The following is a 237500-nucleotide window of genomic DNA, read 5'->3' on the forward strand; positions in this document are numbered from 1 at the left end:
CATAGCATATTGAAAGACAGTTTCTCAGTGTTTATTTCTGGCTTACGTCTTAGGATTAAATATAAGTTCTTCTGCGTCAAAATAGATCTGAAATATCAAAGTGGACCGTTAACAAATTTATTTATACCTTCCTTCCAGCTTTCTTCCAATTCACATCTGCCAAATGTTGGACGCAAAAGGGACCTTAATCCCGATTTTTCGTCCGTGCAGTGCATCAGGCCAGACGAAAACATGAATGAATCATTGGAGAACGCAAACAGTTGTTCTTTTCCTATGGCTCATGGTATTCCACTGATCGCAATCAATGTTATTATATGCGTTCTGGGATCACTTGGAAACTTCCTTGTTTGTTTGGCCATTGCTACAAACTCTCGCCTACGCCGAGCCTCAAACTACCTTTTATTTAGTTTAGCGATCGCTGATCTAATCGTAACTTTGGTATGCGAGCCACTACTTTTGAAAGTAATAATCCAGAGGACATTCTTCCATGAGTGCACAGAGTGGTTGCAGCGTACGTACTCTCTTTTATCCCAAATTTCATGCAGCACTTCAGTCTATCATATGGTTGCAATCAGTTTTGATCGATTCGTTGCCGTTGTGTTTCCACTGCGACACAGAAACTTCATCGAGGGATGTGGACTTAAGCTTATGCTTATAATATCCTGGTCAATCCCGATTCTTGGGCGCGTTTTGAGGGCCATCGTTCGGCCGGCCTCCTATCCTGGCCATTTTTTTGGATTGGGAGTTTTTGCCTTGAGTTATTTCTTTATTTTCTTTTTCTATTTTCTAATCGTGGTATTTCTGATCCACTACAGAAAGACAAGAAAGCAACTAGGTGTCCGAACACTTTCTGTGAAAGTGACTTCCAGCAGGGAGGTCCGTGTTGCTTGCACACTGGCTATCGCAATTGGCGTTTTCACGGCTTGTTGGGTTCCTCTGATGACTGTATTTTTTGCCACTGGAAAAATAATTATAAATCGAAACGGCTCTCTACTCATGTGGCTCCGAACCCTAGCTCTCTCCAACTCAGCCATGAACTTTCTGATCTACTCTGCCAAAATCCGGGACTTCAAAGAGGCATACGTTTATATTTTTCGAAAGATGCTCCGCCTGTAGAGGTCACGACTTTACTACAGTTTCAAGAACTCAGAAAGTTTTAAGAAGCTGAACTTGTGAGCAGTCCCAATCATTATGAAAAAGAGTATTTTTTAGTGTTTCACCGACGTAAAGTCTCAGTACTTCCTGTCAGGCACTATCTGTTTCAGGGGAGAAGCCGGTATCACAACCACGTTAGCAGTTCAAGAAACTGCACTCTGGAAATGAGCCTACGTCAGCCACGGGCACCAGACGAATTATTCTCTTCCGAAGTGTAAAATGCTTGCTTGAGGGAGTAAACGAGAAAGAAAGAAAGGCAGAAACGTTTCTAGGTGTTTGTTTTATTTCCTAGCCTTTTAGGAGCTGTTCTATTCAGCAGTTCGCTACGATTTTCTGAGGTACTTTTTTTCACGCTTTAATCACCACATTTGGCTATTATCTTGAGTAAAGACCCTAACGGTAACCGGTCATTTCGACCCGGTTATTTAGCCCCCTATTTTCGAGTCATTTAGTGCGCTTCAAATATAAATGTTGCTCGTTCTATAAGCCGTAAAGCAAAACAAGTAAGCCTCAAATACAGTATAATATTCCTCGTTCTAAAATAGGGAGCGGCAAAGTAACCAGAGCGAAATGATCGCAAAGCACCCTAACAGCATCCATAGGATTTTCGGGAAAGGATAGAGGAAGCCCTGATACATTTACTTAAGTTCCAAGAGCCTAAATTTGTTCTAGCACGACTAAACAGTTAACTGAGAAACTTATAGGGCCCCTCAGAATGCATTAAAACCATTCTCGATAATAGGTTTTTAAAGCATGTTCAGTTGAGAGAAAACCGCGTCGTTGGGTGCTTATGGAAAAGGCTGGCCGGTATTGTTTAAGAATTATTTAGTGTTGGATTAAAAAAATATATAAATAAACTAGAAATAAGTCTGTAATAAAGTGACCTTCGCGTTCACGGTACCTTTTAATGTACTATATGTCTACATCACTTCTGGAATTGAATTCATGAGGACAGGAGCTGGATCATCAAGTAGTAAGGAACACTGACTTAAATGGATGATTTTTGGCCTGAACAATTCTGGCCTGTGTTCATGGAGATGTAAAGCAGTTAAAGAAATTCAAATAGGAGACGTCTGATTCAGGCTTAACTGACCATATTATACCGTCAACTTAGAAGTTTCTGTTGGCGAATTGATCTTCTACATAAGCGCCTTGACGTAAAAGTCGTTTCTGGCCAAAATGTGTAAAGCCTCTACATCTCTGGCAGGACAAGCTATTCGTGCCTTCATTCATTTGATTTCAATTGCTTTTTTTTATCTCGTAGATTTACTCTTCAAACATAGTTTAATAAATAAAAATGATATGATTTAGCGTTGTGTGTCTGTGTCTTTCTTTTGTTCGCTTTAGAAGGGAGACCAGAGATGGTATCTCCGTTCGATTTTAAAAACAACAGTAGTTTCAAGTGCGTCAAGCAGGACTGAAACAGGAGTGTAGGTATCTAATTTGAAGTAATAGTCATAAGATTTTCCTGTGAGCAGAAAAGAGAAGGGTCAGAGAGAGAAATGTTGCCTCTTCTTTGCAAAGGAAGTGTCCAGTTTCTTAGTATAACGAAGTGTCCAGCTACAATCGGAAAAAAATATTTATGAGGCACCTTGTCCTCAACGTCATTTCTCTCTCTTTCCCGACACTACTGTCTACTGTTCAAAGACCATTCCCTCTTGCAAACACTAAGTAGAAAGCCCACCCTCCCTATAAAATATTGATGTGCTGTCCAAGCTAGTTGTAGGAAACGAAAAAAAACTTAAGACTAGGCTATCATTTTGTCACTTACAATAGGCTATGTTCAAACTTTACCGGGTCACTTTTTGTGGCGCTGCAGAAAGCTATCAGGTATAGTATGAAAAGAAACGGCCCGGGGCGGCACAAGTCGCTCACACAATATATATATATATATTTTTTTTTTGTATTTTAATGAATTTTTACTTCGTTACGTATTACATTTTTTACATACTGACTCATGAACAGGCAGGAGAAGTACAAAAAAAGAAAAGAAAACTAAACATATATACATCGCAGACTCACACACAATTACATACTGACAAAAAAGAAACAAAGAAACACACCCCCAGTACCTTCTTCTCTATTTACGTGAAAAAAAAATTAATAAAGATTAATAACAAATGAAGTAAGCGGCGAAAGGATCGTATACTAATCAGATTTATATTTGCTCCATTTCATATTGTGGGTCTCCAACTTATTGTTTGACTTAGCGATCATTGTCTCGATTAAGAAAACAGAATTAATTTTGGAATTAAGAACTCTTATGGAGGTGGAATATTTGTTCTGTCTACAAGAGTATAGATATTGCTTTGCCAGTAATAAAATATGATTCACAAATATCTCGTCCTCACATCCAATAATACCGAACAGTACATCTTTGTCTGAAAGATTTTCAATAACACCAAAGAAAATTTCCTATGAGAGCCCGAGAAAATAAATGTCAAATTTCACAAAATGACACCTTACACAGTGAATTTTTCAGAATTTTATCTGTGTTTTCATAATTCTTGTGAAATGTTACGTCTATTTTCCACAAGCTCTCGTAAGAAATTCTCTTTGGCGTTATCACAGATAACTAATTATGTCTATAACCTTTGAAAAATGTAAAAAAGAATGCGATATTATTTAAATTATTCTGGTAGAGAGTTTTTGTCCATTGAAAATTGAAATTACTCAATTTCCTGATGGATTCCGTCTTAATTTTACTTCCATTTCAATGGTTTCCAGTCCTCGCTCTTACGCATTTACTTCCGTGACGGTCCGAATAGGTGTTAACACTGCACCAAAATATGACACAATTATAAAGCGAAACGGCTCTCTACTCATGTGGCTCCGAAACCTAGTCTGTCCAACTCACCCATGAACTTTCTGATCTACTCTGCTAAAATCCGGGACTTCAAAGAGGCATATGCTGATATTTTCGAAAGATGCTCCGCCTGTAGAGGTCTCAACTTTTACTACGGTTTCAAGATCTCAGAAAGTTTTAGGAAGCTGAACTTGTGAGCAGTTCTAATCTTCATGAATAGGTTATTTCAGTGTTTTAGAAACGTGAAGTCTCAGTACTTTTTTTTCTGCCTGGCAGGCTATTTCAAAAAGAAGCCGGTCTCACAATCACGCCAGTTGTTTAAGAAACTGCATTTTGGCAATAAACCGACGTCAGCCAGGGGCACCTGACGAATTATTCTCTGCCGAAGTGTAAAATATCTGATTAACGGAGTAAATATTATCTGAAAAGCTCCAAAGAATGAAAAGAAAGACACAAGCTTTTCTAGCGCCCCATTCACACCTAAGCTTAAACAACATGTTTAAAAGCTAGTTTAATTACTTAAACACGGTTTAAAATTGTTTCCTTTATAAAAGAATGAGCTGCTTACTAACTTAGTTAATTGCAAATTTAGTGCAAATTACAGTACATGGTGAATTTTATATGAATCCTGTACTGTAAAACCCGGTTTAGTTAAACATGTTTAGTTGCTTGTCAATAGGGCATAGGTGTCTGCATGCTACATTTCCCGAGCTTTTTCGGAGCTGTAGTACACTCTACTTTCCTACAATTTTCTGAAGCAGGGATTTTCACGCTTTAATCACCAGATTTGGTTGATATCTTGAGAAAGGTCCCCTAGTAGCATCTAGGAATTTCGGGAAGGATAGGGGGAGCCCTCGAAGGGGAGTACCTCCAGCAAAGTTAGAGTAGAGGTGTGCCGCCGAGGCCTTCACACACTGACCCTGTTTATAAGGCAAAAAAAATGTTGTGACTTCATTTTGCTACCCTATCCTTATCCTATTACCCTGATTCGCTTCGTTTTACATACAGAAGAAAGTAATTTCGAGACTTTTTTAACTAACCTCATGGAATTGGATTTTTTGATTTTAATAACGACAGTAGTGTCAAGCGCGTCAAGCACGAATGAAACAGGAGTGTAGGTGTCTTATTTGAAGTAATAATCATAACTGTGAGCAGACGAGAGAAGGAAGAGAGAAAGGATCCCTCCTCTTAGCAAAGGAAGTCACCAGCTTCTTAGTATAGTTAAGTGTCTAGATATAATTTATGAGACACCTTGCATTGTACTCAACCTCATTTCTCACTATTTCCTGACACGACTGTTTAATTTCCAAAGACCATCCTCTCTTGCAATAACTAAGTAGAAATTCCACCTCGCACTTCCCGCTCTCCCTAAAAATTAATTGGTATGCTATCCAAGCTACCCTTAGGAAAGAACAACCAAAGATTAAGGTATTATTTTGACGCTTGGACTTGCGCGTAAGCAGGTCAGTTTGGATTTTTCTACCTTAACCAGGTCGCTTCTTTTCCAGAATAAAATCAAAATGCAGAAAGCATTAATAACTGCATGACCATCCGGACTGGTCACTGTAAATCAATTGCTACTTTTTACGAGCACATGCTCAGGTAAAGTAACAACACGGAGTGTGGATTTGCATTTGTCTCTGGGAGATATATTGCTAGCAGGCTAATATGGCTGTCAATCTGTCTCATCAGATTACTGGCTGTTAATATCATTATAGTAAAAAAGTTTGAGAAAGTCTATTTTTGGCTTCAATAGCTTACGTCTACAGGACTTATATATAGACTCTTCTGCGTCAACATTAGTTTGATAACGCCTAAGAAGGCGGGGTAAACAAATTTCTTTAAATCTTACTTCAACCTTTTTCTGTTCATAACTGTGTTGGGCGAAAAGGGAGTTTTAATCCTGATTTTACGCCGTGCAGTATATCAGTTCAGACGACAACATGAATGAATCGTTGGAGAAAGCAAACAGCTGTTCCCTTCCCATGGCTCATGGTATTGCATTGATCACAATCAGCGGTATCGTCTGCGTTTTGGGATCACTTGGAAACTTACTCGTTTGTTTGGCCATTGCTACAAATTCCCGCCTACGCCGAGCCTCTTACTACCTTTTATTCAGCTTGGCGATCGCTGATCTAATCGTCACTTTGATATGCGAGCCTCTCCTTTTGGGGGTCATCAGCTCGATGGCATTCTTCAACGAGTGCGCAGCTAGCCTGCACGTTGCGTACTTCATTTCATTCCATCTCTCATGTACCACCTCTGTCTTGCATATGGTCGCAATCAGTCTTGATCGTTTCGTTGCCGTTGTGTTTCCACTGCAACACAGAAAATTCATCGAGGGATGTGCACTTAAAGTTATGCTCACACTATCATGGTCTATTCCGATTCTTGCTCTCGCTTTGAGGTACATCGTTCCGCGTGCTCTTTTTCCCGGCTCATTCATTAAATTTCTGAGAATGACAACTTTTGCCGTCAGCTATTTCTTTATTTTCTTTTTCTACATTCTGATCGTGGCATTTTTGCTCCACCACAGGAAGGCAAGAAAGCAGCTAGGGACTCGAACAGTTTCTGTGAAATTTACTTCCCGAATGGAGGTGCGTGTTGCTTACACACTGGCAGTCGCAATGGGCGCGTTCACTGCTTGCTGGATTCCTCTGATCATTGCAATGGGTTTTTTCACTGGAAAACCTTTTGTAAAACAGAACATTCATCTACTCATGTGGCTCCGAACTCTGGCTCTGTCAAACTCAGCCATGAACTTTCTGATTTACTCTGCTAAAATCCGGGAATTCAAGGAGGCATTCGTTAGCATCATACGAAAGATGCTCCGCTTGTAGAGTGCTGGGCGTTTGCTAAAGTTTTAAGAACTGAAAAACTTCTCTAAAGTTGAAATCGAAATTATTCATTCTAAATCATTGTTTGGGAGAAAACGGTCGTTTTGTGCCCGTGGTATAGGTTGAAGGCATATATGCTTAAGACTTGCGTGGCGGTGGACGAAAAAATGACCGTCTTGTTATTCTTAGCATATATTCATATGGCACACCAAAGGGAAATTTTATCCCTACACGAACTATTGAACTTAAAGTCAGTTAAAATTTGCAGATTATGCATGAGGTACATAATGAACAAGTGAAGGACTTGCCTCCTACGTAACCATATGACTAAGGGTGCGTTTCTTTCCTAAAATCCAAGATGAAATAAAAATAATCCGGAACATTAGAATTTTTTATTAAGAAAAATTAAAAGAAACATCATGTATCCAAAAAGGAATTATTTTTCATTTATTTCCATACACTACCCACGATCGAAGGTATCCCCGAGAAAGAATAATACGGCTGCTAACAATGTTTCAAGTTTGCTGATCTTTCATTGTATTCCGGAAGATTAGCTATAGGATACTGCTTTAGACGGGCCAAAACGGGTCTTGCGAAAAGACTAGCTACTGGAAAAGTAAAGTCTTGCAAGACGCGCCGGCGAAGTTGCTTAGCAGTTTTGTCCTTGTAAACTAGAACAGTCAGTGCAGGTCCTGTTTGCATTGCGATTTTACCATGCCGGTAAAACGGATAAAATCGATCGTTTAATCCATGCTTCGGGTTCAAAATGTCCATAAAGATGATCAGTGTGAAACAGTTGATGTTTGTATTAAAATTGTTTCAAGTTACTGCTGGCAGTATTCAGTGTTTTGGGATCGGTAAAGAAACGCTTCGGATCATGTATCCAAAGTATCCGGTTTTGGATATAATCCAAAGAACTCACCTTCGTTGTGGATCATTTGGATCAATAATCCGTTTTTGGATTTTAGTGAAGAAACGAAATATCCGTTTTCGAATTAAAATCAGGATTTGGATTTTTGTGAAGAAACCTACTCTAACTGAAACGACTTCATGGGAGTTGGAGCTGTATCATAATTATATAGTTGAAAGCGGGAACTGTGACTGTAAAGGTTTCCGTTCAAAGCTTCTCCGGACTGACTATGTACTCTATACTATAAATCAGAAACCACACAGCCATGTATGGTTTGAAATGACATCAAATTTCAATGATTATTGTAAACTTGGTCCTATGTGAAGAGGAAAACACAGTATCACTCGCAAGTGCAATGATGCAACTCAAGTGACTTTAGATTGAACTGAAAAGATTTTAGTTAAAGCGCTATAAATAACTAAAACAGTACGTGATCTTAGCATACGAGTTAACCCATAGAAGATGTAGCTGTATATATCAATTAGGTTCAAAAGTTAAAAGACCTGGTTAATTTATGCAGTTTGTGCAAGTTTTAGCTCTTTGCAATCAGTAACAAAGAAAATAACAGCAACTAAAAACTGCTGAATTACTGGGTGGCGAATCGTTAATGAGCTCACACATTCTTTGTAAATTTTTTCAAAGAAAATTTCTACGAAAGTATTCGGTGTATCGGGCTCAAATTTTCAACGATAACTGAAATTGTTATGCTCTTTCAACATTCAAAATTTCATTTTGTTGGCTTCATCAGATAATGATAAGCCTATGCTAATGAGGCAAAAAATGTAAACAAGGATTCGCCTATACCGGAAAGCTCTTGCGCTACTGGTTAACTTTCGCGCCGGCACGAAAATCATACCAAATAAGCCTTCTGTTCATACACGAGACAGGTGCCAGTTTGGTTCTGTGCCATATTATGGTGTAGTGTGAACTGATGTTCAGACCTTAACGGAAGTGAATAACTTTGAAAGACAAGTGGAACCCACTTAGACGGAAGTAAATATTCGGGAGTGTCAGGATTGCGGTTAAGGGAACTAAACCCTCTTGGCCAACCGTCCCAGCACGATGTTCGATGTTTACTGTGCGTGTGAACTACTTGCTTTAGTTCTGTGCCGTTGCTATTGATACTATACCGGAATGCTATCAGGTTCAGTGTGAAAATAGCCTAAATATGTTCGTCTTATAATTGCAAACTTGCCGTGTAATGATGTAACTCTTACGAGTGATTTTATTTTGACCTGAGCAGTGATATTAGCGAGAATGTCATGTATTGATTCTATTTAGCTTTAACTTTTTAAAAATTACAAAAACAATACATGATCTTCATAAATACGATGGGATATGAAAATGCTGACCCAGTTAAACCGATAAACAGCCTGTTGGTGTTTTCGACGCTTGATTTACGTCGGATTTACCATGGTCTGAATTCTCACGTAAACTGTATTGTAAGAGCATGCACTACAGGTTTGCATTTATCGCTGAAAGATATATTACCAGCAGGTTCAATATTTACAGTTTTGGCTGTCAATCTGACTTATCTGATTGTTATCGCAATATAAGAGTTTCAGAATATCTATATCTGGTTTCAAAGTGGCTCACGTCTGTAGACTAAATTAGGTTCTTTTGCGTCACAATAAGTCTGACAACGTCTGAGATTGGCGGGCTAAACAAATTATTTATTTCTTACTTCAAACTTCATCTATTCACATGTTCTGGTGCTTTGGAAAAAAGGGGGGAACTTAATTCTGATTTTACGCCGTAAAGTACATCAGTTCAGACGACAGCATGAATGAATCATCGAAGAACGCAGACACTTGTTCTCTTCCCATGGCTCATGGTATTTCACTGATCACAATCAACGCTATCGTCTGCGTTTTGGGATCACTTGGAAACTTGCTTGTTTGTTTGGCCATTGCTACAAACCCTCGCCTACGCCGAGCCTCCAACTACCTTCTATTCAGCTTAGCAATCGCTGATCTAATCGTCACCTTGATATGCGAGCCACTAGCTCTGGAAATCATCAGCCACATGACATTCTTTCATGAGTGTACAAGTAGCCTGAAACAACTTGCGTACGGCATTTTAGGCAGTCTTTCATGCACTATTTCAGTATTGCATTTGGTTGCAATAAGTATTGATCGATTCGTTGCCGTTGTGTTTCCACTCCGTCACAAACTTTTCCTGAAGAAATGCGGAATTAAGATTATGCTTATAACTTCATGGTCAATCCCCCTTCTTTTGCCCGTTTTATTCTATAGTGTCTCGTTAACTTCCTCTTCCGGCTTATTCATCGCATTTGGAATCTTTGCCTTTAGCTGTTTAAGTATTTTCTTTTTCCACTTCCTGATTGTAGCATTTCTACTCCACCGCAGGAAGATAAGAAAGCAGTTAGGAGCTCGAACAGTTTCCGTGAAACTGGCTTCCCGCATGGAGGTCCGTGTTACTTGTACACTGGCTATCGCAACTGGCGTTTTCGTCATTTGTTGGACTCCCCTGATAACTGCGTTTGCACCAAGTAAACCATTGATAACGTGGAATGGTCCTCTACACATGTGGCTCCAAACCTTGGCTTTGTCAAACTCAGCCATGAACTTTATGATTTACTCTGCTAGAATGCGAGACTTTAAAGATGCATACATTGTTATCGCAAGAACAATCCTGAATTTGTAGAGTGCTTAACTTTTACTACAGTTCAAGAAGTCAGAAAAGTAAAAAAAAAAGACATTTTTTTCCCTTATAGTAGAGGCCGGGTAAGTCCCGTTCAGATAAGCATGGCATGGCCTGTTAAGCGAGGAAAGGCAAAAACATATAGTATGCGCTGACTGCATAGAATATTCTATCAGTGTTAGCAATCAACAACTTCATATTGGTCCTTTCGAGCTCAGCATAAACTTTTCTTATGTCAGAGTGGGCGGGAAAAACAGATATATTTTTAACCAACTTCAAGCTTAGAGTTATTTTTGTTCTAACAGTACTAAAAGTTGACGAAAAATGAACAATAGTGGATTGCAGGGCGTGCATGTTTATTGTTATAATGACAGAGAGTGGTAGTAGTATCTTCATTGGTCAATCTATTCTTGTGTTATTCATGTAATCACGTGAGTTTCCCCCCTAAACCTGCTAGCTGCATTCTATAGAATTTTTCATTTGTTTGTGACAAATGCCTAAATCATGAAAAAGTAAAACATGAAGAGCAGAAAAATAGACTCACTCCTTTGGACTGGTCAATTTATAGCCCGTTTCTCCTCGCTCTTCGCCTCTGAGGACGTTTCACCAGGAATAACTCCAGGAATAATTCCATACTGATGACGTAAAATCTTTCCGTAATCCAGTAAGAAGCGCTGATTGGCCGACGGAGTAGTGACATTGTTTTAGCTATTGTTTACGAAAAACAGACAAAAGACAAAAAGCCACGAAGGTCAATGGAAACGCGATGAATCTCTAACAAAACAATCAAATTTGGTGGAATATATTCTTCTCCAGAACAAGCATTTGAGTTTTGCTGGAGCTCGTTCGCAGATGAACACATCACTTTAGTAAAATCGACCAGGAAAAACTTAAAATTGGACAAATTTGGATGTGGAACCCCATGACTACCGGATACATTATGTAAATCGCTGAGTGGCAGACGTTCCTCCGCGCAAAACATCCCCGGCAGCGAAGAGCAAGGAGAGACGGCTGTTTTCGCAGGCTAGTCAATTTATAGATATCTCTCTTCTTTTGAAGACATGTTTAACACTTAAAATGAAACTAAACAGCCTTGCATGTTTTAAAATAAACATCAAATTGCAATGATCTTTTTACTGAAAGTTTTTCTTTTAAATATGTTACAAACTTGTTCCTGCGTAAAATAGATGTCACTCGCAGATATAATGATGCAAATAAAGTGATATGATTCTTATTACCCTTAGCAGATATTAGTTTAGAAGGTACACTGAATCGATTAAGGCTAAACTTCACAAACACAATACATGTTTTTTAAACAGAAAATGGGGTCTTCAACAACAACAGTTATTGCTGCCGGTTATTTAAGTTGCCTGTTATTTCACGAATTATAAATCTTTCGCTATCATGCGGCTATTTCTCTGAGGAATGGAAAGAGGCTCTGGTTACTCCGATCCTTAAGAAACCTGGCTTAGACCCGACGCAGTTGAATAACCTTCGCCCTGTCAGTAACTTGGACTTTACATCAAAATTGACAGAGCGCGCTGTTTTCGACCAAATTCACAGTCATATGAGTCGCTTCGCCCTTTATCCAACCTCGCAATCCGCTTACCGAAGGGGTCACAGCACAGAAACACATGCCTATGCTGATGACACTCAGCTTTACATGTCGTTTAGTCCTGACACGGCTACTAATCAGACTGATGCGGTCATTGCCATGGACGCTGTATATAGGACATTCGTACGTGGATGCTTATGGATAAGCTCAAACTTAATGATGACAAAACTGAGTTCATGTTGATTGGTACAAAACAACAACTTTCCAAAGTAAATATTGATTGCCTTAGGAAGCATTGACGTTGCTGGTTCGATTCTAACTTGAATCTCCACGAACAGATCCACAAAACTTGTAAATCTGGGTTTTTCCATTTATACAATATTCGGCGTATCCGAAAATATCTGTCCCAGGAGTCTGCACGAACTTTGGTCCATGCTTTTATCATTGGTCGTATAGATTACTGCAACAGCCTTCTATTTGGTTTACCCTATGTTCATCTACTTAAACTACAACGCTTGCAGAATGCAGCTGCTCGGCATAAATCTAATGTCCCTCGCTACAGTCACATAACACCAGTACCATGTTCGTTACATTGGCTTCCTGTCAAATTTCGTATTGATTTTAAAATACTTCTTTTTACTTTTAAAGCTATCTACGGTCATGCGCCTGGTTACTTGATCGCTTTGATTGCTATAATCTCCGCTCAGCTAGTGGTCTTATCTTAAAGTATCCTAGTTTAAAACTGAAAAAGACTTTAGGGGATCGTGCTTTTTCATCTGCTGCCCCTAATTTATGCAACAATCTGCCCCTTCACATCCGTCTTGAGGACAATTTTGAACGTTTTAAATCTTTACTTAAAACGCATCTTTTTAGACTAACTTTTGATGCGTAATTTTTTTTAACCTACTATGTAATATATTTAGTGTTTTTTTATCTTTTTTTAACTTTTAGCGTTGTTTATTCTTAGCCTTAATTATTTTGCTCATTTTAGCTTTTATTTTCTTTTAACACTTACGTGTTGTCACGCGCTTTTGATCATATTTGCCTGGAAAAGGCGCGTTATAAATTTTTAATTATTATTATTATTAACAACAACAACATAGCAAAGTAATTGAAATGATAATGATGCCTGACCTTCTGCAAGGTACTTCGGCCACCTGAGCTCAATATTACTGACAGGTGTAATGACGCAACGCAAGTGATTTGATCTTGACCTGAGCAGATTTGTAAGTCAATAAGGCTGGGCTTCAAATTACTAAAGCAATACAATATCTTGATAATAATCATGGAGATTTTAACAACAACAGCTACAAAATTTGCAATGATGATGATGATGTCAAATAAATAAGTAAAGTGGAGATTTAGAAGTAGCGCTTCTTTTTACTGGTTCTTCATCTACCAGATTCCTGGTCGAATTGGTATTTGAAAACGTTTTTTTTTTTGAGGAGAGGGGAAAATCGAAGTACCCGGAGAAAAACCTCTCCTAGCAAAGGCGAGAACTTACAACAAACTCAACCCACATATGGCGTCGACGCCGGAATTTGAACCCGAGCCACACTGGTGTGAGGCCGCGATTGCTCTCAGCACTGCGCCACCCTTGCTACCCTAATGGTGAAGATACCTGGTTTAGCTGGCTTAGCTCAAACGCAACATACTAAGTTTTTCGACATTCAATTGATCCTGTCTTCAGGTTAAGACTATGGTCCAAGTGGCAAAGATTAAAAACTTTTGCAGTATTTTATTATTGCAATAAAGCTTGTTAGAAGGCTAATATTTGCAGCTACGGCTGTCAATCTGACTTATCTAATTATTGTTATCGCAGCTAGTATAATACCTTCAGAATGTCTATTCCTGGCTCACGTCAGTAGACTATTTATAGGTTCCTCCCAGTCAAAATAAGTCCAATAACGTATGACTGGGCGAGGTAAACATATTTTTCGATATCTCGATCAGTTGCGAGTTTTTCCCATTCACTGGAGCTTAGACCAAGTTATCCTGATTTTACACCGTATAGAACACCAGGCGATAAGAGAACATGAACAAATCATTGGAGAACACCAAGAGTTGTTCTCTTCCCATGGCCCATGGTATTGCACTGATCACAGTCAACGCTATGGTGTGCATATTGGGATCGTTTGGGAACTTACTCCTTTGTTTTGCCATTGCCACTCACCCTCTCCTACGCCGAACTTCAAACTACCTTCTGTTCAGCCTAGCGATCGCTGATTTATTCGTCACCTTGGTATGCGAGCCCGTTCTTTTGGAAATCTTCTACAATCGAACACTTTTTCACGAATGCAAAGCAAGCCTGGAAAGGCCGTATCGTCTCATAGTCAATCTTTCTTGTTCCGCTTCAGTGATCCACTTAGCCTCGATCAGTGTGGATCGGTTTATCGCCGTTGCGTTCCCTCTTCACCACAAAATTTTCATGAAGAAATGCGGACTTGTGATTTTGCTAACAGCTTCTTGGGCACTACCGATTTCAGTTCCTGTTTTGATGGTTTTCCTTCCGCCGTCCTTTCCCAAAAAGTTCATGGCGATGACATCGTTTTCCTTGAGCTACTTCGTCATCATCTTTTCATACTTTATGATCGCAGTATTTCTGCTGAGGTACAAGAAGAAAAGACAGGACCTAAGAGCCCGTACGGTTTCCATAAAGTTTACTTCGCGCAGAGAGGTCCGTGTTGCTTACACTTTAGCTATTGCAACCGGAGTTTTTACAGTTTGTTGGGTTCCGGTAAAGACTATGAGGTTTGTCATAGGTATGAAGCCAAACAGCCCTTTACACATGTGGCTCCGGACCTTGGCTCTGTCAAACTCAGCTATGAATTTTCTGATTTACTCTGCAAGAATGCGCGCCTTCAAAGAGGCATACTTAAGTATCTTTCAAAAGATGTGTCGCTTGTAGAATTAAGAGTTTGTTTTGGACTTAACATTCATCAGTCTACTTTTATAAGTTCGCTCGTGCTTGATGCATGCCTTCTTGATTCCTGAACTGATATTGATTTGCTCTGCTCGAAAGTCTTGTGAGGTGAATTTATTCAATTACTGAAGAATAAAAACTGATATGACTGTTTCATTAATAGTAAGATTGGGCCGTGGACATGATCATTGAAAAACGTGCTTGATATCATTAATGATATAGCCCTAAAAAAAGTAACTGTCATTATTATTCACTCCAAATATTTGTCCTGTTCTGATTCGCTAAAATCCCACGCAAAAATTAACATAATCTGCTATTGTCGACCAAATACGAAGAATTCTGCGATATGTAAAAAATGACGACAATCGTGAAGCTAAGTCGCAGATTAATGAACCGTTAACCGAGAAGACCTAAGGAGAGGTTGAGTTTTTTTAGTAGTGAGTGAAAAAAATAGCAGAACATTTCACGAGGAATAAATAGGCGAACTACATTTCTGAAACTCATCAATAATTCATAACGTAAATACAAAGGAACTTAATGTTTAATGAGTGTTTGGAAATCAGATGAAAAACTGCTCATTTCTGCATCCCTAACTTCTCCTGGTAAAATCATTCGTTTGAGAAGTAATATCAAGCATTCGACACACTGTTTCATCACCAGATGAAATACTTCGAAGTTTGTCAAAAATACTCCGCTGCGCGTCGTATTTTGAACTCTCTTCTCAGTGTTTCATCTGGTGATGAGACACTGCGTCTCATGCTTGATATATTACGATTTTCTAAAAACATAGCAAGAACACCAAGAAGACAACTCGACGGACGACATCTGCTGTTTGGAGAATATTAAATTTTCGGAGCTGAACGACCCATTATCTCCTATTAACTTCCCGATTAACATGCGCTATCGAAGACGAACTTAACATCGATGGAGGCAAGTATGTTTTAGCTTGTTTTTAAACTAAGAAGAACTTTGAATGAGTAATAAAACAATTATCGAACTCGGCTTTCGTATTATCTGATCAGCAAAAGTACGTCTCATCTTTTCGTCTCATCAATAATTGTTAATTATTTCGTAACAAAGTCAATAGTTTCTTTGATAATTGTTTACAAAACCTTTTATCAAATTGAGACTCTTTTAGCTCTAATTATAAGGAAAAAATGCTATAATTTTGATGTGGCAAAAATAGCTAATAGTAAGCACAACAGTAAGCAAATAACCAGTTGCTTTAAAACAATGGTAATATAGCTGTTTAGGCCCCTGCACGCGCAATCACGTCAAGTTAGGGAAATAACTATAAAGGGCATTTTGTTTCTTTAATGAACCGCGAGTATCCTAGGCATAGGGAAGAAAGTCTTTTCCTCCCCTCCCTCCCGCCCCCTTTTAATTACTACCTTATATATGATAAACAAATATATGTTCCTGTATGGGGCCCTGTATTTCGCTACTATTCTCTAAAATCTTGGACAAATTATACGGAAAGTACCAAATCAAGGATAAGAAAACGGTGCGTTTTGCTCGAACGCGCACATTTTGGGAGTCCCAAGCTGGATGACATTTTTCTACGAATGCGCAGCGAGCCTGCACGTTGCGTACTTCACTTTATTCCATCTTTTACGTACCACCTCTGTCTTGCAAATGGTCGCAATCAGTCTTGATCCTTTCGTTACCGTTGTGTTTCCACTGCGACATATAAACTTCATTGAGGGATGTGCACTAAACGTATGCTCATAGTATCATGGTCTATTCCGATTCTTGCTCCCGCTTTGAGGTATTTCGTTCCGCCCGCTATTTTGCTCGGCTCATGCATTAAATTTCTGAGAAGGACAACCTTTGCCTTGAGCTATTTCTCTATTATTTTCTTTTCTTACTTTTTGATCGTTACATTTTTGCTCCTCCACAGGAAGACAAGAAAGCTGCTAGGGGCTCGAACAGTTTCTGCGAAACTGACTTCCCGAATGGAGGTGTGTGCTGCTTACACACTGGCGGTCGGAAGGGGCGCGTTTACTGCTTACTGGATTCCTCTGATAATTGCAATGGGTTTTTTCGCTGGAAAATATTTTGTTAAACGGAACATTAATCTACTCATGTGGCTCCGAACTCTGGCTCTGTCAAACTCAGCCATGAACTTTCTGATTTACTCTGCTAAAATCCGGGAATTCAAGGAGGCATTCGTCAGCATCATACGGAAGATGTTCCGCTTGTAGAGTACTCGACGTTTGCGAAAGCTTTGAAAAATTTCTCGAAAGTTGAGCTCGAAATTTCTCATCATCCCATGGTATACATGTAGGTTGAAGGCATATATGCTTAAAACTTGCGTGGCGGTGGATGAAAAAAAAAAATCTAACTAAAAAAGAAATGACCGTCTTGTTATTCTTGGCATACTCATATGGGCCCCCAAAGGGAAATTTCATAACTACACGAAAAATTGAACTTAAAATCAGTATAAAAATATAATTTGTAGATCATGCGCGAAGCACATAATGAACAAATTTATAGAGCTTTGTATGGAGACGCCATGTTGGAGCTCATCCGGATGAGCTCCAACATGGCGGATGGAAACCAACAGGAACATCTGTTACCGAGTTTTGCTACAAAAGCGTGAATTTACTCCCAGAAGAACTCGTAAACATTAAAGTAATACTTTTTCTAACACTTGAACCGTTTAGACAGCAAAATTCCTCGAAAAAAGTCACTTTTTTAACAGCTCTCTCGGCCGTCATGTAAATGCTGCGTCACACAAAAGCTTAGAAATTCAAGCGTAATCTATTACAAAACCAAGAACTCTTTTGAAGCGAAAATTTGTTTGAAAATTAGTTTTCAGCTGCTCTAATACACCATTAAAGTAAAATCTCAGTAGGATCGATAGTTTTGTAGTTTGAATTTTAGTGACGTCATGTGAAAACCAACAATTCTTGCCTTTGGTGAAATCCGCATGATAAGCTGGTGAGCTGCTGGGACAGAGAATGATTAAAACTTTCGAATAATGAACCTGGCCGTAGGCGTGGCCGTTTATAAAGTAGCAGCATATAATGTTGAAAACGCAGATATAGATTCACAAAAAATCACCCCAGTAAAAGAGAGGGAACACTTGCCACAGCCCGAGCGGGGAACAAGAGTCAGCCAAGCCCGAAAACAACAACAACAAATTCTATTTCTCCTGACTGTCGCGGAAGTTAAGCTTGTATAGGCGCGTCCGAGACTCACAACATTTTGGATTTTTTTTCTACCTAAACCAGTGGTCGCCTCTATTCTAGAATGTGTCGTACTTGTACAAAATGCGGAAACCATGAAAGAGTAACATCAGGAGCCGAAAACGCCTACCATTCGGAGGGTCAATATGTAAATAAAATCCTTTTGTTAGGATCTATTTCACTCCAAAACAAAAACTACAAAGCCACGCATGTTTCGAAATTAACATCAAATTTTTAAAAATGTTCTTTTCGTTTAAGGCTATGTTCACACTATGGACGGATTCATCTTGACGTCATTGTTTACATTTTTGCTCATTAGCATACGAGTTAACCCATGTAGCCGTATATACCACTTAGTTGCAAAAAATAAAAGAGCTGGTTAATTCATGCAGTTTTTGCAAGTTTTGCAAGTTCGCAATCAGTTTGTGCAAGTTTTGCAATCAGTAACAAAGACAATAACAGCAATTAAAAACTGCTAAATTACTGGGTGGCAAAACGTTGATGAGCTCACATATTCTTTGTAAATTCGGGGGTTTTTCAAAGAGAATTTCTCCGAAACTATTTGGTATATCGGGCTTAACTTTTCAGAGATAACTGAAATTGTTATGCTTTTTTAATATTCAGAAATTTCAATTTACTAGGTTCATCAGATAATGATAAGCCAATGCTAATGAGACAAAAAATGTGAACAAGGATTCGCCTATACCGGAAAGTTCTTGCGCCACTTCTTAACTTTTGCGCAGGCACGAGAATCATATCATGTAAGGCTTCTGTTCACATACGAGACAGGTGCCAGTTAGGTTCTGTGCTACAAATATGGTGTAGTGTGAACAGATGTTCGGACCATAGCTGAAGTGAATAACTTTGAAACACAACTGGAACCCACTTAGATGAAAGTAAATATTCGGGAGTGTCAGGATTGCGGTTAAGGGAACCAAACCCTCTCGGCCAACCGTCCCGGCACGATGTTGGATGTGTACTGTGCGTGTGAACTACTTGTTTCAGTTCTGTGCCGTTGCTATTCATACTATACCAGAACGCTATCAGGTTCAGTGTGAAAATAGCCTAATTATGTTCTTATAATTGCAAACTTGTTGCTGTGTAAAGGTGAACATCACTTGCAGCTCAATGTAATGATGTAACTCAGATTAAATCCAACATGTTTCGTATTTGCATTACATTTGCAATCAATCGCAAGTCAGTAAGCAGCTTTAATCAAGGAAACAATTTTTAATCGTGTTTAACTAAACGGCTTTTAAACTTGTTTAAGCTTTGGTGTGAAACGGGCTCTAATTACTATTATTATTTATTCAAAATATTTCCCCAATTCTGATTGGCTAAAAGCACACGCATAATCCACCAGAACCAGTTACTGATGACCAAATTTGGAAGAATTTGGACTTTAACGAGGAAATGACGTAAAAAAATGTAGCGTTCTTACAGATTAAGGCACCGTGGGAACGAGGCTGAGTTGTTTTGGCTGTGAAAGTAAAAATGGCGGATACTTCACTCGTTTGAAGAGTAAAAACTACAGCTGGAACTAGGCGTAATAATAGCAAAAAACATAGCAAAATCAGCAAGAAGACAACTTGCAGGGCGACATCTGCTATTTGGAGAATATTTGAGGAGCTGGACAAACCTAAACGCAAACTATCGAGGATAAACTTAACACCGATGCAGGTAAGCTTGTTTTAGCTATGTTTTTAAACTAGGAATTATTTTGAATGAATAATAAAGCAATTCTTGAATTCGGCTTTCTTATCATATAAGGAATTATGGAGATCTCGGAGTGTGTTATCCGCCTCTGCCGATAACATCCTCCTCGATCTCCATAATTCTTCATAAGATACTCAGCCTCATTCATTAAAGGGGCTGTGTCACGGCAGTCCAGTTCATTTTGTTTAATTTTGCCAATTAGTCGCCCTCAATCGCTATGGAACTTAATTTTAGCAAAGAAATTACAGGTAAATGGAAAAATCAGAGATCCGAAACAAACAATTATGACTCCTGGGCATTATTTTTGAAGTTGCAAGCAGCAGGGATCAACTTTGAAAAACTGTTAGGCTGAACAGTTTTCAAAAACCCTAATTTCAATCCGTTTCAATCTTCAGTTTTGCCCATCCGTGGCATCTGTTGTTTCTGTTATGTTATTTTAACCTTCCTTTATACTATATTCTAGAAACATGCATTACAGACTCGCATTTATCACTGAAAGATATACTACCATCAGATTCAATATAAGGACTTATGGCTGTCAATCTGACTTTATTATCCGATTGTTATCGCAGTATACGAGTTTCAGAATATCTATATCTGGCTTCAAAGTGGCTCACGTCTGTAGACTAAATTAGGTTCTTTTGCGTCACTGACGATATAAAGCTGACAACGTCTAAAATGGGCGGACTAAACAAATTATTTATTTCTTACTTCCAGCTTCATCTATTCAAATGTTCTGATGCCTTGGAGGAAAGGAGAGATCTTAATTCTGATTTTACGCCGTACAGTACATCAGTCCAGACGACAGCATGGAGAACGCAAACAGCTGTTTTCTTCCCATGGCTCATGGTATTGCGCTGATCACAATCAACGCTATCGTCTGCGTTTTGGGATCACTTGGAAACTTGCTTGTTTGTTTGGCCATTGCTACAAATTTTCGCCTTCGCCGAGCCTCCAACTACCTTCTCTTCAGCTTAGCGATCGCTGATCTAATCGTCACTTTGATATGCGAGCCTCTCCTTATGGAAGCCATCATCCAGAGAATATTCTTATACGATTGCACAGCAAGCTTGTGCATGGCGTACAACTTTTTAAGCTATCTTTCATGTGCCACCTCAGTCTTACATATGGTGGCTATCAGTCTTGATCGATTTGTTGCCGTTGCCTTCCCACTGAGACACAAACACTTCATGGAGAAATGCGGACTTAAGGTTATGCTTATAGTATCCTGGTCAATTCCCATTTTTGAGGTGATTCTTCTTCTCGTTTTGTGGCTTGTCATTCCAAAGGCTTCATATTCCGTGGCCAAATTTCTCTTTTTGGGAACCTTTTTCTTCAGCTATCTCTTAATTTTCTTTTTCTACTTTCTTATCGTGACATTCCTGTTGCATCACAAGAAGACAAGAAAGCGACTTAGAGCTGGAAACGTTTCTGTAAAACTAACTTCCCGCATGGAGGTTCGTGTTTCTTGTACACTGGCTATCGCAATCGGTATTTTCACCGCTTGTTGGGCTCCCGCGATTGCAAGTATGTTTGCCGACACAATGATTGGAAAACCACTTATAAGGCTAGACAGCCCTTGGGCCATATGGCTTGAAACCCTGGCTCTCTCAAACTCGGCCCTGAACTTTCTGATATACTCTGCTAAAATCCGAGACTTCAAAGAGGCATACGTTGATATCTTTCGAAAGATGCTCCGTTTGTAGAGTTGTGGACTTTTTGCTACTTGTTTCAAGAAATTAAAAACTACTGTTTGAAGTCGCAGTTGATCCTAATGGTTAATTTTTGTAAGGCGAAACTGTCATTTACATATGTGGTAAACGGTCAGCGTGTACTATTGGTTTATAAGTACAGGAACACTTGGAGAATTGTTAACAACTAGAAGTATTCGTTATTAGCTACTAGGGAGCATAAGCAACCACAACGACAACTTAACAGCAGGTAAAATGTCAATGAAACAAAATACATTTGCTTTCCTTCAAACTTCATTGCCTTTATTTAGCTTCGCGAATTTTGTCAAATGTCGGCGAATCTCCCTTTAGTTGAATTTTTTAAGTCCGCATCCAAGTTCTAAAATAGACGATTTTACAGTGGTGGACTTAGTACCCTAGTATTCAAGTGAATGCGAGGCTGACGGTGACCTTGTTTTGATACAACCCTTCTTTGCTTTGTTATGGAAATTGTCCTTGAAAAATACGAGTTAGCATAAGAATAACTTAATTTACATAATAAAGCAGGAAGGTTTGTATCAAAACAAGGTCAACTCCAGACTCGCTTCCATCCACAACTGTAAAATGGACTATTGGCAAACGGTAGCTGGGGGCTATTAACAAACAAATTAAATCCAGCTGGGTCTTAAGTCCTTGACGAAAGACTCCTTTCCATTGACTTAGTTCACATAAAGATGTTAATAAAGCGACTCTTTTGATAATTACCAAATGTCCAGCTGAAATCTTTGAGACACCTCAACGACATTACTAAACGTTTTCCCGACACTATCTACTTCAAAGAGTAAAGCAAGCCTTATTTCTTAACCTCTTGGCCACGGCCCAAACTACCCGTTGAGAACAAAAAACAACCCAACTTTTTTGTTGTTCGAAAGCGCCCCATTTAAAGAAAGTGCCTCCACAGTTTTGTCGCCGATTGTTGCTTCAATGAAATGTGTAAATCATGTTTTTCTTACAATAATGCTAACTTGAATTTTTTACGAAAACTTTACATTAGGAAAGGGAAGGAGGCCGGTTTGTATCAAAACAAGGTTAACCTCAGTCTCACATTCACTCAAAGGCTAGGACACTCAGCCCACAACTGTAAAATGGCCTATTTAGCACAATATCACTGACAGGTGTAATGACGCAACACAAGTGATTTGATCTTGACCTGAGCAGATTTGTAAGTCAATAAGGCTGGGCTTCAATTAATAAAGCAATACAATATGTTGATAATGATGATGGAGATTTTAACAACAACAGCTACAGTATTTCAAAAGATGATGATGATGTCAAACAAATAAAGAAAATAAAGATTTAGAAGTAGCGCTTCTTTTTAGTGGTTCTTCATCTACCAGATTCCTGGTCGAATTGGTATTTGAAAATTTTGATTTTTGAGGAGAGGGGAAAATCGAAGTACCCGTAGAAAATCTCTCGTAGCAAAGAAGAGAACTTACAACAAACTCAATCCACATATGGCGTCGACGCCGGGATTTGAACCCGAGCCACACTGGTGTGAGGCCGCGATTACTCTTAGCACTGCGCCACCCTTGCTACCCTAATGGTGAAGATACCTGGTTTAGCTGACTTAGCTCAAACGCATCATACTAAGTTTTTCGACATTCAATTGATCCTGTCTTCAGGATAAGACTATGGTCCAAGTGGCAAAGATTAAAAACTTTTGCAGTATTTTATTATTGCAAGAAAGCTTGTTAGAAGGCTAACATTTGCAGCTACGGCTGTCAATCTGACTTATCTGATCATTGTTATCGCAGTACAAGAGCTTCAAAATGTCTATTGCTGGCTCACGTCAGTAGACTATTTATAGGTTCCTCTCCGTCAAAATAAGTCCAATAACATATGACTGGGCGAGGTAAACATATCCTTCGATATCTTTCCCATTCACTCGAGCTTAGACCAAGTTATTCTGATTTTACACCGTATAGAACACCAGGCGATAAGAGAACATGAACAAATCATTGGAGAACACCAAGAGTTGTTCTCTTCCCATGGCCCATGGTATTGCACTGATCACAGTCAACGCTATGGTGTGCATATTAGGATCGTTCGGAAACTTACTCCTTTGTTTTGCCATTGCCACTCACCCTCTCCTACGCCGAACTTCAAACTACCTTCTGTTCAGCCTAGCGATCGCTGATTTATTCGTCACCTTGGTATGCCAGCCCTTCCTTTTGGAAATCTTCTACAATCGAACATTCTTCCACGAATGCAAAGCAAGCCTGGAAATGCCGTATCGTCTCATAGTCAACCTTTCTTGTTCCGCTTCAGTGATCCACTTAGCCTCGATCAGTGTGGATCGGTTTGTCGCCGTTGCGTTCCCTCTTCACCACAAAATTTTCATGAAAAATGCGGACTTGTGATTTTGCTAACAGCTTCTTGGGCACTACCGATTTCAGTTCCTGTTTTGATGGTTCTCCTTCCGCCGTCCTTTCCCAAAAAGTTCATGGCGATGACATCGTTTTCCTTGAGCTACTTCGTCATCATCTTTTCATACTTTATGATCGTAGTATTTCTGCTCAGGTATAAGAAGAAAAGAAGGGACCTAACAGCCCGTACGGTTTCCATAAAGTTTACTTCGCGCAGGGAGGTCCGTGTTGCTTACACTTTAGCTATTGCAACCGGAGTTTTTACAGTTTGTTGGGTTCCAGTAAAGACTATGAGGTTTGTCATAGGTATGAAGCCAAACAGCCCTTTACACATGTGGCTCCGGACCTTGGCTCTGTCAAACTCAGCCATGAATTTTCTGATTTACTCTGCAAGAATGCGCGCCATCAAAGAGGCATACTTAAATATCTTTCAAAAGATATGTCGCTTGTAGAATTTGGAGACGCTTTGGAGTTTGTTTTGAACTTAACATTTATCAGTCTACTTTTCGAAGTTCGATCGTGCTCGATGCATGCCTTCTTAACTCCTGAACTGTTATTGATTCGCTTTCCTCGAAAGTCTTGTAAGGTGAATTTATTCAATTACTGAAGAATAAAAACTGATAGGACTGTTTCATTAATAGTAAGGTTGGACTATGGAGATGATCATTGAAAAACAAATCACGCACTGTAAATTGGTTTTCATTGATTCCACATCATATCGCTGTGCAAGGTTGTTTTTGGTAAATAGCGTGATCCGCATACGGCTGATGACCCACAGGAACAACACGATCTTACCTACTCCGACGAATGTTCACGAATATATCCGTTTTAAGGTCCCTTGTTCCTTGAGGATCCCCAGTAGGTTTTTCCTGATCCAGCGGGATATGCCTCATTTGAAGGCTTTTAAAGGGCCCGAAGGTTAATGTTAAAGGTTATTGCGTCTCCCTCTTTAAATAAAGTTATTGTATTGTATTAGATTCGGAATTTCAAAAGAAAATGGGGGCAAGATTCGGGATTGAAAGTGTGCACGGGGAGGCGGATTCCGAAAATATCCCTCGGGATTAGGGGACTGAGCAAAAATTTGGGTCGGGATGACGGGATTGAAGAACCATATTGGGGACCATTTCTTCTTTTCGACATTCTCGTCTTTTTTGGAAGATTGTTGTCTTGGGCGAGTTCTGAAAGTAAACCTGTTTGGACAGAAATAAAAGAATATCCGAATGGGATGAATAGAGAGGAGAAGCCGTTGCATCACTTTGCCATGGCAGCAAAATTTCAGGATCTCAACAAACCCTTGCCCTCAAATATGGCCGAAGAAAAAAAGAAACGAGAAAAATTTACATCTATGGCTTTCCTGTGCATGATTGAAGAAGCTCCTAGTATTTTATGAGTATATCACAGCTATGCATATCAGTACCTCTTAGCACTAGTTGCACTGATTTCACGGTGAATTCAAAAGTTTCGGCGAACCGCGGGTCTTATAAAATTACCTCCAGTGCTTTTCATGATTGAAGCATTGAAGAAAGCGTTTCTGTGCAGACTTTTCTCGGTCAGTTGCAAACAGGATGCGAGTGATTACGAACAAAATACACCAGAATACACTTATCAACGGAATGAGAATGTTTTTTCCCTGAGAATTGGACAGACTTTCTTTTTCAAGAGCTTCCAGAAGAGATTCAAAGCAAAATCGTATATATCTACATCGTAATTAACGAATATTCACTCCGCAGTCGAGATGTTCACTGCACGCCATCTTGACACAAATGATCAAATTTTGAATACCGCCCATGATGCTTAGCGATCATAGTGCGCACATCGCCTGGATCTCAACAAACCCTTGCCCTACAAATATGGCAAAAGAAAAAAAGAAGCGAAAAAAATTGACACCTATGACTTTCCTGTGCATGATTGCACTTAGGATCAAAACGGTAGCCCATCCGATGCGAATGGCCGTCTCTGTTAAAAAATAATGTTCAGATCCAGAAATTTTGCTACCATGATAACGTGACGTCACACTTCTCTCTATTTGGCCACAGTCGTAATCGTTTATCAGTTAAGTTAAGGCATAGATTCGCCAGAAAATCACCCCCCGGTAAAGAAAAGGCGGGAACACCTACCACAGCCCGTAACGAGGAAATAGAAGCAGCCGAACACAAAAACGACAACATTGGCATACAAATAGTATTCTCATCCAACGAAATAAATAACATATATAAGTATATAAATAAATAACATATATATTAAACATGTAAAGCAAGCTTACATCAAAAGGAATTTAAAAAGATAAAACAGCGAATACATTGTACATAAATATATATAAGTTATAAGTTTATAGGGATAGACTATAGGACGCATTAAATTAAATTAAGTGCTTAAGATCATTAATGATATAGCTCTAAAAAAAGGTAACTGTCATTATTATTCACTCAAAATATTGCTCGTGTTCTGATTCGCTAAAATCCCACGCATAGTTTATCATAACCAGCTAATGTCGACCAAATTACGAAGAATTCAGTTGCGATATGAGAAAAATGACGTCAATCGTGCAGCAAAGTTGCAGATTATTGAACCATTAACCGAGAACACCTAAGGAGAGGTTGAGTTTTTTTAGTAGTGGGTACAAAAGTGGCGGAACATTTCACTCGTTTCGGGGAGAATAAATAGTCGAACTACATTTCTCAAACTCATCAATGATTCATAAAGTAAATACAAAGGAAATTAATGTTTAATGAGTGTTTGGAAATCAGATGAAAAACTGCTCATTTCTGCACCCCTAACTTCTCCTGGTAAAATCACTTTGTTTAAGAAGTAATATCAAGCATTCGATACACTGTTTCATCACCAGATGAAATACCTCGAAGTTCGTCAAAAATACTCCGCTGCGCGTCGTATTTTGTATAGGCACGACCGAGACTCACAACATTTTGGATTTTTGTTTTTCTACGTAAACCAGTGGTCGTCCCTATTCTAGAATGTGTCGTATTTGTACCAAATGCGGAAACCATGAAATAGTAACATCCGGAGCCGAAAACGCCGACCATTCGGAGGGTCGATACGTAAATCAAGTCCTTTTATTAGCACCTATTCAACTCGAAAACAAAAACTTCAAAGCCACGCATGTTTGGAAATTAGCATCAAATTTTTAAAAATGTTCTTTTCAATAAACTTGCTTCGTTTAAGGCTATGTTCACATTATGGGCGGATTCATGATGACGTCATCGTTTACATTTTTTTCTCATTAGCATACGAGCTAACCCATGGCTGTATTTATCAGTTGGGTGCAAAAATTAAAAGAGCTGGTCAATTTATGCAGTTTGTGCTCTTTGCAATCAGTAACAAATAAAATAACAGCAATTAAAAAGTGCTAAATTACTGGGTGGCAAAACGCGAATGAGCTCACACATTCTCTGTAAATTTAGGAGTTTTTCAAAGAAAATTTTCTTCGAAACTATTTGGTATATCGGGCTTAAATTTTCTGAGATAACTGACAGAAATTGTTATGCTCTTTCAATATTCAGAAATTTCATTTTATTAGCTTCATCAGATAATGATAAGCCTATGCTAATGAGGCAAAAAATGTGAACAAGGATTTGCCTATACCGGAAAGCTCTTGTGCCACTTCTTAACTTTTGCGCCGGCACGAAAATCATAAATAAAAAATAATAATCATCTTTATTGAGGAAACTTTTTCATAAAAGATATGGTTTTCAAAAAGGACCTCAAAACTAGATATATAATATAAAAACAAAAAAAAAGCTATAAAATTACAAAAGGATTAAAAAGATACAAAAAATGCATAAAAAATTAAAAATAAGTATAAGTAAAAATTAAACGTAAGTAGCTATATTAAAAACTTAAAAACATTACGTTTAAAACTATTTACATTCCTTGAGTCTTTGATCGTCTGACTGAGGGAGTTAAAATCGGAAACGGCATGATATTGTGTTCTTTGCTTCCCCCAATTTCTTTTGACACGCGGTAATCTAAAGTTGCTTTTGTTACGTATATTATGCCCATGAAGTACGTCTTGTCTAATCAAGTCCATATCGTGATTAATTAGGCCATTGATGCATTTGTATACGTGTACACACCTTCTTTGAAATCGCCTTTTCTCTAGAGGCAGCCACTTGAGAACGGCTAATGCCTCAGTGGAGGATGAGTACAATGGTCTATTTAAAATAACTTTAGCGGCCTTATTTTGCAAAACTTGCAAACTAGACATAAGGGTAATATTATGTTTATCGCCCCATACTAGATCAACATATTCAAAAAGGGGCATAACAAGACTTTTATAGAAAAGTAGACGCGCCCTGAAAGGCAATAAATGCTTTATACGCTTGAGAAGCCCAAGCCTCTGATTGATTTTCCCAGTTAGGCGTTCAATATGATCAGTCCATGTGAAATCCGAACATATATGTATACCGAGGTATTTAAAGCTGCGAACATTACTTATCTAAAATTGAAACAGTCAAATCTACTTTGCTTTCGCGTTTCCTATTACTACCGATAAGCATGCATTTAGTTTTGTCCAAATTTAAAGTCAGTTTGTGATCTTGAAGCCATTTCGCCACATCCAGTGGATCGTTATTTAACTTATCACTCAACTCCTTTGAGGATGTACCATAGCAATAAATTACAGTGTCGTCTGCATAAAGTGACGCGTAGCAGGAGTTAAGCACATTTGGCAAGTTATTTATGTAAATCACAAAAAACAGAGCCCTAGAATGCTACCCTGTGGCACCCCATGCGTGACTGGAAGTTCCTCAGATAACTCATTTTCACATGATGTGCGCTGTTGTCTACCAGTTAAGTAAGAACGGAACCAAGGAGAAATGCCTTATCTGGTATGATTTCATCATACCAGATAAGGCTTCCGTTCACACACGAGACAGGTGCCAGTTAGGTTCTGTGTAACTCTTACTAGTGATTTAATTATCACCTGAGCAGAGATACTATATTAGCGAAAAAGTCACGCTATTTAGCTTCAACTTTTACAAATTACAAAAACAATACATGATCTTAATTAAAACGATGGGATGTCATCAACAACGACAAGAAGAACAACAAGTAAAGTAATTATATTGATGATGACAATGCCTCACATAGTTAGACCAATAAAGAGCCTGTTAGTTAATAGTAATGATAATAATAGTAATAATAATAATAATAATACTTTATTCAAATACATATATGCTCATAAACATGATACACGATACATATTTGAAAAGGTGGATCGCGAGGTTATCCCTATAAAAGGTCCCCTAACTGAACTTTAAAAATATTAAAAAATTGTAAGAAACGCGCGTAAAAATCGTTAGTGCAGGTACAAAATGGTATGTAAGAATTATATTTAAAATGAAAATATATACAATTAAAATATAAGCTTCAGTGTCAAAAAAAATTCATCCATCTTTTTAAGCTTTTTTTAAATTTGTTAGCGTTAATTTCGTCCGTGAAAGATGGTTTGGCAAACTGTTTCAGTCTTTGACGATTCTCACGAAGAAGGAGTACTTAAAGGAGTTAACTTTAGCTACTTTAGTTTGTATTTTGTATGGATTGTCGGCTTTACTGTTTTTACCTGTACAAAAACTCGAAATAGTCATCGATGTCTAGACCATTTAGACCAACTGCACTGTCTTGTAGCATTCTACTACAGATAGGTATTCTCTTCGATTCTGAAGTGTGTTCCAGTTTAGCAATATACATCATTCTTCATATGACATCTTGCGTAGTTTTTGACCGAGAGTGAGTCTCGATGCTCTTCGTTGTACGTTTTCGAGTGCCAACTTACCGTTAACTAAACAAGGCGACCATACCAGGCACCCGTATTCTAGGATTGGTCTAACCAAGGACTTATAGAGCATAGAGAAAATTTCCCTGGTCTTGCTACCAACTGTACCCTTTAGTAGGCCCACCACTATGTTTCCTTTATTTACCATTGGGTCCAAGTGGTTCGACCAAGATCAGTCTCTTGACACATCAACACCCAGGTCCTTGCATAAGTTAACTGATTTTAATTCTGTATTCGACATTTGATAAGGATGTTTACTTTTGTCTTGCTTATGTGTAATTCTCATCACTTCGCATTTCTGGGGGTTAAATTTAACTTTCCAGCTTCTTGTCCAGTTTTCCAGGAAATCCAGATCCGACTGTAGTGCTAATGTATCCTCAGCATTATTAATTTCACGGTAAATCTTTGTATCGTCAGCGAACATTTTAATAAAAGAAGTAACAACATTTGATATGTCATTTACGTTGAGTAAGAACAAAGTAGGCCCGAGGATTGTTCCCTGGGGAACACCAGATGTCGCTTGGGACCAATTCGAGTATGTTCCACGTATTGTCACTCTCTGCTGTCTATTTTTTAGAGAGTTTATTAACCATACCAACAAAGGGGCATCAGTACTGTGTCGATTGAGCTTAAGCAGACGACGTTCGTGGGGCACCCTGTCAAATGCTTTTGATAGATCTAAAAAAATGACGTCTGTTGCTTTCGAGCTATTTCTTGTTAAACACCAGTGGTGATAACAACTAAGCAGTTCAGCAAGGGAAGATTTCCATTTTAGGTAACCAAACTGATGGTGATCTGACCAGAAAGCTGTAACTCTGGATCGTACCATATTCTCCGCCACTTTGCAAATAACAGAGGTTAAAGAGATTTGACAGTAATTCTCTTTTTTGTGCTTGTGTCCCTTTTTGTGAATTGGTGTAATGTTGGCCTTTTTCCAGTCTGTTGGCAACAACCCAGTGCTAAATGAATTAGTTAGTGTTTTCGACGGTCAGGCATGTTAAGGCATGGGTAACCTTCTAATTTGCATAATTTGGCAAAGTGGCATTTGAAACGGATTGTTTTGATCAGTCGTCATGAAACTTTGCAAACAATTTAGCTCGGTGGCCTAAACAATATGTGACACATTCATTGTTGAAATATTAGTCACGTGACCTGCAAATGATCGTTAACGTTCAAAGTTTTCAAATTAAAACGGGGGAAAGGAAATGAAAGAGCAGCAAATATTCTTAGGCACCAGTCCAGTGTTTTTCCCATGGCCTGGATATTATGAAATAGCCCTGCATGTATGCCTAAGTGGAGCAAGGATTACGAAATAAGGAAAAACAGGTCGCGTGACTTACAAAATACTGTAATAACCCTTAATAAAAATGCTTTAATCCACCTCGCGAGGCTATTTGACAATCCAGACAGTTTCGCTGACAATTTGATGACAAGTATTTTTACGCTGACGTTTAACAACCTTGCCCCGTTTGAGAAAACAGATTTTGTGACGTTATGGTCAAAGGAGTGTCATGTGATGCTTGGGATGAATTTTCCAAAAACATTTTAGTGAGATATGTCTTATCATATCTTTGTGGAACCCTTTACTTGGATCCTTCTGTGTCATTAAAGAGGATCTTTGCATTCTCTGTGGGGGTTCTTTTTAGCCTTTCAACCCATGCCTTAACTAGCCTGAGCGCGTTTAATTTGCGTCTTCGGATTAGCGGCATGGTCTGAATTGCTCAGGTATACTATGTTCTAAGAGCATGCACTGCAGATGTGCATTTATCACTAAAGTTATATTACCAGCAGGTTCAATATTTGTAACTATGGCTTTCAGTCCGACGTATGTTATTGTTGTCGCAGTATAAGAGTTTCAGAATATCTATATCTGGCTTCAATATGGCTCACGTCTGTAGAAAAAAAATTAGGTTCTTTTACGTCAAAATAAGTCTGACAACGTCTGAAATGGGCGGGCCAAACAAATTATTTATTTCTCACTTCCAACTTCATCTATTCACATGTCATAAAGCCTTGAAGGAAAGAGGGGACTTAATTCTGGTTTTAAGCCGAATAGTACATCAGTCCCGACGACAGCATGAATGAATCATCGAAGAACGCAAACAGTTGTTTTCTTCCCATGGCTCATGGTATTGCGCTGATCACAATCAACGCTATCGTCTGCGTTTTGGGATCACTTGGAAACTTCCTCGTTTGTTTGGCCATTGCTACAAATTCTCACCTACGCCGAGCCTCCAACTACCTTCTCTTCAGCTTAGCGATCGCTGATCTAATCGTCACTTTGGTATGTGAGCCGCTCTTTATTGGAGACATCATCCAGAGAACATTCTTGTACGATTGCAAAGCGGACCTGTACTATAGGCTCTCCATTTTAAGCTATATTTCATGTGCCAGCTCAGTCTTACATATGGCGGCTATCAGTGTTGATCGATTTCTTGCCGTTGCGTTTCCACTGAGACACAAAAACTTCATGGAGAAATGGGGACTTAAAGTTATGCTTATAGTATCTTGGTCAATTCCGATTTTTAAGGGGATTCTTGTACACGTTTTGTGGCATGTCATTCCGTTGCTTTCATATCGTGCGAGCCAATATCTCCTATCTGGAACCTTTTTCGTCAGCTTTTTCTTAATTTTGTTTTTCTACTTTCTGATCGTGGTATTTCTGCTACGTTACAAGAGGAAAAGAAAGCAACTCTGCGCAGCTCGAAACGTTTCTGTGAGACTGACTTCCCGCATAGAGGTTCGTGTTACTTGTACACTGGCCATCGCAATCGGTATTTTCACCGCTTGTTGGGCTCCCGGGTTTGCAGTCAGTATCTTTGCCAGAATGGATAAAAAACTATTTATAAGGCCAAAAGCCCCTTTGGGCATGTGGATTGCAACCCTGGCTCTGTCAAACTCAGCCATGAACTTTCTGATTTACTCTGCTAAAATCCTGGACTTCAGAGAGGCATACGTCAGCATCATACGAAAGATGCTCCGCTTGTAGAGTTGTGGACTTTTTGCTTTTTGTTTAAAGAAATTAAAAACTACTGTTCGAAGTCGCAGTTGATCCTAATGGTTAATTTTTGTAAGGCGAAGAAACTGTCATCTACACATGTGGTAAACGGTCAGCGTGTACTATTGGTTTATAAATACAGGAATGCTTGCAGAATTGTTAACGACTGGAAGTCTTCGTTATTAGCTAATAGGGAGCGTAAACAACCACGACGACATCTTAACAGCAGGTAAAACGTCAATGAAACAAAATGCATTTATTTTCCTTCAAACTTCATTGCGTTTATTTAGCTTCGCGCATTTTGCCATATATCGGCGAATTTCCCTTTAGTTGAATTTTTAAAGTCCGCATCTAAGTTCTAAAATAGACCATTTTACAACGGTGTACTTAGTACCCTAACCTTCGAGTGAATGTGAGGTTCACGGTGACCTTGTTCTGATACAAACCTTGTTTGCTTTGTTATGGAAATTGTCCTTGAAAAATACTAATTACCATAAGAATAACTTGATTTCCATTATAAAGCAGGAAGGTTTGTATCAAAACAAGGTCAACTTCACACTCGCTTCCACCCATAACTGTAAAATGGCCTATTGGCAAACGGTAGCTGGGAGCTATTAACAAACAAAATCCAGCTGGGTCTTGAGCCCTTGACGAAAGACTCCTCTCCATTGACTTTGTTTACATAAAAGTGTTTACACAGCGACTCTCTTGATTATTACCGAATATCTCTTGCAAATATCCAGCTGCAATCTGTGAGACAATTTGTCCTCAACGACATCACTAACGTTTTCCCGACACTTTCATTACTTCAAAAAGTAAAAACTAGCCTTATTTCCTAACCTCTTGGCCGCTGTCCAAACTACCCATTAAGAACAACAAACAACCCAACTTTTTTGCTCGAAAGTGCCCCATTTGAAAAAAGTGCCTCCACAATTTTGTCGCCGATTGTTGCTTCAGTGGACATGTGTAAATCATGTTTTTCTTATAATAATACTAACTTGTACTTTTTAAGCAAAATTTAAATTAAAGGAAAGGAGGCTTGTTTGTATCAAAAACAAGGTTAACCTCAGTCTCACATTCACTCAAAGACTAGGACACTCAGCCCACAACTGTAAAATGGGCTATTTATCACTGACAGGTGCAATGACGTAACACAAGTGATTTGATCTTGGCCTGAGCAGATTTGTAAGTGAATAAGGCTGGACTTCAAATTACTAACGCAATACAATATCTTAATAATAATGATGGAGATTTAAACAACAACAACAACAGCTACAACATTTGCAATAATGATGATGATGCCAAATAAAGAAATACAATCGTCGCATCCTTTTATATTAGTGGTTCTGCATCTCCCTGATTCCTGGTCGAAATGCTATTTGGAAATGTTGTTTTTTGAGGAGAGGGGAAAATCGAAGTACCCGGAGAAAAATCTCTTGGAGCAAGGGAGAGAACCAACAACAATTCCAACCCAGATATGACTTTGAGGACGCAAGGATTTAAACCTGAGCCACACTGGTGCGAGGCGATTGCTCTCAGCACTGCGCCACCTTGATACCCTGATGGTGAAGCAGTACCTAGTTTATTATATTAGTTGGCTTAGCTCCATCCTAATTTTTTCGACATTCAATTGATCATATCTTCAGGTTAAGGCCATGGTCTGGGTGGCAAAGATTAAAAACTTTTGCAGTATTTTATTATTGCAAGAAAGCTTGTTAGAAGGCTAATATTTGCAGCTACGGCTGTCAATCTGACTTATCTGATTATTGTTATCGCTGTATAAGAGTTTCAGAATGTCTATTTCTGGCTCACGTCAGTAGACTATTCATAGGTTTCTCTGAGTCCAAATGAGTCCAATACGTCTGACTGGGCGAGATAAACATACTTTTCGATATCTTAGTTGCGAGTTTTTCCCATTCACCCGAGCTTAGACAAAGTTATCCTGATTTTACACCGTATAGTACACCAGGCCATAAGAGAACATGAACAAATCATCGGAGAACGCCAAGAGTTGTTCTCTTCCCATGGCCCATGGTATTGCACTGATCACAGTCTACGCTATGGTGTGCATATTGGGATCGTTTGGGAAATTACTCCTTTGTTTTGCCATTGCCAATCACCCTCTCCTACGCCGAACTTCAAACTACCTTATGTTCAGCCTAGCGATCGCTGATTTATTCGTCACCTTGGTATGCGAGCCCGTCCTTTTGGAAATCTTCTACAATCGAACATTTTTTTCACGAATGCAAAGCAAGCCTGGAAAGGCCGTATCGTCTCAAAGTCAATCTTTCTTGTTCCGCTTCAGTGATCCACTTAGCCTCGATCCGTGTGGATCGGTTTATCGCCGTTGCGTTCCCTCTTCACCAAAAAAATTTTCATGAAGAAATGCGGACTTGTGATTTTGCTCACAACTTCTTGGGCACTACCGATTTCAATTCCTGTTTTGATGGTTGTCCTTCCCTCGTCCTTTCCCAAAAAGTTCATGGCGATGGCATCGTTTTCCTTGAGCTGCTTTGTCATCATCTTTTCATACTTTATGATCGTAGTATTTCTGCTCAGGTACAAGAAGAAAAGAAAGGACCTAAGAGCCCCAACGCTTTCCGTAAAGTTTACTTTGCGCAGGGAGGTCCGTGTTGCTTACATCTTAGCTATTGCAACCGGCGTTTTTACAGTTTGTTGGGTTCCGGTAAAGACTATGAGGTTTGTCATAGGTATGAAGCCAAACAGCCCTTTCTACATGTGGCTCCGAACCTTGGCTCTGTCAAACTCTGTTATGAATTTTCTGATTTACTCTGCACGAATGCGCGCCTTTAAAGAGGCATACTTAAGTATCTTTCAAAAGATGTGTCGCTTGTAGAATTTAGAGTTCGTTTTGGACTTAACATTCATCAGTCTACTTTTCTAAGTTTGCACGTGATTGATGCATGCCTTCTTAATTCCTGAACTGATATTGATTCGCTTTCCTCGAAAGTCTTGTAAGGTGAATTTATTCAATTACTCAAGAATAAAAACTGCTATGACTCTTTCATTAATAGTAAGGTTGGACTATGGACATGATCATTGAAAAACGTGCTTGATATCATTAATGATATAGCCCTAAAAAAAAGGTAACTGTCATTATTATTCACTCAAAATATTTCTCCTGTTCTGATTCGCTAAAATCCCACGCAAAAATTATCATAACCAGCTATTGTCGACCAAATTACGAAAAATTTTGCGATATGTGAAAAATGACGACAATCGTCAGGGGCACCCAACGAGAATATAGTTCAAAACCACTTAAACATAGCATTGTTGAACGTACTTTAGTATTTAAAGGGTAGATATAGGCATATTTTTATCCCCTAAAAATTTTTCATCTGTTCGGATTTCCTAGGTGAAACTAGCGATGTGAAAATTCTAGGCATCAAAACTTACCTTGCAGCCTGAAAAAAGGCTCCAGAAAATTCTAGGTGACTCTTTTAGTGTAAAAATTCGTTAAAATGGACAATTATACCGTTTTGGGGGCGGGGGGGGGGGGGGGTCGAAAATCCTAGGAGAAGCAGGCAAGCAAGAAATTTAACAACAAATGTTCCGAAAATTCCAGATCTCCAATCTCCTTCCGAACACATATTTTCCAAAAAATGTCGTTGGGTGCCCCTGAATCGTGCAGCTAAGTTGCAGATTAATGAACTAATAGTAAGCACAACAGTAAGCAAATAACCAGTTACTTTACTTACTATTCAGGCCCCTGCACACACAATCACTGTACGTGCTATCTTTCACGTCAAGTTAGGGAAATAACTACAAAGGGCATTTTGTTTCTTTAGTGAACCGCGTGTATCCTAGGCATAGGGAAGAGAATATATCCACCCCCCCCCCCCCCCCCCTTTTAATTACTACCTTATATATGTTAAACAGATATATGTACCTGTATGGGGCCCTATATATCTCAACTATTCTCTAAAATCTTGGACAAATTATGCGGAAAGTCAAGACCCCCACCTAACTACCAAATCAAGGATAAGAAAATGGTGCGTTTTGGTCGAACGTGCGCAGTTTGGGAGTCCCAAGCTGGATGTCATTTTTCTACGAATGCGCAGCGAGCCTGCACGTTGCGTACTTCATTTTATTCCATCTTTTATGTACCACCTCTGTCTTGCATATGGTCGCAATCAGTCTTGATCGTTTCGTTGCCGTTGTGTTTCCACTGCGACACAGAAACTTCATCGAGGGATGTGGATTAAAAGTTATGCTCATAGTATCATGGTCTATTCCGATTCTTGCTCCCGCTTTAAAGTATATCGTTCCGCCCGCTCTTTTCCCCGGCTCCTTCATTAAATTTCTGAGAATGACAACCTTTGCCGTCAGCTATTTCTTTATTTGCTTTTTCAATTTTCTTTCGACCAGTTTCGGCGAAAATGACTTCCCGAATGGAGGTGCGTGTTGCTTACACACTGGTAGTCGCAATGGGCGCGTTCACTGCTTGCTGGATTCCTCTGATAATTGCAATGGGTTTTTCCATTGGAAAATCTTTTGTAAAACAGAACATTCATCTACTCATGTGGCTCCGAACTCTGGCTCTGTCAAACTCAGCCATGAACTTTCTGATTTACTATGCTAAAATCCGGGAATTCAAGAAGGCATTCGTCAGCATCATACGGAAGATGTCTACAGATGTTCCGCTTGTAGGGTGCTCGAGGTTTACGAAAGTTTTGAAAAACTTCTCGAAATTTGAACTCGAAATTTCTCATCATCCCATGGTACAGGTTGAAGGCATATATGCCTAAAACTTGCGTGGCGGTGGATGAAAAAGAATAATTTAACTAAAGAAGAAATGGCCGTTTTGTTAGTCTTAGCATACTCATATTGTCCACCAAAAGGGAAATTTTATCGCTACACGAAAAATTAAACATAAAAAATATAATTTGCAGATCATGCATGAGGCACATAATGAACGAATGAAGGCCTTGCCTTCTGTATGACCACATGACTAAGGGTGGTTTCTTTACTAAATTCCATGATGTGATAAAAAAAAAATATCCGGATCATTAGGATTTTTCATTAAGAAAAGAAATGATGTATCCAAAAAGGAATTATTTTTCATTCATTTCCATACACTACCCACAATCGACGAAATCCCCGAGAAAGAATAATACGGTTGCTGACAATGTTTCAAGTTTGCTGTTCTTTCATTGTATGATGCATGCAACTCAAGTGACTTTAGAGTGGACTAAAAAGATAATTAAAACTCCATACTTTGCTTAGGTTCAACGTTAAATAACTAAAACAGTACGTTATCTTAATAATAATGATGCAAATATCGACAACAACAACAATCGCAACAGTAATTACTACAATGATAATGACGGGATGATGATGATGATGATGATGATGATGATGATGAGAACAAGCTTTATATATTTGCATCACGACTACTATTTAAGTTAGATTGTTAACAGGCTAATTATAGCACCTGTGACTGCCAGTTTTATCTGAACTATTTGATTGTTTTTTTTTTTTTCATAGTATTCTTGCCTTTGGTGAAATCTGCATAATAACGCGGTGAGCTGCTAGGACAGAGAATGATTAAAACTCCCGAATAATGAACATGGCCATAGGCGTGGCCGTTTATTAAGTTAACGTATATAATGTTGAAAACGCAGATATAGCAGTTCACAAAAAATCACCCCAGTAAAAGAGAGGGAACACTTGCCACAGCTTGAGCGGAGAACAAGAGTCAGCCAAGCCCGAAAACAACAGCGACAAATTTTATTTTACTTGACTGTCGCAGAAGCTGAGCTTGTATAGGCGCGTCTGAGACTCACAACACTTTGGATTTTTCTTTTCTGCCTAAACCAGTGGTCGCCTCTATTCTAGAATGTGTCGTATTTGTACCAAATTCGGAAACCATGAAATAGTAACATCAGGAGCCGAAAATGCCGACCATCGGAGGGTCAATATGCAAATGAAATCCTTTATTGGGTCCTATTCAACTCTAAAACAAAAACTACAAAGCTACGCATGTTTTGAAATTAACATCAAATTTTTAAAAATGTTCTTTTAAATAAACTTGCTTCTTTTAAGGCTATGTTCACACTATGGGCGGATTCATGGTGACGTCATCGTTTACATTTTTTCTCATTAGCATATGAGCTAACCCATGGCTGTATTACCAACTAGGTGCAGTCAATTAAAAGAGTCAATTTATGCAGTTTGTGCAAGTTTTAGCTCTTTGCAATCAGTAACAAATAAAATAACAGCAATTAAAAACTGCTAAATTACTGGGTGACAAAACGTTAATGAGCTCACACATTCTTTGTAAATTTGGGAGTTTTTCAAGGAGAATTTTCTCAGAAGCTATTTGGCATAAAGGGCTTAAATTTTCAGAGATAACTGAAATTGTTATGCTCTTTCAATGTTCAGAAATTTCATTTTATTAGCTTTATCAGATGATGATAAGCCTATGCTAATGAGGCAAAAAATGTAAACAAGGATTTGCCTATACCGGAAAGCTCTTGTGCCACTGGTTAACTTTTGCGCCGGCACGAAAATCATACCAGAAAAGGCTTCCGTTCACACACGAGACAGGTGCCAGTTAGGTTCTGTGTAACTCTTACTAGTGATTTGACTATGACCTGAGCAGAGATATTATATTAGCGAAAAAGTCATGCTATATTATCCTGCTATATTAGCGAAAAAGTCATGCTATTTAGCTTCAACTTTGAAAAATTACGAAAACAATACATGATCTTAATTAAAACGATGGGATGTCATCAACAACGACAAGAAGAACAACAAGTAAAGTAATTATATTGATGATGACAATTCCTCACCTAGTTAGACCAATAAAGAGCCGGATAGTTAATACTACTACTATTACTAATAATCATAATCATAATCATAATCATAATAATAATACCTTATTCAAATACATATACCGTATTTATTCGATTAACCGCCCTGAGGGACCTTGAGGGTGGGCGCGTATTCGAGGCTGGGCTCTTATTGATTTTTCACCATTTTTAGCAAGTGAAGTATGTTTATTTTGCAACAAAAAAATAAATGCTAATAACAAAACGCGAAGAAGTAACAAAGCAAGGTTTCTGTAAAATACTCTGAAGAAAACTCCGTTCTTGGGGAAGTCTCTTATTAGAATTTATTAACTTAAGTGGGTGGGGTGGGGGTGAGCGCTTATTTGAGTTTGATTGGGAGGAGGAGTGGGTGGGCGCTTATTCGAGCTGGGCGCTAATTCGAGGTTGGGCGCTTATTCGAATAAGTACGGTATGCTCATAAACCTGATACACGAAACATATTTGAAAAGGTGAACCGCAAGGTTATCCCTATAAAAGGTCCCCTAATTGAACTTTAAAAATATTAAAAAATTATAAAAAACGCGCGTAAAAATCATTAGTGCAGGTACAAAACGGTATGTAAAAATTGTATTTAAAATGAAAATATATAAAATTAAAATATAAGCTTCTGTGTCAATAAATCTTAATCCGTCTTTTTAAGCCTTTGGAAATTTGTTCAGGTTAATTTCGTCCGTGAAGAGATGGTTTGGCAAACTGTTCCATTTTTTGACGATTGTCACGAAGAAGGAGTACTTAAAAGAGTTAACTTTAGCTAATTTAGTTTGTATTTTGAATGGATGGTTGGCTCTAGTGTTTTTACTTCTACAAAACTCGAAATAGTCATCCAAGTCTAGGCCATTAAGACCAAACACTGTCTTGTAGCATTCCACTACAGATAGGCATTCTCTTCGATGCTGAAGTGTGTTCCAGTTTAGCAATATACATCATTCTTCATATGACATCTTGCATAGTTTTTGACTGAGAGCGATTCTCAATGCTCTTCGTCGTACTTTTTCGAGTGCCAACTAATCTTTAACTAAATAGGGCGACCATACTGGGCATGCGTATTCTAGGATTGGTCTAACCAAGGATTTATACAGCATAGAGAAAATTTCCCTGTTCTTGCTACCAACTGTACGCTTTTGTAGGCCCACCACTATGTCTGCGTTATTTACAAATGCGTCCACGTGGTTCGACCAAGATCAGTCTCTTGACACATCAACACCCAGGTCCTTGCATGAGTTAACTGATTTTAATTCTGCATTCGACAGGTGATAAGGATGTTTACTTTTGTCTTGCTTATGTGTGATTTTCATCACTTCGCATTTCTGGGGATTAAATTTAACTTGCCAGCTTTTTGTCCAGTTTTCCAGGAAATCCAGATCCGACTGTAGTGCTAATGTATCCTCAGCATTATTAATTTCACGGTAAATCTTTGTATCGTCAGCGAACATTTTAATAAAAGAAGTAACAACATTTGATATGTCATTTACGTTGAGTAAGAACAAGGTGGGCCCGAGGGTTGTTCCCTGGGGAACACCAGATGTCACTGGGGACCAACTCGAGTATGTTTCACGTATTGTGACTCTCTGTTGTCTATTTTTTAGAAAGTTTCTTAACCATAGCAACAAAGGGCCATCAATACCGTGTCGATTGAGCTTAAGCAGTAGACGTTCGTGGGGCACCCTGTCAAATGCTTTAGATAGATCTAAAAAAATGACGTCTGCTGCTTTCGAGCTATTTCTTGTTAAACACCAGTGGTGATAACAACTAAGCAGTTCAGCAAGTGAAGATTTCCCTTTTAAGTAACGAAACTGATTAATGGGTTTAAGATGATCTGACCAGAAAGCTGTAACTCTGAATCGTACTATATTCTCCGCCACTTTGCAAACGACAGAGGTTAAAGAGATTTGACAGTAATTCTCTTTTTTGTGCTTGTGTCCCTTTTTGTGAATTGGTGTAATGTTGGCCATTTTCAATCTGTTGGCAACAAACCAGTGCTAAATGAATTAGTTAGTGTCTTCGACGTTTGATTTGCGTCTTCGGATTAGCGGTATGGTCTGAATTACTCAGGTATACTATGTTCTAAGAGCATGCACTGCAGATATGCATTTATCACTAAAGTTATATTACCAGCAGGTTCAATATTTGCATATATGGCTTTCAGTCTTACTTATGTGGTTGTTGTCGCAGTATAAGAGTTTCAGAATATCTATTTCTGGCTTCAATATCGCTTACGTCTGTAGACGAAATTAGGTTCTTTTACGTCAAAATAAGTCTGACAACGTCTGAAATGGGCGGGCCAAACAAATTATTTATTTCTCACTTCCAACTTCATCCATTCACATGTTAGAAATCCTTGAAGGAAGGGGGAACTTAATTCTGGTTTTAATCCAAATAGTACATCAGTCCAGACGACAGCATGAATGAATCATCGAAGAACGCAAACAATTGTTTTCTTCCCATGGCTCATGGTATTGCGCTGATCACAATCAACGCTATCGTCTGCGTTTTGGGATCACTTGGAAACTTTCTTGTTTGTTTAGTTATTGCTACAAATTCTCACCTACGCCGAGCCTCCAACTACCTTCTCTTCAGCTTAGCGATCGCTGATCTAATCGTCACTTTGGTATGTGAGCCACTCTTTATTGGAGCCATCATCCAGAGAACATTCTTGTACGATTGCAAAGCGGGCCTGCGCTATGTGTTCTCCTTTTTAAGCTATCTTTCATGTACTACCTCAGTCTTACATATGGTGGCTATCAGTCTTGATCGATTTGTTGCCGTTGCGCTTCCACTGAGACACAAAAACTTCATGGAGAAATGGGGACTTAAGGTTATGCTTATAGTATCCTGGTCAATTCCGATTTTTACGGTGATTCTTGTACTCGTTTTGAGGCGTGTCAGTCCGTCGCTTTCATATTCCGCGAGCCGATTTCTCATATCTGGAACCTTTTTCTTCAGCTCTTTCTTAATTTTGTTTTTCTACTTTCTGATTGTGGTATTTCTGCTACGTCACAAGAGGAGAAGAAAGCAACTGTGCGCAGCTCGAAACGTTTCTTTCAAACTGACCTCCCGCATGGAGATTCGTGTTTCTTGTACACTGGCCATCGCAATCGGTATTTTCACCGCTTGTTGGGCTCCCTTGATTGTAGTTATCTCTGGCAGTATAAATGTAAAACCACTTATAAGGTCAAACAGCCCTTTGGGCATGTGGATTGGAACCCTGGCTCTGTCAAACTCAGCCATGAACTTTCTGATTTACTCTGCTAAAATCCAGAACTTTAAAGAGGCATACGTTAGTATCATACGAAAGATGTTCCGCTTGTAGAGTTGTGGACTTTTTGCTAGTTGTTTAAAGAAATTAAAAACTACTGTTTGAAATCGCAGTTGATCCTAATGGTTAATTTTTGTAAGGCAAAACTGACATCTACACATATGGTTAACGGTCAGCGTGTACTATTGGTTTATAAATACAGGTACATGAAGAATTGTTAACGACTGGAAGTATTCGTTATTAGCTAATACGGAGCATAAACAACCACGACGACAACTTAACAGCAGATAAAAGGTCAATGAAACAAAATGCATTTACTCTCCTTCAAACTTAAGAAAGAGAGGAAGACCAGCATTAACATACGTAGACCAGCTGCAAAATGATACTGGTTTGAGCATAGCTGAACTGAAGAACATCATGGAAAACCGGAAGGAATGGATGAAGCTAGTTAATGGAGTTCGAGTTCGCTCGAAATAAGCAAGCAAACTTAATTGCGTTTATTTAGCCAAATTCTAAAATATACCATTCTACAGTTGGGGACTTAGTACCCTCAGCTAGCCTTCGAGTGAATGTGAGGCTGACGGCGACGTTGTTTTGATACAAACCTTCTTTGCTCTCTCATGGAAGTTGTCCTTGAAAAATGCTAGTTAGCATAAGAATAACTTGATTTACAGAACAAAGCAGGAAGGTTTGTACCAAAACATGCAAGGTCAACTCCAATTTCGCTTCCATCCATAACTGCAAAATGGCTTATTAATAATAACCTTTATCTATCTATCTTTTAACAATAAATACAAGGGATTTACAATGCTATGAAATGCTATCAAGTGATTATTGTAATAAAAAAGTAAGAAAAGTAAGTAAGTAAGTAAAAATGACAGATCATTAAAGGAGTCTTGCAGCTATAAATGAATTTGCATGTCTTTGCGTCCCTGACTATGTTATTGCTACTGAACCTGGTTTGGATGCTAAGTTATAGCCGTGGCTGTTATTTGGCTTGGTGAGAAAACTTTGATTTGGATGATTAATATCATTAACAATTCTTTCTAATTCACGTTTTGTCGCTACGTTGCACCTGTCCTCTAGCGTTGGAAGGGACTTTCTTGGTATCACGATGATATCTAGGCGCCTGTTTTGTATAGACTAAAGTTCCTCTGCAAGGTACTTTGGCAAATCGCCCCACAATGGGGAGGCATTTAGAGAAGTGAGTGTATTCTGGTACAACATATCGTGATGCCAATCTCTGTAGGTAGGTTCGCTTTCCTACATTCACTCAAAAAATAGAATCTCTTGCGTGCTATTTTTACAGTCTGTTCAACATGATAATTCCAACATAGGTTCTCTTGTTGCCATACCCCCAGTAGCTTAAACTTGGATACCCTCTCCAAACACGAGTCATTTATTCGTAAAAGATCCGGCTCAATAGAGTTTTTGCAGAACGGTAGCTGGGGGCTATTAACAAACAAATCCAGCTGGGTCTTAAGTCCTCGACGAAAGACTCCTTTCCATTGACTTAGTTTACATAAAGCCGGGTGTTAATAAAGCGACTCTCTTGATGATAACCAAATGTCCAGCTGCAATCTGTGAGACACCTTGTCCACAACGACATCACTAAACGTTTTCCCGACACTATCTACTTCAAAAAGTAAAGCTAGCCTTATTCCTTAAACTCTTGGCCACTGCCCAAACTACCCGTTGAGAACAACAAACAACCCAACTTTTTGTTGTTGTTGTTGTTCGAAAGCGCCCCATTTGAAGAAAGTGCCTCCACAATTTTGTCGCCGATTGTTGCTTCAGTGGACATATGTAAATCATGTTTTTCTTATAACAATGCTAACTTGTATTTAGAAAAGGGAAGGAGGCCGGTTTGTATCAAAACAAGGTTAACCTCAGTCTCACATTCACTCAAAGACTAGGACACTCAGCCCACAACTGTAAAATGGCCTATTTAGCACAATATCACTGACAGGTGTAATGACGCAACGCAAGTGATTTGATCTTGACCTTGAGATTTGTAAGTGAATAAGGCTGGACTTCAAATTAATAAAGCAAAACAATATATTGATAATAATGATGGAGATTTTAACAACAACAACAACAACAACAACCTTGTAACAACAGCCACAGTATTTGCAATAATGATGATGATGTCAAATAAATAAATAAAATGGACATTTATAAGTAGCACATCTTTTTAATTAAGTGGTTCTTCATCTACCAGGTTCCTTATCGAACTGGTATTTGAAAATGTTGATTTTTGAGGAGAGCAGGAAATCGAAGTATCCGGAGAAAAACCTCTCGTAGCAAAGGAGAGAACGTACAAACTCAACCCACCTTATGGCGTCGACGCCGGGATTTAAACCCCAACCTCACTGGTGTGAGGCCGCGATTACTCTTAGCACTGCGCCACCCTTGCTATGCTGATGGTGAAGATACGGCCTGGTTTAGTTGGCTTAGCTCAAACGCATCATCCTAATTTGTTCGACATTCAATTGATCATATCTTCAGTTTAAGGCCATGGTCTGGGTGGCAAAGATTAAAAACTTTTGCGGTATTTTATTATTGCAAGAAAGCTTGTTAGAAGGCTAATATTTGCAGTTATGGCTCTCAATCTAACTTATCTGATTATTGTTATCGCAGTATAAGAGTTTCAGAATGTATATTCTGGCTCACGTCAGTAGACTATTTATAGGTACCTCTGAGTCAAAATAAGGCCAATAACGTCTGACTGGCGAGGTACACATATTTTTAGAATCTTAGTTGCGAGTTTTTCCCATTTACTCGAGCTTACAGTAAGTAACCCTGATCTTACACCGTATAGTGCACCAGACCCTAAAAGAACATGAACAAATCATCGGAGAACGCCAAGAGTTGTTCTCTTCCCATGGCCCATGGCATTGCACTGATCACAGTCAACGCTATGGTGTGCATATTGGGATCGTTTGGGAACTTACTCGTTTGTTTTGCCATTGCCACTCACCCTCTCCTACGCCGAACCTCAAACTACCTTCTGTTGAGCCTAGCGATCGCTGATTTATTAGTCACCTTGGTATGCCATCCCTTCCTTTTGGAAATCTCCTAATCGAACATTCTTTCACGAATGCAAAGCAAGCCTGGAAATGCCGTATCGTCTCATAGTCAACCTTTCGTGTTCCGCTTCAGTGATCCACTTAGCCTCGATCAGTTTGGATCGGTTTATCGCCGTTGCGTTCCCTCTTCACTACAAAATTGTCATGAAGAAATGCGGACTTGTGATTTTGCTCATAGCTTCTTGGGCACTGCCGATTTCAATTCCTGTTTTGATGGTTGTCCTTCCGCCGTCCTTTCCCAAAACGTTCATGGCGATGGCATCGTTTTCCTTGAGCTACTTCGTCATCATCTTTTCATACTTCATGATCGTAGTATTTCTGCTCAGGTACAAGAGGAAAAGAAAGGACCTAAGAGCCACAACGCTTTCCGTAAAGTTTACTTCGCGCAGGGAGGTCCGTATTGCTTACACTTTAGCTATTGCAACCGGCGTTTTTACAGTTTGTTGGGTTCCAGTAAAGACTATGAGGTTTGTCATAGGTATGACGCCAAACAGCCCTTTACACATGTGGCTCTGGACCTTGGCTCTGTCAAACTCAGCTATGAATTTTCTGATTTACTCTGCAAGAATGCGTGCCTTCAAAGAGGCATACGCAAGTATCTTTCAAAAGATGTGTCGCTTGTAGAATTTAGAGTTTGTTTTGGACTTACATTCATGAGTCTAAGTTAACTCGTGCTTGATGCATGCTTTCTTGACTCCTTAACTGTTATTGATTCGCTTTCTTGTAATGTGAATTTATTCAATTACTGAAGAATAACAACTGATTTAACCGTTTCATTAATAGTAAGGTTGGACTACGGAAACGATCATTGAAAAAAAAAATCACGCACTGTAAATTGGTTTTCATTGATTCCCACATCATCTCGCTGCACCAGGCACAGGGTCCAGAGGAGATGTGTCTTTCGTTAGATCATCAAAACCCGTCGAAAACCTCTGAAAAAATGGGGTTTTTTTTATCGCGTTACAGTTTCGTTAGACATTCTATATACCGCCAACCAAGAGACTGAGGGCTCGCAAGATCGGCTTACGGTATAAAATACGGACTTCGTGCCTCGGTAGCCCTTCGGGCGACTTACTGTTATTGGCTTGCGGTTATTGATTTTCAAAATGGCGAACAACAAAGGTTATATGGGGCAGATAAGAAGCGAAGAAATCGTTTACAGTAGATTCATAAAGATCCCATTGGGCTAATTAATCGTGCTAGGCGACAAGTATAGACATTTTTCAAGGTGAGATTTTAAATAAGTAATTTATTTATTCACACGAAACTCCTCTGGACCCTGTGCGCCAGGTTGCTTTTGGTGAATAGCGTGATTTGCATACGGCTGATTACCCACAGGACAACACGGTCTTACCCACTCTGACGAGTGTTCACGAAAATATCCGTTTCAAGGCCCCTTGTTCCTTGAGGGTCCTTAGTAGGTTTTTCGGGATCCAGCGGGATTTTCTCATTTGAAGGCTGGGATTCGGGATTTCAAAACAAAGTGGGAGCGAGATTCGGGATTGAATGTGTGTACGGGAGGTGGGATTCCGCCCGGGGGGTACTCCCTTATATGATCCAAAAAGGTATGTACCGCCCCAAAGGGTATGGTTTTTGGGCCTTTTTGGTCTAAAGACTGGTAATATACACTTTGCCCATTTTGGTTTGGAATCGGGTGTGGTTTTCGAGGGAACTGCGGGAGTGTATGAACATATTTACTGTTTCAATTCCAAATGAATAAGAACGAAATAGAAATATGCGAATTCGAAATGCCTTTGAAGAATTTTTTTGTTGGCGTTCTGATCTAAGTAATGATAACATAATTTCTGCCTAAAGGCCAGGTCTGAAAACGGGTATGGAAAATGACATTTTTTGGCCTGAAATAGGGTCAGGATTTGGAGAACCGGGCAGAACACCCCCACAAGAATTCCCAGGACTACCCCCCGGGACTCCAAAAATATCCATGGGATTACGGGATTGAGGAAAAATGTTAGCTCGGGATGACGGGATTGGAAACCCTTTTTCTTTTCCCCCATTCTAGTCTTTTTTGAAAGATTGTTGTGTTGAGCGAGTTTTGAAAGTAAACCTGCTGGGACAGAAATAAAAGAATATCCAAATGGGACGAATAGAGGGGAGAAGCCGTTACGTCACATTGCCACGGTAGCAAAATTTCTGCATGTCAACAAACTGTGGCCATGCAAATATATCTTGCGGAAAGAAAAAAAAGAAAAAAAAGTTGACACCGAGTCTCTGTTTAGAAACATTTTTCAGATCCAGAAATTTTTTCCATGGTAACGTGACGTCACACTTCTTTCTATTTGGCCACATTCATAATCGTTTATTAAGTCAAGGCAGAGATTCGCCAGAAAATCACCCCCCGGTAAAGGAAAGGCAGGAGCACCTACCACAGCCCGTAACGAGGAAATAGAAGCAGCCGAACACAAAAACAACAACGTTAGCATACAAATAATGTCGTTATATCATAACAAAGTCAAATGCTATTTTTCATAACTGTTTACAAAACCTTTTATCAAATTCAGAATTTTTTAGCCCTCAGTAAAAATGCTATAATTTTGATGTGGCAAAAATAGTTAATGGTAAGCACAACAGTAAGCAGATAAACAGTTACTTTGAAACAATAGTAATATAGCTGTTTGGGCCCCTGCATACGCAATCACTGTACGTGCTATCCTACACGTCGAGTTAGGGAAATAATTATAAAGGGTATTTTGTTTCAAATGCATAGGGAGGAGAATCTACCCTCCTCCTCCTTAATTACTACCTTATATATGTTAAACAGATATATGTACCTACATGGGGCCCTATTTCTCTAATATTCTCTAAAATCTTGGACAAATTTAACGGAAAATCAAGACCCCCCACCTACCAAATCAAGGATAAGAAAATGGTGCGTTTTGGCCGGACGCACGCCTTCAGCTGCCAAAGATTGTCGGTTGTTGATTGGGTTCCATTTTTAAATATTTTGATCTGAGATGACCCATGTAATGGGGTACAACTATGAAATACCCAATGCTTCTGTTTACTCAAATTAGCTAATTTCAAATGCACGAAAATATTATAGATATTAATTATATAAGGATATTTTGGTCTGAGATGTGGCAGGTGGTCCAAGGCCCCAGAGAAACTATTATTTGAATTTCTCCCCCCCCCCCCCCCAACCCAATCAAGACCCCGGTGCGCTACCTCTAGGTAGATTTGAAACCTAGATAGCCGCTTGTTACAGTAATCGCTCGATCACGCAGATCTTACCGTAAAATAGCGGACTATAAACAGTCTATGACTCATTCGAAGACACCGGAAGGTCAAAATACTGTCTGAAATTTATGCAACATACACCTTGAAATCATTGGATGCTAATGACTTACAAGTCACAAGTCTGAGTATGCGATATTTGTTTGCTGATGTTAATCTTGGCTTTAAATGTTGTAGTTGGAGTTAAAGAGTTTCAGAATGCATTTGTCTTGCTAACGTCATTGAAGTTCATATTGGTACATTGTTTGGGGTTTAGGCCGAGAGATAATATTTGAACATTGGAGGCAAAACAATTCTGATCACCTGTATTCGATTTGTAATTTTGTGGTGAAGGAGGAAGATGGAACTGCAACCGTGATCTTTCCATGTTAAAAGGGCCAAGCCGCCTACGCTAAGCAAAACTAAAGCATGAATTTTTCATTGGAAAACGCACATAATTGTTTTCTTCCCCGAGATCATGGCATTGGACTAATTACCATCAACGCCATCGTTAGCGTACTAGGTTCACTTGGTAACTTACTGGTTTGTATGGCAATTGTCATAAGTCCTCGTCTTCGACGAAGCTCATACTATCTTCTTTTCAGCTTAGCAATCGCTGATTTGATTGTCACCATGGTATGTGAACCTCTGTTTTTGGAAAGTCTCCTCAAGAGGACATTTTTTAACGAGTGCGCAACAAGTTTGGAGAGACCGTACACCATTTTATCTACTCTTTCTTGCTCGGCTTCAGTATTTCATTTGGCCGCCATCAGTTTTGATCGTCTAATCGCCGTCGTCTTCCCCATACGCCACGAGCACTTAATGAACAAGTGCGGAGTAAGAATTTTGTTGATAATATCATGGGCATTCCCAATTTCATTTCCCATTTTAATTTTTGTCCTTCCACCTTCCTTTCCCCAAGGCTTCACAGCCATGGGAACATTCGCGTTTTGTTATTTTGTCATCATACTTTCATACACCCTGATCGTTGTATTTCTGCTCATCTACAAGAAGAAAAGAAGGCAGATGAAAGCTGGAACAGTTTCTGTGAATATGACTGCCCGCACAGAGGTCCGTGTTGCCGTCATGCTGGCCGTTGTGATCGGTGTTTTCACGGCTTGTTGGGTGCCGGTGATGACCGCGATGTTTGCGAGTAGTAAACCACTCATGAAACGAAATGGCCCTCTACACATGTGGCTCCGGACCTTGTCTCTTTCAAACTCAGCTATGAATTTTTTCATTTACTCTGCAGTAATCAGGGATTTCCGTGATGCATATGCTGGTATCTTTCGAAAAATGTTTCGCCTATGAAGTCTGTTACGGACTTGGCTATAAAGCTCGTTCAGGAGCTAGCTAAAATATCTTCAGTTTCTTTTAGCTGAGCTAGACAAATTTAAAGCTTTGATTCACCAGTTGCTTTCAGTTGATTTTACACCTAGAAGACACCCTTTTAAATGCTGGAACCAATGCCAAGGTCGGTCATTTTGTTAGAACGCACAGATTGGCCACTAAGGGTGCCTCACTCATTAGTGCTCTTCGTCAGTTTTAATTATAACTCTGTTATAATATTGGCCTACCCGTTAACAACTACAACATGATCAAAGATAAATTGACAATGGTTACATGGCTCCAAGCTTACGGTCTTTCTATGGGGCAGTTGCGTTTGCTCTAAATCCATAGTAGCCTTTTAAAAGCGGAAGACTTTGCCAGTTTATGAGGACTTGTCAACATATATTTTCTATTTGCAAGCTGACATTTCTGCACTAAGTTTGCTGTTTATGCGCCATGAGGAATGTTAGAAGGCTCTATAACTGAGATTTACAAAGCTGATCCCAAGTATCATTTAATATTACAAACAATATTTTAAATTACAATAATTGAAACTTTTTAAAGTAACACTTTCACCCAAAAATATCAGCTTTATCCATAGTTACTGCAAATTATTCGGAATATATATTCACAGTTCTTTTTAAAGTAGAATATATCAAATAATCTTTATTGTTTGTTGTGGCTGTTGGATATTTTGAGTCCTCCGGTTTTTTAACTGAGAAGGTGACTAAATGACAAGAACGAAAAAGGAAAACAAACAGAGACAATATACAGAAATCAATATAATGACTTAGAGTGTAAATACTCCTACTTGTATATTATATTATTGCTGTCATGATAAAGTTACGAGAATACGGATCACCAATACTATTTCAGAGGAAAAAATTTCCTTAATAGTCAAAATCTGTGAATAGCAGTATTTTGTTTTATAATCTTTTCATCAACAAGGAGATTTGTAACATAGTCTGTTCATGTGCAGTTGTATTTATGTTAAATTAAAACTGCTTTAATTGATTAGTAATAAATGGCGTTACAGTGAACTTTGAATAATCTCAGAACCTCTTTAGTTTAGTGCTGCATGATTTTGACTATCCGAGAAAAAAGAGGAAGAGATTGGACTTGCGCACGGCATCTGATCATTTACGCTGCCGAAAGTTCTAAACTTCACTATTGGTTTGCGACCACGTGACAAGGCGGCCATGTTGGGGGTCAATACAATAGAATTTTTGCTCGAAGAATTTACATGAAAACAGAGTTTAGTTCCCAGAGAACAGAAATGCTTTTGTTTTTGACCACCAACCGCCGCCGTGACGTCACGTGCATACCAGCAATTTGATTATAAACTTTGCCCACGTACCAGGCTTTCTAGGTACGATTTTAACCATTTCTAATCAAAAAAGGGGAGAGATTGGACTTGCCCACGGTAACATTTACGCTGCAGAAGTTTCTTAAATTCACTACTTGATTGTGATCAACTTTGTCCACGGTAGACACCACGCTCCCTTCGTACGATTAATCCGGTAATGAATAAAGGTCAATGAACGTGAACAGGCCTACCGGCTAACGAACTTTCGAGCCCCATTCTGTAGCAAAAAAAAAACAGTTCCAACACTTAACCGATCTAAGACTACCACAATATTGTTGTGTTTATTCACTTGGCAGCCTTAAGTTTTAGGTTTACTTAACATCGGGATTTTAGTTTCCGAACAGGCATTTTGTTTCCGGATCGATTAAGTCTTAACCTTCAGCCTATTTTCCAATCATTTTTCAGCCAAGCATTCGATAAAGTGATCATGTAGCCGTTCTGTCAGTCAATGGCCTCACTTTTGGCTACTGAAACGTTAAGCTGGGGTTTAACATATTTCTTTAAGTAAGACTTATGTTGAATGCTTGAAAATATGTTACTACGCAGGGCTCAATATTGTGCTATATACGGTCAGGTTGTTGTTATGGTTTTTAGCAACTTTGATCATTCTCATCAACGTTGAAGCGTGCTTCCAATGGCTTTATATATAGTGCAGTAAAATTTTGCAAAGTAAACAATTACATGCAAAAACAAAATGATTATTATTTCAATTCTTGTTGGCTGACCCGTCGAAGTCTGAGAAAATTCCAAAAATAAAATTCCTAAAAAAACCTAAGAAATTAATTAGCCCCTTGCTCTAACATATATTTAAGGCTGTTGAGCCTGAAGTTACACAAATGAAAATATGATTTAAACATTAAAACAGCAGCTGTTCAAAAAAATTTTCATCATATTATAATAATAATTATTATAATAATAATTATTATTATTATTATCATTATTATTATTTATTATTATTATTATTACTACTACTACTAAGTCTGCCCACACTTAATTTGCTTAGGTGGTTTCTAGGTAACAATATAAGGAATATGATATAAATACTCAAGTCGTCAGAAGACTAATATTGTTGATATCAAAACAACCTTATATGGAGCGACATGTTATCGGACGGTCTTCTGAGAGAAAACGTATTTGAGTTTATCCTAAATAAAAAGTCACGCGAGACTTAAAGATCACGAATAGTGTGGTAAGTTTTATTCAAAGGCACAAAACGAAAGCCTCGAAAATGAGTGAAGTACTTCCTAAATTTATGAAATTAATTTAAGATTGTTCTGCTATTTAATAAAAAAAATATGATACATTACTAACAAGCCTAATTATTGTAAGATTAATTAATACTGCCATGCCAGTATTCAGTCTATATTTTTCTACTTCCCACAACTAACCTCATAATTAATTTAAAGTGGGCGGAAATGCTCTTGAGGCAGAAAGCGATTTAACGAAGCACGCAATCTCCAATTCAATTTGCATACATCTGTTATAAGGCCAAGAGAATCAAGGAAAAAACGACTGCGAGTTGGCTATCATGAACAACTCACTGGAAGACAAGGACAGTTGTTCCCTCCCTGTAGCCCATAGCGTCTTACTGATTGCGGTAAACATCAGCGTGGGTTTTTTGGGAACGCTCGGTAATTTGTTGGTCTGCGCGGCTGTCGCTACGAACCCTCGCCTTCGTCGTAGCTCCAACTACCTTCTTGCCAGCTTGGCGATCGCTGATTTAATCGTGACTATGGTATGTGAACCCATCTTCGTAGCGATCCTCAGCAAGATAATCTTCTTCCAAGATTGCGCAGCTGCCTTGCAGACACCCTACATAATCCTATCCACTCTCTCCAGCTCCGCTTCAGTCACACACATGGCCGCTATCAGTGTGGATCGTTTCATAGCCGTCGTCTTCCCTCTACGCCACGGAAACATCATGCGAAAATACGGGTTGAAAATCATGCTAGTAGTGGCTTGGTTTTTCCCGATGTTATTTCCCATCTTAGGGGAGGTTTTGCCGGACTCGTTTCCCAAAGCATTCCTAGCGACAGGAACGTTTGGTCTTAGTTATGTCATCATTGTCGTTTCGTACCTTCTTATCGTGGTATTTTTGTTCAAAATCAGGAAGAAAAGAAGCCAGTTACAAGCTAGACGAAGCTCTGAGGATAATAATTCCCGGGTGGAGGTACGTGTCGCATGTACACTGGCCATTGTGATCGGCATTTTTTCTGTTTGTTGGTTTCCCTTGATGATCCTATTGTTTGCCACGGGGGGTTCAATTGTGACTCCCAACGGACCTGCGCACTTCTGGATTCGAACCTTGGCCCTTTCAAACTCGGCAATGAATTTTCTAATTTACACGGCAAGAATCCGCGAGTTCCACGGAGCATACACTGGGGTGTGTCGAAAGATTTGCAATCTTGTAGGGAACAAATGCTCTTACAAATTTAATTCTAACAGCTTCACTATCCGACGTCCGCGGAGAAAAACTGCAAGTTACGTCTTCCAAGATGTTGGAAAACCCGTAACAACAAATGAGAGTACTGAAAGCTCCCAAAGTGCTATGGAGTTTCAAGTAAATGGCGAACGTTATACTTTACAACGATGGGGTACAGTTTAAAAAACAGTACAGTGAATCAGATTCAAATGTGCCCAGGAATCATTTTTATTTGAACTGCTCGCCTCGGGACATGGGTTCTCTGCAGTTTGAAAAGAAAGAACCCGGACGAAATTTTCAGTTTAGGAAATAATTATCTGAGCCGTGAAGAACTACTCAGAGTTAAGCTCTTAATTCAAGTTGTTTGTGCTAAAGGATTTCTGCTAGGACTCGAAATTGGGCCTTTTACAGTTATATGCTGCCAGGTTTGCACTGTTTTCTTCAATGCTAGATTTCCCCACACAAATTTAGAATTCCATTGATTAAAAGCAAACATTATGAATTGATATGGCACGCCAATCAAGGCCAGACATCTTACTGACAAAAAGAAATTTCATGTTTGTCATACACATGCACAGTTCTATACCGACTATGAAATCTTATTGGCCTAATCTGCTTAAGCAGTATCTTTTTGCATGACATAGATCGACACAGAGCTTAGTACAAGCTGGAAGAAAAATTTTAATCAGTTGTCCCCGAAAAGACGCTGTTCATGGATGTTAAGTTTAATGATCCCGAAATATTAAAGACAAAACATGACACAGAACAACAAAACTAGTTCAGTTACGGCAGCTGTGTAGGGCTTAAAGGGACTGAGTTCTGAGACCGTCTGAGGACTCATAATTTTCTGATTTGGCCTTGTTAGGTATATTAAAATACCCAATACAACTGAAAAAGAGATACGGAAGTAACTATAAAGACAAAGAGGGGGTTAAAAGATACTGCAAGGTCAGTTGTATTGGGTTATCTTTTTTTTTTTTTTTCCACCATATCTGATATAAACTGTTAACCGATCAGATATGGTAGGTTGTACTTACTTGGTCAATACCTTGTCATGACAATTAAAACAGAAAGTGGTCAAGTCGAGAGGCTCTTTCACTTTAAAATATTTTATTTGTGTTGATTTCAATTTCACGTCTGCAATATGCAAGTGTATATAATGGCTTTGCTTTAAACCATAATATTAACTATTTTTATAGATTAGAGGAAAATGTAAATATGAATAAACGTTTTGTTTCTTCAATCCTTAGCTCTTAGTAATGACTGTTGTAATTCTGAACTAAAAAATAAGGAGTATGTGATAGTCTAGGCCTTTTTTGAAAGAAGGGTGCTGTATGTATAAGAAGTTTAATCAACGGTTTAAAAAAGAAAAATAAAGAAGGCAATGAAGAAGAAGAGCATATTTCTCTCACGCCTGGTTTTCAATATTTACAAAAACGAGTCACGTGTTGTCCCCAAATACTATACCTCATACACACCCCGGGGATAAATAGCCGATAGGTTTAGAAGTAGGCGGGAAAACTATAAGTTGGCGAGTTGTCTTCAAAGAAAATCCTAAACAAACCAGTGAGAATACTGTCAATTTTTCTGTTTTCACCAAGAGTCTCGGGCTGAAGTGCACAGTTTACAAGTGTTCAAAGGAGCTATCTAAAAGAGAATCGCGATTTTTAAGGTCAATTCTGTGCTAACATCATGCTTAGTGCCTTTAGATATACAAAAAGGCTCTTATAGGGATATAAAGTAGACATCAAACAAATCTCATCAGGGAGCACTAACCATAATTTTTGGCGATTTTTGTAGCCACAGTCCCATTTTTCCCCAAGTTTCAATCCATGCCCTACCTTACAATCCGTAGCAACAGACCACAGGAAACAGTTTCATTGCCTAAATATAGTGTTAAGTAACAAAACTGCAGGAACATTTTTTTAGAGTCAAATTGATAAGGGGATACGTTTTAGCTTTTTAAAGAGATAGCAAAGGTATGGCATAGCCCCTCCAAAAATCGCTAGCCGCAAATTTAGGCCCAAGAAACAAATGGTCTGGTGTGAACCTGGCATAACGAAAAGCAATGTTAACTGAAGAACATTCTCTATAATTTCAGGCGTCTGGGCCGAGTTACTTTAATAAAGCAGAACTCAGTATTAGGATAACTGCATGAAAACGTAAAAATGAACTTCCTATATAGTGACCTTATTTGCACCACTTTAACCTAAGTTCCTTTCCCAAACGGATATCATGGAAGTGTCTCTTTGAAACCCCCATTATCGTTAATTGAAGCTGGTATTAATTGTTCATTAACTTCATCGTACAAGTGACTAGTATTCGCACACTTCATCCGGAGGGAGACAAAAGTACATCAACGGCACCTATTTCTAAGCCCCTAGTGGAACTATTAATGGTGAGGCAACACGGTGTCAAAAGACTTTACACTGGGGGCGCTACAAAGGTGGTCACTGAAGTATAGTTTTATCACTGGCGACGACTTGGGAAAAGCAGAGAATCTCCCTCTCCCATAAAGGCTGTTTAGGCTTAGTCAGTTGCAAGGTAGGGTACTTAACTAGGACGGTCCCAGCCTTCTTTTTTTTGTCAACAAAAAAACTCGAGAGTAACTTTCACCCGGCTAAAATAAAAATCTTGAAATTTAGGATGAAAAAGAAGGCTTCTTTATGGACCTCATGCTCAATGAAACTCTCCGAGAAAATAAAGTGAAAAATAATTTATTTTTAAACATACCCAGGCCCAGCAGGTATATACCAAAAACATCACATTTGCGATATATCAATCCTTACTTAGGTTTACTTTATTTCTTGGACGTTACAGGCAAAAAATGGTACGATACTTTACCTTAGTTGATAAGACAAACTTCACATGGACATTACTCTATATACAATCATTTGTATAAAGCTTAAAAAAACTTAATGTTTGTTATTATAAGGAATATTAATTTTTTGCTTTCGTTTGGAAATTAGTAGACTAACTTTTCATGGGCTTTGACTAGACAGTGACATTTAACCAGTAAAATAAAGACATGACAAATATATTTTTAGTTGTTATTGAAAGAAATTTCAACCTCTGCCTTCATTTGAGAATGATTTCCATGTAAATTCACTTTTAATTACTATTTGGCGCCATTATACCTCTGTTTGATAATATAACGACGAGTTAAGACTTTGATATAACGAACCTCTATATAACGAAGTCTTCGGTATAACGAAAGATTTTCTTTACCCCTCTAATAGTAAACTATAAGGAAAAGAACCTCTCGATATAACGAAACTTCGTTATAGCGATCGCGAACACATTTTGCCAGTCCCTTGGCCCTTCGTTATATCGAGGTTCTCCTGTATTAATATTGGCTTTCAAGGGTGAGTGATTGATGTTAAAACGGTTTGCGCCAAAGAAAAAACAAAACAAAAGAGAAACATCATTATACTGAAAAAAAAAAATCGTTATCATAGCCACTGATCTATTTCATTTAGGTATTAAAGACAAAAAAGTGAAATAATAAGCGAGATTATCCAAGTAAAAAGGTTGGATTTGGTGTCGATTCGGTCACAAAGCCTAACAAATAAGGACAATTCAAAACATTGACTCCATTACCCTGGTTTGTGTTTTTGTTTCTCTAGGATTGGTAATCGATATGAGCATCCTAAAGCTGGTATATTAACAGGCTCAAGCAATTTCTTTCGTCCTCTGGGCAAATTATTCCACTGTACACTTGAAGTATCAAAGTGTTTTCCAGATGTGACGAAGTTCCGCCGAAGATCAAATTCGTTTATGCCGCCAGTTTCCGTTCGTTTTTTCCAATTGTGACTTTGTCTCCAGGATTTGGATTCCTTTAACTTCGGCAGTAGCCCAAGCCTGCGACAATGAAAGCGATTGTGGTACTCTGCAACTTCATAGTGGTGCGTTATTCCTAGATTTACGCTAAGTTGATGAATTCTTCGAATCTCATTGTCGAGCAGAATAACAAATTCGGTTGAGGCAGTCGTATTGACAGAAAGCGAAGGCTGCAAAACAGGTGACTGTGCTTTGTCTTCGCCGTAGATTAAATCTTCTTTGTGAGCTTCTAACGGTGGTAATTTAAATGAATTCTGCCTTCGCTTGTAGTTGTCCCTGTTTTTCTTGGAATTGCTGAACCCGTTATAGCCATTCTTGACCACAATATCCGCCATTGTGGTTCAAGACCTTTTAATTTTCACGCTTCATTGTTGCGATCCTGTTCCGTCTATGTTCCAACCTCAAGGAACTCAATTCAACCCGGACTCGCACAATTTCATGTACCGCACAAAATTGTTTAAACTTGAGGGTTCTACGATGTACAAAATGTGGGAAAATTCCTGTGCGACTGCTCAGTTACCTAGGAATTGCAATACTTGGCCACTTAAAACACTACTCGCGTGACAACATGATTGTAACAAAATGGTCGCTTTCAAATGCAAATTAAAGTCGACAGGGTTGACTGTGCAACGCTCCCAATTAATTATATAATATCCACCCTGCATTACTCCAAACTAATCTCAACATAATTCCTTAAAGGACAGGCGTAAATTAAAGAATATGAGTTGAAGAATTTGTTTAACTGAGTACGTCATCAAATTTCACAAAAATTCAAAGGTTTTTGCTGGGTTTTTAATTACTCCCCTGGTCCTGGTGAGAAATGTAATCACCTGATGAGTCACATGACCGTTGGTAGTCACACGGAGCCATTGTCGACCAAGGTGCTAAGAAACAAAGGAGTTAAAGACAGAAGTTCATAAACCGGGTGGTCCGCTCGATTTACCTTCTTTCGCTTTTTAATATTAGCGGGTGCAGTCGAAGCAAGCACAACAGTGAAAACCCCATCCTTCTAGAGAGCAGCCACTTTGAACGGTTATAAACCAGAGAAAAAGGCTAATATCCCGGTTATTTTTACGCAAATAACTGCAAGACTAAGAAAGTTGGATGTTAACGTAATTTTATTTTTTTTCAAACGATTTCACTTCTCACTCGCGGAAGTGAATAAGTAGGAAAAAGGACTGGAAACCACTGAGACTGAGGTACAAAGATTGGGATTTAGAGAACCAAGCCCTCTCAACCAACCGCTCCGGCACGATGGTCGATGTATGTGAACGACTTGTTCCAGTTCGGTGCCGTTACTATTCATAGTATATCGGACAGCCTTCCGTGTCGGCTCGAAAAGCTATGCGCCGGTATACACTGTAGTGTGACGAAAGCAGGTGAAACAGTTTATCGTGAAAAAAAAAAAACATGTAAGGCAAAATCATCTTTAAAATTTACGAAAAAGTACAGCCACCAAGTCCACGACAATAAAGCTACGCTGACTGGAATTTGCTTTGTGTTAAACTGTTATTTGGTGATTGTGGTGATTAAATTCGTTGAAATATAAAACAAAAACAAAAGAGAGAGAGAGAGAAAGAAAGAAAACCGCGGAATTTGATACTCGCTAAAATTAGTAGGGATAAGTTAACTTTATTTCGCTTTTTGTCAGTATTATTTTGAATTATATATCGTTTTATCAGTATTTGTTGGTATTCATTTGATTACTCTTTTCTGACAATTCTAAACACACTTGTTTTAATCTAATTCATTTATTAAATACATCGTCATGACTTATGCTCTACCTTTGGTGACCTCATATTGACATAAAATAAATACAACCTCGTTCCCACTGTTCTCTCTCCTCCTCCTCCTTCGAGAAGGAACCCTGGCTTCGGCTGGTCACCAAGCCCCCAAAATCTGGGAGCCAACAAGGACTTTCCTCAAGGGAGGGGTAGTAGAGTATAAAATTGTTGCTTTTGCTTTTCATTTTCACAGGTAGTCAAATGAGCAGCTGCTACCAGGGTTCTCTCTCGAGGGAAGAGAAAGAACTTTGGGAACGAGGTTGGAATAAATATTGCACCGCTTTTAGTTCTTTGGAATAAGAAGGGTTAATTCTAATCAACAGTTTTTACGTTATGCATTATACAATGATTACAATTTTCATTTGAACGCAAAACAAATAACACTGTGCTCAATTTTCAGATTTCCGCGACCTTCTGTACCTTCTGAGAGGGGATTGGATTTGAGCTGTTATTTCTGGTGTGGAATCTTCCCGATCTCCTCTCGAGTTATTAACGATGAAATCACCCAGCGGTTCGTGGGCTGAAGGTGACATTCCAAAAGTTTTGTCACGATCTTTCAAGTTCATATGCGAAGTGGACCGCGTACGTCGTTTCGATGAGCGAAGATATTTTGCCTCTTCGCCCGATTTATCGAACGCTTGACGAGAAAACGCACTAACTGTCGATCCATCCGTGTCAGTTGATGGAGGCGGAACTTCATTTCGTCGGATAGCTTCGGTGTATCGATCGATTTTCCGAAGTGATTTTCCGAGCATACTTCGGAGATTGTTCGCATCCTCTTCGACCGCTTGAAGTGATTTACCAAGTGATTGCCGAACTTCTCTTATTTCATCGTTCTTTACTGCAGCCTTGTTGGCATGTGCTACCTTCTCCTCTCGTTCAAATTGCAGCTCTCTCTTGAGAACAGAAAGCTAGAAAATAAACATACAAAAAAATGATCACCACATACACAGAGAGAGCTCCTTTGTGAGCCAATAATAATCATGGTATGTTTAAATCGATCGCCGGTACACCATAATTTTTGGTTGTCATAGTTTTGACAAAATCTAGAATCCTATATATAGACCAGTCCAACAGCACCAACATTCCGTCATTTTGTATCGCTGAAGCATTTTCACCAAATTCTGACCTCTGAAGGATTGTTAATGAATGAAGCAATAGGTACAGTTGGCCATACAGAATTGAAGGGGTACTTTAATCTTTAACCCTTTAGGTGTGTAAAAAGAGGATATAATAGTGTTATGGGTGGGTGCAAGGAAACCACCCCCACTTCGTTTCTATCACCCTTTGCCCCTTGCACGGTCGGGTGGGTGCATATTGCTCGTATGCTCCTAGGCTCGGGGATTATTTAGTATGAAGAGGGATGAAAAACCACTCATGCAAAATTTAACGTACCTCCGGGAAAGGGGGTGAAGACATGGTAGTCATTCAAAACATTACCTGTTTTTCTAAAGATTCCAGTTTTGCTTTGTAGGCTTTCTCTCTTTTTTCTGTCAATTTTTGTGCTTTTTCCAATGCCACGTGAGATCTCTTTGCCTCTTTTTCAATTTCCTGTTGCTGTTTTTCAGTTATCTCAAGCAAACTTTAAAGGGAAAATAATTGCATGTGAGCATTTGTGAATATTAGATTGAATCAAACTTCAGGATAAAGCGTTGTGTATCATTTCTCAGAAACATAAGGATAAGGATACAGTGGAACCTCGATATAACGAAGGCCTAAGGGACTGACAAAATTTGTTCGCCATAAAGTAGATCAATTTAGCTTTCTGGGAAACTGCCCACCGAGCCCTCCCCTAACCCAACATTTTTCCCTAAGTGAAAAGTAACTGTTAACGTTGACTTAGGGAAGGGGTAGGTGGCAGTTTCCCAGAAACCTAAATCGTTATGGAGAGGTTCTTTTTCATAATGTAATATTTCTGGGGCGAAGAATATTGTTCGTGACCAGGGACTTCGTTGTGTAGAGGTTGGTTATATTGAGGTTCCACTGTATTAACATCTTGCTCAATGCCAGATACTGTGCACCATTAATCGGCTGGTGATTAAAAAGAAAGGTGATTCAGAAACGAATGGGACAATTGATGAACGGCGTTCATCAATTGTCCCATTCGTTTCTGAACGGTAGATGGATGAACGATCTATCAGCCAACCGACTAGCCAATTGACAGACCAACTGACAAATCGACCGACTAACTGAGGTGACAGTCTAGCTAACTGTCCATTCGACCTGCAAAACGAATAAATGACTGAATCGAATGCCTAACTGATCGACCGACCGACAGACCAACTAAATACAGTCAAACCTCTCAAAAGCGACAATTCAAAATTCACGAAGATTTAGTGGTCACTTTTACGGAAGATGGTCGCTGCTCAAGGGTCTCTTCCTAGAAGAGGACCGAGCATATCTATACGATTTAGCAGGGGCACCCAACTTCAATATTCGGAAAATATCGGTTCGGAAGACGATTTGAGATCTAGAACTTGCCTGCCTCTCCTAGGATTTTCGAACATCTTAAAAATGGTATAATTGCCCACTTTTAACGGATTTTACCCTAAAAAGGTCACCTACAATTTTCGGGAGCCTTTTATCTGGCTGAAATTTTCGAAAAGGTAAGTTTTGATCCCTATAATTTTCGGATCACTAGACTTTCAGCTAGGAAATCCGAACAGATTAAAAATTTTTAGGGGATAAAAATATGCCTATATCTACCTTTTAAATATTAAAATACGTTTAACAATGCCATGTTTAAGTGGTTTTGAACTATGTTCTCGTTGGGTGCCCCTGATTTAGAAGAGGATTTACTGCGTGCAAAGTTGCCATATGTGTTGTCACTCTAAATGCATTGCATTGTTGTAGTATAGTAAATACAACGAGCATAGAGATCAAACCCTGCCTTAAGTGGTCATATAAGGCAGGATAAAAACAATGGAAAATTCCAAGGCTCTCATCTATCCAATTTAAAAAATGGAAGAAATTTTTGCCATTTGTAAGCTCGTAGAAGGGTTGTTCCGCATATGCTTCTCACTTTATGTCAGTTTATAATTTATGAATGTAACACTAATCTCTCGACCATTGTTGGTTTTTTTTCTCTCCTTTTCTCTTGTTGATAGCATTGTGAATGTTTCTATGTTAATTTGTATTTTTTTTGTGGTTGTAATCTAAATAGCGTACAACGAAATTGGTTTGCATGGATATTGTTTTGTAATGTTTTGTAATTAATTTCTTTACTTTTGCAGTGTTTTTTAATTGCATTCGCTATCTAAGAGTGAAAAAATTTATAAAAGCTATTAAATTCCAAAAAAATATCTATCCAAAAAATTGGTCGCGGACGATTACGATAGGGGCTGGGTTGAATATGGAGGTTTCATTGTACCTACCTAACTACGGGCCTGTTCGATTGACCTAGCTATTCCGGAATTCTGATAAGAATAAAAGGAATTAACTCTAGAAATAGTTTGTTTCGGCAGTCATTGTATTTCAATACCTATAAACATGCTTGAAATCATTTTTCCAATCAATGCAGTAATTAAGAGGTCCAAAAATCGGTAGCAACACTTTTGCGTATTTATATTCCAGAATACGGTCAATCGAACGAACCCTAAGCAACTAACTAGCTGTGCAACTTAGTACCGAAATGTAACTGAACAACTGAGGCAAAGTGGTTGAGGGCGCAAGTATTAGTAAGAGAGTGAATGTGCGAAAAACTAAAGGTGTTTAGTAAGCAGTGAGATAGAGCTAATAATTTCAAACAACTTAGTACCTCTCAGTATGCTTAACTGCTGTTTCCTGAAGCGCTCTTTCTAGTGAATCCACCTTTTCTTTCAATTCGATATTTTCCTTTGCCGCTTCTCCAAGAGTTCTGTTCAAAGCCTCCTTTTCTTGATTTGACTCAAAGAATGACTCCTCGAATTCTAATCGCTCCCTTTGAAGTTTATCCAGGGTCTTTTTAAGCGCCTGAACGTCCTTGCCAATCCGTAAATTGTTCTTCTCCCAATCTCTTTTCTCTGCCTCGAAAGAGGAGTTCACCTTAGACAAGGAAGAATTTTGGCTTCTCAGAGAGTTTGCTTCTTCTTCCAGCTCTTCCAGTTTTCCCAGAAGTTCATCCTCGCGCTCTTGCCGCTGATTTAAAAGAACCTTCACATGCTTTACCTGATTTTCAAAATCATTTATCTTTAGCTCGGCATCTTCACGAGTCCTTTCCAAAAATTCTACTTTTTCTGCTAAAGCGCGGTTTTCATTCTTGCAATCTTTCATTGTCTCTCGAAGAGCTGCGACCCGTTCTTGTTGCAGACGCTTATCTCCCTCAGTGCTTTCTAGTGTTCGCTGAAGCTGATGAATATGATCTTGCAGATTCTGTGAGCTGCTGTTGCTCTCGCTGAGAGAAACTGAGAGTGCCTGGATCTTTTCCTTCAATCGTGCTTCCTCTTCTTCGCCTTTCGCAACAGCGCTGTTTAGTTTCTGTATAGCAAGTTTCAAACTGGAATTATTGTTCTCCAGCTCCTGATTCGTCCTCAAAAGTCCACTCAACCTTTCTTTCAGCGTGTTATTTTCCGCTTCCGCCTCACTTTGAACAAGCTTCTGCCTTTGTAATTCACCATCAATTGCCTTTAGCCTCAATTCATTCTTCGTCATGTCCCCGGATGTTGCCTCTAGTTGGGTCCGCAAAGCGTGCTTATCTTCTTTCAGCCGTCTCTCTGTCTCCTGAAGCCCCCTGATCTTATCTTTTTGCTGCTTTCTTTCACTTTCTGATAGACTCAAGGTCCCCTCTAACATTTGTAACTTTTCAGTCAAACCATTTCTTTCTCTTTCTACCCTTTGAATTGCCTCTTCCTATGCAAACAGCCAAAAATATGTGCTTACCAAAATGTTGGTCCTACATTTTACTTTAAAAAGTGGCAGAGAAAATGTAGTTTAAGACTTTTACAGGCCATGTTACTATTGAGCAGTCAGAAATGCAAGGGTCTATTCCTTTTTTTCTTGAGGAAAATTAAGATCTATACTCTGATAAACTTCATAGATTTCACTCAACAAACTTAAAATCTACCATACGACGCGTTAATCAGCCACATGAAAATGAAACAGTCTTCTTCGTCAGCTTTGCAGTTTTGGGCGCAAATAACGTACCTTTATTAACAAGTCACGGCTGATATAACAAGAACATTTAGCTCACTGAAACAGCAGTCTGACCTACAAAAAAGTTTAATTCCATACCTGTAAAGTCAAAGCCGTCTCCGAGCTGTTTAATCTCTCTTCTAACAATCTTTTCTGATCTCTTAGTTGATTCATTTCCTGATGTACGGTACGGAGTTTACCGTCCAGCTCCACTCTCTCTTCTTCAGCATGTCGCAATGTACTCTGTAGATTCTCCACTTTCGCTTGGCTCTCCTCTTTCTTTCTTTCGGATTCTTTCAGGTTCTGCAAAAGCTCAGATAATGAGGTTTTCACAGCGTCAGGGTCTATGTCGTCGGAAGAGTCGTCTGCGTAAAAGGCAAAAAAAGAATGGCGTTCAGAAACTCATGAACGACAAAATGGCGCCCATTCAATGCCCGATTTGTTGTTGTTATTTCTTTTGTTATTTTAATCAATATGCTCTTTGCGACAAAAGATCAAGTGAATATTGTGGGATACAACATTTAAAATTTCATAGATGAAAGACTACAAAAAATAGAGGTACCTGTACCTGAATTTGATCTAGAACGTCCCCGGAAAGACCTTCGGTTCTTCTTCGGACTGTCTTCTTCTGAAAACGAAGATTGGGAACCCGATCGCAGGCCAAGTGATCTCCGTAGTATTGAGTAGAGGCTCGAAAGCTTGAATTCAGTATCATTCTTCATGGCTTCTACTCGTGCGAGTTGAGATTCCAAAGCACTTATCCTGCCGTCATTTCCAGACAGCTGAGCCTTGTAGTTTTCTCGATCGAACGTCGTTTGCTCTAGCCTGTTTTCCATATCTCTTATCTTGTCTTTCGCTTTTTGTTCAAATTCTTTGTACTCGTCCAATTGCGCTTGATAGTCCTTCTCCCTGCTTGCAAAGGTATCTTCAGCTTCTTTCAACCTTTGGGAACAGAAATCAACGTGAACATAGTGAGGTTCATTACATTTGCAAAATAAGTAAACGGACAATGCAACCGAGGATAAAAGGTGCTGCCTTTCCTTGCTTGACCGTTAAGCACGAGAACCCTTGTTAATTAGCAAGGGTAACATTGACAAGACTTGTCTTAACGCTCAACACACGAACGCAGAACCTTTTTTGATTAAGTTTAGAGAAATATAGAGAGTAAAAAGCAAATTTATATGACCAAAGAAAAAGGGACACCATTCTTAGTATCTCTCTTCCGTATAGGCCTGTTTTTGGCCATAGTATACTGTAAAATGCGCGATACATGCTGGAAAGAAAGAACAAAAAAACATGCGCCTATCTTCCCCTCAAACGCTTAAGCTACAGGGTTGTATATTGTCTCCATTCAGCAGCGCGCAATGTTTAAATTACTGACATTTGCACGCAGCTCATCAGTATTAGACTACCGCGCTTTCACACTGGCGACATAATGAGCTATAATGTTAATGCTAGTTTTAGCACTTATGTCCAGGATCGATCTTGTTAGCAAAAATTTGCTAGCAAATTGCTTTCGCAATTGTCGCAAAAGAAATAATTGAGAAAATATTATGTCAGAAAATGACTTACAAATATCGCAAAAATCGCAAAAATAACAAATCTAACAAAAATCAAGACTAAGAAAAAAAAGAAGCCAAGAAGGACCCCGAAATGTCCGCAAATATCGCAAAAGTAACAAGGATCTTTCTTGCTAGGTGAAAACACCGGTGACAAACATCGCAAAAGTCGCAAAAATAACAAATCTAACAAGAAATCAAGACTTGGAAACAGAAGAAGCCAAGAAGGGCCCTGTAATGTCCGCAAATATCGCAAAAATCGCAAAAGTAACAAGGATTTTTCATGTTACCTAAAAACACCCAAGAAGGGCCCCGAAATGTGCCAAAAACACCCGTGACAAATATCGCAAAAATAACAAATCTAACAAGAATCAAGACTTGGAAACAGAAGAAGCCAAGAAGGACCCCGAAATGTCCGCAAATATCGCAAAAATCGCAAAAGTAACAAGGATTTTTCATGTTCCCTAAAAACACCCATGAAGGGCCCCGAAATGTCCGCAAATATCGCAAAAATCGCAAAAGTAACAAGGATTTTTTTTTGGAAACAGAAGAAGCCAAGAAGGACCCCGAAATGTCCGCAAATATCGCAAAAATCGCAAAAGTAACAAGGATTTTTCATGTTCCCTAAAAACACCCATGAAGGGCCCCGAAATGTCCGCAAATATCGCAAAAATCGCAAAAGTAACAAGGATTTTTTTTTTTGCTAGGTAAAAACACCCGTGACAAATATCGCAAAAATAACAAATCTAACAAGAATCAAGACTTGGAAACAGAAGAAGCCAAGAAGGGCCCTGAAATGTCCGCAAATATCGCAAAAATCGCAAAAGTAACAAGGATTTTTCCCGCTAGCTTAACACACACCCGTGACAAATATCGCAAAAATAACAAATGTAATAAAATTCCAGACTTAGAAAAAAAAGGAAGGCAAGAAGGACCCCGAAATTACTGACAGTAGCAAAATACTGTCATATCAATCTGTGTATGCTTCGTTCTTCCATCAACATACAGCTATAACGCATAAAAAGGAGTGCCGCGCACAGAAGGGGGCAAATTTTAAGCAATAAAAGGGGGTGGTAGCAGAACTTTCATGCCCAAGAACCCACCGCAACCATCGTTCAAAATATCAAGAAGAGCACATTGGGGGAAAGAAAACAGGCATTATACATGAATGTCGCTGTGCAATACCCAAAGTTTTTTAAACAGGGATTGCCAGTGACTTGGTCAGATCCTTCCCTTTTAAATCAAGGCTTATAGTTAAACAACAACCATCCCAATGAATGTTATATGTGTATGCCAATCCATTTATTTTAAATAACAATTGATCCAATTGTGCATTTATGTGTCCTTCGTTCTATTACTCACGAATCATGAACAAAAATAACAAAACCACCGAGAAAAGAGACCAAAAGACCTAGGCCATACAAATACAAAATGTCATAACATGATTGGTTCACTTACAACCTCTGATTTTAAGAAATACCCTTTGTGGACGTTTGAAGCTACAAAAAACTGACCCATTATTGGCATACTGCAGAACACTAAATTTCGACTAAGAAAGCGCTATAACAAGCCTACTGTCACAATTATTTGGCTATTTTTTTATTTGACCAAATTGTAACAGTGACATTTTACTAGGGTGAAAATCCTAAGCATGCAATATGCGATTTTTCGCAATCTTCTTATTCTTTAAATCGCAAATATTTAAAATATAAAACAGGAAGCGATCTTGGTTCATGTGCCTAGTGATCCTGCCATACTTTGTCAACCAGGCAAATGTCTGTTCACAAACTTCTGTGTCCACCTACAACAACAAACAGTTCTTGTTATAATAAATGTATTGAGGGGTACATTATTATCAAGGTTTGCTTTTTTAGTTCTTTCAATAAAAATCACTATATAAGTACAGTGTAGTTGGTACCTATAACTTAATAAAAGAAATAAAGGAAAAATAAAGAAAGGCATATATTGAGGTATGAACAAAAAGTCCTTTTACAACTATATAGAACTTACCCCCTCTAGATCCTTGCGATCATAGGGATTGCACTGCTCCTTGCACCATTTGTCTGAATGGTTGCGGAAATGTAGCTTGTCCACAACCATATCTAGTGTGCTCAAAGTCTTTGCCACATCTGTCACTTCTCTTCTGACAGGGTTTTGACAATATTTTTTCAGGTGGCATGCGTCATCATAAATAATTCTCTCTGAAAAACAATACCATTACTCTTACAACACTCTTCACATTAAAACGTAATAATAATAATAATATCTTTTTTCCAAATATATGATATATTTTTAATGGAATGAATTTTTCCAATCAAAATTAACTGTCTTTTTTTAATCGAAAGGAATAGTGTAAATAGTCCTTTGACTGAATAGCTTTTTAAGTCAATATAATAATTGCAAATAGGATTTTATGGTTAGCTTTTTATCAATAAAAGATTTGGACTATTCTTTATAATAATAATAATAATAATAATAATAATAATAATAATAATGTACCATAAAATTGATCTATAACTCCACTTTCATACTATTGGTTATCTTAGATAACTTGCACCTCATGTCATCAAGTTGATATAGCATTATAACATACTATCAGATATGTACTTTTCCCTTTATATTATTTTAGAAAAAGACATATATTCACAGATGATTTCCTGGAACTGACGCAAAAGGTGTTAACCATTACCAAAATATATAGGGTTAAAACTTTGAGAGGAACACATTCTGTTTAAACACCTTACACTACAAATTATTATATTATCAACACAATTTTATGCCATGAGTTATAATATTTCATGTAAATGCAAGTTTGTCTTGTCCAAACATGTATAATACAAAAGACCGTGGGAAGACAATTGTACTTGTTTAGATCAACTGTAAATACCTATTATTTATAAGAATTTGAATTTTGGGCACGAGAACTAAAAATACATTACCTGTGCTATGAAATTTCCACTTTGAAAACACATCATGTAGAATTCCATACACCTGCGATTTAGATTCGCTGATAAAAAGTTCATAGGCAAATAAGATGATTCCACAGGGTCGCATTCCAAAAAAGGTTCCTGAAACAGATCATATCAAATAATCATCTTAGTGTGCCAAAACATTTATTACATTTTCCACGTATTACACACCAGTCCCACTTCGTAACAACAAATTATTTCTCACTACAGTTGAATGTCCCGTAAGCAACCACCCAAAATGCAAAGACTGATTGGTTGTTACGGGAGGTGGTCATTTCAGAAAGCTTCCAACAGAGCGCCTCTTTTCAGAAGATTTCCAGGAAAATACAACTTTATTGGAAGATATTTTACTTGTCTTCAATGTGTAAGTTAGGACATGTGTAGTTCCGTCACGTCCATAGTTTTCAAATATTCTGTGCACCATAATAGACATACTAAAATAATGATCAGAGAATGCATCAGGTCCGCGCTAATTACATGATCAATGATGTTAATATAAAACCCTGGAAATCGTTAATTGTCAGGCCCCAAAAATGGCTGTAGTGCCTTACAAAAGATGGTAGTTTACTAGAGGGTTCCAGCTATGACTGGGAAAAATTTTAGTGTTTTGCATAAGTAGTTGTTTGTATAAGGTTGTCGCTTACAATAGGTGGTCACACATAGTAGAGGTTCAAATGTACTAGAACAAAATAATGTTTAGCAATTGTTCATTTCCTTTCGTAACATTATTTTTTATTTCATGTAAGCTTTATAAACCTAATCAATTTACATAAGGGAAACTTGTTCACACATCACTTCCAGCAAACAATTGCCAATACGTTAATTCACCTGCAGTACGAAAGTTCTTTCGTTGGTAATGCTTTCCCTTCTCAGTGTTACATTTTTTTACTTTGTCATCAGGTGTCTCAATAAATATAGACCTGATGAAAAAGAATATGAATAACAAAAAATAAGTTACTCAAATAAGTTACTGAAAAAAATAAGTTACTGAACAAAATGGTGTACCTTAAATAACTCTCATTATTTAATATTAACATATTTGGTGATGAACATATTTTCACAGGCAACTCAAATGGCCGATGTGAGAAATGTAACACTGTGAAAATAAAATGATCACCATGTCACAAGCATGGGACAAAGAAAAAATCTGACTCCTTGACAGGATTCAACCTATGACCTACCAAAGTCAGGCGAGCACTCTTTCCACTCTCACTCGCTATAAATATAACTTTTCACTATTTAACCTTGACAGATTTCATTAGTTCTCACCAAAATTTCATAAACACAAAAGTATAAATTCTCATTGTATTACCTATTTCCAACATTGTCCTTGTCAACCTTTCTACGTTTCACATCAGAAGTTGACATTACATCAGTTGAACTCGGAACCTGATATTGCTTCAAATTCTGCACACCATAGTTGCAAGAAGTGTGAACCATAGTAACCATGTGTTGTGTTTCCCCTTTTTCAAAGGCCTCGCAGAGCATGGTTGGAACATTACATTCTGGTTCCCAACATGTATTTCCACTGGTACCATTAGAACCAGCCCACTGAACCTAAAAAAACAAATTATGTTAAACATAATAGTGTCAGGTCTTACATGTACCTAAATGATATATATCTACCTGACTGTAGTTGTAATCCACTCTGAGTAACCTAAATTTGTTAACTACATATTCACCTACACACCTTTCCAGGGTCCAACAAATATTTTTTACAAACCTTGTCCCTCAGGGCAAGTCGTACGTCCAAATCACTTGCCGAGCAGAATGAGCTGGTTGTCCCAGTTAATAATAATAGAGGACAAGCAATTTATTTAATAATAGTAGAGGACAAGTAATTTATTTGACTGTAGCAAAATCCATTCCAAAATAGATTAGGAATCATAATAACAATAACAACTTGAGTTAAGGACTTGCATTATCTAACAATGCATCTGAGTGATGATATGAATAAACCATAATCACAAACTTCAAACTGTCCTTTATTTCCACTACAAAATTATTTCTCCGTCTGTTGTGTCCATCCTGATCCATGATGTGGCGGAAAAACATGTTATCAGGGGTATAGCAGCAAGGCCTTCAGAGGTTTACCCAGGAAAGTACTGGGTATAAAACTCACAAAGTAAAATGACGATCGAAAAGTACAAAAAAGTGATACGTATTTATTGCATTTCGAAAAGCTTTGATGGGAATTACTCAAGGACACCTACAATTATTTTATTGCACAAACTTGCTCGTAAGTCAAATGCCACAGCCTGGCAGGCTTTTCCTAGAAATAAAACACTTGCTCGACATTCTTTTCAAGTTGTTCAGGGGGTTCGTGCCTAATATTTGCCGCACCAGGCTGCTTTCTCTAAATCATAGGCAAACTTAAATTAATATAATATAATGTTTACCTTGAAAAATTTCCTGTTTCGTAGTGTTCTCATTTCCAGTATTTTAACCACTTGGCCCCACTTTGGAAAATCACTCTTCTTGTGAGAGCTTCGAAGCACTGGTCCCAGCTCTTCACCCAAATCACTTTTAGCCCCACTCAAATCAGCCATTTTGTCTTTATCGAGCTCTTTGTGATCTACTATGTGATTTTCACAAAATCGACTACCAAGCTTGGGTGTCACAATACATCCACTTCTTATATGAACATTACTGAATGATAGTCAATATCCTCAATTCGAACATAACATGTAACACATATCCAAGTCTCTAAACAAGTAATACTCGTTTTTTCCCCAAAATTATTTAACGAATCTTTTTTGTAATTGTATGTATAGAATGTTTTAACCCTTTCACTGCCAAGTTTAGCCAAAAGCAAATTTCGACCAAATTTCCAAATTATATTTTGTGAAATTTTGAAACACAAATAGCACCATGTGTAAGTACAGGCAGAGACGTTTCATGAATGGTCACATCACAGGATTTCGTCCACAGACTCAAAAGTTAGAGTCACATTACAAAACTCCGTCAGGTACTCTGGCAGTGAACGGGTTAAACAAAGTATTAACATTACCAATTGAATGGAATTTAGTATAATTTGGAATGAAGCAACCCTTAAGGTCCCAAATATTACAAATCACAAATATTTCCTTCCTGGTCACAAACTATTTCCTGCCAACAACAACAGCATATCATTAATAGTAAGATTATCGGAGTTACTAAATTGATTACCAAAGGGTTATGCTTTGATCTTAAGCTAAGTTCAACTATTCTTAAAGAGATGTATGAAAATCAGTGTGGAAGATAAGCCATACCTTTCTAAGGGATTAATTTGTACGTACACAACAATTTATTCGATTATCGTGGATCTTTTCTTCTCCCAGAACAAATAAGAAGTCATGCAACTAAATTTAGCCATTTTAAGATATATCCCAGTTAAGCATGGAATATTTTACCTTATGCATATTTCAAACTAATCATGCCTGTAATTAATGTGATCAAACACTCTTGTTATACATTCATACAGGCCTAACATTCATAGTTCCTGTTAGAAAATGCGTAAACACAAAATTTCCCACCTTATATTTTAAATTGAGTCGGTAATTAGTAATAAAGAATTACCATAAAATTCAAATACTTGGTCATTGCTTTATCACAAATCTCCATGGGTAAATTTTATTGAACCGGGGTAACTAAGGGTACTCGCCACTGCTGTTAGATATACCGTGACAACCCCAATAAAGACCTTACTATCGGTGTTTGAAACGAAACCCTGACACTAATCCACCGTTCCCCTCCCTCCGTTCCCTTTGAATTTGCGATTTTTGCGATATTTGTCACGGGTGTTTTAAGCCATCTAGAAAAATCCTTGTTATATTTCCGATATTTGCGGACATTTCGGGGCCCCTCTTGGCTTCTTTTCTTTCTAAGTCAGGAATTTTGTTACATTTGTTATTTTTGCGATTTTTGCGATATTTGTCATGGGTGTGTTTAGCTAGCAAGAAAAATCCTTGTTATATTTGCGATTTTTGCGATATTTGCGGACATTTCGGGGCCCCTCTTGGCTTCTTTGCTTTCTAAGTCAGCAATTTTGTTACATTTGTTATTTCTGCGATTTTTGCGATATTTGTCATGGGTGTGTTTAGCTAGCAAGAAAAATCCTTGTTATATTTGCGATTTTTGCGATATCTGCGGACATTTCGGGGCCCCTCTTGACTTCTTTGCTTTCTAAGTCAGGAATTTAGTTACATTTGTTATTTCTGCGATTTTTGCGATATTTGTCATGGGTGTTTTTAGCTAGCAAGAAAAATCCTTGTTATATTTGCGATATTTGCGGACATTTCGGGGCCTTCCTTGGCTTCTTCTTTTTCTAAGTCTTGATTCTTGTTAGATTTGTTACTTTTGCGATTTTTGCGATATTTGTCATGGGTGTTTTTAGCTAGCAAGAAAAATCCTTGTTATATTTGCGATTTTTGCGATATTTGCGGACATTTCGGGGCCTTCCTTGGCTTCTTCTTTTTCTAAGTCTTGATTCTTGTTAGATTTGTTACTTTTGCGATTTTTGCGATATTTGTCATGGGTGTTTTTAGCTAGCAAGAAAAATCCTTGTTATATTTGCGATTTTTGCGATATTTGCGGACATTTCGGGGCCCTTCTTGGCTTCTTCTTTTTCTAAGTCTTGATTCTTGTTAGATTTGTTATTTTTGCGATATTCGGTCATGGGCGTTTGTAGCTAGCAAGAAAAATCCTTGTTATATTTGCGAGTTTTGCGATATTTGCGGAGATTTCGGGGCCCCTCTTGGCTTCTTTGCTTTCTAAGTCAGCAATTTTGTTACATTTGTTATTTCTGCGATTTTTGCGATATTTGTCATGGGTGTTTTTAGCTAGCAAGAAAAATCCTTGTTATATTTGCGATTTTTGCGATATTTGCGGACATTTCGGGGCCTTCCTTGGCTTCTTCTTTTTCTAAGTCTAGAATCTTGTTAGATTTGTTACTTTTGCGATATTTGCGATATTTGTCATGGGTGTTTTTACCTAGCAAGAAAAATCCTTGTTATATTTGCGATTTTTGCGATATTTGCGGACATTTCGGGGCCCTTCTTGGCTTCTTCTTTTTCTAAGTCTAGAATCTTGTTAGATATGTTACTTTTGCGATTTTTGCGATATTTGTCATGGGTGTTTTTAGCTAGCAAGAAAAATCCTTGTTATATTTGCGATTTTTGCGATATTTGCGGACATTTCGGGGCCCTCCTTGGCTTCTTCTTTTTCTAAGTCTTGATTCTTGTCAGATTTGTTATTTTTGCGATTTTTGCGATATTCGGTCATGGGTGTTTGTAGCTAGCAAGAAAAATCCTTGTTATATTTGCGAGTTTTGCGATATTTGCGGACATTTCGGGGCCCCTCTTGGCTTCTTTGCTTTGTAAGTCAGCAATTTTGTTACATTTGTTATTTCTGCGATTTTTGCGATATTTGTCATGGGTGTTTTTACCTAGCAAGAAAAATCCTTGTTATATTTGCGATTTTTGCGATATTTGCGGACATTTCGGGGCCTTCCTTGGCTTCTTCTTTTTCTAAGTCTAGAATCTTGTTAGATTTGTTACTTTTGCGATTTCTGCGATATTTGTCATGGGTGTTTTTAGCTAGCAAGAAAAATCCTTGTTATATTTGCGATTTTTGCGATATTTGCGGACATTTCGGGGCCCTCCTTGGCTTCTTCTTTTTCTAAGTCTTGATTCTTGTTAGATTTGTTATTTTTGCGATTTTTGCGATATTCGGTCATGGGCGTTTGTAGCTAGCAAGAAAAATCCTTGTTATATTTGCGATTTTTGCGATATTTGCGGACATTTCGGGGCCCTTCTTGGCTTCTTCTTTTTCTAAGTCTAGAATCTTGTTAGATATGTTACTTTTGCGATTTTTGCGATATTTGTCATGGGTGTTTTTAGCTAGCAAGAAAAATCCTTGTTATATTTGCGATTTTTGCGATATTTGCGGACATTTCGGGGCCCTCCTTGGCTTCTTCTTTTTCTAAGTCTTGATTCTTGTTAGATTTGTTATTTTTGCGATTTTTGCGATATTCGGTCATGGGTGTTTGTAGCTAGCAAGAAAAATCCTTGTTATATTTGCGAGTTTTGCGATATTTGCGGACATTTCGGGGCCCCTCTTGGCTTCTTTGCTTTGTAAGTCAGCAATTTTGTTACATTTGTTATTTCTGCGATTTTTGCGATATTTGTCATGGGTGTTTTTACCTAGCAAGAAAAATCCTTGTTATATTTGCGATTTTTGCGATATTTGCGGACATTTCGGGGCCTTCCTTGGCTTCTTCTTTTTCTAAGTCTAGAATCTTGTTAGATTTGTTACTTTTGCGATTTCTGCGATATTTGTCATGGGTGTTTTTAGCTAGCAAGAAAAATCCTTGTTATATTTGCGATTTTTGCGATATTTGCGGACATTTCGGGGCCCTCCTTGGCTTCTTCTTTTTCTAAGTCTTGATTCTTGTTAGATTTGTTATTTTTGCGATTTTTGCGATATTCGGTCATGGGCGTTTGTAGCTAGCAAGAAAAATCCTTGTTATATTTGCGATTTTTGCGATATTTGCGGACATTTCGGGGCCTTCCATGGCTTCTTCTTTTTCTAAGTCTAGAATCTTGTTAGATTTGTTACTTTTGCGATTTTTGCGATATTTGTCATGGGTGTTTTTAGCGAGCAAGAAAAATCCTTGTTATATTTGCGAGTTTTGCGATATTTGCGGACATTTCGGGGCCCTCCTTGGCTTCTTCTTTTTCTAAGTCTTGACTCTTGTTAGATTTGTTATTTTTGCGATTTTTGCGATATTCGGTCATGGGCGTTTGTAGCTAGCAAGAAAAATCCTTGTTATATTTGCGATTTTTGCGATATTTGCGGACATTTCGGGGCCTTCCCTTGCTTCTTCTTTTTCTAAGTCTAGAATCTTGTTAGATTTGTTACTTTTGCGATTTTTGCGATATTTGTCATGGGTGTTTTTAGCTAGCAAGAAAAATCCTTGTTATATTTGCGATTTTTGCGATATTTGCGGACATTTCGGGGCCCTTCTTGGCTTCTTCTTTTTCTAAGTCTTGATTCTTGTTAGATTTGTTATTTTTGCGATATTCGGTCATGGGCGTTTGTAGCTAGCAAGAAAAATCCTTGTTATATTTGCGATTTTTGCGATATTTGCGGACATTTCGGGGCCCTCCTTGGCTTCTTCTTTTTCTAAGTCTTGATTCTTGTCAGATTTGTTATTTTTGCGATTTTTGCGATATTTGTTATGGGTGTTTGTAGCTAGCAAGAAAAATCCTTGTTATATTTGCGATTTTTGCGATATTTGCGGACATTTCGGGGCCCCTCTTGGCTTCTTTGCTTTCTAAGTCAGCAATTTTGTTACATTTGTTATTTCTGCGATTTTTGCGATATTTGTCATGGGTGTTTTTACCTAGCAAGAAAAATCCTTGTTATATTTGCGAGTTTTGCGATATTTGCGGACATTTCGGGGCCTTCCTTGGCTTCTTCTTTTTCTAAGTTTAGAATCTTGTTAGATTTGTTACTTTTGCGATTTCTGCGATATTTGTCATGGGTGTTTTTAGCTAGCAAGAAAAATCCTTGTTATATTTGCGATTTTTGCGATATTTGCGGACATTTCGGGGCCCTCCTTGGCTTCTTCTTTTTCTAAGTCTTGATTCTTGTCAGATTTGTTATTTTTGCGATTTTTGCGATATTTGTTATGGGTGTTTGTAGCTAGCAAGAAAAATCCTTGTTATTTTTGCGATATTTGCGGAGATTTCGGGGCCCCTCTTGGCTTCTTTGCTTTCTAAGTCAGGAATTTTGTTACATTTGTTATTTTTGCGATTTTTGCGATATTTGTCATGGGCGTTTGTAGCTAGCAAGAAAAATCCTTGTTATATTTGCGAGTTTTGCGATATTTGCGGACATTTCGGGGCCTTCCCTTGCTTCTTCTTTTTCTAAGTCTAGAATCTTGTTAGATTTGTTACTTTTGCGATTTTTGCGATATTTGTCATGGGTGTTTTTACCTAGCAAGAAAAATCCTTGTTATATTTGCGATTTTTGCGATATTTGCGGACATTTCGGGGCCCTCCTTGGCTTCTTCTTTTTCTAAGTCTTGTCTCTTGTTAGATTTGTTATTTTTGCGATTTTTGCGATATTTGTCATGGGTGTTTGTAGCTAGGAAGAAAAATCCTTGTTATATTTGCGATTTTTGCGATATTTGCGGACTTTTCGGGGCCCTTCTTTGGCGTCTTTTTTTTCTAAGTCTTGATTCTTGTTAGATTTGTTATTCTTGCGATTTTTGCGATATTTGTTAGTGATTTTCTGACATAATTTTTTCTTAATTATTTCTTTTGCGACAATTGCGAAAAACATTTGCTAGCAAATTTTTGCTAACAAGATCGATCCTGGACATATCTCAGTTTTAGAGGGATAAGTAACTCATGTATGCAAAAGTGAGGTACTAAATCCTTCATTATTAGCATACCAAAACTTAACCAGGAATGCTTTAAAGTTTGACGCATTAGCATCCTTGTAATAGCACAATAGCCAACTTATGTACCAGTTACCATGGCTACTGAGGTCTATTTAAAGGAGGCGCGCAAGGTCTTCTCTTGCTTCGTGCAGTCTTAGGAAGGAAACGCACAACAACTTCCATGAAAAAGGAATTTGGCGTTAATTACTTTCCCATTAGTTTGAATAGCTTCTGTTCAGGTTACTTAGAAAAGGCTTACCTTCTTTGTAATTTGAAATTGTTCTGTTTTACTTCCTCCTTTTCACTTTCAGAATGTAATATCCCCTGCTTCAGAGTGTACGCTTCGTGACGAACTTCCTCGCGTAATGCCTGTTCATGCGCTAACCTCTCTTGAAGATCCGATACTTCGCGCTTTCCAAGCAAACACTCGCTGCTCAATATTTTCACCTGACGGAGTGCCTCTTGATGTTCACGCCGAATCTCCGCTCGCTCTGCCTCGAACTCGTTTAGTCGTATCCGAAGATCGTTCGCCTCACCGGTGATGTTCGCTCGGCTGTCATCACAAACTCGGAATCTGTTTTCAAGTTCCTCGAGTTTGCGCTTTGTCTCAGTTCTCTCTACCTCAGCGATTTTGACCTTTTCCTTGAGTTCGTCGCAAGTTTTTTGCAGAGCGCCTTTCTCAATTTGCTCGTCTTTTATCTGACGTCTGAGTGCTAGGTTTTCTTTTCTTTGTATTTCTGTTGCTTCATCGCTTTCTCGCACTTTTTTGTGTGCATCCATAAGGTCTCTTCGAACATTGTCGCGAGTCTCCTCTGCCATGGTGAGTTGCATTTTGAGAGCTTTGATTTCTCGTTCCGCATTGTCGCGGTTTTTTATTGCTTCTAATAACTGCTCCTTAGTAGAGTTTCCATTCAGGTACTGAGTTGGGGAGCTGAAAACCCAATTTAAAAACGTCCGGTTAGGCGATTTGTAGTGTGTATTTGCCTATCACCATCTAACCCTAAGAGTCATACCACTTCTTCCTAGATGATATGCCACAAGTCTTATCAAAACTCTTGAGACCCTAAAGCAAAAGCTCATCAAAATAAAGCATTTTCTCCACCCCCTCCCCTCAACCCCCCCCCCCTACCCTCGTGCGGTGTTGACGTTATGCACCATAGTCAGAATACGAGTAAATTTACTCAAGAGCGTCTTTGCGCCTAATTTCGTAAAGTTTCCCAAGATGTTTTGAACAGGGCTTAAGTCTTATACAGTCTCACAAAACGATACTATGGCAAAGATACTGACACATCCAAGCCGAAAGCTGTTTTATGGAGTTAGACAGATTCCTGCTTTCCATCCTCGCACTGTTCACGCCAGGTAAGTCTCAAAAATATCGAAAAATATCACGCAGAATTCTTGTTTGTCCAAGACGTGCATTTACAAGCTAGAGGCAAGAAGCATGGCTGAAAATTTACTAGTGGGTCGAAAGAACGTCGATTCGTGCTCAGTCTCTCTCCTCCACAGAGGTTTCCGTTACGATTCCAATAACACTTTGAAAGTAAAAAAATCAGAGCGGGGGCAGCCTCCCTACGTTACATACAGGCCTCTAAGGAGAAGAGAGGTAGTCAGTTGTTTGCGCACACATGGATCTGCAGGCGTTGCTAAGTTACTTTGCCAAAGACGTATTCAAAAGATGTCCAAGGAGGAGCTCGGAAAATCTGTAATTTCTACCCCTAAGCGAGACGACGAAAAGTATCCTGGTCGCTTTCATATAGAAGTCTGCCCCGGGAATCTGGCGAGTTAGCCTTTAGAATAGGCGTAATTTTCAGACGAGTTAGCTGAAGCCGAGATCTGCATATTTGTAATAAGAAAAAACAAAAATGTTTTTACCTCATGCCCTCTCCACTTAGCCGTCTTGAATAGTCCTGTAGGCAATAAAACGGAATTCTGTAAATATAAACCGCATTTATATTTCACCTACTAGCATGGTCCCACGTGAGCGTCATACCTTATTTGCTACTGATCCCCTCGCGCGACCTCTCAAGGAAGTAGACTGTGACGCAGACTGCGAGCAGTCTCTTATTTTTCTTTGCAAAGTTACTGCACGCGAAAGTTCCAAGTACGCGAGCGGCGAAGCCATGAGACGCGATAAACGAGGGCGTAAGGCCTACAAAAGGGTCCGCAGTCCGTCGTTTCTCGTCTCGTCCCAATCAACGTCGTGGTTTGCAATCGCGCTGGCTGAGATAAGAACTAGACGGATTTTTAAGAGAAAAGGCGGACTGTAAGCAGTCAAACGTTTAACTGTAACGATAAACAGAGCGTGTAAAACGCTCGCACATTCAACTGACATAACTCTTTTGCGCGATTTTATGGCAGCTCGGGGCCGGGTGGGGTAGGTACTCGACCAATATTTGGGTAGAGGTCCTTCAGGGTCAAGCGTTTGCGTTACCCTCGATCACGCATACCATACAGCCCTGCTGCAACACCCGCTACTGCGCAAGAGCAGAGGAGTTTTTATAAAATAAGATCACAACTCTGTCACACAACCAAGGCATTAGCGATGCCTAAAAGCTGCCAGTACAGGCCTTGATTGCTCAAGTTTGAGTTCGAATGGACGAGATCCAAAAAGTGCTTCATTTGTTTGACATAAGAAGATATGCAGACCCATTTGGCGCTCTGAGTGCTCTTAAAACAGTTCTTATGGGGCTCTCGTTCAGTGTAGTACTACTGATCTTACAGCGATTTCAACCACACGACGATTATACTGAATAGTATAAATTAAGGGTTCTATCTGAAGCAATTACAATGTAGTTCTTTAGATTTCCCTCGGTCAGTTGTACTTCTTGTTTGTCTAACGCGATTTAATTTGCCCTAAGCGTTCGCATTGGTGTATTTGAGCTTCTGCACTCGAAAGCTTGATCTCAGACGTTAATTCACCGATTTGGCTAAACTTTTGCATCGTAAATTAGTCATGATTAGTGCCATAATATCCGTCTGAAAAGTTAACAAGACTCGCGTATTCCTTACCACTCACCTTATAATGTAACTAAGTTCCTTGTATATCTGACATGGCGTCACGTATTTCTCTAAAACTTGTTTCTAATCCTTTATAAAACCTATTTCAAGGTTCAACAACTCGTATTTGGAGGGCAAAGACCGTTATGCATGCATGACCGTTCACGATATGCTAATTATCTCCCGGCTGTTTTTTGTTATTCTTTGTTGTACACGTCAAGGGCTTAAAAGACTAAAAGGCTGATGAAGTTTGAATTTGTTGAGCCAACAGAATGAAATAAAGACAGTATAAAGAGATCCCACCCGCAAACTAAAAAGCGTTTTTCTGATAAATCAAACGAATGTCGCGTGGATTTCAATTGGAATTTTAAGAACAGCTTAATAATCCCGGCCTGACCGAAAAAAAAGGTACTATAAGCTAAAGCTGCTACTTGAGGTGCGACGTAAATATGATACAGAGTAACATTTCACCGACATTTATTTGATATGAACTTTTGACTAAAAGTTAGTTCATTGAGTAAACAAGGACTGAGAATTTAAGCAAACATTTTAATAAGTGAACAAATTAGCTTCAGGATAACTAGAAAAGTAAAGGAAAAGGCTTTGGGTAATTTTCTCTGGAGTACGAAGGATTCGAACAATAACAGAATCAACTCTGTTATTCATCTTATTGTCATGCAGTTCATATATCATAGCCCTAACCAAACAAAAATGATGTGATACTTGTGCGATTAGTTGAAGGTGGAGTTCAACCACACATATCGTCTAAACATATTGCACTCAAACTTCCCAAACAATGAGGCACCAAAAGGCACAGAGTCAGGTGTCGGCTTTTCAGAATGGATGAAATTTGGTAAAAGTGGGACCAAGAAATGTTCGTATTATAGAGTGGTGTTCGTATTGATTCGATTTCATAGCGGCATTAACGTTTGTAACTTACACTGGGGGCACTTTCAACTACTTAATTTCCTTATTGACTGCTGAATATTTTCCTACCTTTATTCTATCGTGTCCTCTTTGTGACTTTGCGATTTCTTGATCAGGGGAAAAGGCTTCGCCATTATGGTGTCCGTTTTGAAACGCTCCAGGCGAAATTGAGTCGTCTGACATGCTCCTTGTCAGGCAGGGTCAATTTTACGCTACAAATACACACATTACCAAAGAAATATTTCAGCACAACTGTTAACAGCTGATAAATGTATTTTAAATATTTACCTCGCTCAAGTTCCTCGAAACTAAGCAACACGTTCCTATTTCAGTCAACCAGATAGCGAAAACCACTGCAAAAGTCTGCAAACTTAGAGTAAAAAGTTTCTAAATCATCCGACGGCAAAAAGAGTCAGCTTCTCGCGCGGGATTCCGTTAAAATTCAAATAAGTTCATGGTTTACGGTCGACGCGCTGAATTCACTTTGAATTGAAATGAATCTGTAAACTTGCCCTCAGGGGCAGTATGCCTAAACTGCTTTTGTGTTAGCAACCAATAGGAAAACGCGCCATTGAAAAGTGTGGTAACCCCTGGGTTGGCAAGCGGATGAATTACGACTTGTAATAATTAAAAATTTGTAAGTACAAGCAGGAAAAGTTCTAATGTAAATTTTAGTTTACAAGGATGTCATTAATAGTTTTGTTATTGTGGCACGAGTGCTTCCTTCTTACGAAATAAGTTGATCTTGTACAAAAAAAAAAAAGGAGAGAGTTTGGCGCGAAAAAAAAAATAATGACAAAAAGTTCAAATGACATTTCAGCGCGCGTGCTAACTTTTAATACTGAAATGACTCAGTTCAACTCTCCATTCGGATTTTTTACCATGTGAATGTTTCGGATAATTCTTCTTACCGTATTTTCAGCACTTCCAAAATCTACGCAAGGGTTATTTTGCGCCCTTTTTACCCACAATATAAATTTTCATAAGTTTGGCATATGAAAGGTCCTTGGCACTTCCCGATTAAAACAAGGTAAGAGACCGAGTTAAGTAAGTGTCACCGAATCACCTCTAAACCGGCATTAACCTCAGCTGTCTCTCGTTAAAGAAATAAACTTCTCAAAACAGGCCCGCGATAAATACCATTCAACGTTCTCCAAGTATAACAAGACTGATTCAGTGTCCGTGACCGTGTGAAAAATTATAAAGACTGTTTAATAACAACCGTATTACATACATACCTGCAACCCAGCCTGAAACCGTGAGATAAATGTCGTGTCACTGCACCACCGGTATTACTGGTGAAGTGAGAAAATCAAAACAATCCTGTCGGCGTTTTCAGAGAGAAAGTTGAAGATCCGTGAAGTGGATTTCGGACGAAGGAAAACAAAAAGAAGAAGAAGACTTTCGGGTCACCAATGCAACACCGGTCGAATCAGCTTGGCTTCAAAAGTACCAGTTAAAAAGCCACGCCAATATTTGTTTAGTGAATAAAGCAACGGACTCGAGAAACTAACAAAAGTGGCCGATTTTAAATATGCATGGATATACTTGAAAGTTTACATTTTAAAAGACTGAGACGAAACTAGAAAAGTTAAATAAACTACTACATTATTCAAAACCCTAAATAAGATATATTGTACCAAAACTCTCTAGTTGCAGAAAGTTCTTTCAAACATTTCTATTAACATTTGAAGTTCAATTGAGGCTTATATATAAGCACCTGCCTTATCGTGTCTATGTAAACAAAATTTAAATCCGTAAACTTCCCGCGGGATATTGTCATATAATTATGGGCTATATAAGTGCAGCTGCCACCGTGAAGCATACGCTTTTCAAGCCGAGTTTTGTCTGGGATCACTCGCATGGCGCATAGGAAACTGATCAGTTATTTCAAGATTTTGGTTTAGGCGAGGGAAACCGGGAATTGACACTACTCGAAAAGATGAAATTGGCAAATTTAAAATTAACAGCGACTTGGTGATGGCTATCATTGAAAATAACGACTGTAGGGTAGGAGGGGATTTGGGAACTTTATTCTAGAATAGGGTAACAAATTAAAATTACGCTGAACCGAGGTCTGGTATATGCTAAGGGCTCCAGGGTCTTAGCGGCACATCCTCACCTAAAAATTCCTTAAGTTTCCCCCTGGGGGAGGGAGGTTGGATGTAAACTACATGCACATATGGCGGCCCCAGAGACCGCGTGACCAATTTTTTTTTCTTTTCTGAATGTGAGTTTCTTTTTCATTGAACAAAACTGAGTCCGGCTGCCACAGCAGATAATAGTAATAATAATAATAATAATAATAATAATAATAATAATAATAATAATAATAATAATAATAATAATAATAATAGGTGTTAATGATATATGAAATAAATCATAATAATAATTTATTCATATAGCGCAATTTTCTTTAGAGCCCAATGGCGCTACGCAACAAATGTTAAAAAGAAATAATTCACTGATGGTTAATTAAAGTATTATAGTAAATGTTAAAAAGTATTACAATAAGTGCTTCAAAACATAAAAATTGATAATTAAATTATCTTGCTCTAGACAGACTTCAAGTGAAACTGACTAAAACTTGAAAGGACTAATTCGCTAATTTGATATAAATGTTCCCATAAAAAGATTAAGTCTGCGTGTTTTTCTTAGTCATTGGACGCAAGATCTAATTTCAAGAGGCATGTCGTTCCACAGCTGAGGAGGTGCCACTGGAAAAGACGTAATGTACGTATCACAGATATTTTTTTGGTATTTTGGTATTTTGTGGTCCATAGCTCTAAACCGTATAATAACCTTTACTCAAGTCATGATGCGTAAACTAAAGAAAACCAGGCCCTGATTGTCCTTTTTCCTTCGACGGAAAAAGTGAAGTCATTTCAGATTGCGCAAGAAAGCATCTGGCGCTTTGAAAGTATCCGTTCAAACAAATGTTCGTTGCGTTTCAGAATAGAAATGTGGATTGCAAGTGTTGGTCTTATATCTTAGTGAGAGGGAACCGAGACCGAAGTACCCGGTGAACACCCCTGGGGGATCGGAACCAGAACCAGCAACAAATCAATCCACATATGACCCGGGCCGATAGGGGTTCGCTACGAGCCCGGTGGGGCACACTAGTAGAAGTTGGCTTCACTTGACTGGCAGTGTATTTCAGTTTGAACCTTTCAAAGGGGAGAGATGAATGATAACTTTCTCTAGGTTAAAAAATTAAGTTAACTTTAATTTAATGGTAACGTAGCCTGCGTGGCAGGCGCTTGGAAGTAGTGGGCACACGCACAGCGAGAAGGAGACACGCGAGGGGAGAGGGAGCTCAATCACCCCTCGCGTGTCTCCCTCACGCAGGCCCGTTCTCTCTTTCGCCCACTACTTCCAAGCGCCTGCTACGCAGGCTAATGGTAACGCGGCTCTCTCTTGGAAGACAAGCAGGTAGCGTAATTTTTCATTAAGAGTTCAAGAGGCGGTACTTTAACTCTTCGCTGTCTGATTAAGGCCATTGGTTGCCTTTACATATTCGAAATTAAAGCCGATTTACGTCTTAAGGAATGGCCTGTTATATAACAGCAATCTTCGCCCAAAAGAGTTCGTTCAGCCGAACGGAAGTTGGTGGAGGATAAAGCCGTCAAAATTGTTATACATAACCGCAAGAAACATCCGCCGTTAGATTAAAAGAAAAGAAAGCAGGAGGTATTGTCAAGCAAACTGGACTTTAGAAGCTAAGTCTGCCGGAAAAATTGCTAAATCCTCTGGTAGGGAATCCCCTCCTTAACATTTGATTAACAGGATCTTCCACGGGGGGGGGGGGGGGGGGGGGGGCAGCAAAAATGAAGCCAAGTAACCCCCCATGTACCGCTGGCCTCTCAGAATCCCTACCCCATAATAGTCTTTTTCTGTGGCCATATTATAGACCCCATCTTAGCCACTTTATGAAAAAAGTAATTTTTGCAATCTCAACTTAGTCCCTTTCTGTTTATGCATCTACCTTATCTAGCCTTTTACTTGGTCATCCTGAAATGACTGTGACACATTTGTTAAACTTAATGTGCTTTAAATCCCTACATACCTGAATTTTCAGACCCCCAAAATCCTGAAAATGTGCGACCCCATTCTAGTAACTCTTATAAAAATGCAACCGCCATAATAGTCAATCCAGTCGTGAAAATGCGACCCCATCTAGCGGCACATGCCCATTATCCCACTACTAGGAAGTACCACCCCTCCCCCCGGATCTACCAAACAGAAAAGAGGACGGCCCTAGACATGCCAGAAAATCCCGCTGTCTTCATAAATCGCGCTAATCCGTCGATAATCCGAGTGGAATGCTCTTCAATGCTTTTGTCCATAACTGCTTGGCATAAAGTGATTATAACATCGTAGCTTAGGCTGCGCCAACAATTCAAATGCATAGTTTCGTCAAGTTTCCCCTCAGAAAAAGGATCAGTGAAGTCAGATGCTGAGCAAACTCGAAACAAAAATGAGACAAAATTATAACTAGAAAGAAGCTGGGCCATGCACGCGTAAGTAATATTCTAAATACTTATCAAAGGTTCTCATAGCTTCAGCGCGCGTATCACGACATTTTCAGTTCACCAGTTTTAATGAAAATCGCTTTTTTGGAAGCCTCGGTCAAAGCGAGCTTAAGAACTGTAAAAATTCTAAGGACAGCTTGATAGCAAAACTGTTAGTATTTTAGCACCTTTTTCTTTTCAGCTACACTTTTCGATGACCGGTTGATTAGAGTTCCTATTTAGTCATAGAACTATCTGCAAAAATTTTCCCGATTCGCTGTACCATATCTTATGTCTTCATGATTACTTCTAGACTGATCGTCCGACAATGGAAGGATTGGGTTTAAAAAGATTTTACAGGTTGAAGGTTCTGAAAAGGATTTTAAGGCATTCAGATTAAGAATGATCCGTATTATTTTTTGCAGTATGTTTGTATTTAAACGCTAAACGCCGAGATTAAAGAGGACTGGAAGCCTTATTACGTGCGCAGGTCCTACGTATTAAATTAATCCTACTACATGTACTAGAAAGTATGAACGCTCTGAATTCCTCTTTAATATTAATATTGATGAATTTATTTTCGATGAACTGCATCGACTGAAAGCAGAAACAAAGACCATAATAGAAGGGCCGTGCTCCTAGATGAAAGGCACGAAGATAAGAATGCTTACAGCTAATGGGTGTTTTCCGAAATAAAGCCTCTGGAAAGTCTCTAGTTTCTTTCTCTATTGCTAAGGGCCGGACTTTGTCATGCTATTTGTTATCCTTTTAAAAAGCTAAAACTTTTCATTTGTTTCGCATCAACTGAATTCCAAAAATTTGATGTCCAGTTTTGTCATTTAACATGCAGTTCAGCCCAGCCAACTCTTTATAGCAAGAAGGTCGTCACTGCAGTCGGTTACCTCTGAATGTCATCGGGTTCGACTCCTGTTGGAAAAACTCTAGGTTTTTTTTTTCGTCCTTCCTTCTTTTCTTTTCTTTTCTTTCTTTTCCTTTCTTTTTTAAAATATATTCCTCTATCGTGAGAGAAGCGATAAACGAAGCAAGCCTTTATACGCATACCACGATGAATAATATCTTTCATCACAGGCTTCTGTGGTTGAAGTGGAAGGCTGCCAAAGGCACACTTAGGGACGGAGCATTAGAAAACTTATGGCGGGGGGGTGGGGGGGGGGGGGGGCGAAGTACAAAAAAAATATTCGCGGAAGGGAAAATTAAATGAAGAAAAAATTCATGTACGCTAAATAACCCTAAAAAATATTCATGCTATGGCCTAAAAAAAAAATTTCATTCAAGGAATTTGATGACGAAAAAAAATTCCTGCGGCTCGAAAATTCCCCATCCCCCCTCCCCGCCCCCCATAACTTTTCTAATGGTCCGCCCTTATAGGGAAATTTCAATAATCGGTAAGAATTGCGTATGAAAAAAAGTCTGCAACAAGGGGAAATCGAGAAATACTTCCACAAAAGTTACGTGGGACAGGTATTTACATGCCATAGTGGTTGGTACCAAAAGAAGATGAATTATCCCACATTAGAAAAATAATAGCAAAAATAATTGTCACCAGGAGCGGCTCTTGTTGTCACTTACAAAGCGCAATTTACCACATGCATTCGCAGTAGCGCTACTAATAACCATATGGAAATCAATTCTGGAAACTATTGGGCTAACAAGTTTTTAAAAACCACAATTCCAATCCGTTTCAAACTTCTTCCAATTTTTCTAACCGTCCGGCACCTTTTTCACATGTTTGCTGTGTTATCTATACCTTCCTTGCTGAATTTTGATAATTTTCAATTAAGGCATGAAAAAATGGTGAAAATAAAAAGGCGAGAGTCAATACTATTTTCAATTCCATGGCGCTGCCACCCATGGAAAGAGGAATGCGTACTGTGCTCTTTAGTTATATTTTTAGAAATTCAGTAATTAATACCTATAAGAAGAAAACAAAAAGGTTGTGACGTGCTAAGTGTGTTAGTAACTAATAGCCCATTTTCGAGTTCGCTATGACTGCTGAATTAAAGAAGTGAAGACGCATTTTTTACAGCCTTAGCCTCAATCTGAAGTAATATATTCACAAATTCCAACGAGAGAAAGACCTTTTTATTACTCTGTCTATTGCGTATACTCAAATTTCAAACACTTACTTACAAGAATTTCTGAATATTTTACGTTACGTCTAGGCTAACCGTGTATGAATGTGTCGTTAATATTTGTATTCAGCAGTAATTTTTAATTCGTAACTGGACTATTACTACTGAACACGTTTCTATGACCGCACCCTTAACTAAAGACGACGGTTAGTTATACTCAGGAAAATAAAGATTGTGACGTGCTAAGTGAGTTAGTAACTAATTACTACATGTTTCTATGACCGCACCTTTAAATGAAGAAGCTGGTTAGTTATGCTTAGGAGTCCCATGAACCTGTTTATTGTGTTAAGCTGTTGGGGTGCAATTTTCTAGTGATTTGTGGTAAAACGTTATTTGAATGATTCTTAATTCTGAAGGATTTTTAGTATTGAGTATATAATAGAAAAACCCAGGTTGTAAGTTTTCAGATTGAGCCTCTTTTGAAATTTGTATCTTTTAATATTTATAATTAGTTAGTAATCTGATTTAATTTTTGGTAATCTGATTTTTAATTTTAAATATTTTAAGCTATTTAGGGTTCCCAATTAGCAACCCCATTTTCACAAGGAGCTTCATTCCTTAGACACATAACTAAAACTAAATCAGGGACTGAAAGCATCCTTTACTAAGAGATTAAAATCAGTATTACCTAAATTGAATTAAAGTCCGTTTGTCAATTATTATTTATAGAGCAACTGTCACCTGCAAAAGTTACATTACCGTCCCCGAACTGACTCAAACAACTTAAGATTGCACCAATCACTAAAACAGACTTTAAGGGCCAAATGACAAGACTCCACGCCTTTACGACCAATATAAAAGTTAAGTCTTTCTTGACTGAACTTTTATTTGCATCTATGTCGCAGTTACGCATCGCTCGGGCATCGATTTTTCCTTTCTTGCAGCTATGTTGCCGGCCGCTTTAGAACAGTTAGACCTATTTATTTGCAACTAGCGGTGAAACATAACAATTGGCTGTGAGTCTAATTCCAAATGTATTAGGTTTTCAACGATTGTACTGTTTCATCTTAAGGCCAGTTAAGGAATTGCGCGGTACGAGTCTCGATACCGGACCCTTTTTCCGACAACTGTTCATCAGTTCAGCAAATGTGGAACTTAGGGGAGGGGAGTTGTTATTTCGTATTCATATATTATTATTAATATTTACTAATTAACTGCTGTTGAAAAGGGAGTTTACAAAGCTGATTATCTTGTAACGGGACTAACCTGCCAGAATCGTCCGTAAACATCAAAACGATATATCACAGATGTATACAGATGAAACACTGTCATGCATCGAAGTAAATCTTAAGTGAATACTGAAATAATTGCGAGAATGAACCAATGTGGAGGAGGTTATAGGCCGTGTCACCCTTTACAAATGATGCTTTATTTGTGCTTTTTTTCTGTTAGACAGAGCCAAATTAAATTGGGATTAAAACCTTTAAAAGAGACAAATTTGGGCTAGTCTCAGACTTGCTTTGATAGATCAAAAGGCCGACACTGAGCTAAATAAGTGCTCATCAGTGTTTTTAACTGCGATAATAAAGACCTTCTAATTGAATTCTTCCCCCTTAATCTTTCCTTTTTCCTCACATTCCTAAGCGATACCAGTCTAATAGGTAACAGTTAACATACCCTTAAGGGTTTCAAACTCTGCATTACGACAATCATCCCAGTTCCTCTTTCATTTCAGTGATATTCCCCTTTTCAGGGCACTGGTCAATTAAATTACAACTTATTGTATTAATTTACGAGTCTTTGACGTCTATGGTCATTGAATCAGCTATATAAAGTAACTCGCACTTTTACATAGTTCCTATGACTTGATCTAATCGCGCTTTTTCGGGTTTTCCATGCGGCCCTCATGGGCGCTTTGTGGCAAAGCAACAATTACTTGACCTTACTTCTGGTTTTAAATTTGATAGAAAACATTACAGCTTTCACGAATTTCGGAGGCTTTGACTGGGCTTACCTTATGGAAAAACCGCGCAAGTAATTCCCGTGAGAACTCAGTGAACAGTTCATCCAGGTAGAAATATTTCGGTAAAAGGTATTTCCTGCTTTACCGTGACGACCGAGATTTTCTGTTCCATCTGTGGGGATTAATAGGGTCAGACTTCCTCTGAGCGAAAGCGATACTCCCCTTTACCGGTATTTTCTCGCCTGAAAAGCTACTCGACGTTTTTTGGTCAAAGTTGAGAAAATTTTCGTAGGTGAAAAAGGAAAAGAAAATCGTCCACAGTGCAAATGACTTCCTGTTGACAGAATTTTTTCACAAATCAAACAAAATGTTGCGTAGCGCAAGATTGCGCAAAAATTGGCTTCAACGGAGGAACGTGTTCCTGCACGATGGCCAGTGGCGCAATCAGATGGAGCTCCTGAATTCTGTCACGATTGACGCAAGAATTGAAGCTCCGGGAGGGTACTCTCTTACAATTGCCTTATAGGTAAATGTCGCCCCAAAGGGTATGGTGTTTGCGTCGTTTTGGTCCGAAAACGGGTATAGACTTTACTTATTTTGGTCGGAATCGAGGGAATTCGGGAATGCAAGGCCACATTTGTCGTTTCAATTCGAAATGAATAAGAAAGAAAGAGTAATAGGCAGATTCGAAATGGCTTTTACGAAATCTTTTTCTTGGCTTTCTAATCTAGGTAATGATAACATAATTTCTGCCTACACCAGGTCTGAAAACGGGTGAAGAAAATGACCATTTTTTGTCTGAAATAGGGTCAGGATTTGGAGAACCGGGCATCACGCCCCCACAAAGAATTCCCAGGAATACCTCTCCTCCCGCCCCCCCCCCCCCCCCCCCCCCCCGAAATTCAAGGGAAGCCAGAGAAGCCTCCGAGCGATAAATCATGACATGCACTTTTCAAGGAAAGATAAAGAAACGATTCACCAGCATGAGCTGTCTGAGTTTTAGAACACTGGAATATTCGATTCTGGGGGCCACCTGTTTTGTTAATTAACCTGCTTCGGGAACCTAAGACGGGGCGGGTTTAATTTTTTTTTTTCAATAGAGACCTTCAAGTTCATTCACATATGCTGAACAGATGGCCCTTCACTCTAAGGAGGTCGTTCGAAAAGCAACGCTTTTTGCCCACGATAAACCCAAATTCTATTCTTCAGTTAGGTTTCCGTGATTCAAAAGACTTCAACCGTGGTTAACGTCTCTTTTCCCAAAACTGCTCTGCAAACAATGGATGTCATCTCGCATGCGACTGCAAAGTGGCTCCCATTAAGATAGGCTTCTGTGATTGGCCGAATCCACGTGCTGTTACATTATTTCGCGTATGTTTAGACAGTCGGGATGCGTCGTTAATTTTATCTTTGAATAGCACAACTTCTAGTCTGCCACGATTGATTGCGTGACAGTCGCATTTGAAAACTTCTAACCCAAAAATCTGAGATACAGCAAGTCAACGCCCAATAGATATCACCTGAAGAAGTAATTTGTTGTTTAATAGCAATTACTCACGCAAGCAGAGTTCGTATCCGAGACTAAACAATGGTATTAGTAGAGTATTTCAACAACAGCAGATGTACCTTTGTTTGACCGGAGCAACCCAAACAGCTGTCGCTCACCGCGTGCTGAGGAATTTGCATACATAGACAGAATTCCTAAAAGTTAAAGCGAAAGCTCGCTTTAAATAGCCCTTCCACAAACATTTTTACACTATGAGCATGTCTTGGAGTCTCACACGAAACAAATTACTATGTCCGCGACTTCAAGCTGAATAAATTTTCTACGCGGCTTACGCGATGAAACAATGAGCCAAATTGAAGGACAATAGAACAGATCTGAAGCACGTTTGTTGACGGTCCGTCAAATCCGCTAATTGTTTCAAGGACAAGTCGGGGCGAGTTGACGTTGCGGGTCCCTTATCACATCGAACCACGCGGGTCTGAGAGAAGACATCGCATTTCAACACGACCGTTTACTCTTGGACGTACGTGGACGTATTATTTCGTCCATGGGAATTAAACGGATCAGCGGAAACTTTTAAGTGCAATTATTGAGGTGAGAAAATAACGTTGTTTTTAAAAGATCTAACTGTGTTGTTCTTCGGAAGCAAGAGGAACGTTTGTCGGCAAATACTGGAGCCGTCTATCCTTCAGGAAGACATAACATTTTTGAGCTGTCGTGTCGGATGGGAAGAGACAAGCTCTTGTTGCCTGTAAATTCAGCAGAAAACGTCTTCCGATGTAGGTAAATGATAAGCCATGACTATTTGATGAGTTCTTTATTGATTTTGGGAGGGCAAAATGACGCTATTTGAGTGAGAGAGGCCCGAAAGTTTTGTTGAAGTTTCAGACCACACACCGCATTGACAACGAAAGCCCATTTCACTGTTTTTGTACCTAACCTTTTTCATTTCACTGTTTATACATTAACTGCTGATAAAAATGCAAGTAATAATTCAGGTACAAATGTTTCCGACTATTAACGCAAAAGTTACGTTAACGCACTATAAAACAACGAATACCATTGGGGCTTATCAGTGTTGGTTACAAATCACAACATAAAATTTACTAGTACAGTTTGAACACCACAAATCCGATTACACTGCATTTTGGTTAGTTGTTTAGTTTGTTTGGAAAATGCTGATTTTTTTTATAAAGTATGTGGATAACAATCGAAACACCGATATTTAGTCGAAGGAGATTCAAAGGCATTCTTTATCAAAACATGGCTGCAGAAAGTATCAAAGAGTGTTTCTGTCTTTTTTATAATACGGTAATCGCTTTCATTCGCACTTTTACAGAATGCCCGAGCGAAAAAAACGAATGAAGTTATTCATTGAATTTCGAAAATCTATTTTATGTCACGGAATCGATGGGGTATTTGATCAAAATTATTCTCTAGACTCTATTTTTGAATCTCCCTAATTAGTCTTTAATGGCAATGTTGACGTCTTTAATCTTGAACTTGACAAGTTGAGGTTCCAAATTTTGTGTTTGTTACCCCCCAAATAAATCCTGTAATATTTCCGTCTTTTTCATTAGCTGCAAACACAGTGAACTTTGTTGAAATGGAGGTACTTAAGTGTACTTAATTGTATAGCAATTATGTGAAGTTATTACATGTTAGAACCTGTTAAAAGTTGGACTCAGTGCACTCCAGACTCGAATATTCGTGTAACTGGTTAAATGTATATTCTGCCATTCACTATGTTTTTTTCTTCAATCTTTTAACTGTAACTTGTCCATTAGTATGGAGTGTAGTGTAGACTGAAAGAAAGTAATCGTCCAAATTGACACATGGTTTTTAATACCATGTGTTAATTTGGACGATTACTTTTTTTTAAAAAACCAGTTTTAAAGTAGTGAATTCGTACTTAAATTACCTGTTGTTTCATGTCCTGCCCTATTACTGTAAACACCTTATAAGCTTCTGTTCAAAAATTACTAGTTCTTTCCGTTCTAGTCAAAGTTAGACAGAAAGAGGTGGTTGATTTTCGTCAATGTCGATAATATAAAAAACTCTAACTTAAATCCAAGTGGGAAATTTTAATTCAGTTAATAAATGATACATCAAAGCGATCGTGATTGATTGCGGGTTTCAATTCGTCTTTCACCTGGGTATATTTTATGATACCACAATACTTACTTAGTATTTTATTACACAATAGATTATTCTCTGTCAATTCACCATTATGTCGAATTTCTTTGAACAGTTTGTTGACTAAGTAGACTTCACTTCAACTGACAGTCCAACAGTTTGCGGTCCTGTGTCCTTGCACAAAGGACCCGTTCAATGTTGCCTATGCATTGGCTTCCACCGTATGACAGTACGGGGTTATTCACGGCAACCTTCATATCTCTTATGCATCCCCAACCATATTCATTCTTCTTCTGCATCAATGGCAGTTTCCCACATTTTACCTATAGCTCATTAATTTCGGTACGATTTTCTCCGGTTCTTTGCCATCTTGAACATTTGGGAGTGACATTCATGGAGTTCACCTCCCTTCTGAATTGACCCTGTGACAGAGTTCTTGTCTCCGCCCTTGCGTAGAGTAGTATTATTTCTACTGCCAAGTAGGAGAGTTTTCATTACAGTTTCTTTGACGTGTTCAATTTTTACATCATTTCCATTCTATGTAGTGTTTACCAGACTTAATCAAAGCAAGAGTCTTTCTGGAGAGTGCTCCTTTGTTTACGTGACCAAAAACTCAACTGGCAACTACATTTCAGGATGCTTTAACTGTCCTTTTTTGGGGGGGAGGGGGGGGAGTGACATTCATGGAGTTTCATCTCCCTTTTGCATTGACCCTACAGGGTTCGTTCCCCTCCCCTCCTGCCTACAGTAGTATTTGTTGATTAGGAGAGTTTTCATTACAGTTTGTTTAACAACATTTTTACGTCTTCTCCACTCTATGTAGTGTTCCTACTTAATCATTCAGTGTATGCTCTTTGGAGCAAGAGTCCTTCTGAGGAGAGCTCCTTTGTTTACGTGACCACTTCTGACCGTGTAGGAAGTTTGTAAATTTGATAGTTATCTCAACTAGAACCGTCATTTCAAGATGCGTGAGCAGCTTTTTTTTCTTTTGGGAGTGACATTCATGGAGTTTCACCTCCGTTTTGCATTGACCCTGCAGAGCTCTTGTTTCCGCCCATGCATACAGTTGTATTAGTTCCATTGTCGAGTAGGAGAGTTTTCATCAAGTTTCTCTGACATCTTTAATTTCAGTACATTACTTTTATTGTATGCATTGTTCACTAGGTTTGCATGGGCAATGTATATGTACACTCCTTGGAGAAAGAGTCCTTCTGAGATGGGGCTCCACTGTTTACGTGACCGCAACTGACCATACAGGATGTTGAAAATTTTGATAGTGGCGCAAATAAACCGCTCATTTCAAGGTGCTAAAAGCTGTTTTTGTTTTCAGAACGAGATTTTAAGGCACGCTTAGCTACGCGTCGTTCGCTGTTTTTAAGCTTCAACTTACGTCTCAAAGATATGATGTCATGATAGACAAGATAGCGAGAGTGTGCCTTTTTCAAATGCGTTGTATGTACAAAAAAATTGCCAAGACTTTCTTTAACGATGGACTGAAGATAATGTTCTTTATTTAAAGGAGAAAAAAGGCTGCGTGTTGACACGAAAACGATGCATAGTTAGCACTGTACAACAACAAAACGTAGTTTTAATTGTTTTCTTTAGGATATCTCTTGTGGGATCACAACTGATGTTACTGGCAGACTCACGGGCGCCATTTTCAGATAACTAAAACACGTACTCTACATGCACTCTAAATTTACCCTGAAATCAAAAAGTTTATCAGCTGTTTCTTCATGCTTTCACTGTCATATGAAATCAGTGCCATATCCATAATGCCAATTTGATCAGATCGTGAATAATAAAAATGACTCTTGTTGCTTTCTGCCCGCAGAGAAGGTCATAGATAAACGTAAAGGAGAAATTTTTGCTTAGGGAAGAAATTTAATTGTATGTATGTAGTACCATGGCGGATAATGGTGCAAAACTTCGCAATATTTCATTCACAGCTTTATACAATGAAGCTACTCTTTTCTGGTCAAAAGTTTAATTAGGAGAGATATTTAAGTTCAAGTTTCTTAGACGTAAGCCCTTGTAAAATTGTTAAATGTACCTTTTTCCTGATAATAATCTGTTTAGCCACTCAGTTTATCTCAAGTCGGATTAAGTTCAAATCTCGATTTCCGGATAGTTCGCATTTTCTACGCTTGATCTGCGTACGTTTCAGTCACGCAAGTTAGATAAACAGCCAGAGACACTGCACTGTTGTCCGGCACTTGTACTTAACGTCTGTCTAAAACAGGTGTCCGCTTCACAGGGAATCAAGGAACTTAAGAACTGCGGGGACCAGCAGACCAGTTCTTGCAGGGTATCCTTTTTGGGGAGTTGTCCGTCGAGAGAGGACTTGATTGTAGTCGTTGGTAAGAAAAAGGCTCTAAGAATCTCCAGGAATCCCCTAAGGCGAAGGCGATGGGAGCCTCAAAAATGCTGCCCAAACCCCGGCACTGGAGGGTGTTCGAAAGCGTAAAAAAAAATTATCTGCATCATCTTCACTCTTCGAACAAGATGATTTCCATATTATTGAAAATACTGAAGGCAGATTTTTAATCATCCCCCCCCCCCCCCCCCCCACCCCCGGCCAGAAAAAAAGGAAAGAAGCAGGGGAAAAAGGGCCAAGTCGCACTAGAGGGCAATTTCAGATTTGTTCTGGACAAATCCGACTTGAAATCGGCCAGTGACAAAAAAAATTGTCCCGAAAGCTACAGTCGCACTTAAGAACAAAATCTGTGAACAAAACACAACACCCTGCTGTTAGCGCCTTGTGATTCCCGGCTTTCTAACTGATCATGCTTTTCAGCCCACAGTTGAACTAAAAGCTTCTCCTCTTTTTTACTGCATCTGTCCTGAGCCTTCTTGTTCTCGACTAACGAAGATGCACGGCGCGAAGATTGGGGTTGATGCCGGCATTGAGCTATCTTCTCTGAACTGAAGGGATTCTGGCAACGAGTCAGTACTCGTGGTCGGGATGGGCTAGGATTTCCTCGATCATCAAACATGTAAGGGCCTGGCAAAGGATAGATCCATCCAGGTGGATATTGTGGATATTCGTACGGAAAAAATTGGTCGTCCGCGCCGGGATTCATGTTGTTGCGAAATGAGAACGTTGTACAACGAAGTCTATAGCATAGAGACTCTGCTAGGTATCACCTGTCAAATCATTTCCGAATTAAAACACCCTCGCTATTGTTTTCCAAAATTTGTCTCAATTTGGCCTGCTCCAGAGGTAGTCGACGGCATCTTTGAAGTTTATCCGTCTGCGACCAAATTTTGTCCTTTGGTGAACAAACCGGTCGCACTTGGTTTTTTATTGTGATGACAGATTTTTGACATAAATAAACAGTTTTGTCCTCTAGTGCGACTTGCCCCAAAGTCTATAAAATGAAATGAAATGAAAAAGTGATGATAATGACGATGACCATCAATCATGACCGCCAACAGAATTCACGCCATTTTAAACTGTTAAAAAGACAGTTGTATTCTGTGTGTAAATAATTTTTTTACTTTTATTGGAACAAAAAAAGATTTTTGTGGCCTGTTCTGACAGCATGGTCAAGTTCACATTTTTCACGTTTAAAGCAGGGCAAGCGGATTTTAGCATGCAAACAAAGGTGGCGTTCTATTTAGGGTTACTAACATTCTTAGAAAGAAAACTATCACACACAACATGACCTTAGTGTTATTGGAGGTCAACAATGAACAAAGATTTTTTGAATTTCCTCGTTATGGTTAGTTTTAAGATGCCTACTAGTAGAAAGACCATTTGGCAAGATTTAACGTGGTAGACAAGATACCTAGAAGCCAGCGTTTAGTTTGAGTTGCAAATCACAGTGAAATTATTTATGTTAACAGTATCAACAAGATTGCGTGCTTAATTTTCAATAATGTTGTCTTTCAACTACAGCCTTTCAACTGGGCGACGACAAATAGCGATCACTTAATTTTGCTAGAGTGCTTGATGAAATGTATAGGTCTTTATTAAAATAAATTGGCTGGCTTTTTGCTCGCCAATTGACCTGGTAAGGGCGTAGAGATATTACACTTCGTCATACTTGTTTTCTCATGTCTTGATCACAGTGCAGTGCTCGTGTCATCCTATGTAAGGGATTCCGGAATCCGAAAAATTTTTGCTTGTGGAATCCAGAATCCGGAATACAGGCTACACTAAGTGTCCGTCTTAGAAAGATGTATAGAAAGGCAAGGACCAACTCTAGGTGTCCGTTTTACAGAGGTGTCCGTCAAAAGAGAGTCGACTGTACAGCTGTAGGAATCCGAAATCCAAGTTCCACCGTCAAAGATCTGGAATCCAGCACCTTAAATCCGGAATCCACGGCGTGGTATCCAGAATCCAAGACTGTTTTTGGTTTCCTTACATGGGGGGTTTCGTGACCTCTAGAGCGTGTAGGTCTTTATTCAGTTTCTCACTCCATAACACCTACATAATTACCTTCATTTTCCCAAATTAGCCTGAACAGCTTCTTTGGAATCGTTAAGTATGTGGAGACCTCCGTCTGATTGACGATGCGATATTGTCGCGAAATGATATCGATACTGTTCCAGAGAACTCGGGACAGTGCAATGCCCATAGTGTAGTCCATGCATTGTGACTGTCAGAGAAAAAAATGCTGCCTATTCTAACTCCGTGTGTGGAATCTATTTAGCGGCCAATTCAGGGGACAATACGGTGCTCCACTGACAGCGTTCTGAGCTCGACCTTGAAACTTTATTTTGTCCCCAGGACTCTGATATACAACTGGCGGCTAGAAAGAATAGAAGATTGACTGTATGATGTACTTTATGTACCATAGTCTGAATATCCTGACATAAATGGACAGTCTTGTTATACCACAATTGCTGAATACAATCCCATATGAGATGCTTTTAATAAGCCTGTGTACAGACGTTCCCTCCCCTAAAAAAAATCGGAGAGCGGGGGCGGTGTCTGTACACATGCTACTTTAATAAAAGGCTTAGTGACCTTGGAGAGGGTGTACTGTGACTGTCAAAACTGTCGCATGATTTCTTAACTTCTGTTTCAAAATGTAGGTTCCTCTGACTGTCCTGTGCAGAAAACAAACGTTCGATCTAGTCTTTACTCTTTGGGTTAAAAGTGCTCTACAAACTTGACTTTTCACTTCCGTTTATTTCGTTTTCTTTTTTCGTTTATCGTTTTTGTTACCTTTTGCTGGCTAGTTTAGGTTTTAATTCCTGTGAGAAAATTATCCGGGAAAACTCTTATCATCTGGAAAATATTGTAGAGGATGTACAAGTGGGTAGATTTTTCTTGCACGCAAGTTAAACCCCACACCGATGACGTTTCAATATTGTCTCGCTCGATAAGCTCGTTAATGGGTTAATCAACAGTCTTAAAACATTCACATTTTTCAAATTTATTGAAAAATTAATATTTTGGGTCAGCGATTAAATGAATCTACATGCTCCAGATAACAACCGTACCTTGCTCTATGCAAGTTGCTAAGCAATGTATATTTTGTTGTCGTTTGTTGTGCATTAGTTCTCTTTTTCATTTCTTTTATAGTCCAAAAATATTTGCCTCCGTGTGAAGGGATTATATCTGCCACGTTCCTTTAGTCGTCGACTATCGTTAAACGTACGTTGATGCGAATAGCCTTTAAATGTGAGAAAGACATTTATAAGACTTCCCTTGATGAGGCTTAAAGAGAGTTTTCTCGCCTTTCTTATATTCCTTCAAGTGGTTCAAGCAAACACAATTAGTTCTTGTACTTGAAAGTTATCTTATTTTCAGGTGACATGTCTGTTGGATCTAAAAATAGTCGTTGCTATCTTGCCCTTTGTATTAGAAAATGAACAGTCTGACATGACCTATTGAGTTTATACTGGGCGTGTGTATTTTGAAAGCAAATGCAAATCTAGCCAATATACGGAAGGCTTGAGAGTTCAAAAGAGATCGGCCCATCGATTGTTGTTCCTGAATTCTTTAGATAATATTTATGTTGGCGTAGCGTAAATGTTACGAGGAAAGATGAACAAACACCTTTACTATCTCTAAGGTGTAAGGAACATGTTGGAAACTTGTTTTGGATGCGAGCAAGGCCTAAAATTGGGCAGCTCTTCTGGCCAAGAAAAAACGATCGGCAAAATCTCTACCGTACAGCTTCATAATAGGTAAAACCTTAATTATTTTACTTACAGACACGATAATCCCCTCTGCCGATTTACGCGAGTGGCAGTGTTTTGAAAGTGTGGCGTTAAAACTCGTGAGTAGCACTGACCTTTCAAACAGCTCACTCAACGTAAGAGTGAAGTATAAAAGAGAGATTATAAGGGACTTTGTATTGCTCAAACTACAAGTGCTTCGTGAAAGAAATTTAGACTTAAATTAAATGTCCGAAGAAGTTCGTTTGGTATTCTACTTTAGTTATTTTGCTAGTCAATGCATGTATTTAACGTATTTAACTTTAAACGTAATCCTTAGTAATGATCTCCATCAGTTTCTCGTATGACATCAACGCTTTTAATTAAAAATTTCCGGTAAACGCTTTTAATTAAAGTTAATCAGAATTCAGGAAACCATCACCCACAAAGAGTTCTTTAACAGTGTCAACTTCTCCGAACTCACGCTAAAAGAAATGAAGGGCACAAGACAGGAGAATTCACATTTTGATACTGGTAGTTGTCGCCGCGGAAGGCCTAAGTCGACTTAAAATTCCCAATTGATTAGAATAACTGCTAGACTTTTCATAAGCAAAAACACCGGGCTTAAACTTTGTTAGCATCGATCGAAGAGACGTTGGGTGGCGTCTTTTGTTGACGTCGGGATGAAATTGTCTCGTTTGCGCACGAAAGGTCATCCTGTAAATGGAGTGATGCGTTTTCTGTTGAAAAGTATTTCGAAGACTCTTGAAATATTTCAATAAAAAGTAAAGTTTTCAAAAAGGTCGCGGTTGGGTTGGCTTGGCTGTTAAATGAGAGCCAAGAGAGTCTGCGGAGTGGGATATGTTGCGGGGAGAAATCAAGATGGAAGGTATATTAAAAACTGCCCTGCAACAGCGGTTCCGTTCATTGTGAGTGGCCTTAGTATTCAGTATCCTCAAGGTCGATAGATACTTTGAGATTCATTGATATTTCAATACGTTTAAGTTAGTTTTAACGTAATGTGACAGGACTATTTTTTCCTTTTCCCGCGCAAAAAGAAGAAATTGAAAGAGACAGCGCTCCAGAAAAACTCGCTTCGAGTGTTATGAATATCGTAACTTCTTGTGGAAAGTCATTCACTTAACCGAAATCACGTTTTGTTTACCTTACAAACACAATGCATTTGTTACCGAAGGTCGATGTAAAACGTATCTTGATGATCAACAAGGTTGGAAAAATCACCTTCAACGCACAATTCTTTAGTTTAACAGTAGAGGAGAACAACTAAATATTAGTGGACAAAGAAAACTGGAAGTTTTTCTCAAGTTCATTGAGCAACTAAGAAGAAGCCATTAGCTAATGATTGATCACTAGTTGTTAATTGAAATAAGTTTACATTCATTGCATGTGGTTACAATTACCTTGCTTGTTTTTATTGTTTCTTGTGTAAACTTTGCGATTGTCCCTTCAAAGGCCAAACACATTTAATTACTGTAAGTTTCAAAAAAGGTAAATAGAGCAGGGCTAAAAAATAGAGTCCCTAAATGTCATTTCTGAGTCGTTTGGCGGGCGTCCAAGTTGTTTGCTTCTTGTTTTAGCATGAAGTGCATGGTAATTTTCGCCCCATAGAAGGGAATCCAAGACAATCTTGGATTCTGGATTCCATTCCGTGGATTCCGGATTGCAGGTACTGGAATCCGGATTCTTTGTCGGTGGAACTTGGATTCCGGATTCCAATCATAATTGGAATCCGGGGTCCTTAAGCTGTATTCCGGAGTCCAAAGCCCAGTATTCTGGATTCCTCAAGAAAATAATGTCCCGGATTCCGCAGTCCTCATCAAGCAAGTGTTTCTCGGATTCCGGAATCCGTATCCCCTTACATGGGGCGATAATTTTCTCTGAAATTTCGAAAGTGACCAGAGCTACGTTCACACACTGTGTCTGAGCGGCACTGGTGTGCCGGCACAAAATCGTGTTGTGTGTATGCACATGCACACCTTGGGTATCCGATATGCTCAACTTTTTTCGGACACCATTTTGAAACGTAAAGGTAGGAGGTTAACAGTAAACGTGTGCACACAGCTAGGACCTGGGGCCAATATGGGTCAATTGTATCCCTACATTCGCGTCTTGTGCGAATTAACTTGCAAAAACGAATGCGTGTTTACATTATTACCCAGTGAGTTCCGTTCTCGGGTTAACGTGCCTTAGTGCAAGTGTGAACATTGCTTAAACGTATTTTTACGATTTCAAAAGTGTGAAGGCAACTGTTGGGGCCGGCTTTAAGTGCCCTTGCACTCCTTACAAAAAATCTAGCGGAATGACAAACAAACGACAGGGATCAACTGTAGTGTCCGCCTTAGAAAGAAGTCCCCGTTAAGCCTGGTTCACGTAACTATACCGAACCAGGCTTACACAGAGTGTAGAAAAAACGTCTGAAAAATGGCATTGACCAAATCGAGGTGTCGCTTTGGAGAGTTACCGAAACTAGGCTGGAGGGACCAACTCTACGTGTCCATGATGAGGGGTTTGTGCCTTGCAGAGTCATGGGAAATGACTAACGAACGGCGGGTGAGGTCTGTTTAAGAGAGGTGCCTGGTTAACTTTGTTGAGTGTTCTATGAGGTATGAATTATATTTTTGGCCGGTTGTGTACCCCATTCGAGAGTTTCATATTGGCAATTCCTAACCTAAAAATTCTTTGCCAGTATTGTACCATACTGATCATTCTGTAGATAATGACAGCAAAGGCTATGCTTAACTTCACTTTCTGATTTTCGCGCCCTAACTCGGAATAAAAAAAGCACTCTCCCACTTGGGCTTTATCTGAGCCTGACTCGCCCGTTTTGGGCCGAATAACAAGTTTCAAAACTTTGCAAGACGTCGTGACCGGCCCACTTATGTGCAGAAATGCACGCAATGGCGGAAATGGGGAAAATTTGCCAAAGTCTGGCGAATATGTTATGGCAAAGCAAAGGGTTCCCATTGAGAGTGGCGATTTTGGCGAAAATGGTGATTTTGACGAAAGTGGTGAATATGGCGTCGAAGACCGGCCTCTCCTTTCTGTCAACGTGTGCGACTCCTTTTGCTTTTGACTAAGAGCCATGCCGTGGCTATAGCAATAGCAGGAAGTCTTCTACTGGTCGACTCTGTTTCTTTCATTTCTTTCATTCCACTTAGCAAACGAATTACAATGACCGAGTCTCTTTAGGGAGTTGGAAATAGAATTAATAAAATTAGCTTCCATTCCAAGAATTCGGAAGCAATATAAAAAACACATTGAAAACTAATATTTTAAACGTACTACAAGATAAGTGCGAGTGAAATAACATTCTGAGGATTCCGATTAAAGTAAAAACAAACTAATACTGAAGGAAAAAAACAATGGATAAACCGTTAAACTAGTTCTGAAGTATGTTTATCAGAATGATGCCAGAAAAAGACCGTAAATTCAAGCAAATATACAACAGGGCACTTGTCCAGCTATCTTTAGTCTTGACTGCTTGTTATTACATTTTTCACTAAAGCGTTAGATCTTGTATTTTGGTGCCGAGTTTTTCAATCCTGTTTTACTTTCAACTGTTTTTATGTGACATGGTAATTAAGGGTGTGATCTTTGTAATGTCTTCAGTAGTCTCACAAACGCGCAGATATCGCGATATTGTTTCCCCGATCCAACTGAGCTTGAAGGACCATAAATTAGCGACTTGTAAAGATGAAGAAGTCTTCAGAGTCGTGTGGATCAACTTAGCTAATGATAAATCACTTTTGGTTTTCGAAAAGTTACGTTTTAAGTTTGGAGAATAGTAGACTGTTTCTTTTAGCCGTGCCCTTTTCTTTTACTATCAAGTGGATGGCACTTGGCCCTCCAAGCCCTAATATCCGCATGCAAATTCTCCAAACTGATCTCCATACATTTCCTCTCAGAAGTTTTGAGAAAATTTGTTCAAAGATCATTGAGCATTTTCTTTTAGGTGATCATTTTATTTATTCCCACAAACTCTTCTTCTAATTATTTATTGATATTGTTAGGAGAGAATTGATGTTGGTCACTTTTGGGACTTATAGGATTAAGAAACACCTGTTGAGTCTCCCTTGAGAAATTCTTATTGTATTTTGTCATAGTCCTTGCGAAACGTGTTCTTTACAGTACTGGTGGCTACCAGAATTGGTTTCGTAACAACTGAATCTAACAATTACATTTGTCACCCTCTTCATTCAGCAGCGATGCATTCAAAGTAAACAATCTGCTTTTAATCATTCAGTTTTAGGTCCGTTGCTTGTGAATCCATTCATTAGCGAAGTGGTTATTTTTATTAATTTTCTTGTTGGGGGTAGGGGGAGAGTTTGAATCCTGCGTATGTGACGAGTGAAATGAATTGGCGTACCAGCCATCAATAACTCCTCCTGCCTGTGGTAGACTGTGGTTTTCCCACGGCTCATTTTCCCGCCACTGGCATACAGATATAATGAGTTTATACACAAATTATCTACCCGTTCTAAATTGCCAATTAAGATTAGCCTGAGAGTGAAGGCACAGAAACGTAGGTGACCAACTTTCCGCTCAAAAGAGGCTCTTAATATTGTGCGTGGGAACGCGCGAAAAGTTCTCAAGAACACATTTCCAGCCGGTCGACCTATATTCGGTCAAGTAGCGTTTTACTTACCACACGTTTTAAGCCAGCTTATGTTGTTTTGCAGGAAACTTAGAGAAAAGAAGGTTGTAGATGAACAGAGCTGGAAATTAGAGATTGTACGGTAAGTCCTGAGTTATTATTTGGTTTGTGATAATTTAAGATAATGTCTGAGGTTGTTGAGTTAATAAAGGGGCGTTTAATACGTACACAAAGCTAAGATCTGCAGATAACGCTGTTTCGCGAGTGGTCATTAATTACTTTTCCTCCTCCTTTTTTTTTTTTTCCACGGAGAAGTTTCATTTCAAAAAACCTGATTGTTGCAGTTTGCAGTACTGCCTTGTATTCACCACGACTAAATTCTCACATTGACTTAAACAAATAATGAAACGAAATCCAAATAATTTCGGGCGGCAATAACAACAGACAAAGAGACCACGTGGAAAAACTGCTGAAGAGGTTTCATTTGAATAGTTATCCCCAACGATCTCGTTCATGGACTCAAAAGTAACAAATAAATTTCATGTCTCCGTAATTCTTCACTGAGTTCTTGAGTTCAGTCCAGCATACTTCAAGCAGAGGGAGGCTTTGCTTCTTTTCTATTAAAAAACGATCCTAGCTTGTACGTTTTAGACCGCCACAGAATTATTTCCTAGCCATGTTCGCTTTTCGTTCGGCAATTCTGAGAATTGAATATTAAATTTGCACTTTTGTTGTCTCTAAGCCTTCTATATTTCGTAGTATTAGTAGCAGTTAGCAAGCAAAGCTTTAAATCTTAATAACATCCATATCTTCAAAAGTCAAGTGTTACTTATACACATTGTTTGCCCTTACTTTCGATCGTAAGCTTTCTGATTGTAAATCGTGCCAACGGTTAAGCGGGAATTTTCCCGCCATCTAACTGTAATAGACAGACAAGCTGGTGGCCAAATTGTATCACGCCTGTTATAAAACAACTCAAACGGGTGTTATGATAATAGCCTTTGCGCACGCATGTTGAGCTATATTCACCACTTAACTCCGTTTCTGAACAAAAATCGTCGCGCATTATGTACTTTTTTTTCGTGGGCATTCTTTAAGACATCAGTGGAATTTCGCCGTTGTTAAACTTGTTAAGTTACCAGTTTCGAAACGAAGGCTGGAGGGTGAAATCGTAAGTATGACGAAAAAATTTACAGAGGGGGCTATCTATATGACGGATATTATTTTATTGATATCTAGGTTTTGAAAAGTGAAAGACATTTATATAATTTCTCACGGAGCGGAGCTAATTATAAACTCTGTTCTTAACCACGTATGGTAACTCAATGATGTGTCGAAAACTACGAATGTTAAAAACTTTTCAAAAGTTCGTTGTTGCTTTTTTCTTATCTTTTTTAATCTATTACTATTTTCAATTTTTTTTTTCTTTTATAATTTGGTTTTTCATTTATAGGTTTATTTTATCATTATTATTTTTTGACGGAATAGCATAACCCTAGAAAGCGAAAGCTATTGCGAAGTCGTGGTCTCTTCCCGTTGTAACCAACTATTTTAAAAAATTCAATCACTGATTAACATTTCGTTGACGCAACGTAAAATACTGATCAAGTAAAGAAATAAAATTCAAGAAGACATTTCCTATCGAAGTAATAACTCTGACTACTATTTTCCCACAGCAGGCGTATTTATTTGACCTAGTGATTCGTTGCCTAATGTAAAACAAAACAGTCTGTGCTATACGGGTGCTCACCGGCAAACTTGGAATTTCAAATGATTTCGGAGCGTCACCTCAGTTGACGTCAACTCGGCCAGTTGAGGCCAGTCAACCTTGACCGAATGTTCTTTCTCGCGAGCGACCGCTCTATATGACGACGAAACATTTTTCCGCTTTTAATGGTCTTTAACGAGCTCTGGTAATTCACACCATCTAATACTGTACCAAGAACCAATCCTTGTTATTCCACAATGATCGATCGTGGCAGAGAAACTGCCATTTTTATAACACGCGCGAAACAATTTTGACAGTTACTTACATCAGCAAATTTGACATTGGCTGGTTCATTTGTTTTTATTATCGTGTGATACTGTAGACAATTTTTCTTGGTCTTAACCTTAGACCAAAAAAGAGAGGTATGTTTTAAGTTTTGTTTTCATGAATGTTATGCAACGGAAGTAGAGTGGAAAAGATATTTTTGTCGTGTCTAAATTTTCTGATAAACTCGCTTTGTTTTGGATCGTTGGTTGTACATTTGAATGTATGCAATCACCTAGAAGTTCCTGTTTTTCAAATGAATATCATAAGTATTGATCTTCTGCGTATAATATTACACACTTTTTATGTTTCCAATATACTACTTTGAGCGAACATGTTGGGGAGGCTGGCAACCAATCGTCATTTGTAACTGTTAAGCTATAAATTATGATAATTGTGTCGTTTTAATGACAGAGCAGAAAATATGCCCTGTTAGTTCATGTTTTAACTTGCTTATATGTGTCAGCAGGCAGATTTTATTGAAGATTGGTACTTTGTAAGTAATTTTGTTTCAATTTCACCCCGCTACCAGTCCTCGTTGCAGAAGCATTTCGGTCCGTGCTCGTCTTAGTTCGGTAAGAATTTTGTTCCTAACAAATGAACGTTTTTCTGTATTAAGAATTTTCTCGTTTTGTTCGTTTCCTACAGGACATAAACCTTTCCCGGGAGAAAAGAGACAAATGTGCGAGGAAGCGCGCTCTCAGTGTAACAAAATGGGCGAAGTAACAGTTATGGAGGCGGACGTCGATGTCGGTAACTCAGATTTACCGCGTGAAAATGCTGTCGTTAGAGATGGTGATAATAACGGTGCAGAACAAACAAAAACAATACAGGAAAGTTGTAAAACTGGAGAGCTTGTCATAGCGGTTGCAGACTGTGCTGTTATTGACGATGGGGAGGCGGAGGCCGATGAAGGCACTTCGTTAGATCGAGAAGCGTTAAACACAAATGATGCAGTGGCTGGTAACCACGAGCGACCCGTTGGCGACGAATGCGCGGTGGAAATTCAGTCGAGGGTAGAAAATGGAGAAAGTGTTGTACAGGAAAGTGCAGATACGCTTTGTGGGTCAGTAGACCTCGAAGACCTCACAGCGACCACTGACACTCTTGTAAACAAGGCAAACGAAACACCCGAGAGCGTTTTCATAGAGGTGGAGGATATTACAGAAGACAATGATGATATAAGCAAAAACTCTGACACAATATCAACCCGAACGACAATTATATACGTTTCAGAAGGTGATAATTCAGACTTAGAAACCGATGTGTGCCGCATATGTCATAGTGGCGACGAGGTAGAGAGTTTAATAAGTCCTTGCTTGTGCACGGGCTCTGTGAAGTTTGTTCATCATACCTGCCTTATGAGCTGGCTGCAGAGAGCTGTGATGAGCAAATGTGAACTTTGTCTTTATCCCTTAGCGGTGAAACGAAGGAGGAAGCCTTTATCGAAGGTAAGTACTTCACGTGTGCTGTAAAATATTGGACCTCACTCTTTCTGTGATGCGAGCGACGTAACGTATTACCCGCAGGTTAACTTCAGGCAACGTAGAGATGAAGTTCACTAAATTGATAGCTTAAAAGCATAAGAAATAGGTGTTCGGGTATTATTATCTTTTTTCGTTATTTTATTTATTTATTTATTGGTATTTTTCTTGTGCTTTTTCTTTCCTAAACTTGAGAGTTTTTTCTCGCGAAAAAGAACCACGTGGAAGTGAAGAACTATTTATTTTAAACTGTAATTTTAGAGCGCTTGAGATCTGCAATTGTAGCCTAATAAACAGCGGATTAACTCTAAATCCCAATGTGTTCCCAGCTAATAAACCCTAATCTACTCGGGATTTTTCATGAAGTGGATTAAGATGACGATCTGGGAGAACTGGGCGTGTACTTTGTACTTAAATTTGTTAGTTGAGCCCCCTCTAAAGGATTAATTTTTGTTTTGAAAAAAATTGTCTTCGGAGCTAACACCAACATTAGGCAAGTTTTTAAACATGGTAAACAAAGGCTCAACGCAACAGGTGTGCTTTTGTTTAAGGTCATAATAAATTTTATGTTTTGTTTAAAGTCTACTGGAAGAAAAGAGCTGTGGAAAGTTTAGGATTTTGCATTAAGTTGGTGTCAGGTTGTTTATTACGTAAATTGATTTAAGCTGAGCTGACTTCTTATGAGCAGCTTGACTATCAAAGAGCGTTCACTTAACTATTTTGCTAAAATAATTTGCACAGACCTTCAGGCACTAATATTAGGCAGAATTGCGCCATGAGGTCTTCGTACTTTAAAGACGGAAATGAAGTCGACAAGGAAAAAGCTCATATTTTCCAATTTTCAGCGAAATGTTCACTTCAGAAAAGGCGCTGGAGGTTACTCAAAGGGTGCCGCTAGTTCCTTCTTTCAAGCCTTTGAAGGGCCTTCATTATGTCGGATTTTCTGAACGGTAACCGCATTATGCGTGACTAACCGATTAACCTCTGGTTCTCAAGTACACGTTTTTGTGGGTTTTTCGTGTTTTACTTTCAGCAAAAGCCGCTTTTTTTGCTCCCACGAGAATACATTACAGCTTATGTAATTCTCTCAAATCATGCAGTAATACTATCTTTGGGAACGAAGTGGCAGTTTCGCCGGGCTATATCAAATACGTTTATCCAAGACAGGAAAAATTTTTCTGGTAGTCATGTAGTGAATGTCTTAAAATCAGTTAGTGTCTTAAAAGCAGTTGAGCAGGCGATGTTAGTCCTAAACCCTTGATAATTATCAATTAACCATTAAGCATACTCCAATTCCCACTGTGTGGACACCAAAGAGAGAACAAACTGTCCGTGATTTAGGTCCCTTGAGGAAATGTATGAAGCTTCAGGCATGGGAACAGCTCACCATAAAGAGGCCTGCACGCATGGAGTTTCAACCTCCGTAGCACTGACTTTGCAATGCACGTTTCGGAGTGAATCATTCTTTGTTTTAGTTAAGTGTTTATTTGGGCCTCTGGTATAGACTTATCCACACGTCACCTTTTAGGTGAGGGGGGGGGGGGGTGCGGGGGGCGACGACATCGTGATAAACCCAACCAAAACGGATTTTGAGCAAGTCTACGCGTTCTGTAACCGTCTTTCGCTTTTGTTTCTTTTTCAGTGGCGTCTCCCAGAGGACAAACCTATTCCTATTGTATGGCTTTTAACTTACGTTGTTGCGATGACAGTGAACATAGCTTCGTTAACCAAAGACGGGAGCCAGCGATGCGTATCAGACCCCTGCATCATATTCTACGTGCTTGGGTCAGCGGGTGCGCTGCTGGGGCTAGCATTTTTCTATCGCTGGCTAAAAAAGACTGTACGCTACTTTGCGAGATGGATTGCGCTGAACCAGGAGTGGACTTTGGTGGGGCCTATCGACTTACGAAACCAGCTGGGAGAGGCAAACCTTGCCTACTCTTCAAAGTCGCTCTCAGAGACGGAAACGAGACAAGAACAAATTGCTTGACTTTTAAAAATTGTTTAAGATGCGTCTTGGGAAAAATTCAAGTATGTCTGGCGTCGTTCTGCGTTTGGTTATGATTTGGTTCGTTTCCCACAGACGATAACCTCCGAAGCTAAAAGCATATTCAGCTACTCTTGAGCAGTCACTTGTTATATCACGTCATGTTTTTGTTTCCAAGCAACGCCAGTGCTCTCCTAAATTTCCTATTGATGATCACACTGGACTAACACGTATACGTGGTTCAAATTAAAAGAATTTCCTTCGACTGTTATGAAGACTTAAGAGCGCTTATCTGTACAGTTCATACAAGATACATTAAATCGAAGAAATTTAAAGGAACAGTTAAATTATTGAGGAAAAATATATACATACCAATATAAGAAGATATTATACAATTTGATGACATTTTTATAGTTAAATATTGTTTGAATTAGTTTTATTGAGAGGTTAATCATAGATCGTCTACATTTGCTAAAGTTGTAAAGTGTTTGGTTGAAGATTTAAATAAAATAATCAAAGCGTTGTGTTTAAAGCAACTCATTTTCGTTTCCAGACCCCGCATCAAAACTCACCACTTTTTGAATTAATCTGCATTTGCTGCAAGTGCCTCCTACCCCATTGCGGGTAAAGGTGGGGGAATGAATGTTCCGCCGAAAGCAGCATTGAGCACTGGGGCAAATTCAAACAAACGTAGTTAAATGCAAATAAGCCAAAATTTTCCCAAGGCCAAGTGATCGATTTTTCTCTTTGATAAAGTATCTATCGGTCTCTTTTCTGTAAGTACCCTGTTCCCCTCATGGTCGATGTTTCAATAACGGCAAGGGCAAATGCCCCGCTGCCTACGGCATTGGAGTTCTGAGGCAAATTCTGTCGGTCTCTTTTCTCTAAATACCCCATTCCCCTCACGGACGATGTTTCAATAACTTAAAGGGCAAATGCTCCGCTCCGTGCATTGCGGGCACCCATTCAAACGTGGTTGAAGGCAAATTTGATGTTCTCTTTGATTTAATTTCCTTAAAACAACTACTCATGCCCGTCTTTCCTTGGGAAACATTAACAATACGGTTATTCGTGACATGCAAATTCATACTGACGTCGAGGAAGGCAGCTGGGAAGCCAAAGAAGTGCCTTCCCTATACTGTTCTTTAGAGGTCGGTTTTTTCATTGATCCAGTATCTGATTCTAGAAGCGACGGTGCTAGCTCCTTCTTTTTGCCCTTGTTGACACATGCGGCGAGTTAAGACAATAGCGGCGTGCGTGGCTCGCTGTTCACGTCCCTTTCGCGTAATTTCTCCTGGATTATTCCAGCTATCAGCTCGCCTGTACCAAGGCGGGAGACGATACACACTGTATACCAAGTATCGAATCGTGTTGTCGGTATCGAATCGATACTAATCTTCGTATCGGTCTGATTGTTGCGGAAATGTTCACGTGACTTCCAAAGCGACTGTGCATTCAACAGGGGTGATATCGTCACCAACCGCAACTCCGCATAACGGACAGGGGAAGGAGGAGTCCGCTAAACTGTTGGCCTGAAATAATGTGGTTTAATTAACAAAAAAAATGTGGAAACCTCTCTGGTATTAGAGGATGTTGCGACTTGTTTTTATCATTTTTAGAACAAAAGGGGATTTTACCTCAAGCATTTTTCCACTTAAACGTTGTGAGGCAACGCGATGCCTTTGTCCTCAGCACTTCCCCCACCCCCACCCCCGTGATCAGTAAGCGCACACAGTGTTTTAACTTCTGTGATAATACTTGTCTAATGTGGTCCCTACACCTCATTATTGCGCGTGGCCAATGCGTTTCGGGTCATGTGGTCCGAGCTCCAGATACGTCACCGAAAATGCATTGGCCATGAAGGCCTGAGAAGACACAGTACAAGGACATGGACTAGGCTTTTTTGCTCCGCAGCTCAGAGGCCTCTGCTATTTTCATCGGCAAACCCAGCGGGAACCTCCGCGGAGGAGAATGGGACTAGGCAATGATAATGCAACATTCCCTTGCGCGCGCACTTATCTACCATGGAAGCAGGGCTTGAAATAACAGCCGGTCAACGGACATTGTTCTTTCAAAAGTAGGCTTTGTCTTGTCATAGCCTTGTTGACTGGATACTTTGTCCAGTAGTTTAGGCTTCTAAATGAAATTTTAAATCACCTTCTCTGATTTTAGACAATGCTCATGTACAATAAGAGGTTACTAAATATACTTACATCTACATCAATATCTACATCACACGCGGAGGGGCGAGAGGGAGTGGCGCGCGTTGTGAGAGGGTTGCTTTGTTCATTTCACCATTGTTATTTGTGTCTCCCGAGATTGCATGAAAACCACCTATTTGTGCGGCCAAAAACGAGTTGGACCAGAGAACTTGACCGGCGCCAGCCGCACAATTATTTCACGCCCGCGAAGAGATTGTTTGCATGCTACCCCATAAACAACGTTTTCTTCTAATTCCCAGGAGGTGCCTCTCGAGGAGTTAATTCAGACGGTATATACCCTCCTCGTACCATGGCCTAGGGGTTTTTTCTTCATAAACTGGCAGAGTTTCGGGCCGCAAGAAAGCTCTCGGAACAGTTATGAGGATTGGGTGAGAAAGCAAGAAATCGCCCCATCTAAGGTAATCCGGATTCCGGAATCCAAGAAAGTTTTGCTTGTGGTATCCGGAATACCAGGAATCCAAATTCCACAGAGAAAGAATCCAGAATCCAGTACCTGACTTCCGGAACCCACGCGCGGTGGAATCCAGAATCCAAGACTGTATTGGATATCCTTATATACTGCGAAACCGGAGGGGTACTCCTGGGAATTTTTGGTTGGGGTGTGCTGCCCCGTTGTCCAATTTCTGACCCTATTCCAGACCCAAAAAATGTCCTCATTCACACCCATGTTCAGACCTGGCCTCTAAGAAATATTGTCACCATTACTTAGAATAAAACAGTAACAAAAAAGATTTCTTAAAATCCATTTCGAATTTGCATATTTTTCTTTCTTTCTTAGTCATTTGGAACTGAAATGGTAAATACGTTCATATACTTGCCGTAGTTCCCTCGAAAACCATACCCGATTTCAGACCAAAATAGGAAAAGTCTATACCCGTTTTCAGACCAAAGCGCCGCAAGACCACTACCCTTGGGGGCGGCACAGACCTCTATGGCTTATATAAGGGAGTACTCCCACGGGGAGGGGGGGGGGGCGGCGAAACAACAGCAAAACAACAAAGAACAAGGAGATTGTACTTTACCTTTATGCAGTAGTAGCAGAAAACATGCCCGCACTGACCCTGGTGCGGTGAAGTGGGTGGCTCATTGCAGATTGCACACTCGTGGCAGGCGACTTTGATTGACGGCTGCTTATCAAGAGAGACAGGGCGTGAGAACTGCCTTACTATCATGTTCTTGAGTTTTGGAACGTTGATAAGCGGAAGAAGAAAGAACACAAATTCCTGGCAAAGAAAGAAGCACTGGGTCATTTTTTCAATTGAATACGTGTTGCAAAGGCGAACGTACAGCTCAAAGGTAAATAAATAAAAATGGTAACGGATTTTACTAGAAAAGATGAAAAGATAAAAACGAGAATCCTTTTCTCTTATGCGGCTTTTCAGGGATGATGATCAAATGGAACATAATAGGGTTAAGAATTCCAACCGGTAGGAGGAGAACCAGTAGGCTATTTTTCAAGTGTTTCCGAGGACCTGAACCCGGGACTACAGAGAACAAATCCAGCTCGCGGTCAGGGCGGGACTTGACATTGGGGGCCTCCGAATTACCAGTCCTTCAGGCTAGCTACTCGGCCAAGCTGCCTACGGCCTCCTCAAAACACTAGTTAATACCCCCACCCCAACCCTAACCCACCTCCTTTTCTATCAAAAGGGCTGAAGGTACCATCTTTAAATAAACAGTAAAAATACACTTACCGCAAATCCATGCCATAGCAACTCTCTCGTCATAAATTCAAAACTGACTTGTCTAACAGACTGCCGCTGGGCAAACACCGGATGAATGCCAAGAATACGCTCAAGTATTGACGGATATCTCAAACAGTTATTAAGAATCAAACTTCTGAGTGATTTGATTTAGAACGACCTTTTTAGTGGCCTTCAATATACATACTACTGATCAATTCGAGAAAGGCCGTTCATTGTATAACGGCGTAAAAGCGTACACGACAATACCGAAAGTTATTGAAGAGTTAGGCCCCGTGAACACGTATCCGGATATTTTTGAAAACGGCGATTTTTTTCTTCGTTCAAAAAAAGGGGGCGTCCACACGTAGCGTATTTGAATCGTTTTCGCCCGTTCGCGTAAGAACGCTAAAACGATGGAAATACGATTCACCGGCGAAAAATGTCTGCGCATGCTCTACTAAAAATGACACGTGATCTATTTCGCGCAATGTCATTGGCTCTGAGGCAAAAATGCCTACTGAGGTGAAAAAAATAATGGCTGTTTTTTTGACAGTGATAGCGTTGTGGTTTTCTTGCCATAGTAAGAGATCAAAAAACATTTTGGTGAAAGTTTTGAGTGGAATGTTTTCTCTAGAAAATGTAGCGCCTTGGAAACGGCGGACAAACCCAGTGGTGGGTATTTGTCGGAGATATTGGCTTTGCAATCGCCGGCATGGGTGCGAAAGGCATGCCAAAAAGGTGGGTAATTTTGACTTTCTATGCTTACTGTTAGTTTCGTGCACATCGGTACAACAGGAAATTGTAAAGAAGTGAAAGAAAAATTATTGGGCTTTGTTATGTATATAAATTAGCTTGTACCGCTGTGCACGGAAGCGGCAGTTGTGTTAAACGCGTGGACCGTTTTCGTACCAAATATCGACTTGCATCTTTGAAGTTCAGGGACCCTCTGGAGGTCTAGTTCAGTGTATCCTCAAACATTCGAATTTTTATTTATTAAGCTTCGCTGGCATTTTATGCTCGGGTTAAAGTTTCTCGCCTCACAGTCCAACACAAGAGAAAATTGAAAGGTACAGCTGGTGGAGGGCCGTTTGAGCAACAGAATAATAATCATTATAATTATAAATAGGAAGACCGCTAAATCTAAATCAGCGCGTTTTCTCTTTAGAATGTGTGTCAAATGGGACACGATTTTGATCGATCGAAAGTGAAAAAAATAGTATTTTCCCTAGAGACCGTACATGCATTATGCGTGTACAAAGTTGTTTTTTTAAGTGAGAACAAAAATGGCCCTATCATGTTTGGCACCTTATATTACAATTTAAACTATTTCCTGAACGTTTGCTGGAAGTTATTCTGTACTTGTACTTAGACATCTTTTTTAATCAGCCATGGCATTAATGTTTTCAGGTGGATTGTTCCATAATAATTTGCCCCTCTGTATTTCACTGAGAATTCTTTGGATGTTAATCTATGTATTCGTGTATGTTGTGCACAGTTAATTTTGTATCTCAGCATAAATATTATTTTTTCTTTTATTTTTAGCATACATTGCCATACACAAAAAGAACAGAAAATTATAAATTAACTGCAATAAAAATTGACTACAATATTAGAATAAAATTTTATATTAGATGCTGATCAGGTATATTTGTGATAATTATGTAAAGTCTTTTTTTGTGAAATAATCTTGAAAAATAGCAGGTAATGTTCCAAAGAGGGATAAAAGTGTAATGAGATCTACATGTAATGATTGAATAAAAATGTTTTGGCTTTTCATAAACTGAGAATTGTCTAAAATAAAAAGGTAGAGCTGTCATTAGGGGCCATAACCCATAACACCTGTTACAGCTGAGCTCACTTGATGTTACAGGTGATCAAAGTGGAAAGCTGAAGGTAGTAATTTAAATTTTTGGGACCTGTATTGGGTGAATCTTCATTTGCTATGGCTGTTTCAAAACGTAATGACAGCCCTGAAAAGGGATGGTTATATCTCTGTAGAGCAATCCTTGGAGTTATTAATTTTTTTTTACACCAGCATACTTGCCCTCTTTGGGTCACAGAAGATTGCTAGCTTTGGGGGTTTACCTGTACTGTGTATTTATTAATTGTGATTGAGTACTTTTAAGTTTTATAATATGTATACGCATAATCAGTTCTTGTTTTGCCAAAAAATGCTTTCCAAAATATGGGTTTTCTTATTTACGATGTCATCTAGAGCCAAAAATTGGCACATCATGCTTGTTGATTTCAGCCGGTGAGAAATTTGGTACATCAAGTACAAACTTGTCCAGTTTTCAATTCCAAACCTTTGTCAAATTCATGGTTGCATGATTGATACATGCACAGCAAAACATTAATTTTTGACAATGTTTCATTTTCTTCAACAAAAGACCAATTTACATAACTTAAAAAAAGGGTAAGAAAATACATGTAACTTAAAAATAATATACATTTCCTTTCTTTAAGTTCCATCATGAGGTCACATAGTATTACATCTTTCTGATTGTTGAGTGTTGGATTTTCTTTTGTACATGTATCAAATTCATCCATGAATTGGCTCACAGGAGGCAATGACTATGATCGATAAGAGTGCAGTCAGACCCTTCAAAGTATTATTGTACACTGTAGCATCCCATCAACACTGTAGCCAGTTTCAAATAGTAAGTTGTTTGTAATTAAATTTTTATACCATCTGGAATATTAAGATAAAAAGAACTGCTGGTAAATGAAATTATAAGCACCACTTTATGGACAGCTCATTATTACAGACAGTTTTCTTTGTCCACAGAGAACCCAAACAGTGTATTAGCTAAGAAATAATAATTTAGATGTACATGTAGTAACACTGTATTAGCTTATAAGATAGTTATCTTGAGGTGTAACTGTTGCATCCGACTCGCCTGACAAGCAAGCATTTGACACTGGCAATGTTAATGATCTCTGATTCAAATCCCTTGTAAAACGAATCATAAAGAAACAGGAACACAGGTTCTTACATCTTATGTTATTAGCTACTACAGCATAAATGCATCTTAGAATTATTCCATTGGCTAATACAGCATTTGAGTTCACTGTGTCCAGTCTTTGGGCCGTAGCAAAAGGGGACTGCTCTACAATGTACACTGTAGCTGTAAGCAAAGTACCAAGCTTTTTGAGAAAAATCCACTTTTCAGCATAAAACAACCAAATCTGGCTATTTAATGCAAAATCAGGTGAAAAAGTCAGCAAAAGGCGATTTGTAGGTTTTTTGATTAAGGGATAGGTAGCATGATGGTCATGGACCGCTTGCATGTGTATATCCAACAGTGTTTATTTACTGTGCAATATCAGGGCTGTCAAAAAGTTTTTAAGTAGCAGGCTCATAATAAAATAATAGTAGGCGGCTTTGGAACTTGCACCAAAGGATTTTGTTAGAGTCTCAGTAATGTCCCAGACCTTCCATGACATTGCACCGTTCTAATGTTTCACAGATCTAATTACTGTTTAAATATGCATTCAATGTGATTCAAACCTGGGAAAAACCTTACAGGAGTTTAAAGTTTGGAGTAAACTTTTAATCTTCATGAAATTTTAGTTGGATCATGTTGATGAATGCAGTTGTGTAGGATATGCAGTTTCCTGTTATGATCTTCTGTCAGAATTATGAGAGAACTCTCAAATACAGATCTCATTCAAACATTATAGTTTCATTGTAATAATCATTTGTTTCTTTTCCTATAAACTTCTCATCAGGTCTACATTTTGCATGAATTTAATGTTACAGTGAAGTATTTTTCACTTTGTTTTTTTTATATGAAGTTGAGTTTCTTCTTAGTTGTTGGCTAAGGCAGTGTTGAAGTAGTGACATGCTAACATACTTTATTGTTCATTTCTCTTCAGAAAAGATTGATTGATCCTGAATCAAACAAAGTACAGCTTCACAAACAAGATTTTTGAAGAACAAATGTGTATTCAAGCAAAGTATATGTCCCTGACAGTGTCAATAAAATTTATTAATGGAAAGATCTGGGTTTTTACTCCTTTGTAGCACTTTTGACTACTCATCACTTTTCTAACCTATATAGTAAAAAGATCGTGTAGTATAATCAGTATTTTTTCCAACTAACATATTTGCAATCAAAGTTCTCTTCTTTTATATATAGTATTGCCCTAATTTTAAAAATTTCATTATCTTATTCAGATCAAGCACAGTAACCATTGAAAAGAAAAAAAGAAAAAAAAAACCTGCTCGGTCATAGACGGCTTTAAAGTTTTGATATTAAAATATCGATGAAAAGAACATGAATGCAGACACTACAGTTCATTTAGCTCATGTTCAAGCTTTTTTTATAAATTAGAAAGTCTAGCTTGCTGGAGAAGACATAATTTTGCTTTATCTTTTCGGTAAAAAAAGTAATAAAATAACTTCCAGGTATCTAAGCAATTTCAAAGGACCCATAGTGTCTTATTTCTCTGCTGCATAGAGCTGTGAACAAAGGCCGTTCTTTCTAGTGACCCGGCTTTCATCAAAAATATTGTTGTCCTTCGTGATCGTGAAGAGTGCAAAGTTGAATCCGGTAAACCTGCCAAAACACGAGCATCGCAGGGAACGAATCCCATAGGAATAGGTGAAAAAGGATAATAAAAAGTCTAGGCTATTCTAAAAATATCCGTATATGCATTTGCAACTCATATTAAGCCGCAATTTCACTTCTTTCCACCGGAATAAACAAACGATGGATGTATTGCCGCCATTTTGAATCTGGCAATGTCACGTGGTCGCGCGTCGACCAATCAGACAATTTTCGCCGGTGAAGGAAATACGATAGCATCCCTTACAGAGCATGCGTAATGCTAGTGGTATATGATGTATGACATCATGCTGTTCTCCGTTATCGTCCGTTCACACGTATAAATGAGAAACAGGCATTTTTAAAAATCACCACTCTGGGGACCATTTTAAATGCGTTTTAGGTGCTCCAAAACACCGTTTACGCGAGAACGGAAGGCTAGAACGGAGAAAAAAAATCTCCGTTTAAAAAAATATCCGGGGGGGACTTTACTTTCAATTGAGACCGTCTTGCTGGGTCAATGGGGAGCTTTAAGTAACCACGACAGCGACGGCGACGGCAACGAGAACGGCAAAAAAGCAGTAGGTTAAGATTCAAGCAAAAAAACAACTTTGCACGTGCATCACGCTTTTTTGTACATTTCTTTGCCCTCCTCGCACGACTACGACGTGAAACTTCTTAAATTCACGTGTTATGGTGGACGTGAACACAAGACAACGATTTCCTTTTTCCTGTTTCTGACCTTGGATAAAGTCATTTAGGATTAACTTCGGAAAAATTCGCCCATATTTAACAACTTGAACGAAGTAGAACTGTAGCGATGAAGTTTGAAACAGCGCGAATTCTAGTTCTAAGTGACGCTTTCGCTGCCCTCGGCTTGCCGTCGTAGTTGCTTAAGTTCCCTAATAAGAATTGCTCGAGGCATAGCCGGGAACTGTTTCGCTTCTTTCGTGCTTTCCAATCCGTTTCCCTCGTGAATCCAAAACTCGATATATGAACGCTAAACACGAACCAATTCCCAATAATTATGCCATATGAGGTGAATCTAACCTCTCAGTCTGTTTATGAAATCCTGAGGTGAGAATTGAGAGCTACTGAGCAAATCTTCTCACTAAAAGTAAATGAAAAACTAAAGGCAATTGTGTAATTAAAATAATCAGGAAAAGGATACTTTCCCCTTTGAAGAAATACAAGAAAGTTTAGGACAGACAAAACATGAAGCAGCTTTTCTCCAGCATAAATGCATGTCCAGATCTATAACAAAAGTAAAGAGCAGAAAGATAATCATGACTGTATATTACAACCACAGTTAAAGCACGTAGAACTACAGTAAGTTAAATAGTATAATGTCAAAAGGAAATAGCTTTTAATATCAATATATCAATTAGAGTATACCTTGGAACCCCATAACAACGATTTAGGAAAACATAAAATAGTTTTTTTTTTATCTAATCTTTTTAAATTTGAAATTGAATTAAAAAACTAAGACGCTGTATTTTGCGGAGAGTGCCTGGAATAAGCAAGGGCAAGAACGAACAACAAACATACTGTAAATCCTCTATTAACCCCCCCCCCCGCCCCCCTCAAATAAGCCTCCTCTCTCTAATAAGCCCCCCCCACCCTATTTCAAGGGAAGAAAGTTGATAAGCCCCCCCTTTCTTTTAAGCCCCCCTCCCCCCTTATTATAAAAGACTGTATTAATCAATCTTGACTGTAAAACTTCGTGTGGACTGATCCTGTACTTGAGCTCTTCCACCTTGCATTTTGGATTTCTACGGAGAACTAATACCATCGTCTAAATTAAATACCCGCTCCCACCCCCCTCTTAAATAAGCCCCCCGTCTCTATTAAGCCAAATGTGTTTAAAATAAACAAGCCCCCCGACGGGGGCTAAATAGGGGATTCATGGTAACCAAAATTAGGTTTTGTGAACTATAGATAGACTAGAATGAAAATTAAAGGTACAAAGCCACTGCAAAAAACCGTGTACGATCAATCTTGCTCACAGAACACGATCAGTCTAAATTAATAATGATGATTTATAATTCGCCTCTATATTTAGTATATAACATATCTTAATTTGTTTCTCTTTCTCTGTTATCTTATATTTTTCAAGTAGAAAAACAACCACGTCACTTCCGCCCATTGTAGCACTGCAAAAATATTTCTGTAATTTCGTGATCTTCCCAATAAACCTGATGAAGATTGGTATTGGCCACTCGAAATATCGTAACTACAGTCTATTCACGTTGTTTGATCAGTCCTTGCAGTTGTCTTTTTGACAATAATTTATACTATAAGCAAACAATTGTTCAATCAACCACATTTTACAATTATAGCCAAAGAGATTATGCTCTTCTAATAACTTCTAATAGTTTTCAATAAAAAGCAATTACTGTTTGTCAAATTCCTTCATGCTCTTATGACTTGCCAATCTCACTGGGTTTTCAACTGGTCACATTCATATTTTCATAAAAGAGATGAAGATTATGCAAGCATTTTCATTGCGTGCACAAGTGTTTCTTTGTCGCACAACTGCCAAATTGAATAGGAAAAAAGCAGAAAGTTTCAAGCATCTCTATGAATTAAATTGGTCCCTTTTTTGGGCTTTAATAAGTAAATGAAGTCTAAAGATTTTGCACAGGGAAATTTCAAATACGTTTAATGTAGCTCCCCATTTGACTTTCCTAGACTTTCAAAGCTACATAGTTATCTCAACTATGTCAACTATTTATGACGTTATTCACTCACAAAATTGAAGTCAGATACTTTGTCAGTGATTCTTCTGATCTCAGTACTCCTCTCTCTGATGTAAGGTACTCCCACAACACAGAAACCAACGAACAGTTTCTGTAACAAAGATAAACTGTGTCCTGTGGATAGAAGGTTAATTTCTTTGGTTAAGTACAATCGGGACTTATGACAATGACCTAACATTACTCACATAACCTTAGCTTCTAAGGATTGTAGAAGGTGTAATCACCAAATGAAGTAAATAAAATTAATGCAACAGGTTAAAGACATTGAAAAATATTCAGGCACCAAACCCATAAGTACTTTTCACAATGCCATTTGTATGCCTGAACTCATCTGCTACTATAGATAAAAGAGATTTTGCCAAAACACCCTATTTTCTGTCCACTATCTTGCCAGAGAGAAGCAAAACTACCCAAAACCTAATATACAAGTTGAGATCTATGATGGCTTTTGTTTTTTATTGTCTGCTTTCTAAGTGCAGGGAGCACTCTTTTCCCCTTGCATTCTCCCACTTCACTCCTTTCACTTTTCCTCTCCCATTTTCTTCTTTTGCTGAGCATTTAATAGAGTTCATGTTCGTGCCTCTTAAAAGCAAAAGCTGTGCCCTCTAGAGACACAGCTAACAAAGACATATTTCTGACAAATGTATATGAAATAAGTTATATATAAGAACTGCGCAAATTAAATCAAATGAAGAATGAGCATCACAATTGTATCATGAGGTCATGGGTTCAAATCCCATTGAAGTCCTGAATTTTCTTCAGGCTTCTTACGCAATTGCATTCACAACTGCAACAATCATTCTTCATTTAAAGACATTTTTATTAAAAATCTTAGTATTGTAAATATTCACTTTTGAAGCTTAACAAGTAGTGTAGGTTTTCTTAGAGTGATTTTCCTTAACCAATGAAACAGATACTAACAACCAATGCCAAATTGCTACAAGTAAACAAAAATGAGTGATAGACAATGGAATTAGTGCATAACAACTGCGTAGTAGTCTGCTACCTTATTCAAGGGTTAAGTAAAATCAAACTAAGTATTCTACCTTTGTAAATATTCACTTTGTTTTTAAAAGCATTTTAATAGTATAGCTTTCTTAAAGTCCCCAATAATTTATATAAATACTTTGACACTTAAATAAAGGTTCCAACATTCTATCTTGAGTTTCATAAATGTAACAATTCTTATCTCTTACCTGTTGAGCTATACTTCATATTAAGCATTATCTGGCCGACAGTGGCTTCACAGTTGTAAACTGAAAACTGAATCAAAGGGTTTTTTTTAGACCACAGCTAGGTACACACTCACCCAACCTTGAAAACTGATGAATGTAAAAAGAGATTATTGTTTGTTGCTTTTTAGCATCAGCTTTTAGTAGACCCTAGACCCTTGGCAACATCATTGCAGGATAGAAAACCTCCTTTTAATAATAATAACAAAAATAAATAATATTATCATTACAGTTTTTGGAATGCATTAGGGCCGAATCGCACTAGAGCCAGACATTTCGAATGTCCCGGGGCAAACTCCACAGGATTTGGCTTTAAGTTTGTCCGCTGACAATTTGTCTGTTGTCCACGCTCCATCGCACTAACGTTTTGTTTACGTTGGACAAATCCGAAATGTTTACATTTCGTCACACTTGTGACCTTTCCATTATCCAATACTTGGCGGGAAATCATATTTCATAACAACATGATCCCAAGACGTTTTCTGCTTTTTGTAGCTGCAGCATTTGTCCTACAATTTCAGATGTACGCTCAGCTGAGGATGATGCTGATAATTTTGTCTCTTGCTCAATTTCAACTAGAGGGGAGAGCTTTTCTGAGATTGTTCGAGATTCGAAGGCGAAGACGAAATCGGCGTGGACATCCGTACTTTTGGGTTCTCCCTCGACCCGCCGATTCATGGTTTGATATTCATTATAATGACCCAAGAATCCCAGACGAATATTTCAGGAAACAGCTTCGAATGAGAAGAGCTACTTTTCGTTTGCTTTTGGATGTCCTTCGCCCATACATCACAAGACAAAACACTCGTTTTAGAAGGTGTATTGAGCCAGAAAAGGTATTGGCAATTGGGCTCACGCGCTTAGCTCATGGAGGAACATACGTTTCGATTGGGCCTGGTTTTAACGTTGGGACAACGACAGTAATCGAGGCCGTCGAAGACGTCGTTACAGGACTGGTTTCTATAAAACATGATTATATCAAATTCCCTGAAACTGAAGCTCAAGTTGTTGAAACGAGGGAAACTTTCGAAGAGCTTTCTGATCTTCCAAATGTGGCTGGTGCAATTGATTGCACACATGTCACGATCAAAGCCCCTACTGACAGCAGAGTCGACTACTTCAGTCGATTCCAGCGCTACGATATAATCGTCCAAGCCGTGGCTGATGGCAAGAAAAGATTCCTAGATGTAGCAGCTGGCTTTCCAGGATCCCTGCACGATGCACGCGTGTTACGGAACAGTCGCCTTTACAGACGATGCGAGAACCAAGAATTATTGACTGGTCCTACTATGAATGTTCTCGGCCGAGAGATTGGTCCATATTTGGTGGCCGATAGCGCTTATTTTTTGGCTCCCTGGTTACAAAAAGTTTACCCTGAAGGAACGCAAGATCCCGACGAAATTGCATTTAATGAGGAACTTTCCTCGGCCAGAGTTTCCGTGGAGTGCGCCTTTGGAATTCTGAAAAGTCGTTGGCGTATTTTGACAAAGCAAATCGAAAGCGGGGTTAGTTCTGTGAGTGATACAGTTGTAGCATGTGCTGTTTTACACAATTTCTGCATTAATGCCGGCGATGAATGGGAATGGGATGATGGCGACGACGACGGAGGAAATGATAATGATGTAAATGTTTTGAGGGATGGCGACGATATCAGAGAACTACTAAAAGAGTACATTGCCATGTGATTTTATTTATCATTGATCTCTTAACAATAACATATTGTTTTGAGCTATTTTCGTTCTGTTCGTGTTTTCTTGATCATATAGACTTTGTAAAAAAACTGGAACGAAAACTTATAAACGCTAGAATATAGCATTGCTTTGAACTACTGTCTCTTTGCAGTTTCAGAGTAATTGTTTACAAAGCAGGATAAGTGAATAAGGATAAACGAAAACTGTTGCCTTTAAGTTTTTTCTATAGCCTTGGTCAGAGCAGCGAGGAAACCAGTCATGGCCTGAGTTTGCTCTCGTTGCATTTCTTGCATTTGCTCTACAGCATTTGCCAATCTATCACCCTGGCGCTCCACTCTCTCGGTAAATCTAGCAAAATCCTCAGAATCGTCGTTCTCCAGGCTTCTCTTGCGCCCTTTTCCCTTTCCTTTTCCCTTCTTCCTCTCGCTCCTGCTTTTGACTTTGATTCCCATTGCTTGAAGGGCTTCCTCTGCCTGATCCGAGGTATATCCCTCCTCCTCGTCACCAGCAGGCGAGTCAGGCAATTTCTCCTTATTTTTCGCTGCTGCATTTGCAGTTTCCCGCACGTGCTTCAGAGTAACAACATCCCTGCCTCCGAGCACGCGGTCAAAGACATCAAAATGTTCGCAGGTTTCATTATTTCCTCCCGTCTGCGATCGATTCCAGTCCTTGGCCTCTTTGTACTTCTTTTTTAAGTGCTTAATTTTTCTCTCGCACTGACTTGGAAGGCGCGCTAGGTCGAATTGCTCGTTTATTTTAGTGGCGATTTCACCCCACACTTTCCTCGACTGTTGGCTCTCCAACCTTGATATATTCGCCTCCCACAGATCCACAAGGTATTTCACCTGGTTCTCTGTCCATCGGTCTTGCGTTGTCTTGCCCTGTCTCTTGTCCTGCTTCGTGTTTCCTTCAGTGGAAGTGCTGGCAATCTCGCATGTCGGAGTGCTAGTTCCACTAGCACTACTTCCCGACTGAGGACTGCTACTCCTCTGTCCTGGCGGAGAACTACTGGTAGTAGCATGGGGCATCGAGGTCGTGGAATTCCGATATGGATACGAATCATAAAAGTTTTGGAAGAAATAACCCGGAGGATAGCAAAATGGAAAGCTGTTTGGCGGGCTGTTTTGGTCCGACATCTTGCAAAGTGAAGAACGCGCGAAAACCAAAGATCACGTTGTACTCATCATTTTTGACGTCTTAATTAAAAAACAAACACCAGCTATTGTATTCTCGGTTGTTTGATCCATTTGTCCTGCCTCGGAGCAGGACATCGCAGCCTTTGAAGTTTGGCTGTCCTTCGGAATATTTGGCTAACTCGAAAATACGCGATCGCATTAGGACAAGTCAAGCGTTGACAGATTTTTGACATAAAATAAACAATTTTTGATTTGTCTGGCTCTAGTGCGATTCGGCCCTTATGCATTGCCTCAATGTGTTTACAGAAATAAAAATCTATCATGGCCTTCAATTACAATCAATTGACATATTAAAAAATTGGAAATCTACAATGCTAAAACTGCCATAAAAATTCTAAGAAATGCTATAAGAATGCATCCTGAAAGGGATGGGTCTTAAGCTTCCTTTTAAAAGAATCTAAGGAACTCGTTGTTCTAAATATTTACTGGCAGGTTGTTACAAAGTTTGGGGGCAGCAAATGATAAGCTCGGACCCCATAGGTGGAAGTGAAGGATTTGGGGATGTCGCAGAATGCAAGGAACATGAGGGGGCATAAGTTTCTAGCAAAGGCAGGCAGAAAGCATCTTCAGGGCTGTGTTCTAAGAAAACCTGTGGGGAGCCCTAGAAATACTCAGAACCTATGAAATAAAGGGTGCCCATTTCTATGCAAAACACTGAGATTTTCTATTCACCCAAGACAAACAGTAAGCAATCTCCTGGCTCTGCTAGAGCACAGTCCTGACATTGACAAGGACAAAAATGGCTGGCAACTAAGGAGATATCATGGCAAACTGATGCCTTGCACTCTTAGTCCATGCAACTTATTAGGATGATCAGCTATCAGACCTAAGCTTTCTGCTTCAATAACCATGGTTTTTTTATCAACTTGCATACAACCACATCTGATCCGAGAGGTTATTCAAGCATACTACAGAGTCATAAAATCTATGATGTGACTAAATTTTAATTGTGGCTCGTCTATTTATTTCTTTTGTTTTGACATAAGACAATATAATGATAATAACTTTGAAGCAACAGAAACAAATTCAAACCAAAACTTGGACCTGAACATCTACATGTATGTATGTAGTTTTTGAGCTAAGACCTTTAACCTCCAGATTGATTGCCATCTAATTTCTCCAGTATAATACATGTATCCAAGACATTCTATGGCAGGAAGGTGATAAGAAAAAAGCAAATGTAGCAGCCAGAGGATGTGCTTTGATTTAAACCCAAATTCTCTAAGCTAATGCACAATAAAATCTATATCAGCCAAAAAGGAGAATCTCTTATCAGATCTTGGCAGGTAAAGGGTTCAGTATACTCACCCTCCACACAAGAAATCGTAGAACAGCATTCAGTTCAGCTTCATATTTCGTTAACACGCCAGCCTAGTGCAAAAAGGCATTCTCTTATTCTCATTTTTTTTACCACCAAAATTGACAATCCAGCCACCATGCTGCATTGCTGCATTGTGCATTACACTCCATTGCAGAATAACTTACACCCTCTTACAAAAGCAGTGGTTAATAAAGAAATAATTATAGAAATAAAGAAATAATTATAGATTGCAGAGCGCTAACATACAGAGTGCAAGAGGAAGCTAATCTACAGGGTGATGACCTGGGGGGAAGGGGGGCTTTCCTGGTGGGGGTGTGCTCTCAGGTTCTCCAAATCCTGACCTATCACAGACCAAAAAGGGGGGAGGCAGGGCTAGGGTGAGGATTTCATTGTCAATGTTGGCCCTGGGTTGGGACTTTTTCCCAGGGGAGGGGATATTTGACTCTTTCTTCCCCAGACGTGTACTAATTGACAATGGCACAGGGCCATTAGTGGATATTCTATAATTTAGATTGAACTCAGTATAAGGTTAATACTTAAGTTTGGAAATGTTTTACAATGCTGTGCAGGACTAAAGTATTTTGATACAGTTGTTAAACTTCAATAGAAGATGTCAGTTATTGTTTTTACTAGAAACCAGAACAGGTAAAACTTAACTCAAAGGCAACCATGTGCAGCCCGGGGTATGGAAATTTCTGTGCATCTGACTGGAATGATTTGCCCGCGCGCAGGGAATTTGACGGAAAATTTTCGGAAAAATGTCAAAACCCCACTTAAGAATTACGTTAAATGATAGTAAATTGTATACTGTCCTTAAAAAAACAATACCTCAAAATATTGGAATGCTCTGTTCAGTTGAGTCCGCAAAAGGTGGATAATTTCTTCATCTAGTTGAGCTGCATCCAACTACAAATAGCGTTCAGTTTACTCAATTACTCTCTCATATAACAATGAGTGGCTGAAAGACTATAGATAAAAATAAATGACTAATAAACGTACCTGGTTAACCCGCAAAACTCTTTGCTCCTTCGGATCTGCAACGTCCGCCATCTTTGATGTCCTATTTCATTACCTCGCCCCAGTCTCTCTGCGAGTAAATTTTTCGCGCAATTTTTTGGCGCATCAGACGCTCAGCCCGAGTTCTTTGCGGGGAAAAAATGCCTTGCAAACATCCAAGAAGAAGATATCCTCTCGCCTCTTAGTAAATTAAATAAAAAAGACAAAGACAATCACTCTTCTTCTAAAGCAAAGCTTTATTTGAAAGGCTACTCTCTCTGGCAATCTTTAAGTTGCATCAGTAGTTAGTGGTCAGGGGCCTGTTTCTCGAAAGGCCCGGTAACTTATCGGACCCGAAGGCAACTAGTTTTAAAATCAAAACCTGTTGAACAGTAGCACAGCTCCTCGCTCACAAACCAGTCTGTTTTGCTTTGTTAACTGATAGTTTCATTGTATCATTTTCAAAATTACTGAAACTTTCATCTTCAATGCAAAGCTTAACGGGCCCGAAAAGTTACCAGGACTTTCGAGAAACAGGCCACTTGAAATTTTATAGACATGAGCCGATTACCCGCTTCTGGTAGAGATTTTGTCAGCACATTCGTAAGCTCGTTAATCCACTGCTTTATAATGGATTTGAGATGAAAAACACAAGGTACTTTTTTATGATGTTTGAGTTCAATTAAATGTTTTCAGTTTTCTTAGCTCGACTGACTAATGTTTCGTTTGTGCGCTGCTGTGTTTTAACCTGCGCCTTTTGCTCGCGCTTCTGAATAACTTAGAGTCAAGCTTCCCTTCTGAAAATTTGAGAGGCGTTGTTGTCATGATATGCCCTCTTTGAAAGGTTAACACTTTTCCTTTGTCTCTTCCTCCTACTCCTCCTCCTTCTTCTCTTGTATTCTTTCAAGTATTTCTTTCTTTTTCAGTAAAGATGAGCGTAGAGTTGTGATTCGCGTGCCCTAAACCGAGGACGTATTAGAGACCTCCTGCGAGTAATCAATGGTAGGGATTAACCAAGAAGATTACTTATTGAAGGGAGGTGGTCTTGGTGATCTCGTTAAAAAAGCAACTAGCCCTTAAACATTTTGCTGATGGATCTCTCAAAATCAGACGAAAAGGAACTAAAAATTCTGCTCCATAAGTACCACATTTGCCTAAGCTAACTTCCAACTCAAAATTTCGACCAAGTTTTGAGACTAACTGGCGAATGTGAGGGGTAAGACTCAGAGACCCAGGCAGAGATTACGATAAAACGAACATCGAAGGGCTGAGACAACTATAATTGGACGTTACTCCTTGGGGATTACACAATTCCAGTAAGCAATTGTCCAGTGTTAATATAAACTTTCAATACTTGTCCTTTTGTTTGGTTCAAATGGAAGTTCTGTTGTTAAGTTTTGACCGAGGGGCTGTTGAGCTTTCTCCGAGCGCAAGTCAACGGATGTGGTGGATCAGGTGGATGGTACCTTGATCCCACTGATCTCAGCCTTGAAGTGGTGACAAAGATGCACTTAGAAGTTGTTTCTTATTTTTTGGCTAAGCTTGCAACAACAGGGTAATCTTGCGCAACGCAGGCAAGCCGTGCGTCTGGTGCAACCCGGGTTCGAATATGGGCGCGTATAAATGCAATATGCGCGCACAAGTCTATGACCCTTTAATATTGGTCAATGTGCCAATGAACAAAGAGCCTTTTTCCTCCAGTTTACAACTCTATAGCCTCCAATGATCAATCTATTTGCACTAAGTCGTTATTTGTTTACCCAAGCCGTCTGGTCTCAGAAAAATCTACCATTCGTATGCATACGCAATCCAATTTGGCATTGTTTAAAAGGGGTCTCGTAATAACCGTGCACAATGCGATCATGATTACGTTGATCCAGTTAACAATAGCATTGACTTCCTAGCCAATCAAATGCTACCTACATCGCGTCTCTCGTCTGGGCAGATCATGTTGAAAGTAACTTACACGGCTGTGTAACTAGGAGGGAGTCGCGAAGCTTGAAAGACGAAAAGTCGAAATGGAAGACCCTTTGCTCGCGAAAAACGACGAAGGAGATTTTGATACTTTGAAAAACAGTGGTTCCGAGGCAGAAGATGATATTGGCTATCACTCAATTGGACGAAACATCAAGGTATTTTTTTCCCAAATTTTAGCTTGGTCGTCAGTTTAACAGCTGATCTGATCGGGCGCGGAGCACCGGCTTGCAAAAGACTAAACCAAAGTAACGGTCACTGCTTTAAATGGCATCGAAAAAGTAATGCATCTTTTACTGTCAGTGTTTAATATGCATCGGATAATTAAGAGTTCCATGAAAAAAATGGTGACTCAAGAACTTTTATTTATGAAGTTAAACCTGCAAGATTCCAGACACCTGACAGCTACATTTACAATCAGGTGAGCTTTCATGGATTGACTCATGAAGTTCAGTTTGTAACATGCCTCGAAAACTCCCCACTAAACAATGGTTAGTCACCAAACTTGTGTCTCATTGCCGTTATATTGCTTGCCTTGAACAATTTTCTCCCCTCAGTTCGTAAGGTATACATTTAGTCAACTATCATTGGAAAAATAAATATTTTGCTATGATCACTCATAATCAACCCTTTTTAAATAATAGTATAGCTGGCGCTTCTCTCTTCATTCTCGGCTGATATACGAACAGATCTGCTTTGTAAGAGGAAGAAATCTGACTTTTTCTTTGCCTATGCAGAGTGCAAAATCCATTAACAGCTTTGTACTTTAATGTTTAGTTTTGTCAATTTGCTTTGCCTGTAGCATAGATCACTGGATTGTCATCTTGATGCGGGTTGCCATGTCACTACGGAAGGGTTTAAGTTATTTTGCGATCGAAACGATCATTTTTCTTTCTACGATCGCGGGCGATCATGATTTGTCGAGAGCCAATACATCGGCTACAGAAACTGAAAACTTCGTACAAAACTCTGGGTAGGGAGTGTTTACTTTTGCAATGACGACCTGATCAGGTTTAAAGGCAATCACCGGATGTACTTAGCAGTCAGTTGACGGTAAACTTTAAACAGCGTCTGAACTTTACATAACAAAAGGCTTTAAATCCAGGGAGTAACAAAATTCAATGCTTGAGATAAATGGTATGAATTTGCTTTGCAAGTCAGAGCAAAACTAAGCACGGCTTCAGTTTCTCTCGATACATCCTTTTGTAGTTATTCGACGAATTTTCAACCCAATTTTCACAGTATCTAACGCAACAGAAAATTACATCGATAACTTGCAAACCGGGCAATGGCTTCAAAAAAGGTAATTTATTATATTCGATGCGTTTTATTTCTGTAGAACAATCAACTGACACGCAAGGCGTATGTTTCTTGTTTTTATCTGAAAACATTCCCTTTCCGACTATCATCGAGTAAAAGTCCACTATATGTCTTTCCAGACAGTGGCAGAGGGAGAGAGCGTTACTTACTCATCATTACAATTCGCCGGATAAAGAGAAAAAGTCCACCTTATAAGCCAGTCATTGTAATTATTATTCATTCATCACAAGACTGCACCAGTTCCTTCACCTGCAGCAGCCAGCTTTGTTGTTGATTGGATAAGAAATTTGCACTTCTTTGCAGAACAATAATATCACCTTTTTAGTTTATGAAGACCAATGCGACGCCACGGCCCCATATTGCTGTTTTGCGCCAGTAATCAGTTTTAGGCTGTTGGATGGAGGGGAGGTACGATTCCTTGCACGCAATTGTTAAAGTCTCTTTTGCGGTGATTAGCTTACCAAACTTGCTATGGCTAACACTCCGGGATTAAAAATCTTTTGTCAAAATTACGGATTTGACCAAGATTGCATTCTTGATAATCTGCTCTTTCACAATATTTTTTTGGCAAAATGAAGGAAAATGGGTCCTTGTCTAAAAGAATTGAATATTATAATTTTACTCCTTTACGATGACATCACTCGCTTTTTGAGTTCCTTGAGGGGTCATTTGCGTTAACCTTCGATTACAGGGCAGACATGCATCTGAAAGCTGCGAAAAACTGAGTGCAGTGTGAAAAATGCCTTGAAGAATGTTCCAAAACTTTCAGTCACATTACAAATGAAAAAAGGCCAACTGATCTGATTCTGATAGTAATTAAAAGTAAATGACAGATTTTTTAACCTTAGGTGTTTTGAGAATCAGCTCTGGCCTGTTGTTGATGATGAATAAGCGAGCGATAAATCAATATATTTATTTACCTGTCGTAGTAGGCTCCTGCGTTACTAAATATCACAGTTCTTCAATGGGACGAGCTAGAGAACCTTATTTTTAAAGTTAAATTCAGTTTATGCCTCTAAAGAGTTTATAAAAGTTTAACAGTTCTGAATAGCACAGAAAAATAAACATGCACCATAAAAAAAAAAAAAAAATTCAGTGCAGTGAAACAAAAAACTATAATACTAACAACTTTATTTTTTTTTTCCGTTGCTTAAGTCAAGTGGAAGGTGTATTGCTTTCATCACGATAATGTTCAATTTACTTTGTTTGATGGGCTTTATTTACGAAGCTGGCTTCTCTCTTGTTTGACGAAACCGAGTAGTATTATTTATGATGATGATGACGATGATGATGATGATGGTGGTGGTGGTGGTGGTTATGAACAGTGAGAGGGAATTCAAAATTAATGATAATGATGACAATCTGCTTTTAAGGGAAGTTTTTAACGGTCAGTAGTTCTCTATTTATTTACTCTATTTCTCTCCGATTTTAATAACTGTACTTTGTAACAGCAACAATTGCAATAACAAAAACTGAAAAGAGACAGGACGTACGTGGCTATCATTAGAATAGTATATGAAAAAAAAATAGAAAGAAAAAGGCACAAATCCCAAACGATTTTGCAAAAAACCCACAACGCAAACAAAACATATACCCGCGTTGAATTAAACGATGATTGTCACAAAACTGAAGCTTTTTTTGGCTTCTTCTTGAATCCTGAGCCGAGAAGAGAGATTCAGTAATCGGTTCAAGTAGCTAGTATTTTCTTGTTTTCTAGTTTTGGCGCATTTCCTATTTTCTAAATTTCCATCAGCTGGAATTGAAGTTTCATTGCCGTGTCCTGGAAGGAAAATACTGATATATCCCCATTGCCATTTTGATAGATCTTAACTTTTGAGTAAATTTATCACTTCTTTATTCCCACGTACTCACCTATAACGCAGGTCTATCTCTTGATTTTCTTTTGATTATATAAGCTTCCAAATGGCCCTACATTGTGTACAAACGCCAAAGAGACTAGGTCATGAGTCAGCGGTCGATCTGCTCTTTTCCAAAGAAGACTTACTTAACCATCCTAAAACTTTTCATACCCAGTGCAACAGTTTTTATAACAGTATAGAGTAGAAATGATAATATTTATTACAATGAACAATAAAGGACTGACAAATGTAAGGAAAACCGAGGATGCATGCACAGTTTGATATTAAAGTTTATGGTAATCTCGTAGACGCAAACTAAATTAAACATCCTCTGATGTTCTTTAACCTTGGCAAACATAAAGGATCGTTTGTCCATACTTATGGTGTTACTTTTGACAGGGTTTAATCAAATTTGAATAGGAATTAATCCGTCGCCATAGAAATGGGCATCGAGTCGCGTTCCTTGCAGATTTAATTATGCTTGTAGTGATTTGCACTCTTGTTTTGAGACAGTTTTTGGTTTGTCGCGAAAGCAAAAGGGTCGGAAAATTGTCTTCGATTATTTTTTAGGGTAAGTTTAATAATTCTCTTTAAATCGTTTTCATTTTTAGGGTGATAACTCGAAACTCTGAATCAAAATTGTTCAAGGGCTTGATTGAATATAGCGAGCAGTTAAACCGGATTATGCTAATTTCACTCATACATTTTCAACCTTGCATCAGAGGTAGTTTTGGGATTGTCCATTATTATTTCTGCTCGATGAAGATTGCAAGAATTTACCGTAGATCAGTTTCTTCCGAAAATTGGCTTGGTCTCCTAATCGACTCCTCTCTTGAGTAGGGACTATATTTCAGACAGCTGCACCAGCGTTGCCTTATAAAGCTTCCTGTACTTAACAATAATTCAGCTGAAAATCTATGATATCTTCGGCTTTTAATTTTTTTTAGGGAAGATTTCTGACGTGGTTTCTTGCCTACCTTTCAAGGCGCCCCGTCGACAAGAGTAAAGTAACGCTGATTTGGCAAGATTCTAAAGTGGTTGTATAGAAAAAAAGACAACCCTTTCTTTTATGCGGAGCTTATTTGTCCAAATCCCAGCCTGGATATTCTTTTCTAGAAGAATGTCTAGGTTGTGTATTTTTTCATATGGCTGTTTTCGGACCTTAGGCCAAAGTGTATCAATCTGGGCGTCCAGGAGGCTTCCGCGGTCTGTACATTACGCCCACATCTGTACTCGAGCTCCGCTTTTAAGCGTGCAAAATAACAACATATAAAAGTTCCTTGAAGACTGATTAGGCGTAGAAAATCATACATGGCTCATGATGCGATGAGCGATTTTATTTTTTTCGAGTGAACAAAATAATTCAAGATAGGTTCAATATGGCTTTGAGTTTATTGTAGATCATTTCCTGACTCACGATCGCCACAGGTCATATTGATTAGCAATTGCCATTGAATGGGCATGGTTTTCAGTTCTGAAATAACCTTAGGCACTTTGAAACTTGTACATGTTTCGCGTTCAGTTCGTTCTTGATTGTTCATTACAGAAGCGGCGCATTAAAATTTGCTTTCAAGCAATTTGCGGCTTTTAATTGCCCTTTTGTAAAGAAACAATAGATTGGGCTGTATCCCAATTAATTTATTAATTACTTGGATGAACTAACAACGATAATTCATTAGTTAATGATTCAGATGATTGCAGTGATAGGAAGAAATCTTGAAGAGGCTTAGATTTAATCCTTCGTGGCATCTTGTACAGGCGTGTCGAAGTTCTTTAACTTTTCTTGCTTAAATCCTCTTGATACAAAATGTGTTTGCGAAAACTAGTATACGCTTCCTACACGCATTTAGACGTTAATTACTCGTTTTGGAGATTAAGGAATGCAGCGTCCATCGATTCTAGTGTTGACAAGCTCAAAGAAACGCAAATTAGGACTGCCAAGGCCTTTCCAAAGAATTTCATCTCGTCTTTAACCCATTTTTTGGCGAAATCGCTTTCTCCAAAATGATACCTTTGTATAGGGCTTTTGATTCCATGATATGTACTATTGTTTCAAATGGAAAACAGAATTCCGAGTTGATCTTATCCACAATAGAGTTTCTGTAATATTTACACTTTAGCGCGCTCTCCTTTCACTAGGTGGCGCGAAACAATCACCTATCCCACCTCAGCATAGCGTCGCCATAGCAACTGCCACTGGCCGAGAGCGTGGCGTCGCTTCAGAAGGACTAGAACCAGTGCATGAGACACTTTAGTTTACGTTAGCTTCAACCAGTGAGGAAAGCGAAAGATTAGCGGAAAGACTTAGAAAGATTACAACACTTTGGGTTGGCTTTTAGCTAGAGCTTTGAGGCTTTTGAATTCACCTCGATTCTAGCTCGTCACGTCGGGATTTGGTTGCGTTTCGAGAAGTCCTACTCGTCGAAGCGCGAAATTTCGGCCGGTAGTCTTTGAAAATTGACTCCAGCCCGTGAGTAATCGTAGATGTGTGAGCATGAGCTATTACGAAGGAAGAAGTTCAATTTTAGGTGGTTCGCCCGAGCCCGGTCTTAGCTCTGTCATTAAGGTAAATCATAGATCTAGCTACAATTTTAGACAGAACGAAGAAAGGCTAATTTTCTTATTTAGTTCTGGAACGTGTCCGACTCGATCGCTCGTTCGATGTAGTGATCCCAACTGCTCCGTAAACTGTTGCTATGACCGTTATCATAGTGTGAATTTGATCAAAATTTTTGACAGCTTTGGCTTTCTTTCCACAGAGATTAGAGGACCAGCATTTGAACGGCGATCCCGGAACGAAAAGTCCAACTGTTCCCACAAAGATTCGCGACATTGTCACAAAATCAATTTCCCCTGTCGATTCCAAGATGGCTTCCTCGGGATTTGGTGATGAATCGCGAATGTTACAATCGGAGGTCAGCCGACTTGAAGATTTACTCGCAGCTACAAGAGCAGAGAGGGATGAAATTGGCTCTAAATACATGGCCGTTAGTGATAAGGTACGGAAGACCAGTTAACTGTGATATTTACTTATTTATAAGGTCCAATAGTTGCAAGGTCATTTGTAAATTTCAACAACAAACTCAGCCTCCCGTTACAAATTCCGGGGAGTGATAATGTGAAATTACATATAAAATTTAATCCAATCTACCTAAAAAGGGTAATTCTTGCAATTGATTATTATTTCTCAGCCCTTTAGATTCCTGTTTGCAAAAAGGTTCCGTGTAAAGCTCTCAAAGGTTTTTGTTGAGACGTTGAATTTTGTAACTTGAGAATTGAGCGAAAGCTTCAATTAAGTTATGAAATTGGTCATGCTGCTTTGCGAGAGGTTAAAACCCACCCCCTTCCGCGACAGCCCTTTAAATTTTCAATAACTTGTAAGTTTAGAATTGAACACTTTCCAGGGACGCTCAAATCTTGAATATTTTAGTATGTTTACATTCGCTTCCTTTGTTGACATGTCAGAGAAAAGTCAATGACCATTCTATCCTTGTCAAAATCAGCATCGATAAATTTGTTTTTCACTAAATTCGAGGAAAATGATGAAATCAGGAAGGCAATGCTATAGTTATAGAGCTATATTGTTGCATGGCAATGCAAATGGATGGTTATAATGTATAATTCATATACTCTGTTGTCAGCAGGTTTTCTTGACTTATTTGCAAGCACTTCCCAGCTTTTAATTCATTTGTAATATTAAGTTTCCCTTATTCAAACCAAATATTATTTTAGTCTTTTTTCATTATTTTCCTTTTCACGAAATTGAGTGCAGAATTTTAGCAACCCCATTTAGCTGATAACAAGTTTTTCCACTTGTTTTATAATACACGAAAATGTGAGGGACACAGTTCTTGATATCATTTTGGGGATTTTTGACATCTAAATCTGCAAAATTGAGATAATAGCTTCCAAGATGAGATACCTTAATAGTGTAGGTTGTTTTGCTAAAAGTTATATCAGCTTTGGTGAAAAAGCAATTTTCCAGCAATAAATTATGCATGGAGTTTAATTTGTATTCTTTGTGGTGGAAGATATGATTATCGTAACTTGTTAATAAGGTGATATGAAAATCTCATTGTTGTTTTATAGTGTAGTAGCTCAGGAACTGCAATTAGTCTTCGTTGCATTTCCAGTTTAATAACTACCAGTATATTGTGATTACTTAGATTAGGCTGGGTATAAGCTGAAGTGATTTATCAACAACAGACATTGTATTTCTTTGTCTTGAAATCATTGAAAGTGGCATTCACATGGAAATATCCAGCTTTAAACAATATTGCATTGTGAAAGTAAGGCAAATGAGGCTCTTGAGTTACGAATAAAGGATATTTCAGTTGTTAGCACAAGTATTAAAAAAGGGCCATATTACAAACTCTCTCTGCATTTTGCCAAAAAACTGCTCAGTATGTTAAAAAGAGGCTCATACTGTCTGGTTTCATTGTCATGGGGGTCATATTTAAGTCAGGTGATATTGTGGTAGGCATTTCTACAACTATTATTAGACAAAAAATATTGCATTAACAAAACAGTAGGTCTGGGTACCTGCACCATAATTAACACATAAATTTTAATCATGAAGATGCAGTTAGATTTTAAAGTTAGGCTAGTGTTGAACACTTTCAAGGCTAGGGTCAGAAGTGGCTATTGTGAGGTTGCACAGGAAACAGAAATTAAATCGGCTTTCCAAAACAGTCCTGCCATGCAATTCAATGCAACTTTGACCCAGCTACCTTTTACACTGTACCTGATTGGCTTTATTCTAAGGTAATGAGACATCAAGAAAGGAGGTGCACGTGAGGCTGAAACTGGTGCAATGCATAACCTTGACAACCCTGAGAGTGACACCCATTCAGGCGCCGTCACACTGCTAACCAGTAGAACTTAACATTACTTACCACATATATACCAGGGGGGGGGGAAGGGTTGGGAGCAAAAAAACACTTTTAAAGCACAAGCCACAATAGCAAGGAAACAAAAATGTAATAGCCTAAGGACACCCTTTATATCTCTACTTAAGACATCTCAAGTTTAAATCAACTTAAGTTAATTTAGCCATGTTTAAACTAAACAGTTAACTGTTGTGCGAACGTTCTTTCAGTTGGAGCATTACATCAAAGGTGGAACAAGCCCAACCAGTGGAGGGTACACAAGTGGCTTTGGAGCTGGTGACCAATCAGTGGATGGTAACGTTGTCCAACAGGTTGCTTACCTCAAGAACAAGCTTGAGGAAGAACATACGAACTACAAGCGCAAGCTTCAGGCATATCAGGATGGCCAACAGAGACAAGCACAGTTAATTCAAAAGCTGCAACAAAAGGTTTTGCAGTACAAACGCAAGTGTGGCGAGTTAGAAAATTCTGTGAATGAGTCAAAAAGCTCTGAGGAGGATGCAAAGAAAAAGGTGTGTTACTATCATAGGGAATTCTGTGTTAGAGGCAGCTTGAACCTTTTTAAGACGGGACTTTTACCGCATTACCATACAGCTTTTAGTGGATATTAATATAGTAGCTTTTCTGTGTTAGTACATTTAATAATGTAGGTTCAGTAGATGTACATGTACATGTACCCATGTAAATGACCAGACCAAATAAATCCAGGGAGTTTTTTTCATAGTCAAAAAGGAAAGTGATGTGAAAGGGATCATTGCCAATGTTGTGATCATCCCCATTGCAGAGTTCATCTCCTACTGTCTCCTACTGTAATAGTTACTTTCTATTCCTAACCTTGTCCCCTCCCCTCCCCTCCCCCCCCCCCTTAGCTTTCCCTTTGTTGCTCTACTCCTGTTCTCTCTTAACCTGTTAATTGAGTGATGTCTTTGACCTGGTGGAGGGGGGGGGGGGTTGTGGGGGGGAAGGGAGGGCTGTTCTCATTGCTGTGCTCCTAGGAAAATTGAAGGGAGCCCAGTGCTCCGAGCCTGCAAAATCTAGGGTGCCCAGCATGTGATTTGTATGAAAAAAATTAAGATTTTCTAGTCACCCGAGAACAATTATTTGGTGCCAGACGCCACTGGGCTCTGCTAAAGCCAGCCCTGGTCCTACATGTAATGCAGTAATTGCATGTTCATACAGTCAAAACCATGAACAATGGTCACCCTTAGGAAATGGACAGGTGACATATACATACAGGGTGATTGCTATATACAGGCAAGGTTTCAGCCAGAAGGGTGTCCAGCCATCCCATGGGCACCCATTTTTGGAAGAAATACAAGAAAAATTCACTTAATCTCTCACAATTGTATGGGGTAACGTGCCTTCTGGATGGCCAGTTTTCAATGTCTGGCTAAAAAGCTGTTTACAGGGCCATTATTATGCAGGTAGGACTGTACCAGGCAACTTAAAATCACATTCAATTGACAGACCTGGGTTTGGGCCTGTACAGTTACATGAGTGTAAATTTGCATCCTGCTCATGTAATTTTAACTAAGATGGGACTTGTGTTACATCTGACTTGCACTTTGTCTTGTAGCTTGAAAGTGCAACAGTGACACTGAAAGAGCAAGAAGCCAGGCTGAAGGAAACAGAAGATGAACATTCTAGTGATCTGGAGAACTCTCTGATCAGACTTGAAGAAGAACAACAAAGGTGAACTGTCATGATTTATTTATTACTCATACATGTAGGTGTTAATGACCAAGGAGGAAATTACAAATAAACAGCTTATGTAGCAGTTTTGGATGCTGTAGTACAATGTAGTTACATGTACCATAGTAGAACTCTGCTAACAAAAGTCCTGAGAGAAATGTAAAAGAGTTTAACTTAATGGGGTTTGGAGTTAGCAGGAGAAAATGTACTGCAATTGAGACATAGGGAAAGTAAAAAATTAGTAATCATCTGAGTTAAAATTATCGGTGTTGTTTTGTGCCAGACGAATATACTTTGATGCTGTCTGAGTTTATAACAAGTGGCTAGTGTTTCATAGTCTGTAAAGCAATATGTAAATTGTATGCAGGGTTGTCAAAAGTAGCCGGCTGCTGGTGAAAATCGCCACCTACTTGGTTAGTATCCGCTGGCTACTCTGCTTGGCATTTCTTTGCAGATGACGTTTTTTAAATAAAATATCCCTGGACTAGCCGCTTACTTTCAGAACTCAGCCATCTACTTCAAACTTTTCTGACAACCCTGTGTATGTACATGACTTGTTTCTCTGTTGCGCCAACAGAAGTGCCAGCCTTCAACATGTCAACAATATGCTGCGAGAACAGTTAGAACAAGCAACATCAGCCAATCAACAGCTAACTCTTGATATCCAAAAACTGACAGCTGATTGGAACAAAGCAAGAGAAGAGCTTGATGCCCGAGATGAGGAGGAGCAGGCGTACTTTGCTAATGAGCATGTGCGACTGATGGACATGTGGAAGGCAATGAACAACTTCAGGCGTCAATTCAATGAGATGAAATCTGCGACACAGAGGTGTGCCTTCGTTAGAATTAGAATAAATAACTCATTTGAATGTCATCATCATAATAATTACCATAACATTAATGATGTCATCAGCTCTCTTGTTCTGTCCCCTTGGCCTTCACACTTGATAACCGTTTATTCAGTCTGCTTGAATAGTAAATTCACCCCCGAATCTGTGAGCTTGCCCGCCCAAATTTATTATTTGTTCTAATGGGGTATTAAAGAAACTGTGCTTTCAAAATGTGCACTTTGCAATTAAAGCACAGTAGTGGATGAGTTCTTCCTCTACACCTGAGCTGTTTTGACAGCACTTACACCACTCCTTAATTCTTTGAACTTATAAGTTACATGTATTTTATTCATGCTATCATTCACACATAAAATATTGTCTCTAATATATTTTTGGTATGAAATTTATTACTGTTTGCAAAGGACTAAGTGGTATTCCATGTCTTTAGGGACCTGTCTAGTGTAAGAGCAGAGGTTACCAAGTCTGTCCGTGTTGTGCAAGGTGCCTGCATGGACTTGGACAAAAACCTTCGAGGCATGGATGCAAATACCCAGAGTGCACTGGAAGATGAGAGGGCTCGACGTCAGAAGGTAACGCTACAGAAGCTCTTGATTTCCCCATTTTTTTATTGGCTAGGCTTATCACCTCTGACTTGCAGTGGTATTTTCTGGTTGTTCACAATTCGCTCTTCTCCTATGATACTCCTTGTTTGCCCCCAAAGTTTGTACAACCTCTCTTTTTTTTTTAATTTCCAGCTCTCTTTTAGGTGTGCGCAACTTAACTTAGCTATTCTAATTTCTTACATTGTCTCCTCTCTTATAGACTGAAGAGCAATTGCGTGAAAAAGTTCAGGAGTTTATTGAGCTTCAAAACAAATTTGACCACGAAAAAGCTGATTTAATGGTCAAGTAAGTGAAACGTCAACTAAAGAGCAATCTATTATAAATGTCGTTAACTCAAAACGAGAGTTATTTCTCCCGCCAATCGCTGAAGGAACAGATAATCAAATAAGCCAATCACTTTTCGATGAGAAATTCTCGAAAACGCGTGTGACGAAGTCATGAATGGTTTTGCTTCCCCCAGGACACATGCTGATATTCAAATAAGCCAATCAATTTTCGAAGAAAAATTCCTGTTGCTGGCGCCCAGTGCACGAAAACGCGTGTAACAAAGTCATGATTGGTATTGCCAGTTTGACACAAGCTGATATTAAAATGAGCCAATATTACATCTCCGAGAAACTTTGTGTCAATTAAAAGGGATTTGTAACGAAATTTATCAAAATTCAGACATTAGGAAGTGTAACAAAGTCATGATTGTTTTTGACAGTTTGACACATTAGCTGATATCGGAATGAGCCAATATTACATCTCAAGAACTTGGTGTCAATTAAGAGGGATTTGTAACGAAATTTAACAAAATTCAGACATTAGGACGTGCCACAGTCGATTGAGTGGAACATAAAAAAAACGCTTAATACCTTTAAAAAAGGCATAAATAAACACATCGGTTATAATGGAAGGTACGAAAGGTCACACTTGAAGACTATTATAACAGATGACACTGTCTTTTTAAGGACGTCACTTTTTATCCTAACAGTTTTTCGAACGTCATTTTTTGTTCTTTGTAACGTTTGTTAAAATGCTTGCGAGACCTGTTTGTTTGAGGCGAAGTTGTGATAGTAACTCCGTTGTAACGAAAAACTTATTAATGTACTATCATTTGTAAACAGAGTCAAGGATTTGAAAAATGAAAAGGAAAAGCTGCAGGCCCAGTTGAGCGCCACAGAGGAGACTATGGCTAGTTTACAAAAGAAGATTCATGGCCTGGTGAGTGTTTTGCCTTTCATCTTGGTGTCAGTAAAATCTCGACTAAGGTCCGAACTAATGTTATTGTTTTGCGAACGCAAAGCATTAGCAGAGACTAATCAAGTCAATCAAAGCATGCGCATATAAAAAAAGAAAGCTTGCTTTCTTTAAGTCATAAAACGCATGTTTTTAAAAGACCTAAAGGTCTTCTATGCAACCTGTGTTAACGCCAGTACCTGTAAAAAAATATTTCTGACTATACATGCATTCGGTTAGCATTTCTTTGTAAAAAGCACAGCACGCGTTTATTACAGTGTTTTTGTTACCTTTGATCACATCTCTGATCACAAATCCTAAGTTTTTAAAACAATAACAGCCGATTTGTTGTGAATATGCAAAATGCCTCGGGCCCTTTGAAAAACTGAGCTCTGTAAGTCCACGTCGCGAGTGACGATAGCAATCTCAGCCATAACAACAACGTTTTCCTCATGTTTCAATTTTAGGAAAGTGGTTTTGCAAGACAGTCTGAAGAGTGGGAAAACCAAAGCGAGGCTAGCCTCGCTGCCATGAGGGAAGAAGCAGAAATCCTTCAAAGCACTCTGCGCGAAATCACCCACGCCGTGAAACAGGACGCCGATACCACGTCCAGGCTGCTTGGGTCCCCAGGTGGAGACATCGAGGTTGTAGATGCTGGATTGCTTGATTCAGCCGAGGATGATTTCTTGAGTAAGAGACCTATTTCACCATCCCGCGCCGCTCGCCTGCGGTCTTCATCACCCACTCGTTCCAGATCTCCTGCTCACTCTGACAACGCCCTGGCAACTGTTCATTCAGCCATTCAGAAGAAAAACATGCAAGTTATGGTAAGTCGATATTACAATTGTAGTTTGCGTGACAGGCGTTCGAATTCTGGCGGGTGAGAAGGCAAAGATTTCAGCGTATCAGAAACCGATAAATTTTTTGAAGTGAATACTGTTTTTACCAAAAAAAAAAAGCGTCGAAACATTTTTCTACTTTCCGTATTTTAAACGTAGGAAATGAAGAGCAAGGTGGAGGCTGCTCGAGATTCAGAAAAGAAAACCAAGAAACAACTTGATGACACAGAAAATGAACGAAGAAGACTTGAAAAGGCTCTCTCCAGTGCCCGCGATGAACTGGACTCCACGTACGTATACAGTAGGGATTATTATACGTTTCTGGAAAACTGCCAAACTACCCCTCCCCTAAGCCAATTGTAAGTGAGAAGTAAGTGTTAATGTTGGCTTAGGGGAGGGGTAGGGGGGGGGGAGGTTTCCCACCACACATAGTTACAGGTGAAGGGTGAAATTTGTATTGTCTGCCAAGGTTCTGCTGGCGAAATCTGCGTTTTTAATGCTCTTAGAGCCCATTTTACCAGGAAGCTAAGTTAAAGCTGGTTAACTTGCGACTGCTGCTCTCTTTACGGACACCTCTGGAAGACGAGCTTCTAGAGTTGCTCCCTTCCTTTCTTTACTCAATCCCTTCATTTGACCCCATAAGACTAAAAATTTTGGGAAGTTGTCCAGTGACTGCTATATAGAGATTTGACTGTATTGTGGTCTTGGAGTAAAGGGGTTAACTGGATTGCCATTTTTCTTTGTTTTAGCCGTCAGAAAGTGTCCGAGGTGAATCAAGATCGTGAGCGATTCAAGACGCATTCAGATGTGCTCGGCACTGAGAAGCAGAATCTAGAAAAGCAGCGCCAGTCGATGGGCGAACAGATTGAAGGTATGGGAGCAGAGATTGAAAGGCTGCAGGCCGCAAACACCGAGCTTCAGCGCCAGCGAGATAACCTGGAGGACGATAAAGACGATCTAGGACGTGAGAGAGAGCGATTGGGCAAAGAAGTACTGCGGACCAATCAAGTGATTGAACAACTGGAAACGAAGCAGTCGTCTCTTAAGGAAGAGATTGTCATGCTGAAGGAACAGTTGTCACGTGCCTTGTTGGACAAGGAGGTTCTAGACCAAGAGAAGGCGCATGTTAGCGAGACGCTGTCGAAGTCAGAGCTGCAGAAGGCGGAACTAGAACTGGAGATTAACAAGATGAAGTCAGAAGAGATAGCTCTGCGTGACGCTTTGGTGAAGTTGCAGTCGCTGAACGAAGGGCTTGGGCAGGACAAGATTGAGTTGAACAAGATTATTAAGCAGATGGAGATGGATAAGTCGGCCCTCAGCCAGGATAAGCGAGAGCTGGAAAACGAAAAGAACAGCATTAGGCAGGAACTCATCCGCGTTGAGCAAGAAAAGGTGGGTGAATAAACAAATTTTACGAAGTTTAATATTGTTGACTGGTCGAAAGGAAGGAAACTTAACTACGTTGGCCAGCCTGTAGAAGGGAAAAATGGACTGGGGTTAGTTTTATAACTCTAGCCATTGTTTAATGGACAGATCGCATTAGTCAATTCTATCCCAAGGTACTTCAAATCATTAATAGCATCCCATCATCATCAATAGCATCCCTTTAATTCTTTATACGTGTAACGTGCCATCCCATCATCACTTTGTGAGAATTAAATATAATTGCGCGACACTCTTATTCTGTTTGCGTAGATTTCTTACTTGTTTACTTATTCTCAGTTATTTCTTCTTTCACATAGGTTGACTTAGACACAGAGAAATCAACTCTCGATCAAAACCTTAGCCTACACGAAGCAAGCAGAGAAAAACTCGAACAAGAGGTCATCTCGTCCAACCGAGAAAAAGCCGAACTCAGCGAGGCTCTTAACCAAGTTAGCAGAGAAAGGGATTCCATCTACGATGAGTTGATGACAACCCGCCGTGATGTGGAAAGACAGAGTTCGAACGTAGTACGTTTGGCGAAAGAGAAGGAGGAACTGACGCGAGAAAAATCCAGCTTGCTGGTGCAGGTCAACTCTAGCGAGCGAGAAAACCGTGGCTTAGCCGAGAATATTGCGAGCTTGAAGAGCGAGAAGGAGTCGCTGGAGACAGCTTTGTACGACCTTCAGCAAACCGCTACTAAGCTTGAAGCGCGCAAAGAGGCACTTGAAGCCGAAAATCAAGAACTTCTGCTCGCTAAGGAAGCGTTGACTGTCGACCTACAGCGCGTGCGCAAAGAGAAAGAGATTGAAGAGGCGAAGTTGTTGAAAGACAAGGAGCTGGTCGAGCAGAGACTGGGTCAGACACAGCGTGATGGCGAGGTTGCTTTGAAGAGAATGGAACAAAAACATGAAGAAGAGACAGATAAGTTGAAGCGAGAGAAGGAGAGCACTCTTTTGCAAGCCAATCAGGAAAAAGAGGAAGCCATTTCAATGCTCAAGAATGAAAAGGAAGAGTTAGGGCAAAGGTAGTTTTGAAATTGTTTTTGTGTTTCTTGTTGTCAACTTTGATTTCCCTTATTACGCTGGTTTGTGAGGACCTGAATACTCCTCTCTCTTCGCCTTCTACTTCCAAACCTTCTCTACATTATTTTACTCAAACAAACCCAATAACTAGATGATCGACCACCAATTCTTATCCAGGGGCGCGTTTCTCGAAAGCCCGATAATTAACAGGATCGGAAAGGTGATGTTGTTTATATTCAAAGTCGAGGTTTAAACAGGTTTGCACATGATATAATAAGACTATTAGTTGTTGAAACAAAATGGACTAGTTTGTTAGCTTGGACCCTCGCTTTTATTCTATTGATTGTTATTGATTTCGAGCCCAAACGGTTACCGCGACTTTCGAGAAACGGGCCACAGATCCAAACTGGGCCCTCTTTGTGCAAGTGAGAACGATATTGTATTGTGTAAAGAAAGTTAGAGAAAAGTAGGATGAGAAAGAAGACCCCCTTCGATTAGCTCCGATTGCGTGACAGATTATTTGATTGCGTGGCGTTTACTGTTTCAGACTCGAGCGAGAGAAAGCCATACTTGTGAACGAGGTTGCCTTGGTTCAGAAGGAACGTGACGATCAGTTGTTAATGGCTGAGAATGAGAAGCAAGAGGCACTTCATCTGGCAGCCAATGAGAAAGGCACGCTCCTGGACAAACTGAACAAAGCACATGGCGAGGTGGAAAACGCACACGTTGAAATCGACAGGATTAAGCGTGACGCTTTCAGCCGCGCTGAGCAAGACAAGGTACTCGCAGGGTTCCTTCACCTAGCCTTAGTGGCACACTCTAATGGGTGACCAAGGTCAATTTTCCCTCAACAGTATCAATACATATTTAAGAGAAGAGGTTATGAGAATTAAAGAAATGATCACCTAAGGGAAAATATGTTAGCAAAAAGGTATTTTCTCGTGCTTTGGCGGAGACATTTAGTACAGAAAATTCCAAAAGTCAAAGCGAAAAATCAAAACGAAACGAAAATTTTGTCCGAATCAGCGTTGTGAGGTGACAGGTTTTTGGAATTTTTTTGTACTAAAAGAGAAAATACTTTGATCTCTAAACAGAAGCTCCCAACTAAACTTTCACGGAAATGAATGAAATCAGTTCGGAGAATTTGTGTGTGGAATTTGGGGCTTAAAGTTGTTAAGAATCAGCTTTGGTAAACACTATCGCACGTCCTCTTCGGCGTGAGCTAAACCCCCTTTTGTAGCAATGGCGCTGAAACATCCCGGAGCACTAGTTCAGCGCCATGCCATTGTCCCTTGTTTCTCTTTTCTACACCTTCAGTTTCATTTTTCCCAAATCCTGTCAAACCTAGACTTCCCTGTTGAATTAAATAAATCAAAAACTATCTATTGACTGTTTTGCAAGGTAAGACCTTTCTAATTTTCCTTATTGATATTTTTCTTTTAGGGCGCTATCGCTCAAACCCAAAACGAATTAAGAAATACAAGAAGCAAACTTGAAGACGTCAAGTAAGTAGACTAGCCTTTCTCCCTCAACCGCGGCAGGATCAGCTTAGTCAACAGAGAGATTGACTGCAATGCGGGAGGTCGCGGGTTCGATTCCCCTTACCGGATCAAAACTCAGGGTCGTAACATAACTGAAACATAACTTAACATAACTGAAAAATGAAGGTGCTGTCTTTATAGTGGACCTTCGCGTGGCTCAGATGACCACTTAAAACGGCGTCTCCATTAGGATACTTAGAAATAATTGTGTCGTCAATAAGTAATTGCTTACCAAATACATTGACACTAAAGGGCTTTTTTCCCCTTTCCTCTCCTCCTCCCTCTACTCCTTTGATTCGTCACGGTCTCTCCCCCGGGGAGTGAACTTAGGCAATTGCCAATGTGCTATAATATGCTCATTTTAAAGTGTTGGTTTTAGTCCCAGAAACCCTATAGTGACAACAATTAAATGACGTTCTATTTTCTCTTGTTAGCAAACGTTATCAGGCAGAAGTGGCGGAATTGAAGAACCATATTAAAGACTTGGAGCGTATCAAAGAAAATACTCTGAGGGAGGTCAGCGAGCTTAAACTTCAACTCAAGATGGCCGAAGAAGCTCGCGATGGAGTCCGTCGTGAGCTTATCGATGCTCATCGGAAAATCCGAGAGGGCGAAGAAGCTCGAGAAGTCGCTCGTAAAGAGAATACTGATCTCAAGAGACAACTGAAGGACGAAGAGCGTGAGAAACAAGCGGTACAAGAAACTGCCAATGAGTTGAGAGGAAAGGTGAAGAAATGCGAAGCAGAGAAGACGAATTTAAGAAGGACTCTCGACGAGGCTGGCCAGAAGATCACTTCCCTCGAGGAGACTAAGGCTGCGCTGCAGAAGGAGGCTGGGGAACTGAGAGCGAGTTTGAGAGAGGTGGAAAAGGCGAGGTTAGAGGCGAGACGAGAGCTTCAACAGCTTCATAATCAGGTGAGTGAATGTACACGGAGCTTTTGCAAAAAAATTAAACATTAAAAATAAAATAGATAAATAACTCTCGAAGTAAATAGTACTTTGTAAAAGTACTGCTGAAGAGGTTCTATTTGAATGATTACATCATAAGATTTCATCCACAGAGTCAGAAGTTAGAACTACGTACTAAATAAATAGTATCATATGAAAGTACTGCTGGAGAGGTTTCATTTGAATGGTAACACCATAGGATTTCCTCCACAGACTCAAAAGTTAGAACTACATACAAAATAAATAGTACCATGTGAAAGTACCGCTGAAGAGGTTTCATTTGGATGGTAACACCATAGGATTTCATCCACAGACTTAAAAGTTAGAACTACATACTAAATAAATAGTACCATGTGAAAGTACTGCTGAAGAGGTTTCATTTGGATGGTAACACCATAGGATTTCATCCACAGACTCAAAAGTTAGAACTACATACTAAATAAGTAGTACCATCTGTAAGTACTGCTGAAGAGATTTTATTCACAGATTCCAAAGTGATTACTCACGATATCTCTCACATGAAGAGCTTCCTTGCAGGCTACAGATTGGAGAAGACCCTACACGATTTTCGACATTTACAATCACTCTTTCGAAAATTACATGCTTAACCTCTTGAATTCTTGCGCCTTTCTATTAGGTTAAGATGCTGGATGGCGAGTGTCTAAAGAGCAAGAAAGAAGTGTCTGATCTTAAAGATCAACTCGCGAAGGACGAGCACCTCATCGATGAACTCCGTCAGGATAACTACAACATGAAACAGAAACTCGTCGAGTCTGAAGGCCAGAAAGAAGGCGCCAAACGTGAAATCCAGAACCTCACGCGAAAGCTGACGGAAACGGAGGAAGACAACCGTGTGAGGGAAAAAGATTTTAACGCTGCCTTGGATGAGGCACACCGCGCGGAACAGAAATCCGCAGACAAGGTTAGGAAAAAAAATGTTCAATATACGTTTTCTTTCCGGAGTTGAGCGGCTTAATTATATCTTTATACGTAAACAACCAGCGGAGGCCCAGTCGTGAGTGCCTTGGACTCCGTATCAAGACGTCCGCGATTAGGCCCTGCTGAGATCATTGTCTTGTGCCGGACCGAACTTTTTTCGAGCCCTGGGAAAATATCAATCCTCTGAAAAAACCTGTCACGGATCATTTTTTTCATGATCGAGCCCTCACCTGCTTTGTATGCGCTTTTTGTAGGTGAAAAATTTAGAGAATCTGCTTGAGAACGCAAGTCAAGACAACAGCGACTTGAAACTGAAACTGTCCGGATCAGAAGGACGAATCACTGGTCTAGAGGCACAGTTAGCACGTATGGAAGGATCAAAGAATGACTTGGAGTTTAAGTTAGCCAGTCTACATTCAACTTTGAGGAGGACTCTTGGTATTAAACCACCTGGTGAATTGAGCGGCAGGTACAACGATAAGATTTATGAAATTACAATCAGAGCTGCAAATAACAGTCGACGTCCGACACTTTCAGACGAAGTGATGTCCGGACAGAGCCTAATCACAGACGATTTTCTTTCTTTGTCCTTTCGACAGTGCGCGAAGAGGGCGTGAGCGAAAAAAGAAAGAAAGAAAAAAAGCAGGAGTAAAATAAAAAACAAGAAAAACGTCTGTGAAGAGGCTAACTTTTAGCGTCCATTTTCTCCTTTCCCATCATCACTTTTCTAAAACGTCAAAATTTTTGATCAAAGAAAAAGATTCCCATGTAATTTCCGATGAATTTACATTCCTCCCTAATCAGGTTTCTTACTCATATTTTTGGTCACTTTCAGAACTCCATCTCCGACTCGTGCTCGTAGCCCGAGCCCTCGTCGCCGTATGTTCGGAAGGAGTCGGTCGCGCTCGCCAGAAAAAACCATGGAGGAAACCGTAGATTCAGGTGACCGCTCCCTGTCTCCTAGCAAAAAGATGTCGCCAATCAAATCGATGGAAATGTCTGGAGAGATCGATCCCGAGACTGTGCGCTCTGCTCTGCGAGATTTTGCCCAGAGTATGAAAGAAGCTGAGCGGGAACGAGACGAGGCGATGTCGAAAGCGAATAACCTACAGCGAGCTGTTGCGGCCATGGAGGAGGAGAAGGGACACACTGAACAACGATTGCAGGCTCTGCAGAAGTCACTTGGCGAAGCGGAGGAAGGTATGTTGATACAAGTCTTTGATTGATGCTGGGTAGCAAAACGTGATACACGATGATGCAAAAATAAGCGTTGCTTAAAGTGGGTCTTTCAAATATCACCCGTACGGCCGAATGAGGTGTTGTTTGTCGTATGCGATGTGTTTGCGATGAGTAGCTTAATCCCAAATCTAATCGAGTAAATTGTTACTGTCATTGAGAAACGTATATTCCGAGTAAATTTCCCAGTAGAGTTTCAGCAGAGGAGACACTCTTGTCACTTCAAACTACAAGAAAAGCCCTAATTTTTTAATTTTTTGTTGCAGGTCGCCGTGGTGCTGATGGTCGTCTAAGCAGTGCCCAGACTGCTCTCATGCTTCAAGAAGAAACCATCAGGCGCCTGGAACGAGAGCGAAAGGGTCTGAACGAGAAAATCTCGGTATTAGATTCCAGTCTTGCTCAGGCCGAGGGCGAGCGCCGTCAGCTACGGGACAAGGTTGCTCAACTTCAACAAAGCGAGGCGAAGAGCGATCAGGAGAAAGAAGCTATGCGCGCGCAGATCGAGAACGCAGAGTCGAGGCTGACCAAAGTTGAGTTGAGGAAGAGGTCTTTGGAAGGTACGTTTTTTTTCACATGAAACTTAAGAAACTTTTTTTCGCATTAAAATAATTCGCATAGAATTCTTAAATAAAAACTTCATAATTAAATTGTAAGCGGGATCACTACTTAAGGATTTCGTTGCATTATGCTGAGGCTTCCTAGTTTTTTTCAGGTGACATCGAAAGGCTACGAATGCAGTCGGGCGAAAGCGAAGCCGAGAAGCTTGCTCTCCGAGAACGTATCGATCAACTAATGCGATCGCAACAAGAACTGGAGTCACGTGCAACGTCTCTACAGCTCACAGTTGACAGATTAACGCTTGCTCTGGCGAAGACAGAAGAAGAGGAACAAGCTTTTAAAGAAAAGGTATGAAACTTTACTGTGAACGTATTAAAACACAATTGAAAATGAGTTAAAAGGAACACAGTTTTTCAGCACTTCATGTGCGAGGTGTCTAAAGGGTTGTTCACTTTTTTTATTTTGTGGATTATTTAACTCATCGGCTTTTGTCTTGGTTGCTAGGTTACTGAACTGTCACTTAGTTTGAATGACAGCAATGCCACATCTCAATCTTTGCAAGAGAGGCTACAGCAAATGCAGCGTGCGCTTACCAACAGTGAGCATGACCGCAAGATCATGGCAGAAAGACTGGAGGCGCTCAAGGCCGCTCAACAAGATGCAAAGAACAGATACAATGTGCAGCAGGACCGCATGCAGCAGATGAAAAATGAACAGGCTGATTCAGAGGTTTGTTAAGTAGGGTGGTCTCCATTTGCTTTGCTCAAACTCTAAAAGAACTGAAAACTCTAGCCCACCATGCGGACGTTCGTAGGGCTTCTTTACGCGTTCCTTCTTCCTTCTCGTTTTAGCAGACGTTCGTAGTTTTAGTGGTGATATTTGGAAGAAATGGTTAGCGCAGGAAAATCCTTTCCCTTCAACTATTTAATTGAACACAATTAGAAATTTTTACCATATACCAGACGATTGACGTGAGCATGACTAAGTTGTTTTATTGTCAAAGGTAAAGGCTCTCAGAGTGGTAGGGATCGATGGCTCACGCGAAGCTACTCTTGCATCTCCTTTTGATGAAGATTTAAGTTTAAGATTTCCTCTTGGCTTTGTTAGGTTCGACGCATGGAAGTAGAAGGCCAAATACGCCAATTACAGCAGATGTTACAGCAACAGAAGGAAGCCGAAGAAGAACTGGTAGCAAGAATCGGTAAATTACAAGAAGAGAAACGCGAACTTCAAGATCGATTGGCAAGCTTCCAGCGAGGTCTGTCCGGCGCCGAGCAAGAGAAGAGGGAGCTGGAACGAGCGCATGTGCGGTTGGAGAAGGACAAGAAAGCTTTAAGGAACACACTTGATAAGGTACGACTTTTGAAGGTTGAACTCTGCGTTTGTTTTCCTCGTAGCTTATGCAGTTGGAAAGAAAACGTGACAAATTACGTCTTTGGTCGTAGAGAGCCTGGCAAAAACTAACAAGTGAGTCGCAACACTTAAATATTCTTTCCACCGCAATCATGAGGACTGATACCAAGTTTCTAGTAGTGGCTACCTAACAAGGCGCAGTAGAAATAGTGTACGAGGCGGTTTCGTTTTTTCTCTGTTCTAGCCTTTCACTAAAAATCTTTGTGCTGTTTTTAGCGGTCGGTGTTACGCTCATTTCACAAAGGTAACGAGTAGGAATACTGGTACCAGGTCGTAAGCTTTCATGTCAAAACTTATTCACACACGTTTGAATTTCATTTTAACTGACGTGTAACGATGGGAAAAACTTGTATCACTGCATGCAACCTCGTTACTACATTTATAGCTTTTGCCACCCAACTAGCGCCGTAACTTCTTTAATCGATTGTTTGGCTCCGTGCATTTTAAACGATATTTCTTTCATAACGTTGATAGATCGAGCGAGAGAAACTTGAAGCCGAAGAAGTGGGTGCAAGATTGCGTGACGAGCGTGACAAGCTGGACAGGACAAGCAGCTCTTATGAGCAAGATAATCAGGAGTTGCAGAGAACTGTCCATGCTCTACAACAACAGATTGCCGATACTGAGCATGCGCATGCACAAAAGTAAGTGACTCATGTATGCTTCCAGTTGAATGTCATTTTTAAAATTATTTTAATGGACTATGTCACCAAAATATCGCTGTTTTAGGTCGAGTTTGTGCTGAAGTCATCACTTAGTGCCTTTACCATGCGCAAAATGCTTTAAGGCTTGTGAAGAAGCTGCAACAGACAACAGTAAATGATTTCGATACCCAGATATAGTCTGGAATAACAAAAGTTGACCACAATTTTTGGAATTCAGTTGACGCGAAGACATCTTTAAGCGTTTTATAAAGATAGCAAACAGCCTGACATAGCGGCCCTTGTAAATAGTCTAATCGCTTTCATCAGCAGACTTCGTAGTAGGTTCCTTGAAAATCTAATGCTTTGTTAACACAGATTGGTTGAGCTAACAACCCGACACCGACAAGAAGTAGATCTTGAAAGCGAGAGAGCTAAACAATCTCAAAATCAACTGGAGAAAACTCAGTTGGCGCGGGAACGAGCTCATAAACAGAGGGTCAAGGGATTAGAAGAGCAAGTAAGTATGAAATCGCTTGGAAAATGGTCAGAAGAGTTCGAACATTACCGATAATTACGAGCTATGTCGATACCTTTTCATCGTGTTAAAGAAAGTTCCCCTTTGATGGATACTATGGATATGACAAGGAGAATCTTTATTTTTTAGTGTTGTGGAAGAAAATTTTTAAATCCCCGTGATGCTCGTGGCTTTGACATTTCCCGCCGAAAACTAAGTAGATACGACGTCGAGAGGCAAAACTTTTCATTCTACATAAATTGCCAGAAGCACTGAAAACAACACCACAAAACCCGAGTTTTATGCCAACTTTCCGACTTCTAGGTTTCTCATATATGAAAGATCGTTCAGACCTTATTCTTGGCTTGCCTAGTCCTTGTACTGCGTTTTCCCAGTCCTTCTCGGTCAATTCCCTTCGGTGACGCGACCCGAAACTCTTTTGCCTCGCGGAATAATGAGGCCTAGGGACTAGGCAAATTCTTGGCGAAGATTTTTCAATTTCCAGATTCTCGACGTTATGTTTTGAATGGATTCGATTTTCCTGGGATAGCGTGACAGTGAAACTAGAGAGTAGTCTATTTTACAGTTACAAATGTAAATTGGCAGAGGCTGGAGTTCGCCTTGTTTTGATATAACCCTTCTTCCCTTTTTGAGTTAATCAAGTTCTTGGGCTAACTAGTTTGTTTAAGCATAATTTTCATCAGAAAAGGAAGGAGGTTTGTATCAAAAGGTCAATCTCAGCCTCACGTACACTCAGAGGCGAGGGTACGAAGCTCATAACGGTAAAATTGTCTATTCTTGGTTTGCAACTACGTGACATGGCGGCCATGTTGGTTGTCAATACAATAAAAATTATTTTAAAGAATTTACACGAAAATGGAGTTTAGTTCCCAGAGAATAGAAATGTTTTTGTTCTTGACCAACAACATGGCTGCCATGACGTCACGTGCCATTCAGCAACACTCATGGTCATTTGTGCTGTTTTACTTCGCTTATCAGGTTTCAACCTTAAAAGACCAGCTCTCTAAAGAAATACAAAAGAAGCAGTCCTATATAACACGTACTGCGCAGAAATCAGACGAAATCCGTGATCTCAGAGGTAAACTAGAAGACTCGCTTCACACAGTGGCTCGTGACACGATGTATGAGCCTTCGATTCTGGAACGAGAGTCACAGAGACTTGAAGACTCCGTGGATGCGAGCTTCTCAACTTCGCCCATGCGCCGGACTAAGTCTGCCTCGCCTCCAGTCCGATTCCCTTCCGACAAAGTAGCAACAAGCACTCCAGCGTACTCGGGACTGTCGCCATCTCGCCGAACAACTCCGATATCATCGTCGGTGGCTCGTCGTACAACCCCTGGAGTGAGCCCTCTGCGCAAAACTAGGAAGTCAACTACATGAACGTTTTATTTTCAAATTTAGTTCTTAAGCAAGATAATTCCAAGGATTTATTTTTTTGTTTTGGGTAAAGGGAAAATCACTTGTTTTTAACTCATTTTTATGGCTTTAAAAGGCTGTAAGCGGATTTTTCACACTTTTCCTTCTTATATACCATGGGTACCAGAGTTTTTTTCCCCTCGCGTGTGGCGGGATGCCTTGCTGTCGGCCGACACATCTTCGGCCGAAGTCACTTCACGGAATCCGGAAACTGTGTGTGGAAAGTCTCTTGCGCTCAGAGTTCTTTGGGCGCATTTTATTAGTTTTTTGGCTTGGCGTTCTTACTGTGTGTATGCGTGAAAAGTCAGCCTTTTTGCTTGTTGTTCTTACCAATGTTTTACCAGAACGCCCTAAATTTTTTGTTAATGTTCACCAACATTTTCTTGGAATCTTTTGAAAAAAAGTTATTTCTCATATTTAATTTTACTAATTTCATTCGTTTTTAGGTGACTTTGATTGAAAAACAGATAAAGATTTTAAATAGGTAGATTGAAAATCTAATATATTTTAATGCGATTCCCATACCGTGTGTGGTAAATGATTTGAACATCTAGAGAATGCACTACAATAGGTTACGTCATTGTTTACATTTTTCCTCATTAGCGTACTCTTAAACTCATAGAAGCCGTGGCCGTATAAATGCAAAAGTTGAAAGAGCTGATTAAGTTGAGCAATCTGTGCAATTTTTCAGCTCTTTGCAAGCAATATTGAAGGAAATATCAGCCATCAAAAACTGCGAAATTGCTGTGTGACAAAAAAGTTAATGACCCATACATTCTCCGTAAATTTTCGAGTTTTTAGAAGGGAATTTCTCCGAAACCGTTCTGTGTATTGGGCTCAAATTTTCAGAGATAACTCAAACTGTTATACCCTTTCAATATTCAGAGTTTTTATTTTATTATCGTCAACAGTTAGTGATAAGCATTTGTTAACGAGGCAAAAATTGTAAACAAAGATTTGCCTCGGTCGCTTACACTTACCATGTTTGCCGGGGATGTCTTGTAATGGTTTGAAAACAACGTCATGCACAATTCTTGTACGAGGGTTGCGTTACACCCCAAGAGTGACAAGTGAGTGTGGCCGACTTAGATAGTGTTTAAAGAAAACTGATTTTTAATCACGTTTTATTATTTTCAAATAACAGTTTCTTTTTAATCTCAAACGTGCCTATTTATTTGTAACCTTGCTTCGCCAAGGCATCGCACGAATAACTTATTTGATGTAAGTGGCAAAGAGTGATTCTAAATGTAACTTGACAATAAAGTGTTTGAAATAACTTCCTGTCGTTGTTTAGTTTATATCAAGCGGACTTTTAACTGTCTGAGTGTGAACTGAATTTCACCAAAATTTTGCGTTGAATGGCGACCTTCGCCAACCTCGGGGAGAAGGACTCCCCTACTTTTAATTCCTCTAGGCTTCTTCTTCGTTGGTGTCTTCTCGCATGTTCATTTTAAAATAGAGATTTTTTTATTTGCATACTTTGCCACTGATGTATTCAGTGTTTTCGCTAGGCTTTCTAGAGCTAAGTAGAGCATTCGACAAACAGTCAATCTTTCTATTTTGTTATGAAAAGTTTATTTACGTGGTATAAGGGACATTGAAAATCAGTGGTGTAAGGTCTTACTCACTAAGTAGGAACGAGAGGTTTTTGTAAATTGCGTTGAATCTGATTTTCTGTCGGTAAATTTAGGAGTACCATAAGGGTCGATCTTAGATCCGTTCCTTTTTCTAGTTTGTTGTAGTTGGTACAAATGATATTGTTAGACTATTTCCCAATGATACTTCCCTGACTGTGACTGATAAGGACTTAGACATATATTGCTACGACAAATAGGGTTGGTCATTTAAAAAAGTCTAACTTAATAGGCCGCGGTTTAAGATCTCTTCCCAAGTGGGTTATTTTAAACGCAATTGTCGGGAAAATTACCGCTTTTTTAAGTTTCCTATGGTTTATTATAGCATGAATGTTAAATGCTTTTCTAGTCAAGATATATGGAGACTGTTTACAGCCCCATTTTTCCGTAAAATCGTCCTGATCGAGCGCTTTGCGTTACGGACAGCCAGCCATCTTGAATGACTGTCAAATCGACTTAGGGTACATATGAAACCAAGATGGCCGCCTGTACCGGTTAGCGCTGGATCTTGACTATCTTACAAAAAAATAGGGAACTCTGAACAGTCTACACTATTTGCTTTCCTGAAATTGCTCACGATAAACGGTATTAAGAAAATAAGGTTTGGCAAACTGACAATGGCTTTGAAATAACGCGCTTTTGTTAAACACTAGCTAAACTGCGTTCTGACCCATAAACACTGAATTCATTTATGAATGGTAACGTTTAAATCTCGGTTTTTCAACCGCGACAAAAAAAATCAATTGTCATTTGTACCCCCTCTCAAATCTTTGAATATCAGATATCAAGGAGATGGGTCCGGCTTTGACTGCTTCTTTTCTTAGCATGACCAGATTGATAAAATAAGAAAAGTGTAAATATCATTGCAAAACTGAAGCGACAAGTAAAAGCGCAATCTTTGATATGTGTCGTATTAAATTTTCAGCGTTCCCGATGTGGAGTTTATTTCGAAATCACATTTCTTAATCACCTTGACAACAGTGACTGTAGATAACGTGTAAATATTATGTTATACAGAAAGATGTTCAATGTTCCAATGTCTCTCTTATTTTGCTACCAAGTTGTACAGACTTTTTTTTCTTATGGTGGCGTTTATTCGAGTAAATACGGTCTTTATTATGCACTTTATTTTCGCTATCTAAACTATGGTTGTGTGTTGTGGGGTAATTATTACTTAGATCCAGTATCACAACTGGTAAAACTTGACGAAGTTGTTAGAAATGCCAACAACGTAATGACTTCGTGACCATGTGATTTCTCCCCAATTGTGTATGTACCTTAGCCTCATTAAGCTTTCTGACATTGTTACATTAAATACCTGTCAACAACAGTATTTTTATTATAACACCATATGTAAAAAGCCGTCTAATTTCAAGCCTTCCCTCATATATGACTAATGAGCAACATAATTATGACCCAGGGAAGTGCATTCATACAGCATCTAAATCCTAGCACTTTTAGAATAGATAATTAAGAGCATTTTGTCCCAAAGTTGTAGGTGTTATGACTGGCTGGAATGATATACCTAGGCATATAATATACGCTAAAAGCGAACTAGACATTATTATTTACATCTGTAAAACAGTACTGTACCAGTATTATATTACTTGTGTGTTTTCCCTTTTGTTCTCTCGTAATTTTTTTCCTCATTCAAAATGAAATCTAATACTAACAGAGCAAATAATTAGTTCTACTATATCTTGCCCTTCCCAATCTTTGTTGTAATTGGTGTCTCTTCACTGGTGTACTCGAAAATAAAACGGAGAAAATAGAATACAAAAAAACAAAAAAACAAATAAGAAATAAAACTTATCTCAGGGGCACCAAAAGACTGTTTTCTGTGAAATATCTGGTCAGAGAAGAAAATTTTGCCTAGAATTTTCAGTTACTTGAGGACGGCTAAGAATTTCTAGATGACCGTCCCACTCCTATTAATACCATTTTCGAAGCTTATCGAATAAATTCCCTACGATTTTCTGAAGTTTAATTTGCACTTTTCACTTCCAAAGTTAGCCTATTTTTCGTAGAGTGAAAGGAGACCTAAAATATTTGGATTTAAAAATGCAATGGAGAGAGAAATCAGAAAATGTCTCACTTTCGTAATACGTCAAATTACAGCTAAAATTTTCTTGAAAATAATACTCAAGTCCTTGTAATTTCGAAAAGACTCAAGTTCCCCTAGGATGACCGAACAGATATAAATTTTACAGCGCCGCTTAGAATGCTTTCCAGATATCTAAGAGTACTCTGGATACCCTAAAAAGTGTTATCAATGTATTTAGGGGGAAACCATCGTTGGGCGCGGCCCCTGTTATCTATCCTATAATATACATTCACTTTCATGAATTTTCTAATTCAGTCTGGATAGCAAGTGCATGAGAAAATGGTGAAAAAATAACAGCAGTGCATGCCACAGCCGAGGGACGAGACCGCAGAAAAAAAATTAGACTCCCTGGTTGTTTAAACTTCTCTGCAGAAGGAATTTCACAGCTTCAGTTTTGACACTAGACGCTGCAACCATTAGGGGTGTCTTACCCTTATGGTCTTTAGATTCAATGTCAAGTCCACATGAAAGACACTTTTCAATCACAGTGATGTCACCTCCTTGCGCAGCATAGTGCAAAGCATTCCTACCAAACGTGTCTTCCAAATGCGGATCTGCACCCTTAAGGAGAAGGAAGTCTACAATTTCAGGCTTCCCATCAGAAGCTGCGAACATTAAACCTGTCAGACCTTCACTGCTTCGCGCGTTGATGCTGAGTCCACTTGCAAGAATGGCCTCCATTATGGGAACAACGTGACTTGCAGATGCAGGGTTTACAACAGCAAGGTGCAGTGAGTTGACTGGTGAAGAGCCATACTCCAGTGTTGCATCAGCCCCCTCTTTAAGAAGATACTTTACGGCCTCCAGGTTGTTGTTCACAATAGCAACCATTAGAGGTGTCGACTTTCCATACGTACCTTTCATATTAACATCAAGTCCGCATGAGAGGATTTTTTCAATGATGGTAGTATTGCCACCTTCACAAGCAAAATGCAAGAGGCTCCAACCACTATTGGCTGTTAGCGTTGGATCAGCACCTTTCTCAAGAAGGTAATTTACAACTTGTAATTTGGAGAGTGCTGCAGCGCACATTAATGGTGTGTTGCCTTCATCATCTCGTGAATCAATGTCCACACCAAACGAAAGCAATCGCTTTATAATATCAGTGCAACCATATTGAGCAGAAATAACTAAAACATTTCTGCCTTTTTTGGTTGTCATAAATGGATCCGCTCTATTCTTTAGGAGAAACTCTAATATCTCCAAGTTGTTTTGGGAGGCCGCTATCATTAATGAAGTGACTCCATCATTATCAGTTGAATCAACAGGAATGTCACGTAAAAGCATCATCTCCACAATGGAGACATCACCGCCTTCAACAGCAGCATGAAGTAAATTTCTTCCTTCGTTGGTCACTGAAGTTGGGTCAGCATCTTTCGAGAGCAGGAAATCTACAGCTTGCTTCTTACCTGCAGCAGCAGCAACTATCAACGGCGTTCTGCCTAAACTATCTTTTGAGTTAACATCAAACCCCAGGGAAAGCATCATTTCAATGATTGATACATCACCAACCTCAGCAGCACTGTGTAGCAAATTCCAGTCCCTAATTTCAGCTGGTTTGCACTCCTTCCCACTGTTGCCTTTGTCTGCAGTCTTACCAGCTTCCAAATTTGGAACAGTTGTCATGGGTTTCATTGAATCAAGAAAAAAAGAAGGCATCGGCCAGTGCTTTAAGCCTTTCAATGTGCCACCTGGAGCCGATGGTGCTGAATCTAAACAACAGAACCATTCCATTAAAATAACAATAAATATTAAAACAGTACTAGATGACAGTCCAATTCATGTTACACTTCAAAATTATACAGCAAGTGACTCAGTATTGCATACTGAGCTAGTAAACCAAACTACCATGCAAGTAGTTAGTTTATTTTGTTATGGACAAGGTACCAGAAATATTGTGACCTGTTCACTACTATTTTTGCATTCGTCTAGCTCTATGGCCAATTATTTTGCTTAATTTTATATCAATAAACCATGATTATAACAAAGGCCTCAGTTAAACAATAAAAAAGGAGACTTTTCACTGTAAAAACTAATGAGGGCTGTGCTGTAGCAGAGCCCAGTGGCCCACCCTGGCGCTTAACATTTGCTCTTCATGTGTGACTAGAAAATCTTAGTTTTTTCATACAAATCAAATGCTGGGCACCCCAGATTTTATAGGTTCAGAGCACTGAGCTCAGTGTTCTCCTTATCAGGAGGTAACCGGTAAAATTTACCGTCTGAACCAACACTTCTTACCATTTGCAACTGCTTGAAGGTTTATTAAAATTAAATAAGTTGTTTTAAAAAATACGCAAATTGTGATCCGATCTGATCAAGGTAATGAATGAATTTATGGAACTGTACTTAAGTATGCACAGCTTTTCTTTTTATGGGCCATGCACTTTGGAAAGAGAGCATTGAAGACAGAGTAAAATTATTGGAATCAAACGTTTTAAATTGTTGTCTAAAGATAACAACGGCTGATTTGCGTAAAATAGGTCGTAAAATGAGGGAATGACATTTCAGAGAACTTAGCTCCTGAATTTCACAGCGAGGTCGAAGCCATGTCCCTCACTCCACTACCCCCTCCCCCGAGGAAAGTGCGCCTCTAGCACATTTTTTGCCTTACTGGGCATGAATGGTCCCTTACCTGCTTAGCTAAAATTTAGGAAGAACACGGTGAGTTCCCTTCAATTTTCCTTAGAGCGCAGCCGTGACAATTCCCTCATATCCTGAAACAGTTGAACCTCCACAAACAGCCACAGTCTCCACAACGGCCACCTCTCTACAATGGACAATGGCCAATTTTATGGCGAACCGTCCTCCTCTCTAGAATGGCCACTTTCTTCTGTCCCCAAGGTGGCCATTGTAGAGGTTCAACTGTAGTTATTGGCTTAGCCCAGCTGGCCCCACCCAGAGCTTTGGCACAGCTAACAAGCTGGTTTGGCATTGAATACTGTCATAATTAAAGTTGTTTGCTATTGCTGTGAAACTCCTAAAACCCGTCAACACCAGAAGTATTTCTGGAAGTCATTGTGTTGCAAATTAAGGGACAAGCCTATCAGGCATGGGAAAACTAAACCCCAAGCAGCAAAGGTAATTAGTTCATGGTTTACTGGCTTGAAAATATTTCGTATTGTCCTGACCTTTGCTGTGGTTGGTCATAACATAACATTTTAAAACTTTTCCTGGAATTCAAGGTTTTATTAGTTTCAAAATAAGACCAAATGCCATCGCAAATTAATTAATATTAAATTACTAATACCTGCATTTTCAATTTTGACATTCTGAGCCTAATCAAAAAAGTTTTTAAAAAAGGCTAACAGTTACCCATTTTGAGAACCTGCACATACATTGTAAATGTATATTAAACTGGAGGGACACAAGGGATATGATTACGCTGCAACTACTGCATGCGAGGCCACCTAGACAAAATTGACCAATCGGTTTAAAGGAAAATAACAATACATTCCAAGAACCTTATGTGGTTATCAACAAACGAAAGGAACAAATTGAAATTTACCAATTATTACAAGCTTAACACCCCTTGTAGAATCAGACACTATGTAGAATCTATGCAAATGCTATGTCACAAAGCTATGTAAAACCTATGTTAATGAGTCATACATTGCTTTAACCAGATCCTATGTTGTTTCTATGCCAGGACTATGTTTTTTGTATCGAAAATGCTATGTTTTCGCTAGTCAAACGGAACCTACTTAAAAGCTATGCAGTTTTTAAAGTTAGGAATAAAGGAAGAAATGACATAGTTTCCACATAGCCTATGCATACAGTTTACTTAGCTTGTGGAAAGAGATTTTAGACTTCATAGTCAACCTCATAGAAAAATCATAGAAAATAAATAGCCTTCACATAGGACTGAAATAGAGTTTACATAGTAAAATGGAACAGGGAACAGTTGATTAAATAGCTTTTGAATAGGGTTTGCTTAGAATTTAGATAGCCCAGAAATAGTAAAAACATATGAAAAACATAGCCTTTTAACAGGTCACATATACTTTGCATAGCATTAAAATAGGGAAAACACAGAACAAATAGTCTTTGCATAGCTTTGAAATAGGATTTTAATAGTATTTGAATAGGTAAAACATATCACATACACAGGCTTTAACTAGAGTTCAAACAGAAATTACATAGAATTGACATAGTCTCTTATGTATGTAGGTTTCGATCTGCTTAAGCAAATGTAGTGTTTAAAATACGCTCGTAAAAATCACCAAAATAGTAAAAATAGTATAAACATATGAATTATAATACCTTTTACATTGGTAAGAAATCGGTTTTGAAACGAAAAATTGAAAACTTATGACAATATAATACCACGAACACTAATAGTAACACAAATGCAGTATTTTCATGGAGGTTTCAGAATCGAAACCCCAAGTTAAAGTTTGCTTAATTTGCTTATCGTGTAGACTTTTGGCTGATGTCGTGCTCTTCAGTGCCATACAGTTTCCTTTTGACTGCAACGAATAAGTATCTGCAAACAGAAAAGTGGAGATTTTAAGGCAAATGAACATAAAAACAACCTGACGTTTTAGAATTGAAACGAAGGAGTATCAAAGCGTGATCGAAGGTGACCGATCCTTGTTCAGATACGCGAAAAGGGGAGACAACACAGGCAAATCGAAACTTAATTGAGAAAAACATCACTTACCAACGTTAGGAATACTTTTTGTTGAACCTGGCAGGAAAAAGACTGGAAATTGAAGTAAAAAGAAGCGTCTTCTTGTAAAAACGCACGCTTACAGCTCGTCTTCTTTGACTTGAAAGCGCCCGCGTGGAAACAGACAATTTTCACGCCTTTTCATTGGTTGAAAAGGCCCACGTGACGATAAAACGCAAAATACGCATGTGTTGAACTCACGGGCTTCCCTGGGAACTAGTGGAAACAAAATGGCTGACAAACACCCACCGAGGACTTTTCCGAGGACTGCAGGTAGCGTTTCGCAGTTTTGACCAAGCAGTTATATTCAGGAGACGTCCACAATCAAGACGAAAGATCGAACCCAATGTAAAAGAAGAAAATGATGCATGGAAGTATCATTTCAAGTGAAGAAACTCTAGGGAAAAGCTAGAAAGGAAAGTTAAGACAGGGATGATGGATGTAGCGATTCAATGCTTAACAAAAATCTTCTCACTAAGAAACTATCTGCAAGCACAAAAAAAATTATAGTACATGATTTTTCAGTGTTTTAGTTTAAAACACTGCTTTTTACTTTGGAAGTATGCTTAGCCTTCTGTAAGCGCTACCATCAACATGCCTAGTCACTTAAAAGCTATGTTGCAATATCACATAGAAAACGCATAGACTACATATATTTTTCATATGAGTGACATAGGAAAAAATATGTTTATGTAAAAGCTATGTAGCCTTTATCTCATGATAAAGCTAAATGAAAATGTCACATAGTGAATACATAGGCTGCAAATATGTTTCATCACATAGCATAGAATATACATAGCACTATGTAAAAGCTAAGAAACTTGTTGGAAATAAAAGTGAAGATCGAGATGCTATGTAAAAGCTATTTTACTTTGATGCATAGTGAATACATAGGATGCTAATCGGAAGGAAAAGCAGAACTTTCTATTGCATAGTAAATACATAGCTATGTCAAGACTATGAAAAGATTTTGAATAGTATTTGCATAGGTATTCAAAAGCTATGTGCTTTTCAAATAGCCTAAACATAGTTTCAACATAGATTTTGCATACTTTGGACTATGTTGTTTGGTGTGTTACATAGTTAATACATAGGCAGTAGTGAACATAACATAGCTAAAACATAGTCCAACATAGTAAACAAATAGCATGAGCATAGGTTTTGCATATGTCTGGTTCTACAAGGGACGTGACCTGCTGAAGAGAATCTTGTGCATTTCATAAGAGTGACTGATAGTAGCAAAAAACGTGAACATTGCTTTAATTTTTGAAAAGGGCAGCAATGTTAGCAAGGAAATATGATTGTGACAAACAAATATGAATCGTGAGCATAATACAGAAAATATTGTCGTGATAAATTTTGCTTTCTTGGAATTAAACTTAATTCCACTATTAATATTCACAATATTTTTGTGCTTGACCTAGCTTTTTGTTTTCTTACGAGCAGCTGATTAGCTTCAAAAACTACTTCCTCAGAATGCATTATTATTTTCCTGTAATCGTAGGGCTGTCACTAAGTGCCGGGGGCCGGGGATTTTCCCAGTCTACTATGAACGTGGGCTTTGGCTACTCTTATAGGAAACAAAAGGAGAATAGAACCCATTGAGGTTTCTACGAACCTGCCCACTTACCCCTCCCCTAACCCAACATTTTGCAATAAGTGAGAAGTAAGTGTTAATCTTGACTCAGGGGAGGGATAGGTGGGCACAGCTTTCAGAAATCTAAATTGATGCAAGAACTTCCAAGCTAGACAATTTCCTGCCTGCTGATTGCATTTACCCGGAAACTGGAAATTTTAGCAACAGCCCTGTAATCCAGTTGGTAAATTTTGTAAAAAAAAGTGGCCTTGGTTAGAGTGCTGTCAGTAGTTAAACTGTAAAAACATCCTTTCACATTGCATACCATTTGATTCAACTGCAACTGCACTGGCCGGCCTGTCAGTTAGATCCTGCACAATTTTTTTGAATTTTGCACACTGAGTGTCCCAAGAGTAAATCCTGCGATACTCTTCCCTAAGACGAACCGCACCATCACATCTCTCTTTTGGATTCTGGATGGAGAGCTGTGTTATCTTCTGGAGCCACTTCTCCTGGTTTCCTGATTTTACAACTGCCAAATGCCCACCTTCCACTTTCTCCAAAGCTTTAGCAATGCCAGATTCACTAGTAACAAGAACAGGAACCCCTGCAGAAATAGCTTCAAGGGCAACCAATCCAAAGCCTTCAGTGCGAGACGGAAGAGCAACCAAGTCTGCTTCGAGAAACATTGTCTTCAGCTCTTCTTGATCGCAGTATCCACGAATAGTCACTTGATCACGTGTTATTCTTGTTGTCTCTAGTAACCAATCCTCTATTTTTCTATGTTGACCCTCCGGTGAACCGACAAATGTCATTTTAAATTTCTCTCCAAGAGAACCTACTGCATCAGCAATAACATCATAACCTTTCAGAGAAAGGTCCTCAAAAGTTCCTCTACCAAAGACAAAGATGTGGAACTCGTCTTGATCATTTGTCACTTTTCCAACCCTTTGCTCTGAGAGGCCAGTAAATTTTTCAGAAATTCCAGGTGTAATGACATGAACCTCCCTGTCTGGGAGACATCTACTGTACTTTTGCTGTAATCTTGTTCCCACAGCAACCACAGCATTGGCTGCTTTGCAGAGTGCAATTTCGCTTTTATGCTTCTTCTCATTTTCTTCAATTGTATCAGTGTTTTCTGCATCCGCTTGTTTGTATTTTCCAAGGTCTTCACAAAACACATGCACAAATTGCACCCATTTGCAGTTTGTAGTTTTTACAATGCACCAGGCAGGGATGCCAAACTTCCTGCTGTGGCCAATCACAATATCAGGATGTGAAAGTTCTGTTGGAGGAACCCTAAGCCAATCCAGGGGATCTGAGGTTCCAGGTATGCTTGTTGCAGTGATTAAATTTACATCATTTTTTCTAGCATCTTCTCTATCTGATTCAGTACTTCGAGAGACATAGCAATGGACTTTGATCTCGCCATTTGATATTTTGGCTAAACTTATTGCAAATTCTCTATTGAAAGTAGGCAAACCTCCCTTGGACGACATCCACTCTTCACATAAAAACATGACATTGATACATTGTGACTCACTGCCACTTGTGCTTGGCATGCTTGGTTCATGTCCAAATGCTTCAGGGTGAGTTCTCTTCATTTCTGTTAATCAACAAACAGAAGATTACTAAGGCAGCATTCACACCTGGTCCCCGTGCATTTCACCGGCTGAGCACTAATGTGAACACACCCTTTTTCAAGAACCCACACTGGAATTTGGGCATGGTGCCATTGCCTGAGTACAAAGTCAATTTTTTACACACCAATGTAATTTCTTAGGCAGTCCACTGCTTTGTACTCATTGCTAAGCTCATGTTTCAAAATGGCATCTGAGAGGGACAAATGGAGTAACTATTTACACAGCCACATATCAGGTAATCAAGGTATGAACACAATACTGAGGGCCTCCCAGGGGTTTTAGGGAACAAGGGAACATCGCCATTTACTTTTAGGGAACAAGGGATATTTCAAAATAACTTTTAGGGAACAAGGGAACTGTTGAGGGATATTCGGGAACAAGGGAACATTGACTTTCGACCATTTTCTAACTTTTGGAGAGATTTCCATTAACTGTTTATGAAGACATTTCCGACGTTTCTGTAATTTCACGCATTTCCGACGACTAAGCCTGGCGACTAATCTTCACAAGTGAACTGGTGACGACTGGGGACGAGTTTAGAACGCGTGGGAACCTTGGACCGGTTTAGTCCTGGGTTGAGTGCTAGATTTAACATAAAGAGCATTTTGACCCTGGTTGTGGAAAACACGTTTTCTGAGATGAGAACGGGTGCCAGTGACATGCCGTTGCAGCTTGAATTTGACTACAGGTTCAGTAGAGCGATCAAAGAACACTTAAAAAGACAGTGCTCTACACCATATTCATACTTTACTAGCTCTAGTTCATACTACCCACACACCTTTGTATCTGCAAGCTACTCTGACCTTCCGAAATTACGTCCCCCAAAGAGAAATAAGCTAACTAGTCAACAAGTTCGCGAGATGAGGAATTGTAGAGCTGTCCACGGTCAGAGTGTTCCCCAAAAAACGGTGCGCAATATGACGACCAAAGACAACCCAGGAACTCTCCCGATTAATCTATATGCGGTGGGCCCACCAGATGTCCAGCCACTTGATTTAACCAAATTAGGAGACCACCATTCAGTGCAACAAATGCCACAGAAAGAAGTGACAGAGTTTCTGTACACGTCTAATCAGATAGTCTGTGTTAAGCATGACAAAGGGTGCCCTGAAAACACCTTGGTTCTCACCTGCCTACAGGAGAATGTTAAAGTTGGCATAAAAAAAGTGATGGCCAAAATTTTTGTTCAAGATCCTTTTAACCCAATATGCTTTTCGGAAAATTCACAGAAATACATTGAGGTAGATAGCATTATTTGTATCTTGACGACCTACAAACATAATCAAGATGTTTTGGAACTTAAGGAGGAAGAGCTGATCCTACTTCAGGATGAAATTCAACAGACAAGTGATGTCCTAACTCTTACAGAGGCGACAGAAATTTCTGCTGATGAACCAGAGGTGATGCGGCATTCATCAAGGAGACGAAAGAGGCGTTTTGCTGAGGATTATCTCTACTATGACTAACGAGGTAAAACTTACGAAAATACTGACCATCGAAAACTGAAATATGATTGAAATTCTGGGGAACATTAATTAATATTTCTGGGGATCAAGGGAACATGCAACAGAATTTCTGGGAACAGGGGAACTTGATGAAAGTGAATTTCAGGGAACATCTTAATTTATTTTTGGGGAACAAGGGAAAAACTCCAATTTTTTTGAGGGAACAAGGGAACATGTACCCCCCCCCCCCCCCTGGGAGGCCCTCAATACTGGCAATACTTTACACTAAATGATTATCTGAAACTTGAACTTACAGAGGGTAAAACCGTGCAAAGATTGTCAGTTTTATAGATCATGGACTGGCCCAAGAGTCATTTTAACTAGCACCAAAAAAATTTTTTTGATAACAAGGCAAGGATTGATTACAGTTCTTTTACAATTTGAATGCTACAAAAAACGTCTCTTGCCCATTGGGTAAATTTAGAACAGAATTCTCTAGCCGAATAGCAACCACTAGCCCCAGGTTAATCGAACATGACTTTCTTTGCATGCTCACCCCAGCCAAAATGAGCTGGCAGCAGGCAACTTTGCTGCTTCCAGTGGAATATTTGCTGCCTACTCGATCAACAATAATGTTTAATAATTTCAAATGCAAACCTGCACCCAAGTTTAGGCTTTTGCTGCCTGTTATTCTGGTTGTCCTGCCTATTACATGTACTGCAAACCATTTTGACTGGGCTACATGCTGGTAAAATATTCTAATTTAGAGGATTTCACACCATGAGTGGTAATTGGGAATCCAGGAAATTTTTTTTCTGGCGGAATCTGGAATTCAGCTCAAGCAATCCGGAATGCTGCTTATGATTGGAATCAATAATCCAAGTTCCAGCACTGACAAGGAATCTGGACTCCACAACGGGGAATGTGTAATTCCAGAAAATATCCATACCTCCCCTAAGGGTTGGACAATGGAACTTTCAGAAGGGGGGGGGGGGGGGGTGTTAAAAGCCTAATTTTTGGGTAGGGCGTGTTCATGTGAAATAATTTTTCCAGAAGGTCATGCAAAACTTACAGTTATCGAACATGTTTTAAGCGTATCATGTTGTGGCAAATAAAAATAATTAAAATTATGGGTAAAAGTCATGATGATTTTAAGATGTTTCCCATTAATGTATACAGTGGAAGCAACTCAAGGAAATGCATTATTTTCAACAATCACATCTTCTATTTTAATTACTAAATTAAGGCTTGATGAAGAGCTAGAAATCACATTGTTTATTAAATAGAATTGTCTCCAAATCAAAATAGTTCACATGGATCAAATTTCACCAACAAAACAAACAATGCTTGATGACTTACAAAACATTGCATCATTTACCCAATTAATAATTATCTTTCTTTAACAAGTTCCTATCAGTCTTTTTTCCAATTTAAAAGTTTTGTTCATTTAGCTGTACTTAAAGTCAATTCACTGAGGTTTGCAAATATAATTATGTGTTGAGGATTTGTATTGTACACTTAACCTCAAACTTTGCAAAAAGTTTTCAGATGTTGCAATTCTTGGAATGGATGCTTCTAGTTAACAAACCAACATTAATCTGTTTGAAAGGATGTTTCAAACTTTTAAATACATGTTATTAGTCTGCAAATAGATATTATTTCTATAATTAATAAAATTGAAGCATTGCTGTATAATTAATGCTTAAAACAGATTTTTGATCTGACTGAAAGACCATCTGGGGGAGGGACTTTTTACTTGGTGATTCTGAAATGAATTAACATGCATATTTGTTAAACTTAATGTAGTAAAACTCTTCCATTTTTAAATCCCTGATTACCAAAATATTCTTACCACCAGAAATCCAAAATTGTGCAAACCCATTCTAGTAACTCTATTAAAAATGTAGCCCCAATTATAGTCAATGAATCCAGTCATGAAAATGTGACTCAATCCAGCGGTACTAGGAAGTACCCCCCCTCCCCCACCACCACCACACACACTCACAGACAGTAAAAAGAGACAAAAATGGATGCATGGAAACAACTGCAAAACCATACGAGCAAGACAAGCACATATACATAAGATATATTCCCGCTGTTGCAAAACCACATTACCTAAAAAATACCCATTCCTAAATATATTGTCATTTAGTTTCCCTTAGCGATTGATGACTACTGCATATTTTCTGCCTCAATAGACCTTTTCACGATTTATGACCACATCTTGGCTGGGGGGCAAATGCCAAAATGTATTTTAAAAGGCATTTGTACTGAGATTACTTTCATGAAGTAAAAAGAAGAGATTCAGGTTAAAATGACAAAAAAACAAATTTTCAAGGTATTAGAAGTGCTATAAAGTCAAAAAATGGTCATGCTTATAAAATCGCTTATTTGAAATGCACTCTTAACCTGAACTCAAATTCCAAAAATGAAGCATTTTCGTTAAATATAAGCCGAGAAAACGAAGGCCAAAGTTGGTATCTATGAGCACTTTTTTGGAAATATTTATAATCACAGGGCTGAAATCCAATGCGATACTTTCTGTTGTTGACAGAAATGTTGCAATTTTCAAATGCAATAACGCGTTATGAGTTTCAAGTAAGCCAGGGCAAATTATAGCAAAATTTGCTTACATTCTGCTTCCCCAAATTAAGTACAATTGTTTTGATATTTCTAAATCATTCCTGTGGCAGTAAAAAGCCACATCACTGTAAGGTCGATGACAGATAAGGCCCCAATTTAATGATCTGTTATGCAAATTAGCACGTTGCTAAGGCTAAAACATTGTTTACGACACCATATTGAGAGCACATCACGCAACGAGCTCAAACAAAGATTTTCCTATTTTCTCGCCACTTTACGTGCTACAGTCGGGTCAGTGTCACAACAAACATCAACAACAGTGGTTTACTCGTAAGAATTCAAGATGGCGACGGAGAAAACAGTGCAGCGCGACGAAAATTACGGGTGAATTAGGGGCAATTTTGCAGCTGTGTTGGACCTCACTGAAGACAAAAGATGTAAAAAGATGAGGATTTATGATACCGCGATGAAACTTGTCAGGTTTATTCACATAATGTAAAGGAAAAATGTGTTGATTTCGGGCAATTCCCGGAATATTTTGGAATTTTTGCGGTGGCCTGAAGTTACAGGGCATTACAAAAAAATTCCACCTTTATATCTCAGGAAAAATTTACTGACTGCTGCCAGGAATTTAAAGGTAAATGAACAAACTAAGCATAAGTCAGTTCCAGTTTTTTTTTTATATTCCTAGCTATCGAGAGAAAGCAAGAAATACGGAATTATTGAAGTTTTGAGCCTGCGATACAAATCGGAAATAACACCTTTGACGTGAAAATTGACACCTCGGATATCAATTTTCTGAAAGCTAAACTCTCGCTTGATAGGCCTGTGTAATTTTTATTTTGCTAAATTCTTAATCATTTGAGAAATAACTTTTACAAATGGAAGGGTCTATAGCAGATCTAGTACCTTTAAGATTTCATACAAACCCTTGTAATCAACATTATGCAAATTACCATGAAAATTTAACCACATGAGAAGATTTATTATTGTTTATAAATAGCGTTATTTTCCGTTGAATGGATGATATCAATAAAACTGTGTAAAGGAGAGGCAAATGTTGGAAATCCGCCTCGTTGTAGCTGCGTTATGGAGGTTCCAAGTGGGCCAAAATCTCATACATTCACTGTACTAGCCGTGTTTGCCCTCCAGCCAAGATGGTGAAACGGTCTACTAAACCCAAGACTAGGACCTCAAGTTTAAGTTTCGGGACTTAATAATAAATAGAAATATCAGTTGCCTACCTTAAATGGCTTGTACTGAAATACAACGGGAATGCTGATTTAAACAAAACCGAAAGCTGTATAAAGCTTTGCGTGCCAACACACTGCGAGCTTCCGTGATGCGCGCGCAAGGCGGGTTTCGACGGGCTCTGGGGACGAGAATGTTGGTGGGTCGAGTTTCAAGCATTTGCAATTGGCGGAAGAACCCTGGCAACTTTCATCGCGCCATTTTTCCTACCTAACTGACTGTCCCTGAGTCTCCGAGGATGGATCACGCACTATCCTATTAGTAAAATTCAATTAGTGGTCTATTATCAATGCTGCATTCTGATTGGTTGAGCTACTACTAGGCCATATGTTATAGCCCGCTAGTGGCGAAAAGCGCCGGATTTTTGGCGGCAAAAAAGGATTAAAGGCCCATAGCCCAAAAAAGAAAATGGGCCCTTCGGCCTCATAGGCTATTGACTCAGAGCCCCTCGAGGAATAATTGTTAATTAAAAGACTAGCGGATAAGTGTAAGGAAAACCAAAATATAAAACAAAAGAAGCAAGGTTGATTTTACAGTCGGGAAGACTGTAAAATCAGCCTTGCCTTTTATATATATATATATATATATTTTCACTTAGTGCTGATTTGATCCTTTATTAAAATCCGGTCCTTCATTTTTGTAAGCTGGTCATTGCTTCAAAAATTCAAGGAAAACCAAGTGCATTGGAGTTTACGCAACGACGACGACGACGGGAACGAGAACGGCAAAAGCGGCAATAGGTTTAGACAAGCAAAACAATGTTGCGCGTGCATCACGCTTTTTTGTACATTTCTCTGCCGTCGCTGCACGACTACTACGTGCCCGAGGGGGGGGGGGGGGGTACTGCCATATATGGGCTATATGGGTATGTGCCGCTGTGAAGGGTATAGTTTTCAAACAGGGTATATAAATCAGAGTGTTTGGGTCTAGAATAGGGTATCATTTTTCAGGAAAACGATCAGTTGGTTGAAGATTTTATCTAGACTAGGGACTGTGGTATAAGGTTTTGTTTTGGCTAGACTGTGCTAGTGACCTCAGTAGTTTCTGGAAAACAGCTACTCTAGGATAGCGGGGATTTGGGGAGTATACTCTAGTATAGGGTAGCAAAATTCAGCTGAACTAGCTCTGGTATAGGTTAAGGGTTCCAGAGTCCCAGCGGCACATCCCCACCCAGAAATTCCTAAAGTATCCCCCCCGGGACTATGTGAAACTGCCCAATTTCACATTTTGTCGAGGAAGGGAACAAAAGACAACAACTTTCTTTTTCTTTTCCTGAACTTTGATGCAGTCCTTTAGAATTCAACTCCAAAAAAATTTGCCAACATTTGATGAATTAAACGAGATAGAATAAGCACAGTAAAGTTTGAGGCAGGGCTAATTCACTTTTTAAGTGACGTTTTCGTAGCCGTCGCCGTCGTCGTTGGGTAAACCCCCTTAGAGTGAACTTACCGTCCTCTTCTCTCTGCCGTCCTGTTGCGTGAACTCACTAGGGACCTTAACAAGGACGACGACGACGGCAGTGAAAACGTCGGTAAAAAAATGAATTTGCGTGCTTTCAAACTTAATCGCGTCTATTTGGACCCGCTCAATATGTCAAATGCAGGCAACTTTTCCTGAAGTTGAATTCTTAAGGATTTAATTCAGGTTCAAAAAGAGGAAGGAAAATACGTCGTCGTTTGTCCACGTCCTCAATAAAATGTCAAATTAGGAGGTTTCAAGTCGTAGTCGTGCAGTGGACGTCAAAGAAATGTACTAAAAAGCGTGATGCACGTGCAGAGCTGTTGTTTTGATCATTAAACCTATTGTTTTTTTGAAGTCGTCTTTGTGGTCGTCGTCGTAGTTGCTTAAGCTCCCTACTAATGATTTCCGCCTTTCGAACAATCATGACTGGATCCTAACTTAGCCTACGATTAGGTGGTATCACTTTTAATAACTTGGGTAATGATAATGATAATGACAATGATAATAATACATGGGGAGAGGGCAGCAATACAGTGAGTACTTTTTTTTTTTTTTTAATTCAATATTTAACCAGGGGCATCCAATTTAGCAGAACTAGTTTAAATGGAGCCCTGACAAAACACAAAAACAAAGACATTAAAATTAGACAATTAATTAAGTTAAGACAACATGTAACGCTCGTGTTACTGTTTAAAGTGGCGTTTTAGCTTGATTTTGAATTCACTGAGGGTCTCTTCTTGTCTAATGATTCTGGTTAGGGTGTTGTAGGTCCGAGCACCGTTTATTCTGAAGCTACCTTGGTATTTGGTAGTTTTTGCGAAGGGAGGGCGCAGCAAAAAACGACTTCTGGTGTTATCGCCATGGAAAAGGTGCGCGTGTTTAAACTCTGAAAGTAAGTACGAAGGCGCTATTCCGTGAAGACACTTATGAGCTCTTATGGACTAGGACGCATTTGAGATAATTTCTGCGTGCTTGTAGGCTAGGCCAGTCAAATGTTGATTTTAACTTCTCAGCCCCGATAGATCGACCTTCAATAATACATGCGGCGCATCTATTTAGCTTATCTAGATAGGCTTTGCTCCCAACCCCACAACTGTCCCAGACAGGCGAACAGTAATCGAACAATGGCAGGACTAAAGTACAGTCGAACCTCTCTAATACGGACACCGAAGGGACAGAGCAAAGTGTCCGTATTAGAGAGGTGTCCGTTGTATAGAGGTCATGAATATTACGTCACTTTAAAGGCTCCATTGATGGTATTAAGTGTTCTTTAAGTCAAAATTGGCCCAAAAAAGGCTTTGAGGTGCATTTGATGTTGGTCAATACGAAAGAGGGTTTGGGACTTATAAAACATTTTCTTGCAAAGCCTGGGACCAATGGAGTTGTCAACGTATGTGGGAAGGCAGTCAATCGGGGCGGAGGATTAGGCATGGAGATCCCATGTGAATATATTTTCACTGGACCGCACAAACTCATTGAGCGTTTGGGGAAGTGCTTGGATCTTACAGAAAACCCAGCTGTCCGTAAAAATAGTCTTTCAAGTGAAAATGTCGAAAAGAAAAGAGGTAGAAAAAGGAAAGCAACAACTGGAGAGTCTTCAAAGAATAAGAAATCTTGATGATAAATGGCAATGACATGTCGACAGTATAATTTTTACCGATTGAAAACATGATACTGTTATCGTATGAACAATGAGACAATTGATTACACTCTGATATGTAACGACAAACAGGAAATCGTGTTGAATAAGAACTGTCATCATTGGAGTGTCCGTAATAAAGAGGTTCAGTTTGTATGAATTTTCTCTCTGGGGCCGAGATTTCGTGTCCGTTGTCCGTATTATAGAGGTTATGTTTACAAAGAATGTATGGGCATTTTCCCGGGACCAAGTAAATTGTCCGTATTAGAGAGGTGTCCGTAAGGAGAGGTTCGACTGTATTGTAGAGCATTTGACAAGTTGGTTTGGGAAGAACCTTACGCGCTCGACGTAGAATACCTAATCTAGACGAGATCTTGTTACCGATATATTCTACGTGGTCCCTCCAAGATAGGGTGTTGTCTAGGAGGACCCCAAGATATTTAAACTTGTTAACTCTCTCTCAGAAAGGTCCCACTCGTGGGCGAACTTTGATGTCAAATGCCTTACTGTGGGAACACGACTTGATAAATACTCGATAGCCAGCGTGGCAGCCTCAAAAAGGGAAGGGGGTGGGGGAAAAGCCATTCTCGTTCCCAGAGCCTCCTGGGGGCCTGAGCAAGAGAACCAGGAGACTCTGGGGACACTTATGGGGACACTTATGGGGACACAGAGTTAGAAGTCCTAGATTTTAGGACTTCCGGTCATTTCCGATTCAATAGTAAGTTGGAGGATTTATAGTCATTGACACTTAGGCAAGAGCAAGTGACCGCTATCAAGAGTATGGCTCTTGCCGCTATTAGAAACGAAATGACTGGAATTCCTAGAATCATCTGTGTCCCCAGAGCCTCCTGGTCCTCGTACTCAGGTCTCCAGGAGGTTCTGGGGACGAGAATGGAGAAAAGCGCGAAAGCGGAAAATAGGGAAACCCTCTCTCCCCAACCCCCTCCCTTTTTCCCCTCCTCCCTATCCCTTATACCCTTTCGACTCCGGCTACTCAGGCTAATAGTCGACAAACTAGCCTGCGTAGCTGGCGGTATTGACAGAGCCTTATTACAGTAAAGAACACAGAGAACCTGGTGCAAACGTAATCTAGCGTTCCAGTACATATATTTTATAAAGCACGTCTATTCAACAATGTAAAGCTATGCTGGTGATGCAATTCACAGTTTGTGAACAAGCTGTCGTGCAACTGGTTCTGCAACGCTTACTATAGCCATGATCTACCAAAAAACAGTTACACCTTAACGAATAACAACAGCTTTTTTCTCGTTTTTCGACCTACAAGCTGAAGACTTAACAGTTTCTACGTTGACATTCATGCTTCTTTTTCCATTTTATTGCAAATGCAACCTAACCCCCCCTTCCCAGTAGGGGGCTCCCATATTTGGCCTAACAGGCATGTGACGCTAACAGCGTATTGTTTTCAGGATCTTTACATCCCCCGAAATGATCCCCAACCCTGAACTGGGGATCATTCGTGGTCGGGATCATTTCGGGACCTGTACAGATCCTTTTTTTTGTAAAAAAACAAAACAAAAAACAAAAAAAAAGGTAACTCCATGATCAAAGTTTTTAAAAAAATTATTTCTGTCTGCAAAACGAAATGAATCGTATATCAGTGTCATTAAATAGGGTCTCTTGTCTTGAAACAGGGTAGCAAAATAAACGATTTTACCCAAATTTCCAAATTTAAATAAGGCAGTTTATGACGTCTTCTACAAATGGCTTTGTTAAAATCATTCATTATCCAGCAAAGATATAACAGGTCAATAGGTAGTATTCGCCTGGGTAAACACTAAAATAACTCAACTGGGTTGATGAATTATAAAACAGTGGAATTAAATACCACTTATTAACCAAGAGTGAGGTCATTGCAGGGAGATATCAGACCGAGGCCTAGATATATCGACCGTGTTAAAAACGTGATGGCCCCTATAGATAGGTATGAAATACGCACGCAGCTTACATAGCAAAAATAAAAGAAACAATGATCATTACTGTGCAAAGGATAGGTAAATAAGTAAATGTCTACAAATGTATAGTACTAAATTCCCTGCTAGCAGAGGCCTTTTTCCCTTAGTATTAGGTGGGCGGCAGGAAAAGAGCCACTCATCAGATACTAGGGAAAAGAAGCCTCTGCTAGCAAGGAAAGTACCAGATCCCCCAGCTTATCCGAGTCGAGCTGTTCAGATTCTTGAGGCCGTTTTTGTTTGTTTGTTTTTTGGCTCCCCTCTTCACTTCGTGGCGCTCAACACTATCTACTATGGGGACTCTGCCCCATGTAAGGGAATCCGGATTCCGGAATCCAGGAAATTTTTGCTTGTGGAATCTGGAATCCTGGGCTTTGGAATCCAGAATACAGCTCAAGGAATCCGGAATCCCACTAACGTTTGGAATCCAGAATCCAAGTTCCACTGACAAAGACTAGAGTCCAGTGCATGGAATCCGGAATCCACAACGTGCAGTCCAGAATCCAATGACTTTCTTCGATTCCCCTACATGGGGTGAGTTTGGAACGGAGTACCAAACAAAGTTTTGTGAGTGGTGTGGGGACATATAATTTCATGAGGTTTAAAGATTAGTGCACGAACTTGCAAGGCTATTATAGTGAAACAATACAAAGGCATAGTTCTTGCGGTGAGACATTAAAACAACACTCAAGTAACCTATCACTGAAATAAACAAATGCGCCTCAAATGAAAAGAGGAGCCCCAGAAGAGATCAACAACTTAAATCTTTCTAGTGAAACAGAGAGGTATGCTTCAACTGTTCTTTATCGAACGTCTCTCTCTCAGAAATCGAAAAGCATCGCGGCTACCACTACAAGCCGCGAGATCCAAAGCTGTCTTTCCATCATTGTCTTTAGATTCAATGTCAAGTCCACATGAAAGACACTTTTCAATGATGGTGATGTCACCTCCTTCTGAAGCATGGTGCAGCACAGTCCTTCCAACCTTGTCTTTTAAAGACGGATCTGCTCCCTTAGAAAGAAGAAAATCGAAAACTTCACGCTTCTTTAAAAAAGCCGCACACATCAAAGCTGTCCAGCCAAAACTGCTCTGGGCATTGATGTTAAGTCCACTTGAAAGCATGGCTTCAATCATGAACAAGACAGTAGATTCAGAATTCCCAAGATATAAAGCAAAGAACAGCGAACTGTGTTGTATAAGGCTACACTCTACTAATGGATCAGCCCCATTTTCAAGGAGACCCTTTACGGCCTCCATGTTTTGATTTGTAATGGCAACCATCAAAGGTGTCATACGTATCAAAGAATCCGTTTTAACATTAACATCAATTCCATATGAGAGGAGAGTCTCAATAGTTGCTGCGTTAGCACCTTTAGAAGCAAAATGTAGAGAGCTCCAACCGTTATTGGCTGTCAGCAGTGGATCAGCACCTTTCTCAAGCAGACAACGTACGGCCTGCAAATTGGCACATACTGCTGCCCACATTAATGTTGTAACGCCTTCATCATCTTGTGAGTCAATCTCCAAACCACAAGAAAGCACGAGGTTTATGACACCAGTGTGGCCTCCTAGAGCAGTAAAAAACAAAGCAGTCCTCCCTTCATTAGTTTTCAAAAATGGATCTGCACCCTCGCTAAGGAGAAACTCTACTGTATCGAAGTTATTCAAAGCAACCGCGATCATTAATGAAGTGATTCCATCATTATCAGTCGAATCTAGAGGAATGTCATGTGATAACATTGCCTTCACAATGGAGACGTCACCACCCTCAGCAGCAGCATGAAGTGAATTTCTTCCGACGTTGGTTGTCAGAGATGGATCTGCACCCTTAGAGAGTAGGAAATCTACTGCCTGCTTTTTGCATTTTGCAGCAGCAATCATCAATGGCGTTGCACCAAAGCTATCTTTTGTGTTTACTTCAATTCCATCGGATAGAATAATTTCAATGATGGACACATCGCCACCCTCGGCTGCACTGTGTAGCAAAGTCGAGTCCTTGTTTTCTGCTGGTTGGCCTTCTTTCCCATTGTTGTCTTTTTCTGCAGTCATATCAGCTCCCAAATTTGGTGCAGTTATCATACGCCTCATTAAATTAAGAACAGAAGGCATCTCCTTTAGACCTTTCAAGGTGTTCCCAGCAGCTGTTGTTGGTGAATCTAAACAAATTAACACAATTATATTTAATATGCCCTGATCTCCACTGGGATTTGGTAATAACACCAGGGCCGAGTTGTTCGAAGGCCGATTAGCGCTTAACGCGGGGTTAAATTTAACTCGGGTTTCTTTTTCTTGTGTTCAGAAGTATTTTCTGAGATAATTCTCTCTGTTAATTTTAGAGCTTTCAATCATCAACTTGTAGACAAAAAGAATTAAAACTGAAATGCTTTTTAAGCTTTCAAATCTGAATTCAAATCTCTCACTAACCCTGGGTTATCTTAACCCAGCTTTGAACAACTCGGCCCAGGTGTTCAGAGTTTTATTAGTTTGACAATAATATTATTAAGACCACCATCAAATAAAAATACATGTAATAATTATGTGCATTCTGCTCCTTTGGCTGTTTTTGGTAATAACACCAGGTGTTCAGAGTTTTATTAGTATGACAATAATATTATTAAGACTGACCTTCAAATATAAATACATGTAATAATTATCTGCATTCTGCTCCTTTGGCTTTTTCAGCATTAATAAAAAAAGTCAAAACTCGATTTGAGGACAAGATACTGACCTGGAGGTACACAAAGGATTAGATAACAGTGCAACTACGTACTGTAACTGGTGGTCACCTATATAAAATTGACCAATCAGATTACAGGAAAGTAACATTGTACATTCCGAGAAAAATGGCTGTCACCCACAGTTAAGATGAAACAAACAAAAAAACAAAACAAAATGGACTGAAATCGATATCTACAAGTTATTACAACCCTGAGACGTGAACTTTTGACCCGCAGAAGAAAGGTCCGTTAGCAAGAGTGATTTATGGAATACAAAAACAACCGTTTGGTTAAATTTTTGGCTTGACTTCACCATTATTTAAAAGCGCAGTTAGCTTAGCAATTGCTTATATAAATGACGAAATTACAGCCTTGTGACAACAAATTATGTCTCCTACAGTGTACAAACACAGAAAATATCGTCTTATCATAAATTTTGCTTTCTTGGAAACTTTTGCTATCAATATTTAAATTCTCTGCTTCAAAAAGGTTTTTATTTTCCTTATGAGCTGCTAATTGGCTCAAAAAACTTCTTTTGCAGAATGTACTAATTGTCATTTTCATGTAATCCGATTTTTTATTTTGAAAAGGTGGCCTAGATTACAGTGCTGTAGTTACATTGCATACCATTTGATCCAACTGCGATGGTTGGCCTGTCAGTAAGACCTTGCACAATTTCTTTGAATTTTGCACACTGAGTTTTCCAAGAGAAAATCCTGCAGTACTCTTCTCTGAGACGAACAGCACCATCACATCTCTTTTTTGGATTCTGCATGGAGAGCTGTGTTATCTTCTGGAGCCACTCTTCCCGGTTTCCTGATTTAACAACTGCCAAATGCCCACCTTCCACTTTCTCCAAAGCTTTGGCAATGCCAGATTCACTAGTAACAAGAACAGGAACCCCTGCAGAAATAGCTTCAAGGGCAACCAATCCAAAGCCTTCAGTGCGAGACGGAAGAGCGACCAAGTCTGCTTCGAGAAACATTCTCTTCAGCTCTTCTTGATCACAGTATCCACGAATAGTCACTTGATCACGTGTTATTCTTGTTTCCTGTAGTAACCATTCCTCTATTTTTCTGTGCTGGCCTTCAGGTGAACCAACAAATGTCATCTTAAATTTCTCTCCAAGAGAACCTACTGCATCAGCAATAACGTCATAACCTTTCAGAGAAAGATCCTCAAAAGTTCCTCTACCAAAGACAAAGATGCTGAATTCCTCTTGATCATTTGTAACTTGCCCGGCCTCTTTCACAGCGAGGCTGACAAATTTCTCAAAAATTCCAGGTGTGATGACATGAACTTCTCTGTCTGGGAGACATCTACTGTACTTTAGCTGTAATCGAGTTCCCACAGCAACCACAGCATCGGCTGCTTTGCAGAGTGCAATTTCACTTTTATGCTTCTTTTCATTTTCTTCAATTGTATCAGTGTTTTCTGCAACTGCTTGTTTAAATTTTCCAAGATCTTCACAAAACACATGCACAAATTGCACCCACTTGCAGTTTGTAGTTTTCGCAATGCAGTAAGCAGGGACGCCAAACTTCCTGCCATGACCAATCACAATATCAGGATGTGAAAGTTCTGGTAGAGGAATCTTAAGCCAATCCAGGGGATCCGAGGTTCCAGGTATGCTTGTTGCAGTGATTAAATTGACACTATTTTTGCTAGCGTCCTCTCTATCTGATTCACTACTTCGAGAGACATAGCAATGGACTTTGATCTCGCCATTTGATATTTTAGCTAAACTTATTGCAAATTCTCTATTGAAAGTAGGCAAACCTCCCTTGGAAGACATCCACTCTTCACATAAAAACATGGCATTGATACATTTTGACTCACTGCCACTTGTGCTCGGCATGCTTGATTCATGTCCAGATGCTTCAGGGTGAGTTCCCTTCATTTCTGTTAATCAACAAACAGAAGGTAACTAAGGCAGCATTCGCACCTGTTGCCCGAGTATTGCACCGGCTGAGCACTAATCAGGGTTCGTACACTTTTTCAGGCCAAAAATTCAGGGACTTTTCAAGTACTTTCCAGGACCCTACCTAGAAATTTCAGGGACTTTTTTTAATGACAACTTTACCTCAAAACCAAGAAAAATGTTTGTGTTTGTGTTTTGGGTTTACAGATACTGCAGAACATTACCAGTTTTTTACAGTGACCCTTTAAGTTGTTTTAGCTTGTTTTCAATTTCATCTTCCATTGACATAATCTGTTCTTGTTTCTGCCTCGCAGTTCTTCTCATTCAATTAGACTTAGCAATTAATGTTAACCGCCCAGTTGACTTATAGGCATCTTTTTCCAGCCATTTTTCATTAAAATGACACCTTCCTGGTATTGTGACATTCAACTAAACCCAAAATAAACATTACACAAATACCAACAAACGAGTGCTTAAAAACATGTGCAAACCAGACATGCGCTGTGCACTTGTAGCTAAAAGTACATGCGCCAGAGTAAGGAGAGAGAGAGCACTGAAACGAAAAACACAGGTTATCACATAATTCGTGAGTATTTCCGGAGCGTTATGCCTTGCTTACCTGAACATTTGTTTTCACTTGATTTCATTTACTTTAAAGCCGTAAAAGCAGATATTCTTCGATCTTGTTCAATAAAAAATGAAGGACTTTCAAGGACCGAAGACGAAATTCAAGTACTTTCAAGGCCTTGAAATCGGACTCCTGAATTTCAAGGGTTTTCAAGGGTTGTCAAGACGCGTACGAACCCTGACTAATGTGAACACACCCTTTTTTCAAGTACCCACGCTGGGATTTGGGCACAGTGCCGGTGTCAATTTTTTTACACACCAATGTAATTTCTGGGGCAGTCCATTGCATTGTACTCACTGCTAAGCTCGTGTTTCAAAATGGCATCTGAGAGGGGTTAATGGAGCAACTATTTACACGGCCACATATCAGGTAATGAAGGTATGAACACCACATAATACTGGCAATACTTTACCCTAAATGATTATCTGAAACTTGAACTCACAAAGGGTAAAACGGTGCAAAGATTGTCAGTTTTACGGATCATGGACTGGCCAAAGAGTCATTTTAACTCGCACCAAAAAGAATTTTGATAAGAAAGCAGCGTGCAAAGAAAGTAGTGTCCGATAGCCCGGGGCTAGTGGATTTTGCTATCGGGCTAGTGAATTCTGTTTTTAACTTGCCCGACGGGCAAGTGATGTTTTATGAGGAGTTTGAATAACAGAAGAACAAAAAGTCTTTGGGGCTAGTTGAAATGACGTCTGGGCTAGTAAATGCTAGCTTCAGCTTGCCCGAATGGCAAGCTGTAAAAATGATTTTCTTTGCACCCTGTAAGAAGGCGAGGATTGATTACGAACCCTCAGGGACAGCAGAGCTGGGGGAGACACATGCTCCCCCAAGAACTTTGCATTTTTACATAAAAACACGGCATTGATAAATTGTGACTCACTGCCACTTGTGCTTGGCATGCTTGATTCTTGTCCAAATGCTTCGCTGTGAGTTCTCTTCATTTCTGTTGATCAAAAAACAGAAAATCAGCTAATGGACACCTGTGACAGTGGAGAAACCAATCAACCTGAACATCAAAATATCCAAGGGCCTCCCTGAGGTCAATATGTTTTTTAGTAGGAAGTTTTAATGACCCTCTCAAAAACATGGCTTCACAAATGACTTGTGGCCTGAAAAAGGTTTGCGTGGTGTGATAAGATAAAATTCGTCAGTGCTTGAGAATGCAACTGAGTTTATCATCCTAAGTCTGAGAGTGACCCGGTGCTTACGTATATTAATTTTATATATATATTTATTTATTTCTTCTAAATTCATTTTTTACATACATTTCTGTTTATAAGGTGGAAAAAGAAGCTTTGGAAAGCCCTTGGCATAGAATCAATCTACGATACCAAATAGAATGCAGATTGTAAGAAAAACAAGAGAGTTCAGTTAATGTAATTATGTCAACAATATCTAATTATTTAATGTATTCATCATGTAACCTTTTTCTTTTCCATTTATATGTGTAAATATTTTGTACCCTCTGTGTTGTAATAAAGCACTACAAATTTTAAAAAGCCCCTGGCATATGCTCAAACAATGACACAGAAGAAAACACTCTGATCAGGCCAGATACTTACCACCAATTTTTCCACGTGACAAATTTAAACCTCAATTCTATGAAACCTGAACTTAGAAGGTTAATTATCTGCTTTATGGGATGCACATGGACTTGTAAACATTCTTGATAACAAAGCTCACTCGGGGCTCACCCTCAACACTCTATTACTTGTTGCATTCCCACAGGTACGAATAAACCACAACCTTCTTAGGGTACGGTAAAACAGGCACAAAAAATGTACCTGCACCTTGTTTTACAACATTCATGGTTGCTGCTAAACGAATTGAATAGCGAAGATGCACATTTTACCATGCACAAATCAAACAAGTCTTGCAAGAAATGAGATTATTGCGGGTTGCGGAAATTGTTGCAGGGAGCAGTTGTTGTAATGGCTGGGACAAAATCTGTACAGGTTGGGCATTTTACCGGCCCCAGACAAACTTGTTTTGCATCAAGTGATGTAACTCCAATGAATGGGGTGAATCCCTCCAAAAATAATGTTATCCAGTCAAAAGTCAGTATTCATGTAACCTGATTTGTTGCAAGTCAAGTTTGAACTAGGGTGGTAAAATGCCCACCCTTGCTTTTCAACTTGTTTTGCAGCAATGTTTCGAAACAAGTTGCACATTTTTGTTACTCATTTTACCATGACTTAGGCTAAGAAGCACACGTTTACACACAGGCAGACCATCCGAACTGTTCAAGGTAGCGTGATGACACACGCAATACAGGTGAGTATAAAATTAATATGCAGTTGGAAGCTGACTAAATAAATGAATCAGGATCACCTTTGGTCTCCCTGAAAATTTGCTTTCCTCTCTCGTACTCCTCTTCAGATATAAATATTTTCAACTTGATCTCACTAAGTCCAAGTTTTTCCAGGACTTCAGCGGTAATCAAAGATTCTTGAGCCATTCTATTAAGATGCCCACTGCAGTAGTCTTTCCATAATCCTTCAAGGATCTGCAATGACCTGCATTCAACAGTAAGTAACAAACTACCTGTATCATGACGTCGTACAACGACATTCAGCATATTTGTCAAGTATTGACAAAAGGCTTCCAAAGGTCTCCTTAATGACAGAATCAAATTCCAATACTCTAACTCAGTCGTGTGATCCTGCTGGTTTTCTTGAATTTGCTGAGGAAGTGAACCCTCGACTTCCGCTACTTGTTCTTGTTCTAATGCTATGGGCACAATCGATGTGCTTTCAAAAGTGCCTGCTGCTTGCGTTGTCTGAGAGGAACCAGGCAGATTAAATACGTTGATCACAACTCCACCTTGCACAATTGTCTCAATGGTGTTCACAAGAAGCACAGCTATGGAAAAATCAAGAAAAATATAATATATCACATGGTTTTCAAGACACATGCTTGTGTGGTGGCCCAATAGGGCTATAATTATAGAATTTTTCTGTGATGTTTCCCATTTTCCTTTTTTTTTCAAAATTTCCTTTTTTCAGTTTTGTCTTTATTATTATTTTATCTTCTTTTTTTACGTTTAAATCAAACAGTACTTTGTTTTGTTTTACTTTAGTTTTATTTTCATTAAATTTCAGTTCTAATCTGTAATTCTATTGTGGCCCATGATGGCCAATAGCCCAGCAGGCATTTTGACATCACAAACGTACACAGGTCTGTACTTATGATCCAACTGCTGAAAACATGCATACATACATTGCAACAAACATATATAAACGCCACTTCAAAAAATACCATTATAATATCCTCAAATTGCTGTTTGGGTAGTTCTTCATGTAAACATTACTTTTGCAAAGTCTTCTGTGTGCAATTTGCCTGTACAATTGTGTCTGAGTTTGTCGAAAATTTATCAAATTTGTATTTGCAAGGAAAGGTTGCTGTGGTTTGGGGGGCTCAAGAGTTGAGCCCCTAAAACCACAGTATCTTTTGGAAGGACTCCTTAATCAGTCGATACAGTACGTTAAAGCTACAGTTTCTAGTGTAAGGCTCCTAATTATACACTCTGAACTCTATTGTGCCGTTGTAACGAAAAAGGCTGGAATAATTATGCAGTATAGATTACTATATAAAAAATGGTATTTTAGGAAATCGGTCATTGAACTTACAGTTCCTGTAAAGCACAAAACTAAATGAGAACATCAGCCTCAAGCTCTACCCAAACAGCAATTTGACAATATTATGGTACTTTTTACATTGGCCTATAACAAAAGCAGAGGTGGGATTTGTTGTGGGAAAAAGTACCCAAGAACAGAATGGGCAGCGACAAGGAAGTCAAGCGATTAACGAATGGACTGGAAAATCTTATAGTGCAATGCCCTTCTTCGTCTGTTGAAAGCAGTGTGAAAATAGCCTGAGGGAACAGCCAACATTTTGGGATCGATGTTACCACTGGTTTCCTCCCGAAAAATGATGTCTGAGGAATGAGCGCAGAAATTCCAGACTAGTGACATGTCACTACCCAGATCTGGGTAGTCAGTGGTGGATCCAGGGCCGAAAAATTTTTCTTTTGAGACTGGCCCCCCCTTACCCCCCCTTACTGGATCTGGATCTGCCACTGGTAGTGCTTCTGACTGGATGAAGCAATTCAAGGAAGCAGGAAGGAATTCCTGCACATGTTCCTCAGACATCATTTCGCAGGAAACTGTGGTTGTGCCATAATTTGTTGGCTGTTTTCCTCAATGAAAGAGAAAAAAAGTGAGCTGTATGTACTCATGAACATATCATGTAGTAAAAAGAAGCATGCCAAACAGACACCTATATAGAGTGTGATTTATAAATAATAATAATAATAATAATAATAATAATTAATTCCTTATTAGGCACAAATTAACATCTGAATGATCAAATGCACCTTACAACTATAACTACCTGTTAATAATTACAATAAAGTATACTTAAGAATACCTAAAATTTATAATCTTAAATTTATCAATCTAACTATAACAGGCAAAAGCATTCCTAAATAAGTAAGTCTTTACTATTCGTTTAAAAACAAAACGTTATCCATGTCTCTGACACTTGCAGGCAGACTGTTCCACAGTGCAAGGGCAGCTATTTGGAATGATCTGTCACCCAGAGTTTTCTTTGTTTTTCCCATGGGCAACTGCAATAGTAGTTCTTCAGAAGAACAAAGCTGGTATTTACATTTCTCCTTTAATCGAACTAGATGCAGATATAGGACGGCGCAGGTTGATATATGCTTTAAACATTAAAACTAAGATTAAAGATTAACAAGCTATGCTACGCCAAAAGTGACAAAATATCAAAGATGCAACTTTATAATTCAAATCCACCAATTCACTATCAAGATCGATAAAATTAACATCAATTTGCTTTTTGAATGTGTCAAGATTGTAGAATTTAATTTCAATTCCCACGTGTTTCATGTCATGTATCAAGAGACACGTTTTCTAAATCAAGATGCATGTTTTTTAAATCAAGAAGGGAGACGACAAGTTTTGATCAGTTTTGTTTCCGAGGGGGACTGAAACCGAAAAATCTGCCATGCTTCATGGATTGCTCCATGAAGAATCCCACCCATTCTTGCACATTCCCGCCCTCCCTCGTTAGACATGGCGAAGGAAGGAATCGAAGAACTTGTGAGAAGAATCATTCGAGCAGCACAAGGAGTTAACACATCTCGAACACATCTCGAACGTGTCAACACCTGAGGAAGAACTGAGGCGGCGATTTAAGAACGAGATAGGCTCGATCAGAAAGAAAGCAGAACAGGCTCTCGTAGAAGCGATAGTGAAATATCACCACAGGCGCGCAGAACGATTAAAAAACAAGCTTCGTAAACTCGAACAGTAAAAATCTCGCAGGAATACTGTAAGGAATAATATAGGAATACTAAGCAGACGTCTCACCAGAAAACGCAATCATCGGCTAGAAAGAAAACTGTCAACAAAGATGACAATGTAAACTGAAGACCAAGATTAGCGAAGTCGATGTATTGTTAGAATAAATGAGATCACAAGTGTCTGCAAATAAACAAGGTGAATCTGACTCTTGTCTCTTATCAGACTCCTTAGAAGTAAGGGGAAAGGGAAAGCAAACCGCAGAGATAACAAAGCGGCCAAAAACCGCAAAAGAAAAGAGCGGGGAAAAAATCAAAGACGAAAAGCGCTTTTTTAACGCCATTGAGTCACGCAAACAGTATATCAAAAACCTGTCAAATGAACAACTGACAGATAAGCAAATTACTCTACTATCGCGTGGTCTAAAGTTTATCCCTACACCCGTGACAAAAGAAAATCTTATCAGGCGCCAGCTTCTCGCGGATTTCAATCAATTTGCGAGACGAATGCGACTACAATATATTTTTCACGGGGAACTGGGAAAACGAACCTCATCCTTTCCACGTGAAGTCGGACTGGGAACCACCAGTCTAGCTATCTGTGGCTCTGGAGACCTTCCTAGAGGAGGTAAAATTAGAGCTCGCAAGTATTGAATTTGACAAGCCAAAAGATAATATATCCACGGGAGAGCGCCAAGCTCTCAAAGACTTATCGCGCAACAAAAACATTATTCTTAAGAAATCTGATAAAGGTAAACACCACCGTATTGATAAGCAGACAGGACAAACTAAACGAAGGTCAGGTTCTGCTTGATGATTTAAATACACTCTTTTTTTTTCTATAAGAATATATTTTATAAGAATATCGAGGCTGAAATTTGCGAAATCTTAAGAATACTTTAAGAATAAACTACAGGCTGAGATTCTGAAAAGGATATAATTTCGTGTGGTGAAAATCTGTAAATACAATACAAATATACCTTTTCAATTTATTCCTTTCTTTAAAGGGCAAAACTAGCTAACTATATTTCACAAAACTATAATTGATACCTTAATATATTCTAATTCGGAAATGTCATAAGCTATTATTAAGAATAATACAAGAATATTTACAGCCTAAAATCGGCGGAAAAATAAGAATATTCAGCCTGGCCCTGGAAAACAACATTCTTATATAAAAAAAAGAGTGTAACTACCGACCTCTAGACAAACCACCAATGGTTGAAACTGCAACCAAAAAAGCTCAACAACTTATTAAAACACTGCTCTCAGAAGACCACATTGATAAAACGACGGCTAAATGGCTCTCCCTTAGGCCTGATCCTCTGCGAATCCCCGTGTTTTACACACTTACTAAAATCCACAAACCAACACCTGTCGGAGGACCTATTATATCAGGGTGTTCCGGACCTACAGAACGGATCTCAGCATAAGTTGACCACCTTATTCAGCCAATAGCACAACTACAAGCTTCGTATCTTAAAGATACGACAGACTTTATTAACTTCATCGAGAGGATTAAACTGTCTAAAAGTGCCATACATGTTTCAATGGACGTCACAATACAAAAAAAAAAACACAACGAGAGGGTATTACCACTGTATGCCTTGCATACGAAGAATTTCACCAAGGAAACCCTCCAGTCCCTTAGTCTGATACTACTAGAAAACTCGTTCCAATTTAACTTGAAAGATTATCTTCAAACCCATGGAACAGCCATGGGCACGAAAATGGCCGTAGCCTTTGCTAACATCTTCATGGCCAAAATAGAAAAAGAAATACTCAGACTCAGAGTAGCATTAAGCCCATCTTTTGGAAAAGGTTTATATCGATGACGTCATATCAGAATGGGACACAAGCAGAAACGAAATAGAAGAATTCCTTCTACAGGCAAACAACTTCCATTCTACAATCAAATTCTATCACGGCTGAAATATCAGAAACGGAGACTACATTCTTGGACACGAAAGGTTCAAAGGTGTCAGATTCAACAACGATTCTATCCTTGACGTGCGAACGCACTTCAAGCCTACAGAAACATTCCAGTACACGAATTTGTATTCGTGTCACCCCGGCATGTCACCCACCAGGCGTCACAAAAGGCTTCATCAAAGGAGAAGCAAGGAGTTTTTCAACACGCTTCAAGAATAGAGATTACCCAGCTACAACTGTAGAAAAACATCTCTCTGAGGTCAATTTCGCAGACAGAAAGAAAGTATTAGAACAGAGAAACAAAAATGCAAGTAAGAAAATACTACCCTTTGTAACGCAATACCACCCTGCGTTGCCCAACCTCAAGAACATACTCGTGGGGAAATGGCACCTTATACAGAACAAACTATATCTCAGAAACATCTTTAAGGAACCTTCCCTCATTTCATATCGCAAAGGAAAATCCCAAAAAGACACTGAAGTAAGAGCTAAACTATAAAAGTTTTGAGACCAATCTATTTGCGAACTGAAGGGTCGTGCAGGCCCGTCAACACTTTTAATTATTTAAACCTTGAATTCCAACCTGTGTGCTCGGTTTCAGTCCCTCTCGGAAACAAAACTGATCAAAAATTGTCGTCTCCCTTCTTGATTTAAAAAACATGCATCTTGATTTAGAAAACGTGTCTCTTGATACATGACATGAAACACGTGGGAATTGAAATTAAATTCTACAATCTTGACACATTCAAAAAGCAAATTGATGTTAATTTTATCCATCTTGATTGTAATTTGGTGGTTTTGAATTATAAAGTTGCATCTTTGATATTTTGTCACTTTTGGGGTAGCATACCAAGCCCAATTACATGTACAAGTTGGCTTGAAAACACAGAAAACACACAAAACACACAAAACACAGACATTCAAAGCAAAGGCTTCTGACCGGAAATGAGCGGACACTTACGGTAAGTTTGGTTCGGAGTATGTCAGATAGGGATGTGTTGTTTTGTTACCATTTTTCATTTTCCCATTCCCCTTGTTTTTTCCCTGTTCCCCGTTCAATGTTCTCTGTTCCCCATTTTAGCAACATCCCTGAAATGTGGTTAGAGGGGAGGGGTGTAAATCCCTTTTTTGCACCTCCATATCAGTTTGCCTGAAATCCCATTTCCATTTGGCAAAACAAATTAAATATGGTCAGATGGCATCTCAGGCTTTTGTAACTGTCTGGACTTACTTGCCACTGGCGCCTTTCTTCCTTTAAGATTATCAACTGATGCTTGGAGTTCTTTTAGCTTCTCTCCTACCTCCTCTAACTTTATCTTAATGTTGTCGTCATCCACCTTCCACTGCTTCAGAAGTTCTTTATAGTGATCTTCAACATCACGGTCCATGGGCTCATATCTGAGGTTATCCACCGCAGCTCTGTACGGCAATCCCCCAAGTCTCACAATTGTGTCTGTTATGTCATTCCAGCAGGTATTGAATGTTACATCATCAACAGAGGCATGACTGGCATGACCATACATTGTGTTTCTATAAAATTTAACACGGGCAATGTCAGCCTCTAGAGTAAGATCTGTAGCTGGTGGAAGATTATCCCAACCAGTGGCCGGAGGAGTCAAACCGCAAATACTTCTTAGAAGAACAATCAGCAGGGTTATGTCAAAGTTAACTGACGTTACTGAAGACCTGATAGCAGGATACAGTTTGCCCCATTGTGATGGATTCAGAACTCTCCTTCTGCGAAGAGAATCCAGTGTGGCATGTACTGTAGGATTTGACAAAAGGGTAAAAAGCCCAGCAGGTGAATGAATTTGGTCAAATCTCTCCCTTAGTGCATGACAACCAACATCTACAAGAAGCCGACATAATCTGGCATAATTAGTGGTCTCCTTTGTGGAAGGAAATGCTGGAACTGCCGAAGCCATGGATAGATGAATTAAGATCTAAAATAAACAAATGATAAATAAATAAATAAATAAATAAATAAATAAAAAGTTGCACCTTGACCTGCTCACCACTGAGTTCTCAGTAGCTCAGTGGTTAGAGCATCTGACTGGTGTACGTAAGGTCGTGGGTTCAATTCCCATCTGGAACTCAGAATTTTTTTTCTGTGTTCTTCTCTCCACACGTATCATTTCATTTATTATAAAAACTAAATAAACAAATAAATAACATCAACAAGCCAATGAATGACATGTACTTTTAAATTTATAACTATTATAGTAAAAACGTAATTCTCACAAGTCATAGGGATAGGTATTGGAAATTGCCAGATTTTACTATGGTACAGGCCATTAGTTTAATATCACGTTAATTTTGATTTAACCTACAATCTTGAACTGTCAAAATAGATGGAAAATTTTGACCCCCCCCCCCCCCCCTCCACCTATTCCATTTTATTCTGTCCAAAATTGTAGGTTGAATCCTGATTTCATTTGTCTCCTAGCCCCAGACAAAAGGAAATTAACAATCAACCTAGATTAAAGAATTTCTTGACCTGAAGTCAAATTTGACTAGTAACAGATAATGCCCCCTATAAATCTTTTATAAAACCAAGCAAAAGAATGAATATCAACAGTCAAGTCAATCTCTAGCTGTTGACCTCTGGGAAGAAAAAAATATTTGAAAGACCTCCCAATTTTCTCCTTTCCACATTTACTAAGACACTATGCTTATATAATTGAATAAACAATTTGAAACTTAAGTGCTGCTTATGTTGGTTCTTCCTCCAGTATTAAGCATTATTGTGTGTGTTTTATTTTTCTTTGCTACCTTAATTTATGTTACCTGTTTGTTAAATTTATAATATTGTTATTCATTCAAAACATTTCTCCATTTCTGATTAATGGCTCATATCCTTCATAACAAGCCATCGACTAAATTTAGAAGACACTTGTGACATCCGGTTAAATGACATCAATAGTATATAAAAGGGTCAGCAACCAAGAATCCTGGGAACAAGGTTGCATTAGCTCAGTTCTTTTGGTAGAAAATGGTAGAATTTTACACATTTTGTGAAAAAGAAATAGCCAAAGTTCTGCCTAAAACAATACTGAGAACAGCAAAAATACAAATTAATGGATGACAAGTGCTATTTAAAGAATAATTATCTGCTAGACTGACAGACATCCCTTCATATCATGAATTTGCGCCCAAGGGACAGACAAATGTAGATGAAAACTTAACATTGATCGAGATAAGGATGTTTCAAAGTACCTGTGGAAACATTTTGAATGAATAATATAAAACTATTGGATTCACTTTTAAATCATCTGAGGAACTATGCAGAATTTGGCAGGTGTTACCAAAAGAGATAGATGACACATTCCTTGATCTCTTGTATAATTAAAATTGGATTCAGCTTTCATATTGTCTGAAATGCAGATATCTCGGAGTGTTGTTATTTTGCCTCAGCTAATAACTCCTTCCCCAATCTGCATAATTCTTCAGATCATAGTCACCCTCATCCAACAATAATATTATTATTCATTCAAAACTATTTCTAATCGGCTAAAATCCCACGCATAATTCACCATAATCATTTTACCCTCAGTTACATAGCACTACCAATTTGGGGGTGTTGTACGAATAAAAACGAATTTAATTCTTTGGAATCCATACATTGTAGGGCCGCTAGATTTATATATAACCTCCCACGCGACATGTCCTCTGAGGATGCAAGAAAAACAGCTAACTGGGTCTCTTTATTTGACACTTATTCTCAGTTTTCACTCAGGTGAGAAAGCATAAATAAAAATCGAAACCTTTTAAACAGAAAGTCTAGAATCTGGGAAATGAATGAAGATAAATATACAAACAGCCTTGCTAAGAATCAGGTCTATGCAATAGTTCATATGCGAGATATTCGTAAAAACGTTTTACCCAAATTTATAAAGCTTTGTATGGAGACGCCATGTTTGTGTCCCTTTCAGGGGCACAAATATGGCCGCCGGAAACCAACAGAAACATCTGTTTTTGAGTTTTCCTACTTAATCGTGAATTCTTCACTTGAGGAACTCACAAAGATTAAAGTAATATTCATTCTAAGACAAGGAATGTTTCGATAGCAAAATCTTCATAAATCTGTAATGTTTTTAACCCACATAAGAGCTTTCGTGGCCGCCAGCTACATGCTGCGCTGTGCTGCGTCACGCAAAAGCCTGGAAATTCAACAGTCCTGTATCGCAAAACAAAGAACCATTTTGAACCGAAAATTTCTTTGTGTAAAGCTTTTAAGGTGCTCTAGTATCACAAGAAAGTAGAAACTCAGAAGAAGCGATAGTTTCTCAGTTTGAACTTTGGTGACGTCATGTGAAAACCAAGAATAACGTCAAAATAGCCACCTTAATTTATAATAATCTATGTTACAGGTCAAATTTATATTTGGGTTATTTTTTTTAACCTAGGTCAACTTTTAACAACCTAGTTTCTTTTTAGATCAACCTAGGTTATCTTTCTATCAACTGTGGATGAAAAATAGGGGCGGGTTTTTATTGTACATATTTCACCTTTTATTGACGACATTCAATTTTAATAATTTCTATTATTTTATTAACATTTTTTTACATGGCCCCGTAAGCTGTATTAGCTTTGAAACCCACCGTGTTTAAATAAAAGATGTTGTTGTTCTACATAATTTTATCCTCCATAACTCGAACCATGTTTTGAGCCCTTAAAAAGTCAAAAAAAAAAAAACAGACTACTGGCGGCCAAAACATTGAATTTTGCATTTCCCACTGACGTGTTGTAGGCATATTAAGTTTACTGATGGAGGCTGATGTTGTTTGTCACAAATCTAACGTGAAACAGTTTTACTTCTCAAAACAGTAAAACGCATGCTCTATTTAGGCAATGTTTTGTTACATTACGTTCTGATTTATAATCTAGAAGTATCTCTCAATTTTCACTTAACATTTCTACAATTAACTGTGATTAAAATGTTCACTGTGCAGTAAAAGCTGTTTTTTCCTTACTCCCCCCTTTCTTCTTCGAGCTCCCCATGACTCGAACTCGAACTTTTTTTGCTTTCCCTTGAAGGTTTGAGTTATCAGGAGTCGACTGTATGTGAACTGATGACATCAATTGTGCAGCAAAATTGCCAGATTGTTGAATGATTAATTGAGAAGACCTAGAGAGGAGGTTGAGTTGTTTTGGTAGTGAATACAAAATGGCAGAACATTTCACTTGTTTCAGGAGAAGAAATAGGTGAACTATTGGCTAAAAACACAGCAAGAACAGCAAGAAGACAACTCAACAGACAACATCTGCTATTTGGAGAATATTTGCAAAACTGAGCAACCCTTTGTCTCCTAAAATTGCCGATAAACATGCACTACCAAAGATGAACTTAACATTGATGGAAGTAAGCATGTTTTAGCTTGTTTTTAAACTAGGGATTATTTTGAGTGAATAATCAAAAACAATTATTGAATTCGGCTTTCGTATCATCTGAAGAATAATTGTGGAGATCTCAGGGGGTGTTATCCACATTCTTCAGCTGATACTCCCGAAACCTCATTCAATAATTGCTAATTAATAAATAGCTAGAATATGCCTAAGGGGGAGCATGGGGTGAGCACAGCCCCAGAAAGGGATTTGTGCAAACTACATGTATAAACTAGCTGTTGGCCCAGGGTGCAGGGGAAGTTTGGATAATTTTAAAACAAAACACCTTACATGTATGTACTACAGGAACTTAATGCTACTCAGAACATACAAAGAATTCTTAGTGACAACATGGAACTACAAGTATCATAAAATTGAACCTGTATGTAATAAATTCTACTTCCAAAGACTTATGAGACCGGTTGACTGGGCTGGCCCGCCCAGTTTCCGAGATCTCACCCTACCCTTACCTTTAAATCCTTTGTAAAATTTTTGATGTGTTCATATGAGAGGGCAGGCTGGCTTGGTTCCTGAGATCTCAGATTTTCCAACCAGGATCTTGGGAGGCAGGCCAGAAAATTTTGCCATATAAACACTTCAGCCCAGTTTCTGGGATGAAAGCGGGGCAGAGCATGCCTGGATGGCATCATCTTGCTTTGCATGCTGTATTTTCCAAATCATAAGCAACCCATTTTAATAACTGCAGTGATACAGAGCTCTATAAAAGTTGCCAAAGCTATGATAGGCGCGAAAGTTATAACTTTGTGTTTCACCATGTTTGCTTTGTTTCTCGAATTTTGCACCACAACTCATCCGCGGGATCTTCAGCCTCATCTCATCTCAGAAACTAGGTTGAAATTTCTCATATGAACCCAAGGCGAAATTATTGGTCCCCGTAGCCAGGCCAGCCAAGTCAACTGGGCTCATGTGAAGAAGCCCTAAAAGTAGATGTGTCAATAACCCCACCTTGCAAAAGACTCCCTGTGGTTTGAATCAAGAAAGTGACCACCTACCATAATGCACATGTCATTGGCTTCCCCCAGGGGTAGGACCCCGGGCCAACCAGGGGAATTTATTGGCGAATATAATGAGATGGATTGGACTGTCTTCCCCTGGGAAGGGGAAAATTCACGTCATTGTTTTAGGTTCAAAGAAAACGGGTGGGGGAATTCAAATTTTGTAAAATCGCAAACACAGGGATCCCACAGTGATTTATCTCTTTGCCCATTCCATAAAATATTGGGAAGGTAAACTACCCATTTGCAAGAGACCAGATGTCTTTCTTGATGACTGGGAATGAACTAGTGCGTACCGTGCCATAATGGAGATGTATATAGAACGGTGACTATGGCTACAAAAAATTGCAATTTCTATCACTATAATTATTCCGCTTCTACTTGTAGGCCATTCTTCTCATCCTTTGTTAAAACTAGTCATTTCTCATAACAAATTGCAGAAAAATAAGCAAGAAAAGGTGCCTAACATATAGTAAATTTTGTGGGCATGCGCATTGCTTTGATCTATAGTCTGGGTATCTTGGAAGTGTAGATGCTACTGTTCTTGTCCCTAATGAACAAAGCGTATAGCTGGAAGGATCACATTGCCCGAGTTTGTGGCAAAGCGACAAGGAAATGTCCCCATTCTTCTTGCGACTTACTTTATAACCAAATTCATTTCACGGATGCTTTTGTGGTCCTTGTTAACAGTCGTACACAACAAATTCTGCCAGCTAAGCAGACTACAAGTATCATTAAAATTCAAGTGAATCAATCAAGTGATGAAGCCCAGCTTTTTTGAGGAGGGTATCAGGGGGATTTTTCATTGAGAAGCACTTGACCCAGGGCACTTTGCCTTGTTAATTTCCCCCACCCCTGGGGGAAATTATTGTCAACTTACAATCCCCCTGGTCCTACCCCGGGAGGAAGCCGATGACATGTGCGATAGTGAACAACGTTTACTCAGTCACATTTCTCTAGAACTGTGTTGGCTTGGCAATTTTTTGTTTATTTAGGACATTCCTAGCTCAGTTCCTAACCATCCCCAAACTTAAGAGACATTCTGCCAACAGAACACTAAACTTAAGAGACATTCTGCCCGGCCCTCAACGTATGAAACGAAAGGTGCCGAGGACTCTTATACTGAATGTTTGCGATAAAAATAAAGAAAACAGTTACCTACCCTGAACGGCCTGCACTGACATTCAACAGGAGCACGGCAGGAGCACTGATTTTAGCCGATGGACAAGCCAAACAAATCCGAAAGATCCGATCGTGATAGCTTCATTCCGCATTCCAATAGCTTCCGTGATGCGCGCGCAAGGTGTAAGCCCCGTTCTCGTCCCCAGAGCCCGTCGTTCCTTGGGAGGGGACGAGGAAATAAGAGTGAGGGTGTGCGGCCTCTAGGTCCTCTAGGCTTCCTTTCTCTATGATCTCTATTTTAGACCATGGTGAGAAATGAGAACCACTGTTCTCACCACAGGCGTCCCAAGTCCACGTTAGGAGTGTTTTATGTAAATTAACTTTCTCAAGCAACCGTTGAGACTTTGTATGAGAAATACTGAGGTCTGCGAACGCTAAATATCATTATTCTTACTTATTTTTCTATAAGACAGCTAAAAAACAGAAAAAATCGATGAATTCACACCAAAAAACACAGGAATACATCAAAGGTAAGTCTCCTTTATTTATTTTTTAGAAATATAAGAATAATGATATTTAGCGTTCGCAGACCTCAATACTCATACAAAGTCTCACAGGGGCGGATCTAGGGGGAGGGTGCAGGAGGTGCGCACCCCCCCCCCCCCCCCCAAGATGACTTGCGGTTTTCTAATACAACTGGTATTCTGCAAAAAAAAAACTATGTGGTTTATTGGTGTTGAAGTAGAGCAAGAGACGACGGCACCCCCTCCTAAAAAAAATCCTGGATCCGCCCCTGTCTCAACAGTTGCTTGTCACGCGACACCGACTCTCTTGTGAGTTATTTTACATAACACACTCGTAGGGTGAGCTTGGGACATCTGTGTTCTCAAGAGACGAATGATAAAAAAAAAGCGCGCGATTCCAGAGACCACAAAACCCTATCTAGCCTGCAAAGCAGGACGTAATTTTGGGTAGCGAAACGTAGCTTCCGTAGCAAACGTAATCTACCGCGGTTAGAAGTTTAGTTTCGTCTGTAGGGTATGAGCTGGGAAAACGAGAAGACCCTGGGACGAGGCTGGGCGAAGGTATGGCCGCCATCTTTGTTTTGATAAGATAAACGTCGGCACCCATAAAGAAGTAGCCTGCCTGTCTGGTTAGCTACGTCTGCGAATCAGCGCCGAAATCCTTGTTGTGGGCCCCATTTGTGTACAAGGATTTGAATACATGCTATGATTGGCCTGTTAAAAATGCCATTGTCGATTTGTCGATTTGTCTGCTTCGCAGAAAGAAGGCGTTACGCTAAAGGATCGAAGGCGACAGAAGGGTAATTTTCATGCGTTATTTTTACTGCCTTGTCAGTCACTCGTGATCACGTATTTGGGGATATGCGAGTCACTTCTCAATGGAAGCTCGTTCCCATCACACCCTTCGCGCGCTTCTCGCTTGTTCTATGCTCTCCACTCAACCTCGTTCCCAGGGTCCTCTCTTGCTCAACCCCCGTGTAAGAGAGGACCCTGGAAACGAGGTTGGCTCCCCAATTAGCCTTTATCGCAACAATGTTGTAATGCTGTGTAATGCTGTATAATGCTAAAAATCGTTGTTGCATGCGAATCGTCCCGTGTAACATCAACTTATGAATAAAGGTGATGTTCCACGGGACGATTTGCAACGACGGTTTTAGCGCAACACAGCGTTGCAATGCTGGAACAATGTTGTAACCATTCGAAACAATATCACAACAGTGTTGCAACGCTGCGGTGCGCTAAAAATCGTCGTTGCGAACATCACCTTTACTTCAAATGGCTGCTGACGCACGCGAGTAATTGGAAATTAATGCACGCGCGCAGCTGAAAGTCAAGTGATTATTACTAAGCGACAGAGCATAGCAAAAATATCCTCACTTTGAGGCTTCCGCACACAAAGAGTGACAGGAAGATATGAGAACTCTTTTAAAACAAATTCGATAAGGTAAGATCCGCCATTTTTCTTATTGTTGATGACATTACAAAAAGAGAGAGAAGAAAAATATCACTGTGAAAAGTAGGAAAACTTCCTGTGAAAGCGCGCAGATTCACTTAAAACTCGATTAAAGCGCGAGCACAAAGCGCTCGGTTATGATGATGTAAGACGCAAACGTCACAAACGAAAAGTTCTTCAAAGATTTTCTAACGGATTTTGTTAAAGCCTGGCCGTTGCCTGCTTGAGTTAAGTTTAAGCAGAGGCAACATTTTTCAGTTTTATAACTAACACTGCGTTCGGTTAATAAGATGACGAAATGATCGATAATTGCAGATTTAAAGCCTAAGATCTTCAGCTGATCAAGAATCTCAAAAGAGCCTTTAAAGGTGCTGAAAATGGCATCTGCTACCAAATGGAGTATTGCTTTGTTGGTGATCTGTGTCCTTCATTACCGTAAGTTTTTAATCTTTAGTTTGTTTGCCGCTTCCCTTTATGATACATTTCATGCACAGACAACCTTAATAGTAAGAATAAGTTCTGTTTGCGAGAGATTTCGCATTAATCAGTAACAAAAACTTCATACATTATTCTCTTCGAGCCATTTAACAAATTCTTTATCATATAAAAAATCGATCAATCTCATACTACTGTTAAATTCCGAAAAAAAAAATTTTTTTTTAGAGGTTTATCATGGAGACGGAATATTTATCAAAAAGAAACAAAAGCCGCAGCAAACTCAGTTATCATCCAACTGAATTATTTCACAGGAACGGCATAAAACGAGTTCAAATGTTTAGTTAGTTGTACAGTTGGTCCTTGTACAGCAATCAGAAGAAAACCTGTTTGACAGGTTGCTGTGCTTTGGTCCAAATAAAAATTCAAACAAATACTCAAACAGAATTTGAAAGTCTCCAAAAAAATGACTTTTCCTAACTTTTATTTAGAGTTTGAAAACAAACTTGCTTGTTGTACAGACAGTGCTGAAGGCTGAAAGTAGACGAAACCGACATTTCTGGATGATGAATGTCGCTCACCTTAGCAAAGCTGACCTTGTCGAGAAAAGAAAAAACTGAGCATATATCATATTCATCATCATTTAGTTCCTATGAACTTAGGTTGGCCAATTTATTTGCGTACTCTGAAGCTTTTTCCATAAATTGAAGTGCTCTTTAGCAAATCCAGAAATTCTTTTGACATTTTTTGTCGGAAAAGAGAGGTCGTCTTTGTTAGGCTAACAGTTAAAAAAAAAAATGAAAGATGTGGATTGACACATATGTGACAATTAGAAACAACGGGTGAAAGTAAAATTTTGAAGTTATAGTTGTTTCACAAACTGGTTTTAATGCTTATAGTAAGTCAATATATAGTGCAAAGCAAGACTACATTGCCACAATTATTCTCCACTTTTCAGTTTTCTAAACGTTAAGCTCTTACAATTTGGCCAGCAAAAAGCTCGATAGATCTTTAAGTGAAAATTATCGCTGAGTTTTTTTTTTCAGTAGTAATCGTTGTTTATATTTTCCTTCGTTGCACGGGCTCATCATAATACAGCACAACTCGCTAAAATACTTACTTCCAAACTTCACGCCAAAAAATTTAATAAGAAACTATTATGAAGTGGTTTTTAGTTCTCTCGAAAGTACTTAGTCTATTGTATCTATGTGCTTGAGGTTTCACGCAGTTTCACGCCTGCCCAGAGTCTCTTAGAATTTGGTTAATAGTCCAAGGTTACGTAGGGATAGCCCACCTCGGTGTTTAACAGGTTTTTGATCGTTATCGATCTTGTTTTAATTGGTTTGTCCATTAAGTGTTGTGCTTTGTAGTAGGCATACTTGGGATTAAATCTGACCTTGGATTATACCTACATCAGAGTTCCTGTTTTGGTTTATATTCGACCTCCCTCGTCAAAATAAATTTATATTGGGTATTACGCACTTGACATGCTGGACCATGTAGGTTTGTTATCACACATCTTGTTGAGTGGAAGGAAGTGCATTGTAATTTGTAGTAAATGCATTGAAACGTCCCCGGAAAGCAAGCTAAAACATGTCTACAGTTCAGCTATTCACCATTAGGTTGCCAAAAGTTGGCTCGTTTTGTTAATTGAAGTTGACGGTATCGGTACAGAAATCTGTAATTCAAAACTCACGTTCGGGCTTGTCCTTTGGCTTGTCCTGTACATGCAGCTAGTTTTCAGCTAGTTTTACCTTTATTTTACCGTCTGGTTTCATTTTGTGTCTGAGTGCAATTCCCGAATATAAGCTTATAAGAACTTTACGTAGCCTGCCTAGCAAGCGTTTCTGTGCGGTTTAGGAGCGAAGAATGAGGAACAAGGGTCAAAGACCGCGCGAAAAATGACACAAGCAAAAGAGCGGGGAGGGGGTGGGGAGGAAAGGAAGGAAACCTTCCCCTCCCCCTCCCCTCTCTTTCATTTTTTGGTTCTCGTTTCATTTCTCGCGCGGTCAAAACCGAAAGTTCCCCTTTTGCTCCGAAACCAAACGGAAACGCTTTTGCTACGCAGGCTAAACTTTACGTCGAGGGAAAGTATAAATTGCTGATATTCACAAAAGAAGAGTTAAGCAAGTGTGGAATATAGAACGCTTTTCCTGCAACAAACAATTTGGTTGAGAATGTGGCGAATGAAATAGAAAACTTGAATTCTCGAAAAAAATTTTCCCTGGATTAATCGATCAATTTGGTTTCAGTTATTGTTTAAATTTCCTGTTGACGGGTTTTCCCTGGAAAAATTTCACGTTTTTTGATTTTGGGTTTAGTTTCCAAGAAAATTTACGTTGTATTTTTTCTTGTTTCAAGAATTTTTGAATTTTGGTTGAATGGAAGATCCCCAAGTGACAAAATAGGTGCAATTTTTTAAAGGAAACGTGTTACTATTGTTACCAAGTTTGGCTAAATTCAGACAGTGAGAGCTGTCCAGGCCACCAAAATGAGCAAAACAATGACAAAATGACTACTCTTAAGTACTGTTTAAAAAAACTCGCAGTCATATATATCCAGGTTTAAAAACTCAAGGGGAAGCCGATGTCATTTAAACCCGATAATGCACGACTACTAGTTTTTTGAACAACTTCAATGTCTCTAATATAGATCAACTCATTTTTGCACTAATATTTAGAATTAGGGTTATTTTGGTCTAAAAATTTAGAAGTAAAGTTTAGCTGCGTCTCTATCATATTTAAAGACACTCATTAAACCAGTTAGTTTCCTTTGTATTTTTTCTTTATAAATAATTAATGAGTTTTTGAAGTGGTTTAAAAACATTGAAAGAAGGTTTCAATAACACAGCAAATACAAGGTTGGGAAAAATTGGAGAAAATTAAAACGGAAATCTTGCAATCAGGTTTTTCTCAAAGTTCATTTCTGTTGTTGTCAACTTCACATACAGCGCTTGGTAGACATTTGCTTGTTAGGAAGTTGCTGACAGTGATTTTGATTTTAATATTTACCATCAATATCTTTACCAAGACAACATCCTTGCAGCAATAGTAAGAATATAAGGGACGACGTAATAGCAAAGCTAAACAAAAGATACAAGACTGTCGACAGTGAACAGCTAAAGGCGCGAATCCACACCGGTTTCCCCCGTTTTACGAAAATCAGCAGGTTTTCCTAAATAAATAAATTTTTCATGAAAGAAAAAGCTTTCCAAGTTAAACTCTGGCCAATAGCCTGACTGAATGGATTAGAAATCCAGGAAAGGTGACTATAGGGAGTAAAAATCAAACACAATTCTTGGGGTTGTATGTCCCCGAACCCTGCTAGAAGCTTACGCCTTCGGCGCCCGTTTAGGAAAACGGTCAGTATTTGTCCTAGATCCACCCCTGAGCTACTTTAAAAGGGCTAGATATTGCAGTTCCGCTGTGCTGAATTCATTAATTAGTGTCTTTACCCATACACAAAATACTCCTTTTAGGGTTCTGAAGAAGATATAAAACAAATTTCATTAGGGAGCACTAGCTATAATATCTTCTTGTTGATGATTTTTGAAGGAAAAGCATCGAAATTAAACCTAAGAAAGTTGGCCCAACTTTTAAACTGAAGTTTCAACCCATGTCCATCCCCAGGCGGGGGGGGGGGGGGGGGGGGGGGTGGACTCTGCATATAAAAGGGGTGGGGATGCTCGTCGTCTCGCTTAGGGGTGTAAATTTCAGATTTTGGTCTCACTCTCATATTTAGCCGTGAAGGTCTTGTTCAGGGTTGCACGCGAAAAAATATAGAAATATATATATTGTCTGTGTTTTAACATGGTCTCTTTTAGGGGTAAAAAAAAAAAAGCTTGGGCCACGACCAGATCGGTCTCCTTTAGGGGTTTAATTCAAAACTTCCGACGAGCATCCCCACCCCTTTCATATGCGGAGTCCCCTCCCCCCAGGGTCCATCCTTGCCTTCCTTTAGAACAGACTACTGAACAGTTGCAATACCACAATATAGTGCTAAAAAGACTCAACCACTATTTTCCCTTGATGCGAAAGAAGCGTTTTAGCTTTTTAAGTTAAATAGCGTGACTTAGCCCAACGATATAGATGGTTTTCACAGTGACGTCATCAAATTGTAAAGTTAAAATAGTGCGGTTTTACGAATTCTTATTTACACTAGGTTGAAGATAAACAAAAAGTTAATCTTTGTACAAGTTTCCATTCCCGCAGCATGTTTCTTTTCGAAAATACAGCAATTTGAACTTCCGAGTTTTCACAGTGCGTAACATCAAATAGGAATGCTGTCTTGTTGAAAAAAAGCCTCTCCTCTTGATTTTCCTAGTTCTCGAGTCAGGGCGGATAAAGGTTGGGCGGTGAAACGAGCGCGTCCGAGCAAAAAGGTGTGATGCAGTGGACTGGGACTCTGCTTAGAAATATCGCTTGTTTTCGACTTCGGTCAGGGCTTGCGAAGGGCTTGCGATGTGGTTTGTACATTAGGCACTGCCGCTGTCACTGAATTATGGCGGCTTGAGTTGTTTTCTTGCACCTCTTCCTCGTTCCTTTGTGCTGGTACGCTGTCTCCGAGCGGCAAATGTTGCTATTTTTTGCGGGAGGTTTAGTTGGAGTAGACAAATCTCTTTCAAAGGGTTTCTTTTATTTCTTCCATGACTCTACCACTGAATTATATTTGCGTTCTGCTACTCTCCAATGTCGATGTTATTCCAGAACAAAAACAACTAAGTACTGTCAAAAACACGATGGAAAATCTCATCCATGTCATCCATGGCAAAACTAAAAGACAACAGATCGTGTTTCATAACTGGATGACGTGTATCTTATAAATGCGTGCAGCTCGTGCAAGGTGAAATTATGCTAATTTCAATCACCACCATTAATTTTGAAAAAAAACATCTCATACGTCTTTCTGTTTCTTCGAAACTTCAAAATTAGTTTCCCCTCAGTTTTTCCTGTTTACCTTGTTTTGTTTTAGAGAGAAAAACGGAGAAAAAACCTTACAACTAACCTCTATAAATTTTGTTTAAATGCGGTTGCCGGATTTGCAACGCATTGAGCGAATCGCCATGGCGCGTTGCACCCGAGAAGCAAAGTTTGAAGAAGTACAACGCCACTATATCAGTATATATCAATCTAATTTTTTGTTATGTTACATAAAATTTATCCCCCTTTAACATATGTAAAAATTGAGGTTAAGTAGTGTTAAGCTTTTGCAAACGAAACGGCGAAAGACGATACGGTGATATTTAGAGGAAGGAGGAGGTATTCAACACTTTCAAATTAAACTCAAATTTTGGCATTATACGACCAACAAGTTTGACTTATAGACGTACAGACACAAACATATGAAACTGTTTATTGATATTGTTATAAAACGAATTTATCTATTTAACATTGTAGCCTGAAATTCCAGAAAGAAAATAGGGTTTCCGGTTTGCAAAAAGGAAAATTTCGCCGGCCCTTAAGCGCACCGGAAGCAAGGAAAGAGCGCTCGTGCCAGTCCTACTCCGCATCACACATTAAATGAAGAGCGGAGCGCTTGTTTCACGGCCCCTCGAGTAAAAAGAAAGGCTTTTATAGAAAAAATGTTGATTTCCGGCGGACATATTGAATATGGCGTCTCCATACAAAGCTCCACAAAGTTACGTGAAACGTTTCGGCAAATAACTCAGACACTGTAGGCCACAAAGACCAGCTGAGAAATTGTTTGTATACCAGTCTTTTATAACACTTCATTTTCTTGGCTTCTTCCACTGGACGGTTTCCGATTTAGTTTTTCGTTGCGTGACAGTGAAAACGATCTATGGACGACGTGACATAGACGACGGCAAACCTTGTGTGACAAGCGTGACAATAATATTGTTTGAAAACAACTTCCGTCAAACTTCACATTCCTTTTAATAAACAGATTCTTTTTGCAGAAGAGCAAAAAACATCTATTTTAAGTGAATTTCCGGCAAAACACTCAAGTAATACCCCCGTCACTTTTGTCAGTCACAAGCGTTTTGCCGTCCTCTTCGTCCTGCCGTCCTGTCGCGTAAACTCACAATTATAACTTTAGAACAGGGGAATGTACAGCAGCTCTTTGCTGCTTACTGTTTACCAGTCAAGATGGGTGCGGCAATAAAGATCGAGGGAAAATATTTACATTTTAAATTAGAATCAATATATCCATAAAGAGACGCTATCTATCTTTTTCTTGTAGCCTTACCAACGCTCTCCTTCGACTGTCGACTGCATAAGATCAGCTATGACATGATAAAAGAGGAGATAGAAAGCAAGATTCGTCATGGATCGGAGCATGCACGATGGGAACTACAAGAACTTGAAAATACGATGGGAAAGGACCTAAGATCACGCTGCCAAAGTATTTACTAAAGCCAGCAATAATGACAAATTGCCCTGACTTGCTTATTGGGTTTATTCAGTCGACTTTACTAGTGCAAAGCAATTTCTGCGCGTTTTTATCGGCTCCCGTAACTCGGAATATCCTCGCAGACGTTTTAGTCTCGTCACGCAACGTCCTCTCCAGTTATGGGGAGGAGCGTTGCGTGAGCAGACGACCAACCGACATCCACTGTTTTTGAGCGGGAGTCATAATGCCGTCTTTTTCGCGGCAGTTTCGGAAGACGAAATATAATCTTAGCGATAAATGAAGCTGCTTTTGCTAACAAACTCCAAGCAAAGGACGAAATTTAGATTGCCCTTGTTTACTGCCGGTAAAGAGGGAGAAATTGGTTTGCAACGAGCACTTGATAAAATCCCCGAATTATTTGTTAAACGTAACAATAATAAATTTGATAAAATGATGCTAAATTGAGTGTAATACCGTAGAATTCCGAAATAAGCCCCTCCAAATATAAGCCCCCCAAACCGGTAACGCAAAAAACCATCGGTTAAATCGCCCCTCCAAATATAAGCCGCCCGGGGGCTTGTACTTGGAAAATTGCCCTCAAATACCAAGTAAAACAAAGCAAAAACGCTGAATTTACTTCCAACTAAATGGCTAGCCCAATCGATGTTGAAACGCAAATTTCCCTCCATAGATAAGCCCCTCCGATTATAAGCCCCTCCAAAAACCAGCCCGTCAAAAGGGACAATTGAAAAATAAGCCCCGGGGATTATTTTCGGAGTTTTACGGTATATTAAGTAGAAAGGTAGAATAAAAACATGTAAATTTTGAAAACATGGCTGTCAAAACTCGATTGCCGTGGTATTATACCATCACTCTTTCGGACGTCCGCTTTGCGACGACTTTAAAATGTTGCCAGATAAGTTTCACGAAAAGTCACTCAGCTGGAATGGTAATGAAGTTATTTAACTTTAACGCGAGGGGTGCCTCACAAGGCCACCCCCTCTCCCCCACCCGGACTGAAGCGGGTCAGCAATGGTTTCATTGTTAACTCTTAATATCCAACTCTTCCAGATATAAACGAATGTCATCGGAAAGATGCATGCATTGCAACCGCTCGCTGCGAAGACACCCGCCTGGCCTACAAGTGCATATGCAAGGCGGGATATAAAGGAAACGGAGACAACTGCTATCGTAAGTGCTACATCTATCGCCCCCAATTACGGACGTCTGAATCTGGGATTTTTTCGCTTGAGGAATCCAGAATCTTAGGCTTTGAAATCTAGAATTTAGCTCCAGGGAATCTGGAATCCGGCTAACGATTGCAAACCGCAATAATGACAAAATTCCCCTCACAATCATGGGTTTTTTTCTTGTTTATTGGGTTTATCGTCGAGAACTCCATAGACTGAAAAGTTTGGAGCTACCTGTTAGAATCCTAAGCTTTGAAATCCAGAATTTAGCTCACGAATCTGGAATCCTTCTAATGATTGCAAACCGGAATCCAAGTTCCACTGTCAAGGAATCCAGTACCTGGAACCTCGGGAATCCACAGTGTGGAATCCAGAACCCAAAACTGTCGGCTTAGATTAACAAACCGCAATCCAGGTTCCTCTGACAGGGAATCCGGAATCCCGACCCCAGTACCTGGAATCCTGCATTACAGCGTGGAATCCAGAATCCAAGAATGTCTTGGATTTCCTTCCATGGGGCAAAGATTGAAGTTCACATTCTTAGGGCGTGTTCCATTTGTCAGAACTGGTCGGCCAGACCATTGCCCGACCAGTCAGATTGAAAATGATATCGGCTTTTTCTAAGAGTTTTTCCTGAAAAACCATCTCCTTGGTGCATGCTATTTAGGATTTGACCGATCCGGCTGGAGAGTTTTGATTAAAAGGGAAATTATCATTGCGACGTGAATGGTCTCGCCGGCCAGTTCTGACAAGTGGAAAGTGCCCTTAGTAGACTCTTAGTTACCCCCTTATTGATTGAATTCAATACCATAGCTTTCAAGCACACGTATATTCCCTAAGATCAGGTGCTAATCCCTGCAAAGGTCACATTTTTCCAGCAGGTTAGCATAATTTTCTTGGCAGGGTGTGCCAGACGATTAATGGAGAGGCGGTAAATAAGCCTTGATAATTTATTCATTTTATCACACGGTCCAGAGGAGATGAGTTTGTCATTAGAACATCAAAGCCCGTCGAAAACCTCTGAAAAAAAAGGTTATTTTGATCGCGTTACAGTTTCGTTACACACTCTATAGACCGCAAACCAAGAGACCGAGGGCACGCAAGATCGGCTTACAGTCCTTTTACTCGACTCGGCACTTCGTGCCTCGGTCGCCCTTCGTGCCTCGGTCGCCTTTTGGTCACCCTTCGGGCAAGGTGCCGTGCGCCAGCGAGGATATGGCTTGCGGTTATTTATTTTTAAAAGTCGATCTGGGTCAGATTAGAAGCGAAGAAATCGTTTACAGTAGATTTATAAAGATCCCATTGGGCTAATTAATCATGCTAAGCGACAGGTATAGACATTTTTCAAGGTGAGACTTTAAATAAGTAATTCATGTATTCACACGAGACTCCTCTAGACCCTGTGATTATATATCACAAAAGGCTACTGCTGATCGCTAAAAAAAGTAGTTTAGACCGGAATAACTGAAGAAGCCCTCGTTTCTCGCGTCAGTTGACGACGGGAAAGCAAACGAAAAGGACTAAACGCGACCTTTAGTGAGCAATTTTCTGCTCTGCCATTGGTCAAGCCAGTTGTTTGATTTGTGAGCGCCGTCGTCAACTGAAGTTCCCCTTCAGTTGCTAAATCAGCCTATTACTATGATATAGACTACGAGCAGTCTATTTTTTTCTTATTCCGTCGTGCGAAACGCGAGAAACACGCAAATGAGCAAGCGTGTAACCGAACCCTCGTTTCTCGCTTCGCGCGGCGAACGCGCGTGCACTGCCCTCACTAAATCTGAAGAATAGGAGAGACTGCATCTGTAAACATCTGTAAACCTGAAGAGGGCTGGTATGGCCAGCCGAAATAACAATTCACGTTGTTCTGAATCAGCTTTACAGTAGTCTTTGGACTTCTCGTTCTTGGTTCTTTATATTTTCCTTGATTAGATCTCTTTTCTAGACTGAGATCCAACGTTTACAACTAGCAAAATCTTCGTCCACGTTTTTTGCAGTTAATTTAATCCTTTATTAGAGAGACTGCTTGCAGTCTAATAATGATGATGCTCTTCTATGATGTTTCTGTAATTTCAGCTATAAACGAATGCGCTACAAACCAACATAACTGCCACAGAGATGCCATTTGCTATGATAAAACTCCCTTTTTCACTTGCAAATGTAAACCGGGATACAAGGGAAATGGAAGGAACTGCATTGGTAAATATAACATTTGTTTTTTGCCTAAGTACAATATACAATATTAACAGGGAGACACACACACAAACTAAAACAAAAGAAGGGTAACAAGATGCAAGAAAAGATACAATTTGTCCACAGGTTATTAAATACCAGTCTTTATTATATATATACTGATGAAATACCAGGATTTTTCCTTTTACTAAAAAATCATATCTTTATCGCGCGCAGTGAAGATACTATTTTTATCTTTCACGTGTGAGGATATTGGTGTCGCCATGGTTACTAACTTTTTGGAACAAAAAATATAAGCATTATTGTCTTTATTTCTCCTTTATAACTTTATATCCGAGTTTCATAAAATTTTTGTGACAGGCATTTTGCCACAGGTGATCACTTTAACTGCACTATTTTGCTGTTTCGAAAATGAATTTAAAAAAGAGTTATGTTTTTTGTAGGAATTTCATCGATATCTATAAAATAAACAGAACATTTAATTACATGGCCGCTTGGGGATACGAATTTGATCTTCTCGTGCTGAAAGTATCTCTCACTCTTTCGCTTCGCACACTCGTGAGAGACACTTTCAGCACTAGAAGATAAAATTCGTATCCCCGCACGGCCATGTAATATCCTCTATAACTTAAACACTAACCAAAATCTACTGAGCATGCGCAAACTTGTATGAGGCTTAAGGCTGAAGGATTCTCGGTCGCATGAAGGCATTAAGATAAGTTTTCTTTTTTTGTTTTTTTGAGAAAAGGTTTAAAGGCTAAGAAACTATAGGGTTTGCTTCTTCCTTTTGCTGCAACTACCAGACAAAGATTGGAAGTGCGGAAGGAACGTTTCTCAGGGAGATATCCCTAAATTTTAACTTTAGGATATGATTAGGCCCTGACTTGGTGTCGAGTTCTGTGCTTTTTACTTCAGCATATGTCTCTGCTTTATATCTCCTTTCTCCAGCTACGTAAGTAAAAAGGTATGATAATGCTTTTATTGGGTCTTTTTAGCTATGGATGGATGCGAAATTAAAAGGCTAAAGTGTCCCCCTGCTCTGAAGTGCGTAAAACAGGGGAACGACCATGTATGCGGGTGCAATAATGGTTTTAAGGTTGTGGGAGGTGGAAACGCGAGGAAGTGTAAAGGTAAGTAGGATTACTATCTGTTTTGAAATTAGCAAATCAAAGGGGCACAGGGATTAGAATTAGTACGAGCTACGGAAAGAAGAGACCTTTTAACCGATACGGCGGCCATATTGAATTTATTAGATTTAGGGAGTATTATGGAATGCCCAGGGGGCACTCACTCAGTATTTACGCGCACTTTTCGGGCAAAAAGAGAACTTCACTGTATATTTGTCGGGAAAAAGGCGTTCATTATTACATCCAAACAAGGCACAACGATCTTTTCTTTGCCATTACAATCTTTTTCTGGGAAAACTTTAAGAAAAATTAATTGGCCACAAAAGCGCGCGTACGTATACTGAGTGAGTATATCGAATCGTGCTCATGCCCCCTGGGCATCCCATAATACTCCTTAAATCTAATTAATTCAATATGGCCGCCATATCGGTAAAAAGGTCTATTCAATAATAACACTCGATTACTCTTGTTTTCCAGCAGTGGTGAAACTGAAAAAGGGTAATGTAGCAAAGGGGGCTAAAAATATCTGTTTGTTTATCTTTTTTGTTATTATTCATGATATAGTGTTAGAGTGGTTTTCGTTTGAGTGTCGTAAAACCAAAACCAAAGTAATTACTCTGGCCAATCACATAGGACACAGACAATACATTGAACCAATCAAAACTCGAAGTAATTACATGTGGCTGACGCAAAGCGCGGGAAAATGCATGCGAGCGCGTCACAATTGGCTTTGGTTTCACTTCTGATTGGATGAAAAGGTGGCGCGAATCTTTTAAGCCAATCGCATCGTGTAGAAAGTGCAAAACCAATTACTTTTCGACACTCAAATGAAAACCGCTCTAATCATAAATCGTTAATCGTATATAATATGACAATAACTAATAAATACTTTCATTGCCATCATCATTGTCATTATTATTATTATTATTATTTTTATTTTTATTAATACTTTTATTGGTAGATCAGCTGATTCGACAATTTTTTAAATCATATAATAGTAAAGGCGCAATTCTCATTTACTTCAAAATAGTATGAGATAATGGTTGTTGAGTTTATCCTCTAACCTGTTTTATCGGTCTCCGTGTCTTCTGCCTTTTTTCACCATAACGGGAACTTTGGCAGATGAGGTAAGCCATGGTATTTACCCAGCCTGAATTTTAAAGTCTTTTTTCCACACATTCTCCCTGTTTTTAGCAATGAACGAGTGTGAAAAGAAAGGACTAAACTGTCCCCCTGCTCTGAAGTGTGTGAAGCACAAAAACAGTTATGAATGTGGATGCAATCCTGGTTTTAAGGTTGTAGGAGGCGGCAACGAACGGACTTGTAAAGGTACGATTATTTTTTAGTGATTGAAATGAGTCTGACCCTGAACTTGGCAAAGAAATGAAAGGCAAGTAGAACTATTTTTGATTCACCTTATGTTAACTGTCTGAACCTCAAAACTGGAAAAACTTGCTTAAAAGTAAAATTTGGAACTGTACTTAAGTTTGCAGCATGTGACATTCCTAGTCGATAAGTACATGCACTAGTGTATATAAACCATTCGCTCCAGTTTACACTCGATCTGTTGAGCTAGTTTCTTATTTTCTAGTTTAATTTATGGGCCGGTACTTTGACTGCCTTTTTCACCCGTAAATGAAACATGGCACCAATGGGTTGAGTTACGGCGGCTTGTTTTTACTCAGGCTTTTTCTCCCTCTCGCACGGTATTGGCTAAAAAATTAACAGGACATATCGTTAACATGAAACCATTCAATCTTTTCACTCTGCTCTCATCAAATGAGAACGAATGAACGAGCCAGGTTGAATTTTAACTTTTTTCAGGGGTTTTAACACCTGCCCACACACGAGCGCTGCTTTAGCCAATTCAATGGCGTCTCGCATCTAAACTACTGCCACGCATTCAAGACATATAACCACGCCTTTGCAGTACAAAAATTGAGACAGTTATGACGTTTACACTGAACGGGTCAAATTGTCGACCGTAACGGTCGATTTTGGTGTCCGAAAATTTCAACGCGTAGGCATCTTAATTTTCATACGTTTAGTGTGGTAAATATATAATTAATGACTATAGATAATAGATAATTAATGACTATTTTTTAGCAATGGATGAATGTGAAAAGAAAGGAAGAATTTGCCCCCCTGCTCTGAAGTGCTTGAAGCAAAAGGATAAATCTTATGCATGTGATTGCGATCCTGGTTATAAGATTGTTGGAGAGGGAAACGATTGGACATGTAAAGGTACGATTACTGAATAATCAACTAATGGATTCTTATTTCCAAGACCTTTGAGTACTTTCATGTGTCAATGCCGCAGTGATCTTGCTACGGTTATAGCTAGTGGATCTATTTGCCCTAGAAACCTGTTTCCCTCGCTTCAAGGTCCTTACCTTTATATTATATTATATATTAATCCTTCAGTTCCTTTTATTTTATTTTGCACTGTGTGTTGTGTTGGACGTGGCTTCATTGCAGTTTGTTGGTCGCTTAATATCGGTGTTTTTCACTTTTAACCTTTTTACTTTGCACTTTATATTTGTGTTGGACGTGGCTGCATTGCAGTTGTTGGTCGCTCAAAATTGGTGCTTTTTCTAACAATTTAACCATTGACCAATTTTATTTGTTTTTATGCCTACAGCACTCTCATTTACACACACCCTCCCTCCCCAACTTACCCACTATTTTAGTGGAGAGTTGTGAACCCTTTAATTAGGGATTCCATACCACACCTGTAATGCCACAAAGGTTGCTAGAGAGAAACTACTGTTTTGTTTTTTTTTCTAAGCGAATGGATTCTAACAGACACTAGTTGGCCGGGTAATGCTCCATCTCTTAACAAAACAAATTGGACTGGCTTGGAAGTATCGAGGCCGTCAAACTAAACCTGCGTGTACTACTCATGAGTTTTTCTTCAGATTTTGATTTTAAAAACATACCTTATTATACGAAATTAACGCTCCATGAAATTAAGGTATTGGAAATTAAGGCGTTTTAAATTAACGCGAATTTAATGGTAAACGACTTTCGAATAAAGAAAATTAACGCGAAAAGAGGAGGTAGAATTTCACAATAAAGGAAATTAACGCGATTAAGACACAGTTGGTGGTGACAACTTGAACAAATTTATTTCATCACTGGATGCAAAAAAATTCAAAACTGAGCTGACATCACTTCTGACAGCGACAACGATGAAGATGAACTCGAAATATTTTAAACTTTCGCCTTAGCTTTTGTGAAAGATGAAAAATAAAGGGTAAATGGAAACAAAGAAAGCTTGTAGTTAATGTTTTTCAGGTGTCAAGAATGTCTGGACAGGTTCCAAAACTGGGGTTAAAATACTGAAAATTAAGAGCACGGAAATTAACGCTGCACTTACTTAACGTCGCGGAAATTAACGCTCAACAAAATCAACGCGACTTAAATTAACGCGAATTTTAACGATTCGCGTTGATTTCATGGAGCGTTAATTTCCCATATAAGGTAGTTCAAATGTGGACATTTGGGTCCCTAAAAAAACCACGCTCCTGGACAAGTCACTGTGAACAGTCAGGAGGGAGGGGATCTGAAGACCATGCCGAATGATCCTACTTTTTCATTCATTTCAGCCTTGGACGAATGCGAGAAGGCAGGAAAAGTTTGTCCATCTGAGCTACTGTGCCTGGAAAACGAGAACGGAACTTTTGCATGTGGCTGCGACGCCGACTCAAAAGTAGTGGGAGAAGGAGATGCGAGGACTTGTCAAGGTAAAAATTTCAGTCAATATAAAGGCCGGCACGATATCAGTTTTTTAGCTGATGATCTTGCCAATTTTGGTTAACTGTAAGCTTTTAAATAGGATCTTTTGAAAGAAAGTCGTCAAAAGGATTTTGCTGATTCCCTGCCCAGTCTAGCCCTTGGGATATGTGAATTTCACTATAAAGTTATTTTTAGACTAATTGAACGCTTAAATTAATGTCCACGGAAGTTGGTCTCTGGAGAAACTTTTATTATTATTATTATTATTATTATTATTATTATTATTATTATTATTATTATTATTATTATTATTATTATTATTATTATTATCTCTTTTGTCACAGTCTTTGCTGGTGTTCTTTTTGTGCATCAGCCGGGCGCAAACCATGCACCTAGAGCGTCAGTCACTTAAGTCAATCATTCTGTTCATACACTGAGTATTATTATTATTAAGGAGAAAACTTCAGTACTAAACACAACCACTATTGATGTATCACAAGAAGCTCCCAAAGGAGATGGTTCGTTCCAATCAACCCTTTCCCACCCTATAGAATAGTAAATAACATGTAGTTTACCACAACAAGAAGAAAAATTAATATGAAAATGTTAGCTTCTCTTATTGTCGTAAACCAGAGTTCGCGATTGGCCAGAGCGTGTTTGCGCTTGAGACTGGGTCCATTTTGTCTCGTATCACATTATGGGATTGCTTTGAGGCACGTTATCGTTTCTTCAATCTTACGAGGTTGCCCAACGAACTGAATCTGAACTGTTCGTCCTGTTAGTCTCATAGTGCAGTTCGAAACAATACCGCCCTAGTCTTACAACGGTTATTAATATTATCATTCCCGCGGCTACGTAGGAATGGAGACTCCAGTTGAGGTTGGATTTGACAACGTTTAACTGTTAACTGTTCAACTCATTAAAAGGGCTCACGGAAGACCGTTGCGTCCTATTACTTGAACGTCACTCTCGTAAACTATATGGAACGATCTCGTGGACCTTATTCCAGTTCAGTAGATATCAACAAGTAACTGATGCATGTAATAAAACAATCTTTTCAGCATTGGACGACTGCGAAAAAGCAGGAGATGCTTGTCCATCTTCACTGCAGTGCTTGGCGCAAGAGAACGCAACTTACTCATGTGGCTGCGAGGCTGGTTTAATGGTAACCGGACATGGAGATGCGAGAACTTGTGAAGGTACAATTAATTCTTCATCAAAGGACTGGGGCTACGTTACGGTATATCCAATGAGTTTTGGCTATAAACCTGAAGGCACAAAGCTGGCATTTTAATTATTACAATCAAAAGGACGAAAACGCTTGCTTTGTCCTTCGTTAGGTGCCGAAATACTACTCAACAAGGCCTGGTATGTGAAGGCTCCGCGCAATGTTCAGCCCCTTACCCTTTTTATACGTAAAAAACTAAACTGCAGACTTTTTCATAATTAACGCCATTTCCGCCTCTTCCTCTATATTTATTGCGACATTCTCCATCTGCATTTAAAATTGATTAGTAAAATCAATAAAACCCTAAAAAGGCTGGTATGGCCAGCTGAAATATCATTTGAGAAAGTTTCAAATACACGTTTGTTTCAACTTTGCAGTAGTCTTTGGACTTTTTGTTCCTATATACCACTTTTATAGAAAGGATACGCCCTTGCAGAACTTCAAATCGTGAAATCCTTAGCCTTTTATACACCTGAAGCCTGAAAAAGGTACCATGTATTGATATTAATATTTTTGCGTGCTAGTTGATGACATTTACGAGTGCAGAATGCAAGGTGATGTTTGTCCTCCGACTCTCAATTGCCTAAAGAAAGAAAATGGATCTCACGTTTGTGGTTGCGAGAAGAAGGGCTATGTTGTTAAAGGAGATGATCAGGAACGGACTTGTGAAGGTATGACTGTTTTTGTCTCATCGATCTTCCTCATGTCATAGTTTCAAGCTTCGCTCCTTGTAAGAATTTCCGTGTGGACTCCGGAATTCAGGGCTATGGGATCTGGAATACAGCTCAAGGAATCCCAAATCCAGCTAACGATTGGAATTCAGAATCCAGAATCCAGAATCCAGAATCTAAGTTCTACTGACAATAAATTAAGAATCCGGAATCGACGGTGAGGAATCCAAAATTCAAGACCGTCTTGAATTCCCTTACATGGGGCGAAAAGTTGTAGACTGGCACCATGCACGCGCACGTGAAGCACGCTTATTACAACTTATAACATACACATGTATTTCAGATGTAGACGAATGCACCCAAAACCCATGCGCTAAGGATGAACAATGCGTAAACGTGCCAGGAAAGTTTGAATGCCACTGCAAAGACGGGTACGTCAAAGTTGGAGGAAACTGCAAGCCTGGTGAGTTTTGCTCCTTGGATAATATATTTTATTACCCTTAACACTATCTTTAATTTACTAGAAAGAAGACCGCGTCGCCTAGGAAACACTAGGGAGCTTTAGCAACGACGACGGCGACGGCTACGAAAACGTCACTTAAAAAGTGAATTTGTGCTGCCTCAAACTTTATCGCGCTTATTCCATCTCGTTTAATGTGTCAAATGTTGGCAAATTTGATTGGAGTTGAATTCTAAAGGACTGCATCAAAGTTCGGGAAAAGAAAAAGAAAGTTGTTGTCTTCTGCTCCCGTCCTCGACAAAACGTAAAATGAGGTGGTTTCACGTTGTAGTCGTGCAACGACGGCAGAGAAATGTACAAAAAAGCGTGATGCACGTGCAAAGTTGTTGTTTTGCTTGTCTAAACCTATTGCTTTTTTGCCGTTCTAGATGCCGCCGTCGTCGTCGTTGCGTAAACTATCTACTAGGGAGCTTTAGCAACGACGACGGCGACGGCAACCAGGACGTCAAAAAAGCAATAGGTTTAGTACGCAAAACAACAACTTTGCACGTGCATCACGCTTTTTTGTTCATTTTTTTACCGACTTTGTACGACTACAACGTGAAAATTCCTAACTGCAAGTTTTATGGAGGACGTACACAAGCGACGACGAATTTCTTTTTCTCTCTCTAAACTTGAGTGCGGTCCTCAAGGAATAAACTCCAGGGAAATTCGCCTACACTTGCCATTTTCAGTAAATTGGAATAAACGCGCCAAAGATTGATAAACGAGAATTCATTTTAAAACTGACGTTTTTGCTGCCGTTGCCGTCGTCGATGCTAAAGCTCCCTATTAATCGAATCAGGGAAACGTGATAAAAACTGGCTATTGACTTTTTTTGTACTTTCTAGATTAAATAAGTATGTTTAACCCTTAAACTCAATATAAATATACAAATTCTCTAGACCTTATATCTCTACTTAACCTGGTTTACTTTTGACTTAGTATAAAATGTCTTCTGTTGTCATCGTAGCGAGTAAATGTCTCAATATCAAGTGCAAAGCGCATGAGAGGTGCCATGACGGAATATGCCGATGCAAAAAGGGATACAGAAAGTCCAAGGCAACCAAAGGAAATTGCGTAAAAGGTGAGGATTGACTGCAACAAACTGCGCTTTACCGAGTCCACCCCTTAACATACATACAACAAGTTCCAAGACCCAATAAGTGCTAGACTCAGTCTCCGACTCGTTGGCCACTTGCGCGACTCCTATAATACACCTTCTTTGCCCCACCCCCCTCCCCCCCCCAAGCAAAGCAAAAAAAAATTCCCCTGTGTGTTGCAGTTGTCAAAATAGAAATTGAAGATTATGCTTATGCAGAATGTTATGGGACAGACAACGTGTAGTATGGGAGATGTGCAAATGGATGAAATTGCAAGAGACTTTTTTTCATTTCCAACTACAATATGACTTAACTTTCTTCTAACCAGCCAACTTACTGTCCTGTGCTATCGTCTGATAGTCTGACCTTTGATTCACAGTTTTTTTTTCATTAATTCTATAAGCACTGAGGTAAATATACTTGATTAAAAAGTTTTTTTTTTTTCTTTCAGCGCTTACTTTTAAAGGAGCCTCCCCGCCCCAGTCCTCTTCTGTCATCATTTATGGCGGCGCTCTGGTGATTGGATACCTTGGACACCTTTACAGCATAAGGAACTGCGCCTGCTGCTCACTTTACTGATGCTACTAAACTTTTACTTTATTTTACAGAATGAAAAACTATGATGTTTAAATCAGGAAAGAAATTGCTTTCGCTAATTTTCAAAAATTTTGAAGGAATGAAAATAATCTTCAGTTTGTTGACGACTTTTCTCTTTGCGATAAAAAAATCAGAAAACAGGATTTTCAAATTACAGTAATGATGATAAGACTGGTTTTGATTTAAGAATAAAACTCTTTGGTTGGTTTCTTGACGGTTGTTCTAATTTTCTTCTTTTAAAAAAAATCAAGTGACTGTTTTGCATTAATTTTCCGGTAAGATGATTGTAATTCTAAATCAAAGCGGATTGAGAATTCGATCTAATCAAACTGATCAAGAAAATTTATGTCTACTTCCGTATCTGAAGTTTTCAAACGTTACTATAACATTGTGATAAAGGTCTCTTTTTCAATAAAATTGCTGGGCTTTGCTGTGTAAAACCTGCTTGTTTTCTGTGCTGTTTCAGCTTATCGTCTAGTAAAACTAGAGCTGTTCACCCTAGATTTAGGTTGAAAACCTTTGTTCCGGACTTCCTTAAACGGCTATATTTTTAACACCCCAAGACACCATACGGGGGATCCCAGGGGTTTGGTGGCAATGGCATTTTAGTTTAAAACGTATTTTGATAACCATGGGGTGGACAGAAAGCCTTCTCAGTGTAATGTTTGCCACTTAAAGATGATTGCAGTGGTAAGGTTCAACAGAAATGCAATCATGTCAACATCATCAAAACATAATTTGTTTGTAGCTTTGCCAGCTAGCCTCCCCAGTTGTAGACTTCAAGAGATGTCTTTTTAACGAGAGAAAAATTGAACTACAATACAAAGTTGCTACAGGAGGTTTGACAGGGATATAAGCACGGTCGGACCTAAATGAACAGGCTTTATTTGATATGTACAGTACAGTTTAATCCTCCAATCAGTAGTCCTGTTACTATGGGGGTACATTAAAGACTACACGCTCAACCAATCCAATGAAGAGGAACCACTCTTATCTTGCGTACACCTCTACCGATTTGGAATTTTCGAAGTTCTCATTTTTCAAACAAATTTTCATTTCCTTTGGAGGTTCGAAAAAGCGGGACTGTAATGTACGAATTTTTGAAATAAAGATTTTATCGACAAAGACGTCGAACAGATTGTGCTATGATTCCCTGAACATAAAAAAGTTACTGACTTACATGTGTCAGAAAAACTTTGAAAATAATAGTTATTTATGATTCGATGCAAATTTGTCTTCCTTTTCATTGGCGGAGAGCCCAACACGTGACCAGCAAATAACTGTCAACAAACAATGATCTGCTCATAGGCAATATCGTCCAACTGTGTTCGGCTGGAAATAATATTCTGCTCATGCGCAAATGAGATCACGTTTTCCTCCTTCTTGAGATCGGTTTTGCCTAAAAATGGCAACATGGCAGATATTCATTAAAAAGCAAACTCGGTCACCGAATGATAAAACAATTATTGACAGAACTCGGTTATTGCAAAATCGCCCTCGGATCTTGTGGATCTTATTCCAATTCAAACAGGAGTGGACTGGGTAATTTTGCAGCCTGCGACTGCAGACGTATCTCCAGTCTTCGCCGAAAATACATCTGTGATCGCAGGCTAGCGAACGCGTTTGTGGATATTAGCGAGTAGCTGCCGTTTATTTAGCTTATACATACAATTTTGTCGGCCTGGACGAGTGCCCTGCGGTGCCTGGAACAAGAATGCGGATCTTTCGCATGTGGCTGCGATGCAGGCTTGAAGGTAGTAGGAGAAGCAGATATGAGGACTTGTAAAGGCAAAATTCTTTATCAAACGTTAAAAATAGCTTTAAACTACTTCCCAAACAGTTTTAAAATACAGTTGAGTAGGTGCAGGGTAGCCCCGGCCGTTTGATAAAGAATTTTGCCTTCACAAGTCCTCGTATCTGCTTCTCCTACTAAATTCAAGCCAGCAACGCAGCCACATGCGAAAGGCTGAGAGCATGTTCAGTGTACGGCTTATCGAACTTATTTAATACTTTAAAGGAATATTGATGTTTGCTTCATTCAATAACTGACTAGCAATGCAATCTGAGTTTTTTTTCTATTTTTTTTTGTGTGTGACCTATCCACTGTGACTAACTGGTGCGACCTTCTGAAAATATTATCTGCAATTTTACACGTTCCAATAATGTAAATTGTTTTTCCCACCAAAGTTTCCATTTCCATTTCCATTTCATTTCCTAATTGATTGTTTCTCCTAAGAGAAATTGAAAACAAAACTTATGCACAGTTTTCTGGGGAAAACTAGTTACATCATGGGGAACGTGAAAGTCGGAAATAGTTTGACCTTTGATCCAAAGTTTTTCCTATATTTTTATAAGCGCTGAGGTAAATAAACTTGATCTGGAAGTATTTTTCCTTTCTTTCAGCCTTTATTGTTACCGGTGCCTCCTTGCCCCAGTCCTCTTCTGACATTATTTATGCCAGCGCTCTTGTGAAAGTAATTTTTCAGTAATTCAGTCAAAGTAATTCCTAGTTTAAAAACGTAGCTAAAACATGCTTACCTCCATCGATGTTAAGTTCATCTTCGATAGTGGACGTTTAGGGTTGTCCAGCTCCGCAAATATTCTCCAAATAGCACATGCCGCCTTTCGAGTTGTCTTTTTTCTGTTCTTGACATGTTTTTAGCTATTATTTCACCAAGTTCTTACTCTTGAAACGAGTGAAATGTCCGCCATTTTTGTTTTCACAACCAAAACAACTCAACCTCGTCCCCAGGTCCTCTCGGTTAACGGTGCATTAACCTGCAAGAAGGCCGCAGTTTTGACGTCATCGATTCATTAAACGCAAAATTCTTCCAAATTTGGTTATCAGTAGCTGGTTATGGTGAATTATGCGTGTGCTTTAAGCCGATCAGAATGGGGAAATATTTTGAATGAATGATAAGCGCAATTAAACGCTCATTTGTTTTTGACACCTGATCATTTAAGAATAGAATTAAATAAATCAATAAAAGGCTTAATTGTTTTTTAAGTAGTAGATGGAGGCATGGCGCGCGCGCAATGGATTATTGTCGTTCTAAAACATTATAATTGATTTGTGACGCGTAATTGTAAGCAACCTGACTTCTTTGCTTGAATGACTCGTGCTTTCATTCTATCTTGGCCTTAAACACCATCTACCCTGGCAATAAGTACGTTTGGAGGAGACTATCGCAATGATGTGCTAGTCCAGGATGGGTTGGCTATCTAAGTCCATTGTTCTTGGAGTCTTTTGTTGCTTCCTTTTTATATACCCTAAGAGTGTCGCTGGAGGTAAGGATAACACTTATCAAAACTTAGCACATACCACAAGAACACATATTAAGTGATTGCTGTCAAAATAAACCGCAACAAGGACACAATAAAGGAGGGAGAAAAGAATGTTTACCACCCCCATAAAAGTAAAGTATGTCATCAAAGATTCAGTTGGTACCGCTGTGAACTAGACCCCCTGAAATGGCTTAAGCCAAGGTTTTCTTTAACAGGCAAGAAAGTATGCCTCTTCAAAGCATGTTGCTTTCAATTGCGTTGTTTTTAATCATTGTCTTTTTGAATTTTTGTCGATTTGAGAACTAGAATTTTCGGGAGCCTTTTCCTGGCTGAAATTTTCGAAAAGGGAAGTTTTGATCCCTATAATTTTCGGATCATTAGACTTTCAGCTAGGAAATCCGAACAGATGAAAAGTTTTTAGGGGATAAAAATATGCCTACATCTACCTTTTAAATACTAACATACGTTCAACAATGCTATATTAAGTGGTTTTGAACTATATCCTCGTTGGGTGCCCCTGAAACTTTGGAGGAGCGAACTCCCAAATAAACAAACAAAAAATTCCAAAAAAACGGGAACAATTAAAACTCTAAAAATACTTAAGAGCGACAAGTTTACATCTCGCAGATTCCTGCTCTGAGGATATTACAAGGCCGAGCGAAGATACAACATTTCTCTTCGAGTGTTAAATAATGTTTTACGAGTGAGCGTAGTTCTATTTATTATTTAAGCACCAATAAAATAATAAACCGTTTTAGCGTTAATAGTTTTTTTTGCTTTGAAACGCGTGATTTATTATGTAGCCATTGCTGCGGTGAACTTTTCACATGTGAAGATAACATGTTATTTTAACGTGTGAAGATATCATGTTTTCGCGCGAGAACTCACCTGGTATTTCATCGGTCTTTATATGTAGTAAAGAGGAATATTTTTCATTGCAGGTAACTGTAATTCAGACAGACAGTGTCATCCACAAGCAAAGTGTCTGTTGAACCACTGTGCGTGTCAGGGCTGGCATTACGGAGATGGAAAGCATAAATGCGAAGGTATAAAACACCTGGAAAATCTTTTAGCATCTTCGTCTAGGTGTGTTAGTGAGATGATGCTGAGGGGGATAGATGTAGCCAGGAATGTTAAGAGAAGATGGACCTTGATCTAAAACACGAACGAATTAAAAGTTTATTAAACTACAAAATTTACTTTTCAAGTTTTGCTGCACCTAAAGGGGAAACCCCAAATGATGAGATTGTTGCTGGATATCGTCATTTGCGATAAAAAGAAGCCAAAATTTTTTGTACGATTTACAGAAAAGCGGACACTGCATATTAACACTAATTTTCTGATGAATAAATAAATCAAAGAGCTTTTAAAACCGGGAACCACTTTTGGCTGAATAATAAAGTAGAAAAGTCTGCCAAAGACCCTTCCAATGTTTATTAAGGGTCAGGAGTTAGCGAATATTATCCTTCAACATTGCTAGGAACAGCGCCTTAGAATTAGCGAAGATATAGTTCAGCAAAGGCGTTAAATTTGTTAAGAACTCTCTAGGGTGAGGTAAGGGCAAGCTGGAGCCCCCAAAACTCCCTTATATCAATGGAACTTGAGCCACAAGTGATATAACGTGTGCCGGGTTATACATTCAACTTCTTTAGTTTTTAACAAATCACTCAAAAACTTTTCAAATATGCCGACTTTAAATTTTTCCTTCTTAAGCAGTTTCAAAGAATTAGCAATAACTATTTGATGTTAGTAAAAAGTTAAAAAAAAACTCGAAAGGGTGCATTTATAGAGAAAAAAAAAACCAACAACAAAAAAACACACGCCTGCGCCTCTATACACCCCCCCCCCCCCCCTTAACTTCCGTTGTCCACATCACAGAATTCACAAGAATGAAACTACTTTTTGCGACTCAAAATACTGTGATCAAATAAAATATTATTTGATATGTTTCTCTCTATATATTTTCAATTTTAGGCGGGTTTAGTCCCTGTCACCGACTTGTCAACAGAAAAAGATTTGGCTGCTTGTCACAGCACTCTGTGTGCTTGAGGAAAGGCCCTCCTCGCCGGGCGACGGTCGTTTGCAAATGCGGGGACGGTTTTATTGGGAATCCCGCGAAAAAATGCACAGGTATCCTAGGGGACATGTTGAGGTAACAACGCGGGAAATAACATGTGTTAAATGCAATAAGGGTGCCAAATGTAATACGGTACTGGTGGCAAATGTTTTAAGGGTCTAAACACTGGGATAAGGAATGGGTCTCAAGACCTTTTTACATAGTTTTGTATCAAGGGTATGGTTGGGTCAAAAGTGCAAAAAGGATCGCATTTGTAGAACTGTTTCTTGAGAAGGACTGGTGCTTTATTAGTTTTTCATTAGGTACCGAAGTATTTTTAGATAAAATACTATTATTTTTCAGTTATTATATCTGTGACCTCAACAGGGTAGATTCAGAAATTCAGAAAGAGGGGACGGGGAGACTGTCTTGGTCTTGATATCTTGAATTATCAAAGAACTCTATGAGCATCTATGTCAAAAATTAAGGATCTAGAAGATTAGCTAGAAATGTAAATTCATGAAGACTGGATATAGATAGAGCGTTGTGTACGGTCATCGCAAAGGTCAGGGCTCGATTCCTGGTCAAGCCTGAAATTTTCAGGTTCTTTTTAACCTCTTAGGTTGTTTATTCAACTGCGAGGGTCATTTTGACTTTAATTTATAGACTTTTAACTGTTTGTATGTGCATGTTATATCTTTGGAATGTTTATCCGACAAAACTCCAGTTTTCAAGAGAATTGTCCCAAAAAATGCAATATTTTGTCCAAACTTCCCCCGTGTTGCTCAGTGCAGTTTTTTACTAGAATTCAACGAAATGTCGATGACATTACGTAGCCATCCCTCTGACATACTGGAGGGCTGTCAATTCTCCGGGATAATCCGAGAGACTCCAGATTTTGAACCGTTTCTCCCGGTCTCCAGATTAGAGTCTGAAATCTCCCAGATAATCGCCGAAGTTTGCCATTTCTTATAGAATCGACTTTCTGGCAATGAATTTCATTCAAATATTTTGTGTTTTTTGAGCTATTTTACTGTTGACATCGAACGTTTCCTCACAAACTCCGATATGCCATTGTAATATAAGCAATAATGTGATTGGTGGGAAGTAAACCAGTTAGGTCAAATGTTACAATTCCAACAACATCTTTTTCTCGCGTTTTTTTTTTTCACAAATGATGTCATGTGCCGCGTGCATTATGACGTCATTAATCATCCCTTCCCCATCAATTCTCAATATTTGAAGACGTGGGGGGTTGACAGCCCTGATATTGTCTCACCAAACTCCATATTTGAAAGACCCTCGCTCAACAGGAGCACTAGCCTGCGAACACACCCGTTTCTCCTCGCTCTTCGCCGCTGGGGACGTTTCGCGCGGAGGAACGTCTGCGACTCAGCGACAGAAATTCCATACTGATGACGTAAAATCTGTCCGGAATCCGGTCAGAAGCGCTGATTGCTCGGCGGAGTAATTACATTGTTTTAGTTATTGTTTACGAATGACAGACAAAAGACAAAAGGCCACAAAGGTCAAATCTAAACACAAAGAATCTCTAACAAAACAGTCAATATTTGTGGAATATAGTCTTCTCTAGAAGAAGCATTTGAGTTTTGCTGGAGCTCGTTGGCAGATGAACACAACATTTTTCCAAAATTCGACCATAAGACACGTAAAACTGGACAAATTTATATTTGGAACCCCATGACTACCGGATTTATTATGTAAACATTGCTTTGCATCATCAGTATGGAATTTCTGTCGCTGAGTCGCAGACGTTCCTCCGTGCGAAACGTCCCCAGCGGCGAAGAGCGAGGAGAAACGGATGTTTTCGCAGGCTACAGCAGCATCCAAAGTGAAATTTTGAGAAAAAGAGCTAAAAACAACAACAAAGCATGAATAAAGCTTTCTGAAGCCATTTTAAGCGTTTTGGGAGATTGCTGGGGAAAATTTATCTGCTCCTCACTTCCAGCAAGACTGATGAAAAATTTCCCAGCCAGCAAAGTGCACCCAAAACCTGCAACCTGACTTACTGGGAAGTTCCCCAGCAGACGTATGTCCAGACATTACTGGCCAGTTTTGGTCTGGTCATAGGGCAAAATTCAGACCTTCAGTAACGGGGGGGAGGGGGGTTAGGTTCGGTTGGAAAATGGGTGTGGCCTATAAAAGGCGAAATTTACCGCTTCAGTGGGGCGGGGGGGGGGGCAGTTTTCTGACTGGTTTATCGGTCTTAAAATAAAATAGAATCGTGCGTGGTATTCACTCAGACTGAATTTGTTTGTTATTTCTCCACACATTCCCCAGTTCTCTAGAAAACGTATGGCTATGCATTTAATCGATGACTGTTTCTTTAAAGCAACAAATGAATGTTTAAAGAAAGGACTATATTGCCCCCCTGCTCTGAAGTGCGTCAAACAGGGGCATAACTTTGTATGCGGGTGCGATCCTGGTTTCAAGGTTGTCGGAGGAGGAAACAAGAGGAAGTGTAAAGGTATTAGTACTACGTAATCCCTTTGGTATATTGATCGTGGGCCGATCCCGGGGAGGGGGGGGGGTACTTCCTAGTAATAGGCTAATGGCGATGTGTCGCTGGATGGGGTTGCATTTTAATTAGAGTTACTAGAATGGGATCGCACATTTTCTGGACTTGGGGGATCAGACAATTCAGGATTTAAAGATAGGAAGATTTTTACTTCATTAACCTTAACCAATATGTCAATTTATTTCAGGAAGGCCTTCTTAAAAGGTTTTATAACATTTTAAAGTAGATACACAAACAGAAAGTTATTAAGTTGGGATCGCAAACTGAATTACATTTTCTCAAAACGGACTAAGATGGGATCTATATTTGGCCACAGAATAGACCATAATGGAGTAGGGGCTGTGAGAGGCCAGCAGCACATACCTAGAAAAAAAATACCCCAAGTAACGCCCCCCCCCCCCCCCCCCGACGGGGAGGCAGATGCTCACTGGGTGCCGTAAATGAGACTTTCATTTACTCACTAGACCGAATTTTTTCCTGCTTCATAAATGATCTTTTTTGCACTCTCGGGAAACTAATAACAGATTCGATAAATGATTTTTTTTAGCAATGAACGAGTGTGAAAAGAAAGGACTAAACTGCCCCCCTGCTTTGAAGTGCGTGAAGCAGAAACAGGGTCATGAATGTGGGTGCAATTCTGGTTTTAAGGTTGTGGGAGGCGGGAACGCCAGGACTTGTAAAGGTACGAGAACTGTTTAATCAATTTTAACGCTTATAATTGGAATGAGAATGAGCTGAATTAGTTAAAAAATAATCATTTGATTACAAATATTTAAGCTACACGTTCAGTGAAATTTGCTCGAACAGAAATACCGAAGGCAATTTACTGCAACTTTATAGAGTACTAAAGTGATGACGTCATAAAAATGAAATTTCTGAAATTATGGGATTTGTCCGGATATTCTAAAAGAACAATGTCCAAGAGGCCTACTTGCCAAAAATGAGAATTTCGGGACAAATTGTCTCTGAGATCGTAGCCCAGTTATGCTTAGAAAATTCCATACAAACTCTTCTAATTTTTTTTGGGTCGACCCCCCAAAAATTGTGTCCCAATTTCCAGGAGAGACTTGAGCACAAAGAAAAAGAAACCAAATATAGAAATGTGACCAGAAAGACTCGGAGTGACTTTAGAATTTTAGTACATCGAGCGTGGGTTATTAAGGTCACTTAGACTAAATTTGTCCCTCCATGCCCCAAATATTGTATGTATTCTCTGACATTTCCTGGGACGTTCAGTGACATCTGATGCCTTTATTAATTGATGACGTTTTTTTTAGCAATGAACGAATGTGAAAAGAAAGGACTTAATTGCCCCCCTGCTCTGAAGTGCTTGAAACAGAAACAAGGTTATGAATGTGGGTGCAATTCTGGTTTTAAGATTGTGGGAGTCGGAAACAGAAGGACCTGCAAAGGTACGATAATCATTATTATTTAGCTAATGGCTTCTAACAGAATGTAAGATGTTGCGGGTCGCCCTTTGTCCCACAATTCTCAGCTGTTGCGAAAAACACGTTAATTGAAAGAACGCTTGTTTCTTTTATTAACTTCATTTTATCCGAATGAACTTATATATTAAAACAAGACAAAAAATCTCGTAGAGCAAAATTGCCTTAAATGTCAAAAGTACTCATACACTTCATAGTCTCGTTCGATAAACTTGCCTTCAGCAATATATAACAATTATTCACCGAAGTGGAGGTGGCTAGTCGTGCGTATTTACCGAACTGCGAAGCAGTGAGGTAAATATCCCCAACTAGCCACCGACACTGAGGTGAATAATTGTTTTAGTATATACTAAAACAGTGAGATAATTGAGCACAAAAATGATAATTTTTGACTCAAATACTGTTGCCAACGATTACAATTTTGGCGCGTAATGACCGGGCGGCCGCGGCCGTCGCTTTTTCTTGCCGACAATTAAAACTTTTGAAGGCATTTGTTCAGCTCTTGCGGGGAAATTTCTTCAAAAGGAGTTGTGAATTCTTTTTGTATTTAAAATCATTTTATAAAAACAGATTATTAAATTTAGTTTTAAGCTTATTTATGAACAACTCAACTAAATAAAGTAACGCAAGACTTAAAATTAATTTGCATTTGTAAACAAAAAACTTTTTCACCGGTTTTATCGATAAATTCGTGTCAAAAAGACAAAGCTTTACCTGTCTTCTTCGTGTATTTCGGAAACAGCTTGCTTGATTAGTTGTGAAATTTCTTTGTTTGTTTACGGCAGCAAACCGGGAAGGCATTTTGCTCGCAACTTACGCGAGTTTGGCGTCGCTCGCTCGGAGGAACTGGAGGTGAATCATTGAATAGTGCAGGATATTCACTGATTGAGTAGCCAATCAGAGCGCGCGAAAAACACTATCCACTGTTTTAGTATATACTAGATAAAAATACGTAAAGAGTCCTATTAGTAAACTGTGTAATGACAAACATAGTCAGAGTTCAATTCTGGCAGTTTTGAGTAGAGGAGAAATGCGTGCGTCGTCAAATATATTTGCTGCTAAAAATTTGAGTTCGCCGGAAAAAGCAATGGAATTGCTGTCGATTTGAAAGTTAAAATGAGCATGGGCAAAGTTAGTTGAAGAATGAAAGAATTTGTCACGACAATGCGTTATTATTTCAGCCAAGGATGAGTGCGAAAAGGCAGGAGAGTTATGTCCATCTGCGCTACTTTGCTTGCGACAAGAGGACGGATCTTTTGCATGTGACTGCGATGTTAACTCAAAGGTAGTAGGAGAAGGAGATGCGAGGACTTGTCAAGGTACAGATTATTTCTAAAGGACCTGGCAGTCATAGGTTTTGTCCCAGTGATCTTGCCTATTGTTGTTTGCTTTATGAATGGTTGAAAAAAAAGTTAATTACTCGACGAAGCAAAACCTCGTTCCCTCTCCTATCCGGCTCCCGTGAGCCGAGCAAGAAAGACCCTGGGAACGAGGTTGGATGAAGCTATTGTAGGTAAGGCAAACTAACAGAAAAATAGTTGGCGCTTTGTGTTCACGTTTGAATGCAATCCGATTTTGCCTCCATTGTAGTGTTTCTGCATTCATCTTCTGTTCGAGATTTTTTCCACTTCATTTTATTTAATTTTGCCATGGTTTCAAAAGGGACAATCAAGATGCCTAAAACAACTTGGCTTAGTTACTTAATTTAAGACTATTCCAGTTAAACAACCGATTACTAACTTGTATATGAACTAAGAAAGATGGAAATCTGGTCACTAGTCTAAACTACATGTGTCAAGCTGAGGGCTTGGAGAGCGGACTAAGGGCCAGTTATTTAACCGTAGTTTAGCCAGTGTTTAATTAAACCGCGTTCTAAGCCATTTTCCATTGGCCCTATGATTTTATCTAAACACCATTTATTGTGAAAAGTTTTATGAAAGCATATAGAGAAGACCAGAAAAGCATTTATCTTCTTACTTATAACAGACTAAAGATGAGACCTGGAGGTCCAAAGATTTGTTTAACCGTGGCTTAAGTTAGACTTCCTTTAAATAACCGGCCCTAAGTATTCAGCTTTTTGACACAATTTTTCCAGCCTTGGACGAGTGCGAGAAGTCAGGAGAGGTTTGTCCATCTGAGCTGCTGTGCGTGAAAAACGAAAACGGATCTTTCGCATGTGGCTGCGATGCTGACTCAAAAGTAGTGGGAGAAGGAGATAACAGGACTTGTCAAGGTACAATTCTTCAGCAATTTAAGAGCAGGGGCTATGTAACAATGAAAGTTAAAGTGTTTCTACTCAGTTTTTCGGAGACCAGAGATGTCTTGAATTTTTACAATCGCTATAAAACTTTCACCACTTAGAGGTACTTTCGACTGGAATTTGTCAAAAAGTAATTTTATTTATTATAATTTAAATCGATATTACCATGACAACGATAAACAAAAATCCTTGAAAGACGAATTTTGTGCGGTCTTGACCTGCAAATGAAAATTCAATGTCGGGATTATAAACTAAAGTTTTTGGCAAGTAGCCTCCTTGAGAATAGAAACCTCTGAGTGCTTGAATTCAAATAAAACGAAAATATATTTTTAAATTTTATATCTTCACTAGACGTGATAAAAGATCGAAAATCACATTTTTAATAACTCAATTTACTCTTTAATAGCATTACTAGCAAATTTGGGTGCGATCTTGGAAACAAACCTTTTTCTAAACTATTTCCACGTGCAACTTTATGCAAACTCCTATTGATTATTCAAGCTCTTCCATACATCTCAAAAACAGTTCAGTAGAATTCTTTAAAAAATTTCTCACATAACCTTCGTGATGTGAAAAGTAATATGTCACACTTTCATTAAAATTCATTTACTGTAGGCAACGCCTTCAAATTCCAAGCTAAGCCTCGCCTACGAACTTCACTGTTTTGACGTTATGCTAATTCTTTCAAATTAATGCGCAATACATACCTCCGTGCGCGTGGTTTTTACGCATAGTTTGAATCTCAAACATTCAGGTAGAAATTTTGTTTTTAGCAAGCGCCTTGGTCTGTATTTGAGCATTTACCTTCTGGTTCCTCATATTAAAGTTATTTCATTTAAAAATTTTCCCATACCTATATCATCATGGCCTTGTTTACAAGTAACTTCCTCTCCCGTTATAAATATACGTTTCTAATGCAGGCGTTTTGAAAGCGCCAAAGCAAAAAATACAGCTTTATAAAATATAAATAATGATATTGAAAGATGTATCAATCATGGAAGTATGTAGGGAATCTCTCGCTTTCCTCGAGATTCATCACTAAACCAGTACGAGACCCTGATGAATACTTCTACAAGTGATTAAAGACATCTTGAAAATAAAAAAAAACAAATAAAAACTCACCTAGTTTATCATCTGCTTGTACTCTGGAAGTTACCCGTAATCGCTCTTCCACGTGCATTTTATATGATGTCATGACATAGGAGAATATCCCGGATGGCGTAAATACCCTGTATTCAGTTAAGAAAACCAATCGACTACGCATGCTTCTGATCTTATATCCGACAAATTTTGGCTTTTTCCGCTATTCCAGAGAATAGTGTGCTGGCTCTGTAATGGTCGCCAGCAATAAGGTGAACTGTAAATAGCTCTTCTACTTTTTCAATTTATGTTGTATCAAATTGCTCCATAAGACTCTTTTGGAGGACACAAATGCTTCTTGTATTGGCTATTATGAGTCTGCGCGGGAAGCTGAGTCAAAACTGGTCCCTCACGGAGAGAGTCCCGTAGTGCAATTCGAAACAACATCGAGCCAGTTCCACGAGCGCAACTTCAAAATGGTCGATGAATGGTCTCTTATCGTTCCCCACCGTTGGCCGGAATAGAGATTTTACAGCTGAGCTCGCAGCAGACTATCAACTACACAAATGATTGAGATATATCTCTTAAGAGAGAGCCGTAGCGCCAGAGTAGTAAACACCATTCCTTGAAAGTTTGAAATGATCCCACGCATCCTGAGATAACTAAGAAGGGATTGGACTGGGTTTAAATCGTAAATATCGCCTAGGAACTAAAGTATTCTTTAAAACAATTTTTCCAGCTTTGGACGAGTGCGAAAAGGCAGGAGATGCTTGTCCATTTCCCCTGCAGTGCCAGGAACAAGAGAACGCAACTTTCGCATGTGGCTGCGATGCTGGCTTGAAGTTAGTAGGAGAAGGAGATGACAGGACTTGTGAAGGTATTGTTTTCACGATATTTTCAACAAGCATTTTCTAAAAAGCATGAAATCACAAACTGAAACACAATCAATCTTATTGAAAAACGTGTGCACCTTTCCTTCGATCGGTATGATACAAAAAGTAGGATATGTTTTTCAAGTAAACGGAGCTGCACGTGGTTGTTCTATTCGCTTTTATTAAGCACTTTAATTTGCTCAGACAATTAAAACCAATAATTCAAAAGAACTAATAACCACTGACTAAGAAACAAATCCAGATAAAAACTCAGAGTATATTTTAGTCCAACTAACCCTCTCCTAAGCCAACCTTAACACTCAAAACTTTTTTATGGAGAAATATTGGATAATGGGAGTGGTAGGTTATCCCACAATTCTGCGAAATTGCCCACCTTCCCCTCCCCTAACCCAACCTTAACACCATCACGTGCACCGTTTTATTTTAGAGAAGGGTTGAGGGGTATGTGAGCAGATTTCAGAATCTAAGTGTAATACTTGCTCGATATATTATACGTGCTAGCTGATGACATTTACGAGTGCAGAATTCAAGGTGATGTTTGCCCTCCGACTCTCAAATGCCTAAAACAAGAAAATGGATCTCACGTGTGCGGCTGCAAGAAGAAAGGCTACGTAGTTAAAGGAGACGATCAGGAACGGACTTGTGAAGGTATAAGTGCTTAATTTCATTCAAACTGTTTCCTCGTACCAGCCTGCTATTCTTACGATCATTTTATGATTTTGACACCATTCTCCCCTAGAAATAGAGTAAATTGCATCACTGGATAGAGGGTTTCAAAGCAGCTCGAAAACTGTGAGCTGAGATGTACTCAATCTCCTTTTGGTTGGAGTAAACTCGAACTCAGCTCCCTGGCTTAAAAAAAAAAAGAGATGGGATCTGGTACTGGTGAGAATTGGGTTGCTGAAATTGTTTAAGATGCGTAGGTCTCTTGTTCACCCCATGTGGTCTTTTTTTTTCTCATTGTTATTGGGTATACTAGTGGATGACTGCTGGCTAATATGCAGTGTCATTTGTAAAATTTGTGATTTGGTGAGATTACAAATACGGCTATCCCCAGTTATCTCCAAATTTTAATTGTTAAGGGCCGGTTGTCAGTGGTAGAATCTTCTATATAACATACATATTTTTCAGATGTAGACGAATGCACTCAAAACCCATGCGCTGAGAATGAACAATGCGTAAACGTGCCAGGAAAATTTGAATGCCTCTGTAAAGACGGATACATCAAAAATGCCGGTAGCTGTAAGCCTGGTGAGTTCTAGCCTGTACACAGACGTTGTTTTATTTCTCTTTTTGTTCTTTTCGAAAACATCGGTGAGCGCAAGAGCCAGCGCGGAGTGCGAGAAAGATGAGTCGTTGACATGATGATGACAGGATAATCGCTGTTCAGCCAATGGTAATTTGCTTTTCGTGGTAAAGGCAAGTTTCAGTTGCTCCCAAAGATGTTTATCGACCGTCTATTTTCTTCTTCCCCCACCATTACCTCCTTGCGCTGGCGGTCAATAAATCCGTCGCGGTTTTTTTTTTTATCACGCCCACTCGAAGGACTTAGAAGAGAAAATAGAGGATCTGTGAACTGGTTAGGTGAGTTCACGTTCTCCACTAAACGAAAAGTTGAACACTTTCGCGCCCATAGTTGCTCAACAGCGACAAAAAATATGTTAAAAAAATGTGCTGCAGTTTTTTGCCGTTCTCGTTGCCGTCGCCGTCGTCGTTGCTCAAACCCCCTTACAACTGCACGAGAAGAAGGTAACACACAGTCGATTGGATTTTGGCGAAATACTTTGTTTAAAAATTAGACGGAGAATTGAGTAAGCGAGTTTTTTACTTCTTGTTTTCTCTACATCACTGCACTTCTTCAACAACACTCTTTGCACTGGGCTCGTATTCGCAGTGACCCATTCAAAGGAAGTTTTGCGCGTCCCCTGTAAGGATCATTCAGTAGAGTTAACCTTGTGTTTGACGTCGAGTATCATGTGCAACACGTGTTACCGGAGTACTTTAAACACGTCTTGCACATGCGTGATGCCAAAGCGTTCCTAACAATGTAAAAGAAATCACACATCACAAACGCTAGACTACGTGTTTCCCCTTATACCATTATATTGAAATGACTTGTTTTTTTCATCATCGTAGCTAAATGTGTCAACGTCAAGTGTAATGAGCACGAGATGTGCCACGACGGAATATGCAGATGTAAAAAGGGATACAGAAAGTCCAAGGCAGCAAAAGGAAAGTGCGTAAAAGGTGAGGTGCCATTTACCGTGTGCACGTTTGAAGTAACACGCACAAAGCTAGGACCCGATAATGGTACAGAATCTTTGAATGCCAAAGTCCACTCAACCCGTAAATAAAACCTACTGGTTCTTTCTTGCTAAAATTCTAGATGCTAGAGCTAGACGTCGTTTGAAGCGGAAATTAAAACAAAACTTTTTCATAGTTTTTTTTTTATTTTCCTCTTCAAATGACGGAAGGTAAGGCTGGCAATACGGCGGAGGGCTGATTTATTTAGGGCCAATATTTTGGCTAACAAAATTAGCCTTCCTCATGGCCAGAGCTTTAGTTTCCGATAATGGTATATATCTGTGCTAAACTCACTCTTAGGCTTAAAAATTTGTCAATGTGTCGATCTCTGAAATAAATTGCAAGGAACTGTCGTTTGCAACTGCATCGTCGTTTGCTATTTTTTGTGGTTCGGAAACCGCGGGCGTGGCGTCCTCGTCTTCATAACATTTGCCTCTTCCTTAAGTACTGATTAGTTAACAGCATATTGCGTTGTAGTGTATTTCTCTCGGCATTTGATATTACAGGAAGTGTTCATTAGCAAACTTCCAGAAATAATCGATCGACGCGAGCCAGACACAAAGAAAATTGTACTTACAGATATATTTACATATGGTTGGTAGAAAAAACCGGAACGAAAGACAGTAACTGTAACTTTCACCCTGGATCCGCGATTTTTACTTTCGGTATATAATCGTTGAGGTGACTAGGCTTATAAAAAGTTTTTTTTTTCTTTCAGCTCTTTCTTTTAAAGGAGCTACCTCCCCGCTGTCCTCTTCTGTTTCCGTTTATGCCAGCGCTCTTGTGATTGGATACCTTGGATGCCTGGCCTTCACAGCATAAGAAACCACGCCTGCTCCTTGCTTTGCTGATGCCACCTAATCTCTGTCTTATTTTAAAAGAACGCAAACCTAAGCTGTTTATGCTAAAGAGAGAAAAATGACATTTTTGTTTACCTTTACTTGCTATTCGAAAATACACTGTAATGCTTGGTTTGTAACAAAAGAAGAGCGAAAAGCAGGATTTGTAAAGGAAAGAGAAAAATGAGTATTAATTTCCTGGGGACTATATAATTATGCTTTCTTTTAATTATTTGGCACCACTCTGAATGGCAAGAAAATAAACAGCACAACTTAATCTACCTGCCAATAATATACAGTTAACTGTACATGTGTTCTGTTCATTTTCGAAAGTATTATATCTGTTAAACCTTTTTCAATAAAATCGCTTTGCTATGCTGTGTAAAACTTGTTTTCTATTTGTTTAGCTTCACAGTAAAATACAGCAAAGAAACAGTTAAAGAAAAAAAGAGAGAGAATGATATCACTCTGCTAAAAAGAAGTATATTCATGGGCACTGCACATTCATTGATAAACGTAAACCAGCTTGCAATTGGATTGCTTTACAACATCTTTTTGAGAATTATAACAAGTATGGCATTAATATATTATCAGCAACAACGATGCCAGCACTGATGGGCATTTTTGCCTTGTACTGTACTTCTGAAAACAGTGGCACTGCAAAACAGTTAGCCTATTCGTTTAGATAGTGTACCCGGCCCCACCACTCCCCTCCCCGCCCATTTTTTTCCTTGGTAAAATTTGCGCACGTGCTCCAAGTTGTTCTTTTCCTCGTCATATGAAACAAAGTGGTCTCTACTTCCGCTTCCGCTTTCTCCACTTCCGCTTCCGCTTTCCCCGCCTCCACTATTCTCCCTTGAGCCGTGCTCCTTCCCGAAAGGAACAAATTCCTCTTTCATTTCCACACCATTTGTGTTCTTCTCTCTTAATTCCTCGAAAGGAGTAAAGTCCTCTTTGTGTCCATTCTCCTTATCGTCCCCATCCTCATCGTCACCAGACCTCGAGCCGCTTAGCTCTAAAGCGAGATGGGCCTGGTACTCTTCAAATTTCAAAGACGATTAACATGTTTAATAAAAGTTCTTGTTTTAGATTATTCACTCCATTTAAGGAATTCGGATTCCTGAAACCGGGGAATTGTTGCTTGCGCAATCCGGAATCCTGGGCTTTGGAATCTGGAATACTGCGCAAGAAATACGGAATCCCATTGAGGAACAGATTTCCACTGACAAAGACTGGAATCAAGTACCTGGAATCCGGAGTCCACGGAGTTGAATCCAAAATCCGAGAGTTTCTTGAATTCTCTTACATGGGGCGTGAAAAGAGGTCGAAAGCCAAATTCCAACCCTTTGAGAGGTAGAAGCAGAGACAGAGACGTGCATAAGCACTTGGAGAAAAATGGGCAAAAGATTGAAAAAGCCAAAGAAAGATATCGACATTAAAAAATAACAGCTAAACAGCAATAGTTTCCGCAACACCGAAAAAAAAGCCAAAAGGGGTTTTGACCCCGTATGAGGTTGAGGTCGTTGTTAACAGTAAGCTAACAAAAAGCACCATTTTACTTACCGTCTAAAAAGACCTCAATCTCACACAGGGTCGACACCCCTTATTTCTCCAGACACATATCCACGTATCTGCCGAGTATGGACTGCGGGCCATATGAGCAATGCCGGTATGAAAAAGTAACTTTGAGAGTTGTTTGAAAGTTGTTCGACTTTGTTCAAGAGTTAGTCTAAACGGCACTCTCCGTAAACACCGGTCGGGGATAAACCCCAAAACACCGCAGGGTGAGTTGGATTTGATATTTTGTTCTGAAAGTGCGCCTAAGTCTTTTTACCGACGACAACCCAAGCGCTGGTGGACCCACTCACGTACCTGTATACTAGAATGAAAATGTTGACCAGTATATAAAATAGCTTCCAAAAATTGGATTAGGGCAATCTGCAAATTGCAAATTACTGCTCCGAAATATGTCCTGACTATTCATCAGCAGGATGCATTTCTGTACAATTCCACATTTAGTTCCGACTCCATTTAAGCGCAATTAAACGCTCGTGTGTTTTTTGACACCTGATCATTTAAGAATAGAATTAAATAAATCAATAAAGGCTTTAATTGTTTTTAAGTAAGATGGAGGTATTGTGCGCGCGCAATGGATTACTGTCGTTCTAAAACATTAGGCTGATTTAGCAAAAGAACGGGAACGTCATTTGACGACGGGTAAGCGCGCGGAAAGGACTAAACTCGACTTCCGGTACCCAATTTGCCGCTCTGCCATTGGTCAATGTAGTTGTTTGATTTGCACGCGCAGTCGTCAACAGACGTTCCCGTTCTGTTGCTAAATCAGCCTATTATAATTGATTTATGACGTGTAATTGTAAGCAACCTGATCAAGACTTCTTTGCTTGAATGCGTCGTGCTTTCATTCTATCTTGGCCTTAAACACCATCTACCCTGGCAGTACGTTTGGAGGAGACTGCCGCAATGATGCCTTAGTCCAGAATGGGTTGGCTATCTAAGTCCATTGTTCTTGGAGTCTTTTGTTGCGTCCTTTTTATATACCCTACGAGTGTCTCGGGAGGTAAGGATAACACTTATCAAAACTTTTAGAGAGTTTTTTAATCCAAAACTTAATGTCTGGTATAAGAGGACAGCAAGACGCGCGATCTTTACATTTATATTAGTATAGCTAATAACATGATTTAGTATATACTAAAACAGTGGATAGTGTTTTTCGAGCGCTCTGATTGGCTACCCAATCAGTGAATATCCTGCACTATTCACTGATTCACCTCCAGTTCCTCCGAGCGAGCAACGCCAAACTCGCGTAAGTTGCGAGCAAAATGCCTTC

At 39.2% G+C, this 237500-nt stretch overlaps 14 protein-coding genes, 1 long non-coding RNA gene and 1 pseudogene across 22 annotated transcripts; 10 read left to right on the plus strand and 6 right to left on the minus strand.

Annotated features, from left to right (window-relative positions):
- The first annotated feature begins 5904 nt into the window (after positions 1-5904).
- LOC140941380 (adenosine receptor A2a-like) lies at positions 5905-6801 on the plus strand. Its single transcript, XM_073390409.1, has one exon. The coding sequence runs from the start codon at positions 5905-5907 to the stop codon at positions 6799-6801; it is 897 nt and encodes a 298-aa protein (XP_073246510.1).
- Positions 6802-9039: 2238 nt separating this feature from the next.
- Positions 9040-10375, plus strand: LOC140941480 (histamine H2 receptor-like). Its single transcript, XM_073390517.1, has 2 exons — positions 9040-9138; positions 9470-10375. The coding sequence occupies exons 1-2, from the start codon at positions 9040-9042 to the stop codon at positions 10373-10375; spliced, it is 1005 nt and encodes a 334-aa protein (XP_073246618.1).
- Positions 10376-20566: 10191 nt separating this feature from the next.
- Positions 20567-21463, plus strand: LOC140941568 (histamine H2 receptor-like). Its single transcript, XM_073390623.1, has one exon. It carries the CDS (start codon positions 20567-20569, stop codon positions 21461-21463), a length of 897 nt encoding a protein of 298 aa, XP_073246724.1.
- Positions 21464-27596: 6133 nt separating this feature from the next.
- Positions 27597-28367, minus strand: LOC140934699 (uncharacterized; annotated as a pseudogene).
- A 2985-nt stretch (positions 28368-31352) lies between these two features.
- On the plus strand, positions 31353-33126 carry LOC140944077 (adenosine receptor A2b-like). Its single transcript, XM_073393194.1, has one exon. It carries the CDS (start codon positions 31722-31724, stop codon positions 32631-32633), a length of 912 nt encoding a protein of 303 aa, XP_073249295.1. The 5' UTR covers positions 31353-31721; the 3' UTR covers positions 32634-33126.
- Positions 33127-52997: 19871 nt separating this feature from the next.
- LOC140934710 (adenosine receptor A2a-like) lies at positions 52998-55438 on the plus strand. Its single transcript, XM_073384291.1, has one exon. The coding sequence runs from the start codon at positions 53296-53298 to the stop codon at positions 54370-54372; it is 1077 nt and encodes a 358-aa protein (XP_073240392.1). The 5' UTR covers positions 52998-53295; the 3' UTR covers positions 54373-55438.
- A 4233-nt stretch (positions 55439-59671) lies between these two features.
- LOC140944088 (uncharacterized) lies at positions 59672-82097 on the minus strand. Its single transcript, XM_073393205.1, has 8 exons — positions 81872-82097; positions 79751-79785; positions 78138-78809; positions 65491-65864; positions 65022-65287; positions 63571-64640; positions 61254-61395; positions 59672-60724 (listed from the first exon to the last, which is right to left on the minus strand). Exons 1-8 carry the CDS (start codon positions 81983-81985, stop codon positions 60203-60205), a joined length of 3195 nt encoding a protein of 1064 aa, XP_073249306.1. The 5' UTR covers positions 81986-82097; the 3' UTR covers positions 59672-60202.
- A 4153-nt stretch (positions 82098-86250) lies between these two features.
- LOC140944220 (uncharacterized) lies at positions 86251-110776 on the plus strand. Of its 6 annotated transcripts, none has more exons than XM_073393383.1 (4): positions 86251-86322; positions 104827-104883; positions 107422-108224; positions 109900-110776. In XM_073393383.1, exons 3-4 carry the CDS (start codon positions 107454-107456, stop codon positions 110245-110247), a joined length of 1119 nt encoding a protein of 372 aa, XP_073249484.1. In that variant the 5' UTR covers positions 86251-86322; positions 104827-104883; positions 107422-107453; the 3' UTR covers positions 110248-110776. The 6 variants fall into 6 exon arrangements, with proteins under 6 accessions (XP_073249484.1, XP_073249449.1, XP_073249465.1 ...); XM_073393348.1 differs by lacking the exon at positions 86251-86322 and adding an exon at positions 92205-92470; XM_073393364.1 differs by lacking the exon at positions 86251-86322 and adding an exon at positions 92487-92659.
- On the minus strand, positions 110664-127950 carry LOC140941672 (peroxisome biogenesis factor 2-like). Its single transcript, XM_073390721.1, has 9 exons — positions 127900-127950; positions 127729-127806; positions 126888-126950; positions 122657-122723; positions 121453-121574; positions 119873-119955; positions 114161-114278; positions 113489-113689; positions 110664-111776 (listed from the first exon to the last, which is right to left on the minus strand). The coding sequence occupies exons 1-9, from the start codon at positions 127948-127950 to the stop codon at positions 111672-111674; spliced, it is 888 nt and encodes a 295-aa protein (XP_073246822.1). The 3' UTR covers positions 110664-111671.
- LOC140944209 (uncharacterized) lies at positions 122953-124584 on the plus strand. Its single transcript, XM_073393341.1, has one exon. The coding sequence runs from the start codon at positions 123157-123159 to the stop codon at positions 124375-124377; it is 1221 nt and encodes a 406-aa protein (XP_073249442.1). The 5' UTR covers positions 122953-123156; the 3' UTR covers positions 124378-124584.
- Positions 127951-129880: 1930 nt separating the features above from the next.
- LOC140944095 (uncharacterized) lies at positions 129881-156096 on the plus strand. 3 transcript variants are annotated; one of them, XM_073393219.1, is made up of 25 exons: positions 129881-130028; positions 135809-136048; positions 138148-138450; positions 139515-139630; positions 140208-140459; positions 140909-141050; positions 141283-141368; positions 142193-142289; positions 142772-143131; positions 143303-143433; positions 143893-144535; positions 144886-145592; positions 146138-146369; positions 147034-147095; positions 147566-148046; positions 148717-149001; positions 149273-149487; positions 149854-150218; positions 150521-150811; positions 150967-151160; positions 151317-151541; positions 151920-152165; positions 152700-152869; positions 153245-153386; positions 154383-156096. In XM_073393219.1, exons 1-25 carry the CDS (start codon positions 129915-129917, stop codon positions 154782-154784), a joined length of 6501 nt encoding a protein of 2166 aa, XP_073249320.1. In that variant the 5' UTR covers positions 129881-129914; the 3' UTR covers positions 154785-156096. The 3 variants fall into 3 exon arrangements, with proteins under 3 accessions (XP_073249320.1, XP_073249334.1, XP_073249327.1); XM_073393233.1 differs by lacking the exon at positions 129881-130028 and adding an exon at positions 133549-133620; XM_073393226.1 differs by lacking the exon at positions 129881-130028 and adding an exon at positions 135303-135615.
- A 2801-nt stretch (positions 156097-158897) lies between these two features.
- Positions 158898-171785, minus strand: LOC140941776 (uncharacterized). Its single transcript, XM_073390818.1, has 3 exons — positions 171719-171785; positions 165129-166409; positions 158898-160270 (listed from the first exon to the last, which is right to left on the minus strand). Exons 2-3 carry the CDS (start codon positions 166405-166407, stop codon positions 158898-158900), a joined length of 2652 nt encoding a protein of 883 aa, XP_073246919.1. The 5' UTR covers positions 166408-166409; positions 171719-171785.
- Positions 171786-175915: 4130 nt separating this feature from the next.
- Positions 175916-178921, minus strand: LOC140944128 (uncharacterized). Its single transcript, XM_073393253.1, has one exon. The coding sequence runs from the start codon at positions 178902-178904 to the stop codon at positions 177588-177590; it is 1317 nt and encodes a 438-aa protein (XP_073249354.1). The 5' UTR covers positions 178905-178921; the 3' UTR covers positions 175916-177587.
- A 900-nt stretch (positions 178922-179821) lies between these two features.
- Positions 179822-191270, minus strand: LOC140944116 (uncharacterized). Its single transcript, XM_073393243.1, has 4 exons — positions 190554-191270; positions 184399-184929; positions 182948-183010; positions 179822-181414 (listed from the first exon to the last, which is right to left on the minus strand). Exons 1-4 carry the CDS (start codon positions 191245-191247, stop codon positions 180108-180110), a joined length of 2595 nt encoding a protein of 864 aa, XP_073249344.1. The 5' UTR covers positions 191248-191270; the 3' UTR covers positions 179822-180107.
- Positions 191271-205508: 14238 nt separating this feature from the next.
- On the plus strand, positions 205509-218222 carry LOC140941875 (uncharacterized). Its single transcript, XM_073390910.1, has 13 exons — positions 205509-205620; positions 206680-206799; positions 208130-208147; positions 208872-208994; positions 209984-210118; positions 211310-211444; positions 212222-212359; positions 213724-213861; positions 214915-215052; positions 215606-215752; positions 216096-216215; positions 217225-217338; positions 217806-218222. The coding sequence occupies exons 1-13, from the start codon at positions 205509-205511 to the stop codon at positions 217931-217933; spliced, it is 1566 nt and encodes a 521-aa protein (XP_073247011.1). The 3' UTR covers positions 217934-218222.
- Positions 218223-226382: 8160 nt separating this feature from the next.
- Positions 226383-228595, plus strand: LOC140944257 (uncharacterized). The gene is made up of 3 exons (XR_012166689.1): positions 226383-226513; positions 227109-227243; positions 228458-228595. It is a non-coding gene; the product is annotated as an uncharacterized lncRNA (long non-coding RNA).
- The last annotated feature ends 8905 nt before the right edge of the window (positions 228596-237500 follow it).

Source organism: Porites lutea, chromosome 1 (genome assembly GCF_958299795.1).
Source record: "Porites lutea chromosome 1, jaPorLute2.1, whole genome shotgun sequence".
Taxonomy (NCBI): domain Eukaryota; kingdom Metazoa; phylum Cnidaria; class Anthozoa; order Scleractinia; family Poritidae; genus Porites; species Porites lutea.

What these genes read in the sequence shown, in the direction of transcription:
- LOC140941776 (XM_073390818.1), bottom strand. Translation starts at nt 166,407, where the DNA reads ATGAAGAGAACTCACCCTGAAGCATTTGGACATGAACCAAGCATGCCA. An exon ending in AGTTGCAGTTGAATCAAATG is followed by an intron (nt 160,271 to 165,128) that starts GTATGCAATGTG and finishes TCTGTTGTTTAG; the next exon opens with ATTCAGCACCATCGGCTCCA.
- LOC140944077 (XM_073393194.1), top strand. Translation starts at nt 31,722, where the DNA reads ATGAATGAATCATCGAAGAACGCAAACAGTTGTTTTCTTCCCATGGCT.
- LOC140944095 (XM_073393219.1), top strand. Translation starts at nt 129,915, where the DNA reads ATGGAAGACCCTTTGCTCGCGAAAAACGACGAAGGAGATTTTGATACT. An exon ending in AACAGAAATCCGCAGACAAG is followed by an intron (nt 149,002 to 149,272) that starts GTTAGGAAAAAA and finishes CGCTTTTTGTAG; the next exon opens with GTGAAAAATTTAGAGAATCT. An exon ending in GAGGAAGAGGTCTTTGGAAG is followed by an intron (nt 150,812 to 150,966) that starts GTACGTTTTTTT and finishes AGTTTTTTTCAG; the next exon opens with GTGACATCGAAAGGCTACGA.
- LOC140941568 (XM_073390623.1), top strand. Translation starts at nt 20,567, where the DNA reads ATGGAGAACGCAAACAGCTGTTTTCTTCCCATGGCTCATGGTATTGCG.
- LOC140944088 (XM_073393205.1), bottom strand. Translation starts at nt 81,985, where the DNA reads ATGTCAGACGACTCAATTTCGCCTGGAGCGTTTCAAAACGGACACCAT. An exon ending in ACGTTCTAGATCAAATTCAG is followed by an intron (nt 65,288 to 65,490) that starts GTACAGGTACCT and finishes CCTTTTACGCAG; the next exon opens with ACGACTCTTCCGACGACATA. An exon ending in AGACGGCTTTGACTTTACAG is followed by an intron (nt 64,641 to 65,021) that starts GTATGGAATTAA and finishes CTGTTTGCATAG; the next exon opens with GAAGAGGCAATTCAAAGGGT.
- LOC140944128 (XM_073393253.1), bottom strand. Translation starts at nt 178,904, where the DNA reads ATGCCTTCTGTTCTTAATTTAATGAGGCGTATGATAACTGCACCAAAT.
- LOC140941480 (XM_073390517.1), top strand. Translation starts at nt 9,040, where the DNA reads ATGGGATATGAAAATGCTGACCCAGTTAAACCGATAAACAGCCTGTTG. An exon ending in ACCATGGTCTGAATTCTCAC is followed by an intron (nt 9,139 to 9,469) that starts GTAAACTGTATT and finishes TACGCCGTAAAG; the next exon opens with TACATCAGTTCAGACGACAG.
- LOC140944116 (XM_073393243.1), bottom strand. Translation starts at nt 191,247, where the DNA reads ATGGCTTCGGCAGTTCCAGCATTTCCTTCCACAAAGGAGACCACTAAT. An exon ending in AATTTTCAGGGAGACCAAAG is followed by an intron (nt 183,011 to 184,398) that starts GTGATCCTGATT and finishes TTTGATCAACAG; the next exon opens with AAATGAAGAGAACTCACAGC. An exon ending in CATGCCAAGCACAAGTGGCA is followed by an intron (nt 181,415 to 182,947) that starts GTGAGTCACAAT and finishes GTTGATTAACAG; the next exon opens with AAATGAAGGGAACTCACCCT.
- LOC140941380 (XM_073390409.1), top strand. Translation starts at nt 5,905, where the DNA reads ATGAATGAATCGTTGGAGAAAGCAAACAGCTGTTCCCTTCCCATGGCT.
- LOC140944209 (XM_073393341.1), top strand. Translation starts at nt 123,157, where the DNA reads ATGATCCCAAGACGTTTTCTGCTTTTTGTAGCTGCAGCATTTGTCCTA.
- LOC140944220 (XM_073393383.1), top strand. Translation starts at nt 107,454, where the DNA reads ATGTGCGAGGAAGCGCGCTCTCAGTGTAACAAAATGGGCGAAGTAACA. An exon ending in GGAGGAAGCCTTTATCGAAG is followed by an intron (nt 108,225 to 109,899) that starts GTAAGTACTTCA and finishes TTTCTTTTTCAG; the next exon opens with TGGCGTCTCCCAGAGGACAA.
- LOC140934710 (XM_073384291.1), top strand. Translation starts at nt 53,296, where the DNA reads ATGAACAACTCACTGGAAGACAAGGACAGTTGTTCCCTCCCTGTAGCC.
- LOC140941875 (XM_073390910.1), top strand. Translation starts at nt 205,509, where the DNA reads ATGATAAAAGAGGAGATAGAAAGCAAGATTCGTCATGGATCGGAGCAT. An exon ending in AAATGGAAGGAACTGCATTG is followed by an intron (nt 208,995 to 209,983) that starts GTAAATATAACA and finishes GGGTCTTTTTAG; the next exon opens with CTATGGATGGATGCGAAATT. An exon ending in AGATGCGAGGACTTGTCAAG is followed by an intron (nt 213,862 to 214,914) that starts GTAAAAATTTCA and finishes CAATCTTTTCAG; the next exon opens with CATTGGACGACTGCGAAAAA.
- LOC140941672 (XM_073390721.1), bottom strand. Translation starts at nt 127,950, where the DNA reads ATGGCGGACGTTGCAGATCCGAAGGAGCAAAGAGTTTTGCGGGTTAAC. An exon ending in GAGCATTCCAATATTTTGAG is followed by an intron (nt 126,951 to 127,728) that starts GTATTGTTTTTT and finishes TTTTTGCACTAG; the next exon opens with GCTGGCGTGTTAACGAAATA. An exon ending in TGCTATGGCATGGATTTGCG is followed by an intron (nt 113,690 to 114,160) that starts GTAAGTGTATTT and finishes TTTCTTTGCCAG; the next exon opens with GAATTTGTGTTCTTTCTTCT.